Source organism: Giraffa tippelskirchi, chromosome 9 (genome assembly GCF_054371585.1).
Source record: "Giraffa tippelskirchi isolate mGirTip1 chromosome 9, T2T-mGirTip1v1.2.pri, whole genome shotgun sequence".
NCBI lineage: Eukaryota > Metazoa > Chordata > Mammalia > Artiodactyla > Giraffidae > Giraffa > Giraffa tippelskirchi.
Genome location: NC_137283.1, coordinates 101,080,930 through 101,369,287, shown reverse-complemented (window position 1 = coordinate 101,369,287; position 288,358 = coordinate 101,080,930). Strand labels below are relative to the sequence as shown.

The 288,358-nt window shown below is 37.3% G+C and overlaps 6 protein-coding genes and 1 pseudogene across 23 annotated transcripts; 4 read left to right on the top strand and 3 right to left on the bottom strand.

Moving 5' to 3' along the window:
- The first annotated feature begins 7,441 nt into the window (after positions 1-7,441).
- Positions 7,442-11,750, top strand: LOC145520849 (transmembrane protein 230 pseudogene; annotated as a pseudogene). The gene is made up of 3 exons (XR_014064850.1): positions 7,442-7,450; positions 8,070-8,696; positions 10,703-11,750. The product of XR_014064850.1 is annotated as a transmembrane protein 230 pseudogene (transcript).
- Positions 11,751-18,789: 7,039 nt separating this feature from the next.
- Positions 18,790-34,035, top strand: RSPH4A (radial spoke head component 4A). Of its 2 annotated transcripts, XM_081529587.1 has the most exons (6): positions 18,790-19,598; positions 23,241-23,475; positions 27,298-28,038; positions 29,720-29,870; positions 31,797-31,914; positions 33,798-34,035. In XM_081529587.1, exons 1-6 carry the CDS (start codon positions 18,913-18,915, stop codon positions 34,033-34,035), a joined length of 2,169 nt encoding a protein of 722 aa, XP_081385713.1. In that variant the 5' UTR covers positions 18,790-18,912. The 2 variants fall into 2 exon arrangements, with proteins under 2 accessions (XP_081385713.1, XP_081385714.1); XM_081529588.1 differs by lacking the exon at positions 29,720-29,870 and having other exon boundaries at positions 33,798-33,820.
- A 2,391-nt stretch (positions 34,036-36,426) lies between these two features.
- ZUP1 (zinc finger containing ubiquitin peptidase 1) lies at positions 36,427-58,909 on the bottom strand. 9 transcript variants are annotated; one of them, XM_081529572.1, is made up of 10 exons: positions 58,410-58,909; positions 55,275-55,847; positions 51,941-52,051; positions 49,892-50,013; positions 47,249-47,417; positions 44,196-44,384; positions 43,740-43,905; positions 39,945-40,096; positions 38,431-38,651; positions 36,427-36,688 (listed from the first exon to the last, which is right to left on the bottom strand). In XM_081529572.1, the coding sequence occupies exons 2-10, from the start codon at positions 55,831-55,833 to the stop codon at positions 36,641-36,643; spliced, it is 1,737 nt and encodes a 578-aa protein (XP_081385698.1). In that variant the 5' UTR covers positions 55,834-55,847; positions 58,410-58,909; the 3' UTR covers positions 36,427-36,640. The 9 variants fall into 9 exon arrangements, with proteins under 9 accessions (XP_081385698.1, XP_081385705.1, XP_081385701.1 ...); XM_081529579.1 differs by lacking the exon at positions 58,410-58,909 and adding an exon at positions 57,802-57,929; XM_081529575.1 differs by lacking the exon at positions 58,410-58,909 and adding an exon at positions 56,945-57,774.
- Positions 57,360-105,452, top strand: KPNA5 (karyopherin subunit alpha 5). Of its 5 annotated transcripts, none has more exons than XM_081529584.1 (14): positions 57,360-57,662; positions 64,002-64,135; positions 65,490-65,591; positions 65,703-65,802; positions 67,202-67,296; positions 70,489-70,620; positions 72,514-72,602; positions 87,756-87,855; positions 89,971-90,134; positions 92,206-92,284; positions 97,791-97,916; positions 98,706-98,833; positions 101,586-101,764; positions 104,273-105,452. In XM_081529584.1, the coding sequence occupies exons 2-14, from the start codon at positions 64,007-64,009 to the stop codon at positions 104,458-104,460; spliced, it is 1,611 nt and encodes a 536-aa protein (XP_081385710.1). In that variant the 5' UTR covers positions 57,360-57,662; positions 64,002-64,006; the 3' UTR covers positions 104,461-105,452. The 5 variants fall into 5 exon arrangements, with proteins under 5 accessions (XP_081385710.1, XP_081385708.1, XP_081385709.1 ...); XM_081529582.1 differs by lacking the exon at positions 57,360-57,662 and adding an exon at positions 58,940-59,105; XM_081529583.1 differs by lacking the exon at positions 57,360-57,662 and adding an exon at positions 59,209-59,395.
- A 4,867-nt stretch (positions 105,453-110,319) lies between these two features.
- On the bottom strand, positions 110,320-116,260 carry FAM162B (family with sequence similarity 162 member B). Its single transcript, XM_081529586.1, has 4 exons — positions 116,062-116,260; positions 115,822-115,933; positions 113,372-113,480; positions 110,320-110,503 (listed from the first exon to the last, which is right to left on the bottom strand). Exons 1-4 carry the CDS (start codon positions 116,231-116,233, stop codon positions 110,405-110,407), a joined length of 492 nt encoding a protein of 163 aa, XP_081385712.1. The 5' UTR covers positions 116,234-116,260; the 3' UTR covers positions 110,320-110,404.
- Positions 116,261-131,291: 15,031 nt separating this feature from the next.
- Positions 131,292-251,915, top strand: RFX6 (regulatory factor X6). Of its 4 annotated transcripts, none has more exons than XM_081529567.1 (22): positions 131,292-131,386; positions 160,689-160,843; positions 168,298-168,362; positions 200,548-201,167; positions 201,434-201,590; positions 204,333-204,456; positions 206,178-206,239; positions 218,462-218,539; positions 219,859-219,886; positions 229,573-229,680; positions 233,176-233,253; positions 233,371-233,484; positions 235,566-235,615; positions 237,974-238,133; positions 239,072-239,216; positions 240,519-240,628; positions 241,567-241,684; positions 243,137-243,259; positions 244,090-244,296; positions 245,700-246,212; positions 247,396-247,608; positions 250,493-251,915. In XM_081529567.1, the coding sequence occupies exons 3-22, from the start codon at positions 168,334-168,336 to the stop codon at positions 250,666-250,668; spliced, it is 3,213 nt and encodes a 1,070-aa protein (XP_081385693.1). In that variant the 5' UTR covers positions 131,292-131,386; positions 160,689-160,843; positions 168,298-168,333; the 3' UTR covers positions 250,669-251,915. The 4 variants fall into 4 exon arrangements, with proteins under 4 accessions (XP_081385693.1, XP_081385695.1, XP_081385696.1 ...); XM_081529569.1 differs by having other exon boundaries at positions 200,429-201,167; XM_081529570.1 differs by lacking the exon at positions 168,298-168,362 and having other exon boundaries at positions 200,515-201,167.
- GPRC6A (G protein-coupled receptor class C group 6 member A) lies at positions 135,542-156,005 on the bottom strand. Its single transcript, XM_081529571.1, is given in 12 exon segments — positions 135,542-135,699; positions 135,702-136,604; positions 136,607-136,651; positions 137,473-137,596; positions 140,948-141,030; positions 141,033-141,159; positions 150,201-150,346; positions 150,349-150,511; positions 152,872-152,909; positions 152,912-153,174; positions 155,813-155,846; positions 155,849-156,005. Coding segments are annotated over 12 exon segments (2,241 nt in total).
- Positions 251,916-288,358: the final 36,443 nt, after the last annotated feature.

Genomic DNA, 288,358 nt, shown 5'->3' with positions numbered 1-288,358 from the left:
GAATGCTTTACGACCTCATGGACTGTAGCCCACAAAGTTCCTCTGTTCATGGAATTCTCCAGGCAAGAATACTGCAGTGGGTTGCCATGTCCTCCTCCAGGGAATCTTCCTGGCCCAGGGATCTAACCCACATCTGTTATGTTTCCTGCTTTGGCAGGCAGGTTCTTTACCATTAATGCCACCTGGGAAGCCCAATTCATAATTAGCAAAATTTTAAAAACTCAGCAATGCTCAATGTTTGAAAGAGTAGGGTGAAATAAACATTCTCATACATTTTTGTGAAAATGGAAATCAGTTCAAATGTTCTTTATAGAAATTATGACACAAAATTTAATTTTAAGAGACTGTAGAGGAGCAGTTAATTAATACAGCATCGTATTGGCAGAAGAAGACACACAGACCAATGGAACAGAATAAATGTCCCACATATAAAATTACAGAAGTACAGCTGAATTTTGACAAAATTGCAAAGGCCATTACATCAAGAAAAATACATTTTTCAGCAAATGGTGTTATAATAACTGGAAATTCATAAACAAAAACAATGACATTTGATCTAAATATTATATCTAATAGAAATTAACTCAAAGTTCATTGTGGATATAAATATAAAACATAAGTCTATAACACTTTTAGAAGAAAACATAGGAGAAAATATTCATGACTTAGGCACAAAGTTCTTAGCCATGAAATCAAGGCGTCATCCATTAAAAAGATATAATGAACTTGTTTAAAATTAGGAAAAAAACTCACATTGCAAATGATTTTCTTAGGAGATGTAGAAAGTTTTTTAATTAATGTAGTATACTCTGAATATTCCTGTTTTAATAAAGCTGTTTATTTTCAAAAAAGAAAGAAAGAAAAGCCTAGACTGGAAGGAAATATTTTCAAATCACATACAGTATTTCCTAAAGGACTTGTATCCGGAGAAAATGAATTCTCTTAACTCAACAGTCAGGAAACAATCAGTCCAATCAGAAAATCAGCAAAAGACTTGAAAGACACTTTATCACAGAGGATAAAGGAATGGTGAATAAACATTTCAAAATATATGTGCCACCATTAGTCACCAGAGAAACAGAAAATAAAGCAATTGTGAGATATCACTGCTTACTTATTTGAATCAATTTTATGAACTATTGACAACACCAGATGCTGCCAATGATACAGAGCAAATAGATCTCTCTTACATTGCTGAGTAATACACAAAATGTCACAGCCACTTGGAAGACAGTTTGGAAATTTCTTATAAAATTAAACATATACTTAACATATGATTGGGCTTTCCTGCTGGCTCAATGGTAAAGAATCTGCCTGCCAATACAAGAGATGTCAGTTAGATCCCTGGATCGGGAAGATCTCCTAAAGAAGAAAATGGCAACCCACTCAAGTATCCTTGCCTGGGAAATCCCATGGACAGAGGAGTCTGGCAGGCTATATGGTCCATGGGAGTTACAAACGAGTTGGACACGGATTAGGGACTAAACAGCAGCAACAACAACATGTAATTAAGCAATCCCACTGTTAAGGATTTATCCTTGAGAATGAAAACTTTTATTCACACACAAAGTTCTTGAATTTTTATTACATTTGCTTGTAATAACGTAAACTAGATGTATCCCAATTGTCCCTTCAGTAGGTGAACATATAAAGACACCATAGTATAGCCATACAATGGCATTTCACTCAGGAATAAAAAGAAATGTACAAAACACAATAACTTCAACAGACTTCAAGGGCATTACCCTAACTGAAGAAAGATAAACTCAAAAGGTAACATAGTTTATGGTTTTATTTTCATGACATTCTCTACCTGACAAAATTATAGTGATGCAAAGCAGCTAAGAAAAATCCAGGTGCTAAAGTAGGTGGGTGGGTATAACTACTAACGGGCAATGACAGGAGGTTTCTTTTTTTTTTTTTTAATAAATTTATTTATTTTAGTTGGGGGCTAATTACTTTACAATATTGTAGTGGTTTTTGCCATACATTGACATGAATCAGCCACGAGTTTACATGTGTTCCCCATCCTGAACCCCCCTCCCACCTCCCTCCCCATCCCATCCCTCTGGGTCATCCCATTGCCCCAGCCCTGAGCATTTGTTTCTTTGTGGTGATAGGGCACTTTGTATTTCCTGATTGTGCTGAAGTTTACATGAATCTACATGAGATAATATTTCATAGGAGGATAATTACCTCAATCAAAAAAAAAACAAGTGCATGTAAAAACTGGTGAAATCTTAATAATGTATGTTTTTGAGTTACTAATATTTTACTAAAATCAACTTCATGCTTTTGACAATGTATTATGGTTATGTAGGATATTATTATTGGAGGAAACATGGAGAAGGGAACTTCATGAGTTTCTATATTATTTTTACATGTTCTTACGGATCAAACTCTTTCCAAATAAAAATTATAAAATAGGACATCAGTTTAACAGTCCTTAAAGAAGAACAAAGCTGGAGAATTCATCCTAGACAGTTATCAAGATCTATTTTCAAACCTCTTTATTATTAAATAAGTAGATCTACAAAAGTTTTTCAAAGATAGTGTATAGTTCCAATGTTCCCTCTTTTTCTTACACTGAGAAAGTGATCTCTACAATCCACTTGCTTATATATTCAACACTAGTATACATGTAAGTAGTATAACAATTGCTAAGTCATATGTCTATGAGAAGAAATTCACCAACTGGATTACAGTGTTGGTATTCAGTCCTTTTTTATTTTTAGCCTTACAGTGTATGGACAAAATTTGATTTCTATAGTTTATTTACTTTTTTTTTTATTATTTATTTTAATTGGAATATAATTGATTTACAATATGCTTGCTCCTTGGAAGAAAAGTTATGACCAAACTAGACAGTATATTAAAAAGCAGAGACATTACTTTGCCAACAAAGGTGTGTAGTCAAAGCTATGGTTTTTCCAGTAGTCATGTACAGATTTGAGAGTTGGACTATAAAGAAAGCTGAGTGCCGAAGAATTGATGCTTTTGAACTGTGGTGTTGGAGAAGACTCTTGAGAGTTCCTTGGACTGCAAGGAGATCCAACCAGTCCATCCTAAAGGAAATCAGTCCTGAATGTTCATTGGAAGGACTGATGCTGAAGCTGAAACTCCAATACTTTGGCCACCTGATGCGAAGAACTGACTCATTGGAAAAGGCCCTGATGCTGGGAAAGATTGAAGGCGGGAGGAGAAGGGGATGACAGAGGATGAGATGGTTGGATGGCATCACCAACTCAATGGACATGAGTTTGAGTAAACTCAGGGAGTTGGTGATGGACAAGGAAGCCTGGCATGCTGCAGTCCATGGGGTCACAAAGAGTTGGACACGACTGAGCAACTGAACTGAACTGATTTACAATGCTTGTTACATATATGTATGTACATTTTTGGCTTCCCTGGTGGCTCAGTGGTAAAGACTTGCCCGCCATTGCAGGAGATGTGAGTTTGATCCCTGGGTCCGGAAGATCCCATGGAAAAGGAAATGGCAACCCACTCCTGTATTCTTGCCTGGACAGAGGAGCCTGGAGGGCTATAGTCCATGGGATCACAAAGAGTCAGACACAACTTAGTGACTAAGCAAGCACACGTCCTTCACCTCAGTACCTTTATAGCCTTAAAAATCTAGTGTGGCTGGTCCAGGTCTAACTGCAGTCTCAGCCTACATTGCTGAGCTTTTCATTTGCTATTCTACAGCCACTTTGTCTCCTATCAGTTTCTCCAGAGCCGCAGTCTCTTTGACCAATAGTCATTTCACCCACATCTATATTCTCTATAAGGTTTCCCTGATTTCTTAATGTGGCATAAGTCATTTACTTTTTCATATTACATTTACTGCAGTCTACAGTTCTATATTTGTGTATTTTATTTAACACTTCTTCTCTTTCCATGCTTCTTCTTCTTTTTTTTTTTTTAATTTATTTTTGACCACACTGCCTGCATCATGTGAGATCTTAGCTTCCTGACCAAGGATTGAATCCACACCCCACGAAATGAAAGTGCAGAGTCCTAACCCCTGGGTCAGGGAAGTCTCAGTCCACTCTCCACTCTTATGCTGGGACTAAATACGCTGTGAGAAAAGGGACTGACTATTTTCTATTATTTCACAGGGCCTGGTACATAGTAATCACACACACACACACAAATTGTTCAATGATTTAACTCTCAAAGGAGTATAAAAGTAACTAGGCAGACAAAAGAGGGAAATTGCTCCTGGGAAAACAAGTAGGAAGTATGAAAATTCACAAGATAAGAAGAGTATCGATGCTTTTGTGAATTGCCAAATAGTTTGATATGGCCAGAGTCAGTGTGCACACAGTAAAGGATAGACAATATACAGAAAAGGTGGATTTGAAGACAAATTCCCAGAAAATCACCTAAGGACTACAGGATAAAAGGAAAAGGATAAGAAAAGTTAATAAACACATAAGCATGTCCAGTAATGCAACTAATTCTTTTAAAAAGAAGCAAATACTAATATTTCCACTATTTTTTAAATTATGAATGGATCTTCAAGTGAACAACAGACCATGAAAAGTGCATGTATATATAAATGGAAAGTTCTGTTAAATGTTTTTAATCCAAATAATTCTGGCAAAATTGCTGATGTACAGAATCACTTGTGATCTTTATAACAATTATTTCTAAACAGGAAGCATTTAAATAAATAGACAATTTCTTCAAAACCTTGGACAAAGGAGAATCTATTTTCTCTATCTGATCTTGCCCCTGACAGATCAGCTTCTGTTGTAGCCTATAGCAGGTTCACTAATGTGTGTGTAGCAGGGGGATGGGGGGGTGGGGGGGGCAGGTAACTATTGTAAACAATCTAATTCCATTAAACCAGACATATATAGATGAATAACCAGACCAAGTCCAAGTCTAATGATTCAGTAATACAACCATTTAATTGACGCTTTTCCACAAGAAGAAAATAGGTATTGTAGAGCAAGGTTATTATACAGCTATGGCAATAAAAGGCTTCCCTGGCAGCTCAGTGGTAAGAGAATCTGACTGCAATTCTGGAGTTGCAGGAGATGAGGGCTCAATCCCTGGGTCACTACAATCCCCTGAAGGAGGGCACGACAACCGACTCCAGTATTCTTTCCTGGAGAATCCCATGAACAGGGGAGCCTGGAGAGCTATCATCCATAGTGTTGCACAGCGACAACTGAAGCGACTTTGCAGGCATGCATTGCAATAAAAGGAAACCGAAAAGAAGTGTTATGAGGAAACAGAGATAGACCTCATATTCAAGGCTATTAGAATGATGGTAAACATGAGTGGTTGCTTATCCTGGAGTTACTTCACTGTGACAATCTTTTCTTTCTCATCAAAGGGGAAAAGAGAGAACCATTGTGAAGCATACTACCAGAGACAAGACTGAATTGTAACTGGGGGACCATATTCATGAAAGGATTCTATGGAAATAGTCTTTCCACCAGTCCCATTTTTCTCTCTTGGTAAACAGAGATATGGGAGTTTAAAATAGTCTGTAAGCAGGAAATGTGTCTCCTCTAAGTAGTCAAGGTCAAAATTTACCCCATCCAGTCAAGGGAAAAAACTGTGCCCAAAATTAAATTCAAAGCTTAAAAGAAGCAATGTAGGGCAAAATATTAAAGAATCAAGAAAGCACCTGCATTGTTTTACATATCTATGTCATTCTAATGCACAAATATCATAGGTGATTTTCTGTTGCCTTGAATTTAAAGCTCATTATTACCCCCAGATAAACTCAATGGGAATATTTTTCATCTTTTCCTGAAAAAAAATCATGATTTTGTTGCTGTCAGTTGCCAATAACCATATATAACAGAGGTGGGTACAGATGGGAGGAAACAGTAAAAAGGTCAGTTGCAAGTGAGTTTTGCACAAATAAGGTATATTTTGTTGAAAGCTTCAAATCTCTGAATAATTTACTGCATCTTGGCCACTTTTAATTTAGAGAAGTGTGAGGTAGGTGGCTCAGATGGCAAAGATTCTGCCTGCAATGTGGGAGACCTGCAATGGGTTCGATCTCTGGGTCAGGAAGATCCCCTGGAGAAGGAATGGCTACCCACCCCAGTATTCTTGCCTGGAGAATTCCATGGACAGAGGAGCGTGGAGGACTACAGTCCATGGGATTCCAAAGAGTCGAACACGACTGAGCGACTAACACACACACACATACAAGGTGATGCCTGGGTCTGCAAAACTACCACTTGATTTTAATGATCCCAAGTTAACAACTGGCCAAACTGTCACATAAGGTCAGCAAAGTCTGGACCCTAAATTATTTTAAATGAGAACTTAGATTTATATCTACTATATTCTTAAATTTCAAAATTGTTCATATACCTACATATGCATAAAATAAACTTAACGGCCTTATTATGCAAACAAAACATGATTTGGACTATCCTAGTTGATAAAATCAATTTAATAAAATAATAATGTTAACCTATTTGAAATACGTTTCTACAATGAATTATCAAACTCCTCTGTATTCTGCTACATCAGCATTGCCCTACACTTTATGCTCTCTGATTTATACCTTTTCCTCTTGTTTCCCAGAAGCACAATTTCAACATCAGACATGGGTCTCCTTTGTGCCAGTAGGATCTCACTGAAAGTGGTTAGCCTCTCTGAGATTGGCCCATTTGAAATAAGAATGCCCTCCCTTGACTCAGTTCAACTCTCTTTTCTCAAAAATATCTCTTCTGAATGTTCCGCTCTTTCATAATGCACAGATCTCCTCTCAACAGCCCATAACGTACAGGTCTGAGACACTATCTTTCTCATTTGGCTCATACCAAATGTGATCATATGCATAAAACACAATAAACTGGAATGAAGTTAAGGTTTATCTCCATTACAAATGACTCACCTCTAGCTCTTAATAGTTGGGAGATGTTCTTCATATCATTAATTTCCAGCTGTGTGACCTTGGGGTCAAATGTACCACTCCAACTTTATATTTCTGAGATATGTTAGGGAGAAGAGATGTACATTATAAAATTCATGTAAATTAAAGTAAGATTATAATTTAACTTTAAATAGTTATAGGGAAAATTATCAGCATAACCAACTCAATGGACATGAGTTTGAGCAAACTCTGGGAGGTAGTGAAGGACAGGGAGGCCTGATGTGCTGCAGTCCATGGGGCCACAAAGAAGACAGGATTTAGCGACTGAACAACAACAATAATATTTGCATTTTGTAGTAAATTTAACCAACAAACACCAGGTTTACAGAAGGTCAAGGGCTCACTGCTAGGATCTCTGTGGTTAAAAGAATGGGGAAGTCATACTATTACTTCCATAAACAAATTTATACTCTAGTTAGGATACTGAGGTAATCCCAAATATAAAAGAATATGTTTTAAAAAACAGAACTTTGTGATTGAATTTAGAATGCACATTCCAAATGAGATCAAATTGAATTGAATAGGATGATGAATGTAGTAGGTAATAAATTTTAAGATGAATTATAAACTTATAAGACACACAGGTCAGTAAGAAGTAGACACAGAAAAGGGGAGGAGTCAAACATTTGGTTAGTAAAGAACCTGACCAGAGGCTGCAGCTCTGGACCAAGCTCTCTAGATATTGAGAGAGAACTTAGAGGTTTCCAGTTTGAACTCTCATAAAGCAGGAACTGCCCCCCTCTGCAATCTCCTAAAACATCACACTTCTTCTCATCAAACTCTAACATTCCAAAGGGCTTATCACTCCCACAATCACTGAATCAGTGTTGAGACAATACAACCTGCAAGAGAGCTGTTCCCTATAAAATGAGCCAAACTTTAGGAGTGAAATGCCTTGAAGTCTTTGAACATATTTTGCCCTTCATCATCATGTCAAGATTTGAGCTTTATTGAGGGTACCTGCTATAAGCGAGTATAAATGGAAATTCTATGAAACTGACTAAATGAAAACAAAGAATGTAATCTAATTTGCTCAATCTAAATAGTTTTAATGGTAAAGGATATGAGAGTTTACTAGAACTGACCTAAGAAAATAACAAATACAGCCAATAGGACATCAGATTATCAAAACAATGACAAACTCACATGATAAAAGAGAGATTCCATCAAAAACAGGGCAGTCTCCCAGAAGGGGAAGGCAGATGAAGGGGAGATACGGGGGCAGCCCACCGCGTGGTCAGGCGGCCGTTGGGTGGACGCCCTGGCCTTGGCGCCTCCGCCCGCTGTGTGGCCACGGGCAAGCTCCGCACCCACTCAGCGGATTATCGTGCCCACTCGCACCAACGTAGCTGCTGGCATGCTCAGCGGCAAAGTGAGATACGCAAAGCTCTCCAGCCCCGACAGCGGACCTATTAACAGTCAGAAGGAAACGTCACCTCCCAAAGCGAGCTTAAAGCCGAAAAGATGCCCACGTGTCGTAAGACCTCAAGTATTGGAGAAAAGCCGTACTGACATTCCTTTTAAGGCCATTGCCTGCGCCTTCTCACAGTTTTTGGTTGGTGCTTTTCTCATTATTACAGGCTGCCTCCTGCTGGCGGGCTATATTAGCAAAGTGGGCGCCAATCGAGCCTTCCCAGTCCTGACTGTAGGCATCCTTGTGTTCCTCCCCGGGTTTTACTACCTGATAGTTGCCTACAGAGCCTACCGAGGCTGCCCGGGCTGCTCCTTCCGTGACCTTCCGGACTTTGATCACTAGTCCTCACCCCAGCCAGAGGAGTCACAGGTAGGGGGGAGCAGAGTTGAAGGCATTGGAAAGAAGTTGTGGAAATCGATGCTTAAGAATTAAGGAAATCTACCGTTTGCAAATAAATGTTCGGCACAACTATGGCCAGATTTTATAAATCCATCCTCCAAATATTGAGTCTACAGTTAGCCAACTAGGCAGTTAAGAGAGGACGTGTTCTATTTTTATTTTCCTGGCCCTTGCAGAAGCCCATGACAAATTTTTCCACTTGGATATGTATAGAGGAGGAATAGCAATGTTAATTGTGTGAGGAAGCGAAAAGTTACTCCGTGAAAGCAAAGTGTTGCCACCACCACCTATTTAGAGCTGAATGTTTCTTTTAAATAGTCCTCATTGACAATTTTATTATATCTTGTGGCAAATAGGAAAATGCAATACATTATGTTAAATTTACTACCAAGTGATTTATTTGAAAAGTTTCTATTTTATCCCTCATATTAATCTCTAACTTTGTATTCTATGGATGATCTTGATAAAACCAAATATCAATTGAGGAAAAATTAAAAGAGTACTACAGCTGTGTTGTATGGAGGCCTTACAAGCTTTAGGGTCACACAGAGCTTGGTTTAAATCCTGGAGGCAAACTTTCCAGCTGTATAAGCTTGGACAAATTAATACTCTGAGACACAGTTGGGACCATAATTCCTACAGTTTTGGGTTCTAGTAGGGGTCAAATAAAAAATTCCATCTCAACAACATAGCACATATGTGTTTTCAAAATTGTTAATTTCTCACTGTAAAATAGGGTTCTATAGAAGAGTGCAATAAGCCATAAATGAATTACATCTATTCACCTCAAACAACATAGAAGAGCTGGCCATCAGAGAGAATTAGACTGCTAATCTGCCAAGTTACAAGTTTAAATCCGGACACAGCATTACTTTTTATTTGTAGGAACCTTCTCTTGATTCCTATACAGGAATAGGGCAGATCCAGGCTTTGTGGTGCCTAAATTTTATATAATTTGGATGGGAGGTCTCTTAAGAAATAGAATGCAAATTTGTGAATTCAGAATTAAACAGAGGGCTTATCACGGGGCACATACAAGGGTGGGGTCCTGATGCGTAAGTCTCATTAGCTTCCTGATAAATTTGGCTGTTAGAGAAGGTGAAGAAAGGATCTAGAGAAGAGGACTGCATATGGAGTCAAGGCTGTGGCTCCAGATTAAAGGTAACATTGAACAAGCTAGTAATCCTTTCTAGAGAAAAGTATATCATCATATAAAAACAAATACTTTTTGAAGTGTTGTAGTAAAGAACATCAATTTGTGAAAGATAAGGAAAGGAGTGTGTTTCTGGACAAAGAATTTTGTCAATTCATAAAACAGAAGGAAGATACTCTCAGATGTGCTACTGTTAGGATAAACAGGATGTACTCAAGTTTAAAAAAAGAATTTGGTCATCTTCCATGGGTATTATATTATTGTTCATACCTAGACATATACAAAATGAATTTGAAAAACAAATAAAGCTCTAAATATTAGTTTAATATTTATCAAATTGTGCTAAATGAACAGGGATAATATGAAATGTAATCTGTTTGGGCTCTGATAGCATCATCTTAATCCACTCTCTTATTAGAAACCACAGAATACACAGAAGAGTCCATTGGGAAAGTAACTGGTAAAAAGTTCACCACAGCTTCAATATGAGTAATTAATATTAAAGAACAATAAATCTGTGCAACGTTAGTTAAGGAATGCCAATTCACGAAATCAAAGATCCAAATAAAGTCAGTAATGGTAAACCTTTGTTCAGAGATGAACCTTATCCCAAAGAGCACAGTTAGGCCAGTAAAGACAAGATGAGTATGAGAGCATGATCATACCACAGAAGATGATACTAGAAATCCAAACATTGCTTTAACTCCACATTGTATGGATAGTATATGTGGTAACTTTATAATTTTAGTTTACCAAGTCACATATCTAACAACTCTTCCTGAATTATAACTTATATTTATGTGCCTTTTCTTTTGTTATACAGGGTTTAGACAAATTTCCTAGAACAACATCCTTTTGAAACAACTAGATTTCCAAGCAGTGCCTGAGAGCCATCTGATAACAGTTAATTGGCTCACCAAGCTGAGTCATTGGACACAAGGGATGGTGAGAGAGTGTATGAAGCAAAACCCACCTCCAGACAGAAGAATATTTCTAACAACATTCTGATAGCAGGAGCTTATCTTTGATTTTGAAACAGAGCACAGTACTTCATTAATTTTGGGGAGAAAGTCTTGTTTCTCTGCCCTCCCAAGAGTGTGGGCCACAAACTCATAATTTACTCTGAGGTCTTCTTCCATGGTTTTGAAAGTAGCCTGTTTCATTGTGGATTCCACAAGTTCATTCATCAGCTACTTTTCAAGAAATTTGTAGAACATGTCAGAAGTCTTATAACCCATACTGAATTGAGAATATTACCTGTCAAAATTTTAAACAGACTAGATGCACCTGCCCAGTAAACTTGGGTCGCATCATCAAGATTTGTGTGGGAGACACAAAGACGAACACCTATCCTGTGACAGCACGTTCAGCTTCAAATGTATCATTTAAATGAACGTGGGAAAAAAACAAGACACTGGTCCTGCTGAATGGGTGTTAGTGGAGCAGTCAATGAGCTTTTTTTCCATGTCTTCTCCTTTCTGCCTTTCCCTCCTCAAAATACTTTATGAAAGGCTCTATTTGACAAAGTCAAGTAAAAGTATTGGAAAAACAAGAACAGAACAAAACAAAAAAGCAGAAAACAGGATCATATAGAGCTATACTTGGAAAAAGGAAGTGGGAAGTAGAAGAAAATGTTTCCAGCCTTGAGTAGATCCAGCTCACACTCTAAGATCTTTCAAGTCAGTCATCAATGATTGGGAATTCTAGGGCTCCCTCAAGTGAAGAAAGAATGGTTTGTGCATTTAACAATGAAGTGATATATTCCATTAAAACTGATCAGGATACACATACTTTCTTACACCTTTCCTCTTTTGGGACATGTTTGGGAAAAAATTATTCCTAAAAAATGATAATAAATACTTCTAACAATATTTTCTAGTGATTATTGATATATACACTAAAAGGTTTTAAAAATAAAAATAATTATATTTCAGATAAGAATCAATAAAGTTGAGCAGCATGGATTTCAAAGTCTTCCAGCACATTTAAAAAATTTGGTTTCAAAAGTGGGCATGAAAAGTTAGAGCTTTGAAAGTGTACCACTGATTATCAACTGCCTTTGTTTTGATCTGCCATTGTTCAGTGAAATGCTACTAAAGCAGAGTGGCAGTTTAGAAAAAGTGAGCTTAATTTCTTTACAATTCACTGTGTAACAGGGCAGTTCATGGGGAATAAAAACAAGACAGTCTGGACTCTTGGCACTACTACCAGCCAATAAGGTGCTTTAAAGCCCGATATTCTTACATAGCTACATTTAGCTTCTAATTTTAAATGGTTCATGAGATGTTTATGTGCATTATCCGAGAGCTAAGTTATAAAGAGTATATCATGTAGCATCTACATAAGTACAAACTTGTTTTGAATGGCCAAAATACTAGATCATGGTATTTATTTGTATTTGCATCACATTCTCTGTGACATATCAGTGTAATGGATATATTGATATTTTAAGATGGTTGCATTGCTGCTTCTCCATATAAAAATTTAACTGGAAAATGAAGCATTTATAAATACAATTTAATAGAAAATTCTTTATACAGAATCAGAATATTTCAGGTAAGATATTATTTAACCAACTGACTTGTTCAGTTGCTCAATTGTATCTGACACTTTGTGACCTCATGGACTGTGGTACCAGGCTTCCCTGTCCTTCACTATCTACTGGAGCTTGCCTTATTGAAGTTAATTTATAAATATGAGCACAAGCCATTCATATCTACAAAACTCAAATAATTTATCAATTAAAATATTGCCCCAGATTTTTCAGACATCTTAAAAATGTAACAATTATAGTAGATGATCAATCTTTGTTGTTGTTATTTAGTCACTAAGTCATGTCCAACTCTTTTGAGACTCCATGGACTGTAGCCCTTCAGGCTCCTCTGTCCTTGGGATTTCTCAGGAAAGAATACTGGAGTGGGTTGCCATGTTCTCTTCTTCTCCAGGGGATCTTCCAAACCCAAGGACTGAACCCTTGTCTTCTGCATCGGCAGGCAGATTCATCAGGGAAGTCATTATCAATCTTGTTAGCTATCATTTGACAATGTAAATAAAAATTTTAAATGTACATAACTTCTGACCCAGAAATTTCACATTTAGAATTTATCACGTTTATATAAATACATATACACACATATAATATATACTTTATGATCAGAACAAACATAATTGTGGTAAGATGTTTAGTGTTACACTGTTTCAAATATTAAAAATTGAACAACTAAGTCTCCATCAATAGCCATTAGGGTTAAATAAATTATAGAGCATATTTAATATCAAATATGGTATACATACATATATGTACAAATTTTAGAATGTGTTGAATAATTATTGAATGTAATAAACAGTTCTAGAATATTGCCTAGCATTATCCCATTTGTTTCTTTACAAAGTATATTCACAAATACATATATTCCCTCTTAGTTCAATAAAAAAGATAAACTAAACAGTGGGAAAATATTTTTCTAAGTTCATGCATTTTTATCAATTGGCTTAGAAATGTACACTATTACAACATTCATATTTGATTAATGGATTCAAAATTGTATGTGCATAAACTTTTTTACATTATACTTATGCTGTTTAAATGTTGATTATGAGCACATATTATCTCTGTGTTTGAGAACTACTTTTAATTACCCTGAATAATGAAATTTTATCCTATTAAAAATAAACTACGTGTACTAGATCTATAAAGATGTGAGAATGCTGAAATAATAGTAATTTGTGTCATTAAAGCAATCAGGTGAAAGTACTTTCGAGAATGTCTCCAAATACTAAACTCAATAAAAGATTAATATCTAACTGTATTAAAAATAATGATGTTAATCTTAATAAATACCACTATTTGACCACACGTCTTGAAATTTTTACCACAACCCTTTATAGATACTAGTCCCACATTTTTATGGATAAAATCTGAGGCAAGAAGTCTTTAAGAAACTTACCTATGTTTATCACATAACTAGTAAGTAGAGAGCCAGGAATGGAATTCACAATTCTATGTGTTTTAGTTCTTGCAAAAAGAAAAAAAGGAATACCAAAGATGGCAGCGGAATCACAACCAAAATCACCAGGTCCATGCCAGAAAATTAAACAGAAAACTGGACAGTTTTCTAAGTTTAGAGGGCTAACAACATTTTTCAGGTAATAGATTTAATTCATCTTGTTTTTACATAAATACTCGATAGACTTTTATCTTGTGAACAAACCCAAATGCTTCTGCCACCCTTCGTCTTAAGAATTGGTAGCATTGTCTAAAATGATAGTAATGACATGGTAGAGAAGGAGAGTGGGCAGAATGAAAAAGCATATCTTTAAAATGGAAAGAGTTTGTGACTATATTATATAAACTATATCCCACATTAGCAAGAGCTATTTCAGGGGGTTATTAACTGTAAAAGTCTAAAGTGGCTCTCAATAAAAAGTTTGAGAGCCAGGAGCCTATTTATAGAAGAAGTTCCCCAAAATAACCTGGTATCAAGTTGTATATTCATTGTCTGCAAAGGTGTTTCTTTCAGAGTAATTTGATAATTACAAAAGAATTAGAAGCCTCCCTTCAAGAGTTAAACAGTAGTCTGGCCCTAATTTGAGAGTCTGTAACTCACGGGCATTTCTCACAGAAAGACATATCACTATCAGGGTGCAGTTGGTTTGTTTCTAAAGTCTGAGATAACACTGAAGTCTGAGTGAGCTAATATGATAGGCTATTATAAATGTCATAGGTTATTGAGATGCAATATTAGTTCTTTTTGTCTTCATTGCATCCTTCCAGTAATTTTTATTCTGCAATGAAATTGGTCTACTAACTTGGCAGTTAGTAGAAACAGGAAAGCGAGAGGATAATGATATGTCCATTTTTTGTCTACTTGATTCTTATACTCCATACCATGGACAAAGAATAATGATGCTGAACTAAGCTCAAGTAGTTATGGGTGTTAGCTTCCTGTACATACCAATGGTTTTGTTTGTACACTGGGCATGTCAGTTCAATTATAAAAGATTTAACAAAGTCAATTATATCTTATCTATAAGAAACCTACTTTAAATATAAAGACACATATCAGTCAGTTCAATCGCTCAGTCATGTTCGACTCTTTGTGACCACGTGGACTGCAGCATGCCAGGCTTCCCTGTCCTGGTGCACATAAGGTTCTGTTTGTGCCCTCCAAGAGTCTGTTTCCTCAGTCCTGTGTAAGTTCTGGCGGATCTATGGTGGGGTTAATGGTGACCTTCAAGAGGGCTTATGCCATACCCAGCTCTACTGCACCCAAAGCCCCTGCCCCTGCAGCAGGCCATTGCTGACCCGTACCTTTGCAGGAGACACTCAAACACGGTTCTGGCTCAGTCTCTGTGGGGTCTCTGGGTCCTGGTGGGCACAAGGTTTGTTTGAGCCCTCTGAGCATCTCTGGCAGGTAAAGGGGTTTGATTCTAAACACGATTTCACCCCCGTACTGTCTTGCTGGGGCTTCACATTTGCCCTTGGACATTGTATATCTTTTTTCTTATGGGATCCAACATTTTCCAGTCAACGGTTGTTCAGCAGCGAGTTGTAGTTTTGGAGTTCTTGCAGGAGAAGATGAGCGCACATCCTTCTACCTCGCCATCTTATGCCACAAAACATCACCAAAGACACACATAGGATAAAGTTAATGGATGAGCAAGAATGCTATGCTAACACTCAAACTCGGAGCAGCTATATTAATTTCAGACAAAGCTAACTTCAGAACAAGGAAAATTATCAGAGATAAAGAGGGGCATCACATAATAAGGGATCAGTTGTCGAAGAAGACATGTTCTCAGTTGCTCGGTCATATCCAACTGTTTGTGACCCCATGGACGATAGCCCACCAGACTTCTCTTGTCCATGGAATTTTCCAGGCAAGAATACTGGAGTGGGTTGCCATTTCCTCCTCCAGGGGATCTTCCTGACCTAGGGATCAAACCAGCATCTCTTGTATATCCTGCATTGCAGGTGGGTTCTTTACCACTGAGCCACCTGGAAAGCCCACAAGAAGACATCAGTTCAATTTAGTTCAGTTGCTCAGTCATGTCTGACTCTTTGCGACCCCACGGACTGCAGTACGCCAGGCAAGAAAACATAACAATCATTAGTGGCTTCTGACCTACAAGCAAAAAGTCTAAATACATGAGGTAAATACTGATAGAGCTACAGGGATAAATAAGTGAATCCACTATTGGAGTTGTAGACTTCAACACTTCTCTATCAGAATAGACAGATACAGCAAGGAGAAAATCAATAGGCACAGAGTTGAAGTCAACAATACCATCAATCAACAGGCTCGAATTGACATCTATAAGCCACTTCATACAACAATAGCAGAACATACATTCTTCTTAGTCCCAGATGGAATATTCATCAAGGTAGACAACATTCTAGGCCATAAAAGCATTTTAACAGATTTAAAGAATATAAGAAAATAAATATTAAAATCATATAGACCACAGTGGAATTAAATTATAAATCTATAACAGAAAAATAGGTGGAAATCTCAAAACATTTTGAAATAAATGAAAATGAAAATGTAACATCAAAAACTGGGGAATGCAGCAAAATCAGTATTTAGAGGAAAATTTATAGAAGTGAACACATATATCAGAAAAGAAGAAAGATCTAAGTCATCTAAGCTTCAATCATCTAAATTCCACCTTAGAGAACTAGAAAAAAGGAGCAAATTAAATCCAAAGTAAGCAAAAGAAGAGAAACAATATAAATTAGAGCAGAAATTAATGAAATTGAAAACAGAAAATTAACAAGTCCAAAAACTATTTCTATGAAAGGATCAATTAATAAGCCTCTAGCAAGGTTAAGTAAAAGAAAAAAAAAGGAGAGAAGTTGCAATTACTGATTCAAAAATTAAAGACATAATACCACTAGTGATCCCACAGACATTAAAAGGATAATAAAAGATACAATGAACAAGTCTAGGTTCGTAAATTTGATAACTTAGGTAAAATGGACCAATTCCTTGAAAAAAAATCAGTCTGCCAAAACATACATAGACTTATAGGCAATTTCCTCATATATATGTGTGTGTGTGAATTATTATTATTGTGAATCAATAATAATCTTCAAAAATAGGTCAAGATGGGTTCACAGGTGAATTCTACCAATTCTTTACAATCTCTTCTAGAAAATAGCACCAGAGAAGATACTTTCTGATTCATTCTATGAACCTAGAATTACTCTAATAACAAAACCAGACAGACATTACAAGAAAAGGAAACTATAAATAAATACTTCTTGAGAAAACTCTTCCTTATCATCCCTTTCTCCTGGTCTTACCATCCTGCTCTGGCTTGTCAGTCCAAGAAAAAAGCCTCCATCACTTGCCAGCTTCAAGGGTGGAGAGAATAGAACTATGAAGGGGAAAAAAATGCTATCCCCCCTTCAATCCTTGTACCAGTTACCAAAAAAAAAAGAAATCTCCAATTTATAATTCTAGTTTATCTTTCATTTTGTTTTTTGAATCTATTCCAAGGGCTCTAATCTAGGGCCTCTGACTTCAAGGAGTCCCTAAACCAAAAGAAATTACATACAACATTATGTGTGTGCACACCCATGTACATTTGGGGAGGGGGTAAAGATCCACAGCTTTGAACAAAGTCTTGAAGAGGAGTTCTGTGCTTTTTAACCTCCACTAAACTGGGGGTGGATGGTGGTAAATATGATGCTCTTTCATGAAGTTAGAATTTATGACCAACATGTTGTTAATTCTAAGTTATATCAAGTATTAATTGGCTTATTTTAAAAGAGAGATACAGAACAAATTAACATGAAAGACTTTAATTCATTTACAGTTTTTAGTCAAGGCCAGATATGTATGAGTCCATCCTCTATACATTATTTATGTTGGAGATGGAATAATATGAATTAATAGTCATAATCATGACCTTAGATACTGCAAAATTATGAAATCACAGGTGTACTATCAAAGAGAGATTACATTATACTAATATAGTTTTAGGGTTAATTTGAATTTCAGTTATTAGAAAACAGGTAATCCATGAACTCCAGTACTCTTGCCTGGAAAATCCCATGGATGGAGGAGCCTCGTAGGCTACAGTCCATGGGGTTGCTAAGAATCGGACACGACTGAGCAACTTCACTTTCACTTTTCCCTTTCATGCACTGGAGAAGGAAATGGCAACCCACTCCAGTATTCTTGCCTGGAGAATCCCTGGGACGGGGGAGCCTGGTGGGCTGCCGTCTATGGGGTCGCACAGAGTCGGACACGACTGAAGTGACTCAGCAGCATAGCAGCAGCAGCAACCTTTTCATTGCCTTCTCCTTGAAGGTAATTTTCTGCCTACTTATCTGGCAGATTCCACAGGAGGGAGAAGAGGAAAATGAGGACTCCCTTGTTTATTGTCCAAAAGTCACCCGTTTGGTTGGCACAGACGAGATACCTTTGATTTTTGAATTTTGGACTCTGATGTCCTGCACGCTGGAGTCTCCTTGTCACCTGAACCTCCAGATTTCTAGTCTTCACCTCGCCCTGACCCCCGTCAGTCTCTTCCTCCGTTACACACACACACTCTCTCTCTCTCTCAAACACACACAAGCTCTGTAAATGCATTCTCCCCCGCCCCCGTTAATGCAAGACTCACTCCTCAGCGCGCAACTTGAATCAAAATATTATTATCAGACCCCGAAAATCCTCCCGGGGCTCCTCCTCTGTGTCGGCCCAGTTCTTAGGTTTCCAGGCGGGCCTGATGGACGGCAGATTAGATTGGCTGAGCTACTGGAGGAGCAGAAGCGCCACCAAATCACAAATCCAGGATTTTCATCCTTCTCGGTCTCCTCCCTAGACTCCTGGCAACAGGCCTGCGTTGTTTCTCTTAAGGGAACCCAGCCTGGGGTTGCTATGGAGACATGACGCTGAGACTTGCAGAGCAACTAGGACCCGGGTATCGCCTAGCAAACCTAAGCAAAGCCAGTGCCCTGCGTTGCTACCTTCCATATCTGCACGCCCTCTTCATCCAAAACTTTTTTTTTTCTTGACTCCTTCCATGGAAGACTCCATCCCCATCAACCAAAAAATAGAACACCAAGAACTTGGGGAAACAGGGCGGCCATGGGAAGAAAGGGTAACTACTTCCCAAGATCCTGAGCTTGGGTTATCCGAGGCCCTAGAGTTGGAGCAGGGGCCAGAAACTGGACTCCAGCCCAGGAGCAGCCCTCCTAGGATGCCCCTACCTGGAGCCAGAACGCCGGATCGACCTGTGGATGACCTCGTAGGACTACGCGCATCATTTCCACCTTTCTCATCTCAGGAGCTTCCTTCCACTCTTTCTCCCCTGGCTCTGGCCAGGCAGGACTTTACGGCACCATGGCAGTCAGACAAGACCACTAGTGTTGTTTCTGAAGCTGAGACACCTCATTTTGGCCATTTGGAACAAGTATCTGACAAAGGAGGATCAACTCCTCATCAAACATGCCAATCTGAGGGAAACACCTTTCATCAATCTCAGCAAACCAAATATCCCCTGTATGAACTGAGGGGTGGGAGCCACCATACCTCTAAACAGAAAGAGCTGAGATTTGACATTTTTCAAGAAGATGACTCAAACAGCAACTATCATCTGGATCAGCCTGAGTCTGGGGCTTCTGAAGTGGCCCCCAGCATGCTTGAGATTGCCATTCAGAATACTAAGGCTTACCTACTGAAGACCAGTAGCAAGTCGGGCTTAAATCTGTAAGTCTTGGAGGAAAAGAGAGAGGAAAATTTGGAAAAGGGAAGGGGGTATGAGTATCTCTCTGTGAGGATGTGCTTCTGTGGGTGAATGAAAATATATCTGAAAAGTCTGGATTGGTGAGAGAGTGACTTCATAACTCTTTGTATTGTAGGATTCAAGAGAGGTCACTGGTGGAGATTCTCTTAGCTTCTTTAAAGATCCTAGATACACAGAAAAAAAATCTAGGAATTATGGAATCTGGGGTTTGAAAGAAATCATAAAGTATCTCTCCAGGATGCTTGTTAAAAAGGACTGTCTACCAAAATCTAAGCATTCTCAGTGCTTGTATGGCTTAGTTTCGAGTCCCTACCCAGGCCAGTGCTGAAGTGATAAACTACTTGCTTCACCTGGGACTGTCCCGACTAAGCATGGCGTCCTGAGGAACTTCTCAGTCCGAGGCAAATCAGGAGAATTCTTTGCTATACAGGCCACCCAAAGTACATGCCATTTTATCCAGATCTCTTTTTAAATGTGGTAACCAATGACCCAGGAATTTTCTGACCATCCTCTTAAGCTAAGATTCAGATCTCATCATTGAGTCCAGATTTCTAGAGGTTCTTGCTTCCAGGGTTACATAATCATAGGGTCAACAAAATTATAGTGCTAGAAGGGATTTGAGAAAACATCTAATATAATCTGCTTGCTTTTTAAATAAGGGGACTAAGCCATGGAAAATTAATTTGCTCAACATTTCTCTGGCTATAACACTCTCTGACTCTTACCTTTCCTCCATCACTATGCTTCAGCCACGTGGCCTCGTCAGCTCCAGTGTTGCTCCCTTGGCCCAGATGGCTTCTTCCCTAAGTCCTCCTTAGTCTTTGCTGGCTGTCTTCACATCTTTTAGGAATCAGCTTCCATAGAACTCAATCATAACTGCCTGCTCTTTCCTTTATAGTACTTAAGGTCATTTATAATTGTATAGAGGCTTACAGACTTATATTTAATGTTTGACTCTCCCACTAAAGTGCAGGTCCCCAGAGTACAGGGACCGTTTGAGTTTTGAACACCACTATATATTTAATGCCTAGCACAGTGCTATCAGCTATGTACTGAATAAAGAATTAATTAATTAATTAATGGCAGTACAGGAGACACAGTCGAGACCTTTTGAATCTAGTTAATCCTCAACATGGGGGCTTCCTTGGTGATTCAGAGGTAAACAATTCATCTGCCAGTGCAGGACATGCAGGTTCAATTACTGGGCTGAGATCCCCTGGAGATCCCGTAGAGATCCCCTAGACAAGGAAATGGCAACCCATTTGTATTCTTGTCTGGTAAATCCCATGGACAGAAGGAGCCTGGCGGGCTACAGACCATGGGGTCGCAACAGAGTTGAACACAACTTAGTGAATAAACAATGACAACAATCCTCAAAACAATTTGCTGAGATGCCTCCTGATTAGTCAGCAAACATTAAATGAATGCCATTCACTATACGTATGTGACAAAAGCTTGTAGCTATTATTTGGCTTTTAAAAATATGAAGTATAATCTTAAAGTCTGAAGACTAAGATATCAATTAATATTTAATGTGAGAAGTCTTCACAAAACCCAAAATTAAAATATTGTTTATAAATTACTGTTTTTAACTACAATTTACTTAAACTTCAGGGATGTGATTTGCTGGAATCTACTTGAATTGCTGATATAAACTTGTCACAGTTCCCTGGATTAAATAACAAGCAAGAATTTACAAACTTTGATAAAATGTCAAAAAAGCTCACTATAAATACTTGAAAGTTCACAATTAAAAATGAATACAAAACATAAAATGGGAAAATTTCTTTTACTGAATTATTTTATAACTGACATTACTAAATTTATAACTGACAAACTAAATTTAATTTAGTTTCCAAATGCTAAGTCTCTGAGGTAATAAATGAATACTGTCCATAATATTCACTATTACTTTCTAAGTGTTTTATAGCCTGTAGTTAAAAATGGCTCATTAAAGATGAACTAAACTCCATATCTTATACACAGCTCTTATTTGACAACCATGAAAGCTATTTTTTATTGCAGTTAAAACAGTTTTGACTAAAATACAAAATTGGTTTTCTTATTGTTGAACAAAAAGCCTGCAAAAAAGACTGCTTTCTTCTTTTCTGCCAGTCATAACATTTCTGTTCATTTATAAAAATAGCAATTTTTGGAGAAAGAATAAGATATTCCTCACATATAATATTTGTAAACTGTCCTGCACATTGGTTGTGCATATAATTTACCTATTTTTCTTTGATGTTCTTAAGATCCATTAGATAAATACAGATATTAAAGAAAGAATTAAATAACTAGGGCAAGTTAAAGATAGTAAGGATTTATTGGACATCCATTTTGTTTCACTATAATAAGGAAGGAGATATATTAAAACAACAAACAAAAACCTAATTTCAGCCCTGGAAGAACCTACTGCAGTTGCTGAATGAGAAATACGTAATGTACACAATTACACTGCAGTGTATCAGTGATCTCAGAAAGGCCCAGTCCATACTGAGGGAGAACAGTTTCAGAAATAACCTGAGTGGTAAGGCTTTGAGGATTAAGTGTATTTTAAATCATTTCTCGAGAAAAATATATATAGGACACAGCAAGAAAAGGCTCTCAAGTCAGACAGCAATGAGATGAAAGGGATATTTGGTGGATTTACCTTGCTGGGCAGACATTCTAACTGAACTAATTATTAGAAATGAAAATGGAGAGATACAGTGCTTATCCACCAGAGAGGTAATTTATGCAAGTCCTCACAATGGACAGAGGAATTTCTGTCTCACCTGAGAGCAGTTTGACAGGCATTTTGGGTTCTTCAGTAGTACAGGCATTTTGGGTTCTTCAGTAGTAAATTTCACATTGTAAAACTGGTATCTTAAAAAACACCTCCTAGCAATTATGTGTAAAATGTAATGAATTAATGAGAGATTAAAGATTAATTAACGAATCAATAGAGAGGTTAGAGGCAGCTTCACTAACTCGGTTATGAAATAAAAAGCTACAGCAGTGTTTTTAACAGAAAAGGACAAAAAATATTAGAGTACATCACATTTTAATAAACGTGAGTAACGTCAGATGACATTTTCCTCTCCGTTTGTATGTGTGGGGGTGGGTTGGGGTTGCAATATGAAATGTATTTCTTGTAGGTCTAAAAACACTAAAGTATATAACTGGTTTAGAAAATGGGAAAAGAGACCTAATCTTAAAAGAGTCAGCTGGATTTAAAAATTAAGTTGGATTTGATGAGGGGTAGGAAAGGGGGTTGAAAAAGAAGTTATGTTAAAAGAATGAAAAATAAACTTAGTCACTTTTAAATATATAACTGAGAGATTCTGATCTGAAATAAAAAGTGAAAAATGTAGCTGATGTAGAACATGTATCTTGCTGTGTTTTTCTTTAATAAGTTAAATATTCATACCATATTGAAGGAATTTCTTAAAAAGTTCTAGGATAAGTTATTCTTGGCAGTGGTAAAAGTTACTGAGTTTTTCCACTAAAGCTCTCTCAAGTCTTCAGGTTGTTGAAGTTTCCTAAAAACCCACCAAATATGTATGAAATATTTCTTCAAATGCTTTAGACAGGGATATTATCTGGAATTTTCTCTTTTCGGGTAGATATGATCATCTTTCTGAAATGCTGACCAAGGTCTTAGATAAGCGTCCTGAAAATGCTGTGGACATCATTGAATATATTAGCCAAGAAGTCAAGATGGAACATTTTAGTAAAAAATTAGATACACTCCAAAATGAGAATGAGATCCTTCCAACCTATGAAATAGCAGAGAAGCAGAAAACTCTTTTTCTTCAGGGAAATTTAGAAGGCGCTGACCAAGAACTGGAAGATGAAATAGTAAGTCACTCCTATAAATTTGAATAGGTCAATTTTACAGGTTTTTTGACGTGAATGGGGTGTGGCTTTAAATTCATATGCACTGCCTTTTTATAGCTTACTAAATAGTATTTGCAATCTCATTTCACACCACTCATTTCCTTGGTTAGAGTTTCTTTTGTTTTCACATTGTGATTTAGTATTTCACAGATTTAGCTATTTTATGTTTGTGGGGCTAAACTCCTTGGTATCAGTGAAAATGGCTTCTTCATCTTTTATATTTTCCAAAATGCCTGGGACAGCCTGAGTGTATAGCTGTTTTTTATTGAATATTTGTTGAATGAATGAATAAATTGCACATAATTTAAAATTTGGCTTTAAATCAAGATGCATATTTTCCCCGTTAATTTACTGGAAAAATAAAAAGAGCTTCTAATATCATTTGCATTTTTTTCCAAGGCTACTTCTTCATATTGTATCTTGACAGTATGTATATTATGTCATTGAGACATAATAGGAGAGAAATAAAATATTTCTTTTAATCCCCAAATATGAATTGTTGAAAATATTTACACAGAAAGTTGGTGACAGAGATCAAAAGCTATCATTCAAGAAAGAAATCAGCTGTATTACAGAAATTTTACCTTCAAATATTTCAAATCAGTATCCGCTTTGTTTCCTAAATACCTGCATACTGGCAATTTATTCTACTGAGTAATTTATACTGTACATCTACTGAGCTTCTATGTTCCATTCAGTTCAGTTCACTTCAGTCGCTCAGTCGTGTCCGACTCTTTGCAACCCCATGAATCGCAGCATGCCAGGCCTCCCTGTCCATCACCAACCCCCGGAGTTTACTCAAACTCATGTCCCTCGAGTTGGTGATGCCATCCAGCCATCTCATCCTCTATCATCCCCTTCTCCTCATGCCCCCAATCCTTCCCAGCATCAGGATCTTTTCCAATGAGTCAACTCTTTGCATGAGGTTGCCAAAGTATTGGAGTTTCAGCTTCAACATCAGTCCTTCCAATGAACACCCAGGACTGATCTCCTTTAGGATGGACTGGTTGGAGCTCCTTGCAGTCCAAGGGATTCTCAAGAGTCTTCTCCAACACCACAGTTCAAAAGCATCGATTCTTCAGCACTCAGCTTTCTTCACAGTCCAACTCTCACATCCACACATGACTACTGGAAAAACCATAGCCTTGACTAGACAGACCTTTGTTGGCAAAGTAATGTCTCTACTTTTTAAAATGCTATCTAGCTTGGTCATAATTTTCCTTCCAAGTAAGTGTCTTTTAATTTCATGGCTGCAGTCACCATCAGCAGTGATTCTGGAGCCCAAAAAAGTAAAGTCTGACACTGTTTCCACTGTTTCCCCATCTATTTCCCATGAAGTGATGGGACCAGATACCATGATCTTAGTTTTCTGAATGTTGAGCTTTAAGCCAACTTTTTCACTCTCCTCTCTCAATTTCATCAAGAGGCTTTTTAGTTCTTCTTCACTTTTTGCCATAAGGGTGGCGTCATCTCCATATCTGAGGTTATTGATATTTCTCCCGGCAATCTTGATTTCAGTTTGTGCTTCTTCCAGCCCAGCGTTTCTCATGATGTACTCTGCATATAAGTTAAATAAGCAGGGTGACAATATACAGCCTTGATGTACCCCTTTTCCTATTTGGAACCAGTCTGTTGTTCCATGTCCAGTTCTAACTGTTGCTTCCTAACCTGCATACAGGTTTCTCAAGAGGCAGGTCAGGTGGTCTGGTATTCCCATCTCTTTCAGAATTTTCCACAGTTTATTGTGATCCACACAGTCAAAGGCTTTGGCATAGTCAATAAAGCAGAAATAGATGTTTTTCTAGAACTCTCTTGCTATTTCAATGATCCAGAGGATGTTGGCAATTTGATCTCTGGTTCCTCTGCCTTTTCTAAAATCATCTTGAACATCTGGAAGTTCACGGTTCATGTATTGCTGAAGCCTGGCTTGGAGAATTTTGAGCATTACTTTACTAGCATGTGAGATGACTGCAATTGTGCAGTAGTTTGAGCATTCTTTGGCATTGCCTTTCTTTGGGTTTGGGATGAAAACTGACCTTTTCCAGTCCTGTGGCCACTGCTGAGTTTTCCACATTTGCTGGCATATTGAGTGTAGCGCTTTCACAGCATCATCTTTTAGGATTTGAAATAACTCAACTGGAATTCCATCACCCTCACTAGCTTTCTTCATAGTGATGCTTCCTAAGGCCCACTTGACTTCACATTCCACAATGTCTGGCTCTAGGTGAGTGATCACAGCATCATGATTATCTGGGTCATGAAGATCTTTTCTGTACAGTTCTTCTGTGTATTCCTGCCACCTCTTAATATCTTCTGCTTCTGTTAGGTCCATACCATTTCTGTTCTTTATCGAGCCCATCTTTACATGAAATGTTCCCTTGATATCTCTAATTTTCTTGAAGAGACCTCTAGTCTTTCCCATTCTATTATTTTCCTCTATTTCTTTGCATTGATTCCTGAGGAAGGCTTTCTTATCTCTCCTTGCTATTCTTTGGAACTCTGAATTCAAATGGGAGTATCTTTCCTTTTTTCCTTTGCTTTTCATTTCTTTTCTCTTCACAGCTATTTGTAAGGCCTCCTCAGACAGACATTTTGCTTTTTTGCATTTCTTTTCCATGGAGATGGTTACTGTTAGGCTATTTAAAACTGTCTACATACTTGCAAATTTGATGTTTGGAGTGAGATATGTTCAAAAAAGGACACAGAGTTCAGTCAAGGAAGATAGGAGGGGTAGGGATATACCAGGTGGAACTAATGGTAAAGAACCTGCCTGCCAGTGCAGGAGACCTAAGAGATGCGAGTTAGATATCTGGGTCGGGAAGCTCCCCTAGAGGAGGGCATGGCAATCCACTTCAATATTCTTGCCTGGAGAATCCCATGGTAAGGGGAGCCTGGAGGACTACAGTCCATAGGGTCGCAAAGAGTTGGATATGACTGAAGCAACTTAGTAAACACACACACAAACCCTCTAGAGCTCTGTAGCCTTCATAAGGAGACAAAAATGACACAGTGAGATATAGAATAGTCAGAAGGGACAAGTGATAGGTGTCAAGGACTTGACATTAGCTGATCTTTTCTAAAAATATCTTACTCCAAACACTTGGTAATGTAGCTGCATATAATATTGACAAGTCTGGGGACAAACAGCATGTGGGGATCAAATATTTGTTATTTTTGCTTTTATTTCTTTTGCCTTGGGAGACTGATCTAAGAAAATATTGCTATGATTTATGCCCAAGAATGTTTTGCCTATGTTCTGTTCTAGCAGTTTTATGGTGTCATGACTCATTTTTAGGTTGTTAAGCCATTTTGAGTTTATTTTTGTAGATGGTGTGAGGGAATGTTCTAATTTCACTTATTTGTATGGAGCTGTCCAGTTTTCCCAAAACCACTTGCTGAAGTGATTGTCCTTTCTCCACTGTATACTTACTATTCTTGTCTCCTTTGTTGTAGATTAATTGGCCACAGGTACACAGGTTTATTTCAAGGCGCTCTATTCTGTTTCATTGATCTGTATGTCTGTTTTTGTGCCAATACCATGCTGTTTTGATTATAGTAGCATTTGTAGTATTGTCTGAAGTCTGGGAGGGTTATACCTCCAGCTTTTTTTTCCCCTCAGGATTACTTTGTCTATTCTGGGTCTTTTGTAGCTCCAAATAAATTTTAGTGTTAATTGTTCTAGTTCTATGAAAAAGGTCATTTTTATAGGGATTGCATTAAGTCTTTGGGTTGTAAGCAGTTCTCTTATGGATAAAGTATTAATCACACCATTTGTATTCCCAGGCAGAACATGCTCTTCCAAACATAATGGAATCAGCTTTTTATTTTGAACAAGCTGGAGTTGGCTTGGGCACAGATGAGACTTACCGCATCTTTCTTGCCCTCAAGCAGCTTACTGACACCCACCCGATCCAAAAATGTCGTTTCTGGGGCAAGATCTTAGGTCTGGAAATGAATTATATTGTAGCTGAAGTGGAATTCCGTGAGGGAGAAGATGAAGAGGAGGTGGAAGAGGAAGACGTACCTGAAGAGAGGGACAATGGAGATAGTGAAGCTGATGAAGACGATGAAGATGAATTACCAAGGCCCTTTTACAAGGTCCCACAGGCTATTCCAAAAGAAGAAAGCAGAACAGGTGCCAACAAATATGTCTATTTTGTTTGCAATGAACCAGGAAGACCATGGGTGAAGTTACCAGCAGTGACACCTGCACAAATTGTTACTGCAAGAAAAATCAAGAAGTTTTTCACTGGGCGATTGGATACCCCCATTGTAAGCTACCCACCCTTCCCAGGAAATGAGAGTAATTACTTACGAGCACAAATTGCCCGAATTTCTGCAGGGACCCATGTCAGCCCTCTAGGATTCTATCATTTTGGTGAAGAAGAAGGAGAAGAGGAAGAAGAAATAGAAAGTGGGCGAGATAGCTTTGAAGAAAACCCTGATTTTGAAGGCATCCAAGTGACTGATCTAGTGGAATCCCTATCCAATTGGGTTCATCATGTGCAACATATCCTCCCTCAGGTAGGAGTTTTGCAATTCTCAGCCTATTAGCTAGTCAGTAAATATTTATTAAATTCTGTCTATAACGCACACAGTATATACAAGACAAAGGCCTTCAGACTATAGACAAAAACAGAGACAATTAAAAAATCTAAACATGAAGTAGGTATATAATTGCCAAGTCATTTAGACTCAGGATCTTCAAACAGATTTTATTTCTAAATGGAAATAAAATTGGCTTTATTTTATTTGAGCTTCCCTCGTGGCTCAGATGGTAAAGAATCTGCCTGCAATGTGGGAGACCTGGATTTGATCCCTGAGTTGGGAAGATCCCCTGGAGGAGGGAATGGCAATCCACTTCAATATTCTTGCCTGGAGAATCCCCATGGACAGAGGAGCCTGGTGGGCTACAGTCCACGGGGTCACTGAAAGTCGGACACAACTGAGTGACTAAGCACACATGGACTATTTGGCAAGTTATGGAAGAAAAATAATTTACGTTTAGGTGTGTTGTGAAATTATTTTTATATGTTAAATATAAATGGGTACATTAATTTTAGGAAGAGTTATTTTATTCTATTTTTATTAACCAAGGAACTGTTTTTGCATGAACAATAAAAGATTTTAACAAAAACAAGTGAAGGGTCATATAGTAGTTCAGTTCAGTCGCTCAGTAGTGTCTGACTCTCTGCGACCCCATGAACTGCAGCACGCCAGGCCTCCCTGTCCATCACCAACTCCCGGAGTCTACCCAAACCCACGTTCATTGAGTCGGTGATGCCATCCAACCATCTCATCCTCTGTCGTCCCCTTCTCCTCCCGCCCCCAATCCTACCCAGCATTAGGGTCTTTTCCAATGAGTCAACCCTTCGCATGAGGTGGCCAAAGTATTGGAGTTTCAGCTTCAACATCAGACCTTCCAATGAACACCCAGGACTGATATCTCTTAGGATGGATTGATCGGATCTCCTTGCAGTCCAAGGGACTCTCAAGAGTCTTCTCCAACACCACAGTTCAAAAGCATCAATTCTGCGGCGCTCAGCTTTCTTCATATAGTAGTTACATAGAACCTATTCTGCCAGTTTTTAATAGCACTTTACATATAGTATCTCATTTAAAACTCACACCTGTATAAAAGACTAATATCCTTATTGTACAGATGAGGAAATTCAGGCAGAAAGTTTAGGAAATGTCACAAGGGAAACATATCTAATAAGAAACAGTTTCAGATGTGAATGAGCAGAATGGATCCAGAGTCCACACTCTTACACAATTCGTTAAACTGTCTCATCGGCAGGTAGAATATCTTCACTATACTTTGATGTAGATAAGAGATATTCTTAAATATGTCTAGATGAGTTAATTAAATGAGAAATTATAACGTCAAAACTCCATACCTAATCTTATTATAACATTTTTGCTATTAATAATAATAGTACCTTACCATCATATAAGTTAGTAAAATGCATTATTACCTTTTTCACTAAGGTTCGAATAATTTTAATATATAAATACCCTGTAACAATATTTTGCTTGAAATAACACAGACCAAAATAGCACTTGGTAAATATACATTGAATGAATGAATGATCAATATGCCACATGGTGGAACACCATGCAGATAATTACTTCAATCCAAAGGAATATCCTGGTATTTTAAGGTCCTCATTAGATGACTAGATCTTGCAGTATTTTTACCCAGGGTCGCTGTAACTGGTTCAACCCCATACAAAAAAGTGAGGAGGAAGAGGAAGAAGAAGATGAAGAAAAAGAAGAAGAAAAAAGAGAAGAGCCTGACGATATAGAACAGGAAGTGGGGCCTCCACTCTTGACACCAATCTCTGAAGATTTAGGTAATTTTACATATCCTACATATGTATGTGTGTCCATATATGTATATATATATGTGTGTGTGTGTGTGTGTGTACAGGCATACATAAATATGTACGCATGTATATACGAGCATGAAAGTGAAAGTGAAGTCGCTCAGTCGTGTCTGACTCTTTGTGACCCCATGGACTGTAGTCTAACAGGCTCCTCTGTCCATGAGCTGTTCCAGGCAAGAATACTGGAGTGGGTTGCCATTTCCTTCTCTAGAGGATCTTCCCGACCCAGGGATCGAACCCTGGTCTCCTGCATTGTAGGCAGACACTTTACCCTCTGAGCCACCAGGGAAGCCCATATACATACAAGCATACCTTGGAGATATTGTAAGACAGATACCAGACCACTGCAGAAAATGTGAATATTACAATAAAATGAGTCAATATTTTTGTTTCCCAGTGCACATAAAAATTATGTTTACACTCTACTGCAGTCTATTAAGTGTGCAATAACATAATATCTAAAAAATGTACATGCCTTAATTAGAAAATGCTATATTGTGGGGGGATGAGAGAATTAGGTGAGGGAGATTAGGAGTGACAGATTTCCAGTTACAAGATAAATCAGTCATGGCTATGAAATGTAGAGTGTGGGGAATATAGTCCAAATAATATAAGATCTTGGCATGGTGACATGCTGCATGCTAAGTTGTTTAGTTGTGTTTGACTCTTTGCGACCCCTTGGACTGCTGCTCACCAGGCTCCTCTGACCATGAGGATTCTCCAGGCAAGAATACTGGAGTGGGTAGCCATGCCCTCCTCCAAGGGATCTTCCTGACCCAGGCATCAAACCGGGGCCTCCTACATTGCAGGTGGATTCTTTACTGACTGAGCTATAAGAGAAACCCATATATGAATACATACACAGGTATTTCTTGCTTTTCAAAAGATCACCTTACAGCACTTTGCTTTTATGAGAGAACTACATTAGTACCAATTTTCACTGATAGAATTTTTTTTTAAAAAGGCAAAACAAAAGTAACGTTCAACATTTTTGCAGTGAGCAGTTATAGGGCAGCACACACTGCAGGCTGTCAGAGTGGCACCGCCAAGCTCTTTCCCCAGGAACCACACTCAGCATCAAGTTGTCATAGCTTTGAATTGTGTTTGGCGCTTCTGTGCTTTATCTCAGTTTATCTTGGCAATCTATTGGCAAGATGTGTCCTAAGGTAATTGCCTCTTTGCTCTATGTCATTTCGGCTTACAAAAGGTTTCATAGGAGTGCTCTACTTTTGGATAGTGGGGGAAACCCTTACACACACACACACACACCTTGTAGTTAAAGGTGGGAGTAAAGACTGTAATGTGGCCAGCCCCACAAAGAACTTTCTAGGACAGAGGTTGCAGGAGTGTATTGCAGAGGGGAAACATAAGTTGGCTCTCTTACTAGAAATGCTGACAGTTATCTTTTTTTTTTTTATCATACTTGTTTTGCATTCTACAGATCACAAACACATGACATAGAATAAAATATCATGAAGTACTATTTTTTTTCTAGTATACTATTGTTCTCATATTCTTCTTTTCTTCCTATTCATTTTGGAGCGTTCATGCTCCAAACCCTAGCTCTCTTTCATAATAATAATTTGGTCATCACATATTTTTCCCTCTACCACACAGGCCTCCTCTCCCTTGGTAAAACTTATTTTCTGTTGTTCAAATGTACACACATATATAAACACAGACAAATATATATAAACACATATTTTTTTCAAATTTCATTATTCTACAATGTTCAAATAATACCCTCCTGATCCTGTGTTAGACAGATGTTTTAACTTTTCTACATCAAGTGTGTGTGTGTTTTAAGGTTTATAAATATAGCTTTTCTGTTACACAGTATATGCTTGTCTCTTTGGGAGTTAAATCTATTTTGAATTTCTCTTTGGTTTACAGAGATCCAGAATACATCGCCTTGGACAACACGGTTATCCTCAAATCTCATTCCTCAATATGCGATTGCAGTCCTTAGATCCAACCTTTGGCCTGGAGCATATGCCTTTTCCAATGGCAAGTAAGTATGTGACCACTTGTAAGGATGTTATTTTGATGATTTAACTTCTGGAAATTTTAATTTATCACTGGAATGTTAAGTTACTACTGTTTTAACTCTTCTTTGGCATGTCAAGTGTAACAGCAGAAGGTGAATTCATACAACATCCATCTTATACAACAAAGCATCAAATTCAGAACATTAGAGTAACTCAGACTTCTGTGTTTTCATCTGAATTATCCAATTAATGGAGCCCAAATGGGTTTTATTCTATGGTTATTTGAGTAATTGATAATCATCTCATGGAGGTAATTCTAAGCAGTATTAAATGAAGGCATCATTTTTGTTAGATATCTTGAGAAAAGATAATTTAAAATATGTATGATTTAGGCTATCACTTTCAAGAGAATTAGGATAAGAGGATAGTCAACATCCTTTTGTCACACAGAGCATACACTTCCATTTGTCTTATGCTTCCATTTCTTACTTAAAAACCTAGGGTCAGGAGCTTGGCTGAGTTGGAGAACTGAGTGGTCAAATGTCAGAGTAGCCATTAGATCAACAAGCCAAAAATGAAAGCCTTGGATCACTTACCGTGATGGCATAAGCAAGTTGAAGCACTGATATTACTCGCTGTCCGCCACCCCATTCCATTTGCCCACATGGAATGGCACACTGGTGGAAGGTCAGATGGGTCAGCAGGGTTGTGAGATCATCTCACTGACAAGGAAGTCCTCAACATAAGGCTCTTGCAGTTTTATGGACCTGTGACCAGAGGAAGGTGGGGAGGGCTAGGAAAAAGTACTGGGTACTGGGGCTTCCCTGGTGGTTCAGCAGTTAAGACTCTGAGCTGCCACTCCAGGGGATGCAGATTCAATCCCTGGTCAAGGAACTAAGATCCCACATGCCATACACCAAAAATCAAAAACAAAACAAAAAAACTACTGGGTACTGAGTCAGAGTAGGGGAAAGTTTCTATAAGGTCTCCTCTTCTCTTACTCAACCCCCATTAGGAAGCCTTGGCAGAGGGGCCTGAAGACTTCTGCTGAAGGCCCCAGATAAAGAGGCTTGGATATGAAGGCACCTGGGCCAGGAACACAGTTCTGTCAAGAGCATGACAGGCCAGAGGGGCCAGAGTCCTTGCCCACAGCTCCTCTGAGATTTCAGTGCACTAGCTGTGCACCAAGTCTGGTGCGGAGAGAGCAGTTTTCTCCATGAAGTATACCAGGGAAAGGTTTTGTGATTGCCCAAGGTTGGACCTGAAAAATCACACATAGGTTTCTAACCACAAGCCCAACTCCTCATGCAGCCGAGTTTGCTAGATTGGCAACTTCTTAATTCTTCCTAACTCTAAGGAATATATGCAACTTCTAACCTAGTTGTTTTGTTTTTCTGAAAATAATTAAGATCAAAGGCTGTGGTCCAGGTGTAAGGGTACATTTTGACAGGGTCTGGCCCTATGTTTTCTTAACCAGCTTGAGCAGTTTGGGTCATAGTAACCCCCGGTGGGCTTCCCAGGTTGTGCGTGGTAAAGAATCCACCTGCCAATGCAGGAGATGTGAGAGGTGTGGGTTTAATCCCTGGGTCGGGAAGATCCCCTGGAAGAGGTAATGGCAACCAGCTCCAGTATTCTTGCCTGGGAAATCCCATGGACAGAGGAACCTGGTGGGCTACGGTACATGGGGTCGCAAAGAGTTGGACACAACTGAGCACACACACACACACACAACTCCCTGTGGTAGAAGAATCATTTAGGGATATTTCATCTCGAATGCATTTTAAATATACTGTACTGTTTTAACATTATGGGACTATGATACTCTTAAGTACTTTATTCTTACAGAAAAGGATAAGTTTTTCTTACTGAAAAATTATATGATCTACATTTTTTTTATAACTTACAGAAAGTTTGAAAATTTCTACATAGGCTGGGGTCATAAATATAGTCCAGACAGCTATACACCTCCAGTTCCACCACCAGTTTATCAAGAATACCCCAGTGGACCAGAAATTACGGAAATGGATGATCCTACTGTGGAAGAGGAGCAGGCTTTCAGGGCTGCACAAGAAGCAGCGGTAAATTCAACAGAGGAGAATGAAGAAACTGAGGAAGAGGAAGATGAGGAAGATGATTATGATTAATACAAGTAGAATTAGCCCAGTTTTATGAGACTGATACACACATACTCCTTATTTGGGACTGACTTATATATATAAATTACAACTATTCATGTGTAAAATATCATTCCCTGCAAACATAAAATTTGGAATTTCACATGTGGAACTATTAATATGTACTTTTAGAAAATGCTCAACAAGATTTTTTAGAGGCTAAATGACATTTTCTTAATTACTGTTCTGATGGCTTCAGCTAACCGAATATGTATTTCTATATTCTTTAAGCCTCAAGTTGAATTTCTAATAGGCAAACATCGTAATATATACCCCACAATAGCTACTTGGGGGGCTTAAATATTTTTTGAGTGTCAAGGAATACTGAGACCAAAAATATTAATAACTAAATTGGAGCATGTGTTCTTCAGCAATTTGTGATACTGTTGCAAATACTGTATGTATATACATACGTATACCCAACCCTCTGTGTGGAGAGGGTATACAATTCCATTATCTGCTCCAAGACTGTAGGAACATTCGAATTTTTTAGCTTTTACCTGTTACTTCTTAAAGAAACTTCTCAATGTAACTCTTCTTTCATCCTATAGAAATTGGTTTTATCTGATTTGGGGAAAAACAATTTGCAGAGATGGCTAGCTGGGACATCCAAAGACTTCAGACTGATATTTTCTATCACTGCTTTTCTAAAACTAGTTATTTTTATTCACTAAAAAAGTATTTTTAAGTCCTATATCCCTGGCACTCCCAGGCTACTGTTAAAAACTAGGCATTGCTTCAGAAATCTTAGGAGCTTACATTCAAGGAGGGAAATATTTTGTGATACAAATATTATGCCATAGTACAGTGTTTGTTAAACCCTGTGGTGAAGAACCAATTAAAAAATGAAAATAAAAAACCCTTCTACTCCATGATTATCTGTATAAAATAAAATAAAAGTATCAGTAATTGTAGTTTCTGTAATTTTCTTTTCATAGACTGGCGGTTTGCACATCAGTGATCTTACCTTCGAGCAACATTGCTTATCAAACACTTAGAAGGTGTATTTAATCCAAACTTGAGCAGTTCAGGAAGCATTTCTAAGAGGAAGCCCTTCTAAGAGGAAGGCTTTCTAAGAGAGAACTAAGGGGAAAGGGTCCTAGCAGCGTCAGCTGTATTTTGGCAAAGGATTTTAGGCTGAAAGGAGTGAAACTTTGAGCATGGTGAGAGATGAAACTGAAGAGGTAAGCAGAGCCCAGATTTTAACCATGAGCAATGAAGGGGACTCAACTAGGCAGTCACAAAATCGCTTTTGTATTTTAGAACAATTTGGCTTCTGTGTGGAAGATGCACGGACAGAGGATCAAGACAAGCAGACCAGTTAGGAGGATATTACACTGTCTAGGTAAGAGATACTGATGGCATAAAGCACCATAACTGCATGGGGATATAGACTGGAAACCTGTTTACCAGTCTGAACAACAGTATAAGAAAGGAGGTTTTCCAGAATTTTCCAATTGGCAATACTATTCATTCTAGGAGTGTAACACTTAGTATTTAATACAATAGAGACTATTCATAGAACTTCAAGTAAGTTCTTGTTTATTTTTTAATGGGGTAGCAGCCCCTTGCTGCTTCTCCTTTTTAATTTAATATCTTTTTTCATCTACCCAGATTTCTTTTTGAGAAAGTGCCTCTGACCCATGGCATATGGTCACATGCTAATCGGACGTACCCTCTCTGGAATCTGAAATCTAAGCAGACATTCTACCTCAACTCCTAACCTGATTGCCCCTGCTACAATATTAGGCCATATTCTAGCCTCAACTGTTGCCTTTGTTCTAGAATAGTTCCCTAGTTACCTGTGGATTCTGTGAGCTTCTGATAATTTGAACAAATTCTCTTCTGCTTAAAACTGGCCAGAATAAGATTCTTGCTTCAACCTTAACTGGCAAATCTAACATGAAACTGAAAGTTTCCTTCTTACAGGACACATTAAACATAAGACTCTCACAGTTATATGAGTGTAAATATTTAACAAAAGCAAATTCCTCTTTTCAGAACTATGCCTATGAAGTATTATCTTTCTATCTAGTGAGGAGGGAATTTCATTACATATATAACAATAACAGAATAAAGCAGAATGCTACAATGGTAAGAGCTTGGAGGTGAGACAGTCTGGGTTCACATCTTGGATTAGGGCCACCTTCTTGGGCAAATTACTAATCTCACAAGTTTCAGCTTCCTCACAGGGATAGTAACAGTATTTGTCTCAGAACTATAAAATATTTTGGAAATCAAACTAATTAATATATGAAAAATACTGAGAATACTTAACACGAGGTAGAACTCAACAAATAGTCATATGACTATAACACAAAACTAGTTTCTGAAAAATGGATAAATCAAGAAATACAAAACTCACAATGGAAACGATATTTTATTGGAATAATTACTCAACAATGAAACACTAAAGGTATTTAGTAATTTAGTAATAGAGGTAATTTAGACATTTTAGAAATTAAAATATAAATGGAGTATTTAGAAAATCCACAGATTCATATGTTGTATTAAGGTTAATACCGGAATTTGGAAAACAAAGTAAAATTCCACAATCACTGAAATGCTGACTTCTTCAAGGGATCTTCTCAGCTGTAAAGACTTGAGAAGCTTGTCTCCTAGCCTTGAAAAGAAATTTTACAAATGTTAAGTAAGTGAGAAGTCAATTAATTAAAATATGCATTACCATCTAATACCAAAAAACTAAAATCTGGGATTTTTTTTCAAGATAATGAAAATCCTGTAAGGAATAGTACAACTTCAAATTTAGGAAATTAGGAAATCATTTTTAAAGCCAAGCCATAAAAAATTAAAGAAAATTTGAGATAAAGATAAAGCAAAAAAATTAAAAATAAAATATCACCTTTTTATGGAATAATGAATCAAAAGTAAAAATCTGGCTGAAACTCAGAGACAGATAAGTAAAAACAGGGAAGGAGAGATAAAGATGAGGCTATGAGCAGAGAAATACCACCAACGCCTCACTTTCAAGACCAGAAATATAACAGCCAAATAAAATACTCAGCTAAACTCCATCTTAGTACCTAACCTCATCTATGATCTCAAAAGTTATCTGTATATTGGTGAACAAGCATCTTGCTTTTTCTAACAGTTAAAACTAACCTCTAACTTCATTCAGCCAAATAAATGATAAGGTTAAAAAAAAAGGAATGTAATTTTGGTATTTAAGTTACTGCAAAGAAACCTCTTTGCACAAACATTTGCAAAGAAACTTATCATAATTAAATTGAAGAACTTCTTCAACAATCCTCGCCTTTATATCCCAAGTTGTGAGGCTGAAAAGATTACTCTAGCTCTCTCTCATTTCAAACAACTTTAGTCCTTGACCCTATTATTCTTCATCAGTGCTCCTCTCTACTGCTGTGTCTCTTCTCCCTTTGAAAGTGAAAGTGAAAGTCGCTCAGTCGTGTCCAACTCTTTGTGACCCCACAGACTATACAGTCCATGGAATTCTCCAGGCCTGAATACTGGAGTCGGTAAGCGTTTCCTTCTCCAGGGGATCTTCCCAACCCAGGGATTGACCCCAGGTCTCCCACATTGCAGGATTCTTTACCAGCTGAGCCATAAGGGAAGCCCTTCTCTCTTTAGAGGGAAACAAATGTGGAGTACTCTAATAGGGACTTTTTTTCTTCAAGAGTAGAAAATTGTGCATTTTCTAGACTTGATATGCTACCATACAGTTTCTGTTTCTACAAATGGAGGGGTTCCACTTCCTAGGAATTTTTCTATAATGTACTGCTCATCACTTAAATGCAAGGGATAAAGAGGCAACATTACTGGAGTTAATTTCTGGAATTGTATATATCCAGTAAGTATTATGTGTGTGAACAGTTCTTGAATCTGAAAGAAAAAATGTCCCTCAGAGTACTTAACTCTCTCAATAGTGTGATAATTATATCTCCAATAGAGTGTGATAATTATATCTCCAATAGTACATCCAATATATCCAAGTGCCTAACATAGAGCCTAAGGAATCACTAGAATCACATTTAATCAACTAAGACCAATATGAGCTGGAACTCCTTGGATTAAGTTAGACTCTCTTATCATACTGTTGCCATTTTCATTACTCCCCTGATAATCAAAATTAAATTATGTATTATAAAATTAAGTATTTTTATGAAGATCCGAGCGAAGTATTTGACAATATTTGAATATTTGAAATTTAAAGATGTCCATTGTGGAATTAAATGACATAGTGAACAACTACATATCTTTGCCAATCTAATGTTATAGAATGAGGTGTTAGGAGTTACAAAGGAATGACTGATTTTTAACTTAAAAATTTAACACTCTGAAGTTCAATCTGTCCAAGTGTCACATGAAAAATATTTAGATACTTACAATTTTCTCCTCTGAAGAAAGCACACCTTCTACTGCCACTATCTGGTATTGCTTATGTTTTAAATTCCCCACAAATTTCCGTAGTTGCTTGAGACTGCTAACTTCCATGTCTTGCTTTAAGAGCTTCTGCATTTCTCGAGAAGGACATCCAGGATCAAATACTAGTAAACATAATGTTCGGTTTTTTCTCTCTTCAATTCCAACAACTGTTCGACTATGACCTATAGAAAAATCAAAAAAGACGTACATATATAAATGTGAGAGAGATACTTACCTATTTGAACAGCTACATACAGTTTAAGTTACTATACATACACACACACATATATATAAACACCCTATATATACTTTTTATGTGTGTTTCAAATATAAATAGAGTCAGTCCCTCTAATATATTGGTTATCTGAGTTCTTTCAGTTCTCAGACACAAAAGTTTAGTTCTACTTCCTAACCTCCAGTTTTCTTTCATTCAAGTTTAGTTTTCCAAAGGCTTCATGGCAAAATATTCTACTTCAGTTCAGTTCAGTCGCTCAGTTGTGTCCGACTCTTTGCGACCCCATGAATCGCAGCACGCCAGGCCCCCCTGTCCATCACCAACTCCCGGAGTTTACCCAAACTCATGTCCATTGAGTGGGTGATGCCATCCAGCCATCTCATCCTCTGTCGTCCCCTTCTCCTCCTGCCCCCAATCCTTCCCAGCATCAGGGTCTTTTCCAATGAGTCAGCTCTTCTACTTCTACTATGCCAAATATTTTAGTTTCCTTTCCTAATCCCATAGTCCTTTTTATTCAAGTGATCTCAGATGAAAGGATTTGAAATTCAACTGCTGGGGAACAAAAACTCATGGTTCCAAAAGGTAAACAAAAGTTAATTTGTATATATGAGAATTTCAATGGGAAGGGCTTAACCTTTATAGCTTATATCCTAAACAATGAAATTCCTAATATTTACTTCTCCTTCTTCCTGTCAATCCAAATCATCCACTTGACAAATTTCATGAAATACCCATACATCAGGCACTGTTCCAGGCAGTTAGTGACACAAAAGCAAACAAAACAAACACATCTGCCTTCATGGAGTTTACATTCTAATAGGAAGAAATACTCCATAAACGAAGTAAATGAGTAAAGTCTATATATGTTAGCTAAAGCAAAATAATGCAGGGAAGAGGGAAAGGAAATGCCAGTGCTAGAGAGGGATAGAATAATGAGCTAAAAATTTTTAAAGGGTGGTCAGGGAAGGCCTCATTAAAGTGAGGTAAGCCCTGAAAAAAATTAACGATGAACAATAAAGGAAGAGGTAGCCCTGAATCAGGTAGCCCCGAAGATATCAAGGATATCATCCATTACTGGAATGTATTATGATGATGATATAGCTCTAAAAATCAGAGTAATGTCAGTAATACTCCTCTCCTCTCATTATCAGAATCTTAACATACCCTAAAGCTTTATTAGTTGCCTTATATAAATAAATCATCTTATAAGTTACACTCAGTATCTATAAATTATACTAACCTTGATGCTGAAGATAGATAGGAGGTTTAGATGTACACACTACTTTTGGACTTCCTTCTCTCTCTGAAGCATAGTAGCTCAATATCCATTCAAATAAGCGAGGGTGTGTACCCAAAGGACCGGTTGACTTGTGAAAGTCAACAATACGGCACCTATAAAAAAATTGACAAAATGGATTATTTAGAAAATATTTTAAAAAGTTTCTTATCAATGGAGTTATAAAATGCAAACATTTTTAATTAATTTTATTTCATCATTATTTTCCTAAGAAGAAATAAAAATTTTATTATTTATCTGAAAACTGTTATTTTAGGAGGCAATTCTTTAAATAACTTAAGGTTGATGACAGCTATCAAAGTTACAAAAATTTTCTCACACAGAAATTCTCCCTTTGTAGTAAATGAGGATCATACCTGATTTTAAAGAGTCTACATATAACCTGAGACATATTCTGAAGTCTCTAAACCTGATGATTAATTAGAAGTTGATTTTTAATTCCTCAGCAGCCATTAGGAGCTATCAAAAATATCCTAAATATTTTCCTGTTAGTTCTATCAAATTTCAATAATAGACAAGAAAAGAATACCTGTAAAGATCACAGAAAACCTGTATGTACCCCTGTCTATACATCTATCTACTATTTGGCAACAGACCATGCTGGTACTGTTTCCTCAAGAGGAAGTCAACCATGAATAAGCCAAATTATTTAACCAGGAGCACTATTTACACTTCTCAACAACTATTTTAAAAAGACTGAGTATAAAGGAAAGGAAAAACAATTAAAAGCTTTATTTTCACTTTAAAGTATAGCACAGATATCCTATTCTTGTCTTTCTTGGCCATAAAAGTTTCCAAACACACCACATTGTACTAGTTGCTATCTTCAGCCTCAGCAAGTTTAATGTTGATAACTTTCAGCTGATTACTCCTGAGCTTTAAATGTTGAAATGAACTTCTGGAAAAGCTATCAAAAAGTAAGAACAGTGATCTTGGGTTAGCAGTTGACTACAGGTTTAGATTTAGAATTTGAATAGTATTCTATGGATAAATTCATAGAGAGCAAAAGGAACACATTTAAATAACCAGTAAACAAATTCAGGGTATAGTAATAAAAAGGCTTTACAAAGAACTAATTTATTTCAGGTACCAAGAAAATAGCTTGATATATCAGGTACTTTAAAAAAAATTTTCCTTTCCTTAAAAATTACTTAAAAGCTCAAAACATGATATAGTATAAATAATCTGAAGGTGTGAACAGATTGGCAAAAAGGAAAAGAAGAAAAATTTAAAGGGCATTAAAACAGTCCTTTGAATTTAATAATTCAAGAAAGTTATTACACACACATTCATTTTTCTATTTAAAATTTAAGAAGTATTTTTATCTCTGAATATAACTAATATATAGAAATGATGTAAAACACTGGCAAAATGACTTGGAAACAAACATAAAAGGAAATATACAGTCATGAAGCTTAAGGCAAACTTTCTATTAAAGACGATCATAAGCATTTATCTCTGATGCCTCTTGAAAGCCCAACAACATAATACTGAAGGAGAAAATGATTTAAACACCTATGGAGAAAAGAATAAGAATCAACAAGAAACTGGCACACATTTCTGGAAAATGGATAGCAGGAGAGAGGAAACATAAAAGTGAATGCAAAGAAATAGAGACAACTTTCTTAAAACCCAAAAGAGGACAGAAGTTTAATGAACAAGTATTGGGTAGAGTAGTACTGAAGATGAAAACGGAGATTAACTGGAAAGTTGAATAAATAGAGCAAATCACTATTCAACTCCTTGCCTCTCCTGATGTAGGAACTATAGGCAAGAATGCACTCTGAGAAAAGATTTCTTCTATACTAATATTTGAGAGTCCCCAACCACACAGCAAACTTCCACCTAAGAAATGAAGTTTTCTCAACTACAAGCTCCATGAAACCCTACAGGACTGCCAACCAGCTTTTTTAGTGCCTCATTCTTCACTTTAGGAAAAACAGTAAGGATTTTTAAAAGTTAGAAGAAAGTCTTCTAAACGAACAGACTAAAATAAATAGAGATGAAACTAATTTAACATGGAGGAAACAGAAAAATGCAAGGAATAGAAAAATTTTACAACCATAAAAGGCTATGATGTTATGAAATTACTCCTTAAAATTGAAAAACATTATTGTTAAAATAAAAATTTCAATAGAGTAGTGAGGAGATAAAGTTGAGAATCCAGATAGTAAAACAAAAAGCAAAGATCAAAAAGTGAGACATGACGAGTGAACTCAAAAAGTCAAAAAAGTTCAGGGGCCAACCAACAGGAGTGCCAGAAAGAAAAATAAAGAACGGAGAGATCATATTCATCAAACAACAGTGAATCCTTAAGCTCTTACTACATGCCAGTCACAGTCGTAAGCACTATATTATCACTACAACTCTATGAAGCAGTCACTATTTGTTCTTTTTTCAATGGTGGAACTAGGGTACGAACAAGTTAAGTCATAGAGCTAATAAGCAGAGAGCTAGCATCAGTTGTAGGCAATTTTACTTCAAAAAGTCTAAGCTCTTAACCACTATGTGCTTAGTCCCTCAGTCATATCCAACTCTTTGCGACCCCATGGACTGTAGCCCACCAGACTCCTCTGTCCGTGGGATTCTCCAGGTATGTCTTGCTTTCTCGTTAAGTAACACTGATTGTTAGAAGCCAGTAGAGGAACAACTTAATCTGACCCATAAATGATTTTGAGTTAAGAATAATACAGCAACACAAACTATCACTCAGTAATAAGACTAGGCATCCTTTCTTAGGAAGCTAATAAAGGAAGTGTTCAAGTAAAAGAGAATAATCCAAAAACAAGAAAGACATGGAATCCAGGAAAAAATCCAGGATCCAATTCAACAGAGTGAAGAAATGCAACATGATTAGAGCTATGGAAAGGATCTATGCTATGCTATGCTAAGTCGCTTCAGTCGTGTCCGACTCTGTGCGACCCCATAGACGGCAGCTCACCAGGCTCTGCCGTCCCTAGGATTCTCCAGGCAAGAATACTGGAGTGGGTTGCCATTTCTTTCTCCAGTGCATGAAAGGAAAAAGTGAAAGTGAAGTCGCTCAGTCGTGTCCGACTCTTAGCGACCCCATGGACTGTAGCCTACCAGGCTCCTCCGTCCATGGGATTTTCCAGGCAAGAGTACTGGAGTGGGGTGCCATTGCCTTCTCCGTGGAAAGGATCTAGAAGCAAACAATCCGGACTAGAGAAGAGGACAATCAGCTTTAAGAAAAATGTCTCCAGGAATAAGGAATACCTCAGATTACATAAATGGAGTTTCTGCAAAAGCTTGATCATGATGCAGTCAAACAGTAAAAGGGAAAAGGTAAGGCAATTCTCAAGGAAAACTTTAAAAAGCTTTTCAGGAAAGATATAAAATCATTAGTGAATAATATTTACATAGTTACAACTCTAACTTAACAAAAACTGAGATTTAACCGTATTATAAAAAGTGAGGAGACACAGGTGGGAGATATAAGGAGAATGCAACAGACAATGTCTAAAGCTGACAAACCAAGAAAAAGCCATGAAAGCATATTATTTAAAAACAATGAAAGTGACAGCCGTCTCTAAAAAATAAGACTTGAGAATAGAGAACAGCAAGAAACAGGGTATGTGTGATTGGTTTTCATTATAAGTCTTTCATTTTATTAATGCTACTTAACTTTTTATTTTTTAACTATCCCTTTGATAAACAACACAAACAACAAAAACTTCCTAGATATGACAATAACATTAACTTGGGATTTTAGGTACATACTTTATTCTTAGGGAGGTGAGAAGGGTATATATTTCACATGCTCCAATCCAGGCCTTTGTTCCCTGTAACCTGTTATTAAGCTGAGAGGCACCCTGGGGATCAAAACCTTCCTTCCATGCATCCTCAATCATAGACTGAATTTTTGGAATGCAAGGAACTGACATACCTAAAATTATACAAAGCAAACATGTAATATGACAGTTACTAAAGTACTGAATAATATTTAGCAGTACATCATATATTCTACAAGAACCTTTCGTTTTTAAGACAGTTATTTCTGACATCTACTATATCATTTTCTCTTCCTACAACCAGAATGAAAAATTTTAATGTAAATATCCACTAAAATACATCTTTATTAAAGCTATTAATTTTAATATGCATATTACATAGTAACTCATTCCACATCATATGTACTTTATTAGATGGTAAATTCAGAGTCTGTATTTCACATACCTTTCAAGCTATCATCATAGGCAGCATTTTGCAATAATGATGAAAGCAGCATTTGGAAATTTCTGTAACCACAACCCCAACCTTTATCACCAAAAGATGAATGAAAGTGGTCCACTCCTGCAGAAAGCCACACATGCCTCACATCTGTGGCAGCATTCTGATAATACCAATAAAGTGCTTCCATAATTCCTAAAGTGGAAAAGAGATTTAGAAGGTTTAGAAGGGTATTACCTTTCTATGGCTGTCTCATACATTTCCAGTATCAATCTCTTTCTCAAGGGCACATGTAAATCCTGCCAATTCCATCTTCTACCTTTTTACTGACATAGTCTTAGTTATTGTCCTGCTTGTTTTACACAATGCAAGGCTCCTAACACTACCATATTACTTATTATGCTGAATTGAAATCGTTTGCCTTTTTCATTTCTGCATCTGCAGGGCCTAGCACATAAAAGTACACTGCTGAATGAATGTTCTTCTTATCTCTCCATTTTATTGTACATTCTGCTGGATATCATTCCCTCTGAAGCTCAGTTCTAATCAATTTGTTCCCAATTTAAAAATTTCATTATGGTTTATCACAGTGAGTTGATTTTTATGTGATATAATTACTTCCAGTTGGCATAAAAAAATACCAAGATCTACATGAAGGAATTGTTTTTATGTGTATGTGTATATATATATATAATTTTTTTAACTTTTTATTTTATATTGAAGCATAGTTGATTAACATTAACAATGTGATAATTTCAGGTATACAGCAAAGTGATTCAGTTATACATAATTCTGTTCTTCTTCAAATTCTTTTTCTCATTACAATTATTATATAATATTGAACAGAGTTCCCTGTGCTATACAGTAGGTCCTTGCAGGTTATCCATTTTAAGGGTATAAATATTTAAAGACAATATAAAGGGATATGTTTATGATATCAAAGATGGAGGAATTTCTTAAACAAGACACTTAAGACACAAGTAAAGGGAAAGATTGAGAAATCTGATTACATTCAAATTTAAAATTCTGCCTAATTAAAGACAGCATATACAAAATTTGGGCTTCCCTGATAGCTCAGTTGGTAAAGAATCTGCCTGCAGTGCAGGAGACCCCAGTTCAATTCCTGGGTTGGGAAGATCCGCTGGAGAAGGGATAGGCTACCCAATCCAGTATTCTTGGGCTTCCCTTGTAGCTCAGCTGGTAAAGAATCCGCCTGCAATGCGGGAGACCTGGGTTCAAGGCAAATTATAGATTTGAAGAAGAAAACTGCTCCTCATATAATCAATGAAGAATTAATATCTTGAATACTTAATGGACTTCCAAAAATCAATAAGAAAAAGACAAACAACCCAACAGAGACGAGAAAAGGGACTAGGTTATTTACAGAAGAAACGAACTCAGGAGTCATCAGAAAATACAATTAAGAGATGTATCTTACCATTAAATGCCAAAAACTTAAGAGTCACAATATAAAGTGTGAGTCAAAACACACTGACCTAATGTAGGGTACAACCATTCTAGAAAACAACTTCATAATACTCTTAACAAATTAATTATGCAAATGCCATTTAACCTAGTATTTCTAGTCTGGATGTTAGAGAAACTCTTCAGGAAGAAACCTGTTCATAATTTTTAAGAATAAAACACTGGAAACAATGTAAGTCATACAAGGAAATTCTATTCAGCAAAGTGAAAGAAGCACAGTTGTAAGAATCAACATATTTAAGCAAATCCAATCAGAGCATACATATTGTACACCAACTTACACATAGTTTAAAATATAAAAAATTATATTATTATGGAAACTTACATACAAGGTAAAATTACTAAAACATATATGAGGCTGATAAAGATCAAATTTGGGATAATGATTCCCTTTGTGGAGGAGGAGAAATTAGAAATCAAAGAGGGGTACACAAGGGGTTTAAAATACATATAAAAGGTTTTACAGCTTAAAAACATTAAGTTTCATAAAAATTGGGTGGCAGGAATAAAGCTGTTTCCATATAATCTTTTTAAACTATACTAACAGATATGTTTTTTAAAAATGTGGAAAATATCAGGAAAAAATACATTCTTTGGAACAAAGCAGATTTGATTGTGAATATCAACTGGACCAATAACTAGCTACTCAACCTCACCGTGTGCTAATTTGCTTCAGTCATGTCTGACTCTTTGCAACCTTATGGACTGTAGCCCTCCAGGCTCCTCTGTCCATGGGATTCTCCAGGCAAGAATACTGGAGTGGGTTGCCATGCCCTTCTCCAGGGGATCTTCGCAACCCAGGGACTGAAACTGTGTCTCTTGTGTCTCCTGCATTGGAAGGCAGGTTCTTTACCACTAGCACCACCTGGGAAGCCTAACCTTACCTTAGGAAAGTAATTTAACCTCTCTAAGTCACAATTTCCTCATCCAGAAAAATCTAATACGCAAGATTTTTCTTTTGAGAGTTACATGATACAATATATATAAAGGTCTTAGTGTCTAAAACTATACTGAACAATACAGCAGAAACTATTTGCATATGGTTATCTGAACACCTGAAATGTGGCTTGTCCAAACTCAGATGTTCTGCAAACTAAAATACACACTGGATTTTAAAGAATGTACAAAGATTGCAAAATACTGCTTGATAATTTTTAATACCGATTACACATTGAAATATATTTTGGACATACTGGAAAAATATGAAAATTAATTTCACCTAGTCTTTTTTTATTTTTCTAATGTGACTTGGAAATTTAAAATTATTTATGTGGCTCACTTACATTCTACTAGACAGCAGTTGTCTGGAAAATAGTAAGCTCTCAATAAAAACTATTCTCAAAGGTCTGTTTTCAAATGTCAAGTAAATTGATACAAGATAAAAGTGAATCATTTACTATAAAAATAAAAGTTCAGGAGTTTTAAAACAACACACAAAAAAATTATTTGACACATGGTCTCACCTAAAACTATATAAACTGTGGGTTGTGAAAATCAAGCACAATTCAAATAATCCTATTACTTCAGTGATGTATGCAATATTAAAACCATGATTTGGATGTTTAAATACTCACCAGACGTTTTTGTTTTTCCATCATCAATACCAATAGCTAGTGATTCCATCATATCAGCTTTTCTTCTATGAAATTCAGATGGATGCATTCTTCCCCTATTTACTTCTATCTCCATATTTCGTAGCTGCTGTTGTTTGTACCCTCCAGAATTATCTAAACCATATTGTCTCTATTGAACATAAAAACAAATGACTTAATTTTTATGTCCCTTTACATCAATGAGGTGAGAAATTTACCACTATTTTATATATCTGGAAATATATTTTGAAACATTCTGGTTTATAGACTTCTATGAGTCAACTTTTAGATTTTTATGAAAAATAATCACACAACAAAAAAAGTCCCTGAGTTAATAACAGGCTTTCTCTACAAACAACAATCATGGCAAGAGATTTGTTTTTCTTGAAGTAGGCAAAGTAGAGAATCCAATCTTCCTACTAGTGGTAATGTGAAAAGCAGATGAGTTCTGACTATACTGCTGATTTTTTTCAAGACAACCTGCCAAAGAACCTGTACTTGTTAATTGGTTCCTAGGCTAGCCTAAAAAGGCCTACTTAATCCACAATTCACTCAGGTATTCACTCTACACAGTAAACTATTTTTGCACACTGACAGAAAACCTAAAATAATATATTAAAAACAGCCCCTACAAAAATATTTCTGAGATCTAAACAACTAACCTGCAAAGTTACATAATAAACTTATACCCCCTTAAACACTGAAAACTTTTTTATTGATAATATAAGGTAGAGAAGATACCAGAAAAGTCACCTTTTTTTCTCCTCTGAATCTTGGTAGGAAAATAATTATGCAAATAGATGAACCACAGATGAGAAAAACAGCCTAAATTAGATATTCTAAAGAAAGAAGAGCCATGTGCAAGAAATCAGAGGAAAAAAAGTTAGTGGTCAAACAAGCTCAGGAAGATTATGATATGTACAATGCATATCAGTATATTAAAGGCTTTAAGAAGAGATCAGGTACACAAACCTGTTTAATTGAATATTTTCTTTTTTTTTTTCAGATTTTAAAATTAGTTTATTTTCTATTTTTTAACTTTACAATATTGCATTTGTTTTGCCATACATTGACATGAATCCACCATGGGTGTACATGTTTTCTATTCATTCATAAACCCTTTTTATTCGCACATTATCCTATAAGCACACAGAAAAAGAACATTTAAAACCTATGAGAATTATTAGCAAATGACTACATAGTCTACAGAAAGTTAGGACTGAAAAGAGTAGAAAAAGCTGTTAAGATTTTATGCATTAAAAATATAAAAGAAGCTACCAGTTTAGTTCAGTAGATACTACCATTCACCTAAGATCGTCTCAAACTTCATAAAAAAGCATTTTCCATTAAAAATGGTTCTTTCTAAATTTCTGAACTGCAGTCAGTAAAAGAATTTAAGACTCAGGAGACATTAATTCTAAGTTTCTGTTTTAAGTATTTATACAAACATTTAAAATTCTGAGTCTCAATTTCTTAGTTTTCTCGATTAACATAGGTTTAAAAGTAGGCTTCACCATTTAATATTGCCCAATCCTGAACAAGTTAAGCTACATAAGCACTCTGTTTCCATTTCTTCATCTGCTGTTCAAAAAAAGAACCTAAAATAACTTCATGGAGTATGGAAGACTGTAAGATACTTCACATCAGGGTCCCCAACCCCAGGGCCACAGACCGGTACCAGATCGTGACCTGTTAGGAACCAGGTCGTACAGCCAGAGATGAACAGTAGGTGAGTGAGCAAAGTTTCATCTGTATTTACAGCTACTCCCCATTACTTGCATTACTGTCTGAAACTTTTGTCAGATCATCAGCAGCATAATAAACATAATGCATTTGAATCAACCTGAACCCCCTACGACCAAGCTAGATAGCATATTAAAAAGCAGAGACATTATTTTGTCAACAAAGGTCCGTCTAGTCAAGGCTATGGTTTTTACAGTGGTCATGTATGGATGTGAGAGTTGGACGGTGAAAACAGCTGAGCGCCGAAGAATTGATGCTTTTGAACTGTGGTGTTGGAGAAGACTCTTGAGAGTCCCTTGGACTGCACGGAGATCCAACCAGTCCATCCTAAAGGAGATCAGTCCTGGGTGTTCATTGGAAGGACTGATGTTGAAGCTGAAACTCCAATACTTTGGCCACCTGATGCGGAGAGCTGACTCATTTGAAAAGATCCTGATGCTGGGAAAGACTGAGGGCAGGAGGAGAAGGGGACGACAGAGGATGAGATGGCTGGATGGCATCACTGACTCGATGGACAAGAGTTTGGGCAAACTCCAGGAGTTGGTAATGGACAGGGAGGCCTGGCGTGCTGCCGATTCATGGGGTCACAAAGAGTCGGACACGACTGACAGGCTGAACTGAACTGAACTGAACCCCCTGCCACTCCAGGTCCATGAAAAAACTGTCTTGGTCCCTGGTGCCAAAAAAGTTGGGGACTGCTTTATAAGAAGTGTTTACCCTAGTATGTAAATGCATACTTATGAATGGCGGTTGTCATGAACTGTAAAAAATACTTTGTATTATAATAAAGACAAAAATAACAGGCTGAAGTCTTAACAGCATGTTTGAAAAATAAGAACTCTAACTACACCAAAATAATATAATTAGTATTAATCTTTGTACCTGCAGCTTCTGAAATTCTTCCATTTCTTGTCTTGATTCTTCAGATCTCCTCTTTCTGTCTTCTTCTTGTTGAAGCTGTTGAGCCAACTCTAGATCTCTAGAACATTGGACTCTATACACACCTATTATATATTTTTAAGGTTTAGAATAAAATACTGAAATCAAGGCTCACTTATATGTTAGTACATATTTTTTAAATGGAGTAAAGGCTATTATCTTGCCGTTTATTCATGACTATGATGTCATAGAAACACTGAGTATAAATCCAGAAGAACTTAAACTGCCTCTGTAAGGGTACAACCTCCACTTAATCACTCATATTCACTGAGGGTTTTGGCTGTGACAAACACTTCTCATTAATTATCTCATTTTGATCTTCATAACAGTTAGGAAGTTAAGTATTATTATCTATTGAAGAAACCAGAACTTAAGAGAAATTACGTAGCACCCTGGAGTTGTGCCCCTCATTAATACATATAAGGCAGATTGGTTTTTAAGAGAAATACTTGGTGGGGGGAGAGGGGGTGGAAATAATTAAGATAATAAAAAAACAAGTGAGCAAAACACAGATATTAGATCATAACCTAATGTCTGACCTCAAGCAAATAGTATCACTTGCCCATTTTGCTCTCTATCCAGTGTCCTACACATCCATTAGTCAGTGCCCTCTGGCTAGCATCTCCTTGACCTCCCAACTTGATGGTTTAATTAGGTATCTGAATATTCTTTCTTTCCCTTCAAATCTCTCAGCCTCTGATACCTCTTCCTAATTGGTCCCCACTTCTACTGGTGGAAATACACAATCCAAAACTGATTTTTAGCATACTTATGAGGCTATCTACAGTGATTCACTCAGACCACATCTTTCTCTCATTACTCACTATGGAGGCTTACAGAATAACTCATGTACCCATACAAAGCTTGGGTTTCCCTGGTGGCTCAGTGGTCAAGAATCTGCCTGAAATGCAGGAGACCTGAGTTCAATCCCGGAGTTGGGAAGATCCCCTGGAGGAGGGCATGGCAACCCACTCCAGTACCCTTGCCTAGAGAATACCATGGACAGAGGAGCCTGGCGGGTTTCAGTCCATAGGGTCACACAGAGTTGGACAGGACTGAAGTGACTCAGTAGCAGCAGCAGCATACAAAGCTTATCATCAACAAAGAATTATCAGAAACTCAACTTCAGAGTTATTCTTCCACAGTAATTAGTAAAGAACCAACACAGTAAACAACTGTTCATCTTTACTTCAGCAATTCTCATCTTGGTATTAGGCTGAGTGATCAGGTAATGCTGTCCATGGACATCACTAACCGGTACTAGGATCGCTGATAATGAATACTAGAAACCTCTGCATTAATAGAAGATATCTGTGTACTTTAAGCAACTGATATCCAGTAGAACACAACTGGTTTCTCTTTTGGTCTACTTTATATTTTGTTTCAATGGAATTGTGAAACTCATATAGGATCTTTCCACTTCTAAGGCACCATCATGATTACTTAATCAATGCCACTAGCAAAAAAGGTAGGGAAACAGAAGAAAACTTTAGCATCTCTTATAAAACTAGTCAGTGGTAATAAAGAAGCTAGAAGAGTAGTTGAAAGTGTTCTTGAAAAACTTTGAAGTCACATACTTCACATTCTTTTTAAAATTACATGTGCCATATGGCAGCTTCTGAGTTCATAAACAATTTTTACTGATACAATGTTAAATTTAGTTACTTCCAGCTGCTGAAAGAATGGCCTCAACTTTTAAATCAAAAAGATGTTAAAAATGGTACAATATTTCATTATCTTCTGATGTTCTGTGTCAAAACCCTGGATGCACACCCCTAATTCAATTGTTGGTCACAAAAGTTAATCCTTTACAATCTTTTCTGTGAAAAATCTTTGACAAGTTGAAGCTGTATTAAAATTTTTTTAAGGGACAGATTTATTTTTAACCAGTGTGTTTTCTTCCCCTCTATAACACTAATATAAAAAGTAGGTAATGTCCTAGGAAGTGGAAATTAAATCATAACATCCTTATCTTTAAACATATAGTCATACCTTGTCCAAAGCTGCTTTCTTCCAAATGCAAGTCAACGTGTTCCTGCAGAATATGGTAGTTTGTACAGATGAGCCCACACATAGGGCAGTCATAGAGTAGTTGATTACAGTCTGTATTAGAGATATAATTTAGTTGGTTTTATTTTCAAAATCTTTAGATTTTTCACATCAAGTCAAAGACTGTCTACTACTCACTAACTTCATTAAGCAAAAGCTCTTTGTAGTTGGATTTAAAGCAATTTTCTACTTCTAGATGAAAGACTGAGCACAAGCGCAAACCTCTTATCACTACAGTGAAAGAAAATATTAATAATAAGTATTCAGCTCTGTAGTCAAAATAAGAAAAGTAGAAAGGAAAATCAAATGGTAAGTAGTGGTCAGTCTAGATATGGATTTTGGGGGCTGGATTCTCAGTACCCTCCAAACTAAGTGGTGATATGCAGAATTCAAGCATTCAGCATAAAGCTGGACACTGGGATCAAATGCCCTAGTTGGGAGCATAAGATCAAAGAGCTGTATCCATTAACCAGCACTGCAGACAGACAGGTACAACTTGCCCAAGAGAGAAATGGTACCTCTGTAAGACCAAGACCTAGCTGATACTGGGTACAGAAGATGTTATTAGAAAATTACAAATTAAAATAAAACAGCACTATATATATGTTAGAATGACCAAAATCTGGATAGTGAAAATCTGTATGATCAAAACTTTGGTTTTTCCTAGTCATGTATGGTTGTGTGAGTTGGACTGTAAAGAAAGCTGAGCACTGAAGAATTGATGCTTTTGAACTATGGTGCTGGAGAAGACTTCTGAGGGTCCCTTGGACAGCAAGGAGATCAAACCAGTTAATCCTAAAGGATATCAACCCTGAATATACATTGGAAGCACTGATGCTGAAGCTGAAGCTCCAATACTTTGGCCACCTGATATGAAAAGCCAATACTTTGGAAAAGACCTTGATGCTGGAAAAGACTGAGGACAAGAGGAGGAGCAGGTGACAGAGAATGAGATGGTTGGATGGCATCACTGACTCAACGGACAGGAGTTTGAGCAAACTCAGGGATATATCAAAGGACAGGGAAGCCTGGTGTGCCCCAGTTCATGGGGGTCACGAAGAGTTGGAGGTGACTTAGTGGCTGAACAACAACAACAAAATCATTGACAACACCAAATGCCGGCAAGGACATGAGCAACAGGAACTCTCATTCACTGCTGGTGGGAATGCAAAATGGTCCAATCACTTTGAAAAAGTTTGGCAATTTCTTATAAAACCAAACACACTATTACTACACGATCCAAAATCACGAAGTCCCTCGTGTTCACCAAAATGAATTGAAAACTTCTGTCCACACAAAAGCCAGTACAGTTTATAACAGCTTTATTCATAATTGCCAAAACTTGGAAGCAGCCAAAGGGACCTTCAGTAGGTGAACAGATAAACTGTGGAACGTCCAAAAGAATATTATTCAATGTAAAAAAAAAAAGCTATTAAGCCATAAAAAGACATGGAGGAATCTTAAATGCACATTGCTAAGTGAAATAAACCAATATGAAAAAGCTACATGGCATATAATTCCAATTATATGACACTCTGGAAAAGGCAAAAATATGGAGACAGTAAAAAGATCAGTGGTAGCCAGTGGCCACAGGGAGGGAAGGATGAACAGATGGAGCACAGGGGATTTTCAGGGCAGTGAAGCTATTCTGTATGATACTAAATACTAAATGGTGGGTTCATGTCATCATACATTTGTCAAAACCTGTGTACATCACCAACAGTGAACCCTAATATAAACATGGACTTTGGGTGATATTAACATCAATGTAGATTCACTGACTTTGACAAATGTATCACTTGGTATGGGTTGTTGAATGGTGGAGGAGGTATGAGGATATAGGGACAGGGGGTACTTGGTTATTCCCTGTACTTTCTACTCAATTTTACTGTGAACCTGAAACTCTCCTAAAAAATAGCATTTATTAAAATTCAAAGAATGAATATATGCCCTCTCTTTTACCTTTCATAAAAATTATTCAAATGAATCAGACTTAAATGTAAAATTCAAAACTTCTAGAAGATAACATGGGAAAGGTGACCTTGGATTTGGCAGAGTTTTGATACAACACCAAAAGCACAACCCATGAAAGAAGAAATCAAATAAGGCAAACTTCATTAAAAGTAAAAACTTCTGATCTGTGAAAGACACTGTTAAGAGAATGAAAAGACAAGTCTCAGACCGGGAGAAAATATCTGTGAAATATTTGCCAAAAGTATTTGCAAAATCCAATAAAGGACTTGCATCCACAATATATAAATTATTCTTAAAACTCAACAGTATCAAAGAGACACATGATTCTAAATGTGTATGCACCAACAACAGAGTTTCACAATACATGAAACAAGTCCTGATAGAGCCTAAAGGAAAAACAGACAGATATAATGGGATATACAGATATATATAGATCATAATTGGGAACTTTAACCTCCTCCCAAAAACTGGTAGAACTGCTAGACAGGAAATCAGTAAGGACATGGAAGATCAGAACACAATCAAACAACACACTCTCAACTGACAAATATAGAACACTTGATCCTTCAACAGCAGAATACACATTTTTTTCCTCAAATGTCTATGGAACATGTGAACATGTGCTAAGACAGACCATATCCCATATCTTAGGCCATAAAACAAGTTTCAACAACTTCAACAAATTCGAAAGAACTTAAATCATAAAAGTTTGCTCTCTGATTGAAAAAGAATCAAAGTAGAACTCAGTAACAGAAAATCAGAATCCCAGACAATCCCGATGCCACTGGCCTGGTGGTAAATAAAAGAATACCCTCTGGAAACTGGTCTGCCCTGTGGCTTAGATGGTAAAGAATCTGCCTGCAATGCAAGAGACCCAGGTTCCATCCCTGGGTTGGAAAGATCTCCTGGAGAAGGAAATGGTAACCCACTCCAGTATTCTTGCCTGGAGAATTTCATGGACAGTAGAACCTTGTAGGCTACAGTCCATGAGATCACAAAGAGTCAGACAGGACTGAGCAACTAACACTTTCATTTTCACTTTCTTCCTCTGGAAACTAGACTGTGAGTCTACTTCTCCTCAGAAAGTTTCTACAGCTACTTTCGAAGTATATGAAACATTTATTGTTTGCATCAAAACTCTTTTCCATTATAGTAGTTTCATATTATAATAATGGCAAATGAGCAATGCTATAAACTGAAATTAAAAACACATTTGTAGTAATCTTATTTACAAACCAACTTTTGGGATACTACATATTAAATTGAGACTAATGCTACTTATTATATAAAATGAATACTTTACCCTCTAACGGAGTGTCTAAAAGATCAGCATGCTTTGTTTTCACGTGAGTTTCCATATCTTGACTATTATCTTCTATTTTTCCACAGAATGGACATTCAGGAGGACTGTACGTTGTTTCATAAATTGATTCTTTAATTTTGGTTCGGTCAGACTGTTTTTCCGTACTTTTCAGGAATTTTCTAGATTCAGTTAACTTCTCTGAAGAAAAGTCTTTAAGTTTTAAAGTACCATCCTTAGGCAGGCTTTGAGCTGAAATCTTCAGCTGATTAGATGCACAAGCTGAATAAATACTTGAATTAATGTCTGCTCTACACTGTAGGCTGCTGTCCTTCCTGTTATCGGAAGTTCCATTGTGTACTGTATTAATCCTCTCAAAGTTTCTTCCTAGTTCATTTTGCTCAAAGTGAGCAGTTTCAATATGAAAACACATTTCATCATAATTCACACCTGACAACTTGCAAAATGGACATATAACTTCATTTTCCATGTGAACAATTAGGTGAGCCTTCATGTCTGGTTCTGAGGATACTGTTTCACCACAAATATCACAAGATAGCATGGTAGAGCAGGTAACTAGAAAAGAATACAATGTTATTTATGTTAGAAAGTAAGAGCTGAAGAAAAAGAAAATACATTTTATAAAAGATTTGGAACAAGTATATTTGTTATTTATAACTAGATTATTTAGATGAAGAAATTTCCAATGTCCTTACTGTTCCTCAAATATATGAATTTATTTATAAATCTCAACCAAAACTTCACTACTGTATTTCAAGTTTATGGTTTGGATAAAACAAAGGCGAAGCGAAAGAGAAGTTGCTCAGTCGTGTCTAACTATTATGGACTGTAGTCCATCAGGCTCTTCCATCCATGGGATTTTGCAGGCAAGAATACCGGAGTGAGTTGTTATTTCCTTCTCCAGGGGATCTTCCTGACCCAGGGATGGAGCCCTGGGTCAGACTCTTTACTGCCTGAGCCACCAGGGAATCCCTAAACAAAGGCAAGGATACTGCAAATTAACAATTTTTCAAAAATTTCAGTGTGTCTGGACTGAGGTGAAGAAAAAATAACGTATATAAACCTGCCCAGGTAAAATAAGCCAAATAAGAGAAAACAAAGGAAGAAACCTTATCAACCAATATATTTAAATACAAAAACTTTAAAGTTATTAACAATGAGTTGCGCAAATAAACAAATTTCATAATAACAGTTAACAGTTAAAGAGTTTTACATGTCAAACTAATTTAAGCACCATTACTATCATTCTAGGCATCACTGATGGCTCAGTGGTAAAGAATTCACCGGCAATGCAGGAGACACAGGTTGGATTCCTGGGTGGGGAAGATCCCCTAGAGGAGGGCATGGCAACCCACTCCAGTATTCTTGCCATAAAAATCCCATGAGGAGCCTGTCAGGCTATAGTCCATGCAGTTGTAAGGCCTGAATTGACTGGGCACACACGATCATTCTAAATGAAGGAAACTGGCTCAAAGTCACCAGCACCAGAAAATGGTTAGCCAAAATGCTAACTCAGTCAGGCTCCAGAGCTGCACTCTCCACTCAAAATATAAAAGCACAGTGAGCACAGTTAAAAAAAAAAGCACTGATTCCAGAGTCAAGAGAACTGGGTTATAATCTCAGGTTTCATAATTTTAGATGAGACACCTCACCTTTCTGAGGTTTGGCCTACAAAATGAGTTGTACTGAATCAGCAGTCACTTCTGGGTTTTACAAGGTTCTGGCTATGACACAAAGGTGATTTTGCTAAGAGGTTTTTTTAAAGCAAGCACAGTCACAACCTTTCTACTGTCTAGACTATCTTTCAGCTAGAAACTGTTTTAAAACAAACAGAAAGTGAAAATAAGGAAACTATCCCCACCATTTAAATAAATTTAGTTTTATAAGATCGCCCAACTCTTTTTTTTTCTCCCCCTTTTCCTCAGACAAGTGAAAACAGTCTCTGATTTTGATGTAAATTCTCCCAAACCACCAGTACAAAGAACGTGACACCCAGAGAAGTTTCTTCTTTTCCCGGGCCGGGACACAGCTAGACCCAGAAGGGTGTGCTTGAGCTCCTCAACACTTAGATCAGAACAAGTGGATGACAGATGTATGGAGGTCGGCGAGAGGTGCCGGAGCCTGCCCAAAGGTCCATGCCAACGTCCCAAGGCCAGGACGTGAAACCAGTCCCGACACTAACTGGGTCAAAGCGTTGGGCCTAGGGGTCCGGGGCTGGGACGGTCAGTTCCTACCGGCCTGGAGAGCCGGCAGCTGTCACACTGCCCTATGGTTGGCTTCCTCTCCGGATCCCGCAGCTGATGCCGTCTGGCTGGCGGGGAAAGGAGTGCTGCGCGGCGTCGATTACCTTTCCGAGCCTGAAAAACTGAGGTAGGCCCTTCTTTTTACCCAGAGACTCACGGTTAACCGAGAAGAGAACCAGCTACTCTGAAACCCCTCAGCCTCTAGACGCAAATTCAAAAAAGCTTTTCCTCTCTTCCCCGGAAGAGAAGGAATTCCCAGCATGAACCTCTGCGCGCTAATCTGGGTCGTAGTGCATTCTGGGAGTCGTAGTCGTTTTCCCATCAAGGTTCCAACGCCTAATTTAAGAGACACTAGACTCAGAAGTCTCTATGAATGAATTCCCAGGTTGGGTCCTAAGGCATTACACGAATCCACAATGCCCACTGTCTAGGGCCTGACTGAGTAGCACTCTATTACATCGTCAATCAAGGGCTTATAATGTTACAGCGTGCCAAACTCCTCACTATGGAGGGTGACAAAGACCTGTTGTTGCCTCCAGGTCACAAGATAACGCTATTTTGAAACCTGAATTAAAAACATGAAACAGCTCTTGGTACTTAAAAAATACAATATCAGAATTTTAAAAAATCATATCAATAGAGAGCTGTAAGGTAACCCAAAAATTTTCTCAAAAAAGAGAACAAAAAAGAACAAAAGATGGAAAACAGGAGCTTCCTTGGGGAAGAAATCATGTGTTATTTATCTTGCATATTCTGTGCCTAGCACTACATAGAGAAAACAATCTGTTTTCAATACTGCTTTGTTCAACCCCAAGGTTGAATCATGTGTTGAACAAGGCTATATGTGTGTTATAATAAATTAAGAGTACTTTACCTGGAGTTGTTTATTTCATACATCAGTGGCTACTATTTTGCAAAAAAATCCACAGATGTTACGGAATTCAAAATTTTTCAACTGAAAGGTTGAAACAAATGAGCAGAGAAGATAGGAAGAAGTGAATGAAGTTGAAGAAAACGAAGCTCCATGAGGTCAGGATTTTTATCCGTTGTGTACACTATTGTACCTCCAACATCAAATAAAGTCTGGCACAGATTAGGCCCTCCGTCAATACTACGTTGTAAAATGAATAAATGAATGGATGGAAGCTTGGACGGATGGATGAACAAAAGAACGAACGCGTGAATGACAGAACTGGCAGGGAGCACTACTACTGGCAGAGCAGTAAGACACACTCCTGCCACAGCAACGCGCAGTTAAAATCCCAGAGTCCAGAAGTCGCCGGATCCTCCATGAGTGGGTGGGGCTGGGGCGTCCGCTTCTCTCCGCCCCTCTCCCGGCCGGTGCAGCAGCTTCGCCGTCGCCGCCGCCGCAGCGCCGCCGCCTGCAAGGGTTTCTGGGAGCCCAGACTTGGGGGTCTGGAGTAGGGGGCGCAGGAGGCCGCCATCTTGCGTTGTGAGCCTGGTCTCTGTACTCATCGCTAGGGGCGGAGTGCTGACCCCACAGTTACCGCAGCAGCCGCCGCAGCCGGGGACTGGGAAGTCAGGGCACCGGCTAGTGCCACATTAATGGGTAAGTGGGAGTGACACACGCCAGGTGGGGTGACCCTCGGGTTTGGTCCTTTCGGGAGCTACTAGTTCCTGAGGCCACTGTTTTTATCTCTTCCCCTACAAAGGGTTCAGGGCCGGGCCGGGTTCTCTCAGCTTCTCCAGAGGGAGACAGCGGTGGCGGGGGCGTGGCAGTCAGACCTTTCCCTTGAGGACGCGAAGGCGCAGGGAGCTCAGAGCCTCTCCGAGAGCCAGGCTGATGCTCAGGATCTTTAGGCACAGGATCCTCTCGCCGCTCTGCTCCGCGGTCTCTCGGTAGTTCTTTTTTTTTTTTCGGTACATGGTCTTATCAAACGTTGCCTGTCACTTAAGGGGCTCAGGGGCCTGTTCCGCAGCTCAGCTTGTTAGAAGTTCCTTCGTGTCCAGAATAAGGCAGGTTCGATCCCAGGGGCCTACGTGTCGCACCTTCTACCTCCAGCAGCTGCCGTCCACCTGGCGCAGGTGCCCGGAAGGGCTCAGTCCTGACGCGGGCCAGCGTGGGTTAGATGCTTCTGCTAGCTCACTTCCAAGGTGACAATTTAATAGTGTCTCCTCGCTAATGCACAAGAGATGAGAGAAATTAATAGCTGTGAGAAGAGATAGTGCTACTTCAAAAGAATATTACACTGGCATTTACTCTTCCTCTTTTTGAACGCTTTTTTTTTTTAAACCTTCTGATCTGATGTCGCTTAGTTACAGCATTCCATGATATATTTTATATATAAAAAAAAGTGACTTTCTCTCATGGTAAACAGGAAATAGCTCTGTCCTTTAGATCTTCAAGTACTGCTTGTTTGCTTGTAGGGGCTCAGGTTGCTGCACTTTCCCCTTTGTACTGATCTTGTCATTTTACTAACAGACACCGAAGCCCATAGAAACGCAGGCTTTATGGAGACAAGAAATTCCGTTAGTATGTATTAGAAAAAGTTCAGATTCCAGTTGTTTGCCCAACCTCAGCACAGTTTTTTCAAAGAGCGGAGTCAAAAATAAGCTTATGGCTGAAAAAAAAAATTCCTCTGGCAACTTGATAGTGTTTGAATGGCATTTCTTATATTTGAAATAACTTGTATGAGACAGCAGCCTTTGAAGTACAGTCTTTTAAGCTATATTCCAGAGAAAGACAACCCCCTTGGGTGAGGCAGCTTTAAAAAATCATTTTCCTTGAGCTTTATATCCCCTTTAAAGCAGCTGCAGTGAGGATGCAGATGTTAAATAAGAGACAAGAAGTTAATACTATAGGAAAAAGAACAAATGATATATGAGTTGCTGGGGCGAGATTTTATTTGGTTAGCATTTATACTGAAAGATTTTGATTTGTCATTGCCTAGATTGATGGTCTTAGGAGTACTGTCTGCTGTGTGTGTTGGGAGGCATAGGGTGAGTCAATCAGATGTGGGGAGAAAATATTAGAACTTCTGCTTATATTTTAAAACTATTCTTTTTTTAAAAAATTCCTGTGAATTTATAATTGGATAGTTTATTAAGTTAGTAATACGTGTATATAAATAAACTAGCATATTGAGGGTGAATTCCCAAATGTATTTTGTGTGCATAGGGTATGTGATCAAAAGTTTAGAGGCCAGTGACCTATAAGATGCCTAATGTGTAGGTGGTAAATATTGTAAAGAGGTTTATTGCTGCGAACATTTCATTTTGCTAAGATATTTTATACTGTTGAGTGTAATTCAACAACTAATGTGAAGCCCGATTTGCTCGGTAATTAACTTTGTTTTTCCCTTCCAAAAGCCTAAGCTTTTATTAGTGCAACAGAACTTTTACATATAAAACAGAGAATAATGCAAAACGTTGTTATTAAGAAAGTTAGATTGAGCTGTTTCTAGACATAAGTATTTGTAGGTGCACACAGCATCGCTAAAATTAATTTATTGAAAATTTTATAAAGAGATATTGGTTGATTATACATGTATTTTAATTACACAACTGTATACATGTGTTAAGAGGCGCAAAGTACTTTTTAAATCATTGTAAAGTCCTCAGCCTTTTCCATTCTACCTTTAGTTCTACCACTAAAGAAATTTCTCTGCTTTACCAGTGACCTAATTATCAAGTCTATCTTCCTTCCTATGGCACTTGACTTATTGTAGATACTTAAATATTTGCAGGATAAATCAATGAATAAATTGAGTGACTTTTTTTTTTAGTGTCACTGCAACTGAAATATTTCTTTAATCTTTTAAATTCCCTTCTTTTTCATGACTCTTATTTTCTTCTGATCCTTCTATTTATGTTTGGTTTCCTTTGCTTTCCATTTTCTATGGAAATGTGAACATCCTTAAGATTTCTCCTTCGAGCGTCTTTGTTTTATAGCTCTAATGCTCTTGACTGCAACCATGAAATTAAAAGGCGCTTACTCCTTGGAAGGAAAATTATGACCAACCTAGACAGCATATTAAAAAGCAGAGACATTACTTTGTCAACAAAGGTCCGTCTAGTCAAGGCTATGGTTTTTCTAGGGGTCATGTATGGATATGAGAGTTGGACAGTGAAGAAAGCTGAGTGCCGAAGAATTGATGCTTTTGAACGGTGGTTTTGGAGAAGACTCTTGAGAGTCCCTTGGACTGCAAGGAGATCCAACCAGTCCATCCTAAAGGATATCAGTCCTGGGTGTTCATTGGAAGGACTGATGTTGAAGCTGAAACTCCAATACTTTGGCCACCTCATGCGAAGAGCTGACTCATTTGAAAAGCCCCTGATGCTGGGAAAGATTGAGGGCAGGAGGAGAAGGGGACGACAGAGGGTGAGATGGTTGGATGGCATCACCGACTCAATGAACATGGGTTTGGGTGGACTCCGGGAATTGGTGATGGACAGGGAGGCCTGGCGTGCTGTGGTTCATGGGGTCGCAAAGAGTCGGACACGACTGAGTGACTGAACTGAACTGAACTGAATGCTCTTGAATGATCATTCAATACTCTTTTCCTGAGTTTGACTCATAATTTTTAACCATCTATAAATCAAAACTTTCTGTTTGTGCTGTATGTACTATAAATTTAACACATTTAAGATTAAAGTCACTATACATCATTAGAGTGGCTGCAGTAAACAATAACAAAATTCTAACAAGGGTAGCCAGGATACAGAGTAACAGTAATAGCTAATGGAAATGCAAAGTAGTATACTTACTTTTCAGAATGGTAATTTCTTAGAAAATGTGAAGCATATTCTTGTCCTGTTATCTATAACTTTTCAGAATGGTAATTTGTTAGAAAATGTGAAGCATATGCTTGTCCTGTTATCCATAGATTCTACTCCTAGATATTTACCTGGGAGAAATGAAAACTTATATTTACACAACCTGTACATGAGTGTTTATAACAGTTTTATTTGTAACTGCCCTAAACTAGAAACAACCTAAATGTCCTTCAGCTAATGAATCAATAAACTGTGGTATATCTGTACAATAGAATATTACTAAACAATAAAGAATGAATTTTGATACATGCCAACAATATGGTGACTCGTAGATACACTATGCTAAATAAAAGAAGACAATTAAGACTACATACTGTTATTATTTCATTTATGTGAAATTTGGGGAAAGGCAGAGCTATGGAAATAGTTGTTGTCAGGTTTTAGGAGTAGGAGAAGGACTAGATAGGAGCAGCATGAGGAAGTTTTGGGGGGAATCATGAAGCTGTTCTATATCTTAATTGTGTTGGTTATATGCCTGAGCATTGTGTCAAGTTCATAGAACTGTGTACTGAGTGATTTTTTGCTGTATGTAAATAAAAAATAAAATCATTGAATTCATTGTTTTCATCTCAAAAACATGGAGGCAAGAAAACAAAACCAGCACTCAATCCTCCATCTGTATTCCCTGTCTTGGGTTATTTTGTCATTATTCTGAAAGAGTTCATGATGAAAACCATGAAGTCCTCCTCAACTCCTTTCTCTTCCTTAGCACATATTCCTTACATTCACTTGGCCTCTAATTCTTATTGAATCATATCTGAAATGTTTCTGGAATCAGTCTGTCTTCTGTGTTTTTCAGTGCACCTACTAACTTACTTTAGATCTTTTATCATCAAAGTTTGAAACAACCTTCTCTTTAATTTCTTAATTCTTCTTCTTAGGATCAAGACCAGATTTCTCAGCTAGATTGCACGAACTATGTATTTCAACCTTACCTACCTTTCTAGTTTTATCTCCTGCCCCCTTTTAAATATATTTTATGTTTATATGTTTTGTATATTTATAAAATGTTTATGTGTTAATTTTTTAAAACATGTATAATAAAACTACTTAAAGTATAGAAATATTTTGGTATTTTAAATGAACTGATTATACTCTAGTACTGAAAACTGGTATTGTAGTCATAACTCAAGTCCTGACCTGTGTGGCTTTAGTTCTTTAGGCAGTTCCTTAAGTAAATGAAAGAACCCAGACACCAATAAATATATAAGGTTTTCTTACTGAAACTTGATGCCATATTTTATTGAAAATAAGACAATTCATTGCTGATTATTTCTTGATCTTTCCAGAAGCTGTGATTTAGAAGTTTTTTATCCAACTGTTTCATGATTATTTCCTGGCTAACAGTTATTTTAAGATGCACCTCACTTATAGAAAGATTAAAATACCAGGGATAGGAGAGTGCCTCTCCGAATCAGTGAAATTAGGGTAATGACTTTGTGTTTAGACCAAAATCTGTTATTTGTTTGATAGTGTAGTCCTAAAAAATTTGATCATTTTCCTCCAATTTTGATGTGGGGGTGAGAGGATGTATTCATTGTACATAATTTTCAGAATGAGTTTTGTTGGTGTATTTAATCCATGAGCCTGAATTTAATTGCCCCAGAGTAAACATCTCATATTATTTTGAAAGTAGTTGATATCTGTTTTCTTCTCTCCTAATCTTAAGATGCCATGGCTAGTCCAGGGAAAGATAACTATAGAATGAAAAGTTATAAGAATAAAGCCCTAAACCCTCAGGAGATGCGTAGACGAAGAGAAGAAGAAGGAATACAGCTTCGAAAACAAAAAAGGGAAGAACAGGTAGGTGTTTTAAAATATTTAATTCTGTTATTGCTAATTTTTAGATAATTTTAAATGAAAACAATTTTTCTAGGAAATTGAATATAAATATAAATAGAATATTAATATAAATACAAGTATAAATAGAATCCAGTAATATTAGCAAATTCATGAATCAGAATCCTATGTTATTTTTAATCACTGACAAGAATGACTTTTCTATTCCATTGATAAACCTTTTATGTCAATATTTCTACCCCAGTGCTAAGACATATTTACTCTCGAGCCTATTTGTATCACTTCCACTCAGCGTTGTAAAATTTGCCCCCTAGAAAAACATTAACTGTATTCATTTGTCATTTTGTGGTTTTCATAACTCTTGCCCCTAAGTTAATTATAATCATTTTCCTATGCTACTCATACTGTTCCTCCTATAGTCTCATCAGGCAGACCTCTTAGCCTTCTCTGTTTGAACTTTATATATGGAACATAAGGAATAGAAAAATTCATTTAAAAGAATGTATCTCCACATGTTTCATTCCAAGATACACTGAAATTTAGAAGTATTCATAAATAAGTAGAACGGTATGGTCTTCACATACGTGAATTAAAACTACTATGTAAAAGCAACTAGCAATGTAGAAAGTAAAAAAAGGCCTGTTTTAGAAATATGATTACCCACCCTATTTATAACATCTGACATAGTCTCTACTATATTACAGTAGGTACTTAAGAAAAAAAAGTCTGATGAATAAATGAATAGGAAAAGAACTGTGTAGAGACTGAGGAAGAGCAGAATTTTATTTAGCTATCAAAAAGATTATGATACCAGAATTTTTTTTATCAGTTTTGATTTATGAAATATACCTGTAAATCTTGCTCAGTGACTTGATCATGTCTCTTTCTTCCTCTCTTTATGTTCACTCAATTAATAAGCATAGGGTCATCTTTCCTGAGAGTTGTTCTTTTTCCTTGTTAGTCTGATATACTGGCTCTGTTAATATAGCACATTATTTCACTCATATAACAGATCTGCTTTTTTCTTAGATATCTCATAATTCAGAGTAGGCATATGTGCTTTTCCAAGTGCTGTAAAATATAAATGTGTGTTCTGTTTATGGTACTGGAAATTGATTAAAAGACCTGAGATTAAGAATGTCCCAAAGCAGTCTGTAGGACAAGAGCTAATCTAGCCCCAAATGTTTAACTTACCTTGAATAATTTAGGTGTTTATGGTATGGTGATTACGAAATACTAAAATATTCAGAATTTTAAGTGATAAAATGATTGTTTTGTTCACTTAAAGGAAAAATAAAATTCTATGGGTATTTAGTGTTTTATGGAAAGCTTAATATATTATTTCTCTTTATTATAGTTATTCAAACGCAGAAATGTCTCTTTGCCCAGAAATGATGAATCTATGTTAGAAAATCCTATTCAGGATCCCGACATCAGTTCCACTGTACCCATTCCAGAGGTAGATATTACAAATGTATTTCAAATTATATTTCTTCGGTATTTCAGAAATAATACTACAAAATTATTAATGTAAAATATTTAGATAATAATTACATTTTCTGTGTTTTAGGAAGAAGTTATTACTTCAGATATGGTTCAGATGATTTTTTCTAATAATGCTGATCAACAACTAACAGCTACACAGAAATTTAGAAAGCTGCTTTCTAAAGGCAAGAATTATTTTCAGTGTGCCTATTTGATGTTACTTATTTCCCTGATGTTACAGGAATCTGTAGTGCAATTTTGTTAGTTTTTTTTTTTATTTTAAGACACTTTCTTTGGCAGTGCGTCTTAATTTTTTCTATAATAATCTCTTTTTTAAAACCATTATACTGTCAAACTAACACATGTTGATTGTAGAATACCTGCAAATATAAAAGAATTTAAAGAAGCAAAATAGTCCCAAATCAGTCCCATTGCTAAGAAAGTTAGAGATACATATTTCTAAATTGTTACAGAAATATTTTTCAGACTTTTTAAAAATAGCAGCATGACAGCAGAGCATGAATGTAAAATAATTTAATCAATCAGATATTTCTTTTTTTCCAAATTTTTAAAAATTTAATTTGTATTTTATATTGGGTGGGAGTAAAAGCATTAATAATATTATGTATTATCTTGTTGATGTTTTATAATTGTAAGAGCAATTTAGGCTGTAGTCTGGAATTTACATTTTGAAGAATCCAGACTTTTCATGTAGAACACCAAAACAAAACTTTGTAGTATTTTACTAACTTTGCAGAAATCTCCCAATTTTTGAGAAAGTTAGGATAGCAAATTTGTAGAAAAAAGAAAAGGAAGAAAGTCTATTCCTTTTTTTTTTTCTTTTGGCCACATTGCTTGACTTGTGGGATCTTAGTTCCCAACCATTGAACCTGGGCCCCCTGCATTGCAAGTGCACTGGACTGCCAGAGAAGTCCCAGAAATATCTTTATTTTAAGTTTGTATTTATTTTAATTGCATTTACTTTTTGCATTTATTTTAAATTTGCATTTAAACTTCTTAGAGATTTTATTATTCTCTTAAGTCCTCAGCCTATCATGAGAGTTTATCAAGAATTCTAGATAGTTCAATAGCATTTTTTTAAATAACATCTTGAGAAGATAGGACTTGTCTGGCTGAAAGACATTAGGCAGTTCATGGTTGATAGTGAAAGGGACATCCCTGGAAATTGGAGTATGGTTATGAAGAATTAGAAGGACTGTTATCCTTAGAAGGATTATTATCCTTTGATTGGTGTTTTGAGTGTTGGACTGAAATACTCCCATACTGTAAAGGTGACCTCCTAAATAGCCTTTAATTTATGAATTTTAAATATTTGTATAGGAAATATTTTAAAATTTTCTTACTGTTATGCTAATGAAAAAGAATTTGCTTTTTCTTTTTTTTGCAGTAAACATTGCAGTTATGAGAGCATTTGTTTTCTTCAGTTACATCCAGCTAAGGGTTTCAAATTTGGGCAGTGAAATCTAGGAAGGAGTTATTTTGTGTGTCCTGTTAACTGACCCAGGGTCCAGATCATTGTGCTTTTGTATCTGCATAATAACTTCATTCTTTTTTAATTTTTAGAACCTAATCCACCAATTGATCAAGTTATACAGAAACCAGGAGTGGTGCAGAGATTTGTGAAATTTCTTGAAAGAAATGAAAATTGTACATTACAAGTGAGTTCTGTAGTTTACGTTCTTAATTATCTCCTTCCAGAAATGACATAGGATTAGTTTCTAGTGAAAGCAACTTCTACAGTACTGAATATATTGTAAGCATTCAGTAAATATCAGTAGGTGGCGATTAAAAGTGGCGCTACCTGTCTTGCCCTGGTCAAGTTTACAGTGCTAATTTTTTCTGGGAACTATTTATTTCTAGGAACTATTACTTTCTCTAGAAACTATTATCATTAAACAATTTTTTTTGGAAAAATATATTTAAAATCATTCGTAATTTTAAGAAAAATTTTATAGTTGTCAACCTTGAATAATTTTTGCTTTAGAAAATCATAAATCAAAATGTTAACTTACTTAATGGTTAAATTTATTTTGGCTCCTAACTAAAGTTGTAACTTTTTAGTATAAACTCTTGTACCTCTTAAAACATTTTTATCTGATTGATCAGTTCCTTTTTTTTTTTTTGAAGAAAGAACAAATCAGTATAATCTACTTAAAATGTGACCAAAGTTAAGTGTGTCTTAAAGAGTGTTGCTTCTCAGTGATAGTGAAAATTTTAAGATGTCTTCCAAATAATTGGCTACTAAAAGTATTGAAGTTTGCAAATATTTTACTGTGTAAGATTGTTCTTCCTAACTTTCATTGCTATATATATATTCTTAAGTAAGTGTACAGGATGGAATTATATCTATCAGGAATTGTACAAGACCTACACCTACTTTCTCAATGCTCTTATTGGTATTGGAGAACTGTTCCTGGTATTTGAATAATTTGAAATTACCTCTTAGAATAGTGTTCCACTTAATCTGAGTAATTTGAGAAAGATCCTCTCTCTAGGTATAAGCAAAGAAATGTGCTGCACTTCTGAATATTACCCATCATGAACTTTATAAAAAATGCTGAGAATGTTTACAATAAGGATAGTCTTATTGTCAATTAAGTGATAGTGCTGTAAGGACTATTAATCACCTAAAATCTATCTATCACCTAAAGTCTTTAGGTAATAGTGCTGTCAGGGCTGGAAATCACGATCTGGTCATTCGCTTTATTTGTAAGTTCTGAGTCCAAACTAAAACATAAGCCTCCTGATAGCTAGTTTATTATTTGGCTCTTTAATTCTAAGTGATTGAAAGACGAAATGAATGGATAAAATTGAATGTTAGTTTAAACAATACATTGCATAAGGCATTGTAGTTACAGAATAGTAAGATATTTCTCTCTTTGCAGAAATTCTTCACTGTGTTGGGGAAGACAAACACCTAAACAGATCTGTGATACTGTGGTACACTTAGTGCTAACAGAAAACTATACAAAGTGCTTTGAGAACAGAGAAAACGTAGCAGTTTATGTTTACAATGTTACACAGCTAGTCTTAAGGGAATGAGAGTTTAACAGGCTGAATAAAAGGAAAAGTAATTTCAGGTTGTGAAAATAGCATGTGTAGAAAGCACACAGTATTCAAGAACATTGGGGATTTGAGTGCTTATCAATCATTATGTGTGTGTGTGTGTGTGTTAGTCACTAAGTCGTGTCTCTTTGTAATCCTGTGGACTGTAGCCCTCCAGGCTCCTCTCTTCATGGAATTCTCCAGGCAAGAATACTGGAGTGAGTTTCCATTTTGTTCTCCAGTTAATCATTATACTTGAAACCTAGTGAAATTCAACAGTGTGTTCTTGGGGCGGCTATATGGTGTGCCATATGAACTTATCCAAGTTCATATGAAATATGTTGTTCAAACCATAGGTCTAACTATACTAAGTTCTGTTCTGGGAGTGCATTTATCAGTCCAATAAAGTTACCCTAGGTACCCAACTAACACAATTGGCTATATAGTACTGTACTGTAAAAGGTTTATAATACTTTCCACACAAATAATACGTAAAAAACAACCAAAAAAATAAAGAAAACATTTTTAATCTCATAGTATACTACCTTGAAAAGTACAGTAGTGCAGTACAGCAGCTGGCATGCAGGGGCTGGCATGCCAGGCGAGAAGAGTTACTGATTGGAAGAGGGAGAGAAAGTGGGAGATCGTAAAGCTGAAGGATCGTCAACAATAGGAGACGGAGGTTAAGCTGCAGTTTCACTCTTGCCTGATGTTGATGGAACACATGTTCACATCTTTGAAAGTTTGCATCTTGAAGGTTCATATATAGGGGACTTACTGTAATCGAGAGGCCTCAAACTGGGGACCTACATGTTTGGCCTGCACATGTTTTAAAATATATGAATTTAGATATCAGGCTTTCAAAAGTTGAAGAATTTCAAATGGAAGTCTAGATTTGGGGCTCCTTTTTACAAATCAGAAGAATTGGCATTGTTGCCACATACTAAAGATCTAGTGGAGATGAATAGGAGCTCTGCCTCTTTTTTTTCCTTTTTAAAAATATTACCTTTTTCTCTAGCTTTATCTGTACTTTTCATGCCTTTCACTAATGCTTTTTATTATACTTTTATTAATCATAATACCTACCTTAATGTGAGAAGTTGTCTAGGCCAAATATTATTAAAGCTATTGTCACTCCTTAATTTGCAGGTCTAATTTGCTAGTTTGTTGGAGAACCATGAGTTAAATTTTTCTCAATTGCATCATTATAAATCCATCACGGATAAGTATATCTGAATTCTGATTGATATGAGTAACTTCCCAGAGGCTCTGCTACTTGAAAGAATACCACAAGTTCTTGTGGCTCTGCTAATGATGAACTCTTTCACCTTGAACTAACCACCTAAATGTATGGCTTTCTAATTTTTCTTATTTCTTAAGTGAGGAGGTTAGGAATAGATGATCCTTAGGGAAACGAAAGTACCTTTTATGATTAAGTTCCATAAATATTCTATTTATTAAGTAGTGTGTATCATTTTGTTTTAAACTGCTTGATTTAGAATACCTGGCTCCCTGATAGTAAACATCAGGGGTTTTATGAAACATAAATTCACATGTGTTCATTTATTGTTCATGATTTTATACATTTTTATTATATTCTCAGTTATTTTTCCAGATTGAAGAGTCCTTTTTATAAAAAATAAAGCATTTTTACCTATCAAATCTGATTTGACATTGAATCTTATTAATCGTAAGTGAATCTTTCTCTCAGACTTGTTCAGCTAAGTCTTGACTCCCTCTCTTCTTCCTTTCTTTTTCTTTCTGGCATTTCTTTGGGGCTTTATTTTGCTTTTATTTTTCCTTAGTTTGAAGCTGCGTGGGCATTAACTAATATAGCATCTGGAACTTTTCTGCATACCAAAGTAGTAATCGAAACTGGGGCTGTTCCAATTTTTATCAAACTTCTTAATTCAGAGCATGAAGATGTTCAAGAACAGGTACGTTTCTAATTTGAACTGTTACATCTACTAGATTTTATTTTCTCTTGGAAGTGCCATTTGTGATTATGATTTGAAATTCATTTTACCAAGTTGCCTGTGCATTACATTTGTTAGAATATAATAATTTCTGTTTAGTGTCAAATTAGAAGGAAGGAAGAACGAACTGTTTTAGGTATTATCCTGGGTCCTTTGTACACAGATTTCAGCTATTGAGAATTACTATTCCTATTTATAAAAGAGCATACTGAGACCCCAGAAAAGATAGTAATTTACGCAAAGTCACAGTGCAGGGCTGAGCCAGGTTTTAAACCTGGACCAGTCTGACTGTTTGTTCTTTACATGTATGTAGATATTTTATTGTTTCTTTTCAATATGTCACATTATTTTTAATAAACCATTTTAGATTAGACTTTATATGTAAATTATCATAGTTGTTGTAACAGGGAAAATTTAATCACATATAATTTTTACCATCTAGAGAAAGTCAAATGTTTTGTTATTTTTGTTTTGATTCATCACTACCATTCCATTTGTTTGTTTATATTTTTATTTTTATGTTATATTTTTTTCCCACTTAACAATAGTATTGAGAGCCTTTTCTTATGGCATTAATTATTCTTGAAGAAAATTTTACTGATTACTCATTATCCATTCAGGTAGTTACCATAATTTATCTATTCCTCAGTAGTTGTACAATTGAGTTATTTCTAGCTTATTGGTGTTAATAATATTGTGGTGAGCATCAGTATATATCAATCTTGATAGAAATATGTCTTGACATTAATATATGCCTTGATTATTTCATTAGGGAAAAATGATTATACTCAAAGAAAAGCTTTTAAAGTGCTATTACTATTTCAAAGTTGACTTCCAAAATGTTATAAAAATTGATATCCCACCAACAAAATACTTCACAGGGTGCAAAATGTCATCACTTAAAAACTTTTTCTTAAAAATGTGAAAAATAAACTTAGGTCTAGAGTAGATGTTAAAATTATTAGTGTAAATTCTAAATGTTAAAATATAATTTTGCCAGTTGAAAAATTAACTTATGTCTACTTTTGTACTTATTTGAGAAACTTCAAATGAAAATATAGTGATCATTTGCATTTGTGTAATTTCTTATCTAATTGAAATTTAATACATGAATAATTTGATATTTTACTGTCATTTATTTAACCTGGACTATCTCTAAGCTTATTTTTAAGCATCAATTCAAGACAGTTCTCACATTAGCTTTACTTTAGTTTTCTGTGCTTTATCTCTTCTTCCTTTTTTCTTTTACAAGTCAGTTCCTTCCCAGTGAGTGGATTCTTTGGCATAAGAGCAAACCTCTAGCATAGGTAATTGGAAAATTCACTAAATAGATATACAGTTGACCCTTGAACAAAACAGGTTTGACTGTGTGGTTCACTTACGCACAGTTTTTTTTGCAATAAGTACATACTTCAGTACTACACAATCTGAAGTTGGTTGAGTCTGCCAGTGATCTCGGGTAAGGAGGGCCAACTTTAAAGTTATACATGGATTTTAAAGTTATACGTGGATTTTCGACTGTGCAGGGGTTGGTGACCCTCACCGCCAAATTGTTCAAAGGTCAACTATACTTTGTCTCTCCATGTAGATTCAAAGTAGACAAACTATCTCCTTCTTAAACAGAATAAACATTTCACTATATATAAGAAAAAAATTTTAAATGCCCTGTGTTTTAATTTAACTAAAAATATTATTAAAGATACTTTTGAAATTTTCCTTTCTTGTCTACTAGCATGTTTTTTTTAACATCTTGAAAACTTACCAATTTTTCCTTTTACAATAAAATTTCATTCTTAAGAGAGAATCTTATTTAAGATATTGTTGTAAAAGAATATTTTTTATTATTTTTTGAAGGCTGTTTGGGCACTTGGTAATATTGCTGGTGACAATGCAGAATGCAGAGATTTTGTTTTGAATTGTGAAATACTTCCACCTCTTTTAGAGTAAGTACTTTAAGTTTATCACAATTAAATACTATTAACTTTTGGAAAAGCAAACTATTTTCTACACTATATTTCTACATACACATTTACTTCTTCAGTGATACTTTTAAATTTTGCTTATGTTTGCCAAGCCTGAAATAGCTTGAAACTGCATAAAACTAACAAAGAAAATTTCTGGTTATATCATATCTGTTTTTTATGTTCCCTTAAGCCACACTTCACAGCATTCATTGCTTACTTGATGCTTAATGTGCTGAAATAATTATTCTAGAGAACAAGGATAAGTAGTAGTTTTTAATACACTAAAAATTTTAAAGTTACTAAAGCAGATAGTATTGAGTTGATGAACAGATGATGTGTTGAACTTCTCAGATTTTCATATTTGATGTTGAAATGTTCAGAGAACAGAGATTTTTTCAGAATTAGAATTTTACTTAAAATGACTTAGCTAGTGGTTTCTTTTTCTAATACTTTACACTTTTTTTAAGAAAAGAAGCTACCCTATAGGGTTCTTTACAGAAATGACATAAAATTATTTGAAAGATAGGTTTATTTATCCAAGTTGGTTATCATTTACTGAGAGAATTTTTATTTAGGCTGAATACCATTGGCAAATAGTGAAAAAGGAAAAAATAATTGAGACATTTTGAAAGGGAAAATTTTACTCTTACCACTTCTGTGCCATTGGCTATCCTTTCCAAGCTTAGAAATTAGAATATGTTTTTAGATAAAATTTTGTTTTGTTTTTAGATACAAAGAGAAAGAGTATGTTCTTAGATACAGTTTTGCAAAATATATTTTATTGTTTTAGGATGTGTAACTTTCCATGGACAAAATGGATTTCTCAGCATCATTTCACTCAACTCACACTGAGTACTTTAACTATGTTCAGACCACTGAACCACTTGTGATTTCATTTACTTTGAGCTTATTCAGAATAATATCTGAGCAGTTAGTCCAATTATAAAGGAAAATACTGATTTAGGGTTCAATATCAGAATTATTTTGAAGTTCATACTACTAAAAGTATCTCTTAAATTTTCAACTTGGGGTTTTTCTGGCCTGATTTTATGGTTTGTAGATTAACTATGAGCACTTTGTTTCTCTTTTTACTTTTTCTCTAGGTCATATTCCTTGCTCTCTGTCTTTGGGTCATTTATTATTTGTTAATATTTAAAGTCGGTAATGGTTTATGAAATAGTAAGTAAGCATTTCTTAGTTTTAATTACTCTATATGTTCTAAGAAGCTTTTAATTATGACCAAAGAAACCAAACTAAAAAACAAAGGTCTAATGAAAAACAAACAGTACCCAGCTATGTAATCATGGCTATAAACATAATAAATTTCAGAAAAAGAATAGGTTTAGAAAGTTTCAAAGTTTCATTAAAAAATTGAGAAAGGTGATAAGAAGGAAGGTATGTCAAGATGTTCTCACCGTGGTTGGTCAAAAGGAAAAATGGTATTAACTTTAAGAAGATTATGGATAATCTGTAGTTCACATTGAAGTTAAATTAACATTTACTTGCTGTGTTAAGTATGTATAAAATTTCTGTTACTATGATACAGTTTTATCAGTTCTGCCTTTTGATTCTCAGTAAATGTAAACCTTTTACTATTATGGACTTTATTTACTAATATGGTGATTTAGTCACCAAGTCGTGTCTGACTCTTGTGACACTATGGACTGTAGCCTGCCAGGCTCCTCTGTCTATGGGATTCTCCAGGCAAGAATACCGCAGTGGGTTGCCATTTCCTTCTCAAGTGGATCTTCCCAACCCAAGAATCGAACCCAGGTCTCTTGCCTTTCAGACAGATTCTTTACTGACTGAGCTACGAGGAAAGATCCCAATATTCTGATAGAGTTTTGTTGTTTTAATTTAATGCAACTTTAATTTATAATACAGCAAATTTGGACAAGAAAAGATTTGTAATTTCTCATAATACTCCTATTAATACAAGGAGGATAATATACATCACATCTTGGCCAAATACAGTCTTCATGCCATATTTGGCCTGTCCCCTGTTTTTGAAAATTAAGTTTTACTGAAACACAATCACATCGATTTGCTTACTTAATGTCTGTGGTTGCTTTCATGCTGTATCAGCAGAGTTCAGTAGCTGCAACAGAGAAAGGCCTGTGAAGCCAAAAGTACTTGCTGAAAAGTTTGTCAATTCCTGATGTAGTAAGTCAGTGTAACTAACTTATTTCTTAATGAGTTATGGTTTTAGGAGGTTTCAAATACTCTTTATAACAAAACCTTTACAGCATATTTTTTGTGTAACAGAATATACACAATAAAAAATTTACCATTTAAAAAGGTAAAATTTACTGCCACTCAGTATGTTCACAGTGTTTCTCAACCGTAACAACTATCTGGTTCTAGAACTTTCTGTCATCCCAAACAGAAACCTCAATACCCTTTTTTCCAAGTTCTTGGATACCACTAATCTGTTTTCTATCTCTGTGGATTTGCCTATTCTAGATATTTTACATAAATGAAATCGTATACTGTGTGACCTTTTGTGTCTGCTTCTTTAACTTAGCGTATGGTTTTCAGGGTTCATTCATATCGTAGAATGTATCAATACTTCATTCTTCTTATAGTTAAATAATATTCCATTATATGGATATACCACATTTTGTGGTATATTCATCACTTAATGGTCATTTGGGTTATTTCCACCTTTTGGCCACTGTATATATGTAGTACTCCTGTGAACATTTGTGTACAGTTTTTTGTTTGAACACCAGTGTTTTCAATTCTTTTTCGGTATATACCTACCAGTGGAATGGCTGGGTAATGTGATAATGCTGTCTTTACCTTTTACCACCAGTCTTTTTCCATAGTAGCTGCACCATTCTGTTTCTACCAGCAATGTGTGCGAGTTCCACTTTCTCACCAACAGTTGTCTGTTATTTTTTTTTTTAATTGATGTATTTATTTTAATGGAGGCTAATTACTTTACAATATTGTGGTGATTTTTGCCATACATTGACATGAATAAGCCATGGATGTACATGTGTCCTCCCGACTCGAACCCCTCTCCCACCCCCCTCCCTATCCCATCCGTCAGGGTTGTCTCAGTGCACCAGCTTTGATTGCCCTGTTTCAGGCATCGAACTTGGACTGGTCATCTATTTCACATATGGTAATATACATTTTTCAATGCTATTCTCTTAAATCATCCCACCCTCGCCTTCTCCCACAGAGTCCAAAAGTGTTTTTTATATCTGTGTCTCTTTTGCTATCTCGCATATAGGGTCATTGTTACCATCTTTCTAAATTCCATATATATGCATTAATATACTGTATTGCTGTTTTTCTTTCTGACTTACTTCACTGGGTATAATAGGCTCCGGTTTCATCCACCTCATTAGAACTGACTCATATGTATTCTTTTTAATAGCTGAGTAATATTCCATTGTGTATATGCACCACAAGTTTCTTATCCATTCATCTGCCGATGGATATCTAGGTTACTTCCATGTCCTATCTTTTGTAAAGAGCGCTGCAATGAACATTGGGGTACACGTGTCTCTTTCAGTTCTGGTTTCCTCAGTGTGTGTGCCAAGCAGTGGGATTGCTGGGTTGTAAGGCAATGGCAACCCACTCCAGTACTCTTGCCTGGAAAATCCCATGGATGGAGGAGCCTGGTAGGCTGCAGTCCATGGGGTCTCGAAGAGTCGGACACGACTGAGTGACTTCACTTTCACTTTTCACTTTCATGCATTGGAGAAGGAGGTGGCAATCCACTCCAGTGTTCTTGCCTGGAGAATCCCAGGGGCAGCAGACCCTGCTGGGCCACCATCTATGGGGTCGCACAGAGTCGGACACGACTGAAGCGACTTAGCAGTAGCAGTAGCAGTGGCAGTTCTATTACCAGTTTTTTAAGGAATCTCTACACTGTTCTCCATAGTGGCTGTACTAGTTTGCATTCCTACCAACAGTGTGAGAGGGTTCCCTTTTCTCCACACCCTCTCCAGCATTTATTGTTTGTAGACTTTTGGAGAGCAACCATTCTGACCTGCGTCAGATGGTACCTCATTGTGGTTTTGATTTGCATTTCTCTGATAATGAGTGATGTTGAACATCTTTTTATGTGTTTGTTAGCCATCTGTATGTCTTCTTTGGAGAAATGTCTGTTTAGTTTTTTGGCCCATGTTTTGATTGGGTCATTTATTTTTCTGGTATTGAGCTGCATGAGCTGCTTGTATATTTTTGTGATTAATTCTTTGTCAGTTGCTTTGTTTGCTATTATTTCTCCCATTCTGAAAGCTGCTTATAGTTTCCTTTGTTGTGCAAAAGTTTTTAAGTTTAATTTGGTCCCATTTGTTTATTTTTCCTTTTATTTCCATTACTCTGGGAGATGGGTCATAGAGGATCTTGCCATGTTTTATGTCAGAGAGTGTTTTGCCTATGTTTTCCTCTAGGAGTTTTATAGCTTCTGATCTTACATTTAGATCTTTAATCCATTTTGAGTTTATTTTTGTGTATGGTGTTAGAAAGTGTTCTAGTTTCATTCTTTTACAAGTGGTTGACCAGTTTTCCCAGCACCACTTGTTAAAGAGATTGTCTTTCTCCATTGTATATTTTTGCTTCCTTTGTCAAAGATAAGGTGTCCTTAGGTTTGTGGATTTATCTCTGGGCTTTCTGTCTTGTTCCATTGATCTATATTTCTGTCTTTGTGCCAATACCAAACTGTCTTGATGACTGTAGCTTTGTAGTACAGTCTGAAGTCAGGCAGGTTGATTCCTCCAGTTCTGTTCTTCTTTCTCAAGATTGCTTTGGCTATTCGAGGTTTTCCTAAGTATTTTATTCTTTTTGTTGCAATGGTGAATGGGATTGTTTCCTTAATTTTTCTTTGTTTTCTCATTGTTAGTGTATAGGAATGCAAGGGATTTCTGTGTGTTAATTTTATATCCTGCAACCTTACTGTATTCATTGATTAGCTCTAGTAATTTTCTTGTTGTGTCTTTAGGGTTTTCTATGTAGAGGATCATGTCATATGCAAACAGGAAGAGTTTTACCTCTTTTCCAGTCTGGATTCCTTTTTTCCTTTTTCTTCTCTGATTGCTGTGGCTAAAACTTCCAAAACTACGTTGAAAAGTAGTGGTGAGAGTGAGCACCCTTGTCTTGTTCCTGACTTGAGGGGAAATGCTTTCAGTTATTTGCCATTGAGGATAATGTTTGCTGTGGGTTTATTGAGGTACGTTCCTTCTATGCCTGCTTTCTGGAGAGTTTTTTATCATAAATGGGTTGTTGAATTTTGTCAAAGGCTTTTCTCTGCATCTACTGAGATAATCATACAGCTTTTCTTTCAATTTGTTAATGTGGTGTATCACACTGATTTGCAAATATTGAAGAATCCTTGCATCCCTAGGATAAAGCCCACTTGGTCATGATGTGTGATCTTTTTAATATGTTGTTGGATTCTGCTTGCTAGAATTTTCTTGAGGAGTTTTGCATCTATGTTCATCAGTGATATTGGCCTGTAGTTTTCTTTTTTTTGTGGAATCTTTGTCTGGTTTTGGTATTAGGGTCATGGTGGCCTCATAGAATGAGTTTGGGAGTTTACCTTTGCAATTTTCTGGAAGAGTTGAGTAGGATAGGTGTTAGCGCTTCTCTAAATTTTTGGTTGAATTCACCTGTGAAGCCATCTGGTCCTGAACTTTTGTTTGTTGGCAGATATTTGATTACAGTTTTGATTTCCATGATTGTGATGGGTCTGTTAAGATTTTCTATTTCTCCCTGGTTCAGTTGTTTTTTTTGTTTTTTTTATCTTTTAAAAATTTTTTTTAATGTTATTGAAGTGTAGTTGATTTACATATTTGCATTAGTTTCTGCTGTACAACAAAATGATAGTTATACACATATATGTATATATTCTTGTTCACATTATTTTCAATTAGTTTATCACAGGATGTTAAGTATAGCTCCCTGCACTGTACAGTAGGATCTTGTTTATCCACTCTATATATAATAATTTGTGTCTGCTAATCTCAAACTCTTAATCCTTCCTTCCCCCAACCCCCCTCCCCTTTGACAACCACAAGTCTGTTCTCTGTGTGAGACTGTTTCTGTTTCTTTTTTTTTTTAGTTAGTTTATTTATCTATTTTTTAACTTTACAATATTGTATTGGTTTTGCTATACATTGATATGAATCTGCCATGGGTGTACATGTGTTCCCTTTCCAGAACCCCCCTCCCACCTCCCTCCCCATCCCATTCCTCTTCGTCATCCCGGTGCACCAGCCCCAAGCAACCTGTATCGTGCATTGAACCTGGACTGGCGATTCGTTTCACATATGATAATTTACATGCTTCAATGGCATTCTCCCGTATCATCCCGCCCTCACCCTCTCCCATAGAGTCCTGGTTCAGTTTTGGAAGGTTATATTTTTTCTAAGAATTCGTCCATTTCTTCCAAGTTGTCCATTCTATTGGCATATGGTTGCTGATAGTAGTCTCTTATGATCCTTTGTATTTCTGTGTTGTCTGTTGTGATTTCTCCATTTTCATTTCTAATTTTACTGATTTGATTCTTCTCCCTTTTTTTTTCTTGATGAGTCTGGCTAATGGTTTGTCTGTTTTATTCATCTACTCAAAGAACTAGCTTTTAGTTTTGTTGATTTTTGCTATATCTCCTGTTTCTTTTTCATATATTTCTGCTCTGATTTTTGTGATTTCTTTCCTTCTGATAACTTTGGGGTCCTTCATTTCTTCTTTTTCTAGTTACTTTAGGTGAAAAGTTAGGTTATTTATTTGATTTTCTCCTGTTTCTTGAGGTAAGGTTGTATTGCTATGAACCTTCCTCTTAGCACTGCTTTTACTGAATCCCATAGGTTTTGGGTTGTTGTGTTTTCATTTTCTTTTGTTTCTATGCTTATTTTGATTTCTTCTGTAATCTGTTGTTTATTCAGAAGCGTGTTGTTTAGCCTCCATATGTTTGTATTTTTAATAGTTTTTTTTTTTTTTTTCCTGTAGTGGACATCTAATCTTACCGCATTGTGATCAGAAAAGATGCTTGAAATGTTTTCAGTTTTTTTGAATTTAGCAAGGCTAGATTTATGGCCCAGGATGTGATCTATCCTGGACAATGTTCTGTGTGCACTTAAGAAAAAGGTGAAATTCATTGTTTTAGGGTGAAATGTCCGATAGATAATCAATTAGGCTAACTGGTCCATTGTATCATTTAAAGCTTATGCTTCCTCGCTAATTTCCTGTTTGGCTGATCTATCCATAGTTGTGAGTGGGGTATTAAAGTCTCCCACTATTATTGTGTTACTGTTAATTTCCCCTTTCATACTTGTTAGCATTTGCCTTACATGTTGAGGTGCTTCTATGTTGGGTGCATATATATTTATGATTGTTATATCTTCTTCTTGGATTGATCCTTTGATCATTATGTAGTGTCCTTCTTTGTCTCTTTTCATGGTCTTTATTTCAAAGTTTATTTTATCTGATATGAGTATTGCTTCTCCTGCTTTCTTTTGGTCTCCATTTGCATGGAATATCTTTTTCCAGCCCTTCACTTTCAGTCTGTATGTGACCCTTGGTTTGAGGTGGGTTTCTTGTAGACAGCATTTATAGTGGTCTGTTTTTGTATCCATTCAGCCAGTCTTTGTCTTTTGGTTGGGGTATTCAACCCATTTACATTTAAGGTAATTATTGGTAAGTTTGATCCTGTTGCCATTTTGTTGTTTTGGGTTTGATTTTATAAACCTTTTCTGTTTCCTGTCTAGAGAAGATCCTTTAGCATTTGTTGAAGAATTGGTTTGGTGGTGCTGAATTCTCTCAGATTTTGCTTGCCTGTAATGATTTTGATTTCTTCTTCATATCTGAATGAGATCCTTGCTGGGTACAATAATCTAGTTTTTTTCTCTTCCATCACTGGTTCATCACTTTCATCACTTTAAGTATATCCTGCCATTCCCTTCTGGCCTGAAGAGTTTCTGTTGAAGGATCAGCTGTTATCCTTTTGGGGATCCCCTTTTGTGTTATTAGTTGCTTTTCCCTTGCTGCTTTTAATATTTATTGTTTGTGTTTGATCTTTGTTAGTTTAATTAATATGTGTCTTGGGATGTGTCGCCTTGGGTTTATTCTGTTTGGGACTCTGGCTTTCTTGGACCTGGGTGCCTATTTCCTTCCCCGTTTTAGGGAAGTTTTCAACTATTACCTCCTGAAGTATTTTCTCATGCCCTTTCTTTTTGTCTTAGTCTTCTGGGATACCTATGATTTGAATGTTGGTGCATTTAACATTGTCCCAGAGGTCTCTGAGGTTGTCCTCATTTCTTTTTATTCTTTTTGCTTTTTTCCTCTCTGCTTCATTTTTCCACAATCTATCTTTCACCTCACTTATTCTCTCTTCTGCCTCAGTTATTCTACTGTTGGTTCCCTCCAGAGTGCTTTTGATCTCAGTATTGCATTATTCAGTATTCATTGACTCTTTTATTTCTTCTAGGTCCCTGTTAAACATTTCTTGCATCTTCTTAATCCTTGTCTCTAGTCTATTTATCTGTAACTCCATTTTGTTTTCAAGATTTTGGATAATCTTTAATATCATTTATTCTGAATTCTTTTCAGGTAAACTCCCTATCTCCTCTTTTGTTTAGTTTGATGGGTATTTATCATGTTCCTTTACCTGCTGAATATTTCTCTGCCTTTTCATTTTGTTTAGATTGCTATGTTTGGGGTGCCCTTTCTGTAGGCTAGAAGTTCATGGTTTCTCTTTATTGTGGAGTCTGCTTCCTGTGGATGGGGATGGACTAATGGCTTGTCAAGGTTTCCTGGTTGGGGGAGGTTGTATCTGTGTCCTGGTGGGTGGAGCTGAATCTGTTCTCTCTGGAGTGCAGTGAAGTGTCCAGTAGTGAGTTTTGGGGGGTGTCTATGGGTTTGGTATGGCTTTGGGCAGCCTGCTTTTTAATGCTCAGGGCTTTGTTCCTGCTTTGCTGGAGAATTAGCATTGTATGTCTCGCCCTGGAACTTATTGGCTCTTGGGTGGAACTTGGTTTCAGTGTAGGTATGGAGACTTTTGGGTGAGCTCTTGTCTATAAATGTTCCCTGGAATCAGGAGTTCTCTGATGTTCTCAAGTTTTAGAGTTAAGTCTCCTGCCTCTGGCCTTCAGTCCTTCTCTTACAGTAGCCTCAAGACATCTCCATCCATAAAGCACAGATGATAAAACATCTAGGTTAATGGTGAAACAATTCTTCCCAGCGAGGGACACCCAAAGAGATTCAGAGTTACATAGAGAAGAGAAGAAAGAGGAGGGAGATAGAGGTGACCAGGGGAAGAAGAGGGGGAGTCAAAAAGAGAGTGAGCAATCTAGCCAGTAATCAATTCCCTAAGTGCTCTCCACAATCCAGAACACCCAGAGAGATTCACAGAGTTATATGGAGAAGAGAAGAGGTAGGAGGGAGATAGAGGTGACCAGGAGGAGAAGAGGGGGAGTCAAAACAGGAGAAACCAATTTAGCCAGTAATCAGTTCCCTAAGTGTTCTCCACAGCCCAGAACACCCAGGGAGATTCACAGAGTTAAGTAGAGAAGAGAAGAGGGAATAAGGAGATTGAGGTGACCTGAGAGAGAAAAGGGAGAGTCAAAAGGGGAGAGAGCAGTCAAGCCAGTAATCACATCCCTAAGTGAAAATGGATACTGAAGATTATATTCTAAAATGTACAAAATTGATTAACAAATACCAAAATGCAAAGATTAAAAATCTAGAATAGAGGTTAGACTCTCAAAAATACAAGATAAAAATTACAAAACAAAATCAATAACAAAAACTTAAAAAGAAATATATATATATATATATATATATATGTAATTTGCTTTAAAAATAGGGTCTTCTTTTTGCAAGGTAATAGGTTATAAAAATGAAAATCAAAGGTGTAATATAGAACTTGAAAAATATTAAAAAGTGATAATAGTAAAAATATATCTAGGAATTTCTCTGGAGCTGTTGTGGGCAGTGTGGGTCAGTTCAGTTTCAGATAGTTCCCTGTTCCAGCTTGTACTCAAGGTCAGCTCATTCTCAAGGTCTATAGGCCCCCTCCAATGCACAGTTAACGTTAACTACAGGGTTTTAATCTGTTGCACCTGTCACTTCCAGAACGGTTCCCTCTTCTTTGTTTATTTTGGCTTCCTTTGTTTGCAAGTCTCTTTCGTGTCTAATTTTTGCCCTGACACAAGGGGCGAAGGTGGTCATTTATTTAGGCTCACTTGTTCAGTTGTGGGGAGGGAGGGACACTGCAAACAAATATCTGGTGTGGGGGGAATGGTCACAGCATATAGACCACACTGTGCTTGCCACAACCCAAAGCAGCGTGTGCTTCCCGGGTATACACTATTCAGGCTCCAGGGCACTCTGCAAGGTCAGTGTCCCAAGTGGACCCTGTGTTTCATGCACTTCCCAGGTCTAAACCACACAGGTTCTCGGGTAATCCACAAGGGCACAGACCCAGTTGGGCATGCGTTTTGTGCCCTTCCCAGGTCCAAACAGCTCAGGTGACCAGGTGCTTGGCGAGTGCACTGTCCCAGATGGGCCGTGCATCTGAATCACCTCCCTGGTCCCAGGCACTTGGTTTTCCGGGCGCGCCGCGAGGGCATCAGGTGTTCCATGTGTCTCCTCTGGGGAGTTGATCTCAGGCTGCGGCCCTCCTGGCGGATGTCAACCGTCCAGGATCCCAGGAAGACGTGGTTAGCAACTGGGCGCCTGCTCACACAGTTTGGTGGAAGATGCTGAAATGTTGGTCTCTGGGGCTGCCCCTTGCCTTCCAGCTGCCTCTCTGCCTCCGGGCAGGGGGTGGGGGGTAGGGGCCTATTCGCAGCTGGCTAGCTCTCCTTTGGTATTCGCTCAATCCTTTGTTCTGTGAGCACGCTAGGCTGCGCCTTAGAGCCCCTCTTGGGAAAGTTCTTTTTTTTTGTCTCTCTGGAGATCCCGCAGTTTTGGTTGCTATCTCATGTTAGCTCCCTCAGATTTTCCTCAGAGCATTCAGGCCTGGTCCAATGAGGCAGCCCAGCCTCAGCAAGCACCTGGGCTACTTCTCCACTGGCAGTGGTGGTTAGGTGCGTAATCTGTGGTTTTTTTGTTTTTTTTTCCTCCCAGTTATGTTGCCCTCTGAGATTCCAAAACTCCCCACAGACCTGCCTCTGAGAAGGTTTCCTACTGTGGAAACTTCTCCTCCTTCACATCTGCGTCCCCAGGATGGATAAGTTCAGTCGCTCAGTCGTGTCCAGCTCTTTGTGACCCCATGAATTGCAGCACACCAGGCCTCCCTGTCCATCACCAGCTCCCAGAGTTTACCCAAACTCATGTCCATCGAGTCAGTGATGCCATCCAGCCAGTGATGCCATCCAGCCATCTCATCCTCTGTCGTCCCCTTCTCCTCCTGCCCCCAATCCTTCCCAGCATCAGGGTCTTTTCCAATGAGTCAAATGTTCGCATGAGGTGGCCAAAGTATTGGAGTTTCAGCTTCAACGTCAGTCCTTCCAATGAACACCCAGGACTGATCTCCTTTAGGATGGACTGGTTGGATCTCCTTGCAGTCCAAGGGACTCTCAAGAGTCTTCTCCAACACCACAGTTCAAAAGCATCAATTCTTCGGCGCTCAGCTTTCTTCACAGTCCAACTCTCACATCCATACATGACTACTGGAAAAACCATAGCCTTGACTAGACGGACCTTTGTTTAAATCTTCTGTCTCTCTTTTTGTCTTTTATGTTTTGCACGCTTTCTGGGTGCCTAGTGTCTTCTGCCAGCATTCAGAAGTTGTTTTGTGGAAGTTGCACAAAATTCAAATGATCTTTTGATGAATTTAAGGGGGAAAAAGTGGTCTTCCCATCCTATTCCTCCACCATCTTCTCTTGTCCGTTATTCTGATTAAAGCCATTCTGGTGGGTGTGAGGTGATGTTTAATTTTGCTTTGATTTACATTTCCTAGTGACATTGCATATCTTTTCATACATTTATTGTCTATTTGTGTATCTTCTTTGGAGAAATACCTAAGTCCTTTGCATATTTTTAAATTCAGTTGTCATTTTGTTGTTGAGTTGTAAGAATTCTTCATATATTCTGGATAGATTCTTATCAGATAGATGATTTTAGAATATCTTTTGCATTCTTTGGGTTTTCTTTTCGCTGTCTTGACAATTTCTTTGATTCACATAATTTCTGATTTTGATGAAGTCCAGTAGTATCTATTCTTTCTTTTGTTACTTACGTTTTCAGTGTCATATGTAAACTATTGCCAAATTTAAGGTCATGAAACACTATGTTTTCTTCTAAGAGTTTTACCTCTTATATTTGCATTTTTGGTCCATCTTGAGCTAATTTTTTTATGTGACTTGAGATACATGTGGACATCCACTTGTTCCAGCATGGTTGCTTGAAGAGACTATTCTCTCCTCGTTGAATGATGTTGATACCTTTGGTGAAAAGGAGTTGACCATCCATGTGTGAATTGAATCTGTAGGCAGCTTGGGGTTTAGTTTGCTGCAGATTTTTTAGTTTCTTAATTAAGATGAAGGTTTATGTTATTTATTTATCTTGTTTAATGTAGGTGTTTTCAGTCATAATTTTCTCTCTGAGCTTTCAGTGAATTCTGTAAGTTTTAGCATGTTGGATTTTCATTTTAATTTATTCTGAAATAGTTCCTCATTTCCTGGTGATTTTTTTTTTGACTTACTGGTTGTTTAAGATTATGTTACTTAATTTCCACATATTTGTGAATTTTCCAGTTTTTCTTCTTGTGATTTTTTAGCTTCATTCCATTGTTCTCTGTGTGATTTCAATCTTTGAAAATATATCAGATTTACCTTGTGGTCTAATATATGGTATATCCTGGAGAATGTTCCATGTGCACTTGAAAAGAATGTATGTTCTGCTGTTACTGAGTAGAGTGTTGTATGTGCTGTGCTCGATCATGTCCAACTCATTGTGTCCCCATAGACTGTTAGGTGTCTTACTATTAGTTGATTTATAGTGTTGATGAAGTCCACTATTTTCTTATTGATATTCTATTGAAGTATTCTAGCTGTTACTGAAAACTATATTAAGGCCTTTGTGATGGTACATCTATTTCTCCCTTCAATTCTGTCAATTTTTGTTTTGTACAATATGCTTTGTTGCTAAATGTTAAAACTTCATGATGGATTGTCATTCTTATCAGCGTGTAATGTTATTCTTTATCTCTTAAACAATTTTTCTCTTAAGTCTATTTTTCTAATATTAATATAGCTACCCTGGCTCTCTTTGGGTTATTATTTGCATGGAACATTTTTTCCATCCTTTCACTTTCATGCTGTTTGTATCTTTGAATCTAAAATGAGTGTCTTATAGAGTGCATTACATATGGCTCATGAATTATTGGTTTTTTTTATTTGTTTTTTAATGCATGCTGCTAGTCACTGCCTTTTAATTCTAACTCAAGAGTTTAGTCTATTTACATTCAGTGTAAATACTCATGGGAAAGTACTTCTGCCATTTTGTTGTTTTCTATGTGTCTTTTGCCTTAAACCTTTTTTGTTCCTCAGTTCCTTCCTTCTTGCCTTCTTTTGCATTTATTGACTTTTTAAAAATAATATACTGTGTTTATTCCCTTCTCATTTCTTTACTAGTATATTTTTGGTTGTATTTTTAAAATCTAAGGAGTACAATGAACATCTTAAACTTAGAACAACTTTGAATTTATACCACTTTAGTCTCAGTATGATACAAAAGCTCTGCTCCTTTATATCTCTGTCTTACAGAGTTACTATTATTACAGATTACATTGTTATACATTGTGTGCCTGTTAACATAGATTTGCAATTACTGCTCTATGTGTATATTTTTTAAATCATAGAAGAAATTATAAACCAAAAATGAAATAATATTGTCTTTTATATTTACCTGTGTAGTTATTTTTAGTGTTGTTATTTCTTCATACAATCCTGAGTTATTAGTTATTGTCTTATTTCAGGACATTTTAGTTATTCTTATAAAGTGAATATACTAATGATGGAATATTCTCAGCTGTTGTTGTTCCTTCATTTTTGAAGGGTAATATTGCTGGATATTGGAGAAGGAAATGGCAACCCACTCCAGTGTTCTTGCCTGGAGAATCCCAGGGACAGCAGAGCCTGGTGGGCCGCCATCTATGGGGTCTCACAGAGTTGGACACGACTGAAGCGACTTAGCAGCAGCAGCAGCAGCATTGCTGGATATAGAATTCTTGTTTGATAGTTTTCTTTCAGCAGTTTAAGTATATTATTGCCTCTGTCCTCCATGATTTTTGATGACAAATCAGCTATTGATCATAATGAGAGAGCTCCCAGTTAGGCAAAACAAAGGCAAGCCCCCTTCATCAATCTTTCAGGAAGTACCCAGACAGGTCAAAACAGAGAAACACAATAATTACTTGGAAACAAGTCTCCACAGACCCTTTTGGAAACAGAACTCACAGTGGGAACTCCAGCTTTTCTCTTCAAGGCTGCTTCCAGGCTAGGGAGGGGATTGGACAAAGGTAAGTTATATTGCCAGAAAGCTCTCCTTCCACATTTCAGCCCCTTCCTGTTTAAAAGTTTACTTCCTTACTATGAACATTTACTATCTTGGACAGTTCTGATAAAGCTGATTCTAACAGAGTTTGCAAAAATTGGGGTTTTGGGGAAGGATAGGCCTCCAGGGTTATCTTCTGTACCATTTTTGCCGAAGTCATTCTAGAATAAGAATTTTTCCTAAATCTAGGTTTTCTGTACTTCTTGCAGTTTACTAGCAGGTTGCAGATGGAAATACTAAGACAGGCAGTCTGTTAAAAACAAAACAAAAAACTATTTTACTTAATATCTGATCTTCATTCAATTTCACTTTGTATTCCTTACTTCATGAATTTGTATTGTGTATTATTTTCATGGTTAAAAACAAGTAATCTAATAATGTACTCTTTTTAAAATATGTAGAAATAACTAAGTCAATTTCCCATGGCACTCTTTATTTTGAATGTTTTCTTTTTTCTGGAAATATAATGAATCTTTAAAACTAACTTTTCCTTTTATCAGATCAGGTTGATTCCTTATAAGATATATTAAGAATTTTTGTGTTATGATAGTAGAAGCTAGCTGAAAAGGAAAAATGAATATAAAGTGACAGTTCCTTTTTTCTTTTTCTTGGCAGGTTATTAACAAATTCAAACAGACTTACAACAACCAGAAACGCCGTATGGGCCCTCTCAAATTTATGTAGAGGCAAAAATCCTCCTCCAAACTTTAGTAAGGTATTTGTAAAGTACACAAATTAAGGAATCTGTCTACAAAAGTTTTAAAGTCTCCTTGTAATAGATTTTTAGAGATTGAAGGGACTGTATTCTTTTTAGTAATTATTTTTTAATTAACTGGACAGTGTTTGCACATACACAAAATCAAAAGATGCATAATGAAAAGGCTCACTTGTTTTATTTTCCCAAAAAAACCAGTCTGCCAAATATTTGACTGAATAACGATTAAGAGTCAGTCTTTTTAAGTAAAAATGGTATTACTATGGGGAAAATAAAATAGCTAATTCAGCTTGTAACTCAAATGCATATTTTTCCTGGAGATCGTCATCATAGTTTTTTGATATGCAGAACTGCTTGATGTGTATTTTCCATTTTATCTCATAGTATTCAAAAGACATGTATTCAGGAGTTGAGGTTTAATAAAATTAGTAATTTTTACTGCTTCTTTGGAATTATTCTCCCTCCCCACTGTTAACTATAAGTATGTGGATGTGAAGACTGTGGTACATTTTGGTATCACTGCCTTGATTTGTGTATATGCTGATAATTTTACTACCCACCATTGTTTTTATACTTTTAGTACAAATGTCAACAAAATGAAAAAGGCCAATTGTGTTAGTATAAGCTAACACATAATAACTATGAAAATAGTTTGGGCATTAAAGACCCCCTAAAGATTTCAAGAATCCCCCAGGGGTCCCTGGAACCACACTTTCAGAGCCCCTGACCTGCAATACTGCTTTAATACCTACCTGACTAATTTCCCATCTTTAAGTCCTTCCTTAAAAGTTACCTGTTCAATCTTTACCTAACTCCTAGATTTAATGTAATCTATGACTCTCCCTAGCCACTGACCTCCACATTTTACTCTTTTAATATAATATGTGTTTATTTGTTGATTTTTTTATGTTTAAAAAAAGATCTTTCTTCCTCTAAAGTGTAAAATTCTTAAAGTTAGCAGTCTTTTTCTTTCATTAGACTTTTGTTAAGTAAATTTTTTGTGATTTTCTGTGAGAAAGATTCTTTTATCATGCAAAGTTTTTAAAATTTTATTTTCACAATCATATTTTATATTTGCAAGAATAATATTTTTTGTTCTTTGCTCATCTTTGTATAAATTTTTGTTCTTTCATGATTTCAGCAAATTGTCTTATCTGTGGGTTTATAATTTTTGAATTTTTCTTTTTTTCTGATGTCGCCTTCATTTTGTTTATGGTCTGTTTGTTTAGATTTCTTCCCTACTAGAGGCTCTCATACAGCTGGTGATCGTTGACACTCTGGAAATACTTAAGAGGCAGGCACTAAAAAGCTGATTGAAAGATGGGTATATAGGCTCATCATCTTATGAGCTTCATTGTAGACTAATTGGGCAGTAAAACCATGTTTTCTTTGAGGAACTCCAAATTTCAGTATGTTTTTGGAAACCGTTTTGTTTCTCTAGGGACAGATTTTCTACTCTCCTGTTGGAAGGTGGGTAGATTAGGTTGAGTAGGTAATACCATTGGAGATCTAGGAGCTGGGAATTGCAAGAGGGGTGGAAGTTTCCAATTCAATCAGTATGTAACTTTTACTTAATCTCTCTAGTTTACAATCCAGAGTTTCATTTCAGCCTCTTCTGTGAACTCTACCCCAAAGTTCAGTTTCTGTAGCTCATCAGTTGTAGTCAGGATTATAAATGTCTACTGGACTCCTCAAAGATGGAATTTGTATTTCTGTTTCTTCTTTTCCTAGTTTCTGAGAAGACAGTGGGGCAAAAATGTTTTTATTTTGTTTTCTTAAAACTAGAACTCTGTAGGACTTCATTGTTTTTTAAATCATTGTGGGGGAGTGTGTATATGATTCATAGGAGATCCCTAATACATAATTATTTTTACGAACTTTGCCAAATAACTTATTCAGTATAAGATAAATAGGAATCATAAACAGTTTCATGTTTATATGTAGTTTTCATGATCATAATTTTAAAACAGTAGAATGTCTTAATTTCTCTGATATTTTTCTAGCTTAAATTTTGTATTTAAAATTTTTATTTTAAACTGAGTAGAAATTATTTTCCTAAAGAAACTGTTATGGATAGAGAAAAATTTTAAATACTGGTTCTTTCTTCCCTTCCAGGTTTCCCCTTGCTTAAATGTCCTGTCACGATTATTGTTTAGCAGTGACCCAGATGTATTAGCAGATGTATGTTGGGCCCTTTCTTATCTTTCTGATGGATCCAATGATAAAATTCAAGCAGTCATTGATTCTGGAGTCTGTCGAAGATTGGTGGAACTTTTGATGTAACTATAATTTACGGTTAATAAGTATATGATTGTGTTTTAATTTTAGCAATTAGAGTAATGCCTTCTAAACATCTCAAGAGTTACTAACATCAGGAAGGGTTGAAAAGCTACCAAATCCACTCTGCAGAATAGCTGAAATACTGAGAATCTGACCCTTAAACTTAGCTTTTATATCCTCTACTTAGAACTAATCAGTTTGTTAATGAATTTTACTAGTTTAATCTCTTCATGAGTGGGCAGGACTTAATTCAGCAAGTATTTATCGAATGCCTATTACCTGCAAGAGTGTTGTGCAATATGTTAATAATGTATGGAACACAGTTCTGCTCTCACAAAACCAATAATCTAGTTAATTGTTCATTAAAATAATCAATTTGTGTATGGGTCCATGCAGTGAAGAATATTTAGTATTTCACTTGTATTAAAGATCATGTTTTTCTCTGCTGGGCTATTGTTGCTACTTTCATTAAAAAGAACAGATTTTCTATACAAAGAAAGAAATTAAAAACTTGTAGGAAAACTTGTTTTAAAAAGATTATTTTAGCTTCCTCATCCTCTTCTTTTAAAAAAGTGTGTTACTTTTCTTCCTTTTTTCTTTTGTCAAAAAGTCCTCGGGTAGGCTCAAACAAGGAAGATGGTACAAAAGAGAGGTTCAGTAAGAGGTTGTGACCCTAGCTTGAAGACAGCATCTGAGGAGGCGAGGAACACAGTCCAACAGAGGGATCAGATCAGGGCCCACACTGACGATGACACCCACTAGAGCAGAGCCGATAAGCAGGCTGGAGCAGGAATTGGAACCAATACAGAATAGCAGCCTAGCTTAATCAGAAGACTGGTCATACATCGGGAGGTTGTGATAATGGAAGCCAGCTTCTTATTCTTAGAAAATGGAGATATATGTACGGAAAGGAGAAAAGCCAGAATAGTCTTATGATACCAGATCAGAAGTAAAGGTATCAATGTGAACTCATGGCTTTCATCATAAAGAGATAGATATAGAAATAAATATATATGTAAGCATACGTGTATGTGTGTATATGTGTCCTCTTAGAGGGCCTGAGAGCAGTGACAAACCTATACAAACAAAATAAATTAAATTAAATTAAATGAAAAACTCAAAAAAAAAAAAAAAAAGATGAGCACACCGAATGCACAAATCTTGGTTTTTAAACACTACTCTCATTAAGTAGAGTCATGGGTTCTTGAAGAAATGACTAATACCAGGGCTGGGCCTGGAAAAAAAAAAAAAAGTCAAGATGAACCCACAAAGTATTGAGAGCTCAAAGAAGAGAAAAATATCAAAAGGACACAGAAGGCCACTTGAAGGGACTCCTACAGTTTAAACCTGGGATGATTTGAACATTGAAATAAATTGTAGTAACATATTACAACTTTTTTGAATAAAATAGCAATCCATGAGTTCACCCTTAAATAAGTAGATAGATCAATAGATTAAAAAAAGGTACAAAGTGTAAGTGATAGTATTAGAAAATCATCATTGGCAATAATATTGATGATTATTATTAATTCAGACAATAAATATCAGAATATGCTAAAACTAGTGGTGAAAGTGGATTAAGGAATGGTATTTTATGAGGTCTAAAAGTATTATTTTCTCACAAAACATTAATTATAAAGGGAAAAAGAGTAGTGAAGAAATCTGGGGGACACCATCTTATTTAAGTGACAGAGGCCAGTGCCACTATAATGGACAAAATAGATACCATATGCTATTGAATACCATGTAATGAAAAGACTATAGCATTGTTGATATCTGAGCCAAAAGCATATACTTTCATTTTAATCACTGAACAAAACCAAATAATTAGCTTTTGATTATCACGGGGAAAACTAAGGAATTCTTTTGACTTGAAAGAGACTGGAAAGACATGGGTACAACACATGATTCTGAGTTACATTTCTTTGTTAGAGGAATGTTACTGGAATAATTAGTGAAGAATGAATGAGATCTCTGGGTAAAGAGTATGGAGGAATTTTCTGTACTATTTTTGCAAATTTTCTGTAAATTTTAATATAGAATGTAAGTTCATATTTTTATTACTTTTAGGCACAATGATTATAAAGTTGTATCACCTGCATTAAGAGCAGTTGGTAATATTGTGACTGGTGATGATATTCAAACACAGGTGAGTTCAGACTTTAATATGATAAATTGGTAACATAAGGAACTTTTAAGAAGTTTATCATTTTTATATGAATTGATTACATGTTAATCAAGATGTTCAGTTCAGTTCAGTCGCTCAGTCGTGTCCGACTCTTTGCGACCCCATGAATCACAGCACACCAGGCTTCTCTGTCCATCACCAACTCCCGGAGTTTACCCAAACCCATGTCCATCAAGTCGGTGATGCCATCCAACCATCTCATCCTCTGTCGTCCCCTTCTCCTCCTGCCCCCAATCCTTCCCAGCATTAGGGTCTTTTCCAGTGAGTCAGCTCTTCCCATGAGGTGGCCAAAGTATTGGAATTTCAGCTTCAACATCAGTCCTTCCAATGAACACCCAGGACTAATCTCCTTTAGGATGGACTGGTTGGATCTCCTTGTGGTCCAAGGGACTCTCAAGAATCTTCGCCAACACCACAGTTCAGAAGCATCAATTCCTCGGCGCTCAGCTTGCTTCACCGTCCAACCCTCACATCCAAACATGACTACTGGAAAAACCATAGCCTTGACTAGACGGACCTTTGTTGGCAAAGTAATGTCTCTGTTTTTAAATATGCTATCTAGATTGGTCATAACCTTCCTTCCAAGGGGTAAGCGTCTTTTAATTTGATGGCTGCAATCACCATCAGCAGTGATTTTGGAGCCCGCCCCCAAAAATAAAAGTCTGACACTGTTTGCACTGTTCCCATCTATTTTCCATGAAGTGATGGGACCAGATGCCATGATCTTAGTTTTCTGAACATTGAGCTTTAAGCCAAGTTTTTCACTCTCCTCTTTCACTTTCATCAAGGGGCTCTTTAGTTCTTCTTCACTTTCTGCCATAAGAGTGGTATCATCTGCATATCTGAGGTTATTGATATTTCTCCCGGCAATCTTGATTTCAGCTTGTGCTTCCTCCAGCAGAGCGTTTCTCATGATGTACTCTGCATATAAGTTAAATAAGCAGGGTGATAATATATAGCCTTGACGTACTCTCTTTCCTATTTGGAACCAGTCTGTTGTTCCATGTCCAGTTCTAACTGTTGCTTCCTGACCTGCATACAGGTTTCTCAAGAGACAGGTCAGATGGTCTGGTATTCCCATCTCTTTCAGAATTTTCCACAGTTTATTGTGATCCACACAGTCAAAGGCTTTGACATAGTCAGTAAAGCAGAAATAGATGTTTTTCTGGAACTCTCTTGCTTTTTCGATGATCCAGCGGATGTTGGCAATTTGATCTCTGGTTCCTCTGCCTTTTCTAAAACCAGCTTGAACATCTGGAAGTTCACGGTTCACGTATTGTTGAAGCCTGGCTTGGAGAATTTTGAGCATCACTTTACTAGCATGTGAGATGAGTGCTATTGTGCGGTAGTTTGAGCATTCTTTGGCATTGCCTTTCTTTGAGATTGGAATGAAAACTGACCTTTTCCGTCCTGTGGCCACTGCTGAGTTTTCCAGATTAGCTGGCATATCGAGTGCAGCACTTTCACAGCATCATCTTTCAGAATTTGAAATAGCTCAACTGGAATTCCATCACCTCCACTAGGTTTGTTCATAGTGATGCTTCCTAAGGCCCACTTGACTTCACATTCCACGATGTCTGGCTCTAGGTGAGTGATCACACCATCGTGATTATCTGGGTCGTGAAGATCTTTTTTGTACAGTTCTTCTGTGTATTCTTGCCACCTCTTCTTGATATCTTCTGCTTCTGTTCGATCCATACCATTTCTGTCCTTTATCGAGCCCATTTTTACATGAAATGTTCCCTTGCTATCTCTGATTTTCTTGAAGAGATCTCTAGTCTTTCCCATTCTGTTGTTTTCCTCTATTTCTTTGTGTTGATCGCTGAGGAAGGCTTTCTTACCTCTCCTTGCTATTCTTTGGAACTCTGCATTCAGATGGGGATATCTTTCCTTTTCTTCTTTGCTTTTCACTTCTCTTCTTTTCCCAGCTATTTGTAAGGCCTCCTCAGACAGCCATTTTGCTTTTTTGCATTTCTTTTCCATGAGGATGGTCTTGATCCCTGTCTCCTGTACAATGTCACGAACTTCTGTCCATAGTTCATCAGGCACTCTGTCTATCAGATCTAGTCCCTTAAATCTATTTGTCACTTCCACTGTATAATCATAAGGGATTTGATTTTGGTCATACCTGAATGGTCTAGTGGTTTTCCTCACTTTCTTAATTTAAGTCTGAATTTGGCAATAAGGAGTTCATGATCTGAGCCACAGTCTGCTCCCGGTCTTGTTTTTGCTTATTGTATAGAGCTTCTCCATCTTTGGCTGCAAAGAATATATATAATCAGTCTGATTTCAGTGTTGACCATCTGTTGATGTCCATGTGTAGAGTCTTCTCTTGTATTGTTGGAAGAGGGTGTTTGCTATGACCAGTGCGTTTTCTTGGCACAGCTCTTATTAGCCTTTGCCCTGCTTCTGTACTCCAAGGCCAAATTTGCCTGTTACGCCAGGTGTTTCCTGACTTCCTAGTTTTGCATTCCAGTCCCCTATAATGAAAAGGACATCTTTTTGGGGTGTTAGTTCTAAAAGGTCTTGTACGTCTTCATAGAACCGTTCAAGTTCAGCTTCTTCAGCGTTACTGGTCGGGTCATAGACTTGGATTACTGTGATATTGAATGGTTTGCCTTGGAAACGAACAGAGATCATTCTGTCGTTGTTGAGATTGCATCCAAGTACTGCATTTTGAACTCTTGTTGACCATGATGGCTACTCCATTTCTTCTAAGGGATTCCTGCCCACAGTAGTAGATATAATGGTCATCTGAGTTAAACTCACCCATTCCAGTCCATCTTAGTTCGCTGATTCCTCGAATGTCGATGTTCACTCTTGCCATCTCCTGTTTGACCACTTCCAATTTGCCTTGATTCATGGACCTAATATTCCAGGTTCCTATGCAATATTGCTCTTTACAGCATCGGACTTTGCTTCTATCACCAGTCACATCCACAGCTGGGTATTGTTTTTGCTTTGGCTCCATCCCATCATTCTTTCTGGAGTTATTTCTCCACTGATCTCCATTAGTATATTGGGCACCAACCGACCTGGGGAGTTCATCTTTCAGTGTCCTATCTTTTTTCCTTTTCATACTGTTCATGGGGTTCTCAAGGCAAGAATACTGAAGTGGTTTGCTGTGCCCTTCTCCAGTGGACCACATTCTGTCAGACCTCTCCGCCATGACCCATCCGTCTTGGTTGGCCCCACATGGCATGGCTTAGTTTCATTGAGATAGACAAGGCTGTGGTCCGTGTGATTAGATTAGCTAGTTTTCTGTGATTATAGTTTCAGTGTGTCTGCCCTCTGCTGCCCTCTCTCAACACCTATGGTCTTACTTGGGTTTCTCTTACTTTGGACGTGGGTTATCTCTTCATGGCTGCTCCAGCAAAGTGCAGCCGTTGCTCCTTACCTTGGACAAGGGGTATCTACCCACGACGGCCCCTCCTGACCTTGAATGTGGAGTAACTCCTCTGGCCCTCCTGTGCCCACGCAGCCGCCGCTCCTTGAACCTGGGGTAACTCCTCTCGGCTGCCGCCCTCGGCCTCGGCCGTGGGGTAGCTCCTCTCGGAAGCATGGTGGCTGCAATGGTCTGTGCAGAAGTGGATGTTAGCGTTACCATAATTATGCAGGCATCTGTTATATGTCAGTAAGCATATTCTCAGTAATAAGTAATCCATCTCAAATACCTCTATATGAAGGCACTATTCTAGACCTATATCAATGTAAAGAAGTACAAGATAGGACTTTGGCTCTTGAGGGGTTTACATTTCAATTGAGAAAATATGTAATGAAATAAAGCAAATTACCTAAGGTAGTATGTTTGCTGAGAACTGATTTGTCAGTAAATACTATAAAAAAATTTTAAAAAAATCAGTGTGCTGAGAAATCTTTGTAGATTCCATAAAGGAGTTGGAATTAAAGCTGGAGAAGAATTTCAGTGGACTAGAAGAAATTTATGTGGTCATAGGGTAGAGCCACACATGTGTGAGTTATGATTAAGAGGTGTTAAACCTGGCTGGAAAAGAAACTGCTTCGGAGATGGTGGTTGATTATAACAGGTTAAAAGTTGGGTTGGAAATGCAAGGGTCTTTGTAATAGATTGAAAAACTAGATTATGAAAGTTGAAGAAAGGATAGCATGGAAACATTTCCCAGATTGGTAACTAACTATGTGTGTGTGTGTTTGTGTCTGCGTGTGTGTGTGTCTTTGTGTGTCTATGTGTGTGTTTGCCTGTCTTGGATGATGGTGAGACTTAAAAAGGTATGATGTCAGACTCATTTCATATCTGGAGTACTCTTTCTTAAAGAGACAAACTTAAACCTGGAAACATTAAATTATCCATTGCTATCATAAACTGTATATTCTAATCTACATTCTTTCAGTTTTGGTCTTTTGAAGTCATGTTTAGATATTTAGTTATTAAACAGTAGATCTTTAGTAATTGATAAGTATTAATTTAAAATAGCTCTTTAAAATAAAATGTGCTTCTACGCATACACTGTTTTCAGAAGAATTTTGGTGCACTGCTTCATATGTTCTTCACCAAGTAAACGTAATGTAAATCACTGTGGTTATTGTGAAAATGGAGCATAATTAATCTTGCCATGAAGTAAAGAATGTAAAGAGACAAAGAAACCATGCTGTGCTTAGTCACTCAGTCGTGTCCGACTCTTTGTGACCGCATGGACTGAAGCCCACCAGGCTCCTCTGTCCGTGGGATTCTCCAGGCAAGAATACTGGAGTGGGTTGTCATGCCCTCCTCCAGGGGATCTTCCCAACCCAGGGATCAAACCCAGGTCTCCTGCATTATAGGCAGATTCTCTGCTGTCTGAGCCACTAGGGAACCTCCTAAGAATACTTGAGTGGGTGGCCTTTCTCTTCTCCAAGAGATCTTCTGACCCAGGAATTGAACCAGGGTCTCCAGCATTGCAGGCAGATTCTTTACCAGCTGAGCTACCGAGGAAGCAAACTGTACTTACTTACAAAAGGAAAATAGGACAGTGTAAATTTTAATGAAACAAATAGACATAATATACACATTTCTTAACAGTTTCTTAATAGACACTGTTTCTTAACAGTTATGGAATTAGATACATTTAAACTGTTTGAGGTATAGATACAGATATATTTTCCCCATTAATTTATTTGGCAAAATTTAAGTGGTTGGATCCTGACCAATCACTAAATCTCTGTTCAAATAGTTGTGTCAGTTGAACTCTGAATGTATTTGCAAACTTGAAGGGCACACCTCTGTATTCTGCATATTTGCAAATGAGTGGATTGAGAACAGGGCACTGCGCTACACCAAGTTTTGGCAATTGGGAGAGTAGAAGACAGCAAATGCGTAACTAAGTTTTACTTTGAGAGAAATCTCTTTTTTCTTAATACAGTTTTCCAGAATTATTATTGTGTTTCTAAATAGTATATTTTTGTGTAATTCTTTTCCAATAAAACTGTTTTCATTTTGTTGTTGTTTTAGGTAATTTTGAATTGCTCTGCTTTACCCTGTCTTTTACACTTATTGAGTAGCTCAAAAGAGTCAATCAGAAAAGAAGCCTGCTGGACTGTTTCAAACATCACTGCTGGAAACAGAGCTCAGATTCAGGTAAACAGCTTTCATATCTGAAAAAACAGGAGATCTTAGGAGTCATTTTAGACGAAAGTCGGCATTTTATCAGTGATTTTTTTAAGTGAGTTACTAAAAACAGATCCTTGGAAAGTTTTTTTATAGAACTGAATTTTCCTCCTCTAAAATAATAGCATTTACTTGTAGTAGGTACAGTGCCTGACACAAATGGTTAGTCGTTAAGAAGAGCTTGAATTTCATTAGGTTTCACTATCAGCAATGATCGGGCTTCCCTGGTGGGTCAGATGGTAAAGAATCTGCCTGCAAGAGACCAGGTTTGATCCTTGGGTTGGGGTTGGAAAGATTGGCTACCCACTCCGGTATTCTTGGAATGGTTACCCACTTCAGTATTCTTGCCTGGAAAATCCCATGGATAGAGGAGCCTGACGGGCTACTGTCCATGGGGTTACAAAGAGTCAGACACGACTAAGCAGCTAACACACTAGGCAATAATCTTCCTCTCAGTGCTTTTAAATAATGATTTATTAGTGTCCCATTAAGCTCCTTGAGTCATCTAATACGAATTTCATTTTGATCAATCACCAGCCTGTGCTTTATCATCTTTAAAATTTATATTCTGCTAATGTATTTTCCAGTCTTTAAAGGAAAGTATTTGAAAGTTTGTTGAAAATTTAAAAATAAAGTATTTCTAAAGGTATTTCCAAAAAGTCTGACATTTTAAAGCCAACGAGTTTCAAAACTCCTCTACTTCATAATATTTATAAGACACTATTTGCATTATTATGCTATATCATCTTTTCTCCTCAGGCTGTTATAGATGCAAATATTTTTCCTGTTTTAATTGAGATTCTTCAGAAAGCAGAGTTTCGCACCAGGAAAGAAGCAGCTTGGGCTATAACTAATGCAACATCAGGAGGCACTCCAGAACAGATCAGGTGAAAAAAATTTTTTAATTGTTTTTTAAATGTAAATAGGACAAAATTTGGAATAATACATACTTTTTATTTGTTGATAAAACTAAAACATTATTTCTAAGTTAGTTTTATAAGTGTTTCTCATGTGAAATGATAGCATTTGTTACATCTTTTATTCATTCACAATGGTTTATTTTTGTCAAAGTATAATTGATATTCTCCTAGGCAAACTATGAAAAATCAGAGATTAAAAATCTGAAAAAGAAGTATATGTTAATTTGAAAACTATACTATTATGGGCAGTAAGTATTTTTTTGACTATTAAAAGCTCATGCGTGTAACTTTATCAAATGGCTAATAAATTTGAATCTCCACTTATTTAAAATAAAATTGAAATAGACATTCCTAGTTGGTTGTTAGCCTTACCTGTGTATATTATCTCACTTTTATTCTTTCATAAATAAAATTTTTTTTTCAGGATACTTGTTTGATTCTAGGCTTTTTATTGTTTTTGTTTCTTATCAACATAAGTAATAGATATATGGACTTTGAAGTCAGCCTGCTTTTAAATCCTTTGCAGTAAAAGATGCATGACCTTCCAAAGTCATTTAGTCTCTCTAATCCATGATTGTCTTCATTTTTTAAAATGGATTGAATAATGGATAGTACATTATGGTAATATATTGACAATTAAATGTAATTTGTACACTTACAGTCTTACAGTGCTTTAGCATGGTGCCTAAACATTAAGCTCTCTACTAAGATTAGCTATTATCATTATTATTTGTAATCATCATAATTTTTATTATCGGTATTCTCTTTTCTGCTGTCACCTTTTTGTTTTTTTCCTGCATTGTGTGGTTTGCGGTATCTTAGTTCCTGGACAGGGATCAAACCCATACACCCTGCAGTGGAAACACAGAATTCTAACCACTTGATTGCCAGAGAATTTCCTGCTTTCACTCTTTTTTCCTCCATAGCAAAGTTCTACTTTGCCGTTCCATAAAAGCCTGACTTTCTACAGAATCTTCTTGTTCTGAGGATCACTTCATGAAACTCGAGACTTTGGTTTCTTGAAGTGCTTATTTAGGAAATATTTTCTAATACATATTTGATTTAATTATTAATTTATACAACGAGAAGTTAGGCTGCTATTGCCACTTTACAAATCACTAGGAGGATTTTGAAATCTACTTATTGAGAGATCATTGTCTATTATTGTGTTCATTTCTACTGTTATTTTCTTTTCTCAGATATGTTGATACCATCTGTCTCTGCCTTTTATTTTCCATTCCTCCTCTTTGATTTAATCAGTATTATTTCCACTTCATTTGTGTCATGAATACAAACAGTAATGAAATAAGATGTTTCATTTGCTCTAACTTGTATATTTTTTTGATGCTGATGTTATTTTTTGTCTGTTTTGGGGCCCAAAGTTTGTAAACAGTTTATAAACAGTTGTATTTTATTTTTCAATATATTTTCATCTTTGTGTCTGTTCCTTAAAATGTATGAGTATGAACCAGGTGTCCAAACTGAGATATTATTTTTCTGTCCATTTTCACCATTTCATTAACTCTACATATAGGGGAAGAAGTCTTGATCTCAGATAAGGTTCAGCATTCATATCACTAATATTTATTGACTACTAGTTGTTATGCTATGTCATTTCAGTTTTTGAGCATCAGCAGTACATCAGATGCTTTCATGTATTTTATTTCCATTAACTTTATAACTATGAGATAGTTATTCATTCAGCAGTTATATTTGATCAGTCACAGGTTAGTATATGGCAAGTGAGTATGCCAGTGAAGATAATGCACATTTTAAAGAGGGGATGAAAACTAACTTCTACTGAATGTTTGCGGTATTCTCACAGCAACATTCTAGTTTAGTACTATTATTATTTCCACTTTTGATGTGGCAACTGAGGAACAGAGAGGTTACCCAAAATCACACAACTAATAAGGAGCGGGATTAGGACTTGAAACCATGCAATTTGGCTTCAGAGCATGTTTAATATGGACTTTGCTGCTGCTGCTGCTAAGTCGCTTCAGTCGTGTCTGACTCTGTGCGACCCATAGACGGCAGGCCACTAGGCTCCCCCGTCCCTGGGATTCTCCAGGCAAGAACACTGGAGTGGGTTGCCATTTCCTTCTCCAATATGGACTTTAGAGCATGCTTAATATGAACTTTTTGCCAGGTGAAGAAATTAGCTATTTTAAAGATCTAATAACAACTAGAGAAGGAAAAAGCATTAGGAAATGGCCTGTTTTGCTCCTAGAAGCCTTCTATGCTTCTGAAACACAGCCTATATTTTAGAAGATTAACTACGATTGCTTCTGGGGAAATTTTCTTTCAGTTTGGTTTAGGTGTCCCTTTTCTGTCTTCATTTCTACCTACCCCAATATGGCTTCATGTGTTACATGGGCTAACTAACCTTTAAAACAAAAACAAACCTTGAGCCCACTATTCTTTGCACTCATATACTATGCAAAAACAATTGTAAGTACCAATTTGCTTGTATGTATTTTTTGTAATATTTGTAATACCGTTTATTTCTAATTATGTTAAATTATGAAAATAAGAGAGTAAGAATTTTCAGGTTCCTATATAAGTGAAAATTTAAGTATTTTTAATGTTTGAGATTGTTTAGGAATACTTAAGTGTTTATGTAACACTTCATTGAAGAATGTTTTCATGTCATTGCTATAAATATTTAAGTCTTTTAAAATGTTTCTCCCCCACATTTTTTTTTTTAATTACTCTGAAGGTATTTGGTAGCCTTAGGCTGCATTAAACCACTTTGTGATCTATTGACTGTTATGGACTCTAAAATAGTTCAAGTGGCTTTAAATGGACTTGAAAATATTTTACGGCTTGGAGAACAAGAATCTAAGCAGAATGGAATAGGCATTAATCCATACTGTGCCCTCATTGAAGAAGCATATGGTAAGCATTTAGTAAAATTTATAGTTGCTATCAATTTTTTAATTGAGATCCAAGTGACATATTGGTTTCATGTATATAACATAATGATTCAATATTTGTATATACTGCAAAATGAATGTAATAATTATAGTTCATGTCACCATAGTTAAAATTTTTTTTCTTGTAATGAGAACTCTTCAGACTTACTCTTAGCAGCTTTCATATATATATTACAGTATTATTAACTGTAGTCCCCATCACTGTACATTACTTCCCCAAAGCTTATACAGACTAGAAGTTTGTGCCTTTTGACAGCCCCTTTCACCCATTTAATTCACCCCTTGCCTCCTGTCTCTGGCAACAGCCAGTCTGTACCCTGTATCAATGCGCTCACTCTGAGCTCTTTGTTTTTGTTTGTTTAGATTCTGCATATAAGTGAGATTATAAGGTATTTGTCTGTATCTGTGACTTGTTTCACTGAGTGAAATGCCCCCAAGGTCCATCCAGGTTGTTGCAGATGGCAAGATTTTCTTCTTTTTTAAAAAGCTGAATACTGTTCCTCTGTATGTGTATGTGTTGTATGTGTATGTACCACATTTTCTTTATCGATTCATTCTTTGATAAGATTGCTTCCATGTCTGGGCTGTTGTAAATAATCCTGAAGTGAACATGGGGGTTCATAATATTTTTGAGTTCATATATGTTTTTTTCATTTTCTTAAGATAAATATCCAGAAGTGAAATTGCTGGATTAAATTTTAAAAAATAAATTTAAAAAATTAAAACTAGAACTACCATATAATCCATATTGTTATCCATAGGGACTGCACCAGTTTACATTCCCACCAATAGTGCACAAGGGGTTCCTTTTCCCACATCCTTACCAACACTTCTGTCTCATCTTTTTGACGGTGGTCATTCTAACAGGTATAAGGTGATATCTTATTGTGGTTTTGATTTCCATTTCCCTAATGATTAATAATGTTGGGCATCTTGTCATATACCTGTTGGGCATCTGTGTATCTCCCTTGGAAAAATGTTCATTCAGATCTTCTGCCCATTTTTTAATCAGTTTGGTTTTTCGGTATTGAGTTGTATGAGTTCTTTATATATTTTGGATATTAACCCCCTACTAGGTATATGATTCACAAGTACTTTCTCTCATTTCCTTGGTTATATTTTCATATTGCTGATGTTTTCCTTTGCTGTGCAGAAGTTTTTTTAGTTTAATGTGGTCCCACTTATTTTTGCTTTTTTGTCCTTTGTGTTTGGCATCAGATCCGGAATTCAAACAACGGTCACCAAGACCATGGAATTTATTTCCAGATGAGGCATGAATCTAAGTCAGTTCTTTTTCCTCTCAGTATATTTCCATTAAATATTCACTTTCTATCTTAAGTCCTATTATATCCATTCAAGCTTTTATTTGCTATTCTTCAACCAAGCCTGGGAGACCGCTTTGCCTTTCTTTCAAATTACATAATGTCACTGGCTAAGACGCCATATAAACGAAAGATATCAATCGCTGATTTAAGAATATTTCCTGACTATAATTATTATTTTGGCCCCAAGTTATACTAGAATTTGAGCTATTCTATGAGTGTATATAAATATGATTACTTGATGTATTCATTATATCCTGCAACAAATTGAAGACATTTATCTGTAATTAAGTGAAAAATACTTTTAGCCTCATCCAGACTTATACATGGATTATTTTCTTATAAGCAGTAAAATAGAGCACTGTAGATTCTCCTACACTATGCAAATTGGTTTTTTCCATTTCACTTATAAACTGTATTGGATTTACAAATAGTATTCATTTATATCTTATTGATACACTTTGGCTTATTCTGTGAGAGAACTTATTGTTAGTTTGCTCATTAATTTTAGGTTTTTTATTTGATTTTGTTGCTTTCCCTTTTTGTGCTTTTTATTTAGCATGGTTACTCTGGAAACAATTTGTGGAGTTTACATGATCTAAAACTGTCATTTTGAAATTCAGAAACTGAAGTACAGAGGAATCAAACTTACTTGGGAAAAATCATACAACCAGAAGGGTGGATTCTGTGATCTTCGTACTGCCCAGCCTATGCTTACTCTTCATACCCTATTCCCCCATATTTTTATTTGTGAACTGTAAAGCATAAGCATTGACTATCATTATATGCAAAAATGAGATAAAAGCTACAGAATCACTTAAATGTGTAATCTAAAAACTACCAGAAACTAGTGAATATAACAAAAGGGAAGCAGACTCATATAAAGTAGTGGTTACCAGTGCAACCAGTGGGGGTGGAGTGTAAATTATTGGGATGCATTGTACAACACAGGGAATATAGCCAATGTTTTGTAATAACCGAAAATTGAATGCAACCTTTAAAAATTATGTTTTAATTTTTTAATTAGATTAAAAATAACAGTTCCATTGCCAGTGGACTGGTGATACTGTTGACTCATTATTTTGATTTAAATATATGTTGAAATCTGAGTAATAACTTTGTTTTTATATATATGCTTTGTATAATAGGTCTAGATAAAATTGAATTTCTACAAAGCCATGAAAATCAGGAGATTTACCAAAAGGCTTTTGATCTGATTGAACATTACTTTGGTGTAGAAGATGACGACCCCAGTATTGTACCTCAAGTGGATGAAAATCAGCAACAGTTTGTATTTCAGCAGCAGGAAGCACCAATGGAAGGGTTCCAACTTTAACTTGGTAGGAGGTAAATTAATGGCTAAGAAGGGTAGCTTTACATATCTCCTGTTTCTTGCATTGTCAGTAGGAATATTTGATGTGTTTTTGTAAAGAAGATGCACTTTTAGAAGGCAAAACAAAAGTTTCCATTCATATGCAACCTTTTATTATAGTTTTGTTAAGTTGGTCTGCCTGTATATATGTCTTTCATTGTTTTATCTTTTTTTGTATCTATTTGAGAACAGTTAAATACATTATTTAATAATTTAAGCCTGAGAAGGAGAATTTTGGTAAAGTATTACAATAATGGTTCTGAATTTTTCTAGCACTCTTGGAAACTACACATTAGCAGTACAGCTGTTGATAATTGCATTTTGGCAGTGTTTGACATTCCCATTCTCTACTAAATCTACCTCTCAAAGCAAAAACAAAACAAAAAAGCTTCAGAATCATGAAATAGAGAAAAGGCTAAATTAGAATGTAAAGATAGATGTTACCAGAAATTATAAATCACTGTGCTGTAGGTTATACTTTGCAAAAAAAAAAAAGGTTTAACAAAACCTGTTAAAGTTACTTATAAAACATAGAAAAAATGTTGTACTGATAATCAATTAAAATGTAGCAATTGTGAAGAGAGAAGCTGTTCTTCATATTGAACACATTAAAATAATTACACATTTAAATATTTGTGTTTTTAACATATAAATGCTATATTAGTATATTTTATATTTTGACCAAATATGCTAACATTTTTGAAATAGTGTTTTTTTATTTTTTCAATGCTCATTTTAAAGAGCATCATGATAGAGATGCCATCATGAATCTAAAGTAGTGCTGCATAGCAAAAATAATACTGTATTCCTTTCTCTGATTTTTCAGAGCAGTAATTGAGAAGTTTCACTTTCTGTGTAATAATGAACTTAGGTACTTGAATGGCAAAATTGTACTGAAGAAATCACCTTGTTATGTATTAAATTTTATTAAATGTACTTAATGTTTGGACACAAAAGGATGATATTAATGAAAATTACTAAGGATTCTTTAATTGGTTGAAACCTATATTAGGATTTTTTTTCCCTTTGGTAATACTCAGAGGGTCATACTGCTGCTTGTCAATGTACCATTGTATTAGATTACATTTGTATCAGATTGGTTAATATAATGTAAGTGTTTATGTATTAACAGCAAAAACCTCGTCATATTGTGAAACTTTTTAAAAAGTTTCAATAGAAAATTATATATATATATTTATTTATAGATCCATATATATGCATGTGTCTTATGTGTTTTTTTCATGGTAGTAGGTAGTTTTCTAAGCAGATATGGTACTGTTGAGCTCAGTCTTCATTTATAGTTATATACAGGCTATTTACATTTCCAGTTATATATCTAAAATACTTATTTAAAAATTAGTTTATTGCTGTTTTAAGATAGAAACTAAAAGCATTTTTGATATGACTCATAGTCTATTCTGTAAAGAAAGATTTCATTTATGGTATCATTTATAATGTTTCTGCTGGAAATCAGAGGCATGTTAACGAGAAGAAAATGTATACAGAGGTACTTTTAAATAGTATGACACTTTGTAAAATTATATATCATGAAACTAAGCTTTTGGCAAGACACTTAAAACCTACAGGCTATAGACTACAGGTTTAAATGGTGTCCATAATGCTGACTGCATCTGCCAAACCTCTTTTATATTGTTAAGTAGAGTATTGTATCTGTGCCCTTTTTATTGTAGTAGAAGTTATGAAGTTCAGTATATGTATATTCAAAAGAACAGGGTAGTTATATTAAAGGTTACCAAATTGATGGTGAATTTATCAGATCAACACACTTTTTTGTGATGCTGATAGTGTAAGTATCAGGTGACAGGGTATTCCACTCTTTCTAATCAATTGAACTTGATAATGCAGCATAATTCATAAACTAACCAGCTGTGCCTGCTTTTATTTTGAGGACCCTGTAGTCAGTTTAGGAGATTTAGATTAATAAATCTCTAAGCCACGTCTTTCAAACAAAATAGTTCTTACAGAAGGAAAAATGGAAATAATAGAATGGCCTTTAATTTTAAATTTTTGCCAGTAAAGCAAGCATTATACCTCTAAGTATAGAATTTGACCATATTTTAGGCATTTATATACAAAAATTATATTTAATTCATTGGATCTGTTACTAGGATAATTGACTTGATTAGACTTGAGTGCAAAGGGCAATATGTAATTGTTGGGACCAGCTATTAGTGTGGTGATAACTTTATTGAACCAGTACTAGCAAATACTTTGTTTCTAAAATTTTTCTTAATATGACTACTCTTTTCAAATGTACTATTTTAAATGCTCCAAAATGTATTTTCCTTAATCTTCACTGGCCCTTGTGGGAAATTTTTTTCGTTTTTCAACTTGATTTCCTAAGATTTATTATATTTAAATCTGAGAGAAACTGTGCCAAAAAAAAGAAAAGAAAACATGTTCTAAAAGGCGATGCATGCAACATTAATGCAGAAATTAAAAAAAAAATACTTGAAAGAGTCCTTTGTGTTTAATTAAATTTGGTGTTTTATTTTTGTCTAAATTTGAATTTTTAATAGCTAATCTATGCAATTATGCTTACTTGTTTTATATTTGTAAGTACTTGACTCAATGACCCAGGTGTTTTTACTATCAGTTTTATTTTGAAAACTGTTTCTAGAACTTAATTTTTAGTGTCATTTTGTTCACTTACTGGTAGCACTAGAACAAGAAAGCGAAAAATAAAAACAAAAAAATGTAATAAAACCTGCTGGCACAGAAACAGCATATCATTCGGTAACTGTAAAACCTATTTGCAGATAAAGATTGATTTGTTGATAAAGGACTTTTGTTAGACAAAACATTACCTTTGCCTTCATATTTTTTCTTCTCTTAAGAAGGAGCATTATGGAAAAAGTAATTACAATACAAAGTCTTAGTGGATTTTTGTTGCTGTTCTAAATTCAGCAGTCTACTGGCTGCTTTGTGAAACTGTGAAATCAAAGTAATTGTTAACCTTTACTCATTTTAGTTCATAGCATTACTGTTTTATAGAATGTAACATATTAGGAGCCAATATGATAGAGCTCTGGAAGGATATTGTGTCTTTAAGTTCTGATTGGGAAGTGGGATGGGGGAAGATGTTCTTGACTAACTAAAAAAAAAATCAACATTTGAGTAATATGCGACATTATGAAATGTTACAGCACTATATTAAAAACAATAAAATGCTATTTTACAGTTGCGTTTATATAAGCGTGTCTGTTTCATTTGTTCTCATGATTGTGTATTCCTAATAGAGCAAAAATAGATGCCCTCAATGATTAAAATTCCATCCCCTTTCTAAAACCAGTAATATTTCGTTGGTAGGATTATCTGATAAAGTTCAGTTCAGTCGCTCAGTCTTGTCCGACTCTTTGCGACCCCGTGGACCGCAGCACGCCAGACCTCCCTGTCCATCACCAACTCCCTGAGTTTACCCAAACCCATGTCCATCAAGTCAGTGATGCCATCCGCCATCTCATCCTCTGTCATCCCCTTCTCCTCCTGCCCTCAATCTTTCCCAGCATCAGGGTCTTTTCCAATAAGTCACTCTTCGCATCAGGTGGCGAAAGTATTGGAGTTTCAGCTTCAACATCAGTCCTTCCAATGAACACCCAGGACTGATCTCCTTTAGGATGGACTGGTTGGGTCTCCTTGCAGTCCAAGGGACTCTCAGGAGTCTTCTCCAACACCACAGTTCCAAAGCATCAATTCTTCGGCGCTCAGCTTTCTTTGTAGTCTAACTCTCACATCCATACATGACCACTGGAAAAACCATAGCCTTGACTAGACGGACCTTTGTTGGCAAAGTAATGTCTCTGCTTTTTAATATGCTGTCTAGGTTGGTCATAACTTTCCTTCCAAGGAGTAAGTGTCTTTTAATTTCTTTGCTGCAATCACCAACTGCAGTGATTTTGGAACCCAGAAAAATAAAGTCAGCCCCTGTTGCCACTGTTTCCCCATCTATCTGCCATGAAGTGATGGGACCGGATAAAGTAGTATGTTGCTTTTATTTTAGAACTTATATATTCAACTATAATGGAGGATGTATCTAATTTATGTTTGTATCTCATGCCTTGGCAGTTAATGGGACATTCACATGTTTCAACTGAGATTATTTTTCCTCTTCTATTATTTTAATGCAATACAGTGCATTTATTTAAGGCTTAGAGTTTTAAACCTAATAAATGGAAATAGAAGCGAATATGTGATTTAACTTTCTTAGTGTACTCTGAAACACAAAATCACACAGTAGCCAAGCTTAGGCCCCCCTAGTTTAGTGTTTTTATTTTCTTATTCTATTACCATTTTGTTTTTTTTTTTTGCTTCATCTGGCCTCATTTCTTTCAGTATTTGAAACTATGTTAGTCACAGAGTAGTAAAAGTAATTATATCAGTTATTTTTAGGGTTTCTTGCTCCCAATAAAGCAATCTTCAATTTTAAGAGACACATATGTCATATCATTATTAGTCACTTTAACATTTCAATTTTCCATTCTTATGATATAAAATTTTCAAATGGTTGCACTTGCAAGCATTGCTGTACATACAGCACCACCAGGACTAAAATGTAGATTGGGATCAACCCCACCAAGTAAAGAGCTTAAAATGCTCACTAGCTTTTGCATAAACATTTAAATTTGGAAGCAGTAGGCAGTTTGGGGAATTTAATGTGTAATTCTGAAAAGTACCTGTAATTTAAAAATTGGGAGTTCTAAACTTTGGACAGCTTTACTTTTGAGGGATCCCTCTTGTTCCCTTTCAGTCATGGTTGTTTTTTTAAACTGTTGTCTAAAAATTTTTGCATGGCAAAATTTTAGGGGTTTAACATGACTCATTTTCTGAGCATGCCACCTTCTAAATTGTTTTATTATAAAATACACAAAGAGAATAATGTGTAAGAAGACAGTTTGAATAATAAAACACCTGTGTACTCACCATCCAATTTAATTATTATCAGTCCCTTGTAACTATTACTCTGAATTTTATTAATAATCCTTGTGCTTTTCTTCATCGTTTCATCTCCTGTATATATCTCTAAGAAATATAACCTCACTTAATCTGTTTTCTAAATGTATAAACTGGAAGTTTACATATATTTTCTATATCTGGGAGTTTGGGGTTTTGGCTCAATGTTAACATTTCTTGAGATTCATATTGATGCATATATGTGTGGTTTGTTCATTTTCTTTGCTGTTTACTATTCTGTTTTGTGACTACATCGTGATGTCTGGTAGGGGAAGTTTGTTTTACTTTTGTTCCCGAGGCATGTGGAATCTTAGTTTCCCAACCAGGGATAAAACCTGTGCCCCGTGCGGTGGAAGCGCAGAGTCTCAACCACTGGACCGCCAAGGAAGTCCCCAGAATGCTCATTTTAGCATCATCTCTAGTGACCAAAAACTGGACCAAATAACCAGATAAACTGGCATATTCATACAATGGAATACTATAACAATGAAAATGAAGGACTTCATGCTACCCACAGTCTGTGGATGATTCTCACAATATAATACTGAGTATAAGAATTTACACAAGTGTATATTATGTAATTCTATGTATATTAAGTTAAAACAGGCAAATCTAGACTATGGTGATAAAACAACATCTTTTTTTATCTGACTGAGGGCAGAAATGAGGCAGAAAGGAGATGTTTTATGTCTTGACCTGGACAGTGGTTATGCAGGTGTGTTCACTATGTAAAATTCTATCAAACTGCGTGCACTTTCTAAATGTATGTTATACTTCAGCAAAAGTTTACTAAAAGTAGAAATAAAAAAGACTTTGCCATTCTTGTTACCAAAATAAAGCCTTGACAAGTACTTTGTTAAGTATTCTCTTTTACCTATCATTTATTGTTGCTGGTAACAGTGATGATATTCCAATGAATACTTTGTCAGTTAGAATATCATTTAGCCTTGGCCTGTGCAGCCAGCGCCGCTTCTTCACGCCATTTTGCTTTCTTTGCCAGGTTCCAACTTGTTAAAGATTCATGTCTTTCTGCAGCCTGCAGAAGCAAAAGTCTAAGTTATTAGACTTAGAAAAAAGTCTAAGTTATTAGACTTCTAGTCAACAGTACCGCTATATCAGAAATCTGCCTCCACCCTCGCTTGGCACACATAGATATAGTTGTTGGACAAAAAATAAATACACTTTCAAATAATTAAATTTAAGAAAGGGAAATCCTCAGGTACCTTTTATGGAAAGAATGCAAAAAGCATAAGTTGGTGGGGAATGAGCCAGAATAGACAGAAATGGCTTCAAACAGGGGACCTTAGGGGGAAATAATGGCTTTAACAGCTGTGGGCTGGAAGTTGAATCACTATACCAATAGGCAAGTTCAGGATTTAGATCATGGGCATGGAGCTGAGGTATTCCTGTGAAATGACTATAGCTCTTACCAGCCTGAGAACTGGCAAGGACACTAGGCATTTACCTGGGGGGAAAAAATTACTTGTGTAAAGAGAAGATAATTAGCATTGTAATCAGGAGGAAAGAACTCTAGCTAGAAAATGGATCAGGGGAAATAATCTAAATGTGGCACAGAGATGTAAGTACAAAAAAATAGAAAAGTTAAGAGACATGGAGAATAGAATTAGAAATTCCAACATATATTCCCAGCAGGTGAGTGATTAGAATGGGGGGAGAGGTCATATTTGAAGTGATAACAGCTTACACTTTTTCAGAAGTCAGGAAAGCTATAGGTCCCTCAGACTGAAGAACATACAAAGTCCTTTGCAGAAAAAAAATAAAAATCTAATAGATATTGATGGAAGTCTGATATGCATTTCACACTTAACATATCGAAAATAGAGGACTTGATATATTTTGCCTGTCAGGCCTACCAGTTCTTGCCCCAGCTGTACACATGGGGAATAGCAGCAACATCCATCTTAGATGCTCAAGGCAGAAATCCAGGCTTTTTTGATGTCATTCTTCCATTTTGTTTCCTCTTCCAACACCGAATTTACCACAAAGATCTGTCCTTTTTACCTTCCCAAACACATTTCAAATTGCTAACCATTTCTCCATCTCTATCTGACAGCATCTTGGATAAGGTAACATTAATTATTCAGAGTGACAGGTGAATTGGAGAGAAGGAAGATGGACACAGTGAGACTATGTAAAAGATACTGCAATAAACTAGGCAACAGATGGTTATCTCAGACAAGGGCGATATCAGGAGAGATGATGAGGAGTGGTCCAACTGGGATATATTTTTAAGCGGAGCCAATAGGATTGCTGGTGTATAATGACTTACTTATGAGTAGCTGGGAAGATAATAAAATAGTACCTGAGTGAGAGCATTTCAGATGCGGTGGTCAGGGAAGCTCATTCTGAGGAGAATGAGAATAAGTCAGCTATGGTAAGGCCAAGAGAAGTGAGCAAAGCCTATAGAGAGTAAAGTGTCTGGTGTATTAAAAAAAAAAAAAAAAACTAATGTGGCTGAAGTACAAAGGGAAGATAGTTTGAAACACGAAGGATCCAGGCAGTATCGGAATCCAATCTGTCATTTAGGAGCTAGAGAAATCACCAACTGGATAGGCAGGTTACTAGGGTAGGTTAAAAACTAGAGATGACTGAATTTCTTTATTTCTATATTTAAGTGTTCATCCCAATAAACATTTACTAAAATTTCCATTTGATGAGAATAATTTCAAAGCCTAAGTTCTTTGCCAAGCCAACAGAAAGAAATAGATATGTATAGGGACTTCCCTGGTGGTCCAGTGGTTAAGACCATGCTTCACTGCAGGGAGCAAGTCTTCAATCCCTGGTCTGAGAACTAAGATCCCCACATGCCGCGTGGCATGGCCAAAATAAATAAAGAATAGACATATAGATAACATTAGGGCTTCGCAGATGGCACTAGTGGTAAAGAACCCGCATGCCAGCGCAGTAGACATAAGAGACATGTAGGAGACAAGAGACATGGGTTCAATCCTTCAGTCGGGAAGATCCCCTGGAGGAGGGCATGGTAACCCACTCCAGTATTCTTTCCTGGAGAATCCCATGGACAGAGGAGCCTGGCAGGCTATAGTCCATAGGGTCACAGAGAGTCAAAGATGCATGGTTGGTTCCCGGCAAACTATTCTGTGTGATGAGGCTACCAAAATCTAGTTCCAACTCTGGCTGTGTTACTAATTAAGTTCCAAAACAAAGAAGTTATAATCACACTCTAATGGACTCAGTTGTAGGTGCCACCATGAAGAAGGACACTGATAAACTGGAGTGTGTCTAGAGGAGAGTTCAACACAGAGGAAAGTTGTTGGGGATGGAAAAATTAAGATGAGAAAAGATGATTCACAGAGATATCAATATTTGTGGGGCTGCATTTCACGATAAAAACTGCTCAGCAGATGCAAGAATTGGGGAAAAGCAAGAAGCGAAATTAGAGAATTATTACCTCTTAATTTCCCTTCAGAAACTACATATTGAAGATGGCAAGGAAAAGGGCTCATATACAGGATACAGGCAAACTAGCCACCGTGGTCATCACTTCCAATTTTTGCACTATTTCATGATTCTATGCCATAGCTAAACAGTTCATGATTTAAGGAAGGATGTAGTTTGGATAACTTTCATACAAAAAAGTTCTCTGCCAATTTTAACCAGGTTATAAACTGTAATTTCTCATTTTTCCTTGTCTTATAAATGGAAACAAGCTCTGTCCCTTCTGTCCACATAGTTAATTTGTTGACTCAAATTTCCATGAACAGTGTTGTTTCCAGTACAAGTGATACATGCGATGGCTCAAGATGTCTGAGAGGAGACTGTTCTTACATTGGAAAAACAGTAATAATCCCCCAAATGAGAACAAAGCTCATAATCCTTCTTAAAATTCACAAGTCTATTTTTACTTTAAAGAGGTACTCACCCTTTTGGCTGATGCTATCACTGCAAAGCAGGCGATGATTGTGAGTCCAATCATTATGTAACAAGCTTTCACTCGAGCTTTGTTTCTTGCAGCATCTATCATTTCTGGCCTAAACCAAGATGTGTATTCCGTTAATTACATTAAAGCAATATGATTTCCTGACTGGCATAACAGACAGTGATTTTTTTCTGTAAATATTCCAAAAATTTTTAGCCTTACAAATTCTAGTATATTATCTCACCAATTTCAGATTAACAGGTATTTATTATTTATATTACTGCAGTAATATGAACTGGCAGCTTATAAATAAACATAATTAAAGAATGATTTTTGAGAAAGTATTCAGCAGTATTTTTTCTTATCTATGTCGTTTGAATAGAATGCAATAACATTAAAAAAGAATTCTAGGAAGCAATTTCTCTTAAAAATGAAAAAATATTTATTTAACTTTCCACTAGTTGAAAGAACACAGAGAACCAATATCTAGCCTGTTTTCCTCAGATTTTAGGCAGATTAATGTAAGTTTTAAGATATTAGTTGCAAACAGGTGAATATTAGCATATTATTAGATTATACTTGTTGATTTTTGTTCCAGATGGAACCTGAAAGATCTGATCTTTTTTACCCAACCATCTGGCTTTGAACTGCTATACCAAATTAGTTTAACGCTGAAAAGAAAAGAAAAAAGTACGGTCATTATTAAATATCATTAGTGTATGGTACGAAAATTATAGGTCACTTGTTAATTATATGTCCATTAAAAGCATAAAAGTGAAAGCTGTTTACATTGTAAATCTAACACTTAGCTTAGGAGGCATATCTCTCCTAAATAGCAATGATTTTAAAATTATAGAAAATAATAAAATAAAAAATATTCAAATACTTTCATGTTTCCAACCCAGAACTACAATACTTTTCCTAAGCACCTTGCTCAAAGTTAATTTAACAGAATTTCTCCTGTTTACAATATTTCTTTAACTGTGATCCTGGGGAAAAATTATTTCTGTAAAATGGGTCTCTTCACATAAACAGTTACATTGCTATAATATTGGGTCTAGAATCTCTAGACACAGGTTAATTTACAATAATGCAGGTTCTTTACATTTTTGATTACTCTGTAATACAGCCCTAGAATTCAAAATCCAAAAACACTGAGGATGGTCTTTTTAAGCTTTTCTGGGGCTAATTTCTGCTCTGGGCTAAATTATAGATCTTAAGGAAAACAAAATTTGTTTTATAATATTAAAAAAAAATCTCTGTGGTGAATAAGTGCTGAAAACAGATTTTGGATTCCATGTTATTTCAAATTCCATGTCCATTCCTCATTAAATCATTTAGTCCAAGAAAGGAATAAAAATGTTTGAGAATTCATTACTGAACATTTCCCACCATATTTTTCCCATATATTTGAGATGCTTTTGGTGACTAATAAATTAACAATCAATAAAAAGTGTGCACAAAATATGCACAGAACAAGGTGTAGACCCAGTTTCCATCATCCATTCTAACAGGCATTGATCACATCATATAAAATAATATTTGAACATCTGAAATCCTTATTTGATTTTATAGTTCTAGTCTCACTTTTTTTTGAGATCAGTTTAAAAAGTGGTAGATTGATTTTATCCTTAGTTTTCTTCCTTCCCCTTTTAATCGCTCCCTTGTAAAGTGCTGGGAAGATTTCTGGGCTTTGCATAAACTGAAGCTGTAGAAAAAATGTTTTTTACGGGTGACCTTTACTTAGTTTTTGTTTTCGTAAAAGATTACATTTACCCTGGAGCTGAAGTCAGCTTAGGTTTTATCAAGTGAACGTTTGTCTTGGGTATGGGATGAGGAGGCCAGAGACACAGCTGCGCCCTGGCTCCTAGTCCTAGAAAATCCGCGCTCAGAAGGCTGCAGAACCGCGTCCACCAGGCATCTCCCGCCCCAGAAGAGGAGGTCACATGGCTGTGGCTTCTTCCCTAAGACTCTTCGGCCACCCCACGAGTCATGATCCTTCCTTGGGTGTATCAGGGAGCCGCAACTCCTCCCCTCCCCAGCCCAGGCCAGGGACCCTCCGCATCTCAGCCACCCGGGTGTAAGCGAGGACCTGGTTTCTGTTTGGCCTAAGGGCTCCACTGCCTCCCAGCGCCGGAGCTCGCCCGGGGCGGGTATCTGAGCGACGGTGGAAGTACCCACTGAACTTCTGGATTTTCACCCGACTTCAACAATCTCCCAAGCTTAGCTTGGCTCCCACAGCCCAGTGAAGTAGCTTGGCATTTAACCGCACTAGGGGCGCGTGGGTAATTCCCTTAGAGTGGTAGGTAGTACTGTGAAGACCTCCGTGGCTCTGCATACCTCTCCCGACCTCTGTGCGCCCAAGTCGGGAAGCGGGTGGACCCCGAGCCTTCCAGGTCTGGGGCGCACCCCCCAGGGCGCCCTCCACCCGGCCCGGCACGGGCCACACTTACGGAATCCGAGGCGGGATATCCTCCATCGCTTTGAAACGCCCGGTCCATAGCAGGATTCTTTTGTCGAATTGCGACGGCTTGTGCTCGGCGGGGACCCTATGGACCTTTCCGGCTGAGAAAGCGATAGGGACATTAGAGAGACGGAGAGACCCAGTGATCGGGGCGCGCTCACACCTCCATCCCCCAGCCTCAACGCTCCACGGACCCGTCCCTCCCGGGTCGTTCCCAGCCCCTGCTCACCAGAACCTGGGGGCTCCGAGCCGCCGGGGCTCCCGCCACTGGAGTAGTGGGGGTGACCCCGGGGCCAGAGAGACGCGACCAGACGCCGCTCGGCTTCTGGGGCCGCTCCCGGGGCGCAGCAGGGGATGCGCCCTAGGCGGAGGCGCAGGAGGCTCCCGACGGTGGCCAGCATGCTGCTGAGCCCTGGTCCCGCGCCCTCAGCCCAGCCGGGGCCGGAGCTCCCGGGACCCCTGCCGCCCCGCCCCGCGCCACTCCCAGTGGAGCCCCGGATGCGCAGCTGGAGTCTGACGTGCGCACCCTGGGCTCCGGGTCCCCGCCCCCAGCCTGCGACCCCTGACCCGAGCGTCTTGACCCTGGGGCTGAGTCGGTCCCCTGGCGCGCCGGGAACGACTTTCCTCCCGAAACAGCTCTGTGCCTTTTAAAGGCAATTCTTGGTATTGAGTAGAAACGTGTTTCCATTACACTTTTTTTTTTTTTTTTTGGTAATTTCACTGGTGCTGAAGAGAATAAATCTAACCCCTCTCTCCACCAGGGAAAGCCAACAGTCAGGCCTTCAAGTGCAGGTCGTTGCAGATGTTTACCAAGTGAGTGTAAGGGCTTTCAACAAACTTCTGACTTTCCCATGAGGCGGTTTTTTGAAGTTAGCTCTTCACCTCACCCTCCACTCCCATACTTTTCTCTTTTCCAGACGAAACAACCTCGGTTCCTACAGTTTTTGTCCAGCTCTTCATTTCTTAGACCACAAACTCTCCAAACACTCTTCAAAATGAGTTTTCTACATTTCTACCATCTTCCCTCTCAAAAAGAGGGGAGAATCCTCTATTCTTTGGCATCTAAATGTGGATAGGAACTCAGAAAAAAGGGCTTGTAGGAAAACTGTCAACTCTAAAGAAATAGAGTTGGATGGTGAAGAAAGCTGAACGCCGAAGAATTGATGCTTTTGAGCTGTGGTGTTGGAGAAGACTCTTGAGAGTCCCTTTGACTCCAAGGAGATCCAACCAGTCCATCCTAAAGGAAATCAGTCCTGGGTGTTCATTGGAAGGACTGATGTTGAAGCTGAAACTCCAATACTTTGGCCACCTCATGCGAAGAGTTGACTCTCTGGAAAAGACCCTGATGCTGGGAAGGATTGGGGGCAGGAGGAGAAGGGGACGACAGAGGATGAGATGGTTGGATGGCATCACCAACTCAATGGACATGGGTTTGGGTAAACTCCGGGAGTTGGTGATGGACAGGGAGGCCTGGCCTGCTGCAATTCATGAGGTTGCAAAGAGTCGGACACGACTGAGCGACTGAACTGAACTGATGTCCTCATATTCCCTGGTGGCTCAGAGGATAAAGAATCTGCCTGCTTTAAGGAGACCTGGGCTCCCTGGGTGAGGAAGATCCCCTGTAGAAGGGAATAGCAACCCACTCCAGTATTCTTGCCTGGAGAATTCCAAGGATAGAGGAACCTGGAGGGCTGCAGTTCATGGGATTGCAAAGAGCCAACTAACATAACAACACACAACTTCCTCAGATTCAAGGGACCACAGACCCCATCCAAGTTAAAGTGCTCCCCTGGAGGGAGCCCCAGGCCAGTTCACCCTCCCTTTTGCTGTCTCGGAGGTTTTTCTGAACCCAGACACTGAGCTACTTTTAGATGGGTCTCCAGATACTTCTTTCCTTCCTAACTAGAAGTGTCCAGCTCTTGAAGGCAATATCTCTGTAACTCTGTATCTTTCACGTAATGTGTTCAACAAAAGAAGACATTCATATATCAGTAAAGAAACATGCATTGAGAGATGTGAAAATGGAAAGAACCATGAGCTTTGCCTTCACACCAAGGTTTAAACCCCTAATTTGTGATTTAAGAGTTGCACAATTATTAGCAAATCATTTAAGTCATTAGTTTTGGTCTCACTTGTAAAATAAGAATGGCTTCCTTTCAAGTTCATTCATGCAACAACTATTAAACCTGCTCTATGCCAGCTACTCCTCAGAGCTGGACATAGAGCAGTGAACAATGTCCAGTGAGGATTAGCATATGAAGAGGGGGAAAAAAAACAGGATGAGAAAAAGTAAGCAGACATGAGGTAGAAACTATTTAGAGAGGATGGTTAAGGATACCCCTCTAAATGTCCCTGGCACATTAATAACCTTTCAAAGATGTTTCTTTCCCTTCACATTCTTTGACTAGTTCCCAAACACAAGTGCATTTTAATTCAGGAAATCCCTTGTAGGGAACTGTAGGAGGCTATGAGCTCCCTGAGGGTATAGCCCAAACACTGGCTCTTAATAGATACTTAATTTTAATCTTACATAAATGAAAAAATTAATGTGAATCTTCAATAATAAAATGGACTGCATCTGGGCTAGTTTAAGAAGAGACTGGATACTTAGGACATGCTGCGTGATAAACAGAATGAAAAAGTATGTCACCATGGGTAATATTTGATGGTTGCAGGTATATGCCACTTGAAAATTCTCCCATTATTCAAATGCGTTGTTTTTTCCTTTATTATTTTATTTTTCTTCATGTCACTGAGAACATTCATAGAGCTAGAGAAAAACATCTCTGTGAATCAGCTGGTCATTAATAGTTCATCAAGAAATATTAAACTAGTTAAATAAGTTTATTTCCCTGGAGAGAACCAAATGTCAGCCATCGACACATGGTTTTCTATCTCAGGCTTCTCTAGCATTGCAGAACCACAGGGCAAGAGAATTGTGGCCTATGTCATGAGAGAAAGAACAGTTTGCATTCTGTTCTCTGTTCCTGATGAGATTAAAATACCACTTTTTGGCAGTGTTCTCCATTTTTAAAAAGTTACAGCTGCATGAGAGATATTTTGTTTAGCTCTAGAATTGGGACAACTAAACAAAAGCATAAACAAACAAACTCAAATCAACTCCTAATAGAAGAAAATGCCAATTATATTTCTTTCTTTCTTTTAAACCAGGACAGTTCATTTCTTCATTCCACAGATGTTCATTGAGTGTCTCCTGTGCACGGAGTACTGTTCTGGGCTCTGAGGTCATGGCATAGCAGGTAAGCATACAAAATTTTTTCGTTTCTCATAGAGCTTGTTATTAATCTGTGGTGCTTTCAGTTTACCCATTCCATACAATATTATTTCTCAGTCCAATGGTTCATCTAATTTGCATGTACTGTTTTCAGTTTTGTTCCTTCAAAGCTTGTTTGGATTAGTATAGTTTACTTTCCCATTTCCTACAGTTAATTTACTTACTTCTGTTATATATAAAGTGTTATAGATAGATATATAACTTTTTAGGGTAAAGTTATTGCATAAAGTAAGTGGAAAGTATAGGTAATTTTAAATTGTTATCATTTTTTATTATTGAAAGCTGGTGTGTGCTCAGTACTGGACTAAGGCAGGAAATGCAAAGACTGCCGCAGTCCTGGAGAAGTTCCCAGTTTGGCTGGGATGATAGTCCCTCATCAGGAAATGCCTTGCTCCCAAAGGAGAAGCTGGGAGGGACTTTAACTATAATCTGTTTCCAGTCCCCTATTAGTCCCTCTGTAGGGAAAGTTCTAAAGTGACAGTTTCCTGGCAGACCCAGGTTGCAGTGGTCTCCAGTGGTTCAGGCAGCCTTACCAAGTGGGTGGTCCAGGTAAGTGTCAGATTATCTGCTCTGTACTACGTGTGTGCTGAGGACACCAGCCAAAGTTCAAAATGAGATCTGGAAAACCAAAAAGATCTATGTACTTCTCTTCATGTTATTCCTTTTAATTCCCATTTTCATTGCGGCAGTTCAGTCTTTTGTTCTCTCTCAATCATCCTATTGTAAGGACCTCCAAAGTATTTTCCCCATCTCTGGTCAGTTCCTTCCTCTGCCTAGTTGCCGAAATAGTTTTCTAAAATATGGATGTTATCATGTGAAATTTTCATGGCGCCAGTCTCTTCCCTATTCCTTTTCTAATCATGCTCCCCACATCCCGATCCCCCGACTACAAAAAGGACCCTGAAAAAATTTATAGCAAGGCAGGGAGGGCTCTTTCAAAGTCTTCTGCTTTGATATTTTGCATAGTTTGATTCAAATCTATGCCCTTGTCATATCCCTACACATTTAAATGTCCCTAAGCACAGGTAGGTAGATTACATTGAATTACTCTGTGCTAATAGTGATGCCCAACAGCTATCAACTAACATCACAGTTTAGTTCTGGCTTATATAGCTGGGTAGGCACAGTACTCATCAGGGCATGGCTGAGTTCTGACTGGCTGAGTTGCTTGTTGTCCCATTGTTCTAAACATTAGTCTGAGAAATACATTCAGAAGAAACCAGGTTGCGTTAGTTGCTTCTGCACTGATCAAAGCCTTTTATATTTTCAGTAATACATAGCTTGTATTTTTTTCTGGAAATAGCAAGTCTGAGATATATGCATATTTATGAAGTATTATTTATGCAAACTGTTCCCCAGGACAGTAAAAAGGCATCTGTAGTGGTCATGTCTCTCACTTTCTTTGGCTGTACGGTTATTTTTGTAGCCTACTTGAATGTCTATAAGACACGTAAATGTCAGATTGTATGTTAATTGCTAATCATTTTTGGCAGAGCAGCCTCTGGCACCCATGATCAATTTCAAACTCCAAAATTCCTAGTAACAATCTTTTATGACAAAAATGAGGATTTTATGGTCCCCAACCCTGAATTTGCTACAGACTTCACACCCTTGAGGCACAGTTATGCCTTTACGTGGTTCAAATCTGTATCTTGCAATAGAAATTTATAATGACTTGCTAGTACTTCTCCAGCTCCAAGTCCCACATCACCCTCCTCACACATGAATAGGAAAGTGGTCTTGCAAAAGTTAATGATCTCCATTATAAATGTATGATATAATACCTTACTTATACAGTTACAATTGAAGAAGGTGTTGTTTTTTTTTTCATAATCATGATGTGAATGATGCCATCTCATGTTCTCTTAAGACAACTGCCTCTTTCCCTACATGCATCTATTCAGCTCTTCAGCTTCTCTCAGCTGCTTGTCTCTGTCTTAGTTCATGTGATCATATTTTCTAGGAAATGGGGAATTGGCCTATTTGAATGTTTTCCCTATTCAGGGATAAAGAAATCAGCTTATCAGAATAATTTTCTTTTTGCTTTTGTGAACCTTTTTTCTTGGGGCTACTCATACTGATTTCTAATTTCCAATGTGAAGTCTAATAATATCTAGGTGCAGCTAATTTAAAGGGTAGAGTCTCAAGTGTTTTTTTTTTCATATTTGTCCTTACACCACCATCTACAAATTCACACTAAATTATTATTTACTATTTATGATTGTGATAATAAAGATTAACAACAGAATTTGTTAAAGGTAATTGACAGGGCACTAATACCATAAGTCAGTTAAATTATCAGAGCTCCCCTACAAGAGAGCTAGGTAAAAAAAATCAAAATCTAGGAAGATATTTTAAGGTCAAAACTAGATGGCCCAGGATACAGAATGTTATATAGGTTAAAAATCAGCTATTATTTGTTTATTATTCCTTCATTCTTTCACTTAACCAAAAAGTATAGATTAAACATCTATTCTCAAAAGCTTAATACTACTAAACATCCAAGATTTAACCCTACTAGACTATCCAAAAATAAAACATTAATAATATTAAAAAAGCTACCTCCTTGAATACATACTTGTTATTGGAATTTTGACTAAATGGCAGTTTGACTAAATGACTAAATGTGTATTTTGACTAAATGGCAGTTTAAAAAAAAAATTATGACCCTGACGGACTGAAACATATTGATTCAATAACAAAGTTTTGTTTAGATCACGCAAAAAAAAAAAAAGTTAAATGGAAACAGAGACAGAGGTACCTGAATGTTGAATACTCTTTACTTCTATTACAAACATCATGTTCTGAGTTTGAAATGTTTCCTGGCTTCCTATAATAGTCATCTAAAATCTTGAAAGGTGGTTCATAAAAAGCTAGACTGCTCTAAGAGGCCATTAAAGTACTTACTAGTTGTGTAAGCATTTTATTTAAAAATTGAGTTATAAGGCCAGAAGGGAGTGGCATGATATATTTAAAGTACTTAAAGGGGGGAAAAAACTATAATCCTATGATCTAGTATAGTCTACCCAGGAAGGTTGTAATTCAGAATTGAAGGGGAGAGAAAGCTTTTCAGGCAGAAAAAACTAAGTGTTCATCAATCCTAAACCAACTTTATAGAAGTGTTAAAAAGAGCTTCTTTAAATGAAAAAAGAAAGGCTACAACAAGAAATGCTGAGTGAATGAATAAATGGTGGGAAACTTTTAAAACTTTGTGTGAAGATTTTGTTCATAGGTGTTATAGTTTGACTTTTTAGGGAAAAAAGCAATTTCTATAACCCGTTTTCCCCAAAGAAAAAATGTTTAAAAGTTGAAAATAACAGATCATTGCCCTGACAAAATGAAAAATTGTAATTTTTTTGAGTCAATTTAAAAGCAAATTCTTTGCTCCTAAGGATATATCTTTACATTACCATTTCTTAAATACTTTATCTGGTAAACTAACAAAATATATATTTTCATTTAATGCTTGTTAGTATTGAATTAAACAGAAACATAAATATAAGTGTTTATCATGCTGCTGCTGCTAAGTCGCCCCAGTCATGTCTGACTCTGCACGACCCCACAGACGGCAGCCCACCAGGCTCCACATGAAGTCTTTCTAAAATCATTACATAAGGGTCCTAGTTCCTATTATGCTATTGACCATAAATAAACAGTAAAAATATGATTGCCCACTAGGTGGCAGCGGAATTCCAAATTGTTCTAGGAATACACACCTACAAAATAGAATCTTCCTAAATTCTCATGATAGGTATGAAAAGGATGAGTTCTGTCCTTGCCCTCAGCTAGGTCACAGTCTGAATTCTGCAGCAGTATATGTACTTGCTGTTTTTTTTTTCCTTTTCCCTTTTCATAGCTAAAAATTCTAAATATAGACTATTCTCAAATATCAGACAAGAAACTGAGTTTACTGTAGCCTTTTTTTGCCAGTGTGGATTCTGAGCAAGCAACTGGTTATGTGAGGTGCCTGGAAGCAAATTATGAGATTTGTGTGCCATAAACCCAGCCCCCCAAAGGTTAATCTAATAGACATTCTTTGATAGTTTTTCCACTAAAAATGTATTTGGTTTTTCAGGCATTGCTTTTTTTTCATGATTTTTCTCAGCCTCCAGACAATTAAAACTAGCGTTTATGATTAGAAAGCAGCTGTACTTTAGGGCATTCAGTTCACAATTATTACATTTACTTCATAGTCTACTTTTGCTTTAACTAGTGGCAATAGAATTGTAAGTTGATGGAAACAATCTCCTTCTTTTCATCCATATATTTCACTATATTCCATTACATTATTTAATTACGTTACATATTATTAAAGTCATATTAAAGGTAACATAAAATTGTTCATAAGACAAACATTTTCTATTTCTTATGCTTCCTTAAAGTGCTGCGCTCAGCCACTTAGTCATATCTGGCTCTTTGTAACCCCATGGACCATAGCCTGCCAGCCTCCTCTGTCGATGGGATTCTCCAGGCAAGAATATTGGAGTGGGTTGCCATTTTCTTCCTCCAGAGGATCTTCCTGACCCAGGGATTGAAACCGTGTCTCTTATGTCTCCTGCATCAGCAGGCAGATCTACATTTATACAGAGTTCTAATTAGAGTATCCATAATATCTAAAATTTTTCACTTATTAGATGATAAATCATTTCCATTTTGCAGCCTAATCTTTATATTTATCTTTTTATGCAGCATCTTAAAATTTAGCTATAAAGGTATATTATAATTTATTTTAATTTATATGGTAGACATAGGTTGTTTCTAACTTTCAGTTCAGTTCAGTTCAGTTCAGCCTCTCAGTCGTGTCCAACTCTTTGTGACCCCATGAACCGCAGCATACCAGGCCTCCCTGTCCATCACCAACTCCCAGAGTTTACCCAAACCCATGTCCATCAAGTCAGTGATGCCATCCAACCATCTCATCTTCTGTCATCCCCTTCTCCTGCCCCCAATCCTTCCCAGCATCAGGGTCTTTTCCAATGAGTCAGCTCTTCGCATGAGGTGGCCAAAGTATTGAAGTTTCAGCTTCAGCATCAGTCCTTCCAATGAACACCTAGAACTGATCTCCTTTAGGATGGACTGGTTGGATCTCCTTGCAGTCCAAGGGACTCTCAAGAGTCTTCTCCAACACCACAGTTCAAAAGCATCAATTCTTCAGCACTCAGCTTTCTTTATAGTCCAACTCTCACATCCATACATGACTACTGGAAAAACCATAGCCTTGACTAGACGGACCTTTGTTGACAAAGCAATGTCTCTGTTTTTTAATATGCTGTCAGCCACTGGTTTCTAACTTTACCTGTTGTAATTAATTATAGAATGTATGTTGTCCTGGATGGGCTTTGGTTCAGATATTTTTGTATAATTCTATATGTAAATATGTACTCTCATATTTTTCAAAACATCTATTCTGAATTTGATTCCCAACACCTGTCAAGAATCATGTAAATGTGTGTGTGTGTGTGTGTGTGTGTGTGTGTGTGTGTGTGCGTGCCAACAGTTTTACTCTGGGAAGTTGACTTAAGGAAATAGTTCACACAAACAAAAATGTCCAAATAATACAATGTTATGATATTTCTTCAGACTTTACTTAAATTCTGGGAATGTTATCATAACTTTATTTTTTGTAAGTAATGCTTTACTTTTTTTCCCTTTTCTATAACCAAATAAATTACAGAGAGTTCATTCAGGGTGTAAGTTTTAGATCTAAATCAATTTTCTCTAAACTGTACTTCAATATCCCTCTCTGTTTATTAAATAATAATCACTTTCCTAGAATTATGTGATTCTTATTTTACTGACTGCTTAACTATAATATACAAATGGGTTAATTTGGATTTTAAAATTCTGTTTTACTTATGTTTGTTTTTGTTTCAATATTATATCATTTAATTACTGTTACTTTATCTGGAAGCATTACTGACTCCTGGTACTTCTCCCACCTTTATCATTCTTATTCTCTTTTAGAATATTTTTTGCCACTTATTTTCCATTCTTGTTATATAAAATAGCTTTTTATGATTTTCATTGTGATAACACAAAAAAAGTCAATGGGCTAAATTGAGAAATTATTTTTATTAAAATTTTTATTCTGAAATGAAACGTGCTTATTGTAATGAAAATTCATACAGTAATGAAACATAGCAAATGAAAGTCTACTTGACCAAGTATCCTTTAGGGAAAACTAGTGTTTTCAGTTAGAGTCTTATCTTTCCAATCTTTATATATATTATATATGCAAAAAATTTACTATTCTGCAACTGATTTTCAACACTCAGAATGGAAGGCAGGGCTTTTAATACCTGTTTATATAAACTTACTTCACTTTTTCAAGTGGCTAAACAGTCATTTATTGAACAAATGTGCCATAATTTAGACATTTAACTTACTTGAAGTTTTAGAAATTTTTATTTTATTTTTTCGGTATTAAAAAATTGAAGTATTTAAAATAAATTTATCCTTATATGGTTTTTTACAAGGAATATCTTGTAAATAAATATATTTCTGTGTAGCTGAGAATTTATTTCTGAGCTATGAATGTTCTAGCAGGAGAACTGCTAAGTCAGAGACTGTTCTTAAATTGTGATAGATACTGACAAATTGACCTTCAAAAAGTTGTCATCCTGAATTACTGTTTCATCTACAGTAGATAATAATTCCTATTTCCAAACTAGTAAATTTAACACAATTTGAAGGTTCCAAGAATATCTTTTCCTGGTTGAGTGAACACGGTGTTCAACACACCCTTTCCTCTTGTTCTGTATCTGGTTTTGATTGACTCACTGGAGAAACAGGTTTATGATTCTAACCTAATACGTGGATGTCTGTAAGGCCATCTAATGTATCCCCTTAAAAGTTTAAACATTTTTAGGTCAAAGACATGAAAAAAGTGTTGATACACAACTCTGGAAACCTTTTCTGCTTGAGATTTGCAGAGTACATGGATTTGTATGGTCTAGCAGCAAGTTGGAGTGTCTGAATTCACATCTGTTTGGACACTGAATAGCTGTAGACTTCAGACAAGATGCTTAATCTTACTGTTCCATAATTTCCTCCTTGGTAATAGTTACCAACTTCACAAGATTGTTGTGAAAACTAGTAATAACAGTGATGAGCATAGTAATAGTGTTTTTGAATAGTGATTTGTAGCTTTCAAAACACATTAATGGGGCATTATCTCTTTAGATCTTTACGCTGTGCTGTGCTTAGTCGCTCAGTCATGTCTAACTCTTTGCAACCCCATGGACTGTAGCCCACCAGGCTCCTCTGTCCATGGGGACTCTCCAGGCAAGAATACTGGAGTGGGTTGCCATGCCCTCCTCCAGGGGATCTTCCCAACCCAGGGATGGAACCCAAGTCTCCCACATTGCAGGCAGATTCTTTACCATCTGAGCCACCAGGAAAGCCCAAAAATACTGGAATGGGTAGCCTATCACTTCTCCAGGGGACCTTCCCAACCCAAGGATCGAACCAGGGTCTCCTGAACTGCAGGCAGAATCTTTACCAGCTGAGCTGCCAGGGAAGATCTTTATAAAAGCCCTATATGGCAGGTGGAACACACATTTCTGTTATCATTTTTTCACATAAGAAAACTAAGGCACACTTAAGATGTGGTAACAGTATCAAGGAATGTTTCTTTGAGAAGCTAATCTTCCTACACAAAGGTAATAGCAAGGGCAAGGACACTTAAACATAAATATTCCTGGCAAAGAGTTTCAGGGGCTCCTGTGTGTGTATGGCATTTCTTCCAATGTTCCTAAGGATGTTTACTATGAGAAGACCAGTCTGTGACCAACAGTTCTCTCTCTGCTTTTCCTGCCAAAACTCTCTGAAAATAGTTATGGAGAAAAGTTTAATTACTAGAAAATAGAAATCTGTGTGTGTGATTTATAAATGTGTACGTGATAAAAGTACTATGAATTATTAGACAGCCATTGCTTTTGTATAGTAATTCACTCACCTATGCCCAATGGAAATAGAAAAGGCAAGTTTCCTCTTGTCTCTTCCACTGGAAGCCTTGGTTCTGCATCTAATTTGCCCCTTCTGTTTTCTCAGCTTTCACTAGAGCGTCATTAAAAGCACTGATTTGCAGCCTTGCACACACTAAATTATTAGGAACAGCCCCAGAACACAATACCCACTGGCTCTTAGAGGTGAACCAGAAAAGGACCCTCTCTCATGTGGCTTAGCAGAGTGATTCGTCTTCTTCTCCCCATCCTGGAGGACGTGTATGTAAATGTGCATTTTTATTTCTTTCTGAGGAGTAGGAGCAGATACTTGAAAGAAAAGAAAGTCTTGACATTAACAGATTCATGAGCTAGAGTTCCAAAATTTGGCTTATACTTTTTAAATCTACTGATCCAGTAAATGCTTTTATACTCCCCCTGATTCAAATCTTAAAGTTCATTATGAGTGGAATGATTAATAATTTTTCTTCCTAACTTGAACTATGTCACTAATAAATAACTCTCTTGGACTATTATATTTCCCATGAAATCAGACTTATAGTTCAATGTGTATTTCTCATTTGGGTTGTAAACACATTCAGTGATTTAGCTCCATTATTTAGCTCTTTTTCCAGGAAAGAGAACCTATGAGCATATATCTGATCCCCTTTATTTGGGGATACAGATGGGAAATAAGTAAGCAAAATTAGAGATAAATAATTATAGAATAGGTTTGAAGAGTGGCCCGCCTATTTTTTTCAATTGATTCCCAGACATAGCTATTGAGTTTTCTAAGTGGCACAAATTCTTGATACCAAAGTCGGTGAGATAATATCCTTGTGCTGAAGGAATTCACATATTAATCTAGTCAGAGCTATAGAATTTTAGATTGGAAAGGGAAGTTTGAAATCAATTTATTCCATGTCTTTCATTTTACAGGTGAGAACATGTAACCAATGATGTGAGACACAAGTGTTTTAGTCATGATTCTTTAATTTCAATTAGTAGACATCCAAGAAAAATAAACTGAAGAACATGGGAAAATTTATTTGCTTTCATAGCCAATAGTCTAAAGAGAGTTCAGCTTTAGTACTTCTGTATCAAGGTGTTCAAATGTTGGTCTCCCTCTCCTCTTCTCTTCCCCTCTAGCCACTTCCCTCTTCTATGTCAGTTTCACTTTTCATTTTGAACTCAGTATTTTCTGTCTCAAACAAGTTTCCTTCATGTGAAAGGAAAGGTGAAGGTTGACAGCCCTATCGTTCACAAACCGAAATCAAGGAGGGTCTTTCTGTCTCCTTCCCAGTGCAGAGAGGACCCAGGACTCTTGTGGCTCAGTCACAGATGCTTCCCACCCTTGTAGTGCTCCAGGATCGACAGTGCTTTCAGTGTCACATGGAGTGGACAGTTCCTCAAAGAATTATGAAGAGGGATGGAGACTTGTAACACAGCAAATGCAGAAAACAAGCCTCGGAGACTATCAACTTTTCAACAGCGCTGTAGGTTATGCCTGCTCAGGGTGCTGGTGTCCACTTCCCTTGTCTGCCAAGATGCCCAGAGCTAAGTTTAGCACAAAAGCAATCACTACTCCTAGCTTCAACTTCAGTTATTATTTGCCTTGTTCCACTGTATATTTGTCTTCTAGAATGTTTATTTTAAGAATTCTATTATATGTATTTTCCTGTTAAAAAATACACTTCAAATCTCTTGTTGGAAATAGGTGGTTGCAAATATAATAAATAACTCGCACCCTTCAACACTTCACTTTTCTTGTGCTTTTTACCAACGTGGGCATCTCTTACTATCAGTTCTTATGTTTATCCAGTGGCATGTAAGGATGAATATCCTGGATTCCATTAGTTTTACGTGGTAACTTGCAGAATTTGACCTCCAGGTTTTGTTTATCTAAAGTATTTACAATTGATAGCTCTTTAGATGGGAAATAATCTAACACAGACCCACTGGTTAACTGCTGACTAGATTTCACACTGTCAACTTGTACATCTTATAGTCCTGCCTTCTGTTTCTAACAAGCAAGAAACAGATCAAGTTCACATATTTATGGATGTGAAGGAATGGCCATTTGCAAAAATGAGAAGATCTTTGATTAATTTGCTTTAGGTCTGGCATTCTCAAAATTTTATTTTCCTATAATCTGATTTTGGCTAGAAACATAATACCAGGTACCAGAAAAATTATATAAGAGGAGAAATTATGAAATGCAAGAAATGTCAATTACCTGAGATTTTCCTCCAAAGAGCTTTTGATGTGAATACATCTGTTTGTGTGTTTTATCTTCTAGTACTTGACATTGATTTTGTAGTTGGCCACTCATTAAAGCAGACAAGCAGCCCATACATGAGTTTATCAGGCTGTTTATATTTCTTACATATTCTCTAAGCATAAGTAATCCAGGGCTGAAAAAGCAGTGCTAGAGTGCTGAGGACCAAGTCTTCCTCAGACTTGTTGCTTTGCTCTCTTAAACTTGCAGATTCTATCTCATGTCTGAGGTCATGGCTCCATTGCTGCAGAGAAGCAGCAAGAAGGGAAAAGAAGCTGGGAGAGGATGTATTCTTTCCTTTTATTGTCACAGTGGAAGTGTCACTTACTTTCATGTTTCATTGTTCACATGCATATTTTCCACCTTATTTTAAGCCATCTTTTGAAGGTTATGCAATTTACTGTTTTCTGCTCTGAAAGTCTAATTTTGTTGACCATGGCAGCGAAGGGCCTATCTGAAGATTTGGTTTAAAGATAGCTCAAGAACTGTGGAGAAAGTTGGGAATACAATCATTGAGTTATTGTGCTGACCAAGATTAAGGAAAATTGTTGAGAACATTAAAATCGCTCATTTAACATTTATTGAATGCCAGTTTTGGAGGTAGCCTTATACCAAACCCAGAGTGCACAATTACACTTGGACCTTGCTCTTGAGATCCTCACAACCTGGGCTGATAGGCTTCTGTTTTCATCCTGCCAATAAAAGTGGTGGTACGATGTATATTATTTCCCCACCCCTGCATTTTAGCAATAAAATATATTAGTGTGTCTCCACAAACAGATTAAGGAGATGACTATATGGGTCCTTTTTTGAGTATTCAATTGCTTATTTTTATTTTCTTAGTACTAGTGGTATTAGTCGCTCAGTCATGTCCAACTCTTTCCAACCCCAAAGACTGTAGCCCACCCGGCTCCCCTGTCCATGGGGTTCTCCAGGCTAGAATACTGGAGTGGGTAGCCATTCCCTTCTCTAGGGGAATCTTCCCAAGCCGGGGATCAAACCCAGGTCTCCTGCATTGCAGGCAGATTCTTGACAGTTCAAGCTACCAGGGAAGAAATAATAAATTTATTTTCTCATTTTTATAATATTTGTATACTGTCTTTATAATAAAAATTAAGCCCTTTATGACAAAATAGTAAGAAAATCATTGAATTTATACCCAGTTGGATTCAGAAACCTCAAAAGTTAACAGAAAAATGAAAGGTACAATAATCATTCATTTAGTTGTTTGTTTTACGTGGAAGCAAGGAGGTAGCTTTGGGTTTAAAGGATTCAGAACTTAATTTCATAGGTTGAATAGCATTTTCTTGTGGAATAACTGTTGAAGGCTTTGTAACTGTAGTAAAACTCACAACTCCAATGAAACCATATTTCTTTTATCGTTCTGTTGGCATATCAGTGCTGGGATTTCTGTTTTGTGTAATTACACTTGAGAATCTGAAAGCGTTCCCACAGCTTTGCTCCCAGGTCAATAGGAGAAACTGTTTTCATGTCAACAGCACAATGAGTCAATGAAATGACAGACAGAATACTCCTTTTTTAACACTTTCATGTATATCAGAATATTTTATACCCTTAACAATTTTATGAGATATTATCACCATATTGTATGTAAATACATTTAAGCTAAGCAGTAACCTAGGATTAATATCATTTTCTTATTTATTTATTTATCTTAATATTTAGTCCATGTTGACATAAGACTGTGGAAGGTCTTGCTTAGCAAGGTGGGGGAATTTAATTCTGAAGGCAATAGGAGGTTATTCAATTTTCTGAAAAGGAAAATGATAGTATTGGAACAAACTTGTTAGAGGTTGATCTGTAATGATGTATTCTGTGTATCAGAAGGGGAATCTTGGGGTAGGTAACTAGTATGGAATTTTCCAACAAGAGAGAGATAAAGTCATAAGGGCTTAAATTGTGATGACGACAGTAGCAATAGCAGAGAGGAAAGGGCAGTTGAAAGAGCTCTTTCTAAAGAAGAATTGACTGCTCACTGCAAAATGATGAAAACACTAGAACGTAAACTCCTCAAGAGGTGAGAACTTGTTTGTCTTTTATCATTTCTATATTCCCCTTGCATAGAATGGTATGCCTGTGTATAGTAAAACACTTGATAAATGTTAGTAGAATAAATTAGAATAAAAACAGATGAATGTAGTAAAATGTAATATGTGCTTTGACAGAAGCAGAAAGAAAGTCTTGGTAGAAGAGGAGATGGTTGAATTGTATCTGATGGACCAGTGAGGAGGACAGAGGGGTGGAGAGGACATTAAGGCAGGGAGAAGAGGTGGGCTCTGAGGTGTGGGAACAGACGATCTCCAGCAGTTGCCCATTTCCCAAGGATGAGGCGCTAGACATTACCTACATGTTGGAGCTGGACTTGTGGAATTTGAGCATCTGGATAAGGAGTTTTGACTAATTTCAGGTTTAAAAACAAATGAGTAAAGCAAAGAGGATTTTAATATAGAAATATGTGTATCAGAAATGAGCGGAAGGTTTAGTGAGTCCTTCTCTATGTTTACAATAAAACATTGAGAGACCAGAGTCGATTTGGAGCCTATTGCAATAATCTATGTAAGAAGTGATGAAGGCCTAGGTTAAGGAATTAAGGACAGGGATAGAGATCTTGGCAAGATTTTGAGAAAATGCAGGAATTAGAAAATAAAAGACAGGAACTTCCCTGACTGTCCCATAGTTAAGACTTTGCCTTCTGGTGGCTCAGACAGTAAAGAATCTGCCTACAATGCAGGAGACCCGGGTTCGATCCCTAAGCCAGGTAGATTCCCCTGGAGAAGGGAATGGCAACCCACTCCTGTATTCTTGCCTGGTGAATTCCATGGACAGAGGAGCCTGGTGGGTCACAGTCTGTGGGGTGGCAACGAGTCAGGCACAACTGAGCAGCCAACACTTACTTACTTACTTCCAATGTAGGGTGTGTGGGTTCATTCCCTGGTCGTGGAGATAATATTCCCACCTGCTTCACAGCCAAAAAACCAAAACATAAAACAGAAATGATATTGTAACAAATTCAATAAAGACTTAAAAAAATATAGATGATGAATTAAAAATGGATAAGAATGAAGGAAATAGTGAAGTTAAAGGTGAGTAGGATGAATTCTAGGGTTCCACCTAGTCCAGCGGTAGTACAACAAGCTGAGAAATGGAAAACAGGAGGAGGAGGAGTTAGGAGAAGGGAATAATGGAATAAATTTTAGGCATATTGACTTTGAAGTGTTAGAGTGACAAACAGGTAGTTTGATTAGAGAATGACCTGGACCAGAGAGTTTGGGGAGTTATCCGCATCAAAGTTAAGACATGAAGATGAATAACATTGTAGTGAGAAAGGGTGTTGAAAGAAGAGAGATTCATACTGAGGGAGGAACTCTGGGGAATAACCACATTTAGAGTCAAAAGGAGGAAGACGTATCAGCAATGGAGACCAAATCTGAATGGTCAGGGATCTCTGAGTAGAACCAAAAGAGCCTTTGTATTAGATTGAGGAATAATTGAAAGCTTTAAAAAACACTATGGAGGTAATGAAGAAAGAGAATTTCAAGTATGAGGAATTATACCACAAATTCCATTAAGATTCAAAGGAGATGCTTAAAAATGACCATTGAATTTGATAGATAAAAAGCCTCATTTTTCTAAGATCTATTTTTGCAGAGTGGTGCAACTAGAAGCCAGATTTCAGTGGTCTCAGAGTTAATGGATCTCAAGTCATTTATGACACTATTCCCTCAAACATTCAGTTAGGAAAGGAGGGAGATATTATTTTGTACATTTATCTGTTTTATAAGGATGGAAGTGATGTGAACATGCATCCAAATCCTTATCACCAGCCTGACCTATTTCCTGAGCTCAGAGTCTTGTATCCATGTAAATGCCTGTTACATTTTGAGATGACTCCAGGCACCTCCAATATTAGACTCCAGGCAAGTCCAATATTCTTCGTTTATTTTAAACTAGCCTTTCTCCTGTATTCTGTGCCACCCTTCAATGAACCAAGCTAGAGCCTATTACCTTAACCTTCAACAACTACTCCAAAATAAATTCCCACCTTCTATGTAGCTTGAATACATACACACACACACACACCCCACATCCTTCTTTCTGTTCCCTGGCATTGATCTTAATCCTCTGTTAATTAGACTCCATCCATCACCCTGTGTCAGAGTGATCTGCCTTAAACAGGACTCTTCTTTGCATACTTTTTTCCTATTGTAATAAAATATATATAACATAAATTTGAGCTTCCCTGGAGGCTCAATAAGTAAGGAATCTGCTTGCAATCCAGGAGACCCAGGTTCGAGCTCTGGGCTGGGAAGATCCCCTGGAGAAGGAAATGGCAACCCACTCTAGTAATTCTGCCTGGAGAATTCCAAGGATGGAGGAGCCTGGCAGGCTACAGTCCATGGGGACAAAGAGTCAGACACGACTTAGTGACTAAACCACCAACATAAATTTACCATTTTGACAATTTTAAGTACACCATTCAGTGGCATGAAGTACATTCAAATTGCTAGAACAGGACTTTGAACCTGTTATCTTTCTTTGATGGTCGCCTTTTACCCACAAGATAAAGACCTAAGGTTTTCATAAAAGAACTCTGGTCTGTTAGATTCATCTATAATTTCATCTTTACTTATGACTGAAAACTTCTCTCTAGTCATACAAAATGACTGTCTTTCCCTGGGTACATACTCCTTTTTTTTTTTTTAATATCACCTATTTTATTAACAATGCTATTTTTTGGTTGGTTTGTTTGTCTGTTTTTTAAATTAGTTTATTTATCTATTTTTTAACTTTACAATATTGTATTGGTTTTGCCATACATTGACATGAATCTACCATGGGTGTACATGTGTTCCCCTTCCAGAAACCCCCCTCCCACCTCCCTCCCTGACAGCAAAAGAGACACAGATATATAGAACAGTATTTTGGACTCTATGGGAGAGGGTGAGGGCGGGATGATATGGGAGGATGCCATTGAAGAATGTAAATTATCATATGTAAAACGAATCGCCAGTTCAGGTTCGATGCATGATACAGGGTGCTCGGGGCTGGTGCACTGGGTACATACTCTTGATACATTTTCTGCTGCTGTTTTCCCCCTTTATCTGGAACAGCTTTCTATACTTTCTTTGATTAGCCATGACTCTTACTCATCTTTCAGGACTTCAACTATTTATCACGTTCTTTATTTAACCTTCTCTAAAACCCTCCCATTATTCCCCCGGTGGCTAAGTGCTACTTCACTATACGATTATAGTGCCCTACTCACATTACAACCATCAGTCACAACTGCTCTGAATTGATTGATGCTTTCAAAAAGACTCTTGGATGCAAGGAGATTAAACCAGTCAATCCTAAAGGAATTGAACTCGAATATTCATTGGAAGGACTGATGCTGAAGCTGAAGCTCCAATACTTTGACCTCTTGATCCCAAGAGCCTATTCATTAGAAAAGACCCTGATGCTGGGAAAGATTGAAGGCAGGAGGAAAAGGGGTTGACAGAGGACAAGATGGTTGGATGGCATCACCGACTCAATGGACATGAGTTTGAGCAAGCTCCAGGAGATGGTGAAGGACAGGGAAGCCTGGCATGGTGCAGTCCATGGGGTTACAAAGAGTCAGGCACGACTGAGTGACTGAACAATGATTTTGTGACAGTTTTCCCCAGGATTTTGAGCTCTTTAAAGTCAGAAATGATGCCTCAATCCTTTTTGTACCTTTGTATTTAGCATATCACCTGAACAGGTTAACTGCTCAGCTTCTTGTTTAACTGACCTTAATTGCTCAACTGCCTGTTCAGCAGACAAGGCTAGAAGGTAAAGATGGTCAAGAGAGGAGTACCCATACAAAGAGGTTTGAGCAGAGGTTATAGAAAATGGAATAAGGATGATGCATTACAGGTTGATTTCGATAGAAAAGATACCTTTGACTCTGTGCCTAAAAGGAAGGAGGTAAAGATGGAGGCTGATGGAGGTGGTTAAGGAATGAAAGGAGTTTCAGGTTGAGGGCTCTATTTTCTTTGTTACACAGGTGGTTGAACAGGGGGAAATTTGATGCAGGTAGTAGTGGTGAAGAAACATAGTGGATATCTGTTCAGGAAGTAAATGCACATCTTAAATTCAAAGACCCTAGGAAACATTTGATTCTGAAATGTACCAAGTCTTAAGGACTTATTCATATACTTGAGATTCTTTTTCGAGGCAAAGCTTTAGATCCACATGTAGCATTTTCTCTGTATTTGTGTGCAAAGCCTTGTACCTGAAGATCTCTGCTTTTCTGCTGGACTGCAGACTCATCAGCAGAGCTGGGGTTGGTTGTTGTGACGTTGCTGTGGAGTCCAAGGAAACATGGCTCATGGCAAGGCTGCCTGCACTGTGGGAAGAGTAACTGTAAATCACCTTGAGAAAGACAGATTTTGTGTTAGTCTCTTGCTTACAAGGAATAACATAGCATTTGGGGAAGAACATGCAACATGGGATCCCATAGTTAGATATTAAAATAACAATGATCTCCACAGCGGGCAAATATTTGCCAAACGTGGTAGCGTAGGTGGGGATTAAGGTGATCCAAGCTATGAAGTAAATGAGCATGCCAAATGTTATGAATTTGGCCTCATTGTAATTCTCAGGTAATTTCCTGCCTTTGAAGGCACAAATGAAGCACATGAAGGCCAGGATGGTAGTATAGCCCAGCATCGAGCCAAATGCAAGAATGGACCTCTCCTCACATTCCAAGATGATGACTCTGGGCAAGAAGACATTCTGTCCCACAGCAAGGGCTGCAAAGATGAGCCAGAGGGTGCAAATGACAACCTGGATGCCTGTACAAGTGAAGATGATGGGGATGGGTTTATAGAAGCACTTCAGGAAGTTCTGCAGCTAGGGATCAAAGCTGAAGGCCAGCAGAATTTTCAGGGACTTCATCAGAATGCAGGCGATGCAGGGAGTAAAGCTCATGCCAAATAGTGCCTGCTTGGTTTTACACATGAAGCTTTGTGGTTCTCTAATGAAAAAGCCTGTGCCGGCAAAGTTGAGGAAATGACAGAAGAGGATTACATAGCAGACCATCAATTCCCCAGATGATTTCACAATGGGTGTGTTCAGGTTTCTTGTAAATATTATGCCAATGGCCAGAACAAACAGGATTCCCAGCAGAGAGAGGGCCAGGAACAAAATAGCCAAGGAGTCATTGCAGTGGAGGTACTCCACTTCCTTTTCAAAGCACACTGTGCTCCTACAGGGGCCTGGTGAGTTTCGTTGTTGCATAAAAGGCAATGATCCGTATCTAAAAGACAGAGCAGATTTGGTTACATTGCAAATATTTAAACCAGGTGATTGTCCCCAGTGCTACAAATGAGACTCCTCAATGAGAGTTCTGACTGGAAAATGGATATAGATAATTGTCACATTGGTTACTTATTAAAATAAAGCATGCACATGACCCAGGAAGGTGAGAAAGAAAGGGTGACAGTGAGGGAACAGGAAGAGTGGAAGAGAAAAAAATAAAGAGAAAAATTCATCTGGGCTATGAGTCTTTAGAAAATTAATATACCCAAGATAGATGATACCCTCTTATGAACTTGCTATGATAGGTGGCAGTTCAGGGACTGTCAAGAATAAGAGATTTGGTACCAGACATATTTCAAGCCCTTTCTCTATCCCTTATGGGTCCTGTAATCTTGAACAAGCTGATTGAACTAGTGCCTCTTAGTAGGAATAATGAGATCTCCAGGGTATGCACATCTCTGGGTTTTCATCATGCTCAGTTTAGTTACTTCAGCATTTATTTATCTATAGTTATCATGCCTCAGTTACAAATCAGACACGTCTCTGTGGGATACATAGACAAAAATTGACAGAGAACTCGAATTATTTTAAGAGGTGCTGGGAGAGGAAGTCCAGCAGAGGAACAACATCTTCCCTTGGAAGTGAAGTTACTTTTACATCTGTTAGGTATTGAGTGTTCATCTGCTGCAGAAGATAAAACACTTTTTATTTTTTGAAATGAAAAAAATAAACCAAATATAATTCATGTTAAAAAATCAGCTTAAAGAGAAATGGTTCAGGTGTATCACTATGCATGTTGTAGTGAGTGTAATTAATTACCTTTCTGATTACTATAGTGATTTTCAGGACAGGTCACACATTCATAGCAGCAAGTATGTTGACTTTTTGTGGTTTTCTTCATTTGCCCAGGACTGCATCCCTTGGAGAATTTAGACTGAATTTTCTGCAAAGTAAAAAGAAATTCCAAATGAGTTTTTAAAAAGATTGTCCTAACTATAATATCTCTGACTTAATTTAAAGATTTATTTACAAAATAGTATTTTGGTTTTTTTTCTTCATAGTGTAAAAGAATTATTTTGTCATCTGGAGGAATTTCAACAACTTTAAAAAATAGGAAGTATTTCAGATAGTGAAACTGCTCAGGAAGAATACAGTTACTGTCACATTAATAACTTTTATAAGCAAATAAGGAAATTAATTTTCAAAACGTTCCTAGCAGACATAAAAATGTGTAGTGGTGGAACTAATGGAGGAAACGATGTTTTGGAAATTTTCAATTTTGTGCTATATAAAGAGTTCAACTATATAAGAATCACTGGACTTTAATATACTTTCAGTTCAGTTCAGCCGCTCAGTCGTGTCCGACTCTTTGCGATCCCATGAACCGCAGCACATCAGGCCTCCTGTCCATCACTAACTCCCTAAGTCCACACAAACCCATGTCCATCGAGTCGGTGATGCCATCCAACCATCTCATCCTGTCGTCCCCTTCTCCTCCCACCTTCAATCTTTCCCAGCATCAGATTTCCCAGTCTTTTCCAATGAGTCAGCTCTTCACATCAGGTGGCCAAAGTATTGGAGTTTCAGCTTCAACATCAGTCCTTCCAATGAACACCCAGGACTGATCTCCTTTAGGATGGACTGGTTCAATCTCCTTGCAGTCCAAGGGACTCTCAAGAGTCTTCTCCAACACCACAGTTCAAAAGCATCAATTCTTTGGCGCTCAGCTTTCTTCACCGTCCAACTCTCACATCCATACATGACCACTGGAAAAACCATAGCCTTGACTAGATGGACCTTTTCTGGCAAAGTAATGTCTCTGCTTTTTAATATGCTATCTAGGTTGGTCAAAACTTTCCTTCCAATCATGGCATCCTAGGAGCATGCCCAGTCTAATCTTAAAAAACAAAATAATGGAAAAATTAGAATTTAAAACCATTAAAGTATTAGTTAAAAAGATAACCCTTGATATCTAAATAATAGTTAATATTTAAATCATCCTGCAAATTTCAGTTTTAATTCTGCATGTCATGATGTGAGTCACACATACCATTCTACTTTTATGGAACCATCTCTTTTCAATATGGCTAGTAACTCTTTGCATTTCAGCTGTTTGTTTGTTGTTTTTTTTTTTTTCCATTCCTAATCCCTTTCTCATGGCACATCTTGTGAGATAAAATTTTTTTTGTCTCACTCTTACTCTTGGGAAGCCAAAGCTGAACGAGGAAATGAGACTTTCTCTAGAGTGTCTTAACTATTCCTAGCCTGGAAAATGAAGCCCTTAGCTAACGAGTCCTTTCTTTGGGACATGAAAATGATCTGAGTGAGAGAGAAAAGTAGCCAAGGTTAGTAGCTCCAGGTTCACAGATGCTGGCTTTCTTATCCTCACTATAGCTATGTCTGATCTGGGTTTTCTGCAGGCAGGATATCTGCCCTATGGATTCTCCAGGGAAAACTTCGTCCAGAGTATCCACACTCCTAAAGGCTACTCAGAAGACACAAAAGGATTTAACTATGAGATAAAGCTGAACATCATTACAGGGATAAAAGTGAAATCTTTCTTCCCAGCTGTACAGTTTTTTCTCTCTCCCCACATAAAAGATAGCAGTATGAAAATGAGTCTGGGTGAGAGGTGATTGGAGCTTGGAACAGGGTGATAGCAATGGAGTAGAGGACAAAAGTGTCAGACTGTGGACCCATTTTGAAACTGTAACCTAGAATGGCAATGAAGTGTGACAGAAAGAGAAGTGGCAAGGATCTCACCAGAATTTTCCATAAGCAGCTAGGAGAAATGAGTTACCATTTATTGGGATGGAGGTAGGTTTTGGAGCTCAGTCTTGGAGATAATCAGTTAAGATGAAAAACTATTAGACACCCAGGTAGAGATGTCAGATAGACAGCTGTGTATTTACTTGAGTTGAAATTCAGAAGATAAAAATGTGGGAGTCATCTGCCTTCTATATAATGAGATTGTTTAAGTGCCTGGATGAGACCACTAAGGGAAAGTGCAGACAGAAAAGAAGAGCAGGGGACTTCCCTGGTGGTCCAGTGGTTAAGACTCTACACTTTCAGTTTATAGGCCACAGGTCTGATCCCTGGTCTGGGAACTAAGATCCCACATGTCACAGGGTGTAGCCAAAATTAAAAAAAAAGAAAGGAGCAGTTCTGGGTCCAGCAATATTAAGAGGGAGTAGGAATGGTAAGGAAAGGGCAAAGGAGACTGAGAAGTTGTGGCCAGAGACAGAGAAAGAAAACCCAGGAAGTGTGCTGTCATGGAAGCAAATAAAGAAAGCATTTCATGGAGGGGAGAATAATTAGCCAGTAAGTGAAGTAAGATGATGTTTGTATTTATTAACCAGAGAGAAACAATTTTGATGAGCTGAAAATAATTTAAAAGAATTATGGGAGGAGAGAAATTGAGGCCAGTGAACATATTCAACTTTTTCAAGGAATTTTGGCATAAAGGGAAACAGGAATGGGCAGTATACGAAGGGGGAAGTAGGGGATCAATAGAGTTCTTTGGATTTTTTTTTCTTAAGATGGAAGGAAGAACAGCTTACTTGTATCACCATTTAGATAACATAAAAGAGAAAATAGTTGAGGGTAAAAAGAGAGTGGAGAATTGCCAGAGAAACATCTTTGAGCAAGTAAAAGGCGCTGGGATTCAGAGGTTAAGTGGAGGAGCTGACCTTGGCTTGGAGCATGGACAGTCCATGCACAGTGCCAGATGGAAAGCAGAGACACAGCACAGATGTGGTGGAGGCAGTCAGTCCCTTTTGATTGTCTCAGTTTTGTCAGTCAAATAGGAAGCAGGGTCCACTGAAAGTGAAGATGGGAAAGATGTGTTGGAGTCAAAGGACAGAAAAGAAAGAAAGATAACCATCTAGGATGGTGGACAAACCAATGGGCTAGGATAATAGTCTGATTTCCCCATAGCACTTAGAACCCAATGGAGGTTAGAGATCATGAATTTTAAGTGAGAACAGGTAGCAAAGTAGGTGGGTTTTTTTTTTGTTTGTTTGTTTGTTTTTGCCAGATCAGCTGTATCGGTTAGACAAAGTTTAGTATAATCAGGATTATACTTTGGTCCAATGAATGATGAATAGAGAGATGTGCAAGGAAACTGAGGGTGTGTACAAGGCAGTAATATACAAGTTGACCATGGAATTTAAGGAGGGAAATTGGGAACACTGAACAGGCAGTAGGACCACTGAAGGTTCTGGTGGGGTCAAGGACGTTTGCAGTAGAAGTATCAAACGATTTGAATGCTACAATACAGCCAATACAAAATTACCTTAAGATTCCTGAGCTCATTTTCTGTTTCTTGATCAGTGAGAATGAAGACGTCATTCTTCTGGTCATATTGTGCCATCTTGTGATAGTCATGTGGCCATTGATCTCTCTCCAGAGCACAATGTTGTATCCAGTACTCATAGCTCCATGGGCATCAAAATGAAATGAACTCCCTCCATCCATGAATGTGACATTTTTCAGCACAGCAAGTAACTATGAAAAATAAAAACAAAAATAAAGACTGATAGAAATATTTTAAGTGTATCGATTACCCCAATTATAACACTGCCTTACAAGGAATATCACTTAAAAATTAGAAAAAAGGACATTCTGGATCAATGAGTGTGAGAACTACTTGAGAACTAGTGGTTCTTAACTCAGTTCAGCTCAGTCACTCAGTCGTGTCTGACTCTTTGTGACCCCATGAATCACAGCACCCCAGGCCTCCCTGTCCATCACCTACTCCCGGAGTCTACCCAAACCCATGTCCGTCGAGTCGGTGATGCCATCCAGCCATCTCATCCTCTGTCATCCCCTTCTCCTCCTGCCCCTAATCCTTCCCAGCATTAGGGTCTTTTTCAATGAGTCAACTCTTCGCATGAGGTGGCCAAATTATTGGAGTTTCAGCTTCAACATCAGTCCTTCCAATGAACACCCAGGACTGATCTCCTTTAGGATGGACTGGTTCAATCTCCTTGCAGTCCAAGGGACTCTCAAGAGTCTTCTCCAACACCACAGTTCAAAAGCATCAATTCTTTGGCGCTCAGCTTTCTTTATAGTCCAACTCTCACATCCATACATGACCCCTGGAAAAACCATAGCCTTGACTAGACAAACCTTTGTTGGCAAAGTAGTGTCTCTGCTTTTTAATATGGTATCTAGGTTGGTCATAACTTCTCTTCCAAGGAGTAAGCATCTTTGAATTCATGGCTGCAATATCAGCATCTGCAGTGATTTTGGAGCCCAGAAAAATAAAGTCTGACACTGTTTCCCCATCTATTTCCCATGAAGTGATGGGACCAGATGCCATGATCTTAGTTTTCTGAATGTTGAGCTTAAGCCAACTTTTTCACTCTCCTCTTTCACTTTCATCAAGAGGCTTTTTAGTTCCTCTTCACTTTCTGCCACAAGGGTGGTGTCATCTGCATATCTGTGGTTATTGATATTTCTCCCAGCAATCTTGATTCCAGCTTGTGCTTCTTCTAGCCCAGCATTTCTCATGATGCACTCTGCATAGAAGTTAAATAAGCAGGGTGACAATATATAGCCGTGACATACTCCTTTTCCTATTTGGAACCAGTCTGTTGTTCCATGTCCAGTTCCAACTGTTGCTTCCTGACCTGCATACAGATTTTTCAAGAGGCAGGTCAGGTGGTCTGGTATGCCCATCTCTTTCAGAATTTTCCACAGTTTATAGTGATCCACACAGTCAAAGGCTTTGGCATAGTCAATAAAGCAGAAATAGATGTTTTTCTGGAACTCTCTTGCTTTTTCGATGATCCAGTGGATGTTGGCAATTTGATCTCTGGTTCCTCTGCCTTTTCTAAAACCAGCTTCAACATCTGGAAGTTCATGGTTCATGTATTGCTGAAGCCTGGCTTGGAGAATTTTGAGCATTACATTACTAGCGTGTGAGATGAGTGCAGTTGTGCGGCAGTTTGAGCATTCTTTGGCATTGCCTTTCTTTGGGATTGGAATGAAAACTGACTTTTCCAGTCCTGTGGCCCCTGCTGAGTTTTCCAAATTTGCTGGGATATTGACTGCAGCACTTTCACAGCATCATCTTTGAGGATTTGAAATAGCTCAACTGGAATTCCATCACCTCCATTAGCTTTGTTCTTAACTACTAGGCAACAATTTGAGAATTGTTGAGAATTTCTGACATCTTGTCTGTGAATTTGAGAAAGCAAGTTAATGTTTATGGAGGTAGATTCTTTTACTTACAGAACTGAAATCTGAGCACCTTTATGTATTCCATTTTGCATAATTTCAGAATGGGTCCTCTACAGCAGATGCCACTCTAATTCTGGTTCCAAATTTTATTAGTGGTGTGATCTTGACATTTACAACTTCTTTCTAGGCCTCAGTTGAGATAAATGAAACCTGTTATACTTAATAGGATTATTGTAAGAATTAAATGTAATTATTCCTAGGTAGCTGCAGCATAAGGAGTCTGCCTGCCAGTGCAGGAGACGTAAGAGATGCAGGTTCAATCCCTGGATTGGGTGGTTCCCCTGGAAAAAGAGATGGAAACCCACTGCAGTATTCTTGCCTGGAAAATCCCATGGACAGAGGAGCCTAGAAGGCTACAGTCCATAGTGTCGCAAAAGAATTGGACGTGACTGAGCAACTGAGCACACACACACACACACGTATATGAACACTTTAGCCTTGCATCAGGAACAGTTTAATAACAGATTATTAATAGGTTAATAAAGATTAGCTTAATGCTTTTAAGTACCTATAATTAGCTAACAGGGATGTTGTGCAAATAAATGAAAATGCTTTGAGTCTATCAAGTAATAAAGTCACCTGCCATTCATATACTACTTTCTAATACTCAAATCTGTGATGCCCTTTTACTCCATAACAACTCAGTGAAGCACTCTTAGCAGGGATCATCTTCCTCTTTTCTCAGAGGAGGACCCCAGTCAAGGAGTGAAAGACTTTCTCTGAAGATACACATCTTGACTTTCATTATGGGATCTTTCTGTTGCACCTAATGATATATTAGTTTAAATTCTCCTCACTGTGTGTGTGTGTGTGTGTTTTTTTCTTCTGACTCAAGGCCATAATCAAGGTGCTGTTTGGAGGCAGGAAAATTCATCCTTTCCTTCTGCAGTCACACTCAGCCTGGGTCTTTGACCCAAGTCTCAGCAGGTGATCCAAGCTAGGAGTTGTCATGCTTACCAGCCCCCAAATGAAGGCTGAGACGACAGAGCTGCAAACCCAGAGAGAGTTCAGTAACAAACACACCCTGTTCTTGGTGCATCCCTATCTGAGAAGTTTAACTGGTGGACCTAATGTAACTTCTAGGGCTTCCCAGATGTCTTTGTGGTAAAGAATCCACCTGCAAAGCAGGAGACTTGGGTTTAGTCCCTGGGTCAGGAAGACCCCCTGAAGAAGGAAGTGGCAACCCACTCCATTCTTGCCTGAGAAATCCCATGGACAGAAGAGTCAGGAGGTTACAGTCCATGGGGTCACAGAAGTGTCGGACACAGCTGAGCACAGAGTAACTGCTAGTGACCTCCCTCTGAGTCCATACTCATTTGGTGGGAGGTGAGGAATCTTACTATCGCCAATGGTTTTTAAGACTATTTCAGTAACAGAGGGTATAGTAATTGTTTAGCTGCTGAGTTGTGTCTGACTCTTTTGCAACCCTATGGACTGTAGCCCGCCAAGCTCCTCTGTCCATGGAATTTCCCAGGCAAGAATTCCGGAGTGGGTTGCCATTTCCTCCTCCAGAGGATCTTCCCAACCCAGGGATCAAACCCATGTCTCCTGCATTGCAGGTGAATTCTTTACCACTGAGCCACTGGGGAAGCCCCAGGGTATAGTAAAGAGAACTCTAAATTCTATTTCCAATTTAGTTCAGAAAATGATTTTTTTAACCTGAGAAGAAAGAAATATAAGGAAAAATTACTCTTCTTATTACTCAGTTTCTACAGTGAGAACTTGTATGCAGTACAGCTAGAACAGAAAATGTTTTACTGACAAATGAGGCAGGCATATTGAACTTGTGGTGCAGGAGAGAATACTAGACTGAGAAGGAGGAGAACATTTGAGTTCTGGCTCCACCGTTAATGTGATATATAATCATGGCTAAGCAAACACCATCACATCTGTACCTGTGATGCTTCTGTGGTTTTTGTTGGGTGCAAAATCTATGGAACAAGACAGAAGTTATTCTACTCGAATAGAGTTATTCTTTCTCTGTTTTTTTTTAAGTTAATCTTTTATGAATGTTTCCTTCCTTCAGTTTTTTTCCCCCTTTGGCAAATACAATGTAAGAAAATCAAGCTGTATTTTAAGTGAATATATTAGCTACAATAGTCAGGTCAATGACCAAATATAACTTTAGCAAAATCTTTAAGCATGTGTATTGATTTTATTGTATGTCTTCACAGACTTCTAGTTCTTTTAATTAATTCAAATTTAATTAGTATTACTTTAAAGAAGCAGAATATCATATCTAACATGGTGGAATTAAACAAAAAAATCTTATTCCAGCAGTTGCCTAGAATAAAAAAAATATGGAGGGAACAAAATTAGGCAAATAAATCCCAGCTTTCAGTGTTCCCGGCGCTACCTGTGTATTGATTTTTCTTCTGTTCCTTCCTTAAGCAATATACACATGCAAGCCCTAGTATCTTAGTTTTTTAGGGAGCAAATCCTCTTCCATTCTCTTGTTTGAACTATAATTTCCACCAGCTTTTTTCCTGTATTTAATTAGGTTTTACAGGGTAAATTTCTGACACATACATGTTCCATAAATAATGATAACATTGTATGACGTAAATAAAATAGCACAATTCCACATTTGTTCTTGCAGGAAAGAGGATGGAAGCAAACAAAACAGTGCATTCATTACTTGTTAAATATTCTTTTGAACGTTTGCTCTGGATTAAATGCTGAACACTAATGCTATGGTTATTAAGCTGTTAAAGACTTCTTCCATCCATTATTTATTTGTTTTTCATCAAGACTCTGACCCTCCTGATTAGTTGACCCAAAAATATTTAGAGAGTAGGATTTGCATTTCCATGATTATATAATTCACCTCAGTATGGTAATGACCTATTTTTGAGAACACAAGGTCAGGAGGCCACTCCCATTAAGCTGCTGTGGTTGATGTTGTTTTCCATGTCCTCAGCTGCTCTGCTGTCCACTGCAGCTCTGTAAGTGAGCTGTGCTTGTGAAGAGAGATATCTATGTGAGTCAAACAGAGACTCGCAGAGGAAGCACCCTTGCATCTCTATCTGGTACGCAACCTATGTCTTTTACTTTTGTAAAGTTTTCCATGGTGTAGCAAAAGCACATGACTAAGACTGGGAGAGTTTCACTGCTAACTCTATGGGTGTTCATGGGCCCCAGATCCTTACAATAGAGGTCCCCCCATCTCTAAACTGCTGCAAGTCTCAGTCACCAGTAACACCTCCTCTTGCCAGTTCTTTAGGATGAAGTGTAGTGAACATGAATCTGTGGATCTACCATAATAGTTAAAGATTAGAGATGAGGTATGTTAATGCTTAGTTTGTGAAATGAAGTGAAAGTCGCTCAGTCATGTCTGACTCTGCGACCCCATGGACAGTCTGTGGAATTCTCCAAGCCAAAATACTGGAGTGGGTAGCGTTTCCCTTCTCCAGGGGATCTTCCCAACCCAGGGATCGAACCCAGGTCTCCTGCATTGCAGGCGGATTCTTTACCAACTGAGCTATGAGGGAAGCCCCAATGCTTAGTTTAATAAGCCTTAAAAATTATTAGTTATTATTGTCCTCATCACTTCACAGTCTTTCTCTTCTAGTCCCAATATCTCCTCTGATTTCCAGATCATTATACTTGAATGTCTCATAAGTTCAAATTTGGCATGTCCAAAATGGAATGCTTAATATTTCTTTTCTCTACCAGACCTTCACTTTTCTCTGCATTTGTAACTCAATAAATGGTACCAGTTGCCAAAATTTAGAATCATTTGCAGCATCTTTACTTTTCTCTGTCCTTCTTTACATCCAATCTATCTCCAAAAACTCGTCATCGTTTCTCTTAAGTGTATACCACTCCATCCTCATTGTCACATTCTTAGTACCTGTAGTACTTATACCTGAAGTATAAAGACATACTTATTGTATGCCTGGATTAACAAACTTTCTCTGTCTAGTCATGTGTTCACATAATCAGTGCACATTGCAGCTGAAATACCATTTCTACTATGGTAGGTCACATCACTCTTCTGTCTAAAAATAGCTCTAATTGGCTCCCCTTTGCTCTCTCAAGTCCAAACCTTTAAACATAGCTTGAAGGCTTTTCATTGAAAAGGTGGTCTTTGTACCAGCAATAATCAGAATCATCTGAGAGGTTGTTAGAAGCGCAGACTTTCAGGTCCCCCTCACTGGAACTACGGAATTAGCATCAACATGATAATGAGATTACCAGGTAATTAACACTCCATCAGAGTTTGAGATGCTCTGATTGTCAAGCCCTAATGATGGATGCTTCACTAACCCTCCACTCTGTAATTTCCACAAAAGACTCCAATTCTGTGGTGCTACTTTCTGATCCCTGAAGATGCCATGCTTTCTCTCTCTGTGACTTTGCTGAAGTGTTTCTGTCCTGCCTAGCACCCACTCATCTATCATACTCACCAGGGATGTCATGATCTTTGGAGAATATTCTCTGCCATCTTGTATTTATATGAAACATTGGAATGCATTATTCTGCACTCTAATCAGCTCCTTAATTCTTTGACTGTTTACTCCTCTAGACATATGACTCCTTCAGAGAGAGAATTATCTCGTTGCCCATAATATTTTCAAAATTCAACACCATGGCCGGAACACTGAGACATCGAATAAATATTTGCCAAATAATTGTGTGAATAGTAGTTTGACTCTTATACATTCTCTTGTCCCACATACATCACTCACTACCTTGTACCTGATCCAGAGTAAAGGAAAACAAACAAGGAAACCATAATCACTATTTGGGACAAGGAGGTAATAGTCATCACACACATCTGAGGAACATAAAAAAATCTGTTGCGGTAAAACAAATATGATTGCACTCTCCCTGAATTCTACTCACAAATATCACCAAATGTGGAGCCAAAGTAAGGATTATCCTCGAATACCGGAGAAAACTATCTCCTTTGAAGTTATTTGAGTCTAAAATCACTCAGAAAGTATTATTTAATTATTAGTGAATTTTGCCAGGGGACAAAATAATTTTGAGGAATATATCCTTAATTAGTGACCCTAAATATTTCTGATCTTTTCAATTTAATATCTATATGGAGATTTCTTCCTAAAAAGACAATCGTTTGCATTACTGTATTTGTCCTATTGGGTCTGGCAGGGACCTGGCTCACTGGTGATCAAAGGAACAAGACACTCCTCTACTCCTCATTTCCAGGCTGTTTCTGTCTGTTTCTGGATTACCATGTCCCAGGGGGTGAATAAAGAATGACCCCAGGCTCCCAGTGTTTAAATAAAACATTTTAGAAGAGCTGTTTCAATTATACTTTCTCAAGATCTTTCTTCAGAATGTTTGAGACTTATTCCTGATTTAAAATACTTTCCCAGAGGATAAGTAGCTATTGCTATTTGTACGTCTCTTTTCTTACCAGTCTCTTTATAGCTCCTCCGCTTTATCACATCTGTCTCTGATTGTCTGCTTTCTCTCCATTACTAGCTCTCACCTCTCATTCTTAAAATTTCATCTAGTAGGTTTTATTATGTTGGTCCACTTAACATATAGGGTTTTTTTTTAAACAAATTCATCATTAAAGTTTTATACTACAAAGAGTAGGCTTTCAAACAGCCACCTTAAAATCACTAAACACATAAATATGCATGTGTGTATGTGTGTGTGTATAGTGATGTATATTTTAAAGAGACTTTTAATTAAAAATAAAAACCCTAATCTCTAGTCTTACCTCTTCATTAGTTGTTTTTTTTTAAATTTTGCCTTGCATTTACAAAGTGAAAACTAGTTTTAATATGAGCAACTTAAAACACCCTCTGACCATCACATGATTCACCCAAATGTAAGCTGATCACCTCAAATCTCGGAGCTTGTGGTTGTGGGTGTTTAAAGTAAAAATGATACAAGTAGAAACAGCCCTGAACTGATTCAGTCCTGTTCAGATCACTTATGTGATCATAAAAAACTGGATCTTATTCCCTTTTACCTTTTTTCCCTAACAAATTCAAAAGAAATAAATTTTTGGAACATGATTCTGCCTTAAGACAGACAAGTTTGAATACTGATAAATTTGTTTTTAATGAGTTAAATTTACCATATGAAGCAGCAGTTTGCTTTTAAATGCCTTGCTTATGGACATTTTAAAGACACAGTGGATAATCTTCACTAAAAAGGTCCACTCTAATTAGAGTTTCTACAAACTAATCAAGGAGAATAAAGAGAAAGACTTCTTTTACACAATTAGTGGTTCATTTAAACCTGAGATAACATAGGACTTGTTATGACTGACCTAATAGCATTCTTTTGAAGAAGACTGAAGTCCTAGAAAGCCTGCCCTAAGAAAGAGTCCTAACTGGAGGCACTGGGCTGTAATCACCCAAAGGGTATGGAGTCAGGAGACCCAGACTCGAGTCTAGTACTTTTGGCTTTAGTTTCCTTACCCACAATATTTAGCAATAATAAAAGGGATCATTAAACATGCCTGGTCTTGTGTTGTTAAGAGCATCAAAAGAGATAATTCGTACGAAATTTTGAAAAACTGCAAGATCAGATATAAATCCACAAGCTAAAGGGAAATAACGCTATCCACAGAATCTTCTTGGGAAATAAGAGAATACAACTTTGGTGGAAAAGAATAGAAGGTGAAGGTAAAATAACTCTGTTTTGCTTAAGAACAAAGAACTAATAATAGAAATGAAGGTTATTCAACACTGACAGTATCTACTTATAAAAGGAATAAAATTTAGAGCAGTTTATGGCAATATTGCAAATTAAAGGAAAGAAAGAAATGATGGTAAGGGAATTTTCTTGTATGTGTGAGTTACTACCTCCCATGGTTGAAAGGCATTGGGGTTCTGACAGTCTCAAGCTTGGCACAGATCCTGAATGGCATAACTAAGAGCCAGCACTGCTAGCTGAATACTGTGAACAAGTCCCGGTTCAGTGTAATCCCACAGGAAGTCAGTTCTCAGGAAGATGTTCCTTTCTGTGTCCTTAGAGGCCAAAGTGCCCTGAGAATAGTTGGAGATGCATCAACTCAGATCACTGTCTTTAGCATGTGCACAAGCAGACAAGAGCATGGCATATTCATTTAAGGGTTTGTTGTTATCACTGGGAAACACAGATTTTGAAGAAAGGAATGGAAAGAGGATACATTCCCTCTTCTAAAGGTAAACCCCACAACTTTGCCAATCCTTTCAACATCAGGAGTGGTAGCAATCTTTGGTGGATGCTGACCAGCTATAGCTATCAATCCAGGTCTTATTTATATTCCTTTCAATGGCTTTGCTGAAGAGATTGAAAGCATGGAATTGACTCAGAAATACCACAGTGACATTAATCCCAGCTTCTGCTATGATTCTCTCAAGTGTCTGATTGATCCTGACTTCGATGGTATTATCTGAGAGAAAGGCTGGGAGAGCTTCTCTGAAGGCTATGCACCCATTATTTGCTGCTGTCTGAACTGCAGAAGTGTTGAGAGTCCACAGTCATCATCTGTGGTTAGGATGCCAATCCAATTCTATCCAGATTTCTGAATCAGGTGGGCCATTGCTTTAGTTTAGTAGAAGTCACTTGGCACTGTCCGTAAAAATGAAGGAAACCAAATTTTGTCCCTTAGGGTTTCTGCAGTAGATTCATAACTCACCTGGAAATGGACAGAATATTTTAGTTATGGTGTTGATGAGCTGCAGGTGGCTATTCATAGTAGATGTTCTTCTCTTTCATTTCTGTGAGTTTCCATAAAGTTTTCTAAATTCTTTGATCCTTTCTATCCTTCCCCTTCAACGAACTACTTTATAAATAGCTTAAATCATGATAGTTAGGACCTGATGATTGTTGAGTCATTGCATCTCACTTGTTTTGTCTGTGTACAGTGTAAGCAAGTGTTCAGGCTCTATATTATAACTGTGTCTACATGCCTATATTTATTTATATCTATCTTATATCTCAGCTCAGGGATACCAGTGGACATTATTTAAATACTTATAAATATGGGAAAATGCAACCAGTCAAATAAACACCATGAATTTTGGGACTCCTTGTTTGTTCAAAATTGGTATAAATGGCAACTTTGATGACTTTTATTCTAGATAAATCATCCAGACAAAGAATCATCTGTCCAGGGGTCAGCAAACTTTTTTCTGTAAAGGACAAATGTAAAATATTTTAAGCTTTGTTGGTCACATGTGTCTCTGTCATATACTATGTTTGTATTTTTTTGTAAAAACCTTTCAAAAAATGTAAAAATCGTTGTTAGCCTGAGAACTCAGGACCTTGAGAGCCACATTTGATCCACAGGCTATATAGTTTTCTGATTCCTAATCCACTCAAATGAGCAGTAGCATTTTGGAAAATCTCCCTACTGTGTGCAAAGTTTTGCCTAATTTACAGCTTTGTTGGTTTTATTCTAGGGAGAGTGATTACCTTCCACAGCTGCCATTGCAGCATGCCAAGAATTGTTTTTCTTTTCTTTTTTACTATTTATCTCAGCTACTGGTATGCAAGGAAAGATAATACACTTTAAAGTCAAACAAATTGTTAGAATCCTGACTGCAATAAATTTGACAAAGTTAGTTAACATTTCTTTCCCTATGAAATGACAGGATTCTTGTGAAGACTGAAGGAGAAAATGTAAATGATTTAAATGGATATTAGCACACAGTGGACATTCATTCACTAAACCTTAATTGCCTCAGGAGACATTGCTATGCTCACCTTCACTCTGCTACCTGGGCTTCTGTAAAATCTGTGTTACCATGGAGAGTCCCCTCTACTATTGTGCTATCATGGAAATCACATTTTTACATTAAACAACCATTGTTAAAAATATTCTACTTTTCTTACTTGTCACCTAACTAGTTTTATACATAGCCTAGAAATTTGGGGCCAAAGCCTATCTCTGAGATATTTGAGGGAATAGTTCTTTTTTATTTTTTTAATTTAAACTTTTCATTATTAACTTTACTAGGCTACAATATAATGGAACGCTCAGAGTCTTATAGGGATATATACACTTATTTAGTCTGGCTCCAGAAAGTTATATAATTTGAATTCTTATGCATGTTAATTATATTATTCATATATATTTTTATCTGTTCAGTTCTATCAGATGGTCACTTCTTGATAATCTGACCATAAGCATTGTCTAACTTTTGGCTTCTAATCTTCCTTGAGCTTAGAAAACAGTGATCTACTGAGTTATAGAGTGATGTGATAGGAAGGTTGGTTAGTTCAAAATTAAAGTCAGGGGTACTAGTTTGAGTAATGTACAGGAACTTAGTGCAGGGCTCTCAAACACATGCTTTGGTCTTTCAGAGACCATGTTGCTTACATCCTGGTAAGGGCTTACATTATAGGAAGCTCAGTAATTCCACAGTCTCTGCTCAAAGCCCTTCCCTAATACTCAGAATGAAATACCAAGCACACCATAGCTTACAGGATGCTACATGGCCTGGCCCCTACACATTTCTGTGAATGCATCTCTTACTCTGTACCTTTCTGCTCAGACTGATCTGTTGACCTTTTGTTTTTCTTTGGACATTTCATCTTTGCACTTACTGTTTTCTCAGCCTAAGATACTTTCCACTTCTCCCCATCTTCTCTTGGCTGTCTCTTCTCATTCAAGTTTCAGGCTAAACATCATTTCCTTGAGACTATTCCTTGACTTCTGGGCCCCTTTACCTCTCACTTCCTTTTCAGTTTTCTTCATGGCATCTAACTGATACAACTTTAGAAGCAAGACAGTTGAGTTACTTAGAGGCATCTGTCTTATCTAAATCTTGCTAAAAACTGTTCAGAAACTAGACCTGAAAGTTTGAGGGGTGACTACTCCTTAGTGCTTTGATCACTATACTATCCATATTAGGGCACATCCTTTATTTTTTTCTGAAGAGAAAGAAAAGTTAAAGTAGAAGTATCTCCCAAACTAATTTCCTAGATTACCCTGATCCTTTCAGGATGAAGAATATGATCACACCCAACCGATTGTGGTAGAACAAAACTCACCTGTGGCATGAGCTGTAAACTCAACATCCAGGAGACAGCATGGTTATTTCTGAGTAGCCAGCACCTATGACAGCCTTAACCCTTGGCATGTAGCTGGAATAGTCACACTTAAACTCCACGATTTCTCTGGAGCTGTTGAACTTAGAAAGACACCTCAGAGTAGCTGCCATTGCCACTGTGACATCTGTATGGATGTCATAGATTTCATACCCTAGTTTGACTCCAGACAATAGTGTTGAATTATTAATCATCTCAATGTTGTGTATCATGGCCAGAGTTTGAAGAAAAGTTAATATTTCAAAGCTGTTGAGAAACAAGTGTTTTTGAAATTAGAACACAGCTCTTCTTCAGACATGATAATATCCAATCTTATCCTAATTTCTGCCTATGATGGACAATTCCTGAATCAGTGAAGCTTACCTCTTGGAGAATCTAAAGTTTATTTATTTAAAAACAGGTTTTGGTGGAAACCTTTCTCAAGAGTATATAGTGAGACTACCCTGGCAGTCCAGTGTTTCCAATGCTTCATGGGACAGCCAAAAAAAATTGTTTTTTAATGTATATAGGAACCCACAGCTTCTCGAATGGAGTCTGTGTAACAGGATTTAACCTTTTCTTGATTATTCAGGATGATTTTGAATACTCAATTTAGTATTCTACAGTATGAAAATGTATCTGATATCTGTTCCTTTATGTAGTTAGATGTCAGCATTTTATTGCTGTTCAAGAATCTGCTCTTATAGATTCACTCCCCCACTTTTTAGTTTTGTGATGCTAAGCTATTGTGGTTGGAAAACAGATGAATAAGAGTCTTAAGAAGTACTTATAGAACAGGCTCTGGGTAAAAGCCCAGTAGCTTTTTCCCAGATAACGTGCAGTATTTTAGTTCCGAGGCATGGGTATTTCCTCATTTAGTGGGTTTTTCCAGTTGACTTCTGGACTTGTAATTATTCCAGAGCACTGAACTGTTTGATTACTGACACACTATTATGTTTACTTCACCCACCACTCTATACAAAAGGTTATAAACAGTGCCTAATATATAGTAAGAATTCAAGAAATATTTTTTGAATGAATAAAAGGGGATGTTGTTCAGGGTTTTGATACTTTCAAGTTTCTTTTAATTCATTTAGTTACAATAAATTAAATAATATTTGGATAATGCTGTTTGTCACTGCTATCTAAATGTGAAGTTTGGCAATGAGCTTTAAGTTTTTAACTTAAAGAAACAGAAGAGAGAGAGAAGTTAAAGTAATGAGTTGTCTGGCAAATAAAATGTGTAATATTTTCGGAGTCCCCTACATGTTAGCTCCATGGGAGTCTGAATCTCTTTGGTTCACCTCAGTATCACCCACGCCTAGAATAGGGCCGAGGTAATGTAGGCATTTAATAATAGTTGTTCAGTGTTGAGAGAATACCGTTTCTCTCAAGGAGTGACAATAAGACCAAAGGATGTTCGGTGACCTTTTTTTGGAATAAATTTTTTTAGGCTCTTTTTTTTAAACATTTTCCATCCTTATTAGTTGGCCTATAATTGTGGCTTTAAATCTACAATCATTCTTTGGGTGCCAACTTAGTGCTCTGAAAAATCCTCATTAATGTTTTTTGCAGTGTTCACTGGTATACCTGATAATCGATGATTAAGATGACAGTAGCTCAAAATGTCTAATTTCTGGGGAGAATGACAGGAAGGAATATTAGAGTGACATGGGAACTCATTTTACCTGAAAGCATTCATATAGGACATGCTAAATACTTTTGATTTTAAAAAAACGGATAATTGCTGGGGGAAGGATGGAGGAAGGGATGGTTAGGGAGTTTGGGATGGACGTGTACACACTGCTATATTTAAATGGATGAACAACAAGGACCTACTGTATAGCACACGGAACTCTGTTCAATGTTATGTGGCAGCCTGGAGGGGACAGGAGTTTGGAGGAGCGTGGATACATGTATATATATGGCTGAGTCCCTTTGCTGTTCACATGAAACTATCACAACATTGTTAATGGGCTGTACCCCAATACAAAATAAAAAGCTTTTTTTGAAAAAAAAAAAGGAGATGAAAAGATGAGATTAAATTTACATCTGAAAATATCAAGATAAAAAAATCAAGATTTGAGAGTTAGCAGGAAGCACTGGAATCACATTGCCAGAGCGGCAGAAGCTGATGCCGCCTGCCTTTAGAAGTTATCCAGGCCCTTGTTTTACAGAAGAGAAAAATCAGAAGCTAGAACTCAAAGAGTTTAAATGATGTGCCTAAATCTACAAAATCACTTTGTCCCCAAACTGAAATGAGAATTCAAATAGTCTGCTTTCCTTAAAGAAAGCTATCTGCAATATCCTCCATTCAGCTTAACTTTTCTATAATACACCATGACAAATGTCTGTTGTATAGTCCAGCTTTCACAATGTAATGTGCTCACGAATGAACACTCTGAGTTGAAGTAGGGTGTTAATTTATTATGAAAGAATTAGATTATTTCAAGAATGAAATAAGTACAGTGTTTACAAAAACATTAGTGTAGAGAAAAATTTTAAGTGCAGTCTATTTTGAAGAATTAAGATTCATGTTTGGAACAACCCACATTTGTGGGTGATAGAAATATAAATGTGCTATGTGTGCATGTAGTGGACAGGCTACTACTGTGTCTTCTAATTGGTTTTCTCATGTAATTTCTTGGGTTATTCTTTTTAGGCAAAATCCAAATAAGCACATTAATGGGAAGCATTCATAGTCTCTGTACTTGGAGGCTGATTATACATATAGTACTAATATATTTTTATTTTAAGGAAGAATAGCAAGACTTAACTATATGCAACTTAAAAGTATATGAGCTTAAATTTATTAAAATGATTTAGATGTTAATACAAGTAAACATTTACATGCCCTAGTCTCACAAGTTTGAAATCTAAATGTGTTCTCTGAGGCTTTGCTCACCTGGCACACTTCTGGATTTCTGGCCTTCTGGGTATTCTTCTGAGGACAGCATTTTTTCATGAATGGCAAACAAACCTCCAATCATGATGTGTCCTGGAGAAGTGGCAGCCACAAAGTCATCAGGGGTCTGGCAAGGCTGAGAAGTAGCAAAAACAATCACAAAACAGGTAATCAGTGCTATCAGTAGTACCATGTTTCTGTCTCATTTGCTCACTTCTTGAGAGTTCCTAGGAATCTCTGACCTCACAGGTGGCAGTAACATGATTCCTGTTTCACCTGTATACACATATACAGCATGGGACACCGTCAAGGGCCAGAAACACCCAGTGTTCAGATACCTGATGATGGTCAAAACAGTTCTTCACCAATAAGAACATATCAGACCCTCTCACACCCCACTGTTGATGTGTGACAGGGGTAACACAAAGTAAAAGCTGATAGAATTTTATAATGTGTGTGTTTATACACAGCTTTTCACTGTGATAGCATCTTTTACTCCTCTGACGTGTCAAGGGCTGTGAGTCATGTTGGTGTTTCTTTTGAAGTGGGGTATAGAATCTTTAAGAAGGAGCAGTTTGGGAACATTTTCTCGCTTCAGAAATGGACAGCTATGCATTTTCAAAGGTATCACATTCAAGGCACAAAAGCTACAAAGCAGTTAATAAAAAATAGCATCCCAAATTTATTTTCCCAGAAAAACTCTACGTAAAAAATTAAATTCAGTTACATTTAGGTATTTTTGATTTTCAGTTTAATCTAAGTTGGAAAATCTATTTCTATTAAGGAGCCTTATGAAGGTAGAAAAAAACAGAAAGTTTCAAAAGACTTTGTGCTAGAAAATCAGTGTCATGTGGCAGAAAGTGCTCAGGCTTTGCAAACTGACAGATTGGTTGACTCTGCCTACCACTTAGCATGTGACCATGAGCCAATTACTGAAATTTTCTGGACAATAATTTTCTCATATATAAAACAGATAAGATACTCTGTCTCATGGATATGTTCTGAAACTTGAGCTGAATTGAATTATAAAGCTCCTCGATTCTAGTAGGCACTCAGTAATTGGCTCCTGTCTTAATCCATCGGGGCTGCTGTCACAGAAATACTGTAAACTGGTTGGCCTAGAATCAACAAACACTTATTTCTCAAAGTACTGAAGGTTGTGAAGTCCAAGATCACGGCGCTGGCAGATTCAGTGTCTGCTGAGAGCCTGCTATAAACCTCACATGGCAGAAAGGGCAAGGGAGCTTTCTCAAGGCTGCTTTCATATAGGCACTAATCCAACTGGGAGGGCTCTGCTCTCATGACCTAATCACCTCCTGAAGGCCGCACCTCCTAATATCATCACCTTTAGGCTTAGGTTTTAACATCTGAATTTTGGGAGAATATAAACATTCAGGACATAGCAGTTCCCTCCTGTCCCTTCCTAAAACCAAACTGAAAGTTATTAATTCCTAAATATGGAGTGCTTTCCACAATTGGCTAAGTAAATCATTGTTCAAAGCTCTTTCTCAAATATCTTAAATGCATGCCTGGTGGAAATGATGATGTTTGTGATAGAACCATTAGCTGGCTATAGTCTCCCTAGAATGTAAATCCATTACTAAGTTCAGCATAAGGAAAGATAAGGGTATATTAATTACTTCAGAATTTCACTGGGCATGTTATCTTCATTGTTGTAGTTTCCATTACTATCAAGATTTAATTTCGGACCAGGGACAAAAGTTTTAACATCATTTTGAATCTAAAGTTACTATACATTTTATGCAATTTTAAAAGACTTAAAAATTACAATAATAACTACTACTATTCTAAAAGTTTTTTTTTAATTAACTACTTCTGAAAGATAAAAATTGGAAAAAATTTCCAATGAGATGAATTACTGATGGCACTAGCTTGCTCCTCCTCTGATCTCAAGGTTCTATATTTCTTTGAAATTTTCTCTATGTGAAGAGATATCTGCCTAATATTATTTAAAGGTGATAGCACAGAAGTGATAGCACTAGCCAAGTAATTCTCATAAAGACACCATTACCCTGCTTGGACAAGTACAGTAAGGGATGTAAAATCAATGAGTAAGGGTACTTTGCGTTATCATTAGTTTATAGCACTTTGATAGGGTGAGTCGCTGCAGCCCAGTAAGCTAATCTGAGCTACAGTGGTTACTAGAAATGATCAGCATCTTAGATGGGCTATTACTATTATTGCCCATTTGCAAAAATCAAATTATCAATGCATATGATGTTTAAGCAGCATTGGATGCTAGAGGGATACCACTGTATTGTACATCACAAAATACAGCAAACTTCAGCTAGAGGTAAAATTAGATGGTTGAGGCCTAAATCACCAATGGAACTAGTTAGCTGCATAGCTAAGTAATTGATTTCATTTAGTTGGATTTCCAGGCTTCCCTGATAGCTCAGTTGGTATAGAATCTACCTGCAATGCAAGAGACCCTTGTTGGATTTCTGGGTTGGGAAGATCCATTGGAGAAGGGATAGGCTACCCACTCCAGTATTCTTGGGCTTCCCTTGTGACTCAGCTGGTAAAGAATCCACCTGCGATGCAGGAGACCTGAGTTCAATCCCTGGGTTGGAAAGATCCCCTGGATAAGGGAAAGTCTACCCTTTCCAGTATTCTGGCCTGGAGAAATCCATGGACTGTATAATCCATGGACTACAGTCCATAGGGTCGCAAAGAGTTGGACACGACTGAGTGATTTCAGATATGTAAGTATTTGAATTTCAAATTTTGAAAGTAGTTGGATTTCAAATATGTAAGTAATTTTAAAGTTAGTTCTTAAGAAGATTATCAAATTTTGGTGTTCTTGCAATTTTTCATCTGCCAGTTCCTTTGTTCCTCTTTGTTTACTCACCTTGTCTGTATTCCATCATTACGTACTCCTCACTGAATTGTCAGTTATCTCTGCAACACTTCTGCTCCATCATACACCATCTGCTGTACTCCTGCCTGTAATTGAAATTTCTCTCCTAGCATTTTGTTTGTGTGTAATATATAGATTTAGCATTAGAAAGTTAGTGTTCTTTAATGTTCAACATAGGGGACATTATCCTACTCAGGTCACCCTAGTTCATCTATGAAAGTCTGTGAATCCCTTAAAATTGTATAAAAATTTTGAGTGGACATGCATGTGTGTGCTTTTTGGGGGGAGAGCAGGCAGTGCTTCTATCAGATTCTCAGAATCTGTTTCCCGCAGAGAAGTTAAGCACTACTGTCTATCAGAACTGATTGGAGCCTTGCTTCCCAGGAAACACGGGAATGTTTTCCAAGATAATGATACTGCCTTTGTTGTTATCCATTTGTACCTCCAATCATTCTCACTAATCTTCCACTAACAACTTCATCATTTGCTTGATATCCAGTCATCATTTAAAACCACCAGTCAAAAGACCCACAAAGTACTTCTCATCAGTTGCAAAGCAGATCACAACTAGATCACCACCCTAGGAAAAACTACTTACCTTTCTGACCACAAAAGGAAGGGAAGGATTGCTGTTTCCCAGTGAAGTTAAGCAGCAGAAACAGTCTATACTGTTTCATTAGTTCAAAACATAACAGACCAAGTGCTCATTTTGCAAAGCTATTTTCATTTTCTTTCTCTCTCTTTTTTTTTTTTTGCCAATCATGCAAAAATGCTGTTATTAAAACAAATACTTTGTTATAATTTGAGGGTGTGTCTGTGTTCCCCTCTCTCTCTTAAGAGGAGAACTTTAGTAATTTAGGTTGCCATCTACCTTTCACAGTCTCACATGAAATGGTATTATAGTATTTCATCATCTTCTCTTTTAACTCTGATATACTGTTCCAGTTATACAAATACTTCTTTCACTCAGCTCAGCCCTAATTGTAAATTAGGCAAGGAAATAAAAATCCCAAAGGATTAGCCTCAGTATCCAATCACTGTCTCAGCCTTCTTTTTATGTGTTAATTGAATCTCCCAAACTACAAATTATATTTTATCTTCAGTGGAGTTATAAAAAAGTTATAAGGCTTTCATCTTTTGTCTAAGTTGCACATGCTTGAAAGCCATTTTCAGTATCAAGCTAAATTATAAATTCCTTGAAAAAACAATTCTGCTGAATCACTACTTTCAAGCTGTTGATACAATTGGCTGATTGAATGCTTCACTTTTCAGTTTTTTGATGTGCACATATATAGTCCAAGACAAGCGCCAAACTTTCTTTTCTCTATGATGAATAAATAATGCTTAATTTATAAAATAAACTTTCTTCAAGAATTTCTAAACTGTGCTCCTGTATCACCACATTCCCTAGTAAACATTCTGCACACAATGCTTATGTTAGTGATAAACCTATTCCTTCTTACCCAGGTTGCTCTGTTGAGCTGAAAGTTGAAAAAGTCTGAAGATCACTTTTTGTTACCCTACTGAGGTTGACACTAGAGTATTTTCAACCTGTTGAATTTGGTTTTGGCTTTAAATGTGTGAGTTCCTTAGAGAACTTATTCATTTTCTTCATGGTATTTATTAATATCTCTCACCATTAGTTATTTGTTTACTGTCCACCTCCTCCATTATATTTTGAAACTCTACAAGAATAGAGATTATGTCCATAAGGTTACTTGGCTGTATCCAGTATCTTATACAGGGCCCAGCATGTGGTAGACACTCAATAACAAGCTGTTGGTTAAATGAATGAATACTTTGAAACAGGACAAAAATGGGTGGCTACAGTTTAGATTGCTGTTCTTGACTGGGTGCACATAGCTTTAGAAATCTACAGCACCCATAGAAACTCTGAAAGCTGAATATTGGTGAATCCCACAAAAAAAAGCAGCTAAAAAGCTAAAAATAGAAACTCCCAAGTTCACATTGGTTTTCTCTGGTTTGTGATCACAGAAGGAAGATTTGTATTGAAGTCAATGATACCTGCTCCCCTGTTTATTCATTCTCCGCCTTCCACTCCTAATGAGCTGAAATAGTAAGCACCTGGCTGATTGTAGCCCCAACAGACTGTTCACTACTGACTTGTTGTTTTCAACATACTCCATCAGGTTTGTAGTTCACATTGTGAATGTCATATGTGAGTGTTTTAAGGATAAATAACTTTTTATACGTGCTACTCATGCAGCTGTTCAATTCAAATCACTAACAGGAACAGGCTGAAATAAGTGATAAGTAAGTAGAAAAGAAATTCAGAACTCTGTCATATGAACAGCTCATCAGTGGAAAAACTGCAAAGTTACTCAGGAATGGGGGTATTTCCCTTTATAGGTTCCTCATCAACATAGGCAAAAGTAAAGAGGTTGGTGAGTTTGAGTGGGAAATAGGACCCAGTGTAAGAGACAAGCTCAACTCTTTCTCCCTTGAGATTCCAGATAATCAACAGATTTAATCCCTCAAACAAAGGCAGACAAATTTGGTTAAACCAGGTTGGTGAATTATTGCAGATCTAGCTGCTTCTGTTGGCAAGCAATCACTGAAGGGTTTTTTCAAAGTTTACTTATAGAAAGAGATAACAGAACTATTGAAAACAAACAGGTAAAAATCTTCTCTGTTATGATTAAAAAAGACAGTGAAACAGATATCTTACTAAGAAAGACAGCGATTATACTTATGACTGCTATATAGAATCCTAGTTGGTTAGATTGACCAGCATCGTTTAGCTCTTTGAATCCATTCAATTTGTCCTCAAACATTGTAGAAATAAATGTATATTATCCTTTAAATGTACAAAGTATAAAATGAGAGTTGGAAACAAGAATAAAATTGAAACATAAACACTCATGTGCTGATAAACTACTATCCATTTCTATCAAAGGTAAATAAACTGATTTTGCAGCAACTCAGTGCTTTAGGAGAAATGTAGAGAGAACTTGAATCAGTTATACTTACAATTCTATTCTCAGGTATAATTTATCTAAAATAGTCTCAGTTGCCTGGCAATTGATCAAAGTTACTTTTCATTTGTTTATACATTCCTTCCTTTCTTGGTTAAAAGGCATATTAAACTGTGCCTATGCTATATTCATATTCAATAAATACTTATTAAGTGTCTTCTATGTCTCTAGCATAGGTGCTGGAGAAACAAAAGTGAGCAAAACAGAAAAATAAATCCATCCCTCCTGAGGCTTACACTTTAATGGAGGAGGCCAGTAATTACAGAAAATGTATATTTTATAATATATTAGAAGATATTAAGAAGGTTGTAAAAATAAAGAAGCAGGGAAGGAGATAGAAAGTTCCAGAGTTGGTAAGGCAAGTTGGTCATTCAAGAGCTTGCTAAGATGAGACATTTGAACAAAGATTTTAAAAAGGTGGGGGAGAGAAGCCTGTGGATATGGAAGGAAAGAGTGATCCAGTTACAAAGGCTTGAAGAGGGAGACTTCCCTGGCAGCCTAGTGGTTAAGACTTCGCCTTCCGGGGCACATAGTCTGATCCTTGCTTGGGGAACTAAGATCCCATATGATTCATGGTCAAAAAACCGAAACATAAAACTGAAGCAATAAAGACTTAAAAAAAAAAAAAGGAAGGCTTGAATAGAGAACATCCAGAATAGCAAAGAGTAGCATTTGGAGTAAGGGAGTAAGGAGGAGGGTAGTAAGAGATGAATTAGAGAAATGACTGGGGACCATATATGAGGACCTTGTAGATCATTGTAAGGACTTTGACTTTAAGTGAGAAGTTATTGAAAGGTTTTGAATAGTAGAGTGATATGTATCTTAATTTACATTTTTTAGATCACTTCATTGCTTTTTCATATTCTTTTTTAAAGGCTTTTATTGGAGTATAGTTGATTTACAATGTTGTGTTACCTGATTTAAGTTTTTAAAGGGTCAGTTTGTTTCTGTGTTGAGAGTAGATCGGAAGAGAGTTGGTAGTCATTACAATAGTTTAGGCAAGATGATGGTGGCTCTGCTGAGTATAGTGCTGCTGCTGCTAAGTCGCGTCAGTCGTGTCCGACTCTGTGCGACCCCATAGACGGCAGCCCACCAGGCTCCCCCGTCCCTGGGATTCTCCAGGCAAGAATACTGGAGTGGGTTGCCATTTCCTTCTCCAGTGCATGAAAGGGAAAAGTGAAAGTGAAGTTGCTCGGTCGTGTCCGACTCCTAGCAACCCCACGGACCGTAGCCTACCAGGCTCCTCCGTCTGTGGGATTCTCCAGGCAAGAGTACTGGAGTGGGGTGCCATTGCCTTCTCCGGCTGAGTATAGTAGTAGCAGAGAAAGTCAGAAGTAGTCAAGTTCTGGATATATTTAAAAACCACATCCAACAAAAGTTGCTGACTTAGAAAAATTGCCAACTCTAAAATTCAAATTTTTTCTCTTTTTTTTGGATACTTTATTTTATTTTATTTTTATATAAATTTCTTTATTTTAATTGGAGGCTAATTACTTTACAATATTGTAGTGGTTTTGCCATACATTGACATGAATCTGCCACAGGTGTACATGTGTTCCCCATCCTGAACCCCCCTCCCACCTCCTTCCCCATCCCATCCCTCTGGGTGATCCCAGTGCACCAGCCCCGAGCACCCTGTATCATGCATAGAACCTGGACTGGCAATTCGTTTCACATACGATAATATACGGTTCAATGCCATTCTCCCAAATCATCCCACCCTCGCCCTCTCCCACAAAGTCCAAAACACTGTTCTGTGTCTCTTTTGCTGTCTCGCATTTAGGGTTATCGTTACCATCTTTCTAAATTCCATATATATGCATTAGTATACTGTATTGATGTTTTTCTTTCTGGCTTACTTCACTCTGTATAATAGGCTCCAGTTTCATCCACCTCATTAGAAATGATTCAAATGTATTCTTTTTAATGGCTGAGTAATATTCCATTGTGTATATGTACCACAGCTTTCTTATCCATTCGTCTGCTGATGGACATCTAGGTTGCTTCCATGTCCTGGCTATTATAAACAGTGCTGCGATGAACATTGGGGTACACATGTCTCTTTCAATTCTGGGTTCCTCGGTGTGTATGCCCAGTAGTGGGATTGCTGGGTCGTATGGCAGTTCTATTTCCAGTTTTTTAGGAATCTCCACACTGTTCTCCATAGTAGCTGTACTAGTTTGCATTCCCACCAACGGTGTAAGAGGGTTCCCTTTTCTCCACACCCTCTCCAGCATTTATTGCTTGTAGACTTTTGGATAGCAACCATTCTGACTGGTGTGAAATGGTACCTCATTGTGGTTTTGATTTTCATTTTTCAGATAATGAGTGATGTTGAGCATCTTTTCATGTGTTTGTTAGCCATCTGTATGTCTTCTTTGGAGAAATGTCTGTTTAGTTCTTTGGCCCATTTTTTGCTTGGGTCGTTTATTTTTCTGGAATTGAGCTACAGGAGTTGCTTGTATATTTTTGAAATTAATTCTTTGTCAGTTGCTTCGTTTGCTATTATTTTCTCCCATTCTGAAGGCTGTATTTTCACCTTGCTTATAATTTCCTACGTTGTGCAAAATCTTTTAAGTTTAATTAGGTCCCATTTGTTTATTTTTGCTTTTATTTCCAATATTCTGGGAAGTGGGTCATAGAGGATCCTGCTGTGGTTTATGTTGGAGAGTGTTTTGCCTATGTTTTCCTCTAGGAGTTTTATAGTTTCTAGTCTTACCTTTAGATCTTTAATCCATTTTGAGTTTGTTTTTGTGTATGGTGTTAGAAAGTGTTCTAATTTCATTCTTTTACAAGTGGTTGACCAGTTTTCCCAACACCATTTGTTAAAGAAATTGTCTTTTCTCCATTGTATATTCTTGTCTCCTTGTCGAAGATAAGGTGTCCATAGGTGCGTGGATTTATCTCTGGGCTTTCTATTTTGTTCCATTGATCTATGTTTCTGTCTTTTTGCCAGTACCATACTGTCTTGATGACTGTGGCTTTGTAGTAGACCCTGAAGTCAGACAGGTTGATTCCTCCAGTTCCATTCTTCTTTCTCAAGATTGCTTTGGCTATTTGAGGTTTTTTGTATTTCCTTACAAATTGTGAAATTATTTGTTCTAGTTCTATGAAAATACTGTTGGTAGCTTGATAGTGATTGCATTGAATCTATAGGTTGCTTTGGGTAGTATACTCATTTTCACTGTGTTGATTCTTCCAATCCATGAACATGGAATATTTCTCCATATATTTGTGTCCTCTTTGATTTCTTTAACCAGTGTTTTATAGTTTTCTATATATAGGTCTTTTGTTTCTTTAGGTAGATATATTCCTAAGTATTTTATTCTTTTTGTTGCAATGGTTAATGGAATTGTTTCCTTAATTTCTCTTTTTGTTTTCTCATTGTTAGTGTATAGGAATGCAAGGGATTTCTGTGTGTTAATTTTATATCCTGCAACTTTATTATATTCATTGATTAGCTCTAGTAATTTTCTGGTGGAGTCTTTAGGGTTTTCTATATAGAGGATCATGTAATCTGCAAACAGTGAGAGTTTTACTTCTTTTTTTCCAATCTAGACTCCTTTTATTTCTTTTCTGCTCTGATTGCTATGGCTAAAACTTCCAAAACTATGTTGAATAGTAGTGGTGAGAGTGGGAACCCTTGTCTTGTTCCTGACTCTAGGGGAAATGCTTTCAATTTTCACCATTGAGGATAATGTTTGCTGTGGGTTTGTCATATATAGCTTTTATTATGTTGAGGTATTTTCCTTCTATTCCTGCTCTTTGGAGGGTTTTTATCATAAATGGATGTTGAATTTTGTCAAAGGCTTTCTCTGCATCTATTGAGATAATCATATGGTTTTTATCTTTCAATTTGTTAATGTGGTGTATTATGCTGATTGATTTGCAAATATTGAAGAATCCTTGTATCCCTGGGATAAAGCCCACTTTGTCATGATGTGTGATCTTTTTAATATGTTGCTGAATTCTGTTTGCTAGAAGTTTGTTAGGGATTTTTGCATCTATGTTCATCAATGATGTTGGCCAGTAGTTTTCTCTTTTTGTGGCATCTTTGTCTGGTTTTGGTATTAGAGTGATGGTGGCCTCATAGAATGAGTTTGGAAGTTTACCTTCCTCTGCAATTTTCTGGAAGAGTTTGAGTAGGATAGGTATTAGCACTTCTCTAAATTTTTGGTAGAATTAAGCTGTGAAGCCGTCTGGTCCTGGGCTTTTGTTTGCTGGAAGATTTCTGATTACAGTTTCAATTTCCGTGCTTGTGTTGGGTCTGTTAAGATTTTCTATTTCTTCCTGGTTCAGTTTTGGAAAGTTGCACTTTTCTAAGAATTTGTCCATTTCTTCCAAGTTGTCCATTTTATTGGTATATAGTTGCTGATAGTAGTCTCTTATGATCCTTTGTATTTCTGTGTTGTCTGTTGTGATCTCTCCACTTTCATTTCTAATTTTGTTGATTTGATTCTTCTCCCTTTGTTGCTTGATGAGTCTGGCTAATGATTTGTCAAATTTATTTATCTTCTCAAAGAACCAGCTTTTGGCTTTGTTGATTTTTGCTATGGTCTCTTTTGTTTCTTTTGCATTTATTTCTGCCCTAATTTTTAAGATTTCTTTCCTTCTACTAACCCTGGGATTCTTCATTTCTTCCTTTTCTAGTTGCTTTAGGTTTAGAGTTAGGTTATTTATTTGACTTTTTCCTTGTTTCTTGAGGTAAGCCTGTATTGCTATGAACTTTCCCCTTAGCACTGCTTTTACAGTGTCTCATAGGTTTTGGGTTATTTTGTTTTCATTTTCATTTGTTTCTATGCATATTTTTATTTCTTCTGTGATTTGTTGGTTATTCAGTGTTGTTTAGCCTCCATATGTTGGAATTTTTAATAGTTTTTCTCCTGTAATTGACATCTAATCTTACTGCATTGTGGTTAGAAAAGATGCTTGGAATGATTTCAATTTTTTTGAATTTACTAGATTTATGGCCCAGGATGTGATCTATCCTGGAGAAGGTTCCATGTGCTCTTGAGAAAAAGGTGAAATTCATTGTTTTGGGATGAAATGTCCTATAGATATCAATTAGGTCTAACTGGTCTATTGTATCATTTATAGTTTGTGTTTCCTTGTTAACTTTCTGTTTAGTTGATCTATCCATAGGTGTGAGTGGGGTATTAAAGTCTCCCACTATTATTGTGTTATTGTTAATTTCCCCTTTCGTACTTGTTAGCATTTGTCTTACATATTGCAGTGCTCCTATGTTGGGTGCATATATATTTATAATTGTTATATCTTCTTCTTGGATTGATCCTTTGATCATTATGTAGTGTCCTTCTTTGTCTCTTTTCACAGCCTTTATTTTAAAGTCTATTTTATCTGATATGAGTATTCCTACTCCTGCTTTCTTTTGGTCTCTATTTGTGTGGAGTATCTTTTTCCAGCCTTTCACTTTCAGTCTGTATGTGTCCCTTGTTTTGAGGTGGGTCTCTTGTAGACAACATATATAGTGGTCTTATTTTTGTATCCATTCAGCCTGTCCAAATTTTTTTCTTTTTTCAATTTCCATTACAGCTACACTAAGGATGCGGGTATAGATTCAGGAAGTCAAATTATTTGGCTATAGAACCTATATTTTGAAATAGGTAAATGTTCAAGAAAAACTACATAATATTTCTCTATATTTTGTACTATCACTATTTTTCCTAAAATATTCAATAAAATGGGATAAAAGATAAAACACAGTTTGTATTTTTCTCTTACTAAGTATGTGGTAAATATTATTTTTAATGAGGTGTGGCTGAAACATTTATTTTGAGCTTCATGGTTCTGTCTTGGTGTTTACCTAACAATAACATAGTATGTCCATCTTGGAAAATGCAAAAGATCAAACATTTGGCTTCAAAGACAGTAAAGGACAAACAGGAAAAGAATAGTCATTGACGTTTTTCAACTTTTGAACTCTGTCACTCTCTCTTACTTAGTGTGTTTCCACACTTCACTTTCATGCTTCATTCAAAACTACTAGAACTTGCTTTAGTAAACAAGAGATGATAAAAGCATTTTCTTTTGATTATGAAATAAACCAAAAATTTAAACTCCACTTAAGAAAATAATCTTCCAGGAGATACAAGAAAACAAAACACTTATGAGTTACAATTTCAGTGAATGCTAGCATGCTAGCAAAAGAGGTGTCTGATGACTTCGTAGTTTGACAGCTAGGAAGATCTGAGAGAGAATTTTATGTGAGCAACTAGAGGAAGAGAAAAAATAAAATCTCCACATCAATGTTTCCCAAACTTTCTTAAGATGTTAATAGTTGTCCTTTGATAAAAGGATTTTTCATTTAATTAAATGGGAAACTTTGGGTCAGACTAAGTAGGCATATCCCCTCAAATCCCTCGCCCCAGCCAAGGTCTCTGATTTCTCAGCCTCTACCCTAGAGAGGTACAGACACATGGAGATATCGTTTATAAAATGCACCTGCCAAGTGCTTTGTCCATTTGAAAATAGGGTTGTACATTTTTCTTAAGGGTTCTTTATAAATTCTGCTACACATATGAATTAAAATTATATTGTAACACTCTATATCTTGCCTTCTCAAACCTTTCTCCATTGTTATTCCTTAGGGTATTGGAGAAAAATAATGTCCCATTTAGGTTTGAATGACAAGTTCAAGGAAACAACTTCATGGGTAAGTCAGGAAAAGATGGTTCTTTTGTTGCTAAACTGGAAGTTTCTTTTTTTTTTTTTGATGCCAACTTCAAAAATGAAGTCTCATTTTCCATAAATGCCACAATGAGACTGAAGCTGCGGTTTCATTTGAATGCTGTAGTTTGGCACTGGGGGAGATATTTGCTGGTTTCACTTCATCTTTAGGATATTTAGTCAGAATTGACTCCTAGGATAAAACATAGACCATCAGTTGTCAATGCAAGGGATGTAAGAGATGCAGGTTCAGTCTCTGGGTGGTGAAGATCTCTGGGTGGGGAAGAAGGGATCTTCTTCACTATTTTTGCCTGGAGAATCCCATGGAGAGGGGAGCCTGGAGGGCTACAGTCCATAGCGTCACAAAGAGTGGAAGAGTCAGACATGACTGAAGCGACTTAGCACACACACAGGCTTGCAAGCAAAAACATAAGAATCAATGAACGCAGAGATGAAATTCTGTCTCCACCATCTAATAGTTGAATGAAACTAGCTAAGTAACTTAATTCCTCAGTTCTCTTATCTGTAGACAGAGCTAATAATATCGACCTCCTAGGATTGCTATGAGAATTTGTTGTTGTTGTTCACTTGCTCAGTTGTGTCTGATTCTTTGCAACCCCATGGACTGCAGCATGCCAGGCTTCCCTGTCCTTCACCATCTCCCGAAGCTTGCTCAAACCCATGTCCATTGAGTCAGTGATGCCATCCAACCATTTCATCCTCTGTCGTCCCCTTCTTCTCCTGCCTTCAATTTTTCCCAGCATCAGGGTCTTTTCAAATGAGTCAGTTCTTCACATCACGTGGCCAAAGTATTGGAGCTTCAGCTTCAGCATCAGTCTTTCCAATGAATATTCAGGATTGATTTCCTTTAGGATTGATCTTCTTGCAGTCCAAGGGACTCTCAAGAGTCTTCTCCAACACCACAGTTCAAAAGCATCAATTCTTCGATGCTCAGCCTTCTTACCAAATCTGAAGAGCACCTAATTTAGCACCTGGCACCTGTAGTTGCTGAATAGCTACTATTAGTGAAAGAAGTAGAGTCAGATTCTATCCTAGTTATTTTTGACACGTGAATCAGACACAGGCACTTATTCTTTATTTCTGTTTTGTAATCCACTCTCAAAGTACTGGGTCCAAAATTGAGATGAGACATTGATTTAAAGTCCACTAAGCAGCCTAGAGACAAGAGACTGACCTTTCAGTGACCGTACCTTCCTCCGGGAGCTCTAGAGTTCATATTCTAGGCTGAGCCCAATCTTTTTTTATGGTTATTTTGAATATTTTTAAGAATTATTTTGTGAATTTTTTAAAAAAATTTCCATTAAAAAGAGATTTGTAATACAGTAGGGAAGTTCTTTATTCATAGGCTCTTATTTTATTTTTTTAAATCAGTAACAAGGCTTGTGACATCCTAGAAAAATATTGTTCAACATCCCCACCTGCTGGTAACTCTAAATAATATTATTCAGTTAGTGAAAACTGAAAATTCTTACTTTTAAAGATATAGAGTACTGCTACTAATAATAATGATTAACATATACTGAGCACTTTAAGGTCTTGGAGAGCTTATCAAGAATTTTATGGAAGGGTAAATGACAGAATAATAAACTATGTTTTGGATTGAGTCCTAAGGAAGAAATAATAATTTTCAACATTATCATTAGGCAAGAGGACAAATCACTGACTCAATCCGAAGCAGGATTTTGAGTCCACATCATCTTAGGTGTACAAGGTCACACAGCCTCCTAAATGACCTCTCGGCCTTCAGGTTTTTCCCCATGTGTATCCATTCTGTACTGTGACATTTATTTTCTCATACAGATTAAAAACAAAGAAAGGAAACAGTTTCTGGATAGATACTTTCAAAAAGATTTTTAAAATTTTTTATCAAAGACAAGTCTTCAAGCCAATACTTTCACTTGGTAAGGTTGAACTTGTGGGAGAAAAAGATTTAAAGATGAAGCCCCGAAGTCAAGAGAGCATGAAGTATTTGCCTTTTAAAGTTGATTTGAAAAAAATGTATGATAGTATTCTATCCTGATTAGAATAAGATCTCATAGACTGAGGGATATGGGAGATAGGGAAAGAGATTGTGATGAGACCCTGGAACTTAGCCTGAGCCTGGTGCTGTAAGGGGATGATACATTTTGGAATTTGGGAAGAGATGGAGTGTATTTTACAAGTGAGAGGAATGTAAGTAATCTGTGGTCACAGAATGGACTGTAGTGTTTGTCATACATTTTTTGACACTCTTGTCACCAAGAGATGGCATGTGAGATCCATGGCCCCTCTCCTTGAATCTTGGCTGGTTCTAGAATTTCTTTGATAGATACAATGTCACAGAAGTGACACAATGCAAATTTCCAGGCCCAAGTCTTTAGAAATGGGCACTTCTTGATTCTTGGAATAGTCGGGGAGCTCTGAGACTCCATGTAAGAATTCCACACCAATATTACCCTATATGTATAATTGTTCTTTTCATGGTGATTCTATGGTTAGATACAAGCATCAGATTTCTTAACAAAATGTTTTAGTGTATCTGTTGAATATCTATTTTGAAATGCATGTTGCTTATTATTAATTATCTTTCTTTAGTTCACTCTTTATATTGGAGCCAGTGCATTATATTGATTAAATATGTGTGTACTTATCTATGAATTTCTGTAGTAAAGTGAGTATTACAAAATATTTCTTATAACAATGGGATGTGGAGGTGTGGGTTTATAGGGCTGAGAACCACCGGTACAAGTGTGTACAACACAGACCCTTTGCTGGTAGGAGGTCTAGCAAGCTTGCTATCGTACTGATAAGACTGTGAACCTTTAAATCAAGCCAGGCTGGATTCGATCCTGATTCCTCATTTATTAACCATGAGACCTTGGGAAAGTAACTTAAATTTTTTGAATCTCAGTTTTTTCATCTGTAAAAAGCTCATGCTTTCATCTATCTCATAGAATCAGTGAGGATAAAACCATATAACATATAAAGTACTTAACATAGTGCTCAGCACATTCATGTTTGGTATGCATGTGTGTGTGTGCTAAGTTGCTTCAGTAGTGTCTGACTCTTCGCGACTCTACGGACTGTAGCCCCCAGGATCCTCAGTCCATGAGATTCTCTAGGCAAGGATACTGGAGTGGGTTGCCGTGTCCTCCTCCAGGGGATCTTCCTGACCCAGGGATTAAATCCAGCTCTCCTCCGTCTTCTGCATCGCAGGCGGATTCTTCACCACTGAGCCACAGGGGAAGCCCTGGTATGCAATGTAGTATTATTAAAACTCCCAAAGTTGATTAATCCCTATAATGAATATTGAATACCAATTATAAGCAAAGTGCTATATACTGTTAATGATACAGATATTGATAAATGTCTTATATTTATTTTTTCATTCCTGAGGAACTTGTATCTCCATTCTGGCTTAAAGGATTCAATGTGCTATCCTTCTCCTGTGTGCTTTTTTCCCAAGTACAAACAATTCTACCCCTTTCAGTTTATCCTAGTTATTTCTTCTGGGTCTTGAATTTGCATTCAAATATATCAAAATCTTAGTTTGGGGATTTTTTGAATTTCCTTTTCTCTCATTCTCCATAGTTCCATTAGCATCTTTTTTTTCCCTGCTGGACATCAAGACTGCACACAGGTGAATGTGAGGTTCAGCTCTCTTTCTATGTCATCAATCTGTGTACAGAAGAGATCATTCTGTTGGCTGAGGCTAGGCAGCCTGCTTCCTCAGCAAGCCTGGGTGTGTCCTCTTAATGCAAGAATCAAAGTGCATCCCTGAGGAGGGAGCCTTGCTTCCTACAAAAGGGCAGGGGTTTTCACAAAGCTACCCCTACAGAGAGGACTTCATGCCTGCTGCTCATAGAATGAAGCAGTGAAAACATCATTTCCTTCCATTCTCTGGTACAATGAATCTGAAAACATCAGAATGTCATGAATTTGAAAAAAATGACTTCACAATCTTAGCTTTTAAGTTAAACTCAATATGACATTATCCATGACATGTATGCGTATCCCTACAAATTTTCATTTACTAGCTTAAAAATTTGGGCTCATTCCCATCAAAGTGGATGATAAAATAATTGAGAGTCTAACACATGCCGGCTGTTGGCACCATGGAATTACTTTTTCACTCTATAGGCTTGTAATTATCAACATACCGGAACAAGGTCAAAATAGAAATCATCCTTACCATGACCCTGACTCTACTCAAGTCCATCTTTTTACCTTAATCACTTCCTGCCTCAATTATTGGGATTTCTTTTTTTTATTCATGGTCTTCTTTGATCCTTTTATTTCTAACTACGTGAATGTGGAAAGCAGCTGGTAATTCATAGATTATTTAATGGAAACTCTTTGTAGGAGAATTTTCCATTAGTTTAATTCTCCTTATGTGATCCTCCACCAAGTCATATAATGACCTTGACAATTTGCCTAGAATCTCTGGAGGAACCAATTGACTTTTATGTCTCTTATGTCTCCCTTCAAAATTAACTCATGGTTAGAAACAGATAATCGACCACCTTTTCAGTAGTTACAGTAGCTATGCTGTGAGGATGAAGTGGCTATTTATTCTGTTCATAAAAGTGAAGCTTATTTCACATTTAGTCTAAGTTTGTGACTAGGTTTAATATACACTTTGCTTTTACGTCAGATTTTATGTTGCCTTACTCGTTAATGAATTAATTTCCTAGAGATGAGAGCAAACGGAAATTACAGATAGATCAACCTAAGATGTGTAATGATAGGTAATTATTTGTTTTCCATGTTAGTGTAAATGTTACTGTAGTGTACTTTACTACTGTGCCATTTAATTTTTTAAGTTGCATTATTTTCAAAATGGTAGATTTTCTAATTTACTTTTATGCATACAATTGATGTTGAAAGATGTATTGCTAAAATTCAACATAGTTGACTTACCGTGTATATGGATACACATTTTTAGTACTACAGAATTTAGGAAAATGATCCATAAGTCTTTGTATTTGAAATATTAATCACTTGATGTTTTTAGCAGTTTTGATTTTATAAAGTTAATATCAAAGCCACTTTTTTTCTTCTCTTTCTCTTATTAACTCCTTCTCCCCTTCACCTTTATTTATTTTTTTAACCTGAAATGCATGATTCTTTTTTTTGTTTGTTTGCCAACATGATTAGCAGTTTTCATACAAGGATAAAAATGAGTTCTATCACCTTTATATATATCTTGCGTTTTTAACGTTATAGTTTATATTTCTTTATTTTATGTAGAAGAGTAAAAATTCTCTTGAAATTTCACTTCACATCACCTGTGCATGTGTGCTAGGTTGCTTCAGACATGTCCAACTCTTTGCAATCCTGTGGACTGTAGCCCACCACGCTCCTCTGTCCATGGAATTCTCCAGGCAAGAATACTAGAGTGGGTTTCCATTTTCTCCTCCAGGGGATCTTCTCGACCCAGGGATCAAACCTGTGTCTCCTACATCTCCTGAATTAGCAGGTGGGTTGTTTACCATTACTGCTACCTGGGAATCCCTCACATCATCTATATGTGGCTTATCAAAAAGATAACATATGTAACATGCTTTCTGATACAATAATTTTTTCTATTTTTTATTTAAATATTAAAAAAATTTTTTACAATGTTGTGTTGGTTTCTGCCATGCAACAAAGCAAATCAGCCGTAATTATATGTACATCTCCTTCCTCCTTACCTTCCCTCCTCTCCCCTCATCCCATCCCTCCAGGTCATCACAGAGAGCCAGACTGGGCTTCCTGTGCTACACAGCAACATCTCACCAGTTTTCCACCTTTCCATCTTACATCTGATTATATATATATATATATATATATATGCTACTTTCTCCATTCGTCCCACTCTCTCCCTACCTGACTGTGTCCACAAGTTCATTGTCTACATGTGTGTCTCCATTCCTTTCCTGCAAATAGATTGATCAGTACCATCTTTCTAGAATTCATATATATATGTTAGTATACTATATTTGTTTTTCTCTTTCTGATTTACTTCACTCTTTATAACAAGCTCTAGATTCATCCACTTCATTAGAACTGACTCAAATTCATTCCTTTTTATGGCTGAGTAATGTTCTATTGTATATATGTACCATATCTTCTTTATCCTTTCATCTGTTGATGGACATCTTGGTTGCTTCCATGTTCTGGCTATTGTAAAAAATGCTGTTATGAATATTGAGATACCTGTGTCTTCTTTGATTATGGTTTTCTCAGGGTATATGCCTAGTAGTAGGGTTGCTGGGTTGTATGGTTGATTTATTCCTAGGTTTTTTTTAAAGGAGACTCCATACTCTTCTCCGTAATGGCTATATCAGTTTACATTCCCACCAACAGTGTAGGAGGGTTCCCTTTCCTCCACATCCTCTCCAGCATTTATTGCTTGTAGAATTTTTTGATGATGGCCTCTCTGACTGGTGTGAGATGATACATCATTGTAGTTTTGATTTGCATTTCTCTAATAATTAGTGATGTTGAGCATCTTTTTATATGTTTATTAGTCATCTGTATGCCTTCTTGGAGAAATGCCTGTTTAGGTCTTCTGCCCGTTTTGTGATTGGGCTGTTTGCTTTCCTAATATTGAGCTGTATGAGCTGCTTATATATTCTAGAGATTAATCCTTTGTCAGTTTCATTTGCAATTATTTTCTCGCATTCTAAGGGCTATCTTTTAATTTTGTTTATTGTTTCCTTGACTTCCTACTTTTGCATTCCAGTTCCCTGTAATGAAAAGGATATCTTTTTTGGGTGTTAGTTCTAGAAGGTCTTGTAGGTCTTCATAGAGCCATTCAACTTCAGCTTCTTCAGGATTACTGTTCAGGGCATAGACTTGGATTACTGTGACATTGAATGGTTTGCCTTGGAAATGAACAGAGATCGTTCTGTCGTTTTTGAGATTGCATCCAAGTACTGCATTTCAGACTCTTTTGTTGACTACTATGGCTACTCCATTTCTTCTAAGGGATTCTTGCCCACAGTAGTAGATATAATGGTCATCTGAGTTAAATTCACCCACTCCAGTCCGTTTACTTCACTGATTCCTAAAATGTCGACATTCACTCTTGCCATCTCCTGTTTGATCACTTCCAATTTGTCTTGATTCATGGACCTAACAGTCCAGGTTCCTATGCAATATTGCTCTTTACAGCATCGGATTTTACTTCTATCACCAGTCACATCCACAACTGGGTGTTGTTTTTGCTTTGGCTCCGTCTCTTCATTCTTTCTGGAGTTATTTCTCCACTGATCTCCAGTAGCATATTGGGCACCTAATGACCTGGGGAGTTCATCTTTCAGTGTCCTATCTTTTTGCCTTTTCATACTCTTCATGCAGTTCTCAAGGCAAGAATACTAAAGTGGTTTGCCATTCCCTTTTCCAGTGGACCACGTTTTGTCAGAACTCTCCACCATGACCCGTCCGTCTTGGGTGGCCCTACAGGGCATGGCTCATGGTTTCATTGAGTTAGACAAGGCTGTGGTCCATGTGAACAGATTGGTTAGTTTTCTGTGATTGTGGTTTTCAGTCTGTCTGCCCTCTGATGGATAAGGATAAGAGGTTTATAGAAGCTTCTTGATGGGAGAAACTGACTGAGGGTGAAACTGGGTCTTGTTCTGATGGGTGGGGCCATGCTCAATAAATCTTTAATCCAATTTTCTGTTGATGGATGGAGCTGTGTTCCCTCCCTGTTATTTACCTGGGGCCAAACTATGGTGGAGGTAATGAAGGTAATGGCAACCTCCTTCAAAAGATCCCATGCATGTACTGCTATACTCATTGCCCCTAACCCTGCAGTAGGCCACCACTGATCCACACCTCCACTGAAGACTCCTGGACACTCCCAGGCAAGTCTGGCTCAGTCTCTTGTGGGGTCACTGTTCCTTTCTCCTGGGTTCTGGTGCACACAAGGCTCTGTTGTGCCCTCCAAGAGTCAATTTCCCCAGTCCTGTGTAAGTTCTGGCACCTCCATGGTGAGATTAATGGCAACTCCAAGAGGGCTTATGCCATACCCAAGTCTGCTGCACCCAGAGCCCCTGCCCCTGCAGCAGTCCACTGCTGACCTGTACCCCCACAACAGATGCTCAAATGCAGTTCTGTCTGTCTCTGTGGGGTCTCTGGGTCCTGGTGCATGCAAGGTTTGTTTGAGCTCTCTGAGCATCTCTAGTGGGAATGGGGTTTCATTCTAAACACAAATTCGCCCCTCCTACCATCTTACTGGGGCTTCTCTTTAGCCCTTGGACGTGGGGTATCTCCTTAAAGTTGCTCCAGCGCTGTGCAGCCACCACTCCAGCGCTTACCATCTTGCTGGGGCTTCTCTGACCTTGGACATGGGGTGAACAACAGTACGTGAACTGTGAACTTCCAAATGTTCAAGCTGGATTTAGAAAAGGCAGAGGAACCAGAGATCAAATTGCCAACATCCTCTGGATCATTGAAAAAGCAAGAGAGTCCCAGAAAAACATCTACTTCTGCTTTATTGACTATGTCCAAGCCTTTGACTGTGTGGATCACAACATACTGTGGAAAATTCTTCAAGAGATGGAAATACCAGACTACCTGACCTGCCTCTTGAGAAATCTGTATGCAGGTCAGGAAGCAACAGTTAGAACTGGACATGGAACAACAGACTGGTTCCGAATAGGGAAAGGAGTACGTCAAGGCTATGTATTGTCACCCTGCTTATTTAACTTATATGCAGAGTACATCGTAAGAAACGTTGGGCTGGATGAAGCACAAGCTGGAATCAAGATTGCCAGGAGAAATATCAATAACCTCAGATATGCAGACGACACCACCCTTATGGCAGAAAGTGAAGAAGAACTAAAAGAGCCTCTTGATGAAAGTGAAAGAGGAGAGTGAAAAAGAAAAAGTTGGCTTGAAACTCAACATTCAGAAAACCAAGATCATGGCATCTGGTCCCATCACTTCATGGGAAATAGATGGGGAAACAGTGGAAACAGTGATAGACTTTACTTTGGGGGGCTCCAAAATCACTGCAGATGGTGATTGCAGCCATGAAATTAAAAGATGCTTATGCCTTGGAAGGAAAGTTATGACCAGCCTAGACAGCATATTAAAAAAGCAGAGACATTACTTTGCCAACAAAGGTCCATCTAGTCAAAGCTATGGTTTTTCCAGTAGTCAGGTATGGATGTGAGAGTTGGACTATAAAGAAAGCTGAGCACTGAAGAATTGATGCTTTTGAACTGTGATGTTGGAGAAGACTCTTGAGAATCCCTTGGACTGCAAGGAGATCCAACCAGTCCATCCTAAAGGAAATCAGTCCGGAATATTCATTGGAAGGACTGATGCTGAAGCTGAAACTCCAATACTTTGGCCACGTGATGCAAAGAACTGACTCATTTGAAAAGACCCTGATGCTGGGAAAGACTGAAGGCAGGAGGAGAAGGGGATGACAAAGGATGAGATGGTTGAATGGCATCACCAACTCAATGGACACGAGTTTGAGTAAACTCCGGGAGTTGGTGCGGAGAAGGTAATGGCAACCCACTCCAATATTCTTGCCTGGAAAATCCCATGGACGGAGGAGTCTGGTAGGCTGCAGTCCTTGGGGTCGCGAAGAGTCAGACACGACTGAGCGACTTCACTTTCACTTTTCACTTTCATGCTTTGGAGAAGGAAATGACAACCCACTCCAGTGTTCTTGCCTGGAGAATCCCAGGGACGGCAGAGCCTGGTGGGCTGCTATCTGTGGGGTCGCACAGAGTCAGACATGACTGAAGCGACTTAGCAGCAGCAGCAGTGGGAGTTGGTGATGGACAGGGAGGCCTGGTGTGCTGCAGTTCATGCGGTTGCAAAGAGTCGAACATGCCTGAGCGACTGAACTGAACCTATTGTTTCCTTTGCTGTGCAAAAGCTTTTAAGTTTAATTAGGTCCATTTGTTTATTTTTGTTTTTATTTCCATTACTCCAGGGGGTGGGTCACAGAGGATTGCTGTGATTTATGACGAGAAGCATACTGCTTGTGTTTTCCTCTAAGAGCTTTATAGTGTCTGACCTTACACTTAAGTCTTTAATCCATTTGAGTTTATTTTTGTGTATGGTGTTAGGAAGTGTTATAGTTTCATTCTTTTGCATGTAGATGTCCAGTTTTCCCAGCACCACTTATTGAAGAGGCTGTCTTTTCTCCATTGTATATTCTTGACTCCTTTGTCAAAGATAAAGTACCCATAGGTGTATAAGTTTATCTCTGGGCTTTCTCTGTCATCCCATTGGTCTATATTTCTGTTTTTGTGCCAATACCATACTCTCTTGATGGATGTAACTTTGTAGTACAGTCTGAAGTCCGGAAGGTTGATTCCTTCAGCTCCATTTTTTCTTTGTCAAGATTTCTTTGGCTATTTGGGGTCTTTTGTGTTTCCATGCAAATTGTGAAAATTTTGTTCTAATTCTGTGAAAAATATCATTGACAGTTTGATAGGGATTGCCTTAAATCTGTAGATTACTTTGGGTAATATAATGATTTTCACAATATTGATTCTTTCAATCCAAGAACATTGTATATCTCTCCATGTACTTGCGTCATCTTTGATTTCTTTTATCAGTGTCATAGTTTTCTGCATATAGGCCTTTTGTCTCTTTAGGTAGGTTTATTCCTAGGTATTTTATTCTTTTTGTTTCAGTGGTGAATGGAATTGTTTCCTTCTCTTTCTAATTTTTCACTGTTATTGTATAGGAGTGCACGGGATTTCTGTGTATTAATTTTATATCCTGTGACTTCACTATTTTAATTGATTAACTAGTAATTTTCTGGTGGAATGTTTAGGATTTTCTATGTATAGTATCATGTCATCTGCTAATAGTGAGAGTTTTACTACTTCTTTTCCAATCTGGATTCCTTCTATTTCTTTTTCTTCTCTGATGCCATGGCTAGGACTTCCAAAACTATGTTAAATAATAGTTAAATAATATGTTAAATATGTTAAATAATAGTGTCTTATTCCTGATATTAGAGGAAATGCTTTCAGTTTTTCACCATCGAGAATAATGTTTGCTGTGAGTTTGTCTTATATGGCCTTTATGATGTTGAGGTAGGTTCCTTATATGCTTACTTTCTGAAGAGTTTTTACCATAAATGGGCTTTGAATTTTGTGAAGGCTTTCTCTGCATCTTTTGAGATGATCATATAGTTTTTATCTTTCAGTTTGTTGATGGGGTTGATTTGCATATATTGAAGAATTCTGGGATTCTCTCTGGGATAAATTATCCCTGGGTTAAATCCCACTTGATCATGGTGTATGATCCCTTTAATGTGTTGTTAGATTCTGTTTGCTAGAATTTTGTTGAGGATTTTTGCATCTATGTTCATCAGGAATATTGGCCTGTAATTTTCTTTTTTGATGATATCTTTCCCCTGGTGTCTCAGAGAGTAAAGAATCTGTCTGCAATGCAGGAGACTCAGGTTCAATCCTTGGATCAGGAATATTCTCTGGAGAAGGGAATGGTTACCCACTCCAGTATTCTTGCCTGGAGAATTCCATGGACAGAGGAGCCTGGTAGGCTATACTTCATGGGGTTGCAAAGAGTTGGGCATGACTGAGAGACTAACACACTTGTCTGGTTGAGGTATCAGGGTGATGGTGGCCTTGTAGAATGAGTTTGGAGTTTTCCTTCCTCTGCAATTTTCTGGAAGAGTTTGAGCAGGATAGGTATTAGTTCTTCTTGAAACTTGGTAGAATTTGCCTGTGAAGCCATCTGGTCCTGGATTTTTCTTTGTTGGATGATTTTTTATCAGTTTCGATTTAAGTGCTTATGATTGGCCTGTTCATGATTTCTGTTTCTTCCTTGTTCAGTTTTGGAAGGTTGTACTTTTCTAAGAACTTGTCCATTTCTTCCAGGTTTTTATAATAATTATTAAATTATTTCATTTAAATGTAAATTATGTCTTATAATAATCAAGAAAAATACTCCACATTTAGTATTTTATTCATTTAATAGCATTCACTAGTTGACTATGGAAATGAAGAAATTATCCCATGACTTCATAAGGAGCTAGAGAAAGATCTAGCAACTTCTTGGTACTAACTTTTCTATTCTTCAAAGCAGAGAACATGCAGGCAGTGCCAGGCATTGGTAACAGTGTGTAGTAATATACATGTTAACAGAGAGACTGATGGCTATTCCCAACAGAGTGTCCCCAAGGGAAAGTATTGATTCTGCTCAGTCTCTTTTAGGGCATTCAGAGTCTCTTGTCTGCTTACTTCTGTCTGTGAGAAGATTCATCTGTTTATCCCAGTGTGTTGGATATAACAATATCATTTTCTACATGTACCATGGTGTGAAAAAAATAGGAAAGCCCTGTTGAGACTATTGAGAGATTGTGATCACCTTCTTATTCCTCAGCCTCCATATGTGTTATTATTACTATATTATTATTCCTCCATATGTGTTCCCTTCTCCTTTCTCCAACTCTCTCCTCCATATTGCCATTCTAAATGAGCCGATGCTAAATCAAATCCAGTTGACAGATCCTTTGTTATGTCTCTAAGGTTTTAGACTGTGGCTTAGGCTGAGAGGTATTTTCCTCCCTCATATCTTCACAAAGCAAATTTTCCTTGTCTTGATGTGAGAAATTTATGACACTATGTCGATAAATCTATTTCATGCAGTGATTCCTTAGTTATCTGAATATTTCACATGTACTTCAGGTAATTCTGGTGCAGATGGTCCAACTTTAAGAAGTGCCATTTTAAACCTTACATTAGATCTAACAACCTACCTCTTCTTTTGACCTAATGTTTACGTACTTATTACGTTATCCCATCGTTATTTATCCTTTACTGGCACCCAAAAGCAATATGTCATGGAAAGAGCAACATTTACTCAGCTCCTCCAATTGATAGATTGTTCCGTAAGGATGATGTATTGGACTCAAAAGCTTTCAAACAGAGTGAGGGATGAGGAATAAATATATTGTACACACAGTCTTAGAACCACAACTTCCAGTTAGTAGGCATAGTATCCATTTCACTCAGTGACAAGTTACAAAATTAGTGATTTAAGCAAAACTAATCTTGTTTAACTTGAGGAAATTACATGAGTTCTGAAAAGTTGTTGATTTCAGTATTATATTAAAAAGCAATGTATTTCATCAAAAGTACTAGTGATTATTAGTCAAATGATGATATACAATAAAGTTATTGTAATCAATATATTCACATGTTAATTTTATAAAATACAAAGATGGAAAGGCTGAGAAAAAATAAAAGCTACAATCTTCAATATTCATGAAACAGAAATTCTAAGTAAAGGAATCATTTAGCTTGTATGTCACAACTGGGCAATGATATACAGAAAGTATACTTAGTATACTAAGTATACTATTGAACTAAGTATACTATTGATTTTTTAAAAAAATATAAGGACAATATTATGATAAACCATGTATCCTACCTTAAATTTTAGATAATCTAATTTCATCAAAATTGTCCATGATAGTATATATAACATGACTGAAAATTCATACTTACAGTGTATATCTTTTAATTATTTGCCTTGTTTTGATGGACTATTAGGACTAAAAAGCATTTCTGGTTTTGCCCATTTCTCTCAAGTAAGCACTGATATGACATGAAGTTGTTTACTGTCTTCATTTTTGGATTTTTTTGAATTATAGTTGATTCCCAATATTGTGTTAGTTTCAGGTGTACAGCAAAGTGATATATATATCTGAATCATATATTTTTCAAATTGTTTTCCATATAGGTTATTATAAGATATTGAATATACCTCCCTGTGATATATAGTAGGTCCTTGTTTATCCATTTTATATATAGTAGTTTGTATCTGTTAATCCCAAGCTCCTAATTTATCTCTCCTTCCCCCTTTTTCCTTTTGGTAATTATAAGTTTGTTTTGTGTGTCTGTGAGTCTGTTTCTGTTTTGTAAATAAGCTCGTTTGTATCATTTTATTTTTAAAATTACACATATAAGTATATCATGATATTTCTCTTTCTCTGCCCAACTTATTTCTCTTAATGTAATCATTTCTAAGTCCATCCATGTTGCTTCAAATGGCATTATTTTATTCTTTTTTTATGGTTAGTGATATTCCACTACGTATACATATACACACACATACATACACATACCACATCTTCTTTATCCATTCATCTGTTGATGGGTGCTTAGGTTGTTTCCACGTCTGGGCTATTAGTAAATAATGTTGCTATTAACATTGGGGTACATTATCTTTTCAAATTAATTTTCATCTTCTCTGGATATAGGCCCAGGAGTGAGATTACTGGAGCATATGGTAACTCTATTATTAGCTTTTTAAGGAACCTCCATACTATTCTCCATAGTGGCTTCACCAACTTACTTTCCCACCAACAGTGTAAAAGGTTTCCCTTTTCTCCACACCCTCCCCAGTTTTTATTATTTGTAGACTTTTTGATAATGCCCATTCTGACTGATGTGAGGTGATACCTCATTGTTGTTTTGATTTGCATGTCTCCAATTATAATAGCAATTTTGAGCATCTTGTCATGTGCCCATTGTCCATCTGTATATCTTCTTTAGAGAAATGCCTGTTTAGGTTTTCTGCCCATTTTTTGATTGGGTTACTTGGTTTTCTTGTTATTGAGCTCTATGGGCTGTTTGTATATTTTGGAAATTAAGCCCCTATCTTTCACATTGTTTGTGAATTTTTTCTCCCATTCTGTAGGTTGTCTTTTTGTTTTGTTTATGGTTTATTTGGCTGTGCAAAAGCTTATAAGTTTGATTAGATTCCATTTGTTTATTTTTGCTTTTATTTATTTATTTTTTTTGCTCTGGGGGACTGTATTGTCTTCATCTTATATACTACACATTATATTCTGAAATTAAATGTTGACAAAATAACTTGTATTTTTACACAATTTATTTATCTGAAATAATACACACTTCAGCCACAAGGCCGCTAGGAAAATGTGTGGTAAGTATAATACTATAACCAAAAGTTTTCAAATGAATAGAGTTTGTTTAGCCCTCAAACATGCTTAATTTATTCAGAAGGTTTAGTGTGCACACTTATATTTTTCTGCATGTATCCATAGAGTGTGTCTCTATACAGACTCTTCACTTTGAAGAAGCAAGTGCAGAATTTGCTGGGTTTGGGGATAGAAGGAGATGTGTCTGTGAAAATTATATTCTACTTGTAGCCGGAAACTTTACAGAGCTGTTTTACTGTACTGGGCACTCCATGTTGTTTCTCTGGAAAATGGGATGTATATGTAGATCTCTCTGTGTGTTTACCCACTAGTGTGAATTTCCTTAAAAAGTCGAGTAAAAAAATAAAATATGTATAGTTTGCATATGTAGACTTATAAAGTAATGGTTATTTTTCATTTGGTGTTTTTGTGTATATTTTTGAATTTAATCTTTATTTGAACTCTTTGAAGTAAGTTTTATTACTCAAAGTCTCCCTCACTTTTGAGTTCTATTCTTCCCCATCTTAAAAAAAATATACACACAAACCAAAACCCCATGAAAACCAAATAATAAAAATTCGTCCACATATGCTTGCCAAATTGCTTTTCCCACAAGCTACTGCTACTTCTAAAGTGTCTAAAAGTTCAACCAACTTTTTGTGATATGCAAGGCTATAACCAACCCATCATTGAATCAGTGAGTTTTTGATGTGTAACAAACCACCCCAAACTTTACTGGCTTAAAGCCGCAATTGTTTATTAGTGCACAAATTTATAGGTCAGCAATTTGGGTTGAGCTCAGCTGGGCTGGACTTCATTGAGACTCACTCATGAAGCTGCACTCAGGTGGCAAGTCAGCTGGAGACTAGTTACCTCAGAATGGCTTCTTTTAGATCACTTACATGTCTAGCAGTTTGTTCTTGTTATTAATTGATTCTGGGTGTCACTGGAGTGATGGGTCTGACGTGTCTCTGGCAAGCTAGCCTGGACTTGGCCACATGGTGGTGTTTCAAGGTTTCCAGCATCATCAAGAGAAGTGGAGACTCAATATATATTAAGTGCTTTTCAAGACTCTGTTTGCATGTTTGCCAATAGACATGTTCAGGCTCAACACAGGAGGGGATTTCCCAAAGGCATGGATGGAGAATTCATGAATCATTAGGAGCTAATACTGTAAAAAATCTATCACCATCGCCATGTATGCATCCTCAATATGTTCTTGAGTCACCCCTTTCTTTTCTGTTTTCACTGCATTTTCCTAGTCCAGACCTTTGTTTTATCACCTGGAGTAGCAATCCTCATATCAGACAAAATAGACCTTAAAATAAAGAATATTACAAGAGATAAGGAAGGGCACTACATACTGATCAAGGGATCAATCCAAGAGGAAGACATAACAATTGTAAATATCTATGCACCCAACATAGGAGCACCTCAATACATAAGACAAACACTAACAGACATAAAAGGATAAATTGACAGTAACATGATAATAGTAGGGGACTTTAACACCCCACTCACACCAATGGACAAAACAGAAAATTAATAAGGAAACCCAAGTCTTAAATGACACATTAGATGAGATGGATCTCATTGATATCTTCAAGACATTCTATCCAAATGCAGAAGAATACACCTTCTCAAGTGCATATGGAACATTCTCCAGGATAGACCACATCTTGAGTCACAAATCAAATCTCAGTAAATTTAAGAAAATTGAAATCGTATCAAGCATCTTCTCTGACCACAATGCTATGAGACTAGATATCAATTACAAGAAAAAAACTGTGAGAAACACAAATACGTGGAGATTAAACAACATGTTTCTAAATAACCAACAAGTTAATGAAGAAATCAAAAGGGAAATCAAAAAATTTCTAGAAACAAATGACAATAAAAAACATGACAACTCAAAACCTGTGGGATACAGTGAAAACAGTTCTAAGAGGGAAGTTTATAGCAATACAATCCTACTTCAAGAAACAAGAAAAACATCAAATAGACAACCTAACTTCACACCTAAAACAACTGGAAAAAGAAGAACAAAAGAAAAAAAACCCCCAAAATTAGTAGAAGGAAAGAAATCATAAAGGTCTGAGCAGAAATAAGCAAAAAGAAATGAAAGAAACAATAGCAAAGATTAATAAAACCAAAAGCTAGTTCTTTGAGAAGATAAACAAAACTGACAAACTTTTAGCCAGACTCATCAAAAAAAAAAGAGAGAAGAATCAAATCAACAAAATTAGAAATGAAAAAGGAGAGGTTACAACAAACAATGCAGAAATACAAAGGATTATAAGAGACTATTATGAACAAGTATATGGCAATAAAATTGATAACCTGGAAGAATGGACAGATTCTTAGAAAAGTTCAATTTTCCAAAACTGAACCAGGAAGAAACAGAAATTATGAACAGCCCAATTACAAGTACTGAACTTGAAGCTGTGAGCAAAAATCTCCCAAAAAACAAAAGCCCAGGACCAGATGGCTTCACAGGAGAATTCTATAAAACATTTAGAGAAGAGCTAATGCCTATCCTTGTAAAACTCTTTCAAAAAATTGCAGAGGAAGGAACACTTCCAAACTCATCATATGAGGCCACCATCACCCTGATATGAAAACCAGACAAAGAAAACACAAAAAAAGAAAACTACAGGCCAATATCACTGATTAACATAGATACAAGAATCCTCAACAAAATTTTAGCAAACAGAATTCAGCAAAACATCAAGATGCTCATACACTGTGATCAAGTTGGGTTTATTCCAGGGATGCAAGGATTCTTCAATATACACAAATCAATCAATGTGATACACCATATTAACAAATTGAAAGATAAAAACCATATGATAATCTCAATGGATACAGAAAAAGCCTTTGACAAAATTCAGCACCCATTTATGATCAAAACTCTTCAAAAAATGGGCATACAAGGAACCTACCTCAACATAGTTAAGGCCATATATGATAAGCCTACAGCAAACATTATTCTCAATACTGAAAAACTAAAAGCATTCCACCTAAGATCAGGAACAAGACAAGAATGTCCACTTTTGCCACTATCATTCAGCATAGTTTTGAAAGTCCTAGCTACAACAATCAGAGAAGAAAAAGAAATACAAGGAATCCAGATCGGAAAAGAAGTAAAGCTCTCACTCTTTGCAGATGACATGATACTGTACATAAAAAATCCTAAAGATAGTATCAGAAAATTATTAGAGCTAATCAGAGAATTTAGCAAAGTTGCAGGATACAAAATCAATACACAAATCACTTGCATTTCTATATACTAATAATTAAAAATCAGGGAAATTAAGAAATCAATCCCATTCACCATTGCAACAAAAAAAATAAAAGATCTAGGAATAAACTTACCTAAGGAGACAAAAGAACTGTATACAGAAAATTATAAGACACTAATGGAAGAAATCAAAAATGACATAAACAGATGGAGAGATATTCTATGTTCCTGGGTAGGAAGAATCAATATTGTGAAAATGACTATAAAATCGAACACAATCTACTGATTCAATGAGATCCCCATCAAGTTACCAATGGCCCTTTTCACAGAACTAGAACAAAAAATTTAACAAAAGACCCCGAATAGCCAAAGCAGTTTTGAGAAAGAAGAATGGAGCTGGAGGAATCAACCTTCCTGACTTCAGATTATACTACAAAGCTACAGTCATCAAGACAGTATGGTATGGCACAAAAACAGAAATATAGACCATAGGAACAAGACAGAAAGCCAAGAAATAAACCCATGCACCTATGGGTACCTTATTTTTGATTAAGGAGGCAAGAATATACAATGGAGCAAAGAAAGCCTCTTCAATAAATGGTGCCAAGAAAACTGGACACCTACATGTAAAAGAATGAAATTAGAACACTTCCTAACACCATACACAAAGATAAACTCAAAATGGATTAAAGAACTAAATGTAAGACCAGAAACTATAAAACTCTTAGAGGAAAACATAGGCAGAACACTCAATGACATAAATCAAGGCAAGATCCTCTATGATCCACCTCCTAGAGTAACAGAAATAAAAACAAAAGTAAACAAGTGGGACCTGATTAAACGTAAAAGCTTTTGCACAGCAAAGGAAACTATAAGCAAGGTGAAAAGACAACCCTCGGAATGGGAGAAAATAGTAGCAAATGAAACAACTGACAAAGAATTAATTTCCAAAATGTACAAGCAGCTCATACAACTCAATACCAGAAAAACAAACAACCCAATCAAAAAGTGGGGAAAAGACATAAACAGACATTTCTCCAAAGAAGACATACAGATGGCTAGCAAACACATGAAAAGATGCTCAACATTGCTCATTATTAGAGAAATGCAAATCAAAACTACAATGAGATATCACCTCACACCGGTCAGAATGGCCATCATCAAAAAGTCTACAATTAATGCTGGAGAGGGTATGGAGAAAAGGGAATGCTCTTGCATTGTTTGTGAGAATGTAAATTGATATAGCCACTATGGAAGATGGTATGTAAATTCCTTAAAAAACTAGTAATAAAATCACCATATGACCCAGCAATCTCATTCGTAGGCATATACCCTGAGGAAACCAAAATTGAAAAAGAGACATGTATCTCATTGTTCACTGCAGCACTATTTACAACAGCTAGAACTTGGAAGTAACCTAATGTCCTTCAACAGATGAATGGATAAAGAAGTTGTGGCCCATATACACAATGGAATATTACTCAGCCATAAAAAGAAACACATTTGAGTCAGTTCTAATGAGGTGGATGAACCTAGAATCTATTATACAGAGTGAAGTAGGTCAGAAAGAGAAAGATAAATATCATATTCCAACATATATATATGGAATCTAGAAAAATGCTACTGAAGCATTTATTTACAGTGCAACAATGGAGAAACAGACATAGAGAATACTTGTGGACATGGGGAGAGGGGAAGAGAGGGTGAGATGTATGGTAAGAGTAACATGGAAACTTACATTACTGTATGTAAAATGGATAGCCAACAGGAATTTGCTGTATGGCTCAGGAAACTCAAACAGGGGCTCTGTATCAACCTAGAGGGGTGGGATAGGGCAGGAGATAGGATGGAGGTTCAAAAGGGAGGGGATATATGTATACCTATGGCTGATTCATGTTGAAACTTGACAGAAAACAACAAAATTCTGTAATTGTCCTTCAATAAAAATAAATAAATGTTTTAAAAAAACATAGGTCAACTTTTACTAAAGATAAAATTTACCCTGCTTTAAAAAAGTTTTTTTGAAACAGTTTTGATTTAGAAAAAAATAAAGTGAGTAACGTAACACGTACCTATGTACTGTCTACCCTGGCATTTTTACCTTTCCAAACTACATATTGAATAAGAAATAAACATATTTTCCAGGTTTATAGTATGGAGAGTTACAAGGCAAGAAGAACATCTTATTACAACCCTAAGGAAAATCTAGTGAAATGTCTGGACACCTGAATGTGGTTGAGACGCACTCTCTCACTAGAGTCACTTCTGGCTCAGGACTGTTATTAGCTATTGACCTCAATTCAAGCTTAAGTCTCTGTCTATATTTGGAATGATAGTGGTAAAAGAGTTAACTGTTATTTACAAAATTGTCTGGTAACTGTGTTTGACAGTAGCTACAGTGAGTTCTGGCTCAGAGTCAAATAAGAAGCTGAGTGACTATTTTACATAGAAAATACCAGTACTTTTTATTTTCCTTCATAGTTCCTAAAAACTGCAACCTGGGAAATAACATTTCTTTTTCATCCAAGACCTGTCACCAGGCAATGTTGATCCTTCCTTTAAATAACATTGCGTGTTAAGTCACTTCAGTCATGTCCAACTCTTTGCAACCCTATGGACTATAGCCCACCAGGCTCCTCTCTCCACAGGATTCTCCAGGCAAGAACACTGGAGTGGGTTGCTATGCCCTCTTCCAGGGCATCTTTCCAACTCAGGGATTGAATCCTGGTCTATCGCATTGCTGGAAGTCTCCTGCATTACAAGTGGATTCTTCACGGACTGAACCACGAGGGAAGCCCTTAAATAAATAGTGTGTGCATGCCAAGTCGCTTCAGTCATGTCTGCCTCTTTGCGACCCCATGGACTGTAGCCCCCTAGACTCCTCTGTCCATGGGATTCTCCAGGCAAAGATACTGAAGTGGGTTGCCATTTCCTCTTCTGGGATCTTCCCAACCCAGGAATGGAACCCACGTCTCATGTCTTCTGCATTGGCAGGTGGGTTCCTTATGACTACGGCCACCTGGAGACATTAAATAAATAAAGCGGAGATTAAATAACATTTTGTTGTTGTTGTTGTTCAGTCACTTAGTTATGTTCAACTCTTTGCAACCACATGGACTGCAGCATGCCAGGCTTCCCTGTCCTTCACCATCTCCCTTGCTCAAACTCATGTCCACTGAGTCGATGATGCCATCCAACCATTTTGTCCTCTGTTGTCCTTTTCTCCTGCCTTCAATCTTTCCCAGCATCAGGGTCTTTTCTAATGAGTTGGCTCTTTGCATCAGGTGGGCAGAGTATTGGAGCTTCAGCTTCAGCATCAGTCCTTTCGATGAATATACAGGATTGATTTTGTTTAGGATTAACTGGTGTGATCGCCTTGCAGTCCAAGGAACTCTCAAGAGCTTTCTCCAGCACCACAGTTCAAAAGCATCAGTTCTTCAGTACTCAGCCTTCTTTATGGTTCAACTCTCACTTCCATACATGACTATTGGAAAAACATAGCTTTGACTACACAAAGTGATGTCTCTGCTTTTTAATATGCTGTTGAGGTTGGTCATAGCTTTTCTTCCAAGAAGCAAGCGTCTTTTAATTTCATGGCCGCAGTCACCATCTGAGGTGATTTTGGAGCCCAAGAAAATAAAGTCTGTCATGGTTTCCATTGTTTCCCCATCTATTTGCCTTGAAGTTATGGACTGGATGCCATGATCTTGGTTTTTTGAATATTGAGTTTCAAGCCAGTTTTTTCACTCTCCTTTTTCACTTTCATCAAGAGGCTCTTCAGTTGAGGCTCTTCAGTTCCTCTTCGCTTTCTGCCATAAAGGTGGTGTCATCTGCATATCTGAGGTTATTGATACTTCTCCCGGCAATGTTGATTCCAGCTTGTGCTTCATCCAGCCCAGAATTTTGCATGATGTACTCTGCATATAAGTTAAATAAGCAGGGTGACAATATATAGCCTTGACGTACTCCTTTCCCAATTTGGAACCAGTGTGTTGTTCCAGGTCTGGTTCTAACTGTTGCTTCTTGACCTGCATACAGGTTTCACAGGAGGCAGGGAAAGTGGTCTGGTATTCCCATCTCTTTAATAATTTCCACAGTTTGTTGTGTTCCACACAGTCAAAAGCTTTAGCATAGTCAATGAAGCAGAAGTAGATGTTTTTTCTGGAATTCTCTTGCTTTTTCTATAATCCGATGGATGTTGGCAATTTGATAACATTAGTATCTGCCATTTACCCTATTTCCAAGGGCACATTCCCTTTCCCAGTCCTGAACACTGCTCAGATGAAATCTCTTTATAGTTTTCTTGAACTCCCTTACTTGGATTTTTCCCGAATTAATTGGAATCTTATATTGATTTGCTATTGTGAAAAGAAGGTGATTCTGCCTACATGTAAAGAGGAGTAATCTACAACGTTCTGACCAGCTGGATATATCCTTTTTCTTTTTTTCCTATTTTTTATTTAAATATTGAAAAAAAATTTTACACTCTTATGTTGGTTTCTGCCATATAACAATGCAGTTCAGTTCAGTTCAGTTCAGTTCAGTTCAGTCGCTCAGCCGTATCCGACTCTTTGAGACCCCAAGAACTGCAGCACGCCAGGCCTCCCTGTCCATCACCAACTCCCGGAGTCTACCCAAACCCATGTTCATTGAGTCAGTGATGCCATCCAACCATCTCATCCTCTGTCGTCCCCTTCTCCTCCCACCCCCAATCCTACCCAGCATTAGGATCTTTTCCAATGAGTCAACCCTTCGCATGAGGTGGCCAAAGTATTGGAGTTTCCGCTTCAACATCAGACCTTCCAATGAACACCCAGGATTGATCTCTTTTAGGATGGATTGATTGGATCTCCTTGCAGTCCAAGGGACTCTCAAGAGTCTCCTCCAACACCACAGCTCAAAAGGATCAATTCTGCGGTGCTCAGCTTTCTTCACCATCCAACTCTCACATCCATACATGACCACTGGAAAAACCATAGCCTTGACTAGACGGACCTTTGTTGGCAAAGTAATGTCTCTGCTTTTAAATATGCCATCTAGGTTGGCCATAACCTTCCTTCCAAGGAGTAAGCGTCTCTTAATTTCATGGCTGCAGTCACCATCAGTAGTGATTCTGGAGCCCCCAAAAATAAAGTCTGACACTGTTTCCACTGTTTCCCCATCTATTTCCCATGGAGTGATGGGACCAGATGCCATGATCTTAGTTTTCTGAATGTTGATCTTTAAGCCAACTTTTTCACTCTCCTCCTTCACCTTCATCAATAGGCTCTTTAGTTCTTCTTCACTCTCTGCCATAAGGGTGGTGTCATCCGCATATCTGAGGTTATTGATATTTCTCCCGGCAATCTTGATTCCAGCTTGTGTTTCTTCCAGCCCAGCGTTTCTCATGATGTCCTCTGCATATAAGTTAAATAAGCAGGGTGACAATATACAGCCTTGACATTCTCCTTTTCCTATTTGGAACCAGTCTGTTGTTCCATGTCCAGTTCTAACTGTTGCTTCCTGACCTGCATACAGGTTTCTCAAGAGACAGGTCAGATGGTCTGGTATTCCCATCTCTTTCAGAATTTTCCACAGTTTATTGTGATCCACACAGTCAAAGGCTTTGGCAGAGTCAATAAAGCAGAAATAGATGTTTTTCTGGAACTCTCTTGCTTTTTCAATGATTCAGCGGATATTGGCAATTTGATCTCTGGTTCCTCTGCCTTTTCTAAAACCAGCTTGAACATCTGGAAGTTCACGGTTCACGTATTGCTGAAGCCTGGCTTGGAGAATTTTGAGCATTACTTTACTAGCATGTGAGATGAGTGCAATTGTGCGGTAGTTTGAGCATTCTTTGGCATTGCCTTTCTTTGGGATTGGAACGAAAACTGACCTTTTCCAGTCCTGTGGCCACTGCTGAGTTTTCCAAATTTGCTGGCATATCAAGTGCAGCACTTTCACAGCATCACCTTTGAGGATTTGAAATAGCTCAACTGGAATTACATCACCTCCACTAGCTTTGTTCGTAGTGATGCTTTTCAAGGCCCACTTGACTTCACATTCCAGGATGTCTGGCTCTAGGTGAGTGATCACACCATCGTGATTATCTGAGTCGTGAAGATCTTTTTTGTACAGTTCTTCTGTGTATTCTTGCCATCTCTTCTTAATATCTTCTGCTTCTGTTAGGTCCATACCATTTCTGTCCTTTATTGAGCTTATCTTTGCATGAAATGTTCCTTTGGTATCTCTAATTTTCTTGAAGAGATCTCTAGTCTTTCCCAATCTGTTGTTTTCCTCTATTTCTTTGCACTGATCACTGAGGAAGGCTTTCTTATCTCTCCTTGCTATTCTTTGGAACCCTGCATTGAGATGGGAATATCTTTCCTTTTCTCCTTTGCTTTTTGCTTCTCTTCTCTTCCCAGCTATCTGTAAGGCCTCCTCAGGCAGCCATTTTGCTTTCTTGCATTTCTTTTCCATGGGGATTTTCTTGATCCCTGTCTCCTGTACAATGTCACGAACCTCTGTCCATAGTTCGTCAGGCACTCTGTCTATCAGGTCTAGTCCCTTAAATCTATTTGTCACTTCCACTGTATACTCATAAGGGATTTGATCTAGGTCATACCTGAATGGTCTAGTGGTTTTCCCTACTTTCTTCAATTTAAGTCTGAATTTGGCAATAAGCAGTTCATGATCTGAGCCACAGTCTGCTCCTGGTCTTGTTTTTGCTGACTGTATAGAGCTTCTCCATCTTTGGCTGCAAAGAATATAATCAATCTGATTTCGGTGTTGACCATCTGGTGATGTCCACGTGTAGAGTCTTCTCTTGTGTTGTTGGAATAGGGTGTTTGCTATGACCAGTGCGTTCTCATGGCAAAACTCTATTAGCCTTTGCCCTGCTTCATTCTGTACTCCAAGGCCAAACTTGCCTGTTACGCCAGGTGTTTCTTGACTTCCTACTTTTGCATTCCAGTCCCCTATAATGAAAAGGACATCTTTTTTGGGTGTTAGTTCTAGGAGGTCTTGTAGGTCTTCATAGAACCGTTCAACTTCAGCTTCTTCAGCGTTACTGGTCGGGGCATAGACTTGGATTACCGTGATATTGAATGGTTTGCCTTGGAAGCGAACAGAGATCATTCTGTCGTTTTTGAGATTGCATCCAAGTACTGCATTTCGGACTTTTTTGTTGACCATGATGGCTACTCCATTTCTTCTAAGGGATTCTTGCCCACAGTAGTAGATATAATGGTCATCTGAGTTAAATTCACCCATTCCAGTCCATCTTAGTTTGCTCATTCCTAGAATGTCGACGTTCACTCTTGCCATCTCCTGTTTGACCACTTCCAGTTTGCCTTGATTCATGGACCTAACATTCCAGGTTCCTGTGCAATATTGCTCTTTACAGCATCGGACTGTGCGTCTATCACCAGTCAGATCCACAGTTGGGTATCATTTTTGCTTTGGCTCCATCCCATCATTCTTTCTGGAGTTATTGCTCCACTGATCTCCATTAGCATATGGGGCACCTACTGACCTGGGGAGTTCATCTTTCAGTGTCGTATCCTTTTGCCTTTTCATACTGTTCTTGGGGTTCTCAAGGCAAGAATACTGAAGTGGTTTGCTATGCCCTTCTCCAGTGGACCACTTCCTGTCAGACCTCTCCACCATGACCCATCCGTCTTGGGTGGCCCCACACGGCATGGCTTAGTTTCACTGAGATAGACAAGGCTGTGGTCCGTGTGATCAGATTAGCTAGTTTTCTGTAGTTTTAATTTTAGTGTGTCTGCCCTCTGATGCTCTCTCGCAACACTTACCGTCTTACTTGGGTTTCTCTTACCTTGGGCCTTGGGTAATTCCTCTTGCCGCCGCCACCGACACCGGCCCCAGCCCCCCGCCCAGCCTAGGCCCTGTCAGCCGCCGTACCCGGCCCCAGGCCGGCCTAGCCCCTCTCGGCCGCCGCCCCCGGCCCCCGGGCCCCGGCCGGGCCTAGCCCCTCTCGGCCGCCGCCCCCGGCTCCCGGCCCCGGCCCGGCCTAGCTCCTCTCGGCCACGCTTCTGCGCCGAGCCGTCGCAGCCGCCTCGCTTCTGATAACAATGCAAATCAGTCATAATTATACATACATCCCCTTCTTCTGTAGCCTCCCTCCCCTCCCCCAGCCCATCCCTCTAGGTCATCACAGAGGACCAGACTGGACCTTCTGTGCTACACAGCAACTTCTCACCTGCTATCCATCTTATATCTGATAGTGTATATATGTTGATGCTGCTTCCTTTATTCATCCCACTCTCTCCATCCCCTACTGTGTCCACAAGTCCATTCTCTACATCTGTCTCCATCCTTTCCCTGCAAGTAGATTCATCAATATCACTTCTCTAAATTCCATACATATGTGTTACTATACTGTAATTGTTTTTCTCTTTCTGACATACTTCACTGTTTAACAGGCTCTAGGTCCATCCACTTCGCTAGAGCTGACTCAAATTCATTCTTTTTTATGGCTAACATTCCACTGCCTGTATGTACCACATCTTCTTTATCCACTCATCTGTTGATGGACATTTAGGTTGCTTCCATGTCCTGGCTGTTGTAAACGATGCTGCTATGATCACTGAGGTAAATGTGTCTTTCGATTATGGTTTTCTCAGAGTGTATGCCTTCAGTGGGACATATTACATGTTTGTCGTTTTTACTGACTCCCTCAATCCTCTCAACTATTTCTTGACCCTTCTTTTTCTTTCTTTCTCTCCTCCATGTTCTTTGTTTTCTAGTACTTCTTTCTCATCCTACATGCAATGAGGACAAGAAAGACAGAGAGAGAGGGAGGGATGGAGGGAGGAGGGAAGGAGGGAAGGAAGGGAAAAAGGAAGGTAGGAAAGAAAGAAGAAAAAAATTAACCTGGCATAATCAAGACTGAAGGACAAAGGAATTAGACTTGAAGAAAGATGTAGACATAATTGATTGAAATCTATAAGATGGTAGCAAAACTAATAGCTCATATTTTAAGAATAAGCCTGGGAAGTTTTTCCAAACTTTCTAATTTTCTTCATAGCAAAGTTTTGGATTAAATAGTCCTTGTTATCTGGTAAGGTATCCTTATAACACTGAACTTACCCATTTAAACTTTTTTCTTTATTGATATAAAATCCACCATTTTAACCATTTTGAAGTATATGATTCAGTGTTTGTTTGTTTTTAGCATATTCACAATGTTGTACAACCAACTCTACTAATTCCAGAATGTTTTCATTGCCCCCAAAGGAAACCCCATATACATTAAGTAGTCACTTCCCAATACCCCACCTCCAGCCACTCACAATCGCTAATATACTTTCTGTCTTTATGGAATTGTTTATTCTGGACATTTCATACAGATGGACTCATACAATATGTGGCCTTTATATTTGACTTCATTCATTTACCATTATATTTTTGATTTTCACCCATATTGTAGCATACATAAGTTCTTCATTATTTTTATAGCTAAGTACGATTCCTTTTAATGAATATACCACATTTTATTAATCTACTCAATAGTGATAGACACTGGGTGGTATCTGCTTTGACTATTATGCATAATTATGCTACAAACATTCATACTTATCTTTTGGTGGGAACATATGTTTTCTGTTCTCTTGGGTAAATATATAAGAATGGAATTACTGGGTCATATAGTAGCTCCATCATATGACATGACATGAGTTTGAGCAAACTCTGGGAGATAAAGACAGGAAAACCTGGTGTGCTCCAGTCCACAGGGTCACAATGAGTTGGGTATGACTTAGCAACTGAACAACAACCACAAATAGTAGCTTCATGTTTAAATATTAGAGGAACTGCCAAACTGTTTTCTATAGTGGCTACATTTTACATGCTCATCAGCAATGTATGAGACTTCCAGTTTCTCTATATCTTACCTTCCTTTTCCTTTAAAACATTATAACCATCCTAATGGGGGTAAAGTGCTATCTCATTGTGGTTTTGATTTGCATTTCCCTAAGGATAATGATATTGAACATCCTTTCATGTGCTTATTGGACATTTGTTTACCTTCTGTGGAGAAATGTCTATTCAAACCTTTGGCTCATCTTTAAATTGGGCTACTATCTTTTCATTGTTGAATTATAACAATTATTTAGATATTTGGGGTACTAGATCTTTATCAGGTAATTGATTTTTAAATGTTCTGTCATTCTATGTGTTTTCACTTTCTTGATAGTGTGTTCCTTGATGTACACATTTTAGTGCAGTTCAATTCATCTTTTTTTGTTTGTTGCTGTGTTTTTGTTGTTATATTTAAGAAATATCTGCTTAATCTAAGGTGATGAAGATTTACACTTAGATTTCCTTTTAAGAGTCATACAGTTTTAGCTCTTGTATTTAGGTCTCTGATCCATTTTGAGTTAATTTTTGTATATATTAAAAGTGTGAAGAAGAGCATCAAATTCAAAGCCCAGAAAGAGTCCGGGCAAGGAGCTAAATGTTTGTCAGAATCATTCTGCAATGAAAGAGAAAATTTCTTTCTTTTTTTTTTTTTTTTTGCCTATGAGTGCTAAAAGGATCTAAAGTTTCAGAATAAAAATATTAGATACCTTTTATTGAGTGCTTACTGTTCCAGTCACTGTCATAAAAAAGAACACACCTAGGTTCTTCTTCACGATGTTTAATTTAATTCTTACATCTGTGCTATAACGTGGTATCTTGTGTCAGCAGAACATGAGTCAAGCAGTCATCTACAAATGTGATTTTTAAGAAACTGTTTTGAGGAGAAACAAGGGATGGGGCAGGAGGACAGAGGAGAGGAAGAAGCCAAATAAGAATGTGTTTCCACAACCTCAATGTCCATCAACAGATGAATGGATAAGGAGGTTGTGGTATATATACATAATGAAATATTACTTAACTATAAAAAGGAATGCATTTGAGTCAGTTCTAATGAGGTGGAGGAACCTAGAGCCTATTATACAAAGTGAAGTTAAGTCAGAAAGAGAAAGACAAATATCATGTATTAACACATGTATATGGAATCTAGATAGTGCTGGCGATCCAACTTGCAGGGCAGGAAAGAAGACATGGACATTTTGGACACAGTAGGGGAAGGAGAGGGTGGGATGATATGAGAAGAATAGCATTGAAACATACACATTACCATATGCAAAGTACAACACAGTGGGAGTTTGATGGATTATGCTGGAAACCCAAAGCCAGTGCTCTATGACAACTTAGAGGGGTGGGATGGGGAGGAAGGTGGGAGGTGTTTCAAGAGGGAGGGCATATATGGATATCTAATGCCCATTCATGTTGAAGTATGGCAAAAAACCATCATAATAGTGTAAACTGGTTATCCTCTAATTTAAAAAGCTAATAAAATAAAAAAAGGAATAAAAGAAAAAAACAGGCTTCCAGGAGTAGTCCAGCAGATGATGCTTCAGCCTGATGCCACAGAGGAACTCTGGATTGTAAACTGCAGCTCATATTTATCTACCACTAGGTCAATGAGCTAGACTTTTATTTTCCTTCATTGTCAGTCATTAGCTAAGGGCTATTCAGGGGCTGTATAAACACTGAGGTGCTGGGGCTCACTCTGCCTGTGGGCAAAGGTGGTCTGGTAGCCAAGGGCATTTCCTCCAAAGAAGAGTCTCGGGTGCTTTCGGGTGGTGGTGGTGGCAGAGCTGGTTACTGGAAACAAAAGGACGTTGAAGCTGGAGAAAGGGTAGCTCAAAAATGTGAGGGGGACCCAAGAGGATCTGAGACAGCCCCCATGAGTCTGCTACAGATAGTTACTATTTTTTCCAGTTTAGAGAGAAAGAAACAGAAAGGTTAAGTGCCCAGGGTCACTAGCAGAATGAGTGCCAGTGTATCTGACTCCCAAGTCCTTTCCCCTTTAATGTGGTGCCTCCAGTCATGAAGAGACTCTCATTTAGGAACTTCCAAGAATCTCCTTTCTCGTATATCGTTGGGCTGTTTTATTCAAACAGAGTAAACTTTTTCAGATATTCTTTGTTTGAGATCTGTAATGCATACAGAATTTTGTATGTGTGTGTATGTGAGCATATGCCTGTGCTTTTATCTTCTGGGAAGAGAATCTATGGCTTATGCAAATTTCTCAATGGGAATATAAAAAAACAAAATGTTTAGAAGCATTATTTTAAAAGGTCATTTTATATATCTACCTATTTTCCTGCCTAGGATTTTTTTTTTTTTTTTTGGACTTGCTTATCACTTTTATGTCTCTAAATCATTGTTCTTAGGAGCTCAAATTATGATAATCACAAATGGCAATTTAGGATGATAAAAGCTTTTTTTTTTCCCTTCTCAAAGTACCACTCTTACTTCATCTGAGAGGGATTGGTATGAACTCTTTTTTAAACATTTGGTATAATTCAGCATTCAAGTCCTCTTGTCCTAGGCTTTTATTGTTGGAAATGTTTTTATTACTGATTCAATTTCTTTACTTATGATAAGTCTTTCAGATTTTTATTTCTGACCAGTAGTACAAAGAATTTACATATTACTTTGTTAGGGGGAAAGAGTTTACTTAAAAATAAAGCAGAAAGTTCACTTGGGGCCTTAAATGGTTTGTGTTTTTGCTGATCAATTCAACTGGATAATTGCCAGATATTCACTTAGTGTCTGTATGACATACACACACACACATACAACCTGGACATCAAGTGATATTTTTAAAAAGCTATTTTTAAACCCCAGTAATTTTCTTGAATGTTTTTCTTCTGATTATGTGATACAAGTGGACAGAGTCTTTCTGTGTACAGTTAACCACTAGGACTTCCTTTATAGAGTGAGTCTCAGGGTGTCTCTGTAAAAAAGGAACATTCTAAACTTTAGCATTGTAGGGCTGAGCCCCATGGACTGAGAAAGCTCTGAGGCTTTGCAGAGAAGGGGTACTGGGTAGAGGAGACTGATACTCAAGGTTGTAGGGAGTGGTGGTGGTATAGACTTAGAGCTTTGGGTGCCTGGATATATGGATGGCCCCAGCCTAGATCCAGGCTCTGGAGGTACCAGGAGAAAATCTCTGACAGAGAAGTAGTGACTTTCCCATAAGTTATGCTGAAAAATGGGTGAGGGTCAAATGCACTCATAACCTTAGCCACTTTGGCAAAGTAATGCTCTTAGATTGTTTTACTCCCACCTATAATCCACCCTTCAGCTATCCACCACCTTGGGTCCCATTTTGCTTTTTCCATGTTATATCTGGATATAATATAGTTTAATATTGTTAAATTTCAGGAGTGATTTATCTTACTAATGCTCCAAATGAGGATGGCAGGCTGCAGGTTGTGGTGAAGCAGTGTAAATGAAAGCAAAATATTTGCTCTCTCTGGAGAGCACCAAATATACAGATAGTAAGCACAGGGCAATATCTGTCAAAAGAACAGAAGGCGGATGGAAGGAAAGATTCTGTGTGAATGGGGCAACACAGAGCCCAAGTCTACTGATTTCTTCTTAAAGAGAGAACAAGATGTTTTTCCCCATACACGACTATCTCGGCATTTTAGATTGGAAATGAAATGTGGCAACTTCATTTTTTCATTTCCGCAAACGTCCATTGCACTACTACCAGGAATGAGGGGTGAGGAATCGTCAGGGACGCGTTTAAATTACAAAATATGTAGAGAGTGGATGCATCTTTTCCTCTAAGCTCAGAGCCAGATCCCCAGAGGGCAGAGAGGCAGGCATTCTGCGCTGGGGAGCAAGGCAGTCTTCCCACTTGTGGGCCGAGATGGCGTCTGTCCAGGTCACTGAGAAGACCCCTCACCACCCCCCACCCCACACCCCCCACCGCCCAGGATTACTCTGGGAATAAATCGACCCAGGCCATGTTATGCAAAGACTGAGCGGTGCTCTGGGATTCCCCTCTTCTGGTCTCTTCGTGCAGATTCAGTGCTGTCCCCTGAAGCATCCTTGATGTCACCTGAGAGTAGAGGTGGGGAGAGTTGCTTCTCCCCTCCCCGCCCCCCCCAGATGACAATGTCGCTTTCTCGGTTCTTTGGAGAGCTTTGGGTGTGGAAAAGTGTCCTCGGTCCCAGCTCAAGATGGTAGAAGAGGAAACAGCGCGAAGGAGATGAGGGGAGAGGGACTTCATTGCTCAGGCTTGACGCGCGCAGGTGAGGAAGTGAGTTCTGAGCAGAGCATCTGTCAGGAGGGCAGACAGGTGGAGACAGGCAGTCCCGCCTCGGCCCACCCGGTTCCCTGGGCGGTCAGAGCTGTACCTGGGCCGGGCCTTCCTTCTCCGCGACGCCGGGGGGATCCTGAGCCGCGGCCTCCGTCTCCGCCCCAGCGGCCCCGGGTCCCCAGCCCCGCCCCGCCCCGCCCCGCCCCGCCCCGCCCCGGCCTCCCGGCTCCGCTGGGCGCCGGTCGAGCGGCTGGTGCCCAAGTCTCGGCGGCCAGGAGGATGGCCAAGGTCCCGGAGCTGGAAGACGCCTTCCTGCAGGCGCAGGCTTCTCCCCCGGTTTCCCCCGAAGTTCAGGAGGAGTGTTGTGTGCAGCTTCTGGGCAAGGGTTTGCTCGTTTACCCCGAAGAAAGGGTGTACCTGGCGGCCGAAGCGCAGCCGGGGCGCGCGCTGGACAGCGGGGAGAAAGCTGACGACCCGGAGCTGCCCGGGGGAGTTAAAGCCGGTGAGTGCTCTGCCCTCCCGGGACGTAACTGGGACTCGGATGCAGTTTTAAGAGGGCCTCCGGTAATAAAGATAAACACATCGCAAACGTACATGTGTTTCCCCTAGGAAAATGCTGGTCAAATAGAAATTGTCTAAGGGATTTTGTATAACTCTCCTCCGGAAACCCCCCATAGGCCACCCCGTTTGACGCCAAGATACATTTAGGGGCTAATTAATTGATTTTACATTCTGGTTTTCCTTATCATCTTTTCAACTGGCAATCAGAAATGCATTTAAGCAATGGTAGCTTTTCCTCCGAAGAAGAGGATGCGGATAATTCAGACAGCAAAACCAAAGCAACCGATCCACACCTCTCTCAGAAGAAAACCATCACGCAGATTATGAAGGATAAAAAGAAGCAGACCCAGCTCACCTTGCAGTGGTAAGGCTCGCTCAAGGGTACCTGTAACACCTGTTGAATTTTTAAAGTCAGTATATTCAGATTCTTTGCTTTTCTCCATTTGGTTTCTTTCAAACTTTCTTGGAGGAGTTTAAAAGACCAATTAGAAATTCATCCAAAAATTGTTTTCACTGAATTTTTGGTATAGAGATATATTCTGTTATGAGTGAAAAATGATCTGCAATGCAAATAAAAACCATCACTTTGTTTATTATTGGCTAATTTCTTTGTTGTAATTTCATTATCCTAATTTCTTTGAATGTAAGCAATAATGAATTTTTTATGACTTATTTGTTTAACATGCAACCAACTCAGCCCTTATATATTTGTTACTTGGTAGTTTTATGTTTATAAAACATGATTCTTAAAAATAACTTAAAAAAGAGGAAGGATCTTAACATTACCTTTTACCATAGAGCGCAAATTCGAAATTGTAAATCAATTGTGTATCAATTCAGCTATAAGATGAAATATGTTTGAACTAGAAGACATAGATCAATCAGTTAAAATGGTGCTATTAACTTAAATATTCAACTATTTTTATAGTAGCTTTTATATGTGATTTATTACAGTGAAATATCACTAATTAGATTTTGTGGAAAATCTTCTAAAACCAAGAGTTTATCAGTAGGCTCTCTAAATAAAGGTCTTACAGAACCTTTTATAATATTGTTTCAAAAGGAAGAAGAATCTAAAGTAAAAACATAATATTAAACTTCCCTATGTAGGGTAAAGAAATTTCCTCCCAAATTCCAAATAGGATGCAAATAAGTAAAAATGTCTATTTGCTAGTAAGTTACACAATCTGTTTATATGTAAAATGTGATCTAAATCTTAGAAAAATGCAACAGAAAAAATAGTATCTTAATAAAAACTAGTACATTTTATTTCATTTAAACATTGAATTACAATTTGCATATACTAAATGTTTGTGATTGTGTCCTTAATTCTTCCAAACATTTGAAATATAGCCTTAATATCCTTCTAAAATTATGGCTTATCTATTGAAGTTGATATCTCATTTATTAGTTAAGAATATACTAGAGCAGTAAATAATTGAGCTAGTTACCTTAAATATTTAGGAAACAACTATTTTCTTTAGGATAACTGAAGCAAAAAGGTTTTGACTTCAGATATATTATGAAGGTTTTTTGAATGATCACTTCCATTCAATTTGAGTGAATGGAAACAAACTTGGGTTTTTATTTTGTAAATATAAATACATTATAATTAAAGAAAAAAGTCATACCCAAAATTAAGATTGTATTTATGTCTAGGATTAGTCAGTATTTTGAAAACAAAAACAATGCCAACAATATCAATATAGCCAGGTGAAAAAGTGGACATTATATGTGTCATTTAAATATAGTTTAAATAGTTGAATATTTCTCAGTAATTTTCATATGTTTTGAGACTATAAAGTGTCATCATTTTTGTTTGAACTTTCCACATTCTCACCCACTCCCAAAGAGATAAATAGTTTTAAAAAAACCTATGTGAGTTATTTACCTTTTGATAATTTTCCCTTATGATTACAGATTATAGTGGGGATGTTAAAAATTAGAATTAAAAATTAAAGTGAAAAAATCTGCTTGAGTAGCTTCAATTTTCACTGTCAACTAGGTGTTTGGTTTTATGTATGCAAATTTTACTGGGATTTCCATCTTTCTAGGACAAAGGAAAAAAAAGAACCAAATCCCAGGAAACACATCCTGTAGCTTTTATCTCACAAACCTTGGGAACATGTTAAATCAAAGATCTTGAAGAGTTTCACTCAATTTTAAGCTGAGTGTATATTCTATATTGCGTTGCTCTTGTACAGTAGTAATTATGATTTTACTGTACATAAAAAGAATGTAAGTAATTTTATCCATTATCATCTACTGAAAGGGTAGAAGAATTGAGAGTAGAATCTACAAGTTTTGATTTCTTGATCGCTGTTCAGGTATTTGTAACACTTAAATATGTGTTATTACATTTATATTAATTGTGTGCAATTGCAATTGCTAGTATCCAAATTAAATGGAATTATTTCTAAATTTTCAAAGATTATATGATTATGTTTATAATATAGAACCGAATTTAGTGTCATGTTTGGAGACATCTATAGAGAATAACGTTATGTTTCATGAGTACAGGATCGTTTAGGTAATTATAAGTACTGATTACAGCAAAAAAGGGTAGAGAGAGAAATAAATTGGTACTATTTCAAACTTAAAGTTAATTTATTCTTATGTATTTTGCAAATAAATGTATCACCATACTTCCCTAACTATTCAATGTTCAGAACTAGTTTGTGAGTGAATGTAAGAGATTGTAGGCATCTGCCAACCTGAAGCCTCTCACGAATGTTATTTTAAAAAACCATCACCTTCAATTTCACTATTCATATTTGGTTATCACAGAGCAAAACATGATGAACAGTGAAGATTTACTCAGAAGTAAGGCTTATTCGGGCACACGGACCAGGCAGAAGTGATTTTGTCTTAGCCATGGGCGTTTTAACTGCACTAACAGGTGTTCATTGAGGTTCTTGCTCTTCTAACTTTAATACTTGTGATCGTATTTTTAATATTATCCAGAATAAAAGAAGTCTATTTATGTCTGCTCATGAACACATTTATATAGAGTCTGTGTTCAAAAGGAGCACTAAAACAATGTGAGGGGGGAAGGAAAGAAGAAATAAGGAAAAGGTTTGAACTAATTCTTTGCCCTTTTTCTTAGGCTTGAAGAGAATTACATTGTATGTGAAGGAGTTTGCTTACCACGGTGCATCCTTTATGCACACTATTTAGATTTCTGCAGGAAAGAGAAATTGGAGCCAGCCTGCGCGGCCACCTTTGGAAAGGTAAATGACACATTTTGGCTATACTACCTTACAACTAAAGTCATGTGAGGCGGACAACATGGAAACAAACTTAACTGTTCAAGTTTTCTTACAGAATATTAAGAAATCTGTTTTGTAAATGAAATCTCTTAAGGACTGCATTTGGAACTACTATATGTTTAATGTAGATTTTACCTACTATTTGTTTTACCTTGAACTGTAATTCTATATGTTTTAAATATTAGAACCCTGGCTATCAGAATATTTAATGTGACCTTAAAAGAAGCTCCATTTGAAGCTCCATTCCCTTCAAAAAGGGATACATTAAAAAGAATGGTATGGCCTGTACTGAGAAGCAAACTTAAGTGGAAATGACAAGTATCTTGTCAATATAATTGGTGATTGCACTTATTCTATTTCATAAACATTTCTCTTAATTCTCCATTTGCTCTGAAGTATAGTTACACCCCAAACTCCCAAGATGTTGTGATGGAATTGGTTAAATTTCTCTCCTTTAAAAAACATTCCTTTTTCCTGAACCTGTGTGGTTAGGATGGGAATCTCTATAACTGAACGCTACTGTATTTACATACATGGGTCTCATTTTAAGAACTGGGAAACAGTATCTATCTCTTGAGAAAGTCTTGTTTTTTGAGATTCTTGTCCTGCTCTGTTGTCTTAAAATCTCAGATATCCCAGAAAAATTGGGAGTTTAGATCTCAACTATTACATCTCTTATCAACTGAAATCCAAATTCTAACCTGTAGAGGGACTCACTGTATTAGAAAATAATGATGACTATGGTCTGGCTTCTCGTTTTGTTTTTTTTTAATAAAATAATTTATTAATTTATTTTGAAAACTTATCTGTTTACAGCACATAGTGTGATAAGCACATGGTAATCCAGTAATTTTGCTTCCAGCCTAGACTCTAATTTGTTGGGAGACCTGAAGAGCACTTAACCTCCTCAAAATTCAGTTCACTCATTCTATAAAATGAGGAGGTTGCATAAGATGGCTTCTAACATCCATTTTAGCTGTAATATTTTACTAGGCCTCCTTATGATAGTAATTCTTAACTGTTTGGGGAGCCATGAAACACTGAGAATATGATAAAAACTACAGAACCAGTCCTCAAGAAATTGACGCATATTAATGCATAAAGTTTGCCATGGAGTCTTTAGAAGATCATGTCTGAATCTCCTAAGATTCAGGTTAAAACCGCTGTTTTATGCAGAAGAGATTTTTGTTTGTTACTCAAGTGCTAATTTTTAGCCAGTTTAGAGAAAAGAATTTAAAACACTGAAATTTGAAACCACAGAAAAGAAAAAATTTAAAACACTGCTGTGGAGATCTGGTAAGACAAAGTTTCCATGTCCTTTCAGAGCTGGAGATAGATATTTAATTTGGGTAAATCTCTGCAAAGAATTACTATAAAGAAACCCAAATCTTCCCAAAAACTATATAAATAAAGTAATAATTGATCTAGTAGTAACATCAAGCAAGAGCACATATTGGTATAATCTGCGTTGGAAATTGAGAAAAGGGCAATGGAACAATATCATCAAAAAAAATACCTCTTTCCCTGTGCAGATGTGTCATAATGTATCAATATGTGTATGACATTATTTTTTCCAGACTGAATATTTACTCAAAGCTCAACATTTATTTTCTAGAATTAATTGATCATGAGAGGCTTGCAATAGAACCTTCTGAAAACTAAAGTAATTGACTTTCTTTCAGACAATTCGTCAAAAATTTCCCCTCTTGACGACTCGGAGGCTTGGAACAAGAGGCCATTCAAAGTAAGGCACATGAATGAGCACATTTCAGATCTGCACACGTGGTACCTTATACATGAGGACTAATACAGTGTGAAACAAGGATTGTCTTTATCGGTGAATAGAACTAGGTGTTCTCTTCTTGATAAAGCAGAGAACTGCTTTACTAACTATTAAGATCTAAAAAGAAAAAAATAAATGGATTTTAGAAAAATGTTTAAAAAGCTAAATTTACAGAAAAGATCATTTTTTTTCTGGTGAAATAATCTTTTTTATTTTATCTTAGATTATTTATTTATTTTTGGCTGTACAGGATCTTTGTTGCTGCTCGGGCTTTTCTCTAGCTTCAGCGAATGGGGGCTACTCTCTAGTTGTGGTGCACAGGCCTCTTGTTGTGGTGGGTTCACTTGCTGCAGAGCACAGGCTCTAGGGTGCACAGGCTTCAGTAGTTGTGGTTCCCGGGCTCTTAAGCACAGACTCAATAGTTGCAGTGCACAGGCTGTTGCTCCAAGTCATGTGGGATCTTCCCAGACCAGGAATCAAACTTGTGTCTCCTGCATTGGCAGGCGGACTCTATACCATTGAGCCACCAGGGAAGTCCTCTGGTGGAATAATCTAAACGAATCATTTTTATAACCTTAAAGCCACGGCTGAAGGTACCAGCATCATGAAAAGGAAATGCAAATGGACACCTAAGTGACTGGGTGGAATCCACACACTTCCAAAGAGCAGGAAGGGGAGGGAGGGATTGAACGGTCCAGGTTCTTCCTCTGGTTTTCTTTCCCAGGTAATAATTTCTTTATATCACCCTCTTTTCCATTCAAGACAAATGACAGGCACAAATGACTCAATGGAAATATAAATATAAAATAAACAGTCATGTTTTCTCTCTGCTGATAACATTAGCTTTTACTTATCTCTTGGTGATAATCTCTGCGGAACCTTCAGTTACAGGTTCCTGTTCATCCATTATTTCTTTTGTCCACCATCTTTTTAGTTTTTCCTTTCCTGATGTCTACAAACATATTCAGATCTCTTCTGTGTTGATAAAAATAAAATTATCTCAAACCTGCTATACTCTTTAATATTGCTGTTATTTTTCTTCTCTTTGCTATTTCTTGAGAGTAGCTATCTGTTCACTTACCTTACCACTGATTACATACCTCTGTCTCATCCATTTCTTTACCTGGGCAAAAACTCAATGGCTCATTTTTACTGTTACTGATCTTCCTAGGCACCTGTCTAGAGTTTGAATCCACTGATAATGTCCTCTTAAAATAAATAAATGCATAAAGCTTCCCCTATGGCTTTTCTGTCACACCACTATCAAGTCTTTTTCCCTCTTCTGCTGCTTATTTTCCAGTTTGTCCAGTGTCTCTTTCTGCCCTAACATCTAGTCCAGCATTGTGCAAAAAAAATATAATACAACCACATATTTAATTCAAAATTTTCTAGTAGCCACATTAAAAAAGTAAGATGAGACAGATGAGATTGATTTTAATGTATTTAAGCCAACATATCCAAAACATGATAATTTGACCATATAAAAAATAAAATTATTGATGAGATATTTTACATTCTTTCTTTCCTACCAGTGTTTGAGATCCCATGTGTATTTTATAGCTACACTACATAGCAATTCAGACTAGTCACATTTCAGATGGCTCAATATATGCATGTGATTTGTGGCTCTTCTATTGGCTAGTTCAGCCTTAGTCATTTGCCAAAAAAATAGATCCTATTTTATTATGAATTCTCTTGAATCTGTGTCTCTCTGCATTCATACTTTCAAAACCTGACCTTGACCCTGTCTTTCTAGTCTGTTCAATACAGTTCTCATCTTGACCTTGTGAAGTCCAGATTCAATCTTTTCTCTGTCATCCTCAGATACTTTCACCTGCTCATGACAAACTTTTCTAACCTTGACATTAAAGGTCCATTACGATTTAGTGCCAAACCATTTTCTTACCTTATTATCTGCGCCTCACTTTTCAGCATGCAGCCTATGCTCTCACCAATTTATTGATCAGTTAGTTCCCTTTGCTACCCTCTCAGCTGCCACTGTTTTGTTCATGCTGTCTTCCTCCATGGAAGATCTGCTTTTCCCTAGAAGGGAGTTGAAACCCTATCCATTTAAAAGAATGTCTCCTGAACTTCCTCTTCTTTTGAATCTTTTCTTTGCCTCTTGATGTTTTGTAGGCTTTTTCTTTGTACCCTCATAGCAGTTTTTGATACCTATCCTAGTAGGAAATTAACTTATCTCCTCCTCTCAAAAGATAATGTTTTGAGGATAGAGACTTTGTCTCACCCACGCTTGTATTCTTTCTGTGGTCTGCTATATAATAGATTGGACGCCCCCTGGTGAAAGTGAAAGTTGCTCAGTCGTGTCTGACTCTTTGCAACACCATGGACTATACAGTCCATGAAATCCTCCAGGCCAGAATACTGGAATTGGTAGTGTTCTCCTTCTCCAGGGGATCTTCCCAAGCCAGGGATTGAACCCAGATCTTCCGCATTGCGGGGAGATTCCTTACCAGCTGAGCCACAAGGGAAGCCCAAGACTTCCCTGGTGGATCAGTGGTAAAGAATCCACTAGCCACTGCAGGAGATGTGGGTTCGATCCCTGGGTTGGGAAGACCCCTCAGAGAAGGAAATGGTGACCCACTTGAGTATTCTTTCCTGGGAAATCTCATGGACAGAGGAGTCTGGTGGGCTACAGTTCAAGGGGTAGCAGAAGAGTTGGACACAACTTAACAACAAAACAAAACAAAAACAATATAATAGGTTATCGATTAATATCTATTTCATTGATTCCTGTTAATGTTAATAGTATTGTGACCTGAGAAATGAAATGCCAGATTGAAAAAGACAAAATTGGCTCATTCCTTCTAACCAAATCAGCTTTTTTTCAAAGTTGAATCAGTTTAACTGGCTAATTTCTACTGAACTTGATTCCTGCTGAACTGTGTAGGGAGATAAAAGATTAAATAGTATTTGAGATAAATAGACAGTGGAAAAAGAGGCTAAGCAAAGCAGAGAAATCCTCTTCACAGGGTCTACAAGAGGACAAGCAGGCAAGCTGCAGAGAAAGTCAATTAATCCTAGAAGGAGCCTTTAGGATTAGAGATGAATCATTAACCTTGTCTATTGTGACAGTGAGGCTCCAGCGTGTAGGTTTATGTTGTAACAATATGTAGTGACTTCAGGGAGTTTGTTTGGTATCTAACAGCTGATGCCCAAGAGCATAGCATTAACAATTTGAATTTGTTCCTACTTTGCTGATACGCCATTTGTTTTTTATAACTTGCATATTATACTTTGGGTATTTTGATATCATGGGGAAATTTTTTTGTATGTATCAGCTAAGTATGTTGAAAGATATGGTAAGCTGTAGAGTTCGCGTATTTTGTCATTGTTCACATTTTGATGTAATTATTCTTAGTGAGATGATTTTCCCGACTTTCTTCATTTCCAAGAAATACTCTTAGACTTTTTTGTAATTTTAGAAGATAATATATCAAAAGGTAGAGTCACCTAGTGGTTAGGAGTATGAGGTTTAAAGTTGAACAAATCTGAGCTTTAATCCCATATTCCCACATATAACTGGGTGAGTTGTTCAGCTTTTCATCAAGAAATTGGCTATGCCATTAGCTATTAGATTTGGTGTGAGAACTAAATGAAAAAAGTATAGAAATGAATGGAGACATGAATATGCTTTCAACCTCTCTATCCTTAATAGTAAAGAAATTATTATTAATAGTAATATTAAATTAAATATATTATTCACAGTACATCCAAAATTCAGCAATGCAGTTAAAAGTTATTACTTATCGAGCACTACACACACGTACACATACACACTCACTCTCTAATCTTTACGATGACAATACAAGATTGGAATTACTGTGTTTTACAAAGGAGGAAACTGCAGTTCAAAGATCACTGACTTGCCCAAGGCCATACAGATACTATAAAATAACAATGTTGGCATTTAAATCAAGGTTTATTTGACTCTAAAGTTTGTGCTTTAACAGCTGATAAAATTTCTTCTTTCCAATATGTCATATCAAAAAGTTGTTTAATTGAACTTTTGAGTTTTTAAGGTATACATTTTATTTATTTTTTCTGATATAGCAGTTGTAAATGTTTGTTAATATATTAGACTCTTCTTCAAAGAGCTAACAAACTTTCTCAAGCATCAATCATAAGGCATTTAAAATTATTTTATATTGATTTAGAGATATTTTTGTCTTTATAAAAGCAAATTTGTAGCAGTTTTATGTTCTGCTTTGAATTTTTGCCCAAAATTTCTCTATGTTGGCATATTATCTTCACAATCATCATTTCTACTGGCTGTTTAATATTTCAAAAATTTGCATTTTATGAAAAATAGTTCCATGTGTTTGGAAATGTGAAAAATTGATGAAATAAATATAAATGAAGAAGTGAGCATGTTATGGAGAAACAAGATTTATAATTTCTCTCAATTTTACTAATAATTTTGGAAAACTTTTGTTTTCATTTTTATTATAGTGCCCAGAATGTACTATCCGGAGAAGGCAATGGCAACCCACTCCAGTACTCTTGCCTGGAAAATCCCATGGATGGAGGAGCCTGGTAGGCTGCAGTCCATGGGGTCGCTAGGAGTCGGACACGACTGAGCGACTTCACTTTCACTTTTCCCTTTCATGCACTGGAGAAGGAAATGGCAACCCACTCCAGTGTTCTTGCCTGGAGAATCCCAGGGACGGGGAGCCTGGTGGGCTGCCCTCTCTGGGATCGCACAGAGTCGGACACGACTGAAGTGACTTAGCAGCAGCAGCAGAATGTACTGTCACTAAATATCTATTAAATTATTTCTAATATATTAATAAATTTAGTATTAATTTATTTATAAGTAAATAATAAACACAGTCCTCCATCCTTCCATTCACTCTCACCATCCCCTCCCTGCCAAGGAAACCAACAATCCCAATGGCAGTTTCTGCACGTTCTCAATACCAATATAAAAACTGACTTTGCTTTTGAGGTTTTTTTCTCTCTTCTCTTTGATTCACCACCAATGTCAATAATATACTTTGATTTTTTTTTCCTGTGAAAAAATTTTAAATTTAGATTTTGCATAAATAGAAATGGATCAAAATTCTATAGGTACAAAGAGTGTTTAGTGAAAAGTAATTCCTGCCTATTTTATATCATGAATGTATTATTTTGAATGTAATATATTATGGATTTTTATTGATGTACAAAGCATGGTGCTAAAGAGTTTTAGACAATAGTAAGATAGGGTACATACTGTCAAAACACTTTCACTATTAATATTCATGTATTCAGTAAACATTTTACTGTGTGTCCTGGTGTTGACTAAGCTCTAAAGATACAATGATTAGCAAAAGAGTATGTGTGCCACCCTTGCTCAAAACCGCTCAGCAGGATAAGGGAAAAGACAGGGGAGCCCACTGAATAGATTTCATAAGACTTCATGCACACAGTAAACTGTTTGATTTGAAGTTACATTTTAATTTCTTGTAGACTTTGATCAGTCAAATCTCGGTTTTCAGACATGACAGATAAAAGCTATTATCTTATTTATTAGTAGTGATTTAGTGGGTTAATAAAACTGATATGGCAGCTGCTCTTATCATAGTAAATTATTGCAAGGCCCTGAACAGCTTAATCCCATCATTTCCTTATCAGTTATCATTTGTCTAATGTAAACTAACATCAGGGCTACTAGCTCAGTGGGAACATATGTTTCAGGAATTCTATATAATGACGAAATGGAAAAGAAGACATATAGGTGTATGTATAAATTGATCATCAAATGAAGGAAAGTATTAGACACAGGTAAATATTTTAGTACTAAAAAGAGGAGCAATAATTTCATTTGTCCTATTAAAATATAACACACTCACTTTAAAATGTGGACATAAAAATTAATGAATAATTTTTCTTCATTCCTAAAATGTAAATGATGTGTATCACCTGATATAAGGCAAAGGACAATTGATGCTAATGAATGAACACAATTTTGTTAGATAAACACAAGGACTACTTGTATTATGCAAATGTTTTATTAGCTAAATTAGGTAATCATACCCAGGATTCTTAAGCAGTTATATATCTTTTAGGATAAAAATAGATTAAAATCATATAGGGAGAAAGAACGGTGAAATGTTTGGAAATAGAGTAACCTACAGGATAGGCATTGTCTATTGGTATATAAACTAAAAAAACTATTTATCCCATAGTGAGGCAAACCTCACTTTTTTATTCAACATTTACCTGTTTATATTCTTATTATGCTAGAATATTTCTGGCAAATATTTTCTAGCAAGATTTATTTTAGGGTAATATTTTAACAACAAATAATGATATAAAATGTTGCAAGTTAGATGAAAAAAATTCACATATACTTTGTTTGAAATTACTCTCCCCTGTTTTATGAGTTTTATCTTCATAGCTGTTAGGAAGACAGAGAGCTGCTCAATTATCTCTCTCAAAGACACTAAATCATCACTTAGGTGATAACATGTTCCTAGTTAGACTAAAAGGAAGATTAAAGGGGAAAGATTATTTTACTGGTACTAGAAGAAACTGGATATGAAGTGTGCTAAAGCATTACAATGGTCATTGCAAAATATTGAGATTTATATTTCTAGCAATTTCTAGTTTTTTCACCTAAATACACTGACTGCCATGTCCTTTATATACATTGTTCAGGTATACAACTTTTGTTCAACTCCAATGTTTTACCAGTAACCTGAAAAGGCAGTCTTAGAAAGCAATTATTGAAAACTATTGACTTTAAGAAAATGTGTATTTTATCAGTTTCTAGATTTCTAGCAGAACACATTGACTGGTCCAATAAATGATGATTTTTCTTTACATTAATTTCTAAGGGGGAATACAATGAAGGAAAAGATACATTTCCCTTCCTCTAAATCTTATTACCTAGTAGGGGAGATAAGCTGTGTATGCACATACCAATAGTACGAGATACAAAGCTACATGGGATAACTGACCAAAAGTTCGAAGGACAGAGAAATTAATTTTACCCAAGATACCAGGCAAAACTTCATGTGTTGAAGCTATGCCTTGAATCATGGATAACAAATGAGGACATGTAGGAAGAAAGGCATTCCCAAAGAAGAGCTCAACAAAATAAAGGCACTAAGGGAGGAAAGCATGCATTATTTATGGAGAGCAAGTAACTCAGAAAGAGATAAATTCTCTTTATTATTATTCAGTATAAATAGTTACCACTTATTAAGCAACTATTACATGTAAAGAACTTTATGTATACTTCACCTCAAATTTCCACAGCAGCCTGCAAGTAAAGTAATATTTATTTTACTTTACTTTATATATAAACTATATATTCAATAAATATAATAGCTTATTATTATTCACAAGTACTAAATTATTCAGTACTTGTGGTAGAGTTAAAGGAATTAGTCAATTTCCTCACATCACATTAGACAAGAGATTTTTAAATCTCTGAAATTTTAAATTGTGCTATGTTTAAGTGTATACTACTATATGCATGCCCTTTATTAACAAATTCTTGTTTATAACATTTTCTTTATGACACATTGTTATTTTTAACTTTTCATGTGATGAATTTATTTATTCAACAAACATTTATTAATTTCCCTTTATAGGGAGCTTATATTCTAAAGGGTATATTTGTTTACACATAGAATTTCAAATATGAGACATTCAGACCAATGGTATTATTCTTAATGATTCAAGTTAGCTATCAATTCTTAATGATTAATGCTGAAGTTGGAGAATGTGTCTGCTGAGTTCAAGCATGTTTGAACTATATTTCATCTAAGAATTTCTAATTATAAATTAAATTAAGATGCAGTGTAATTTTGTATCTTGAGTATGGAGGTAACATGGTCTCACAGAGAGTACTCTGTGGAACTTCGGGTTTGAATTTTTTCTTCAAACTCATAACCTTTCACACAACTTGTTCAAAAAAATCACATAACCTTTTTGAACTTTGCTTTGAAATGGAGATAGTACTTTACTTGCAGGCTGCTGTGGAATTTTGAGGTGAAGTATAGGTAAAGTTCTTTACATGTAATAGTTGCTCAATAAGTGGTAACTATTTATACTAGTATTGACTATCACCTGCTTCAGCTTTAACACATGTTAATTTGGTATTGCAGTTCTTTCTTTGCATGCTTCCCCCACCACCCCACAAGACTACCCACTCCCCCAGGGCAGAAACCCTCAGCAGTCTCTTTTTGAATCCTTAGCTCCTAGCACACAGTAAGCCTTGGATACATGTCTGAAAGAAAGAGTGTTCACTCTTTCACTAGTTCCTTGTTGGCCAGCATATTTATAAGGTTGTGCTCGTGTAACATGCCCAAGTACACCAACCTGTCTCAGTTATGAGACATTGCTAATGAGAAAGGGGCTGGCTGCTTCTCCCGTGTAGAGTGGAAAATTGCTGACCAAGTTACTTTCTTCAGGTGTCAATGTGTATCTGGTTGATGGTATCATTTACATGTGACCTATGAATAAAATACATTACTTAAAAGATTTTTCTTTAGCTATAACATCTTGATTCTCAGTGGAGGTGGAGGTATTAAATACTTCTATTTTTAAAGATGTGTGTGTGCTTAGTTGCTCAGTTGTGTCTGACTCTTTGCGACCCCATGGACTGTAGTGCGCCAGGCTCCTCTGTCCATGGGGATTCTCCAGGCAAGAATACTGGAGTGAGTTGCCATGCCCTCCTCCAGGGGATCTTCCTGACCCAGGGATCGAACCCAGGTCTCCCGCATTGCAGGTGGATTCTTTACCATCTGAGCAACCAGGGAAACCCATTTTTAAAGATATTCTGCCTTAATGATGAGAAAGGAGGGAGCAAAATAATAGCTGTTTGATAAAAATAAGGAACAAATGAATTGTGTAATAAAAATATTCTTTCCTTAAAAATCCAAAGTAAAAAAAAAGAATACAAATCCATGTTACTCACTATTTTGGGGGGTCCTAAAGGATGTTGCAATTTTTACAAAAAGCGATCATCAAATGATACTTTTAAATGAAAGTGAAGTTTTCCTAAGGGTTTTTCATTGTGGTCGCTGTTGTGTGACTGGCAGGCAGTCTGGCTCAAGAAGCCATGAACCAGGGTGAAATTCAGAAACGTATAGGTTCCTGGTTGATTATCCATGTTGGGTTTTTAATCATTGTATTGACAGCTCACACAGTGGTCCGGATACAGTGTGCCATCTAATATTTGTTGAACTCATGGTTATCCCTTTGATTTGTCTTACAAATTTTGTCTACCACACGTGAAGGCAATGTAGTTTCTTCTCAGTTTACATGGCAAATCATTTCATCATGGTGTAATATTACTTACCTGTTGAAAAAAAGATTATAGATGAGAAACAAGAAGGTCAAATTATATAAAAGAATGAGTGCTGAGTGCTAAGTGGCTTCCATCACGTCTGACTTTTTGTGACGCTATGGACTGTAGCATGCCAGATTCCCCGTCCATGGGATTCTCTAAGCAAGAATGCTAACTATAGTGGGTTGCTGTGCCCTTCTTCAGGGGATCTTCCCAACCTAGGGACTGAACCCGTGTCTTTTAGTCTCCTGCTTTGACAGGCGGGTTTTTTACCACTAGCACCACCTGGAAGATCAATCAGCTTTTAAAGCAATGCTTACCATGTATTGCTTCAGACAGTGGCTACAATGATGTTTTTATCAATTCATTTTTAATTGGAGTATAATTGATTTACAATGCTGTGTTAATGAAGTTATTTGAACTGTGGCATCTATAGAGCAAAGAGCAAGCTTTGCAAAAGATCATGAAACTGCAGTTTCTTTTCACTATAATAGTTTCTCTTGTTCTCAGGCATCTCTTGCTTTATTTAACCCAATACAAAGTCATTTTCTTTTGGTATCTTAGTTCTAAAACCTAACAAAAGAAAAATAGTTATAATTATTTCAGACTTATGTTCACTAACTAATCCTAATATGCTTGGCCAAATGTCATCTAAATATGTCCATTTGTTATGGTTTTTAGGTATTTACCTTATCATTTTCTACTACTATAGCTGCTTTTGGTAATGTCTTTATGTATGATTTAAATAGTTTTCTTCTTTTAGCTTCTAATTAGAGACAAATAAACTCAAATTTTGGAGTTTGCTTAAGTTTTGTATTTCCTTCATTTCTCTCTTTGTCCCAATATACCATAGAGGTTCTTTTCCCTTATCTACCAGAGGGTTATTTTCTTACTGTAAAAGTGGTGCTTATTCTCTTTAGGTTAACAGACTACTTTTGTTTTTCTGCTAAAACTGAAGGCTTGAAAACTTATTCCCAGTCTGCTACACTCATAAAATATCTTCACTACCTTGATCAAATAGAACAGCTCTTTCTGAAGCATTTCTTATTATAATTATGTACATTTTTCATATTTAGAAACTCTTTCTTTTCCATCTCAAATGGCCCAGTGTCATTAGAGGCAACTTCTCTATAACTATACTGCCCTTAAAACCTAATGGGTGAGAAGCCATCTCTGGTACTCACACTTGCAGAGGGCTCTGTTCCTGCCCTCTTTCAGCTGGTTTCTTCAGGAGACAAGGAGTCCACAGCCCATATGGATGTGCCCACCTGGAGACCACATGCCCCTTCCAGCCCACATTTAAGTCCATGGGGCCCAAGAACTCCAAACAGCCTCAGGCTTGCCTCCTGGGCCTATGTAGGCCTTTTCCCTCATCCATCCTCAAGAGAGATAGACTTGCTGGGTGGCTCGGGGGCAGCTGTTCAGGTGTGTGTGAGGGTGGATCTTGGATGTGGAGGCTGGAGTGGTCTCAAGCAGCCCCTCACAGTGAACAGAGGAGCAGGGGTGGGGAGAGAAGAGAGGTGGGGATGGGTCTTCTCACACCACCACGTTTCCTCATGGAACTTTAGGAGTCTAGGCATTCTAAGTTCAGACCTACCTGCCAGATCATTATGGCGGTATACTGTCAAGACAGGAAGACAGGGACATTTTGTTTCACAATGTGTTCACTCAACTTATGTATTTTAAGTGATTAGTTATAAGGCCTGTGGGCCTCCATTTGTACTCTTGTCCTGAGACTTGAAAACATTTAGAGTTAGAGTTGCTTTGCCAAGTCCTTTCCTTATTATTGAGGTCAGCAAAGGGGCCTTAAAGCATAGATCCTCCATTGTCTTCTCCACTTTAAACTGAGATGGTGATGCTAAGAAATGAATTTTTAAATATGATTACACTGAAGTCTGCTGAAAACCCCCTTATTCTTTTACTTCATTCCATCCCTGATTTAGATAAATGCAAATTGAAATGGTAGATAACCAAATACTTAATGGTGCTGCGTGGTAGGCAGAGAAAGGAAGGGAAAGTGAAGGCAGAAATTAGCAGACTTTGGCCACCCTCACTAAATACCACTGTCTGACTGGTGTTCGGTTCACATGTGTAGCATTTGTACTTGAGTGTGAAGTAAGTCAGGATTCTGCAGTTGAGGAGAATGAGGTACAACCCGAGATCCCATGGGATGCTACATTTGCCTGTGTCTCAGTTTCCACAGATACATTGAAAACAAATCGTTTGTCACGCTGTTACATTCCATGTTTCATATTTCCACTGATTCATCACATAGTTGTTTTCTCCCCATTGCTGCACAAAAACTTGAAGCAAAATGACAGTGAATTGGGCTTTTCACTCCTCCTGAGGAAAATAACTTTTAAAGGGTCATATGCTTTGTATATATTCCTATACATGACATCATCGTCTTCCCCACGCGTAATGTCACACTCTTCTCCATTCAGTAGATGTACTACGAAGAAGACCCACCATTTTCTATTTCAATTGACCACATTCAAATTGAACCAACCAATTTGTAGATAGATACACTGGATATACTTAGAACCAGTGTCTACATTTACAGATTTAAGTGCCTACAGTTAAATGTCTACAATTACATTTTTTTTTCTTTTTCTGGCTTTTTAAACCTAATTTTTTAGAGGTTTAGGGGGGATTGGCAATAGGTGATTTCCTTCTTTTTCAAGCTTAGAGCCAGAAATATGACATAAGTAGGGTTAGTTACTGTTAAAGAAGGATTAAACACATTAAGATGTTACTTGAAAAAAGTCAGGAAAGGAAGATCATGATCAAGGGATTGCAGTTCTTACCTGTGATTCACTTCAATTCTACTTTACTTTTCCACTTCAAAAAACCATATTAACACAGAGTGGTTCTTGTTCTAGGTATCATTATTATGGGATTGGCATCAAAGAGAGCAGTGCATATTACCACTCCGTTTATTCTGGAAAAGGCCTGACAAGGTAGAGTCCTGCTATCTTCAAGACAAGTTCTCTGAATGTCTTTAATAATATATATCGAATAAAATGACTTACTAATTTTGCTTATTGAAATGTTTTCCTTTAAGCATCAGACCTTAATTTTAACTTTGTATGGACACTTACAATGACTTGGCAATTTATATAATTTGCAATCATTAATGAGAAATTAATGGTGAGCTAGGTGTCCCAGAGAGATGTAAAAGAGAAACCAGGGAAGCAGAACTGCTTTTAAATTAATATTTGCTTATAAGGCTAAATTGGTTTTCAAGCTAGATTCAATAAAATAAGGCAGAAAATGTATTTTTTTCCTATGAGATAACTTGCTTTAAAGATGCTTTGGCCAGTATCTTACAAGAATAAAAAGCTTATTCATCTCCAGTCACATTTGCTCTGATATACCAGCTTACTTTAGTATGATAAAGCTATTGACCTCAGCTACTGAGTCTCTGTGAGGGAAAAAGTACAAATGAATATAAAGAACATGTTGCTCTAATCTGCCATCAACTATCAGGAGGATGTTATTGACAAGTCAAGTGGCATCCAATGAAACCAGTGATAATATACAATTATTATTTTTTAAAATATTAGAACTCCAAATGATAAAATCTGCATCCGAAATTTCTTTATGTTATGATTTACCAAGAACTGCTCTTAATGCTCAAAAGAATGATTTATTTATTTATTTATTTTTTAATAAATTTATTTATTTTAGTTGGGGGCTAATTACTTTACAATATTGTAGTGGTTTTTGCCATACATTGACATGAATCAGCCCTGGGTTTACATGTGTTCCCATCCTGAACCCCCCTCCCACCTCCCTCCCCATCCCATCCCTCTGGGTCATCCCATTGCCCCAGCCCTGAGCATTTGTCTCATGCATTGAACCTGGAATGGTGTTCTGCAGAGCCGGAAAGAATGATTTATTTTTAAAAGTAAGGTATCTTGTGGAAAAACAAATAACTTTAGTCACCGAGTCATACTAAGATGAACTCAGATATTACAGAGAACATAATGATAGCTTATTAACCACTGCTTGCTGTGAAGTGAAAATACAGGCTAGAACACACAAATACTTAATATTGTCTCCCTCCATTGTCTCAATTCTTACCTGACTCTGCTCAATACCCTTTATTCTACTTTCTCTTAGAGGCTTGGGTCCCTTTGAAAATCAAACACATTTCTCTAGATTTATTTCACTAGTCATGGTATAAGATTACTACTTTTGTAGGTCCTCTGCATTTCTTTGATAGCTTTAACTGTATATGTATTTTTAATTACTGAAAAATGTTCTGATTTTTAAGGTTTTCTGGAAGCAAGCTGAAGAATGAGGTAAGAATTACTTTCATTTTTATTGTATATCAGTTATAACATGTATTGCAAGCTTAACAATAGGGTTATTCATCTACTTATTGGCAAATGTAGAAATAAATGTTAGTTATTAAGAGTCCCTTGAATGGCTGAGCACTTCAAACAGAGTTAAATTAGATTTGGGGCAACTAATGATTCTTTACATGGACCTACTGAACCTCCAATTAACCTCACAGGGGGAGTTTTTCAATTATTCTCACCTAATATTGGATACTTGAAAGAGTATTTCTTAAAAGACCACCATTGATCCAAGAAATTTTTATTTAAATTTAAAATAACCTAAAGCTGAGGATATGGAAAAAATTGGTGTTTGGAGTATATATACCTATTTAGACAAAACCTTTAATAGTCGTCAAGAACCCGAATGTTATGCTGTGATGTTTTACTGTGTGTGTGTGTGTGTGTGTGTGTGTGTGTGTGTGTGTGTGAGTCTGCTGCTCTCTTCTGCACTGGGGGTGAAGGTGGGGTGTGGCAGAGGTGGGAGCCAAGGAGAAAGGGCCCACCATACACACAGCACACACTTTCTCACACAACACACACTTTGTAGACTCCCCTCCCCCTCTCACTCCCAACCAAAGAACAGATCAACAAACTGACTTTATCTAAATGAGTTAAACTACCATTAGAGACTGCATGGCTAATTAGGCACATGATCAGGTCTTCATTATCCTCAAGTTAACTAATCATTAAAGGAGGTGCCACAGAACCCTGGGCCCCTGACAATGTGTTCTGTGGTACATCTGGACCTAAGGTAAATTGTAACTCCATTAGTTTGGTGAAATGATGCAAACATATTAAGAAATAATATAAAAACCTCCAATCTTCTGAAATGACCAATTTCTTCCCACAAGTGCTTTTAATACAGTTAATGGCTAATTACATAATAAAATCCTCCAGATTGCTTTTTTTATCAATGAAATAATAGCTCTTTATTAGATAAACAGTTGTGAAAGTGCAAAAATATTGACTTAGAAATACACTTCAGTTGACTGAAGTTTATGTCAATAGGGAGTTTAAATCATTTCTCTCGGGTGTTCCTTCTACTGTTTTGAAGAGCTGATGGTACCATCAGTCCATTAGCTGGTACAGCATGCAGGTGGCAAGCCTCACTTTATCGAGTAAAAGAAAAATTTTTCTCATGTCTACTTCTTCCTCTTTAGCAGAGTACAATAAAAACTCAGGTACAGATTTTATTAATAAAGTAAAAATAATTTTTCGATTAGGCTATACAGCCTATTTTTCTAAAGCTACCTGAAGCAATAATAGAGTATAATTATTGTGATTATTATATAAATGAACACAGTTAAGGGCTTTCTAAAGGCTCAAAAATACTCTTTTTGTTGTTCAGTCACTAAGTCATGCCTCACTTTTTGTGACCCCATGGACTGCAGAATGCCAGGCTTCCCTGTCCCTCACTAACTCCTGGAGCTTGCTCAAACTCATGTTTATTGAGTCAGTGATGCCATCCAACCATCTCATCCTCTGTTGCCCTCTTCTCCTCTTGCCCTCAATCTTTCCCAGCATCAGGGTCTAAATACTTTTTAAAAATTATGATAAGATACTTGTTTAACAAAGTTGAAATTTTTAAAAGTTGTTTTGTATTTGGAGTGACCAACCATCAGTTTGCTCAGGATGTGAGACTTTCAGTGCAAATCTTCATATCTTTCAGGTCATTTGAGCATTAAGAATGGTGAGGTAGGGAAAACAGGCAATAATATTGCCAATTTACAGCTAAGGAAACTGAGATGTATTTGTTTTCTTAAAAATTTAAAATAAAATTCTATTTTTTAAACCCATGGTTGAAATGTTAATTGATAGATATGTGGTATTACAGGTATGAGAGAACAAAATTGTGAATGGATAAGTTTGATCCTATATAGTGTAGCAGACAAACGTACCTTGAGCAAGTAATTATAACTAATTATAAAGAGTGTCTTGAAGGTCAACCTAGTATAAGTGATTAAGGACATTTCCCACAGGAAGTAACATTTAAAGATAGAACTGAGATAAGTAGGATTTTGGAGGAGAAGGAAGAGGAGAAGAGTGGTCAAGACAGATGGAACAGCACAGATTAGGATTTCTCAGCCTTGGGACCACTGACATTTTAGGCCAGATAATTCTGTGTGGTGGGAGATGTCCTGTGCATTTGTAGGATATTTCAACATCACAGAGTCTCTGGTTTCTATCCATCAGAATCCAATAGCTCTCCTTCCACCTCACTGTGAAAACCAAAAATGTCTCTGATGTTGCCAAATATTAAACACCAGCAAACAGGAAGGCAAACAAAAGGAGCACCGTGCTATAGATACATGGATAGTCTGGATAAGAAAATATCCAAATAAAGATAAAAGCCCAAAGGATGGAGAGAAATGACTGATTTCAGCCAGGAAACACTGGAAGAGAAGCAAGGAGAAAGAATAGAAAGATGAAGGGCTCAGTTTGGAACTTGCTATATTTGATATCATGTCCGACTCTTTGCGACCCCATGGACTGTAGCCCGCCAGGCTCCTCTGTCCATGGAATTCTCCAGGCAAGAATACTGGAGTGGGTAGCGATTCCCTTCTCCAGGCGATCTTCTCAACCCAGGGATTGAACCCAAGTCTCCTGCATTGCAAGCAGATTCTTTACTGTCTGAGCCACCAGGGAAGCCACCAAGGAAAAGACCCTGATCCTGAGAAAGATTGAGGGTGAGAGGAGGAGGGGGTGACAGAGGATGAGATGGTTGTATAGCATCACCAACTCAACAAACATAAGTCTGAGCCAACTCTGAGAGATAGTGAAGGACAGGAAAGTCTGATTTGCTGCAGTCTGCAGGGTTGCAAAGACCCGGACACGACTTAGTGGCTGAACAACAACAAATATTTGATGTGTTTATAAAATATCCAGTGTATACTTGAAGTGAGCAGTTGGATATATATGACTGGATGAGAGGATTTAGGTATTTAGTTTGATGGTGATTGAAGTTGTGGTAAAGGGTAAACACATCTAAGGAGAAAATAAATGAGAAGAAAAAACATTATGAAAAAGAGTTGTGAAAAGTAGGAAAAAAGAACAAGAGGAGAAACCAGAGAGCGAAGAGAAAGGAGAACAGAGTGGCACAGAAGCCAGGAGAAAAGAGTGCTTCCAACAGAAGGGAATGGTTGCTACTATCAAATGGTGCTAAAGGGTCATCAAGATACAGATTGGAAAAGGTCTATGGAATAAGTAGAGATAATTAATAACTGCAGGAGAGCATTTTCAGTGCTAGGGTTTGACTGATTTGTGAGAGAGCTAGAGTTTGATTGATTTGTGAAATGAGTGGGCAGTGGAATTCAATGTAGAAAACTTAGTCAGGTTAGGGGTGGGCTTGACAATTAGTTCAGAAGGAAGATTAAACTATGGTTCTAATGTTGGTAAAACAGTCAGTAAAGAGTAGCGACTGAAGATGTGAAAGAGAGTTGAGAGTACAGGGTCACTGAAGAGATGGGAAAGGAAGAGCATTGGAGTGGAGGAAGTGGCCCTAGAGAGAAGGATATTTATTTCATTAAAACTGGAAAGAGGAATGGGTTAGGTCAGATGAAGTGGGTTTGTGGATTTTGTGGCAGGAAATTGAGATAGTTTGGTGGTTTTGATTTTCTCTCTGAGGTTATCAGCAGTCAGGTCATTTTCTGTGAGTGAAATCTTGGTAGGGGGTAGTAGAAGTCTGAAGAACTTTGAAGTCCCAGCTCTTCTCAGTCAGGATTTCCAGAGAGAAGGTAGTCTTAATACCCCAAGGCATCCATTGTATGTAGGGAATGAGCTGTTTTATGCATCTGGAATTGTACTAGCCAAGTGCTTTCCTTGGGAGAACTAAGAAAATGGTCATTCAAATTCTTTTCTATTGGAACTTACTTTTCTCACAGATTCTCTATTGAGAGAGGTGGTAACAGTCTCTGTGGAAGACAGGAAAAGTAGAACATTGTAAAATGTAAATTTCAGGAAACAGCAGAAATGCAAAATATTTGGGAGTAATCATAAGAGAAGGCATCCCTGGTGGTTCAGATTGTAGAGAATCTGCCTGCAAAGCAGGAGACCCTGGTTCAATCCCTGGGTCGGGAAGATCCTCTGAAAAAGGGAATGACTACTCTGTGTCAATTCTTGTGGCTCAGCTGGTAAGGAATCCGCCTGCAATGCGGGAGACCTGGGTTCAATCCTTGGGTTGGGAAGATCTCCTGGAGAAGGGAAAGGCTACCCACTCCAGCATTCTGGCCTGGAGAATTCTATGGACTGTATAGTCCATGGGGTTGCAAAGAATCGAACATGACTAAATTCTTCCTTAAATTTAGACATTTGATACTCTATTTAAAAATTTGAATGGGCAGTTATTTTTGGAAATTAAGTTGATCTAAAAAGATATATGGGACTTCCCATGTTGCTCAGTGGTAAAGAATCCACCTGCCAATGCAGGAGACACAAGAGACATGAGTTCGATCCCTGGATGAGGAATATTCCTGGGAGTAGGAAATGGCAACTCACTGCAGTGTTCTTGCCTGGAAAATTCCATGGACAGAGGAGCCTGGTGGACTATAGTCCATGTGGTTGCAAAGAGTAGGACATGACTCAGTGACTGAGCATGGCATGCATGCACAAAGGATATATAGAAAGTAATAGTTGAGAGAAGTATAAAGAAGAATAATCAAAGGAGACTTGTTCTGGCAGACATCAAAATATTATGACACTATTATACTAACTCAAATGTAGGTAGAACAAATCTACAGCAGAGATTAGATACCTGAAAAATGGCCCAAGTGTACGTAATAATTTAGGGTGTGATCAAGGACACATTATTCTCAATGAAGGAAGAAGTATTTTTCAATGAATTGTCATAATTCCTTTATGGAAGAATAGAGAGTACCAAATAAATAAATAAAATTCTTCAGGGCATGATGTTAGAAAAATGGTCTATTTTGGGGAAAAAAAAAATTTCTAAAGCTCGTATCTTTATGAAGTTCATATAAGTTATTAAATACAAAAATAATAATTAGAAGGAAACATATCTACCTCATTTCTGAAGGGGGAATAACTTTCTAAGCATGAAAACAATTTAAGAAATTTCAAAGGGAAAAAATAAAAACATGAAATTGAAAAATTCTTTAAATCAAAGCATCATATACAAAATCTGAAGTCAAAAGAAACAACAGTGAGAAGATATTATTCCATTGTCACAAGCAAATATGACAATAGGATAATATCTCTACTACATGAAGAAATCCTGTCAATTTATTTAAAAAATAGGAGGGCTTCAATAACAGTTTTCAAAAAAGACATGAATAGACAAAACACATGAAGAAGCAAAGGCCAATGAATGCATGAAAATGATCTACCAAATAAAATTAACATTTTAAATAATAAAATTATCAAATATAAAAAATTCTTATTTAGCTGGTGAAAGTATGGTGAGATAAGCTCTTTCATATCCTGCTGGTGAAGACAGAGCAAATTTTCTGGAAAATCATTGCAAGATCCATGTTCAAATCTTAAAAGTGTTCATATTCTTTCTCCCACTAATTTCACTTTTGTATGAATCTCACATAAAGAAATAATAGAGAATGCAAACAAAATATTATGTACAAAATTGTTATTGACTATGGTATAAGACATATCAGTCTAAATGACTAATAATAAAAATGGTTGCATAATTTTTAAGACTTTTACAGGACTGAATATCATATCATTTGTTAAAGACTCTTTTAATGACATGAAGTGTTAGGAAGAAAAACAGGATGCAAAAACAAATATATGTTTATGTGGTTTCAACTATGTAAAATGTATAACATAAAACTGGATATGTATATCATATATAAGTGATAGAGGATTAATATCTACAAATACTATGCTGTGCAGTATGGCAGCCACTAGCCACAAGTGACAATTACATAAAATAAAATATTCAGTTTCTCTGTCACATTATTTACATTTCAAGTGCTGGCTAGTGAATATTGTATTTGAACAGAGCAGATAATAGAACATTTTCAAAATCACAGAAAGTTCTATCAGATGGCACTGTTTTAGAGTATGTTCAACTCAATAATAAAAATTGTCTGAGCCACCAGAGAAGCCCAATAAAAAGCCAACCCAAAAAAAATATAGTAAAGTATATGAACAGGCAATTCACCCAAGATGAAAATGAATGACTAATATATAGTGTTGGTGCTCATGGTGCCTGTTCTGATTGATCAGGTTCCATGATATGTAGTCAATAAATATTTTTAATACCACCCTGCCAATAAATATATCTGTTTTTAAATCAGGAAAATGAGCATTAAAACCTTAATGAGTAATCATTTTACTATTACTGAACTAGCAGCAATTAAAAGTATTAAAATATAGTCTTGTTAAGAATGGGCACTAAGAAGCTTTTCTAAATGGTAGAAGGGGCAATACCTAATAAAACATTGTGATTGCCTTCCTAGAGAAACCTTCATACTGTGCACAAGAAGGCATGTATGAGGATGTCCATTGCAGTATTGTTTATAATTTCAGAATACCAAAAAATAAAATTCTATTATGATATAATGGGAAAATAAAATTTTATATATTTAAGAAAATATCACACTGCTTTGGAAATGAGTGAACTATAGCCTTAAGAATCCAATTAGGTTCATCTCGAATACTTAAAGTTGTGTGAAAATAGCTTATTGAATGTAGAAAAATACATACTATATGGTACCAGTTTTAAAGAAATAGTATATGTTGTTTAAAAGCATTTACATATGAGGTAAATTTTTAAAAATTGGAATAGTAATGATATAAACCCAACCCAGAACATTTATTACTCCTTATGAGGAGGATGGAAATGAAATTAGAGAGGGTGACAGAGGCCACTTTAGTATTTCAAATGTCTGATGTCTCAAGATGGTAAGTACAAGTATTTATTACTTTTTATATATACCTTCTTTTAAGTTGTAAATAGCTCATAATATAAAAGTGAACAAAATCAATAGCAACAAAAGCAAAACAAAACATGCAGAGGAAATTAAGAATCATTATCAGCCAGCAGTATGAATTTTGATTGTTTAAAGTGTTTTATTCATAAATATAGTGGTTCACATTTCAAAAATATCTTAAGAGAAAATCTCAGAACCCTTTAATTGCCAGGAATAAACAAACAAATGAAACCTAGTTTTAATACTTTGTCCTGGTCGAAGAAAACTTTTCCTGTGAATCTTCCAGAGTGGGTCCAATTTTGTTTTCAGTGGGTCTAGTAATGAAGTTGCCATTATTTCCTAGGGAATAGTCCCTTGATTTCATATATTTCAACCAGGAAGTTTCTCTGATAGCCTGAGTTTCCTTCTCCTTAATATCAACCTTTCATGACCAGTTTAACAACTTTGTACCAAGATAAACAGCAAATCCTCCCTCCTTGGTATATGCTTTTCAAATATTTGTAGACTGTTATCATGTTCTCTTTTAGTCATCACTTAACCAAACTGTGCAGCTTAAATCCTTTAATCTTTCCTCATAAATCAGACCCTCTTGCTTCTAATCATATTGTTTCTTTTCTGTAGGTTCCTTCTTGTTTTCTTTTAGAAATAAGATTCCTAATCATTCAACCAAGAGTAGTGAAGTCATCAGTTGAGAGAAAAAAGAAAAAGAAACAGACATCCATAGCTGGTCTAAGATTTGGCACCTCATTTAGTGCAATTAAAATAGAAAATCTACTAGGGGAATTAAAATGATCATCTTCTAATTTTTCAGTTTATCAATCTCTTTTTGTGTTATAGGTTCTAGATAGAATATTATCATTTGATTTATACCAGCTTTGTACACATTTGTTAACAGGTTATAGGTTCTAGACAGAATATTATCATTTGATTTATACCAGCTTTGTACACATTTGTTAACATATCCAGACAAATTTAATGTTTGAATTTTTTTCTTTAGGCACACTTTCCCCTGTTGATGTTCCGTATGTGTTTCTAGCTTCTATCACAAAACTATTATTTATCAACATGAGAGTTTTAAATAAGAGTTAAAAGACATATACTCTGTTCCTTAATATGTGTTTCCATAGCACTCTAACATTTTTATTGGCAACTGTATTATTGTAACACATGCACACACACACGGAGCTTTAAAAATAAGCATAAGATAAAAACTCATGACCTACCTCATTGTTTAAAAGAGAAAAGTCCTCTTTGTGCCCCCACCACAATCACTTCCTGTCCCTACCCTACATTACTGCTCACAGAATTTGGTGTTAATTACTCCTTTGTCATTCATTAAAATTTATCACTTACGAATGTATACCATCAATATTAAACAATGTAGTGATGATTACACAACATTAGGAATGTACTTAGTACCACTGAACTCTATATTTAAAAATGATTAAAATAGTAAATATTATATATTGTTTATATTGTCCAATTTGTTATCACCAATGCATTATTTATTATTTGCCCTACATAAAAATGGATTCGCTTTTTCTATGACTTTCTGGTTTCATTCAACATCAGGTTTTGTAATTCATCAATGTATATACGTAGTCATTCTCCACAAACAAAACCAACAATCAGTTGTGACCTAGGAGTATGTGCGTGCACGTTCAGTCATCTGACTCTTTGCAACCCCATGGACTGTAGCCCGCCAGGCTCTTCTGTCCATGGGATTTCTTAGGCAAGAATACTGACGTGGGTTGCCATTTCCTCCACCAGGGCATCTTCCCAACCCAGGGATCCAACCTGCGTCTCCTACATCTCCTAACAGTGCTAAAGGCAGATTCTTTAACACTGAGCCATCCGGGAAGCCTTTGCTAAGGCTCTGGTTCAGTCATGAATATGCATTCTCACTCTCGATGTGTGGGTTTCTTGTAGGTACACCAGAATTGCAGTATTATATGTTACTTATTTGTCACTTTTTCTGATTTTCTGAAAACTACCAGAGGGGTGCTTAGTGACTCAGCCGTGTCTGACTCTTTGCAACCCTTTGGACTATAGCCCTCCAGGCTCCTCTGTTCATGGGATTTTCCAGGCAAGAATACTGGAGTAGGTTGCTATTTCCTTCTCCAACATTTGAAGGGTGCTTTCCAAAAGATTCAAAAGAGAATGAGTACCTGAATTTGGCAGAGGGAGGGAGGTTGAGATGGGAAAATCCTGAGTACTAGTTTGGGAATCTGAAGAGTTAGGCTTCAATCACAATTTTACCACTGATTATCTCTGAGGCGTAATAAATTAAACTTCTTACCATCTCATTTATTTAATCCACAAATGATTTGGTAATTCATAAGTGAATTTGGCAATTTCTAACCCTTTCATATTAAAGTAGTTTCAGTAGTCTAAAAGTAGCTCTTTTAAAACATGTCATTAACAAATGTCAACTTGTGAACTAAAATTTTTAAAAGTTGTGAAAACTGAAAGTGTTTAAAACTAAAATCCGAAGTAGAAGAAAAATCCCCCAACTATGAAAATATGTATGATTTGGCAGCAGTAATTCTGCTGAAATGTCTAGTTTATCCAGGTATTTGATCTAATAAACAGTTTATACAAACCTTCTAACTTGTTATGGTTTGAAAGATAAAGAAGAATGAAATTTTGTAGGTTTCTATATTGTTAGAATTGTATGTTGTAGAATTGTATGTCATTATCAAATAGTTGATAATGATTTCTTTTCATTTTTTTAAATTATAGGGTGGCTTCACTCGTAAATATTCGCTTAGCTCAAAAACTGGAACACTTCTTCCAGAATTCCCCAGCGCTCAACACCTTGTGTACCAAGGATGCCTTTCTAAGGACAAGGTATCAATTAAAGATACTTCTCTATTGATTTTCTGATATGTTGGTTCCATATCTCAATTTGCTGGGAATCTCATGGCACTCGTGGGAAACAGAAATCTGCATAATCAAACATAATTGACTGATTTATAGGAGGGACAAATGTTAACTAACATCAATTCAGGACTTTCCAATTAATTATTTACCATCTCCCTGATAGTACATTATCAGAAGGTGGTAAAATAAACCTCAAAAGACTAAAGTTTATTTTTTATTTAAAACTCTGTATCAAGGAAGAAAATCCTAGAATGTGCCTATCATATGCAATTTCTTTCATCTTAAGTGTTATATTTTCTATTAGCACCATTTTATTTCAGTAATTAGTCATCAACCACTTCTCTAGGATGGAATTTGTTCCTATCACTGAGGGGGAGATACCTAGGTGAATGGGAGGACCATACTCAAAGACTCCAAAGATTCTTCTCAATTATAAAACTTTGTGCCCTGTTGCAAAATTTTTGAAAGTTAAAGAAGAAACAGTTTCCTGAAATTCAGTTTATAAAATAAATTTCCATGCTTATGTATTAAAGTCTAAAGCTAAATGCTCCTCTATTTCTAAACTTCTAGAGGCATTTGCTGGGTATCTGCTGGCTGACTAATAGCGGATCCATTATTATATCAGAGCATAAAGATTTCTGCATTCTTTTCAACTAAAGTTCACTTTCTATTAGCATTAGAGAAAATATCTTTCACAGTATATTTAAGTCAGTTCATATTTTTAAGATGCAAGGGCAGATGAATATGATTAACAATGTCCAGCTGTATTTAGTAATGGGCATTTGTAGAAACTGGAAATAAAAATGACATGCTGTTAAAAAGGTCTATTCATAGATAAGTAGAGATACACAGTAACTTCATTCTAATTTGTAACGACAGACTTATTCTCCCAGTTAGGAACAGGCAAAATATTGAAGGTAGTTCTCAGATCCAGGCAAGCCTCCTGAAGCATGTCCACTTCCTACTGTTCTCCTCTCCCATCACATTTCTCAAGGTCATCACATCATTTTTTAACCTTATGGAAATAATATGATGTTATGACTTCAGATTGGAGACACCTCCAGTACATGTTAACATGTGACAATTTGTGGGGGAACTTGTGGAAATCTGTTGGACCTTGGGGAACACAGTTCTTTGGGGGAGGATATTGTTGGCTCACCTTTGTGGAGAGGATGGCTCACATGCAAACATATCAAGAAGATGTTTACTGTGTAAATATACAAGGTGAGGAGGGTAGACGGAGAAAATAACAAAGAAAAAAAGAAGTGAGGAACATGTTCCAGTAGTTTATTTCAGCCTTCTCTGCTAACCTCCAAGGAATTCCTTATCTGTCAACTTGAAAAACTGGTCTGTAGATCATTTCTCACTCGGTATTCAAGATGCTTAAATAACCTCTGGTTTCTAGATTCATTCCCAGGGGCCCCCATCATGAGCCTCATACTTCCCTTTGTCCTTTGAGGACAGCTGGGCCCTGCCTTTTACCTTCCTAGCCAGTAGCCAAGTTCCCCAGGTAACATGTCAGTTCGTAGAAAGAGGGGTGTGGCTGAAGCTGAACACTTTTAAGCACCTACTTTGTTGAAGCAGATATGACGGAGGCTGCCTAGTGAGAAGCTGACCCCAGTGAGCCATGTTTGCTGAAGCTGAGGGACCTGCTTTTTGCCCCCATCAGAGCATCACTCAAGACAGTTGCTACCCCCTCACTTGCTCACTGACTTTACTAGAGCGAAGACGTGCCTCTAATTCTACCCTCTGTAATGTGATATATGTTCTCAGAAAATTGAGCAAAATTATGTTTATAAAGACTGCAAAGTATGCTACAGGGAAAAGTTCTTACCCTAAGACTGTGTAACTATTAAATAAACAAATAAAGTACCAATGATAAGGTTTAAAATTTCTGATGCTTTCTGTGTAGAAGAAAAAATTTTGACACAAATAAATGGAAACACTTGTGAAGAGAAAAGTTCACTTGTTCTTTAGTGGCTTTCAGGGGTCAAAGGGTTAATTTTTGACAACAGTTATTAATTCCTTTCTATCATTCATGCTGTTCTTATCCTCATTTAAAACTATGTCTTGTGGCCCATCTGAAAATATAAAATTGTTGCTTAAGGTAAAGAGCGTATTTCATTTGCATCAGTGGTGACATATCCTGGCAGAGGTGTGTAGTCAGCATACCTCCTTAGAGGTAGATTGGTAATTTGCATGCGATCATTATACAGCTTTGGGCTAACCCACAGAGATGTGTGGTATCACTGGGCTGCAGGGATAAAGGTTGGAGAGCAAAGAATTGGAGTAGGACACCCCTGTCACCATCACCACCCTAGATACTGTAAAGATAAAAATAGTTAACCATAGTATTGTATTATGGATTACTCCAGCCACTTTCATGTGTTAATTTATTTAGTCCTCATAACAACCCGATTAGATATTTACTGTTTTTATGATCTGCATTTTATAGATGGGGAAATTAAAACAGATAAATGTTAAGTACTTTGCCCAACATCACATAGCTACTAAGTGGCAGATGAGAGCTAGCATTCAAATCCAGGTTTCCTGCAGTCAGAGTTCACACCTCTAACATCTAAGCCTTTTCCTCTGTTCACATAGAACACACAACCTGTAACAGGTAGGAATGTTTCTAGCTTATAAAATAAAAATGTTTTGAACATGGGTGTTCCTAGTTTGCCAGAATATTAACAAGTTCTAACCCTCTGCAAATTGTAAGATGTTTAAGATTTTCTATCTGTGGATACAAGTATTAGTGTATACATGGAAATAGAGAATTTTTGTAACAGACATTTAATGTTGAAATCTTTTTTGGCCAACGAGTCATTTGATATTGTTAGTAATTGGAGGTAATATAGTAAGATCTTATGCTTTGCATGAGGAAAATTGTTCCATGTGCATCACGTCTTGTTTTATCTTCTTCAACACCTTATAAGTAATATGTTATTACTACTTGAAGATATAAAGCTTGGGGTCAGAGACAAAGCAACCTGTGCAAAACAGGGCAGTGGAGCCAACATTCAGTGTTAGCTGACTCCACAACTGAAACTGGAAACCACTGCACCACACTGCCCAAGCACCTGCTTAATAAACTGTGTGAAGAGTTAATGTATGTTACCATTTTACATTTATTTCTCCAATCAAAGGAGATTTTCTTATTAAGCAGAAAACTACAATGTGGCTTTGACTGATAGTTCCCTGAACAATCACTTTTTTCTTTTTTCTTATCACATTCTTCTGCATCTATCCATTTGCTTACCTTTCTCCCTTCACAAGGCAGTGTGCTCCTTAAAATAAGAATTATGCCTTTACCTTTGTTTCCTCAGCATTGAGCACAGCGCTTGGTACATAACAGGAATTTTAAAGATGTGTTTGAATATATGAACAAATGTATGCATGAACAAAATGAAGGCAGCATTGAAAGGGTGTTTTTGTTAAGATTTTTCTTCCTTGATATAGGTTGATACCCTAATAATGATGTACAAAACTCACTGCCAGTGCATCTTGGACAATGCAATAAATGGAAACTTTGAGGAGGTAAGAGTAACAAAGAATGCTTTGCTGACTGTATTATATAAACATTCTTTTCTTGTTTTTCATACAAGTTCATGTTAAGGAAAAATGTTAATGTACGTATTCTTTGCTCTCAACTAGATTCAGCATTTCTTATTACACTTTTGGCAAGGAATGCCTGATCATCTTCTTCCCCTGCTTGAAAACCCAGTTATAATTGACATTTTCTGTGTTTGTGACTCAATTCTTTATAAGGTAAGCTCTTTAGGATGACTTAAACATATATTTCTCATTCCATCTGAACTTTTCAATATATTTTCAATAAACTTGTTATTTCTAGCTAGAGATACACTACTAATTTTTTCTGATTAGAAAGCAATCAGCTTAATAGTATGTATATAATAGTGAATGTATTTTAATGTAAATTATATTAAGTAAAACAAAAATCAGTTTCTGTTTTGTAAACAGAATGATTCTAAATATGACACACTTCAATAAAAACTTACATAATTTTATTAACTGTCTAAGATGTTTTCAGAATAAATAGTGGCTTTTTCACAGTATCAGAGTTTGGGGAAAAGCAGAATTAAGCACTCTTACAGGACTAATAACTTGAAAAATCTGAAAATCTCTAATGTTAATGCATTAATGATGAATTTTGTTCTTAAGCCAAATAAGAGTCCCTAAGTGTCTACAGAAGGATCAGGAAGGATATCGAAAGCAAAGAGGAGATGGTTGGCCACAAAACCAGCCATTCAGCTCGAAAGAGGGTAAAGCTAATTTCCCCAGGAATCTGTTCCCAAGTTAGAGTAGATACAGGTCCAAGCTGAGGGAGAAAACTGTATTACAATTTGGGTATTTTGAATTGAGTCTATCTGCATTAACCTGTTAAATTGTCATAAAGAGAAACAAAAGCTTTCCTTTTAAAACATATTAATAATTTGAGTAAGCAAGAAAACCCAAGCTGGAGCCCTGTGAAGTATTTTGGGGGAAAAATTCATCTAAGTTAGTTGCTGCTATTACATTCTCAACTTTGCAGAGAAGTGAAGCAGACACTAAACAGTCCAAAAGCAACTTTGCACGTAGAGAACTGGTAGGTGGGCTTGACCTGGGATGAGGTAGCCCATATTTGCATCCTCTGTTCCATTCTTCCTTACTGCAGGATAAGAGAATAGAGTCAGTGCTGTATATTCTCCACCTTTAGTTAAAGTTGAAGAAAAACAAAGGAGGGTAAGGATTGTCTCATTTCTCTGGATCAAATATGAATATCATCATCTACAGAGAAATGATTCAGTTTGCACTAAGTGATTATCTGCAATGTTTAAGACATGAGGAAGTAATCAGAAAGGTGAAAGCAGGTGGTTCCAAGAGTAGGTATAAGACCTGGGCTCATACACACACATTTACCAGCAGCAAGGTAAAGCTGTTCCGACTGTCTTTCAGACCTCCAAAAAATATCCGTAAAGCATGGCTTTCCCCATTACCAAATGGTCTATTTCTTTGCCTCCAGCACAAAATCCAGAGTTTAAGTACCTTTCCATACACAGTTTTTCCCACAGTGAGCACTGTAAGTAGAGTAGCGTATTGTAACATGAGCTTTGGCAAGACCTTCATCCCACCTCTGGAGACCGGTCAGCTTTTAGTCCTTCAAACTGTACATAATTACCAAGGCCAGTTCATTGGTGATGAGCATAATGGTTATCTGCAATACTGTCTGGTTTTAGTGTTTCATATCCATGGACTACATGTGTGTTTTGCTAGTAGGCTACACAGGCCTTTGTAGATGAGTGTTTACTCTCATTTTGAAATATCTTCTGTAGCCCTCTTGGTCCTCTTCCCGAGACTGGCCCACTCAGTTTATGAGCCAGCCCAAGGGATCCATACTGTTCTTATCCTATCTGATTCCCTGTCTCCTTTATTTATCAGTTTTTCCTGAGCTGGGATCAGTCAGCGCTAATTTTTTCTTTCCACTTGTTCTCATCAAGGTCCTACTCACCATCTCACCCGTGTTTAAGGCTCAGTCAGTCGAGCCCTTTCTTTTCAGTGTTCTTTATGTTCTGAAAACTAGCATTCTGTACTCAGTATATTCATGTACCTGCTTAAATGGCATTGCAATATATCTATATACCCCTCCCCTTGCCTTTTACACACACACAAACACACATACACAGTTCACATATACATTCATTTTAGAGATAAAAGTATAACTTTCAGAAATGAGTTAACATATTATTCTCTGAAAAGCTCGGAATAACAAGTAGCTAACAAAGAGTAAGTGTGTCTCTATAAAAATATTGAGTAAGGATTTATGTTAACTCTCTTTTGCTGTGATTAAGGTTCTTACAGATGTACTCATTCCTGCCACAATGCAAGAAATGCCTGAAAGGTAGGTTCAGTCAATAAAATATGATACTTTCTTGTAAAGGGTTTAACCTTATACATTATAGTAAAGCAAAACATTAAGTAGAAATTCATTCATTTACCAGTATTATTTTCCTGCTCCTGCCCATTTGTATTAGCTGAAGAGATGTGCCTCAATCTTTATATTCAAACCTTAATGAACAAAATTGATGGGACAATCCTCAAATCCCTTTGAGAGCTGCCCAAGTGAAAAATAAATATTTAAGTATAGTTGACCTTTAAGATATGGAGGAAGTTCTTCAATGGAAACTGGCTAGAGGGAGATAAATGGGATAATTCATGGAAAATAACCACAATAATAAAAACATAAGGAAAATTGTTTTATATTTATTATACTTTAGTCTTAATTGTGAAAATCAGAAAGTAACATAATGGAATTATTACCTTCTTTTTAACAAAGGAGTAAGATCTCAAATGGAAATGATGCCTGAAGATTTTTCACAAAGTCTTTTCTCATGTAAGAACAATAGAAACTTGAAACAAAGCCAATTTAAAAAACAATAAATTCTAATAAAGTAATGAAATTTATTTTAGTATTTGGGGATACAAATATACATAGGTGGGGATAATAGGTTCTCGATAAATACATGATGATTGATAAAACAATCTTTATTTTTTATTTACCTTTTCCTCTAGACTGGCTTGTTTATTTAAATAGTAGTTGGTCTGTCAATAGTTTCTTGTAATTATTGATATATAGTCTTTAAACATCTAATCTGAGCTCTGAATTAGGTAGTCAACACTCTGTGTCACAGCAAAATGGCTATGCTTACATAATGACAGGCACTCAGTCACGTGCTATGTGTGTGTGCTCAGTCGCTAAGTCGTGTCCAGCTCTTTGTGACGGCATGGACTGTAGCCTACCAGGCTCTTCTGTCCATGGGATTTTCCCAGCAAGAATACTGTAGTGGGTTGCCGTTCCCTTTTCCAGGGGATCTTCCTGATCCAGGGATCAAACCCAAGCCTCCTTCATCTACTGCATTGGCAGGCAGATTCTTTACCACTGAGCCACTTGGGAAGCCATTCAGCCATGTAACTAACAAGTAGTAACAGCTGAATTTTATTAAACATAGTGTGGGAGTTTAATTTTACCTAAATTATTTCACTTAATTTCTACAAGCAACCAGAAAAGTACTATTTATATATTTATCTCTTAAGTATGCAAGTAGTTTGTATTCATTTAGAAAATGAAAAACATGCATAAGTGCATTTAAAAAATCACTGATAATCTTAGATTTTTAATGTCAGGTTATTATCTCACAAACTTTTTTCTAGGAATGTTAAAAAATGGAATTATAGTGCACATACTATTTGCAGTATACTGGGAAAATCTTCCCATATCAACAAATACAGATGAGCATTTTTTAAATGATTGCCTAGACATCCAGCATCTGAAAAATACTATATTAATCAATTCCTTTTCATTGAACAATTGGATTGTTTTGAAAAACAACTTGTCACACTGTTCCAAACTGTTATGACCCCAAATTCACAAAGAGGAACCTGGGAGTACAAAGAAGTTAATTTATTTGCCCAAATTAGTAGGAAGCAGAACCTAGATTTTAATTGAGGTCTAACTCCAAACTCTGCCTGTTTTTATTCCTTTACCATGTCACTGCTCCCCAACATATGCCCCACCCTAAAGATATTTAGATCAGTTTTGTTGCAATGTCATATGTAGGTTGTTGACTGATTTATAAATTTTTGTATATTCTCATAATATATATACCTAACCAACATATGTAATTTTCTAAATGAGGTCCTATAATTTGTGGTAATTTATTCTATAGTTATATTTGAATTATAGGAATTATTAGGAAGTTGAAATATAGGAATCATGTAGACTTATAGGAATATGTTACTAGAAACAAACATTAAATACCCGAAATGGCATTATGATCCCTATACATGTCTCTCAAGAAGCCAAGATATGTACAATCAAGTGCACACTTACCTTTTCCCAGAACTATTTTACAGAAGATGATTGAATTATCAATATTAATAATGAAGTATATCTTTATTGATCACTTTCTGCCTGCCAAATTTTAACCCAAATAGTTTCCATGAATTATTTCATGTAGTTCTCATTGTAATCCTGTGACATGAATACTATTCTTATTCCCATTTAACAGATGAAGAAATTAGAGTTTCAGGAGATTGAGTATTTTGATCAAGATGATAAATGGCAGACCTAGGCTGACTTCAGTCCTGTTCTTAGAATCACAGAATAATACTACACCTCTATCAAACTGCATTTATTTAATGCATTGTGAACTATTTAGTATTTAATACAGAGTTTTTTATTCTTTGGGAATTTTTATAGCTTATTAGCAGATATAAGAAATTTTGCTAAGAATTGGGAACAATGGGTTGTTTCATCCTTGGAAAATTTGCCAGAAGCTCTAACTGACAAGAAAATACCTATCGTGAGAAGATTTGTATCATCTCTGAAACGACAAACATCTTTCTTACATCTTGCACAGGTAGGTAGGTCAGCCAAGGGTATCTGAGTCATCAAATCAAAATTGAATCATTTGTTAGCAAAGACTGAGGAACTTTAAGAGACTGGAGACAAAGTAGACAACAATTAAATCCAATGTGAGATCCTAGAGTGAATGCTAAAACAGAGAAAGGACATTAGTGGGAAAACTGATGAAATTTGAATTATGTCTGTAGTTTAGTTACTAGTATTGTACTCATGTTGATTTCCTGACTTTGGTAATATACAATGGTTATGTAAAATGATGACGTTTTACATCATGAGGGGAAGCTGGGTATAGAGTATATGGAAATACTCCACACTATTTTTTGCAACATTTTTGTAAATTTTAAATTATTTCAAAATAGAAAGTAAAAAGAGAAAAAAAACTTTTGAATGTAATGTAAAATGTAAAACTCTTATTTACCACAAGAATTTGATTAATAAATCCAATTAATAAAATTAATAGATTGTGGGGAATGAGCCCATCTGATATTGTGAAACCCACAACACATTTTAAACTACTTCTAATTTAGTTTTCTTAAATAGGAAGAAAAAGGTAATTCTTAAGTTAGAGTTACATATTTGTATATTGTTAAAATACACTTCCTCTCTCCCCAAATAATCCTTTGCTTTATGAAGGTCATCAGCCTCCGAAATTTTGAAAGACTTGTTTAGGATAGTTTCGGATAAGAAATATAACATTGTGAAATTCTTATTTTATGACCATGGATAAAAGAAATATTTTCTTATTCCAAAAATAGTTTTCAAACCTTTAACAGAGATGACTATGAGTCTCAGCTACTGCTTTTAGTTTTAAAATAAGAAATGAGTTATTTATGATACATTTCTCTCAGAGAATTATTTCTCTAGAAGCTAAATTTTTCTTTAGATGAAGGATCAATGGCATAACTTAGTATCCTTTTTACTTTCTTTATGCAGATTGCCAGACCAGCTCTCTTTGACCAGCATGTTGTGAATTCTATGGTATCTGATATTGAAAAAGTTGACTTGAATAGCATCGGATCTCAGGCCCTTCTCACCATTTCGGGCAGTACAGACACTGAATCTGATATCTACACTGAATGTGAGCCTTCTCTCTGTTTAGAGCAGCGTCCGTCTCTCAGTCTCAGTGCTATCCTTGTCTTGGACTAGATAACTGTTTGTGGGGCAGGGCAGGGACTGTCTTGTGTATTGAAGGATGTTTGGCAGCATCCCTGGGCACTATCCCCTACATGCCAGTAGCAGCCACTCCAAGCTGTGACAACCAAATATGTCTCCAGACATTCCCAAGTGTCCCCTTGGACTGCAAAATCATAAATGTTTGAGACACCTTGGTTTATAGAAATACTTTTAATTTGAAAATTTGTTCTCTATTTTAAGAGTTGTACTTACTGATTGTGAAAAACCTGGAAAATATAGAAAATGTTAAGAAGAAAATAAAAGCCATCTATAATCTCATTGTTTAGAAATAACCCAAATAGAAAAAAACCTAGGAATAATCAAAATGGTTTTGGGTTTTCTTCCAGTTTTATATTACATGCATATGTGTTTCCATGTGTTTTCCACTCTTGGCATCGTATGGTGTACAATGCATATCCAAATGATAACGCAATCATGTTTTTCAAAGCAGAAGTGCCCTGCTTAGGTTTAGACAGTCTGACATTTACCAAGCCAGTATATGTGACCACACAATCAGGTTCCATTTCCCAGGGATAATAACCAACTGTTTTTCCTACAATTTCTCTCTGAAAAGACCAAAAAAAATGCAGCCTCATATAGACTATAACTCACTTCTCTCTCAGGACAGTCCAACCTTAGTCCTGTTTTCTGTTTCCTAACAAAATTATATTACCCTTTGAGATTCTTACTAAACCTCAAACTGTTTAATAAAATGATCGTCCTAAACTGCCCCTTTAACTTCTACATGATAAAAGATTATTCATTTAAGTGGCTCATTTCTGCAGGGCAGAATTTAATTTTTGCTAAAGATAAAAGGTATTTCAGAAAGCAGGAAATCAACAAGTCTAGCTTAGTTCATTCATTAACTTTCAACTAATCCCTTGCATTTAATGAAAGCATTGCATTCAAAATGAATTATCATCTCTATTGACAACTTATTCCTTCCTAGTGTATAATATATAAAACTGCATTTCAGTATATACCAAGACATATACACTTGTGACTAAAATTTTGAAGAGTAAAGAACTAAGGACTTTTTGTTAGTTTCCAGTATATGAAATTAATTTCTTTAACACATTTAATTTAATCTACCTGTCTTTCCCTTTTATCTTATAAAATTACCAGTTATTCTAGTTTTAGGTTTTATCTTAGGTTCAAAATAGAATACAATATTAGGCTTTCTTTTTTTTTTCTTTTTACATGGTAGATGATTCTGTCACAGTATTCCAAGAACTGAAAGATCTCCTTAAGAAGAATGCCACTGTGGAGGCTTTCATTGACTGGTTGGATACTGTGGTGGAGCAGAGAGTTATTAAGGTACTTTTCAGTGATATATTCAGAAAATAAGATTTTGTTAATAGCAAATGCTAAACTGGCTGTAATTTCTTGAGTGGTGAGGGGTGGTGATAGGATATGTGTAATAATGCTTTGAAAAGCTTTTGAAACCCTACCAATAAGGCAAGTCAAATATCAAGATTAGAAATACAGCAGATTTGAGAGCACTGGACATGAATTGGATTTTATTTATTGTTTTCTGACAGACTACAAGCCACTGTGCCTTCATTATCAGTCAATAAGTTTACAACTGAGTAACATCAGTAGTGAAAGAGAAACTTAAAACTGGAAAGATCTGGCCGTTTTCTTAAAAAGCATGTTTTCATAGAAGGTGACAGAAGATATAATTTAAAGTAATTTGCATTTTTTAATTCCAGGAGCTCAGTATTTTGTGGTTTCTTCAACTCTTTCAGTTACCCTTCAAGTCATCCATCACACAAGGCCATAAGAACAAATATATCCATCACCAGTTGGTGTTAGCCATTCCATATCAAGGAAACTAGTTATAGTGTAGGAACTTTTTTTTCTCCTGGAAGGAAAACAGATTAACATTCAGGACCAGAGAAGTCAGTTAATCATTCACAGAAATATATAACCCTTTCTTCATACTTCGCTCCTGCTCTTTTTAAAGCTCTGTCAAAGGAAAATTGAGAGAAAATATTTTGTAAATTATTTCATTTTGTTGTCCAATTCTGTTAGGTAACAAAACCATGCAGAATAAAGATCTATGAACCTGAGAAATGACAGCAAAGACAGATGAAAATTAAAATCCCTGGACAGATCATTTTATTTGATGAAATAAAAGGCATGCTATGCCATCTGTCCATCTGTCAGTTTATCTGCCTCTTGATATTATGTACGAAGCATGTAATGATGAGATGCGAGATTTTATAGTTTCGTTTTTGTTGCTTTACTTTTAGACCAGCAAGCAAAATGGGAGGTCGTTAAAGAAGAGGGCTCAAGACTTCCTACTGAAGTGGAGCTTTTTTGGTGCTCGAGTAATGCATAATCTCACCTTGAACAATGCATCCAGTTTTGGTATCTTATGTGCTTTATAAAACTCTTCTTAGATGAATTACATTATTCATTCCTCAGTCACATTTTCTATCAGTTATTAAATGTGTGGCACTATCACTTCTCCAATCTGACTATTAAACCAGTAGACAGTGATTGTTATTAGCCTGGGTATTAGAGTCAGACCACTTGCAGAGTTAAATCCTTACACAGCTTTTCTTTGAGTTTGCTTTTACCCAAGCTAGTCTGCTCATTGTAGAAATGGGAAAATACTTCTTTCATTGGTTTACCTAGGCAATTGAGTGAGGTGATATATATAAAAATAAATTGCCAGCACCTGGTATACACAGTAAATAGCAGCTGTAACCATTACATTCCATCAGTGCTTGGATAAATTTTGTTTATTAAACAAGCAAATAAACAATAATCCATACGTTACTTTCCAAAGGCACTATTCATTGCAGTATGGTAAATGTTTGCATCTTTTCCAGGAACCCACATAGCTGTATTCCAAGAATCAAAGAGCTGATTAGAAGACATGCTATCATATGTTTCTGAACCATCTTTCCTGATCCATATGACTTATGAAAAAATTGAGTCAAGTTACCTTATTTAAAAGTTGAATACCTTGTTTTTCCTAAAATTTCTCAGATTCTTTGTTGGTAGTTATAATGCTGTCTACTGGACAGTTACTTCTGCACTTTGTAATTGCATTTTGCAGAATCTTCACATTATAAAACAGGTTACAATTAAGTAAGTTGTTTTCATTTAATTTCCAACAGAATTAGATTAAATCAGTGAACTTGTATTGAGGCATGAACAAAATATATTGTCTATTGTCTGAAATTTGTTGCTTATACTTAAGGTTTCTTAAATTATACAATACTTAATCCTGACTTTATTATGAAAAAATACTCATTGGGAAATCTGTTGAATAAAAGAAGTTTAAGGTTTTCCAGGACATCTTCCATGTGAAAATTACTCTTTTTCTTTTAAATGAAAGAACATTTTGTTTCAGGAGAAAAAGACATCTTCTCACTTGATACTTTTTTCAGACCATGTTGGCTATTGTCTAATTATTTAGTCCAAAGTAAACAGAAATAGAGGAGAGTAGAGCTCATTCTCCCCGGGTTAAAGCTTATCACACTCCAATGTATGCCCTCTTAAAGCATAAAGCATGTCTCACTTTCATCCGTATTTTCCTTTGATGTAATTAGTGGCCAAAGAGCTGGCAGGACAGTACACACAGGGAGCTGGGCAGGCGGTTCACAAAAAGATTAGAGACCCGAGTTAAGCATGTTGGTCTTAGCAGGTCATTTAAAGTCCAACAAGTATTTGTTTATTTCAGTTGCTCCTTGTAAAGTGCTGCGAGATGGTCACAAAGATAACTTGACTTCTCTCTTTTTTCTTTCCTTCTCTTTCTTTCTCTTATTTCATCTCGCAATGCCCGCTCCTCATTCCCCATCCATAAACAAGGTTCTTTCCATTTGATCCGAATGCTTCTTGATGAATACATTCTGCTCGCCATGGAGACCCAGTTTAATAATGACAAAGAACAGGAGTTACAGAATTTATTGGACAAGTATATGAAGAATTCAGGTAATTTAAAATGTACATCTTACTTTGCATCTTTCTTTGTTGAAACCTAATTTCAGGAATTTGTAAGCACACCTGTTAAGTGGATTGATAGTAGACTCAGATTTTTCCCCACCAAATTGTCACTACTAACACAGGATACTAATACTAAGAGAGCCCTATTTCTTCTTTCCTCCATTGGTACATAGAGTAGTCAAGTAGTCAACTGGAAACTCTGAAGAATAAAATCGATATTCTTAACTTCTGAGAACTTAGATAAAATTGGAGAAGTGACTATGATACTAAAATAACTATAATTCAAGACAACATGTCTTATAAATAGTGCAGAGGTAAGTTCTAGAGGAATTTAGAGGAAGAAGGAAACTCATCTATTTGGCATGTGATGACTTGCATTTTGAAGGCTATTCACTACAGAGTGGATTATTTAGTGCCCCTAAGAAAACATCTGGATGGCTGGATGGCATCACCGATGCAACGGACATGAACTTGAGCAAACTTTGGGAGATGGTGAGGGACAGAGAGGCCTGGCATGCTGCATTCCATGGGGTCACAAAGAGTTGAACATGACTGGGTGACTGAACAAAAACAAGAAAATACCTATATCCACAAATATATGGTTAACAAAGCCCAGCACTTCTTCCAAAACCAAAGGTCTGCCAGTCTTATTTCCCATGGAAAACATTTCTCAAAAATTTCCAGATTTATGACACAGCCCTGGAACATTTACAGCTTTTTATTTTTTTTTAATTTGTTTGTTTTGTTTTTCACTTGGGCTTATCTACTAGGAATGTGGCAATGATGTTAGCTTTCCTATTTTAAAAAAAACTTTTCAGATGCAAGTAAAGCTGCCTTCACCGCTTCTCCGAGTTCATGCTTTCTGGCCAACCGTAATAAAGGGAGCACTGTTCCCAGCGATACTGTGAAGAATGAAAGCCATGTGGAGACAACCTATCTTCCTCTGTCATCTAGTCAACCTGGAGGCTTAACCTCCACTCTGCACCCATTCCCTGCTGGAAATACAGACAACATGCCACTTCCAGGTAGGCTGTGAGACAACCAAGAACATCACTTAGGCTTCAGTATGTCTCACAGGAACCTAGTTCTTTGTTTTCTTAAAGCCAATAACCTCCAGATGTTCCAAGAATAAAAAGGCTTATCTCCGATGACTTCTAATAAAGCTTTATAATATTTTTGTGATTTTCAACATTTGTCATTCATATTTTTATCAACACCATTTTAAAGATAGCCATCACACTTTAACATACTCTTCTAGTTATATCAGAAGTCCAAATACTTGGTTATTCTCACTTGGTGGAAGAAAGAAATAGATTAGGTGTCCACAAAATCCTTAAGATACTTTGAAAGTAAAAAATATGAGCTACTTGCTTATTTATGGATTTTGAGGAGACTTTATTTGTCCTCCATTGTAAAATAGATTCAGGGGACCTGCAACTAAGACCTGATGCCAAATATATAAATTCAAAAAAAAAAAAAAGATTCAGCTCTTTTAGGATAACCATCACAAAAATTTTCCCCTTTGGTCTGTAGTTCCCTGTTGGTCTGAATGTTTATGGCTTAAACTAGCTACTACATAATACTTTAAGTCCACTTATTGCCTTATGTCTTCCTTGAAATCCTCCTATATACCTTATTTGTTGGACACACAGAATTTTAACCCTGGAAGGGCGTTATAGTTCAGGGGCCTAATTCCAACAACGGAAAGCTGGAGGCCCAGGGATTTGGTATCTTTCATATCTCACTGCTCATCAGTGGAGTTTGCATGAAGTTTTGAATTGGCTGCTTTGAAACCATTGTCTTTTTGACATTATTGCATTTCTCTTTCACACTATACATTGGCTTCCCAGGTGACACTAGTGGTAAAGAACCTGCATGCCAATGCAGGAGACGTAATAATTGCAGGTTTGATCCCTGGGTTGGGAAGATACCCTGGAGGAGGCACAGCAATCAACTCCAGTATTCTTGCCTGGAGAATATCATGGACAGAGGAGCCTGGTGGGCTATAGTCCATAGGGTCGCAAAGAGTTGGACACGACTGAAGCGATGGGATCTACAATATCCCTTCTATACATTTAGCATTCAGTGTGTTTTTTTAATTACAGAGAAAGGTAAACAGCAGACCCTTAGCCCTTCCCAAACTTTAGCTCTAATCATCTTTATACAGATGGAAGGATGAAGCCATCCCAGGCTCTTCTCCATGGTCAGTAACTCCAAAAGTTGCCACTGTTGTGAAACACATACATGTTGTGATGATATTTTTAAGCCTAGAGTTTTGTTGTTTCTCCAGTCCTGTTATTTTTGGAAGTTAGAAATGATCTAAGCTGGAAAAAATATATATTAATATATCTTCTGCATAATTTTAAATGTTGTGAGCCCATCTGTTTTTAATCTGCTACTAGTGAATGCTCTGGTAACTTTTTTCCAGGTCAAATGGAGCTTTCCCAGAGCTCTGGTCATCTGATGACACCACCTATTTCTCCAGCTATGGCGAGCCGAGGAAGCGTCATTAACCAGGGGCCAATGGCAGGGAGACCCCCGAGTGTGGGCCCAGTACTCTCAGCCCCATCACACTGCTCAGCATACTCAGAACCTATTTATCCGACTCTCCCTCAAGCCAACCATGATTTTTATGGGACCAACTCTAACTATCAGACTGTGTTTAGGGCACAGCCTCACACTCCATCAGGACTCTATCCTCATCGCCCAGAGCATGGTCGATGTGTGGTCTGGAGTGACCAGCAGCTTTCTAGAGACTTCTTCAGTGGCAGCTGTGCTGGGTCCCCATATAATTCTCGGCCACCTTCCAGCTATGGACCATCCCCACATGGCCAAGATCCACATAGTCTGCAGTTTTTAAATACAGGAGGCTTCAATTTCTTGAGCAATGCAGGGGCTGCCAGCTGCCAAGGAGCAACATTGCCTCCTAATTCACCTAATGGTATTGAAATTTTTAAAGAAATTTTCCTTTCCTGAGATGGCAGTTAGGCAAAACCAGACATTGAGTTCCACGTCTGGTGAACAGCACATCATCCTGTGTAGAACTTTCTCAAGATCATGGAATCTTAGACATTTGGAGCTAATTTCAGCCATGTACAAGCATATCCCTGGGCTTCCTGGGTAGCTCAGCTGGTAAAGAATCCACCTGCAATGCAGGAGACCCCAGTTCGATTCCTGAGTCAGGAAATTCCCCTGGAGAAGGGATAGGCTACCCACTCCAGCTTCTTGAGTTTCCCTGGTGACTCATATGGTAAAGAATCTGCCTGTAATGCAGGAGATCTGGGTTTGATCCCTGGGTTGGGAATATCCCCTGGAGGAGGGCATGGCAACTCACTCCAGTATTCTTGCCTGGAGAATCCCCATGGACAGAGGAGCCTGGCGGGCTACAGTCCATGGGGGGGTCACAAGGAGCCAGACACAACTGAGTGAGTAAGCACAGCACAGCACAAGCATATCCCTAATTCTTGTGGCTTTATTACAATTGCCCTTCTAAATGCCACACAGGGTGAAAAAATTCTAAAACCATATGTTAGCCCCAAAGAAGAATGTTCTGTCCTTTGAAGATATTTTTAGTGAATAATGTTTCTTCCAGAGAGCTAGCAGCAGATCTTAAAGATTAGGGCCCAGACAGTGCTTCCTGTTGGGCTGGTAAAACATGTAAAGCTACTGAGTTGAAAAGCTCTGTGGACTTATTCAGCCACCAAAGTGGCTGCTTTGTTGCTCCTCTCCTCAGCAAAGACCAGTCCTCTTCCCAGAAACTTGAATCTGTCAATAAAACTGGTACTTGATAAGTAGAGTAATCTTTGTGAAAAGCTAATAGTGCTTTTTTTCTTCATAGGCATCATAAGATCTTCTTAATTTAGAGAAGGGAAATATGAGAGAGGTGTCATTTTATATCTCAAAATTAATATGATAACTCTTACGTATTTTAAAAACAAAAAACAACAAGTGAACCATATCCATATATAAGCACATATCCAACTGTATTGTAAATGTTGATGTCAATGTAGTATTTATAGGAGGGTATCTCGAGGGATCTTTCCTATTACCTTGTCCTTTCATTTTTCTTCCTGAATATTATTTGCGATAAGTTAACTCTACTTTCTCAACACTTTCTGCCATAGGGTACTATGGGAGCAACGTCAACTACCCAGAGTCTCATAGACTTGGATCGATGGTGAATCAACACGTTTCTGTCATCAGCAGTGTTCGCTCTCTGCCTCCATATGGTGACATTCATGATCCGCTCAACATTTTAGATGATGGTGGTAGAAAGCAGACCAGCTCGTTTTATGCAGACACACCACCTTCAGCTGCATGTCGAACTCCCGTAGTAGGTAAATTATATTAATAATTTTTGAAAATATTTTTAAAATGCGGTTAACCTCAGGTCGGAGAAGGCAATGGCACCCCACTCCAGTACTGTTGCCTGGAAAATCCCATGGACGGAGGAGCCTGGTAGGATGCAGTCCATGGGGTCACGAAGAGTTGGACACAACTGAGCGACTTCACTTTCACTTTTCACTTTCGTGCATTGGAGAAGGAAATGGCAACCCATTCCAGTATTCTTGCCTGGAGAATCCCAGGGACAGGGGACTGGTGGGCTGCCATCTATTAGGTCGCACAGAGTCGGACACGACTGAAGCAACTTAGCAGTAACCTCAGGTATCCAGTATTAACTGGGCACTCATGTTCCCACCTTTGGTTTATCAGTTTAGATCTGAAGTTATGTTTTTGAATCTGTTAGGAACAGTCTTACCATTTTTCAATATATATGTCACCATGCAACCTACTGCTAGATCTGTTATTCTTTCCAAAAAGAATATCTGGCATCTAATTTGTATGAAAATATTTCATATAACCTATCAAAAGTAGTCTAAAAAACTGTAAGGGCAATAATATATTTTTCTCACTTTCTCTTATTCACCGTTGGAAGCAGAGCCAGTGACAAGAGCTGTTTTTGGACACCATAATCTCCATCAGTATCATAAAACCACTCCAGGTTTTTAAAAATGGTGACTTGTGAGGAAGGTTACTATCACTTTCTCATTTGTACATAAAATATGATTAGACAACCTGTAGAAAATGTTGTTTTCTTAGTCTATAATGTACATTTTAAGTAAAAATGAGCAAAACCATATGTTTGCCATGAAGTCCCCTAGCATCTTATTCCAACAAGGTTGCTGTCCCTGAGAAAATACGACAACTTGTACTAGATGATTCACCAGCCCCCAGCAAAGTGTCTGCCATGTAGTCGGATCTCTATATATCAGTGAGTTGAAAAAAGGGGACAGAAAAAAAGGCATAGATTTAGTCTCTAAACCCACTAATAATGTAACACAGGGAAAGTATATATCCATGTAAGTATCAGGGCAGGTGCAGTGTTAATGTTTATATGAGATGACTAAAATCTTCCAATGGAATTGATTTCAGATTAGCGTTAAGAAAAGGGAATCAACACCCAAACAGAGCATAAGGAAAAACTGAATAAAGTCCATTCTCCTCTCTCAGCGTGTTTTTCCAATAATTCAATAGGAAGCACTTCTTCCCTTCCTATGACCATTACAGATGCTCCCTGAGTAGAGTCTGCCAGCTCATCTCATGCTATCTGCATACAGTCATTGCTTCTGGGTTACTCTAATGAAGCAGAAAATTCCACTTCAGGAAGTTTCCTTGCTGTGAGACTAAAATGTCCCGTGTTGTTGTTGTTACTATTAGTTCTGTTTACTTGTAGAGATAGTAGACACCTTGATGGAACATAGTTTGGGTATAGGAAAGACTCTAAGCTTTAGTTATCTTCGCTGGCTTATAAGCGAATTGCAAAGAAGACTTCAGGGTGAAAAGAGGGAATAGAGTAAGCTGAGTGAGTACCACAAGGGGTGTGTGTGTGTGCGTGCTCAGTCATGCCCGACCCTTTGTCACCTCATGGACTGTAGCCCACCAAGCTCCTCTGTCCATGGTATTTTCCAGGCAAGGGTAGGGCTGCCATTTCCTACTCCAGGAGATCTTCCCCACCAAGGGATTGAACCTGAGTCTCTTGCACTGGCAGGCAGTTTCTTTACCGCTGAGCCACCTGGGAAGCACCACAAGGGGAGTTAGGACCTATAATTAAATGTCCTTAGTTATGAACCTGCTTTTTAGTGACAGAGATGATGGTACTTAGAAAAAGAAGAAAAACAGTACTGAGAAAGCAGCAACCAAAAATGCAGGAAATGTAGTGCTAGTGAGCCAGTTAGTGAACAATTTTGAGAACCTACTGTGATGTGCCAATCCTCATTTTAGGTGTGCAGTTATGGCAGTGATCAGGTCAGAGTTCCTGCTTGTAACAAGTCTACATTCTAGTAGGGAAAGATCAAGCAATGAAAATATTTTTTAAATGCATTAAAACAGATAATTTCAGATACTCTCAGGTCAATTAAATACTAAGGTAAAATGACAGATAGTAATGGATGAGCTGCTTTAGCTAAAATAGTTGGGAAAGGAATCCTGAGGCAGAAACATTTGAGTTGAAAGCTGAGTGATAAGAAGGAGGTAGTGTGAAGATCTGATGGTATAAGTTCTAGGCAGAAGGAATAGCAAGTTGCATAACCTCTGAAATGAGAATTCTTTGGGTTCAGTGGGTAGAAAGAAGTCTCATGTGTTTTGAGCATGGTGAATGAAGAGAGGGGAGTAAAATAAATCAGAAGGCAGAGGCCAACTCACCTAGGGTATTATAAACCAGGGCAAGGAGCTGGGATTTTGTTCTAAGAGTAATGGAAAGTCATTGTAGCATTTGAGAAGAGGGACAATTTGATGTCCACTTCGGCAAGATTATCCTAGCCACTCTCTACAGGGTGAAAAGTAAAGCAAACAAAGGTAAGAGTCCTGAGACTAGTTAGGAGGCTTCTGTGTTAGTCCAGGTAAAGAGAAGATGGCGGTTTGAACTCCAATTGTGGAGATGCAGATGGAAAGAGGAGGTAGACTGGAGGTATATTTTGGTGATAAAGTTGTCTGAATTTACATTTGAAATTGAGTTTTCTTTGTGAAATACGTTGAAGAAGGAAAATGCAAGGGGAAAAATGAAAGAAAAGATGAGAATTACTCTGAGAAACCATACACACTCAAATTTAGTACAGATATACATGCTAAATGCACAAGTAAGTATGAAGGCTTAAAATGAGTGGCACAGAAAAAAGAAACTGTCAGTCTTTTTTCAATTGCTAATTATATTTTCCCTTACAGCATCCAGCCTGCAAACCCCAATTCCTTCCTCCTCCTCCCAGTGTATGTATGGAACTTCCAATCAATATCCAGCTCAAGAACCCCTGGACTCCCATGGAACAAATGGTAGAGAAATGGTATCATCTCTACCACCAATCAACACTGTGTTCATGGGAACAGCAGCTGGAGGCACTTAAAGCAACAGTGTTGGGTGGGGTTTGAAATTAAAAAATCTTTACCATTCAAATCCTATCTACTCAGACTGCCATCAGAGAAAGAAAATGGACTATCCAGTGGCAGGATATTGTTTTTTAGGTCACTGGTATAAAACTATGGACAACTCCATAGTGAATGGAAATACTTGCAGAATTTGCCTTGCAAACAATTTGTTTAGAATGTATGTGGTCCCATTATTAATTATAGCATCAAACATCAAATGAATCAATGGAGGTTTGAAGATGCAGACATTTCAACTATGAAGATTTAATATTTCTCTTCTTAATTTATTGAAAATCTGTGTGCTGTTTCATTTTTGGTTTTTTAAAAAAAGAAACATTTATTTAATGCTTTTAAAATACTTTTAATTTATTAGAATCACAGAATCATTGTTTACTATCCCTTATTTGACAACAAGTCAAATGTGTATGGCTACCTCCTATGGAAATGTTTACAGGATCAAGACTTAGTTCAATTCAGCCTCAACCAAAGATGCTTGACTTTCAATTCCTGTGCGTTAGTATGATGATTTATGTTACATAGCAGTATTCCAATTCTATGTAACTGAATGGAGATTAAAAATGCTTTCCTTCTTTTTAAAGATAGGAAGAAATAAAGTATAGAAATATTTTTAGAGGCTTGGTTGCTCTCAGGGCTGGTACTGTTTCTAAAGAATTCTTGGGATTTGCAGGCAAAGTTCCTTGGTATATCAAATTAAAAACAGTAATTCTAGAATATTTGCATATCAGATCCATGCATATAAATACAAAGAAATTGTGACTTGTAGACTGTTTGAACTTCTACAGATATGGAAGCAGTCTTTAATTGAGTACTTTGCTTAGAAACTGAGAGTGAGTGAGTATTTAAGGATCATCTAGATGCAAAAACAAACACAAAAATGAAGCATTCATTAAGTATTAACCAATGCAATTTGATACACCATTTATCTAGCTGAATCTTTTTCATACGTCTTAACTGAAAAGTCTGTTGTTAAGACTCGTGGCCTATAGTAATGGGAAACTTCTATCAACGTTATAGGTTTTTCCTATAATCTTATGACAGGTGTTCTATTATTTTTATTAAGCATAAGGTTATACTGTAAGTCCTGAGTACATTATAAAAGAATCTGTAAGCCCTAAACACCCATTTTACATCATGATGTAATTTGGTAAAGACCAACTGTGGAACTGTTTTCAGCAAGCAATAAACAATTATCTGTGGACTTGGAGTGTTGCTACCATTTGCTAGTATGTAGTTATGAGCTAGTTAATTAGCAGAAATGTTTTGCAACAATAACAAATCATGAGAAATCTAAGTGTCCTATTCTATGCTATGGTAATATCATGAGCACAAAGGAAATGAAATTAATAAGAGCTTGGACTGAAGGAGAAAACTAAACAGTTTTAAGACGTATTTGGCCACGAATGTTAAAACTTGAAAACCAAGTTTCCATTGTATAGTAATTAAATACATATTCAGCATCTGTTTTGTGTCTGACACAATGAAAATACAAAGATGAGAAAGACAATGCCAATATCTTTAGTAAGTTCTGATGTAAGGAGGAAGGGAAGATAAGTAAAATCTCAACTGAAGCTTTTTGATTAAAAAGCAAGATGGGGAAATGATGTTTAGGGAACATCTAGCCTGGTGGGCTGCCGTCTGTGGGGTCGCAGAGTCGGACACGACTGAAGCGACTTAGCAGCAGCAGCCTAGCCTTAGTTGGAGGGAGGAAGTGGATTTAGGAAAGGAATTAGCATAAGAATTGGCCACTTAGAAGGCTGTTTCTTTCATCCAGACACCCAGCAGGGAAGTACAGAGACAGTGGGGAAGAAGAATGATTGAGGAGAGAGACAGAAACATAAGCACCATTTCAAAGAAACATGAAGATCAATTCAAAGACTGCATTGAAGGATTGGTGACTGACTAGATAGAAGGAATAAAAAGGAATATGTCACTGGCAGCTCTAAAGTTTTCCTCAACACTGCAGAGAACGTCAGTGTAAATGAAACTGAAGTGAAAGTGAAAGTTGCTCAGTCCTGTCTGACTCTTTGCAACCCCATGGACTGTAGCCCACCAGATTCCTCTGTCCATGGAATTCTTCAGGCAAGAATACTGGAGTAGGTAGCTGTTCCCTTCTCCAGGGGAATCTTCCCAACCCAGGGATCAAACCCAGGTCTCCCATATTGCAGGTGTATTCTTTACCATCTGAGCCACAAGGGAAGCCCCCCAGTGTAAACAGTTGACCCTATATTGATACTCCCTCGTGTCCTCTTAAGGTGAGAGAAAATGATCAGAGCAAGGAGAAGTTCAGAAGCAAGGGAACAGTGTCCGGGTTTCAGGTGCACCTAACAAGGTGCTAAATTTTGACAAGAAGAAGTCTAAGTTGCTCTTTCCCCCAGGTAGTGGACTTAGGTTTATCACTATTAGAAGCACAATTGTATCTCTTGATGCAAGCACCGTTGGCTTTCAGACAGGACAGTTCTTGGTTTTGTAGGGCTATTCTGCATCTTACTAAGATTTAGTATTCCTGACCTCAAAAACGAAATACCAGTGTACTCCCCCAACACAGCCAACAAACAGAAATATCTCCCATATCTCCACATGCCTCTGGAGAGACAGTGCCATTCCAGCATGAATTACAGGTGACAGCATCTTTAATTTCACCAAAAGGAGCTTGAGACATTTAATACAATCAGCTACCTTTATTGTTTAAGAATTGTTTCCTGGGACTTCCCTGGTGGTCCAGTGGTTAAGGATCTGCCTGCCAATGGAGGAGACACAGGTTTGATCCCTGGTGCAGGAAGATTTCACATGCCATGGGGCAAGTAAATGCGTGTGCCATAGCTACTGAGCCCAAGCTCTAGATCCTGTGTGCTGCAACTACTGAAGCCTGTGTGCGACAACAAAGACCCAGTGCAGCCAAAAATAAACTAATTAAAAAAAATTTTTGTATAAAAATGCTATCACGAAATCCATTAGCAAGTGCATAACTAAGGGTAATACAGATGTTAATACCTGTGTGTAGTAATTCAGTAACCCACATTATTTCTGCTTTGTGTCATTCTGTATTCATCAGTTTTCTACATTTCATAAGCCATAAATAAAAATTTCTTCCTATTAAACATTAAAAAAAAAAAAAACCTTTTTAAAAAGGAAATATCCTTCATGGATCTAAAGTTTGGTTGCTTTCTACACAAAATGCCTTAAGCAGCCAAACTTTAGATCCATGAAGGAACTAATTTTAATGTAGTGAACTAATTTTAATGTAGTTAAGAGAATCTTGCCTAGATTTTTGTGTTTCTAAAAGTAAATTATTCTTCAAAACTTGCTAGAAATTGCAGAATATCAATTATAAAGAGGTGATCTGTTCAAACTAATGCTTATGTGAATTACAAAATTAAGGTTAAAAATTTTAAATGGTAGGTTTACAACTCAATTTTGGGGGTACTATCTTTCAAGTCTTAAGGTGGTTGCTAAATATACATAACATAAAAATGAATGTTTTAATTAATTTGCTGGCTCCTTAATACAATTCAAAGACCAAGGGCCTGTTTTGTAACAACTTGAAGAAAAACTAAAACCCAGCTGAATTGTTAACACAGACCCACGGATCAGAAGGGATCTGGTTTATTTTCTTCTCTCCAGGTGGCATTGCCATAAGAAGAGTCAGAACTATTATCAGTTATATGTTCCCTAGTACACTTTCCAGGTGGCACTAGTGGTAAAGAACCCACCTGCCAATGCAGGAGACTTAAGAGACCTGGGTTTGATCCCTGGGTTGGGAAGATCTCCTGGAGGAGGAAATGGCAACCCACTCCAGTATTCCTGCCTGGAGAATCCCATGCACAGAGGAGCCTGGCTGGCTGCAGTCCATAGGGTTGCACAGAGTAGGACATGACAAAAGCAACTTAGCATGCACACAAGTACACTTTCAAGTCAGAAGGATTTTTTAAAAAAATAATTTAAGCTAAATTTCAATTACAGTTGTGATGCAGATTCTTTCTCTTTCTCTCTCCTTTGAAAGAAAAAAGTCCATAAGACACTCAAGGTAGCCCAGGTCATAGTTTGGAAATAGTGAGGGGCATATTTTTCATCGGCATGATGCTTAAAGAGGGCCAGTGCACTGGCATTTAGTGTCAGGACCAGGCATATGAATATTCTGAAATGTATGGGAGAGATCTGAAGAACTGTCCTACTTCAAAAGCCGAACTGTGGAGAAATAGAGGTAAACCAGTAGGGTATAAGGGGATTGTCCCAAAACTTTGCCCAATAATAGCACTCTGTATTAAATGTTCCTATGTCCGTGAAATTCTCCATGCAAGGATACTGGAGTGGGTAGTCATTCCCTTCTCCAGGAGATCTTCCAGACCCAGGGATCAAACCCAGGTCTCCTGCATTGCAGGCAGATCCTTTACCATCTGACCCACCAGGATAGAGGAGCCTGGAAGGCTATAGCCCATAGGGTCACAAAAAGTTGGATACAACTGAAGCAACTGAGCACATTAAATGTTATTTAACCCAATCAGATACAGTGACTGAGAAACTCATACACTTAATCTAGAGAAACAAACAGGCAGAGTAGAGCTAAAAGCAGAGAAAAAAAAGAGTTAGAAAGCAGCTGAGTTGGTACAGGAGTTCAGTAGGCAGCAATAGGTGGACCCCTCTAATGGGACACCGAGGTGGCAGGTCCTCAGACTTGATATAGAACCCCAGCTCTGTGACTGTGCCATCCTGACCACCAGGGAACGATGCTGAATCCCCCTCCCTCCATTCAAATTTGCCCTGGGAGCCATTAATGGACAAGGTCTGCATTTAGCCATCCAGAGTATAGCTGCTCTGACCACACCACCAAATCCACAACAGCGTGCGTTTCCTCTTCTTCAGAAAAACATGATAGGCAATACATTAAAAGCTTACCAACTGTGCTTTTGAACCACTAATTCATGCTCATACAAATGCAGTCCACCCAGCCCAGATGATACATTCTCTTTCCCTCTACCTCCCTCCCTCAAGAAAAAAAGAGAAAAAAGAAAGGAAGCAAGAAAACAACTTTGAGATAAATGAATTCTGAAACCCAAACCCAGAGTTCCACCTTTTCAAAAAAGCAGGAGGCAGATGAGAGTATGCTCAAACTTCCTGGAAAGGGATATTACAGGTACTCAGATTTCTTTATAAACCGGAGTATAAAGGGAATGAAATTAATTGTCATACAAGTCTCATAATAACAGCTATGAGATCTTATAAGGCTTGGAGGAGTAAACTGTTTATACTGTATTTTAAAGGCAGATTTATAATCCTAGGTGAGTTATAGAAATTTAAACAAAAACCTTCCAGAAAAGTAAACAATAATGATAATGGCATACAGGACATTTTGTGCTTTGGGAAAGATAAGAAATGATGAATTTATATAAAAGGTCATTATATTATCTCATTCAATTATTGAATTCTAAATTAAATCCTTGAGTTTGTAAATGGCAGGGAACACAACCTGTCTGTTCCAAAAGCACACTGATTAAATGAAAAGAAAATAAATTTCAGTTACTCTGTGATTATAGACATTAGCAATGGCTGGGAAAGACTGATAGTTTTAAGTAGACTCCAATGAACAATCTATTTGCTAAATTTTGAGATCTGTGACTACAAAATAAGGTCTTATCTCTGTTCTGATTGGTAAAAAATGTCTGTGATTAGTTTTCTAATATCAAAATCTTATAAATAGTGTTGTTCCATTTTCATTGATCTTGGCTATATAATACTATGGTAGAAATGTTTCCTATTTTAAAAATAGTCTATTTCCAGAATGAGCAAGATAATTTATTTAGTTTTTTGCAGAATCTAATCTAGTTGGAGAGATCTCTGGTTTTCCCCCAAATTTCTTTTCTAATGTCTATAATTTCAATCATATTCATGCAGATGTTTAGGAAGATAAAATTGACTAGTAATTAGTCTGATCTTTTTACTTATCACATCAGGGGTTCTAGTAAAAGACTCTCTGCTCATACAGTAGCATGGGAAGTTTTTTTTTTTTTTTTGAGGATACCATATTATTTATTTCTCTGGAAAACAATAACAGTAATTCACTAATCAAAGAAAATCAAAACATGAAGAGCATAATACTGTTACATTTCTAAAAAGCACAACTAAAAACATACTTATAGATTCCTGCTCCTATTAAAACTTTATCTCAACATTTACAAATATTTCATTTACTCTAAAGACTTAAAATTTACTTATTGGGTCAATGAACATGGGGTACACGTGCCTTTTTTGAGTTATGGTTTTCTCACTGTATATGCCCAGTAGTGAGGTTGCTGGGTCATATGGTAGGTCTAATTTTAGTATTTTAAGGGACTTCCATACTGTTCTCCACAGTGACTAGTTCTCTGCAGTGACTAGTTCTCCGCAGTGACTATACCAATCTACTTTCCTACAAGCAGTGCAAGAGGGTTCCCTTTTCTTCACATCCTCTCCAGCGTTTATTGTTTGTAGATTTTTTGTTGATGGCCATTCTGATCAGTGTGAGGTAATGCCTCATTGTAGTTTTGATTTGCATTTCTCTAATAATTAGTGATGGTCAGTATTTTTTCATGTGCCCCGTGGCCATCTGTATGTCTTTGTTGTACAGCAGAAACTAATGCAACATTATAAAGAATTATACTCCAATAATACATAAATTGGTCTTCTCTGGTGGCTCAGCGGTAACAAACCCGCCTGCAATGCAGAAGACGTAGCAGGAACTGTGAGTTTTATCCCTGGGTTGGGAAGATCCCCTGGAGAAGGAAGTGGCAGTCCACTCCAGTATTCTTGCCTGGAAAATCCCATGGACAGCCTATGGGGTCACAAAAGAGTTGGACACAACTTAGTGACTAAACAACAGTGACAAATAAATAAGTAAATAAAAGCACTATACATAAAAATTATAAGTGATAACATAAGCTAAAACATCAATTAAATCTACAGGAAAAAAAATTTTTTTAATTTACTTATTTCTTGAGTGTTTTTAATGAAATGTCTTGGTAGCGTTCTCAGTCTTCGTTAGGTTTTGTTACCGCATTAATGTATTGAAGGTGGCAAGAGGTACTCCATTTTATCCCACATTTTGACAAATTTGTCTGCTCACACTGGTGGTAACAAGGATAGACAAGATCCATCCCTCAAGGAACTTATACAACTGGTTACAATTAAGAAGTAATTAGCTGAAATTGTGAAAAGAAGTGAAGGATCTCAGAAATTCAAACAAGAATTGAGCTCCTAGAGACGCATACAGGGCAGGGATAGGATGGGAAGACCTGGTCAGGGAAACTTCTTGAAAAACGTGATATACTGAGATTGAATAAAAAGTGAGAAGTGATGCTGAAGAAGAAAGTTGTGGTGGGGAAGGGATGAGCAGTCAGGACAAGTTCAGGACAGGACAAGGTCCAGCTCATAAGGAACCTGGAAGCAAAAGATGGAAAGGTGTGGCAGAGCACGGAGGGCTTGGCAGAGGGGCTAGAAAGGCACTCCTGAGGCTTTCATGATTGTGGTGGTTTGTTGATAAAACATGAGAGACATATAATGGTAAAGATCTATAAAACAGAAGAAGAGGCTGGTAAGAATGTCAAGCTGCGGTGTTTATAAACTCTGAAATGCTAAAATATTTTCACTATGAGAACAGCATTGCTTTCCTAGAGTCCACCACTAAAAATAACTTTTAGCCCCTTTTATGTGTTCCATAACAACACATAATTAACTTAATCTCATTGGAACATATTTGACATATAACATTGTATTAGGTTTAGATTTTGGTTTTCTTCATGAGGGTCTTCATTAGGCTCTCTTTTTAAAAAATGATAATCTCAGGCAATAAAATAAGTTTTAACAGAACTCACTATTCTTTTTCTACAAATTCAATCCCAGATTTCTTCCCTTGAACTATCAGGGAAATATTTAAATCTCATGGAAAAGTAAACTATGTTAATGCTTTTAAGTAGCATTTTTCAGTATTGCTGATGTGATTAATTTTAACCTTAAAGTTGAAGGGAACTAAAGGTGAAGAGAAGGTCAAAACCAAGATTCCTCATTGTGGTGTGGTGACTTTTCTTAGATGTAGAGTCTTCGAGTAAGAATTGAGGAACATACTTACAGAAGTGAAAAATTAACTACTCACTATGATACCTGCTCTAAAGTAAAGAGAAACCATTGTTTTTATTAGTTAAAAACAAAGATGGTGTTCTTACTAATCAATAGAATGAGGCTCAGAGATTTACAGCCCTCAAGCATCTTTAAACACACCGAGGCAAATATGAGCTCCATGGGCAGTTTGTTAATCAAGATTTGTCATTTAGCTTTGTGTATTTTAGCTTATTAATGCTTTATACATGACCTTTATGGAAAACAGAACTGTTTCCACATTTTATGTCGCAAAATGGCAAGATTTCTTGTCTTTGAATTTGGGAAGTAATATTTTGTATTATTTGCCACCTCCCCTCACAACTGTTGTATTATTTGTTTGTATTATTTGCTCCCCCCCCACAATGAACTGTTGCCTGGGTATCTTTATAATATTCATTTTAACTCTCCACTCCTCAAAGAAACTTCACCTAGAATATGTACCTAAAGATGGAAGCTGAGAATTCAGTTGCCTAAGAAGTTGGAGGCATTTGGACATCAAACTAGCAGAGAAACCCCTCTGAGGGTACACTGATCATTCAGTAAAACAGAACTCCTTGGCATATCAGCGTTCTCTCACAAACTGATGTTCCCCAGAGAATATAAGGGCACACTGGCCAAGAAGTAACTAGTGAATTCTGGAAACCAAAAAGAATAGCTTGTCTTTGGCACATGCTTCCATGCTAAATGACTCACCTAGTGAAACTCCTGTAGAGCTTCCCGTGGGCTCCTTACATGTGAACACACATGACCATCAAAGATTCAGAGAGTGCAGCAGGGACTAAGAAGGATCAGGATAACAAGGGATAGATTTGAATTACCCTAGGAAAGGCACCAACCCAGGAACCACAGAGTTATCTTGACCTGGATGTTCAAGTTTTCATTAAACTATGAAGATAAAGTAGAGACAAAATATGTAGCAATTTAAAACACTTACTACAGAGTCAGACAAATCTGTATTTGAAGCCACAGAGCTCAACTGTGGTATGTATGATGTTAAATAACTTCTCCAAGACTCATTTTTCCTTTGATTCAAAGGAACTTACTTACAAAACAGAAAGCGACTCACAGACTTTGAGAACAAACTTAATGGTTGCTGCAGGGATGGATGGGGGAAAAGGATAGTTAGGGAGTTTGGGATGAACCTGTATACACTGCTATGTTTAAAATGGATAACTAACAAGGACCTACTGTATAATGAATGCATGGAACTCTGCTCAGTGTTATGTGGCAGCCTGAATGGAGGGGAGTTTGGGAGAGAATGGATACATGTGTATGTAGGGCTGAATCCCTTTGCTGTTCACCTGAAATTATCACAAAATTGTTTGTTAATTGGCTATACCCTAATACTTAGTAAAAAGTTTTTTTAAAAAGATTTTTTTTTCTCATCTATTAAATAGGCTTAATTATATTATCTACCACAAAAAGGCTTTTGTGAAGATTAACTCAGCTAATGTTTATGAAATATTTAATATGATGGTTTCTGACACATTACACAGACTCAGTAAATGGTTCAGTTCAGTTCAGTTCAGTTGCTCAGTCGTGTCCAACTCTTTGTGACCCCATGGACCACAGCACACCAGGCCTCCCTGTCCATCACCAACTCCCAGAGTTTACACAGACTCATGTCTATTGAGTCGGTGATGCCATCCAGCCATCTCATCCTCTGTCATCCCCTTCTCCTCCTGCCCCCAATCCTTCCCAGCATCAGGGTCTTTTCCAATGAGTCAGCTCTTCACATCAGGTGGACAAACTATTGGAGTTTCAGCTTCAACATCAGTCCTTCCAATGAACACCCAGGGCTGATCTCCTTTAGGATGGACTGGTTTGATCCCCTTGCAGTCCAAGGGACTCTCAAGAGTCTTCTCCAACACCACAGTTCAAAACATCAACTCTTCCGCGCTCAGCTTTCTTTATAGTCAGACTCTCACATCCATACATGACCACTGGAAAAACCATAGCCTTGACTAGATGGACCTTTGTTGGCAAAGTAATGTCTCTGCTTTTTAATATGCTGTCTAGGTTGGTCATAACTTTCCTTCCAAGGAGTAACTGAGGTTAATTATCATTATTATTCAAATTGCATAGAATCGGTAGTATTATTGAAAGCAAGGCAAATTGTTCTTGTGTGTCCTTATCGGTAATGTAGACTGCTCTATTGCTAGAGTTGTCCAGCAAGATAACCTAGTGTGGTGTAATTAAATAAGAATTTAGTATGTAAAAGTAAAGGAAAAAAGCAAAATGTGGTAAATCATTAACTACTCCAATATGGTTTTATAGAAATGACATTCACAGAATACAATATGGTCTGATTGTTAGATATGAAAACATGATTACAAGAAATATTTCAAAATAATTTGTGTTTATACATATTTTAGTAGTTTCATACAATGATGCAGATTCTTCTATTAATCATTCTGGGAGGATACTGTCAATGTTTATTCCAGCCTGCTTGTTTTCAGACCTATAATATGCAGCCATAAAAAATGAGATTTTTCTGTGAAAATTTCTATTAGGAAGAAAATAGTTTCCACTGATTAATTTAATTCTCCATTAAAAGTCAGTAAAATAAGCATTTTTAAAATGTAAAGAGCTAAATTTATAGTCAGAAATTATTAAAGTGTTAGATGTTTTTAATACCTTCAGAAATGCAAAGTTAGGGATAAGCTTTCTCTTGTCTGTATTATTATTGTAAACAGAACTTTTATACCAGCCAGAAGAACTCTCCCAAGCTACTAAGCTGAACATCCAGTTGTTAATTATTGAACATTTCCTCAAAGATGTTCTGAGGGAACCCAAGGCTCAGCATGTATGCCATCGAAGTCATTGTATTCTCACCAAGTTTTCCCTCTCATCATTATAGAGAAAAGCAAGCCAAAAACCTGGAAGGCATTCTAAATTCCCTTTCATTGGCCCCTCTTCCAGTCCCTGTATTCTTTCTGGTTATCTTTCTGAGTTCTCATCTCCTTCTCATCCTCAGAGACAGACAGTGCAGACTCTCACCTCTTAACAGGATTATGGTATCAGCTCCAACTTGATCAGTACTCCGTCACTTCCAGATGGAATTTCCTTCAACACAACCTGCACTGCTCAAGACTGTCCTCTCTGGCTCCTCTCTGACTTTGGAACAGGGCCCAAACTCAACAGCATGGCTCTAAGGCTTTTTTTTTTTTTTTTTCTTTTCCTGCTTGTACGTAATGTTAATCAATATAACATATATGGTCTTTGGAACTTTGTCTGCAATTGGAAGCTTCAGAGGATTTTTAGATGTCAAAAATAATCACTGTGTAGGTACTGGGATTTCCTTTATGTTTTGTGGTCAGAGTGGAAAGTGTAGAAATATGAATGATAAATGGTCAATAGAGATGAAATGCTTATAAAAATCAATAGATCTAATGGCTCTAAAATATTTCAGGATGTTAGCATCTGACACGAACAACATTGAAGGAAACCTTATTTAATGGAATATCTTGGCTCATGTATCAGTCTTCCTAATGTTTGACAAAGTGATATTGAAAGACTAAGGAAATAAACTTTGATGGACCTCGATGACATATAAGCAGATCGCTTAACTGAGTCGAAGCTTGAGATTTTTTAAAAGTTAATACACAGAAATGGAATAAATACAATAAACTCTTTTCTACTTTCTTCTGCCTCTTCTTCTTTGACTGATTCTTACGAAACCTTCCAGTACAGATTTACAATCTCTAAGAAATCACTCCTGAAACTCCAAAGTTCAGCTTAGGGTCCCTCGTATATGTTCTTTTCAAGTCCTATACTTTGCCAGCATGACTCTTATCATGTTAGTTTGCTGTCTTCTGACCCAGACTATTAACTCTGGGATGGCTGGGCAATTGTTGGGCTTTTTGATGTATTTCCACAGTAAATACATGTTTAATTAAAATTTCATAATAAACATCTTCAAATTCAGAATGAATAATCACCTGTAGGTTTAAGATGCTGTGTATCAGATAACATAATGAGGTCAGAGTCAGGCTGTTCATCTAACAGGGGCCCAGAACTGCACAAAGTATGAAAATTTACTGAGGTTGGGTTTGTCCTGGCAGGTACCAATCAGAAGCATTCCTTAAAGAAGAAAACTGTGTTATATTTTTGTCTTTAGATTTTATTTTCAATCACAGACTTGAAACACAAGGGGATTTTGAAAGCTAAGGCCTAGTAGTTATTCATTTTAATAGCATAAGCCCTTGGTAAATGATTAATTTATTCGTTAATTCATTGATAAATTCATTGAATGGTTCATTAGAAGTTGTCATTGTAAGTCATGCAATCCAGATATGCATCCTAAACAAATTCTTGTGCTTTTGCTCAAGTAGAAAGATGGTAGGGTGTTCTTAACAGCGTTATTTGCAATAGGAAAAAAACTGGAATTAACTTAAATGACCACCAAGAGATGAATGGATAAGAAAAAAAAGAATTCATCCAATGGAATACTATATTCAGGCAAAATTCGTGCATTAAACCTACACATATTAGGAATAAGTCATGAAAAGATCATATTAAGTGAAAAAAGCAAGCTTGAAAGAAAAAATAAAGTAATATTTATGTAAATATAAAACCATAAAACAAAACTATTTCTTTTTATGTATGAAAAGTGAAAGTCACTCAGTCTTGTCCAACTGTTTGTGACCCCATGGACTATACAGTCCATGGAATTCTCCAGGCCAGAATGCTGGAGTGGGTAGCCTTTCCCTTCTCCAGGGGATCTTCCCAACCCAGGGATGGAACCCGGGTCTCCCGCCTTGCAGGTAAATTCTTTATCAGTTGAGCCACAAAGGAAGCCCTTTTTATGTATATATATGTGATAAAAATTAAAATATGTGGTTGAGAGATATATATATTATTTTCTGTGTAATGACTACCTTTGGGAAGGGAAGCAGAGGAATAAGATGGGATGAAGTTTCATTAATACCCTAAATGCTATGCTTCTTTAAAAAAGATGTGAAGTAAATATGGCAAAATGTTGTATGTTGGTTAAAGTTTGGTGATAGATACATTGATGCTTATTATATTGTCTTGTGTACTTTTTAGTAAATTTAAATATTCATAATTATTTCTTGAATTACAATAAAGAAAAATAAATCATAAGAGGGGAGCACCTATTCAGCTTTAAAAATTAAAACTTTACCCATAGGTGTTGGTTCAGTCTTGAGTTAAATAAAATATGCTGTTGAGAGTCAAAGGGTTATTTGAGTCTCATTAGCAAATGTTTATATCTCTGGTGAAGTCAGTTAGGCAGTAATAAATGGTTTTGTTAGATAAGATGGAAAAGAATGTCTTTCTTCTTTATAGTAAATAGTTTTCCTAATTACAAAAGCAAAAGATGCTCAGAAATGTAAAATAAGAGGAAGGGTGGGAATCCACATATAATCTTGCCTCTTATAAATAAAATCTATAAACATAATTTTTCACATGTGCACATGCCTATATGCATACATGATTTAAGGGCATCTCTCTGTGCATACTGGTTTGCACTTAGTATTATATGATGAACATATTTTCTATGCTATTTCATTTTGTTTTACTAAAGATTTTTGGTAACTGTGTAGGATTTCTTCAGACATGCTGTCATTTGCTTAATCAGTTCCCTACTATTGAATATTTAGGTGGCTTCTAGACTTTTTAAAAAAAGAAAAAGATAATGAATTCCTGGTTCATTGGAAATAATATGGTTTTGACTGTTCTCTAATTCAGCATTGTTTTCATTGAACTCAAACATGTAAATACATGCATTTGATTTTTTTCTGACATAAGGAATCATCCAGATGACAGACTAAATTTCCCATCTATTTTCAGCATGTGTAATATCCAGGAGACAAAACCACTGTAACATCCTCGCCAGCTCTTAGCATGCCTGGGGGCTGGCATGCTTAGGCTAGGACAATATTCCCACAATGATTTTTACCTGCTTACTTTGGAGGTGAAGAAAAAGAATGTCAAACTAAAAGTGTTCAAAATCAAATTCTTAAGAAATTACTAAACGGTTTAAATATTTTTAAATGGAAATTATTTCCAAAATATTAATAATACAGACACTGGATGAGTTCTTTTAATCCCCACAACAACCCAATGTAACATACTTAATGAAATAAATTTCTGGACCCAAGATGGAGCTGCTTCTGCCCAGGGAGCCATGTCAGCAAACTGAAATTTAGATAACTTTAGTGTCCTTGTAAATATTCTACTTGACCAGAAACGCAATATAACCAGTCAGTCAAGCCCAAAACACCAAGTCAACTCTGAGTTCTATACTTTGTTCTATAAAAGCTTCCTATATTTTCTCATTTTGCAGTTCTCAGAATGAAGACTGTCCACTTCATGAGTTGTTAAGTAATGCTTGCTTGTATCACCTAAATTGTCACTAGCTATTTTAAACATATTACCTTAACATTTAAGCCGAATGCCAGAAGAAACTGCTTTATGATTCCTTTAAGATAGACAATTGCAAAATAGTCCTAATTGCCGAAAAAGACCTCTAAAACACAAACATCCATGTTCCCATATCCATGCAGATATGGCAATAGTCTCAGTAAGAGACATGACCTCAGTGCACCTTGGGGAACACAAGCAAGTAGAAGTGAAGTGACCAAAATGCCATTAAGCACCCACACGGTGGAATTCAGACACTGTGGGGTCAGGATGTGATCCCCTATCAATGTCAGTGTCACAATTCACTCTTTCAAGTTCAGTTAATATTGATGAGGTTATAAACACATGGCTTCCTCCCTTGAAATTATTTATCTATGCAAACACACCTCTCAATAGCCTAGCAACTCATCTGCTTTCTGCTTTCAAGGATATATGTGTCACACATTCCATTATATAAAAGAGATGATTCAGATACATCTTCTGAATACCTCTGTGAAGAAATAAAATCCAGTGCCTGTCCAAGTTAGTATAAGCAATAATGTTCAATAATCAAGGACTTTTATAAGTTATATTATCATAGTTTTATTATATATGTATATATATTGGTGAAGGAAATGGCAACCCACTCCAGTATTCTTGTCTGGGAAATCCCATGGACAGGGGAGCCTGGCAGACTACAGTCCATGGGGTTGCAAAGAGTCAGACATGACTGAGCGACTAATACACACACACACACTTACACACACACATATTTATATACTACTTTTGCTTGGACTGGTCTTTTGAGGCAGGTCTGTGTGTTTGTGGGTCTGCTAGAGCATAGGGAACTTATGGGAGGAAGCCCCTTGTGTCACATAAGAGCTGTGCCTGGAATTCTTTGGTTACTACAATCTGTGTAATCAGTGAGGAAGGTACTACAATATTCAGATTTAAAAAGATAGCTAAGGCCTCAACTCTTGTCATTAATTCAATAGGTTGAAAACAAGACAAGACTTGATTAATTACATATGGAGGATGGAGGTGGCAGTAAGTGTGATGGGAGTGAAAAGTTCTGACGCAGAAGATTTGATATGTGGTGATGCCATTAACCAATTAAGAAATGTAGGAGGACGTGCAGTGTTTATGTGAGGGATATGAAGTTGAAGTGTGACAAGAAACATAATCATCCTATGCACATTAGTTTTGAGGTGCTTTTGGAGTATGTCTAGATTGGCTTATTTCTGGTCTAAAACTCAGGGCAACGATAAAGCCTGGAAATATGCCCTTGATGCTTTAAGATAAGCTGTTAGTTAAAACTGTGTCAGAATGATTGCCCAGGGAGAATTTATAGACTAAGCAGAGCAGTGGGCCCAAAAGAAGGTCCTCAAGAAAATCCTGTGCTTAAAAAGGAGACACAGAGAAGGCAAGCATGAAGACTGACGGTCAGAGCTGAGAGCAGAGAAAGGGGAAAGTCAGGAAGTGGAGAGTTTCAAGACTATGTAATGATCAATAGGGGTACAGAGCGTAAACGTGCAAACACATCATGAACATGCAAACACAGTATAAATGCTCTATTACGGAAAGGTTTGGATAATATCTATTGAGTTTGGCAATTTGGAGATTAGTGGGCTTTCCAAGGGCTGTTTGAGTGAAGGGTTCTGAGCAAAAGCCAGCTTGTACAGGTTCCAACTGAATTGTAAACAGAAAGTGAGACAATGAGTGTGGAACACCCTTACAAATGTTTCCTTGCTGGATTAAAAGAAGGCTAGTTCTGTCTCACACATAGGGTTATCGTTACCATCTTTCAAATTCCATATATATGCATTAGTATACTGTATTGTTGTTTTTCTTTCTGGCTTACTTCACTCTGTATAATGGGCTCCAGTTTCATCCATCTCAGTAGAACAAGAGACACAGATGCATAGAACAATTTTATGGACTCTGAGGGAGAAGGTGAGGGTGGGACGTTCTGGGAGAATAGCATTGAAACATGTATATTATCATATGTGAAACAGAACACCATTCCATGTTCGATGCATGAGACAAGGGCTCAGGGCCGGGGCAATGGGATGACCCAGAGGGATGGGATGGGGAGGGAGGTGGGGGGGGGGGTCCAGGAAGGGGAACACATGTAAACCCATGGCTGATTCATGTCAATGTATGGCAAAAACTATTACAATATTGTAAAGTAATTAGCCCCCAACTAAAATAAATAAATTTATAAAAAAAAAAAAAAAGAAGAAGGCTAGTTGTTGTTCTTCTTTTTGACTTGGAAACATTTAAGCATACTTAGAGACCACAGTCTTGGGCTTCAAAACCACCGCAGAGGGCAACCACAGCCATGAAATTAACATACACCTGCTCCTTGGAAGAAAAGCTATGACAAACCAAGACAGCATATTAGAAAGCAGAGACACTATTTTGCCAACAAGAGTCTGTATAGTCAAAGCTATGGTTTTTCCAGTAGTCATGTATGGATGTGAGAGCTGGACCATAACGAAGGCTCAGTGCTGAAGAATTGATGCTTTTAAACTGTGGCATTGAAGAAGACTCTTGAGAATCCCTTGGGCTACAAGGAGATCAAACCAGTCAATCCTAAAGGAAATCAATCCTGAATATTCATTGGAAGAACTGATGCTGAAGCTGCAATACTTTGGTCACTTGATGTGAAGAGCCAATCCATTGGAAAAGACCCTGATGCTGGGAAAGATTGAGGGCAGGAGGAGAAGACAAGAGGACGACAGAGGACAAGATGGTTGGATGGCATCACCGACTCAATGGACATGAGTTTGAGCAAGCTCTGGGAGATAGTGAAGGACAGGGAAGCCTGGCGTGCTGCAGTCCATGGGGTCGCAAAGAGCTGGACACGACCGAGCGACTAAACAACAATGAGGAGACCCCAGAGAAACAGCAGCGAGGAAGACACTGAAGGTATAGGAGCGACGGAGACAACAGATGGAGTGACATACTGGAAGGGGTGTCCTGATCCAGGCTTGGCTGCATCAGTGGGATGCACTGATTCTTGCTCTAATTCTTTTCCTCACTTCTATCAGGACACTCCTTTACTACATGACTGATTCACATACTTTAACAGGATCTGCAACCAACTCATCCATTTGTGAGCCTTGCTCTTCCAAGTTCTCAGGCAAAATTCTGGAAGAAGAAAAAAACAAAATGAACTTGGCGGTTGAAAGCAGAATTCAACCAGAAAGAGTTCTCTATTTGGTTATTTCTTTCTTCATTGCTACATGAGCAATAAAGTGACCTCATAATTGGGTTTTCTCCATCCAACAGGCAGTCTCAGTTATTAAAACAACACAGCCACAAAATCTGCATGATAAGGTAGAGATTTCTGCAAAATCTAAGCTAGTTCTTCAAAATCCTGGACTTCCCTGACTGCCTGAATTGAATTAGAGTATATTTTAAGCCACTGTGTTACACATACATACACAGAGAACCCACAAAGATATGCTGTTCTCCTGGTCATTAGATGAGGTTCTGATGTAGCAATAACAAGCCATAGACAGGTTCAAGCAGGTGTAAAGGCAGATAATAAGCTTGCAGTTTTTTAATTTCCTAGTTAAAGGCACAGTAAGCATTCCTACTCCATTCCTGACCCCCAGCTCATCTCTCAGGCTCAGTCCCCCACCTCCACGTGAGACCTGGAGGACAGTTCAGTTGCTCAGTCGTGTCCAACTCTTTGCGACCCCATGAATCGCAGCACGCCAGTCCTCCCTGTCCATCACCAACTCCCGGAGTCCACCCAAACCCATGTCCATCGAGTCGGTGATGCCATCCAGCCATCTCATCCTCTGTCGTCCCTTTCGCCTCCTGCCCCCAATCCTTCCCAGCATCAGGGTCTTTTCCAATGAGTCAACTCTTCACATGAGGTGGCCAAAGTATTGGAGTTTCAGCTTCAACATCAGTCCTTCCAATGAACACCCAGGGCTGATCTCCTTTAGGATGGACTGGTTGGATCTCCTTGCAGTCCAAGGGACTCTCAAGAGTCTTCTCCAACACCACAGTTCAAAAGCATCAATTCTTCGGTGCTCAGCTTTCTTTATAGTCCACTCTCACATCCATACATGACCACTGGAAAAACCATAACCTTGAAAGAGGGTTAGAAATATGGTAAATGTATCCCACTATGCTTATTATGTGGCAATTCTTACAAACTGAAAACTTAATGCTTTGTCCTTTTAATGTATATAAAATTTAAGGTAGTCGTAACGTGAAAATAGGAACATCAAAACAGCCTTGTGAGAATGACATGTGACTTCCTTAGCTTCCTTTCTCTGTCTTCTCCTCATTCCTAATAATCTCACTTTTTAGCAATGCCCATCTCCTGTTTCTCTTTTCCTATCTTTCTCTTCTGAAGTTCATAGCTGATAGGACAATTTTTTACCCACTGCCCTCACCCCATGGCCAATTATCCTTACCTTCCAAAAGCAGTTCTAGACGTTTCTATTCAAGTATCAGTCAATGTGTCAACCAACATTTACTGTCAAGCTCCAGACACTATTATCCTGAGATATGGTAACACAGGACTTCCAGGGTGAACCAGCATTGGTGGGTGTACCTCATTTTATTTTCTGGTGCTTACCTTTATAGAGAACACTACCAGCAATGAAAATCTCAGTCCTGAGCCCCAGAAACAGCAGGAAGAATCAAATACGGGAAAGAAAGGTGCTTGTAGTATCAGAACGGCCTGGCATCCCAATGATGTTTAATAAGTGTTTCCATCAGAAACTTGGAAAATCTGATGTATCAATGTCTCTGAATAGTTTGCATCTCAAAAAGAGTCAGAATTCACAGAAACTTCAATATACTGTATACATTTTCCTTGGGTGCTAGAAGAAATGTATTAGAATAGCCACTACCTAAGGAACCCTAGAATGAATTTCTCTCCTTTATCATTCTTCACAAATAAGCACTGTTTGTTCTGGAAGCTATGATTACCAAACATATATTGCAGAGAACATATACATGTTTTGGTATTTCTTGATGGAGTCCTGAGATTTTTGTCCTCCACTTAAAATCCAAAAAGGAAAAAGATATCTGCAAAGACAACAATGATGATACAGAAGAAAATTATAATTAAAGTAAGCAAGCAAACAACAAAAGCAACCAATCTATGGCCCTTTTGATTCACAGAAATCAAAACACTTCCATTCAGAGTGGCAGTCCCTGCAGATGCATATTCAAATCAACTTTAAATGCTCAGTTCCTGTTGCATTCAGCTCCTTTATTTCTGTAAATTTTTTTCATTCTTAATGATGGCACAGATGGACTCACAATTGGAGAGCATGTAAAAAGATTCTATGTCACAGATGAACTAGGAAAGCTGACCTGCCTTCCTCTGGGCTTGGTTGATCATTACCCTTGATCAAACAAAAAGCCACATGTTCCAGCTGCCCTTATGCCCTGGTTACCACAGTGAGAAAAAGAAAGTATAGAAACAGAGAGAAACAGAAGGAAGACTTGGGACAAGATAGATAATCCTTATATAAATTTTCATGTCATCTGAATACAAGCACATTTCATGCATTCAAATTCTTCATTTTTTCAACGAACATTTAAATGGAATGAAGTGGCTCACAATAAATCATTTACTCTTGCTGTGATGGAAATGATAATCTCCTGCAACCATCCAAGCTTTTAAAATGTCATATAACATGTACTTAGAGAAAAAAAAAGTCTAGATGCTGGATTAGATGTGAAGAAGAAAAGAGTGAGGGCTGGAAAGAAGGGACTGGAAAGAAAGCCAAAGAGCAGTTACTCCTCCTGACTTCATATTGAATCTTTGAGGGTGTAGACATTTGGTAGATATTTGGAGTTACTTTACATTAGAGATTTTTGAAGGCAAACATTCTACAAAATGAGGTGTCTTTTCCCCCCTCCAAAATGAATTTTAAAACGTAGTGCTCTTCTGAAACACATGGAAACATCTCCATGTGGCAGAAGTTTGTGAAACAAATTATAAATTAGTATACATTATACCATATTTCTTGTGAAAACATATATTTTGGGGGGTATAAAAATAAACAAGAACATATAGGTAGGGGTGCATGTGTGTGTGCTAAGTTGCTTCAGTCGTATTCAACCCTTTGTGACCCTGGGCTATGGACTGTGGCCCACCAGGCTCTCTGGCCATGAGATTCTCCAGGCAAGAATACTGGAGTGGGTTGCATACCCTCCTCCAGGGGATCTTCCAAACCCAGGAATCAAACCGTGGTCTCCTGCATTGCAGGTGGATTCTTTACTGACTGAGCCACCTGGGAAGCCCAAGAATACTGGAGTGGGCAGCCTTTATCTTCTCCAGGGGATCTTCCTGACCCAAGAATTGAACTGGGGTCTCCTGTATTGCAGACAGATTCTTTACCAGCTGAGCTACCAGGGAAGCGCCATTAAGATTTAGACATTGGTAATTATGATTATAGTAAATATCCCAAAAAGTGTTGAATAGTTTGCTAGTTGAATAGTTTGTTAGCCAGGGGCTAACGTAGGGCTTCCCAGGTGACTCAGTGGTAAAGCATCTGTCTGCTAATGCCGGAGAAGCAGGAGACACAGGTTCGATCCCTGAGTTGGAAAGATTCCCTGAAGGAGGAAATGGCAACCCACTCCGGTATTCTTGCCTGGAAAACTTCATGGACAGTGGAGCCTAGCAGGCTGCAGTCCACAGGGTCACAAAGAATTGGACACGACTGAGCGACTAGCATAAGGGGCTAATATGTGTTTTCTGGAGAATTCTGTTATGGAGCAGACCCTGTTTGAACTTGATGAACCAGCTGTGTGGACAGAAAAACCCTGAATATTTGCCTTGGTTTTTAAGTAATCTCTTTGCATTATCTCATTTTATTGGTCCCAAATCAAGGAGAAATGATAGGCATTCTATTGACTGATTACAGATTTGCACACAGTAAATTTAGTGATATGTAATTGCTCAAGGCAAAATGAAAACCAACATATAGCAAATGATGTATACTTTTCCAACTAAAATCAGAATTAAAATAGTAGCTATTTAATTTGGTTGAGGAAAGGTTTCTGGAGAATGTGTTTCAAGGAAGTAAATAACCCTAGAATATGAAGAGCTCTCAAATTTGAATGACAAGAGAAGCAGGAATGGAGAGAGGGGGTGAGAAGCAACAAGCCAGCCCTAGAGTGACATCACCATGAAGGAGAGATTGACTGTCTTAAAGGTAAGTATACCTGAAACTAACACAATATTATATAAAACAACTATCCTTCAAAAAAAAAAAAAGATAAGTGCAACTTCTTTCAATTTTTAAAGAGAAGTGAAGCTGAAAAAAGACTTCAGTTTTACTCGTTAACTTTAAAAGATTGAAGACTAGGACTTTTAAGTATAGCATGAAAGAAATGTGATTGCAATGCCCTTTTATCAGATACTCTGGGGCTGTTAAGCCAGGAAGTGACTTGACTACCATGCAATATGTTGACCTAAACGTGAAGATAAAACTCAAAGTCCATTCATCTGACATCCAAAAAAGGCATTTACTCAATTCTTATAGTTTAATTTCAAATTATAAAGGAAAAGTCTTTGTATTTTATGGCAACTTGAAGCCACACACCTCTTAGTAAAGATGACTAAATCAGTAAAGTGACATTTTTCCTTGTGTAGTTATTGGCCAAAGTGAAATCAGAATCTCTTTCCTAAATCATAGAGATAACAAAGTTCAAGCTGGATTTTTAAGATTTGTATCGCATGCCTGCAAATTAACTCTCAGTCATCTGATTTCTATTATTTTGCTCACCTTGAACAACTCAAGCAGGATCTGTTCTGGAAAGAGGTGGAGCATATTTTAGCTGCCTGAGCGTGCCAAGCCTTTCTAGCATGCTAAGTCGATTCAGTCGTGTCTAACTCTTTGCAACCCCATGGATGGTAACCCACCAGGCTCCTCTGTCCAAGGGATTCTCCAGGCAAGAATACTGGAGTGGGTTGCCATGCTCTCTTTCAGGGGGAATCTTCTGGACCCAGGGATCAAACCTGCGTCTCTTTATGAATCCTGCATTGGCAGGTGGGTACTTTACCTCAGCGCCACCTGGGAAGCCCAGACATTCTAGCTACACCTCCAAATGAATCTATACAATTTTAACAACTTATGCAATTGTTACTTAGTTGTTGCTGCTAAATTTTGGTGGGGGGGGGTAGATTTTGCAACAGGGATCAATAGATGTGTTTCATTTCTTAGTTGCCTCATTTCTGGGATTCCTTGAAACAAGCACATGTTACCTAGAGAGGCTTCAGTGTAACCATGGCTAGAAGGCAGCATTTCTTTAGTTTGGTATTATCCACCATCTCCGTGAAAAGCACCTGCAACTGGCTTTGTCAAATAGTCAGACAGATAGAGATCAAAGCTGCAGCCTCTGTGACTGGTTGACTGGCAAGATGAGCACCGCCAGAGAAGAACAATCAGGCAGCTATGCACAGCTGATGGTTCCCGAGCTTTCTCTCACATCTGGTTTACCTCGTTTTATCTATGCTGATAAGAACAAGAAAAGTATCTGAACTGGACAAAGGCTAATGATAGTGTATTATTGTATGTTAGTCACTCAGTTGTATCCGACTCTTTGTGACCCCATAGGCTGTAGCCTGCCAGGCTCCTCTGTCCATGGAATTCTCCAGGCAAGAATACTGGAGTGGGTTGCCATTCCCTTCTCTAGGGGATCTTCCCGGCCCAGGGATCAAACTCAGGTCTCCTGCATTGCAGGCAGATTCTTTACCATCTTAGCCACCAATGCATTAATAATACACTATCATTTTTAATATACTAATAATAAAAAGTGATAGTGTATTATTAATACATTCAAATAAAAATCTAAGGGATTACTTATAACTCCCTAAACAGCATCAGATTGATCTTTAGGTTGTGGATTTGTGCTGGCCACACAGTTTTCCTCTCACTCAGGAGCATTTCGAGGCTTTCCATTTCATCTCTTTCTACTTCCCATGCTCCAAGAGGAGTTTGTCCATAGCTCAAGGGGGCACCATTGATCTGTTGGCTAAGCCATGGTAGGGAAGACAGGATGCCGCTTCACTTCAGTTTAGTTCAGTCGCTCAGTCATGTCCGACTCTTTGCGACTCCATGCACCGCAGCATGCCAGGCCTCCCTGTCCATCTACCAACCCCCAGAGTCCACCCAAATCCATGTCCATCGAGTCGGTGATGCCATCCAGCCATCTCGTCCTCTGTCGTCCCCTTCTCCTCCTGCCCCCAATCCTTCCCAGCATCAGGGTCTTTTCCAATGAGTCAGCTCTTCGCATGAGGTAGCCAAACTATTGGAGTTTCAGCTTCAACATCAGTCCTTCCAATGAACACCCAGGACTGATCTCCTTTAGAATGGACTGGTTGGATCTCCTTGCAGTCCAAGGGACTCTCAAGAGTCTTCTCCAACACCACAGTTCAAAAGCATCAATTCTTCGGTGCTCAGCTTTCTTCATTATCCAACTCTCACATCCATACATGACCACTGGAAAAACCATAGCCTTGACTAGACAGACCTTTATCGGCAAAGTAATGTCTCTGCTTTTTAATATGCTATCTAGGTTGGTCATAACTTTCCTTCCAAGGAGTAAGCGTCTTTTAATTTCATGGCTGCAGTCACCATCTGCAGTGATTTTGGAGCCCAGAAAAATAAAGTCAGCCACTGTTTCCACTGTTTCCCCATCTATCTGCCATGAAGTGATGGGACCAGATGCCATGATCTTAGTTCTCTGAATGTTGAGCTTTAAGCCAACTTTTTCACTCTCCTATTTCACCTTCATCAAGAAGCTCTTTAGTTCTTCTTCACTTTCTGCCATAAGGGTGGTGTCATCTGCATATCTGAGATTATTGATATTTTTCCTGGCAATCTTGATTCCAGCTTGTGTTTCTTCCAGCCCAGCGTTTCTCATGATGTACTCTGCATACAAGTTAAATAAGCAGGGTGACAATATACAGCCTTGACATACTCCTTTTCCTATTTGGAACCAGTCTGTTGTACCATGTCCAGTTCTAACTGTTGCTTCCTGACCTGCATAGATGCCAGTTCATAGGTTCATAAAAGCACTGATTTCTCAACCTAGAGGATTTCCTACCCCACAGGAATTGTAAATCAGAGCAAGTTTTAAAGAAGATAGAAATTTCCCTTTGATATTCAGGGTTCTAGAAAGTATTTCTGAAAGATTGCGGAACGTGAAATAAGATGTTTTTTATTCTGCAGAATGTTCGAGCAGTTAGAAACCTCGGTAGTTGCCAAAATAATTTGCATTGCCTTGAAATTATCTTCCTTGTGTTAGCTTTAGCTCCTTTTCAACCCTACACATTTGTACATTTTTTTTGTAGATTTTCTATAGATTTTCTATGAATTAGAACAGATATATCCTAATGTGTCCCTGGATTACGAGTTTATGCAATACTTTTTATAGGTACTAGAATTGGGGCAAATTATTATAAATACACTTATAAACACTTATTATAAGCTTACTATCACTAATGAAAAATAAAATCATATATATAATCATATATATGAGTGTGTTTATATCTATATAGAGAGATACACATCTCTTCTTTTCCTAAACATAAACAGGATGAAGTTTATGACGTTTTTGCTAGTCTTTATATATCATTTTAAATCAGAACCACTATATAAACAATCTCTCATAACCATGGTTTCAAAAATAAATTATATTGATGATACAACTCAACTGACTACACATTGCTTAAGACATTTTCATATGCCTAGCAGTGTGCAGCTAAAGGTAAATTATTCTTCACCTTAAGGGTCATTTACCTACAGGCTGTCTGACATAAGCATGGTTTTAATAACAGCTTCTATTACTACAGTTATGACAATTCCAAATTAGAAAAAAAAACAATCCCTGAGTTTGGCAGAGGATGAGTAAACTTGTGAAAGAAACTGGATGCTCTGAATTATTTCTGAACCTTCATGACCTCAGTGGCAACTCTCTTCTGTTGAACTCCAATGTTCAATAGGCAATCATCACATAACTATGGGACTTTTGCAATCAAAGTAAATCTACTGAGTGTCTGCTATGTGCCAGACACTGTGCTAAGAAGATTATATGGAAAGATTTGGAAATCTTTACCTCAGGTCTATGAAGTAGCATTTTCCAAACAAAAATATTGGAGTGGGTGACCATTTCCCTCTCCAAGAGATCTTCTCTACCCAGGGATTGAACCTATATCTCTTGCTTCTCCTGCATTGGCAAGTGGCTCCTTTACCACTGTGCCACCTGGGAAGCCCAGGTACTATTGAAAAATGAGAAAACTGCATATTGGAGACATGAGGTGGGTTCCCCCAAAGTTACACATGAGTGAGCAACAGAGTTAAGAGTTAACATTAGGTGTTGTGAGGTCACAGCGTGCATCCTAAGATCCTATTTTTCTGTTTTTCTATAATTTATATTGCTTTGAAATTATTTTTCTCACGTTAGCTTTAGTTCCTTAAAGGAACTAAAGATCCTAAAATGTGTCCTAAGATCCTACATCTCAGCTGAGAGTGTGCCCTGATCCCACCCATTCTCCCTTCTCCTCATCCTTATTTCATCCCGTCCCGGGTCATAGTCAGGTCTTGTTGGCTTGCCCTCAGCTGTTGAAGAGGAATCTCTGAATAGGGCCTTTTGCTCAAAGTCTCCAAATTACTTGAATAAATAGAAGAAGAAAAGAAAAAGCTTTAGGTTAATATTGAATTTTGTGATAGTCAGCAATTATTCCCATTTTGTTTGTCTCCCTAAATGGATGTATATAATATTAGTTTGTTCAAAAGTATATTTAGATTTTTCATAACCTCTTATGGAAAAACGCAAACATTTTGGCCAACCCTATAGATGTCAGCCAAAGAGAACTACGAAATTACTCTAAAAGCCCATTTTTAAACCACATAGCTTGTTATTTCTATTGACAAACTATACTACAACTTAAAGGTGAGATGCCTCCAGAAACTATTTTCAGGTACATCAATGAATTGAGATAGAAACATTCTTTTCATTATGTTTTCTGTGTGCCAGGCACTGTAGCAAGTACTTTACCACAGTATTTTATAAAGACCTACAGCAACACTGTAACAGGGTACTTTTATTTTCACTATTTTGTAGAGGAGGGGACCTCAGCTTAGGCAGGTTAAGTAACTTCCTCAAGCCCACAAGCTAAAAAGTGGCAAGACCATAATGTGGGCCATAGTTTGACTCCAAAGTTTATATTTTAAACTCTTTTTGCTTCATTTCCCGAATGCAAAGGTGCAATTTACAGTTGTTCAGACATCACTCACATACCCTGTGTGGGAGTGAGGGGTGAGATTGATCCCATGCCCTTTAAAGAGGGTTTATCAGAGTGCCAGTTAGGCTACCCTTCTAAATCTTTTTCCTGGGAACAGAAAGGCAGAGGGCCTCCTACAGATTCTACATCACTACAAAACCAATATATCTAATAAGCCACTCGTGTTAAAAATGTTTTCCCTTCTCTGAACATTCTGTTTGTGTTGCCTTACTTGCTGCAATAAGCACCACACCACCCATGACACATGCACGTTTCCACAGTCCTGACAATACCGGGGCAAGTTAGCAAAAAGAGTTTCCAACACTATGAAACATAGCCAAACCAGTCTTCAGTATGACCTCATTCATCCTCTAATAAATTAATAATATCTCCACATGTGGACAGGAAACAATATGCTTTTGAAAAAGAGCAGAAGGTAAGAAGGTACTTTCATCTGCACTTATTTTAAATTCTATGACAGGTGTCCTTTTCCATGACTCACAGAGAATTTCCTCCTTTTTTTCCTATTGATATGTTAGTAAATCAAGGACCTAAAATCACAACTGTGAAAGTTAAAAAAAAAAAAGGCTACCGTAGATTTTTTCTTTACCCTGAAAAAAAAAAGTTTACCCTCTCACCACAACAGATGGTTTTAAATGCAGTGATTACAAAATTCTGAAGGTAAAATGGTTTAATTACAAAGTCAATACTGCCTCCAACCTGGGCTAAGTCTTGAGCGTAAAAACAACAGACGGAGCAGTGCAAACGCTAAGGCAATGTTTAACCAGAACTTTGCATAGCTACTGCAGTAGGGTTTTCCATGAGGCTTTAGTAAACTACAGCTCACGATTCTGGGTTCCTATTCAGTGAATGTCCTCAGAGAACGAAGAGTAACAGAAGAGTATGTATTTCACCATGCAATACATGTACACACACAAACAAGTCTGATGAAGCCTCCTGGAACCCCAAATTATGAGATGGGGTTCAATTTCAGCAAAAATGGGCAAATAGGAGAAGTTAAGAATACACAGAGAAGGATTTTGTCACAGGAATGAGTTTGCAATTCATTTTAAAAAGGACATTGTTCTGAAATTACATGTTAGTAAGTCATTTTTCAAACATTAAATGGTCAACTCTGGCTTAAAACATAATAAGAAATGATTCAACTGCTAGATGTTTGTGGACATTGGTTTTGTTCTCTTTTTTTATCTCATGAGAGGGAAAAATTTAAGTTGGATTTCTTTGTAAAATTATCATCTGTTTTTCCAAAACAGAAATGATCAGAGGACACAAAATATTATTTATGGGTTAAATCTTGATTCTAATTAAATTTATAATATGAAAATAAAATCAGAGTGCCTGGGGAAAGCCTTCTATATGCTAGCAATACAGTCAGACATAACAAATGACTCAGTGAAATTAATTTCATTTTATCCATTAAATGGAATTAGAATGATCCATGAAAGCTTATGGAAAAGAAAATCACATGCATTTTCCTTAAGCTGGCATATTCTTGCTTCATGTTCACTAAACATTTAATATAGGCAATTACAGGATAGTTAGGGTCACTGAGCTGAGCAGGTGTGGGAGGATCTAAACAGTTAAGTAAAATAAACATTTCTGATGGTCTTATCTCTGCACCTTCTGAACTTAATAAATGTCACGAGGATAACCTAAAACAACTCTTCTAGCAGCTCCACAGGGGATTAAATTCAGAAGCATTTTGTGATTTCTAATCTGTTCAGGTTGCTCTGCTAGGGAAAATGCCTCATTCCAGTAGGAAGTACCTGGGATTACATTCAAAAACATTTGGAAAGGTTGGTGTTGAGATTAAAACATAAAGAAAAGAAAAAGTAAAAAGAGATAAACACTATGTTCTAAAAATACAAATGGATTAAAAGGTGAAATTTTACAAACATTACATTAAGACAAAGTAAGTAACTTCTCGGTCATAGTTACCACACATTAATTTCGCCTTGGGAGAAGTATTAAAATTATTTACCCAAATTTATAGTAATAAGACGCATCTAGTTGCTTACTGAATTTCATTCTCCACCATAAGTTTTCTAAAAAGCCCTAAACAAGCAAAAAGTCTCAACTTCTAAAAGTCATTAGTATAATTGAGAAATTCTTTGGTAATCCTTAGTAATAAGTTCTTGAAAACCACACATTGGAAATTCATTCTTTCACTCTCATTTCCTTCTGGATAGGCTACCATTCCAATACGTTTAACGTCATTTAATGTCTAACCTGAAACAAACACTTTGTACTGCAATACCATAAAGAAATAGACCATTCCACTTGTTTTAACTATACATCTTGGTGAATTTTCACAAACTGAATACAACTGTGCAATCAGTCCTATGACCAAGAAGCAGATGTTGCTAGCACCCCACAAGACTTTCTTGCACCCCTTTCTAGTCTGTGTCAGCTCAGGGGAACCGTTTTCCTGACTTTTAGCAGAAGAGGTTCATTTTGCTTGTCTTATACATTACATCAACAGGACCATTCTATTTACACTTATATGTGTCTGGCTTCTTTAGAAGCTCAATATTGTGTTTTTAAGATTCATTCCTGTTTTTGGGTAAATTGAAGATTGTTTGTTCCTACTGCTGTATGATAGCCCATTTGGTGACTCAAACACTGTTAGTGATGGGCATTTGGTCAGGTTCCACTTTTGCTCTTGCTAATAGGGGTGCTAAGAACCTTCTGGTTCACCTTTTGGTGAACACATGTCTATAATTCTGTCAGGTTATGCCTAGGATTGGAACTATAATTCACAGTCTGTTACTGTTCAGTTGCTAAGCCATGTCTGACTCTTTGCGACCTCGTGACCTACAGCACGCCAGGCTTCCCCGTCCTTCACTATCTCCCGGAGTTTGCTGAAACTCATGCCCAAATTCACAGTATATAGAATATTGTATAATGTGTTCAACTTTAGTCGATGCAGCCAAAGGTGTATCACAAAATGGGCTTTTGTGGGGGGCCCTTGGATTTTATGTCCTTGTATAGTATGAATTATTGTTTTGCATGTTTCTATGCATATAAATTGTTTTATGTTATACATTTCATTCTGTTTCCTACGTTTCTTCTCACTTAGGATTATGAATTTAAGATTGATGCATGAGGCTTGTGAACATCAAGTCTGTTACTTCTAACTATATACTACCACACGATGGATAGTGAGACTTTTATTAACAACACAGGAAAGGTGTCATCTTAAAATCAAGTTTTTAAAGACCGTGACTATTTGATTCTCTGGGAAAAGAAGGACATAAAACTATAAAGTATGGTCCAAATTTTATTTTGAAATATATATCTGAAAGGAAATATACCTGATATAAATAATGTTTACTTAGGGTGTTTTTAAAACTTTTTCCTGTATTATCCAAAGATATTATAGCCAAGAAAAAGTAAGTAAAAAAAGAAAATATAAAACCTATGAGTATTGTCTTTACATGAGTTAAGTGTTAGAAAACATTCTTATTTTTTATAGTTTGAACATTTGTTTTCACATCATTGTTTTCATAATCATTATTTGCAGTTGGTGCTAAGCCTATCTCTTCAAATATTACCTTTTGTCTTTCCTCTATATTTAGTTTCTTTTATTTTTCAACTTTCTTCACTAGAAGGGCCAACTAGAAGTCAGCACATCCCTCTCTTCTCAAGGCAGCAAGCTTCTTCCTCCCAAAGCTAACAGTTGCGAGTTTCCATTGAGCGTTATTACAAAAGTCTACATCCTGTAGTCTTGTTTTAAGATATCTTTTCTCTTCTTAAACTTGTTTCTTAATTAGCTCAATCATTATACCTAACCCACACTGAGAATATCTTAAATTATAACTGTTAGGGTTACTAAATAAAAGTGTGATCTCATACAAGGGTCCTTCTACAATTTTTTTTTTTTTGAGAATAGTTGCTTTACAATGTTGAGTTAGTTTCTACTATTCAGCAAAGTGAATCAGCCACACATGTACACATGTCCCTTCTTCCTTTGATTTCCTTCTCATTCAGGTCACCACAGAGCACTGAGTAGAGTTTCCTGTGCTAAACAGTCGGTGCTCATTAGTTATTTATTCTATACATAGTAGTAGATATGTATGGCAATCCTAATCTCCCAGTTCATCCCACCCACCCCTGTTCCCTTGGTATATATATGTTTGTTTTCTACATCCATGGCTTTATTTCTGTTTTGCAAATAAGTTCATCTATACAATTTCCTAGATTCCACATATATGCATTAATATACAATATTTGTTTTTCTCCTACAATTTTAATCCATGGATTCATGCTAGTCAATTTTGCTTCTACTTCCAACTATCCCTTTGTTCTCAGCTACAAACAAAAATGTCATTGGTCATTCTCTCAAGCAGGTACAAAACCCAAAACTAGGGTCAGAGAACTTTTAACAGATTAGAAAGGACAGTAGTGATTATCTAATCCCGGTGATACCCTTTTCTTATGTTCACTTATCAATGAATTAAATTATTATATTTAACCTACATTGATCATAGTTTAAAGAACAGACTAAAATTTGGCTTCATCAAGATTGCCGGGAGAAATATCAATAACCTAAGATATGCAGATGACACTACCCTTATGGCAGAAAGTGAAGAACTAAAGAGCCTCTTGAGGAAAGTGGAAAAGTTGGTTTAAAACTCAACATTCAGAAAAGTAAGATCATGGCATCTGGTCCCATCACTTCATGGCAAATAGATGGGGAAACAATGGAAACAGTGACAGACTTTACTTTGGGGGGCTCCAAAATCACTGCACATCGTAACTGCAGCCATGTAATTAAAAAATGCTTACTCCTTGGAAGAAAATTTATGACCTACCTAGCCAGCATATTAAAAACAGAGACATTACTTTGCCAACAAAGGTCTGTCTAGTCAAGACTATGGTTTTTCCAGTAGTCATGTATGGATGTGAGAGTTGGACTATAAAGAAAGCTGAGTGCAAAAGAATTGATGATTTTGAACTGTGGTGTTGAATAAGACTCTTGAGAGTCCCTTGGACTGCAAGGAGATCCAACTAGTCCCATCCTAAAGGAAATTGTCTTGAATGTTCATTGGAAGGACTGATGCTGAAGCTGAAACTCCAATACTTTGGCCACCTGACGCGAAGAACTGACTCATTGAAAAAGACCCTGATGCTGGGAAAGAAGGAATATGGAAGGGGAAGGGGATGACAGAGGATGAGATGGTTGGATGGCATCACTGATTCAATGGCCATGAGTTTGAGTAAACTCTGGGAGTTGGTGATGGACAGGGAGGCCTGTCGTGCTGCAGTCCATGTGGTCGCAAAGGGTTGGACACGACTGAGCGACTGAAGTGAACTGAACTGAAATGACTTGTCATGAGGCACTTTTCTCTTTGTGGGTTTCTTTCTCCATATAAAAATATTAAAAATTAAAAAGCATGAAAATCTGATACGATGGGGAGGAACTGGGGAAACGAGAACAAGGATATGACCAGAAGGCTCTGTCCACGTGGCTGGTGAGGAAGAATGCTCCTCTCATGAGCTGGACTGCATTTATTCACCCTCTCCCTTGCCACATCCACGTGGAAGTGCTCTAGGGAGCCCTTGAAAGGTCACGACTGCCAGGTTCCCCACTTGCCCTGACTGCTTACCTTTCTCTCTCACAGCATCTTTTCTGTTACAGAGATTATCCCCTCAGGCCCCTGTTCTCTGTATCTAGCAACCTGGAGACTGGACAGTCATATAAATAAATGTTCAGTGAAGAAGGGGCTCTGGAGGGTAGGAGTCATCTCTTCATTCTTTTTTCCCACTGTGGTTAAAAAATAAACACCTACAAACCCTGGTATTGACTGTGACTCTCTAGAACTGTCTGATCCACGTAGGTTGTCTGACTTGTTGAACTGACTAGAAATGACAGCTCTGGACAGAAAGCAGGGGGGTCTCACTTCTCACACACACTGAGGCAGCTGTCCACCTCGCCTGCACCCGCGACTGAAACAGTGCTGTATAGCACCTCTACATTTCGGATCCATTGAAAACTATCTTCAAAGCAGTGTGCAATCCAAGGATAAATAAAGGAGACAACTAGTGCATTTTAAAGCCTTCCCTTGGTTAACAACTTTGACTAATGATGGCAACAAAATTATTGGAGCCTGCAATAAGCCATCCAGTGGTGAAATAGGTCAGCTTATGAGCAGTATTAGGATTTAAATATCCTTTAAAATTAAACACTTTGGTGTTATTAATGTTTCCTTTCCTCTCAAAATTTTTCTGTTGAGAGGTGGTATGGGAGGAAATGTATTAGCAACAGTAGGATGTGGAGAATAACTCTGAGTACATTAAACATCTGTTGATGGAGCTATTAGCACAGTTTGTAGATACTGCCACCTGGCCCTTATTCCATTTTGCTCCAACTTTAGTGCCTGAAAATATACTGCAGCAATCATGTTCCACTTCTATTAAATCTTTTACTACTGCATTAGGTGGAACATAAGCATCAATCAGTTCTCACTGAGAGAAAAAAAAAACACCTACTTAAGGCAAAATCAAAATGCCAATAAGAAAATGCCAAGGGTTAAACATCACTTAGCATTCAAGTTGGCTGTGTTATGATCTGTGTGAGAGGAAGTCCTTTAAGCAGCAAATGGAGGCAAAGGCACCTAAAGTTTGTATAATCACCTTATTCAGGTGAGAGAATTTCAGCTCCTTCCTCTATAGGTTATTTTCAAGTGCAGCATCAGATTCCTCATAGAACTAAATAAGAACTAAATGAGAAGGGGAACTAAATAAGAAGGACCTCAAAATAAAGGTCTATCTTTCTCAAATGTTAAGCCTATACTGGTTGTTCTTTTTTGGAAAAAGCATGTGAACAAGTGCTTGTTGTGAAATCTCATTAGACTTACAGAGTCCAAATAAAGGCACAAAAATTCTCTACTGAAAGGACAATTGACTTAGCCAATGTAAGACCACTCATCCCTTGTTTTCCATAAAACATGGTCTTCAAGCTACAAAAGCATTCTTCCTCACTCTGCAACTGACACCATCTTCCTTGTTTGTTGGCTTCTCAGCTCCTCCTATATTACTATTTTCCTCACATACAAAGCTACCCTACTAAAGAAATTCACCATGCTTGCAGAGGGGCTTCAAGGGATCTCAGGATTCAAAATTTCATTTTTAAACTCCTCTTTGACATGTGCCTGACAGGCCATTTAAAATTTAAGGCCTTGGTCTATGCATCTTTATGGAATGAAGGACTCAGAGAGACTGTTATGGGTCATCTCACCCATACTAACTTGTTCTGTGCAACTGCCGTGTGTTCTAAGCCATGTCCGAATCTTTGTGAGCCCATGGACTGTAGCCCGCCTGTCTCCTCTGTCCATGGGATTTTCCAGGCAAGAATACTGGAGTGGGTCTCCACTTCCTTCTCCAGGGGATCTATCTTCCCAACCCAGGGATCAAACCCACCTCTCTAAGTTCTCCTCCACTGGCAAGCGGGTTCTTAACCACTAGCACCACCTGGGAAGCCATATCTACAACTGACACAGATATGTAATGTTCCTTAAAATTGTTCAGCCCTAAAAAAACAAACAAAAGAAACAGCAGTTCTAGGTGTGTCCTCTATATTACCTATTAGATACTATAAAACTCTATGGTCAAACATCAGCCCCAGTGTTACGAGTTAGGATGTGTCCTGCTACTGGTTTGACGCAGTTCAACTGACTTATCAGTCATAATCATATCAAAAGCATCTACTTGCCATTCTGGGAATGGAAGATGTGTTGTGGAGACATTTAAGTCTTTGACATTCTTTGATAGTTCAATCCAGTTACTGCCTTTGTTTTTATTCTGCTTCCTTATTGAATTGATGCTTTGGTTTCCTTCTCTGCAAAATGAAGAAAATGATCCCTGGGTTATATGTTTCACAGATGATAAGTATAAAATGGAAAAATATATACCATGAAGTATGATACAGCTACTGAAAGCGTAGTCTTTCACCTTTCTTCCCCCTCCCCGTTCCCAATGTTGTTACCCTAGTTTAGAACCATTTTATGCCTTACCTACCTTATCTCTATTCTGTCAACTTGAAAAACACTAAAAACAAACCAAAAAACCCCTATCTTCCCTCTGCTTACTGAAATACCACTGATTCTTCAAGATTCAACCGACATACTTTTCCCTCCCTGGACCTCCCAGTTCTCCCAGAATTGCTTACCTATCAAATTCTGTATTACACTATTAGCTTCTGATAAATCTGTCTTTTCATTTAAACTGTAAATTCTTTGATGGAAGAAGTTCTCTTTTGGTTACCTTTTCTTCCTCTACAGTACCTAGCATAGTGCTTGAAAAACTAGTTTCTTGAATTGAATTGAATCAATGGAATGAGGCTAGTGAAAAGATCTTGCTAAGAACATTATCATACTAAAATCAAAATACATCTCTTGCCAATTCTGTTGGCCAAATCTTTTTATCTTTATATTCAGGACCTCTTGGCAGCATTTGACGTGGCTGAGCACTTTCCTTGTGAAGCATATTTTTCTGTGGGTTTTTAGGACACCACCCACTCCTTCCCCCACCCTCCCCACCATTTTACTATTTTTCCAATTTATTTTCTGACTCCCCTTCCTCTGTTCACATCTAAATGTGAGAACATCCCAGAATTCTATCCTTAATCCTTCACCCTCTCTACTAACTCTCTCTAGATAATATCACTTTATCTGATGCCAATAAATACCATCAATTCTTGTTTATATCTCCAGCTCGGAGTGCTCTCCTGAATTTTGGACTTAGCCATTTTTCTTTGAGGTTCCACTGTGATGACCAATTGTCATCTTAAATTGAACATGCACAGTGCAAAATGCTTGATTCTCTCCCACTCCTTCCCAAGTCTGGTTGGTCCCCATACCCCCTTCAAGCTGATTATGTCAAAAATCTAGGAGTCATCTTCCACTCAACCCTTCATATCTTACATCAAATCCATCAACAAAGCTGGTGACCTCTCCCTGCAAAACACATCTCACATCTGACCCCTTCTTCCATCCCCACCACTACAGTGCTAGGCCAAGCCTCCATCACCTCTTGCCTGGACGTTGTGAACTTCTAACTCTCAACCTTTTCCTGCAGTCTTTTCTTCACTCTACTGTTAAAGGAAACTTGAAAAGCACACAGTCCTTCATGTACATTAAACTCCTCCAAAGGCTTCTTACTGGATTAGAGTATAATCTAAACTTTAACCTCATTGTCTGCAAGGCTCTGAACTTCGCCTAAGTCTTCTGGCTCATATCCTGTACTTTCTTTCTGGAACACTCCACTCCTGCAAGGCACTCTCACTGTCAGTTGCCTGGGACACTCTTCCCTCAGATTATTGCACGGTTCCTCCTCATGATTCAGGTCTCAGCTCAACATCCCCCTCAGAGAGACCTTCTGTGACCAATCTAGCCATGGTAGCCTTGCCTCCCACCCTAGAGCCCTCTACTCCATTATTTTATTTTATATTCTTACTAGAAATTAATACTGTCAGTAATTATCTATTTACTCCTTTTCACATTTAGTGTTTGCCTCCACCAACAGTGTTCTTGGGCTTCTCATGTGGCTCAGCTGGTAAAGAATCCACCTGCAATGCAGGAGACCTGGGTTCAATCCCTGGGTTGGGAAGATCCCCTGGAGAAGGGAAAGGCTACCCACTCCAGTATTCTGGTCTGGAGAATTCCATGGGCTGTATGTATAGTCCATGGGGTCGCAAAGAGTTGGACACGACTGAGCAATTTTCACTTTCCACCAACTCCTCTTTGAATCATAAATTTATTCTTGTTCACTATTGTAACAGTGGGCAATGCCTGACCCATAGTGAATACACAACAAATATCTGTTGACTGAGTGGAAAATCTACTTCATGTATTCACCTAGCAATCATATACATGCTCTGTGTACAGGCCCTGAAGATGCACTGCTGATTCAAGTGCTTTCAAGAGTAGTAGAGGAGGCAACCAAGTAAACAGAAACACATAACATAGTGGGCTCGTTCCTTAATGAGGGACAGGTGGAAGCCCCAGCAGCATCTAAATGAGATGTGCAACACTGACCTGGAATGGCTGTGAGAGGCTCACGAGAAGACTTTCTGGAAGAGAGTGTATTAGGTTTCTACTGCAGTTACAGCAAATTACAACCAATTTAGCATCTCTACACAGCAGCCATTTAGGATCTCACAGTTGTATAGGTCAAAAGTCCTACTGCTTCCCTGGTGACTCAGCAGTAAAGAATCCACCTGCCAATGCAGGAGACATGGGTTCAATCCCTAATCCAGGAAGATCCCCCCTGCTGCACAGAAACTAAGCCCATGTACCACAACTACTGACCCTGTGTTCCAAAGCCCATGTGTCTCAAACACTGAAGCCTGCATGCCCTGCATCCTGTGCTCTGCAACAAGAGCAGCCGCTGCAATGAGAAACCCGGGCATTGCAACTAGAGATAAGCCCACGCGGCAACAAAGACCTAGCCCAGCTCAAAATAAAATAAATAAATAAAATTATTAAAAAAAAAATACTTTATGGAGAGGGAAATGGCAACCCACTCCAGTATTCTTGCCTGGAAACGTCCATGGACAGAAGAGCCTGGTGGGCTGCAGTCCATGGGGTTATATGACTGAGCATGTGTGCATGAGGGTGGAGGGAGATGGGTTGGTAGCAATAAACTGGTAGAACTAAAAAAATAAATAAAATAAATAAAAAAATACTTTAAAAAAAGTCCCACTGGGCTCAGCTGGTTCTCATCTTAGAGTCTCACAGACCCAAATCCCCTTGTTTTGGGGCAGTGCTCCTTTCTGGAGACTCCGGGGTGATGTGTTTCAGATCATTCAAACCAGCCAAATTCAGTTTCATGCAGTCGTAGGACTGTGCCTGGAAATC

Bases quoted from the DNA above. Each gene is read 5' to 3' on its own strand.
- KPNA5 (XM_081529581.1), top strand. From the start codon at position 59,626: ATGCTTCTGCTAGCTCACTTCCAAG. The intron at 59,651-64,001 runs GTGACAATTTAA...CCTAATCTTAAG, and splicing joins TCTGCTAGCTCACTTCCAAG to ATGCCATGGCTAGTCCAGGG. The intron at 64,136-65,489 runs GTAGGTGTTTTA...TCTTTATTATAG, and splicing joins AACAAAAAAGGGAAGAACAG to TTATTCAAACGCAGAAATGT.
- ZUP1 (XM_081529572.1), bottom strand. From the start codon at position 55,833: ATGCTATCTTGTGATATTTGTGGTGAAACAGTATCCTCAGAACCAGAC. The intron at 47,418-49,891 runs GTACAAAGATTA...TATGTTCAATAG, and splicing joins AAGAATTTCAGAAGCTGCAG to AGACAATATGGTTTAGATAA. The intron at 40,097-43,739 runs GTATGTACCTAA...ATTTTTTTATAG, and splicing joins CTCACCTCCCTAAGAATAAA to GTGCCGTATTGTTGACTTTC.
- FAM162B (XM_081529586.1), bottom strand. From the start codon at position 116,233: ATGCTGGCCACCGTCGGGAGCCTCCTGCGCCTCCGCCTAGGGCGCATC. The intron at 115,934-116,061 runs GTGAGCAGGGGC...TCGCTTTCTCAG, and splicing joins CTCGGAGCCCCCAGGTTCTG to CCGGAAAGGTCCATAGGGTC. The intron at 110,504-113,371 runs GTGAGTACCTCT...TTGCTTCTGCAG, and splicing joins TGATAGCATCAGCCAAAAGG to GCTGCAGAAAGACATGAATC.
- RSPH4A (XM_081529587.1), top strand. From the start codon at position 18,913: ATGGAAGACTCCATCCCCATCAACCAAAAAATAGAACACCAAGAACTT. The intron at 23,476-27,297 runs GTAAGTCACTCC...TTGTATTCCCAG, and splicing joins AAGAACTGGAAGATGAAATA to GCAGAACATGCTCTTCCAAA. The intron at 31,915-33,797 runs GTAAGTATGTGA...TATAACTTACAG, and splicing joins TATGCCTTTTCCAATGGCAA to AAAGTTTGAAAATTTCTACA.
- RFX6 (XM_081529567.1), top strand. From the start codon at position 168,334: ATGACAAGTTCAAGGAAACAACTTCATGG. The intron at 168,363-200,547 runs GTAAGTCAGGAA...TTCTTTGGAGAG, and splicing joins TCAAGGAAACAACTTCATGG to CTTTGGGTGTGGAAAAGTGT. The intron at 201,591-204,332 runs GTAAGGCTCGCT...CCTTTTTCTTAG, and splicing joins ACCCAGCTCACCTTGCAGTG to GCTTGAAGAGAATTACATTG.